The sequence below is a fragment of the Colias eurytheme genome, chromosome 6, assembly GCF_061535395.1.
Source record: "Colias eurytheme isolate Ceu_HAF_F1 chromosome 6, ilColEury1 Martin Lab GWU primary, whole genome shotgun sequence".
Classification (NCBI taxonomy): domain Eukaryota; kingdom Metazoa; phylum Arthropoda; class Insecta; order Lepidoptera; family Pieridae; genus Colias; species Colias eurytheme.
In genome coordinates this window covers 12,729,864-13,018,221 of record NC_142985.1, presented here as the reverse complement: position 1 = coordinate 13,018,221, position 288,358 = coordinate 12,729,864, and the positions used below count along the sequence as shown (strand labels likewise).

At 32.9% G+C, this 288,358-nt stretch overlaps 9 protein-coding genes across 9 annotated transcripts; 5 read left to right on the top strand and 4 right to left on the bottom strand.

The window, feature by feature from the left end:
• The first annotated feature begins 78,159 nt into the window (after positions 1 to 78,159).
• On the top strand, positions 78,160 to 257,810 carry LOC149908116 (uncharacterized). The gene is made up of 12 exons (XM_090103472.1): positions 78,160 to 78,349; positions 177,832 to 178,599; positions 199,206 to 199,389; positions 213,080 to 213,203; positions 229,637 to 229,780; positions 233,789 to 233,989; positions 235,189 to 235,367; positions 242,210 to 242,424; positions 244,268 to 244,406; positions 255,340 to 255,445; positions 256,146 to 256,289; positions 257,189 to 257,810. The coding sequence occupies exons 1-12, from the start codon at positions 78,160 to 78,162 to the stop codon at positions 257,771 to 257,773; spliced, it is 2,979 nt and encodes a 992-aa protein (XP_089959598.1). The 3' UTR covers positions 257,774 to 257,810.
• LOC149908123 (uncharacterized) lies at positions 162,579 to 164,497 on the bottom strand. Its single transcript, XM_090103471.1, has one exon. The coding sequence runs from the start codon at positions 163,711 to 163,713 to the stop codon at positions 162,880 to 162,882; it is 834 nt and encodes a 277-aa protein (XP_089959597.1). The 5' UTR covers positions 163,714 to 164,497; the 3' UTR covers positions 162,579 to 162,879.
• On the top strand, positions 181,681 to 185,769 carry LOC149908122 (uncharacterized). The gene is made up of 2 exons (XM_090103266.1): positions 181,681 to 181,800; positions 182,905 to 185,769. The coding sequence occupies exon 2, from the start codon at positions 182,985 to 182,987 to the stop codon at positions 185,472 to 185,474; it is 2,490 nt and encodes an 829-aa protein (XP_089959392.1). The 5' UTR covers positions 181,681 to 181,800; positions 182,905 to 182,984; the 3' UTR covers positions 185,475 to 185,769.
• Positions 187,829 to 188,777, bottom strand: LOC149908121 (uncharacterized). Its single transcript, XM_090103470.1, has one exon. The coding sequence runs from the start codon at positions 188,766 to 188,768 to the stop codon at positions 188,139 to 188,141; it is 630 nt and encodes a 209-aa protein (XP_089959596.1). The 5' UTR covers positions 188,769 to 188,777; the 3' UTR covers positions 187,829 to 188,138.
• On the bottom strand, positions 189,469 to 190,074 carry LOC149908120 (uncharacterized). Its single transcript, XM_090103291.1, has one exon. It carries the CDS (start codon positions 190,072 to 190,074, stop codon positions 189,469 to 189,471), a length of 606 nt encoding a protein of 201 aa, XP_089959417.1.
• Positions 191,270 to 193,381, top strand: LOC149908119 (uncharacterized). The gene has a single exon (XM_090103469.1). The coding sequence runs from the start codon at positions 191,270 to 191,272 to the stop codon at positions 193,205 to 193,207; it is 1,938 nt and encodes a 645-aa protein (XP_089959595.1). The 3' UTR covers positions 193,208 to 193,381.
• LOC149908118 (uncharacterized) lies at positions 194,694 to 195,956 on the top strand. The gene has a single exon (XM_090102428.1). It carries the CDS (start codon positions 194,694 to 194,696, stop codon positions 195,954 to 195,956), a length of 1,263 nt encoding a protein of 420 aa, XP_089958554.1.
• LOC149908117 (uncharacterized) lies at positions 205,751 to 206,673 on the bottom strand. The gene has a single exon (XM_090103468.1). It carries the CDS (start codon positions 206,564 to 206,566, stop codon positions 205,751 to 205,753), a length of 816 nt encoding a protein of 271 aa, XP_089959594.1. The 5' UTR covers positions 206,567 to 206,673.
• Positions 257,811 to 272,181: 14,371 nt separating the features above from the next.
• LOC149908115 (uncharacterized) lies at positions 272,182 to 287,781 on the top strand. Its single transcript, XM_090103290.1, has 5 exons — positions 272,182 to 272,203; positions 272,605 to 272,732; positions 274,427 to 274,525; positions 283,432 to 283,542; positions 287,674 to 287,781. The coding sequence occupies exons 1-5, from the start codon at positions 272,182 to 272,184 to the stop codon at positions 287,779 to 287,781; spliced, it is 468 nt and encodes a 155-aa protein (XP_089959416.1).
• Positions 287,782 to 288,358: the final 577 nt, after the last annotated feature.

Sequence of the window (288,358 nt, the reverse complement as noted above, 5' to 3'; positions counted from 1 at the left end):
AATGGCAAAGACAGTAGCGCTTCCAATTCCAGTGGAGCATTTGCGAGTTATAAGATGAAACGGAATGTTGGTAACACTGAACAGATGTCAAACTTGTCAAAGTCAAAACCAAAAGTCATTAGATGCTACAAATGTAAACAAACAGGACATTATCGCAATCAGTGTACATTTTCGGACAAAAATGCGTCGAATACAAATAAAAATGAACGCACAAGAAGTAACGCGTTTAGCGCCGTGTTCCTGAATGGTGAATTTTGTAAAAGTGACTGGTATATTGACTCCGGGGCGAGTGTTCATCTTACCGCGAACGAAGAATGGTTGTCAAATGTGTCGCGAGATGTTATGATCAAAGAAATTGTCGTGGCAAATAAAGATAAAATACCAGTAGTATGTACTGGAGATGTGCAGATTACGACAAAGACGCATGCCTGTGAATACGATATTACAGTGGAAGATGTATTATGCGTGCCGAAGTTGACTACAAATCTGTTGTCTGTTAGTCAACTTATATCAAAAGGAAACAAAGTTTCATTCAACAATAATGGATGTCAGATTTTCAACCAAGCAGGAGTATTAGTGGCTACAGCGAGTCTGTTGAATGGTGTGTATAAACTAAACATGCCTGAGTGTTGTTCATCGGCTGCAGTGATGGTGTCCAGTGAAGTTTGGCATCGACGTCTAGGTCATGTCAACAGCCAGTATTTGAACAAGATGCAAGATGCTGTACAGGGATTGACACTTGATAGTAAGACTGATATATCAAAGTCATCATGTGTTGCATGCTGTGAGGGGAAGCAGAGCCGCTTACCTTTTCCCAAAGAAGGTAACAGAAGTACTGAGTTGCTACATATTGTGCATACTGATCTCTGCGGACCAATGGAAAACCTATCTCTAGGTGGTTCTAGATACTTTATGCTGTTCATAGACGATTTTAGTCGTATGACATACATTTATTTTTTGAAAAGTAAAGATGAGGCATTAATATGTTTTCAACAGTATAAAGCAGAGGTTGAGAATCAACATAATTGCAGCATAAAGATCTTGAGAAGTGACAACGGGACAGAATTCTGCAAAAGTAAGTTTGACAATTTTTTGAAGTCGCATGGGATCGTACATCACAAAACGAACCCATACACTCCCGAGCAGAATGGCCTCTCGGAACGATATAATCGGACTGTCGTTGAGAAAGCCAAGTGTCTACTGTTTGATGCAGGTCTCGAGAAAAGGTTTTGGGCAGAGGCGGCACACACAGCAGTGTACTTACAGAACAGGACTGTGACCGCATCATTAAATTATAAAACTCCTTTCGAGATATGGACAGGCAGAAAGCCTGATGTAAGTCATCTTCGTGTTTTCGGTAGTACAGTCATGGTACATGTGCCGAAACAAAAGAGATTAAAGTGGGACAGAAAGTCTGATAAATGCATCCTTGTCGGCTATTCCAATGAGGTCAAAGGGTACAGAATTTACAACCCGAAGACTAATGCCATTACTACCAGTCGAGATGTTATAGTGTTGGAGAAGATGGAGACAGAGAGTGATCTGAAGGTACAGGAAAATTGTTCAGATGAAGTGAATATGGTTCCAGTGGAGGAAAAAGACTTGACACCTCAGGAAGATTCACTTGAACAATCAGAGAGCTCGAACACAGATGACAGCAGTGAACTATATGTACCTTGTGAAGAAGACACATTAGATAGCTCTGAGACTGGTACAACAGACAGTGAAGACTCCATTATATTGAACAATGTCAACATAATATCTGGTACCCGGCGTAGGCAGCAGCCAGACAGATATGGATTTGCAAGTGCTTGTATAAAAGATGACAACATGTTCATGGATGAGATATCCTTGCAGGAAGCTTTGGAAGGTCCAGAGAAAGAACATTGGTTAGCGGCAGTACAGGATGAGCTACAGTCATTCGAGAATCATAGTGCATGGGAACTTGTAGATATACCAAAAGATGGTACTATAGTGCAGTGGAAGTGGGTGTTACGAAAAAAGTACGATAGTGAAAACAATGTGCGTTATCGTGCTCATTTGGTCGCAAAGGGCTTCACCCAAAAAATATGGTGTAGATTACACAGAAACATTTTCGCCTGTAGTGAGACATACAACCCTTCGACTATTATTTGCATTGTCTGTAAAGTTAGGTATGGATGTTCACCATTTAGATGTCAAGACTGCTTTCTTGAATGGTGATTTAGAGGAAACCATTTACATGAAAATGCCAGATTGTTATAATAGTAGTAGTTCAGATCATAAAGTATTGAAACTTAAAAAGGCCATTTATGGACTTAAGCAAGCCTCTAGAGCTTGGAATAAAAAGGTTGATAATTGTTTGATCAGTAATGGTTACAAAAGGTCAAAAATAGAACCATGTATGTATACAAAGAATATTAATAATTGTAAGACCATTGTGACAGTCTATGTCGACGATTTCTTTATATTTTCCAATGATATAATTGAAACTAATAACTTGAAACAGATTTTATCTAATAATTTCAGCATTAAGGACTTAGGTGAAGCTAAATTATGTCTTGGAATGAATGTAACCTTCAATAAAGATAAAGGATATGTAACTTTGAGTCAGGAAGCTTATATTGATCAACTTTTAAGCAGATTTAATTTAAGTGATTGTAAGACTGTTGATACTCCGATGGAGGTCAAATTAAATGTAAATAAAGGTCCAGTAGGGGCAAATAGTCATGTGCCCTATCAACAACTAATTGGTAGTTTGATGTACTTGTCAGTCTTAACTAGGCCAGATATTAGTTACTCTATAAGTTTTTTAAGTCAGTTTAATAATTGTCACACAAAAGAGCATTGGGAATATGCAAAAAGAGTATTAAGGTATTTAAAACGAACTAAATGTTATGGAATAAAATATTGTAAAGAAGGTAATTCAGAAATAACAGGCTATGTAGATGCTGATTGGGCTTCTAACTCTGAAGATAGGAGATCATATACTGGAATGTGTTTTTTGTTATCTGATGGTGTAATATCATGGGAGTGTAGAAAACAGAAATGTGTAGCCCTCTCTAGCACTGAATCAGAGTATATTGGTCTATCTGAAGCATGTAGAGAAGCATTATATCTTAAGGAATTACAATATGAAATAACCAATAAGATGTACACTATTTGCATATTTAATGATAACCAAGGTGCGCAGAAGCTGTGTGCAAATCCAGCATTTCATAAACGTACAAAGCATATCGATATTAAATATCATTTTTGTTGTGATCTAGTAAGAGATAAAATTGTTAAGGTGCTGTATTTGCCAACAGCTGATATGCCAGCTGATATTCTTACTAAAAGTTTATGTTCAGCAAAACATTATAAATTTATGTTGCTTCTTGGCATAGTTTGTATAGAATAATTTTGTATATGATTGTTTAGTGAATATTGTGATAAGTAGGGGTGTTATTTTATATCGACAATATCACTCATATACGAACTATTTAGTAGCGACATGTAGCAAGATGTGTGTTAGGTTTTGATATGTTCGGTTTTTAAATATAGTCTTTTGTTCTTGTCTGTCGATCAAGCGTTTTATTTTATTAGAGGAACGAGCGACAAAGAAGCACAATCGGACGTTGTCACGTTCAACTATTGTCAGTGGTTTACTTTACAGACAACCAATTTTTTTGGATAATTAATAAACACATACGTAAGTACCTATAATAAAAATGAAGCGCAATACTCGAGAACGGCTGAACCGATTTCGTTAATTCTTTTTTTTATAATATTCCTTGAAGAACGAGGATGGTTCTAATGGAGAGAAAACGTAAACACACTGTTACTATAATTTATGTAGCATAAGCTTTAGCCAGCAAAATGGTAAGTATATGGTATAGTACGAATTTTGTATTTTCACACTAAACCTTTATTATTAGATAATTCAGTGAATCCGTACTGCCATATTAGTTTTCAGATTTCTAGTGGTATAAGTGGTATAAGCCTCTGGGTATATTGTAAGTCAATTAGTACTGCTAAATTAGTTTACGATACGCGCTTTGTGCCTAATGTTAACAAGCCCTGCATTACGAATGCACTTACCTCAATTTCATGAATTAGTGATTTAAGTAAATAGCTTAGTACTTTGGGAATACTATATTCTACTCATGGTATTAACATAATGTTATGTGAAAAAAAAACTGACTTAACATTAACGTAATTACTAGAACTCGAATTTCATACAGCACCTCATGTACTGTTTTTCTAGTGAGCAGTAAACTGAAACTCAAACATTTATTTCTTCAATAAGACTTCTTCTCGTAACACTTTTGAATCGTCGTGAACATAGTTTTACCATTTACAACGATACCATTTTAAGAATAAAATAGCTTCATGTGTTTATAAAGTATCTCTTTATGGGGATGGAAAGGCGTATTAGTTTATATGAAACTATCAACTTTTAACCTAAGGCCGTATTTCCATCTGCAAGAAAACTTCCGCAAGAAATGTCCGACATTCTGTCTGACAGCAGCTTGCAAGTCTACTTGCAGGTGGAAACCCGGCCTAACGCGTGCGAAGTCGCTTGCATAGAGCTAGTTCTGCATTAATGTACATGAATTTCACTTTCATATTCTTATGAGATTTAATATCGAAACAAATTCTAGGTGTTTATGATTTTCTGCTGTTTGTTTTAAATAAAACTATGTTTGTTTATAATAGATAAAAACAGTGTTTTCTAATTGGAGATTACACGTGATTGGTTATTTACAAATTACAACATTATCTGACTCTACATAACCTATTTCTTTGTCATCTGGGGGCACGGTAGTGCCCCCGCCAAGACGAGCCAAGCGAGGCGCACGGGCACTACCTACCTTTTCTCGAAGAGCTTCGACGTTTTTTTGAACCCTCATAACTTGGGTTTGGATTATGCTAGATCAATAAAATTTTCGGGATATATTGTCAATAGCGGACTTATTGAACATATTAAGTTTTAATTACATTAGCTTTTATACTTCAGATTTTATTTATATCTAAAAAACGCTAATTTCGTCACTGACTCACTGATGATCATCAAAATTCTTAAGGTATTTCCTAATGTCCTAGAAAGCTGAAATTTTGTATGTAAGCTAGTATTAGCTCACAAACAACAAAAAAATTATAAAACTTGTAACTTTCATCCCCCAACCCCTTAAACTAGGGGATGAGAGTTTGTATGAGACCTGTAATTTTAAATTAAATTTTGATGACGCTAGAGGTCTAATCTAATAATCTAAAACTTGGTTCCCCTAGATATATACAATGTATACTCCTTGTTAAAAAAAAATTGTTACAAACAACCTACAAAAAGAAATGAAATCCCACTAAAAACATTTTCATGTAAAATGTTGCCAAGACGAGCCCATATGACTCGCACTGTCAAAAAGTTATCAGATCTCATGTAGAGCCAAGCTTCTAACACTACACGCCCTAACTCTACAAGGCCTAACTTCACAAACTCTACACCTTAGTCAAAATATGTGGCTTGGCCGTTCGTTACTACAAGAACTATTGTATAACACAAAAGTAATGAACAGTGAATTAATTTTTCACCTTACGCCGATGTGAATGTAGCGAAATGGCCAAGCCACATATTTTGACTAAGGTGTAGAGTTTGTGAAATTAGACCTTGTAGTTAGGGCGTGTAGTGTTAGAAGCTTGGCTCTACATGAGATCTGATAACTTTTTGACAGTGCGAGTCATATGGGCTCGTCTTGGCAACATTTTACATGAAAATGTTTTTAGTGGGATTATATTTTAGACGTTTCATATTTTCGATACGACTTTTCCATTCACATACATTACGCATAGCAATTAGATACAGGTGCATGTCAAACAACCGATTTCAGTTAAGTAAATAAAATATCGATTTTCTTCGATATCGATGGATATTTAATCGATACAGACGGCTGGCGTGACCGCGGATGTCGAATAAAAACAACACGGTCTGGCGGAAATTGGTTTACGCACAGATTAATAATTAAAGTACAGATAATATCTCTGAATTATATTATACTCTATGCAGAGTCAGAATAAAGGTGAACTATTTAGCAAACGAAAGTTACTCATTTGTAAATAACAGTTTGATTTTCAGTTATTACTATGATCAGTTTTCTGTGCCTTTTTCTTACCGTGCCCCTTTCAAAGAAAGTCAAAATTTTGAATACGAGTATAACCAATTTATATAAAACATTCAGTACACTATAAAAATTACATAGATATGACCTCTTTTAAATGATATGCCCAAAATGCTAGAAGGTTTGCAATTACTCCTGTAGATATTTTTTGTATTACCCTTAACAAACTTGAAACAGGTGCATGTAATTGACTTACTTTTTAACTGACTTCAACAATGAATTACAAAATATTTCCTAATGTTTTTGTCTTACCTTATTTCTAAATAATACAATATATACACTTACGTAATAATAATAAAACACAACGATTAATTATATGAGTGGAGCATCAATAAAAATATTGCAAATTTAGAAAAAAATAGCACTTTTTGAAGCCGTCGACGTTACCTGGGTTAAGTAAGCGTTAAATTGATGAATTTTTAACTTTCATATCATAAAACAAATTTGTCTCTGTATCTATATACTCTATGCATTAAATTGAGCGTGCAACTCGACGCACTTTTTGTATTTAATATGCAGAACAAAATAAAGGACGTGGCGTTGATTAGTTTTTAGATTTCTGTATTTATTTCAATTAGGATTCTTATTAATATTTTTGTGGTCTAAAAAGATTGTTAATTTAACTACAGATTTCGTTAAATATTCAATTCAGTGAATTCAATTCCATTTGGTTGATATTCAATAATATGGGACTGAGGCTTCGAGTTATTTATACTAGCTGTGCTCCGCGGTTTCCCCCGTATTGCTTCCTCGTTAAATGGGCTATCTAACACCGAAAAAATTTTTCAAATCGGATCTGATAATAGCGCGTTTAAACAAACAAACTGTTCAGCTTTATAATATTAGTATAGATTAGATGAGATTTATCTGAATACCCGGTAAGGGTTCCGTTTTTTAAGGTTCGGATTCCTAGAAAGGACGATGCTTGCGAGCAAGATTAAAGAAATGTTGTCACTTCAAACTTTCAAGCATCAATAAAATAAATTTTAACAAATGGTACAACAATAATACCATTGCGCAGTATGTATCTATCTTTATATTAACCGATTTAAGTCATCTCAAGATTAATTTCTAATAAACAGGCCAAGTTCCGCGAACATTAGATAATCAACTTTGTACAAATGCTATCGGTTTGGCAGGAAATTATTTATCTCACTTGTCAGTCCTCGTACCATGTCTGAGCAATATTATATCCAGTGTGGAATAGCGATAGCGCTATATAGATCATATAGCGCCATCACTTTCCCACGCTGGAATAAATACTTCTATAGGTCGCCTCCCCAGGGGCTAATGTCCTTTGTCAAATGTTCAAATTGTTGACGACAACTTTTGAAAATTGCGTGTTAACTCCTAAGCGTGGGTTTGTCAGTAATGTTGGCGAGTAAATTGTGGCAGGCGTTGAAGTTTTGAGTTGATAATCAAGCACTTTGGGCGATTATGGTTGACTGTTTGGAATAAATATATTTGAAGCAGTAATGTCAAAGTATTTATTAGGCGGGTTCACACAGAGCGAGCAGCTTAGGGAAGCGCGTGTGCAGCTGCTTTCTTCCTCCGAGCCAAGTCCACGCAGGCCGAACTGCTTCGCGCAGCAATTGCTTCGCTAGGCTACTTACTCTGAATGATTATAATATATTGTAATATCTATGTATCTGTATTGAATGTAAATAAAGTATGATAATCTTGTCAATTCCATTATTATCTCAATTTTTGACGTGACAACGGCTTATAATTCGATAGAGCCGGCTGCACGCACGAAAAAACATGACTCATGCGGCGTTACCTCGCTCTGAGGCGTTCCATGTAAGGCTTGAAATGCAAGCGAGAGCGCGGAACGAGCGACAAAGAAGCAAAATCGGACGTTGTCACGTTCAACTATCTATACTAATATTATAAAGAGGAAAGGTTTGTATGTATGTATGTATGTATGGTTTTCACGCATAAACTACTGGACCGATTTTGATGAAATTTGGCACAGATAATCTTTAGACCCTGAGAAAAAACATAGGCTACTTTTTATTGCGAAATATGTACCACGGGCGAAGCCGGCGCGGACCGCTAGTCGTCAGTAAACCGACTTTACAGACAACCAAATTTTTAATTAAATATTTTCTTCATAGCTTGTAAAGTGTTTTAATGCTCTAAGTTGTAAAGCAACAAACAGTGTTATTCTCACACTTAGTATAAGAATATTGATACTAAGAAAATTGAATCACAATTTTTTATATAATTTCACTTGGTAAGGTTTCTACCTTACCAAGTCATTCTTTCTAGAATATAAACTTTTGCATAATTGTTGATTAGAAAGTTGATTACACTGAAAATATCTGATACTGAATCTATATAAATTGTTACAGCCAGCGTCTGCAAATAAATGACTACAATATAATAAGCAGAAAATACAAACAAACAAATATACTATTTCCATATTTCTACATTAATTTGTAAATAGATAAGTATAGGTATTCCAGATGGTATTTTATGATTTACGCTTATGGTAACTAATAACCACAATCAATGAAATAATTGCTGGTAATTGCTCTAAGTGTTAATAATAAGTCGACAAAGATGCTAATAGATTAAGCCGTAATTATGGCGTTAACATTTCCATAAGAATTGTGTAGTTGATTGGTAAGGATCGTTTGTCACGAGCGGTGAAACGCTCGCTATGGTCTCTGTAATTTGTATTACATACTAGCAGTCCGCCCCAGCCTCGCCCGTGGTACATGTTTATGTTTTCACTCCATAAGAACCGTCCTCGTACTTCAAGGAATATTATAAAAAATTGGTTGTCTGTAAAGTCGGTTTACTGACGATAGTTGAACGTGACAACGATTGTGCTTCTTTGTCGCTCGTTCCGCGCTCTCGCTTGCACTTCAAGCCTCACATGGAACGCCTCAGAGCGAGCGCGAGGTAACGCCGCATGAGTCATGTTTTTTCGTGCGTGCAGACGGCTGTATCGAATTGTAATAGCGGCAGTACACATGGGGCCAAGGCGTTGGGCCAACGTGTTGGGAAAAAATGAAGGATATCAAGATTCCTGTTCACACATTGGCGTACTGATCATTCTGCATTGGCGCTTCAAAGATGGACGTAGTCCGTAGAAGTTCTTGCAGCCGCGGCAATTTATTTATATACAGTGCGTTTAATTATTACGTACATGTGCATCAATAACAATGAGTGTACTCTGCCGTCTGCGATGATACCATTTTCCAATCTCTATTGTCCTTTTTTTATAACTGTATAAATAAAACATTATTATGTTTAGATTTTTTCAAATGTTTAAAATGTGTACATTTTACATTTAATTTAATTTTAACTACCTATAAAACGAAACTTTAAAGATTAGATTTTAGATATTATTTTATTAAATGATAGTTAATATTATTTATGTAATAAAGCACAATTTGATCAAAATCATGCTCATTGTATATTGTTATTTAATTTTTAAGAACAAGTAACTTTTTAATACTATTTTACTCATTTTATAAATATATTCATTTTTTTATCGCATTGTATGAAAGTTAGATAAGAAAAACATCTAGAATAATATAATAAATAGAAAATAGAACATCTAATTATTTATTGAGTCATATGGTTTTATTTTTGTGTAGTTCATGCCGTGGATTCCAAATTATTCCTTCATGTCGATACAATTCTACGAATTGTAAAACCTCGGCGCCGCCATCGCTATCGGAACATGGTTAAACGTAAATTTCATTGACGCGCAACGATACTGTCTCCGCTGACGAGTAACAACAAACTGAACAAGACACCAACGTGTGAACGCTGTTTGTGGAGCGCGCCAAGATCCTTTGATGTGTGCACAAAAAACCGACAACATTCGGTTGGCCTGCCAATATTGGCGCCAACTAGGCTAATGAAGCCAACATACCGCCAAGTAGCTCTCTACACGTTGGCCCAACCCGTTGGCCCAACACGTTGGCCCAATGTGTACTGCCACCATAAGACGTTGTCACGTCAAAAAAAAATTGGTTGTCTGTAAAGTCGGTTTACTGACGATAGTTGAACGTGACAACGTCCGATTGTGCTTCTTTGTCGTTCGTTCCGCGCTCTCGCTCGCACTTCAAGCCTTACACGGAACGCCTCAGAGCGAGGTAACGCCGCATGAGTCATATTTTTTCGTGCGTGCAGGCCCGGCTCTATCGAATTATAAGACGTTGTCACGTCAAAATTGACGAAATCGATTCAGCCGTTCTTGAGTTATGCGTTTGTGCTTACCAACACATTTTGCGATTCATTTTTATGTTATAGATTACTAAAAGAGAAGATATTGGATCTGCAGCTAATTAATGAATAAATAAGAATTAATTATAACTTAAGTAGAATCGTTGAATGAAGAAACGAATTGTCGCCTTAGGTATACTTTATCTGACACCTGTAGGTATATATTTGCTTAAAAGGTAATGGTATGAATGGTAATGGAGGCATTATTATTTATTCTTGTGCAAAGTCGCTCGTTTATATTCGGCTTTATTTATTTCTAATCAGATGACACTATTTCGTGGTCTAAATAATTAACAAGAAATTATTATTAATCTATAATATAAAAATGAATCCCAAAATGTGTTGGTAAGCGCATAACTTGAGAACGGCTGAACCGATTTCGATAATTCTTTTTTTATTATATTCCTTGAAGTACGAGGATGGTTCTTATGTAGAGTAAACGTAAATATGTACCACGGGCGAAGCCGGGGCGGACCGCTAGTATTCTATACTAATGAGAGATTGAAAATGGAACAAAATTATTATATTTATGATTGTTTGAAAAACTAATTAATGTTTCAATATAAAATGAGAACTAATAATATAATTACTTACAAGTAAGTACAAGTAGGTAGGTAGTAGGTACATAGCATAAAAATAAACAAACTAATTCAAACGTGTGATATTTTCTATTATATTTCTACATTCTCAAAATATAAACAAACCTTTTAGATACTTTAAAAACTGCTATTTTTCGATATCGAATTATATTAAACGATCTAATAGGTACTATTCTAAAATGGTAAGTAATAACTTATTTACCTATTCACAAAACTAATGTCCGCATCTCTAACATAAATCAAAATTACTGGTGCAAATTAAAATGTCAACGCATAAATCTTCAGCGAATTTTCTCGAAACAAATCTACAAGCTAAACCCGACCTTAACGTAAAGGAATTAAGTTAAAAATAACTTGAAGATAATTTTAATACGTTTAGGAATCACGATGGACGCGATTATGAATTCAATTTGTTGTTACATGTAATTATATTGTTAAGTGAAGATCAACATAATGTTTTAAAAGATATTGTTTTCTATTTTTAATCATGAAATAATTTAAAATGTGATAAAATGGAAAATTATTTTGTAAAGCGTAATTTTCTGAGTTAACTTTAATAAGGAGCATAATATTACTTTAGTTTTTAATATTTATATTTTGCGGAGGAGATTATTTTTGAAATTAATTATTTAGTAAACCCACATTAATTTTCAACTGAATTAAGTAATTCTATGTCATCATTATCCAAAATATCAAATTAAAAATTTTGGTTTAATCTACAGAAAATAACAGTGAAAAAATTATTTTAAATAAAATGTATGTGTAAATCCATACTAATATTATAAATGCGAAAGTAACTCTGTCTGTCTGTCTGTCTGTTACTCAATCACGCCTGAACTACTGAACCAATTTGCATGAAATTTGGTATAGATATATTTTGATACCCGAGAAAGGACATAGGATAGGTTTTATCCCGGAAATCCTACGGGAACGGGTTTTTCTCTGAAAACGCGGGCGAAGCCGCGGGCGGAAAGCTAGTTATCTATAAAAAGATCATTTACACATACATTAAGCAAAAATATCCCTAAATTCGCATGCTTTAAAGTTCAAATTTATGTGAAATATCGCATTCACAGGCACAAATTGAAAACGCACGCAAATAAAATCAAATTGCATAGGTTTATTCACACACATATTATTTATATTTACAATATCCTAGTCTCGTTAATTTTTATTAGTCAATCGTACAATAGCACGTACGTAAATATTGCTATAGATAAAACATTTATTTTTGTAGACAAAGAGCTGCTTATTAAAAAATGGTCAATAATTTGTTATTAATATTCAGTTGGTTTTCAATTTATGATTTTGTTTGTGTTTGAAATCTATAGAGTTTAAATATGCCTAAATAACAAAATTATTTCTATTTATTATCTGATATAATTTTGTGATTATTGACTTATTTAAAAAAGGGCCATTGGCCATTAGATACCAATCTGCATCAATACGAATTTTATTATTATTACAAGTTTAATTTAAATCTATTTTTCGTCCACTAGTAAAGTAGATTGAAAATTTTGAAATGCAAACAATTGAAATTGTCATGATTAAAAATTGCTTTGAACTCGAACCTGACAGGAAAGCTAACTAAACTATTTTCTGTCATGAAAGATAATCACGAAATGAATTAAACTCGGTTAAGTTTTAATCAAACACAAACTAGAGTGTGGTTGAAACTCTATGGTATTGATCAAATTATAAGCCTATCAACATTTGGGTATCACCCTCGTATTGTGCTCAACATAATTAATTTACATGTAACTGATTTTCGTAATATTCAAGTTTACGCATGATAACATGATTTACTAAATAAATGTTAGAGTAATTAGGGACGGTAACATAATAACGGTCCTAGGCGCGAATTTAATTGCTCTTGTATCATGTTCCATGCTCCATTGTATGATATAATTAAAATTAAAGCGTGATAATGCTGCCATGCGTTATCGCTGTGATTTACGAGTAGAATTTTTGAACAATACACTCTTGGTTGGAGTTTAATTATAATAAAATGAACGGCAGATGAGAGTAAATACGATAATCATGTAATAAGTTCGCTCAACGTGGAGTGGGCGTTCCATTATAGAATTTCTTTCACCAGAAAAATGTGGATCTTATTGTGAATGATGATAGTATCGAAATGTAATATTAAATGAAATGAATTTTGATGTATTCTTACAGAATATTATGGTAGAAATATACTTGTGATTAATGGTTTACTTATTTGAAAGGGAAGTTATTAGGAAGATATTTATATCAATAATAATCTCTCCAGTAGCCCGCCTTCAATTTTATCCGATCTTTCATCAAACCAGACTATGAAAACGTTGAAATTAAAGCTTACGTTATCATACTTTTTTAAGTAATCCTTATAAATAGTGCAAACTATTGTTTATATTTTTGATGATTAATTTAACTATTGATTAAATTAATTCGAGACTAAAGTGTCTTATAGTGATGTTATATCGATGTGGTTAAGAAAATCAGTGCTATGTGGACTTCGGTGGCACATATTAGTGTCTTCACCGTTTAGGTAACCATAAGTTTATATTATTATCAGAACTATATAGTGTATATATAATATGTTTTTAATGTTTATTAAGTTAATTATAATTCAGTACAAAAAAGAAATATTTGTTTCAATTACGACCATAATTGTTAAAATAGTATAGCGGCTCTCACACTATTTCATGCACTGGTTACCTCAGTACTGTCAGGAGTTGAGTCATGGGTGCGAAATTGCAAAATGTCGCTTCAATTAATAGCAATGTATCGCATGCAATAATATCTGTAATCTGTAATAATAATAAAAAAAAATAACATAGATACTTTTATAACAACAAATTGCATGGGTGACACATCGGTACTTATAATAATATGTATTTCTACATAGTATAAAGAAAACATACAACAAACAGCACATACAAACGGCGCGATGTATCTTTGTTCGAAGATAATTAATTATACTATGATTTGTAGTAACTATTTGTATTTAGTAATCTGTACTTATATTATAACGTCTATCTGTCAGCTACATTACTTACGGAATTTGGAATGAATATAATATGTAGTTGAAGTCCCTGTGGTAAACATTAACAACAAGCTATTTTTTACAGCCATGTATAACATTATAAAAAAATTAAATTAAATAGGTAAATGCTTAACACTTTATGTTATTGTCGAATTTGGATTTATCTCGACAGAAAGACACGTTTTAGGACAATTTGTACAATAGATTTTATCATTAATATTTCACTATTATCAGGATGTTTTTTATTCGTAAAAACAGGGATACAAACTTCATAACAGGGCTCATGGCACATGTCTTAGATTTTTTATGTTTATTATACGCCAGTTATATAATAATAATAATAATAAGGGCGTAGGGATGTGACGACCCCATCGCCCACGGTTGGAATATCTATTGTCTACGTGACAATAGATATTCCACCCGTGCAATCAGTCAACCCGCAGGACACCTTGTGGCGGGGTGTCGGGGAGTAGCGACCCCGCGGGAACCGAGTGCTCCCGGGGGAGGCCCCTGTCTTCATCTCCGGCTCGCCTTCACCGGCCGGTCGGAGTGAAGCCTGACGAGGACAGGACCCCCACCTCTGGCTTGCCTTAACCGGCCGGCCAGAGTGGAGTCGCGAGAGCTTTTAGCTCGAAGGGTGGATGCGAAGCGTAAGTGGCGAGTGGGCACGTGATGCTGGACCCTCAGGGAGCGCGTGATCGTAGTTTAAAGTCCAGGGACGCCTCTCCACCCTTAGCTGCTCACAATATGTTGCCCCCTTGTCGCACTATTGCAGCGACTTATTTCGGGGGCCCATACAGTGAGAGGGCGAGTCACCACCTGCCAACATATTTTTACTTTCTTTTAGTAGAAAGGCAGGTGCCATAGTTTCCCATAGTCCTCAGTACCAGTCCATTTAGCATCCCAATCCATAGCCCAATCATTAAATTTCCATACCCTGCAATAGTCCTACATCGGCCGCGGACTGCCCAGGGCTGTATCTCTATAGTGCAGTCATGGGCAGGCTGCGGCTGGTGTCCCACAACACATTAAAATTCTCGAAAGGGCCTCTGCGTGTTGGATCCGTGTCCCCACGTAAGCCTTCCAAAGATCCGGGTACTGTCCTTCTGGTGGTACCCGAGTATTATGGAAATGAGAAACATAATAATAATAAATAATAAACACATTTATTGTCAGAATCACATCATGATTACAAATTGATTTACAAAGGAAAAACAAATAAAAGAAAAATAATAAGAATAAGAAGAAGCTTATTCCTAAGAAACAGTAGGTAATGTGGCAGTGAGTGACCTGACAAATGGAGCCAACTCAGTTTATGATGGCAAGGTGATTAATACCTTACCACCACTGATTTTCAGTGACCCCAAGTTATCAGTTATCAGGTAAAGCCTGTGGTGTAATCATAGTGTCATAGGTTAGACAGTTTTAATTTTATGTGTGTTCATCTGTGGTACGTCCTTCTTAGCCCTTCAATTGTTTCACCAAAATATTAAGTCAATACACAAGTTACAAACAAGATCAAGAGATCACACACACAAAAATATATTTTTTTTATATTTTTGTGTGTGTGGCACTCGGGGACTGCCGCGGTAAAGCTATTGCATGCTATGCCTTCAAGCCACACCTCCACGCTCGTCGGAGTGGGGAGCGTGAGGTTTTTCGTTACAAAATTTCTGGATTCGGTCCCCGCGCTCAAGGCCCGCGATAGAAGCTATGCAATAGCTTAAAATAATAAAAGGATAATTCTTCACACAGTGATTACAGGGTGCGCCTTTAACGTAACAGTAACAGTATATTTAGTCTCAAAATCGAAGCATGTAATTCAATACATTGTCAAAGCAACTTCCATTAAGCCTATAACGGGAAAATACAATAACTCTATTCCTTCACTATTTATAGTCTCTCATAAAGTTTGGGGATATTATTTTGTTTATATGGGAAACTTCCAGTGTTGATATGAATTTGACGACCCACCTAAATTGACAGGATTTATTAGTCTGAGGCGGATATTTATAATTCAACATAGAGATGCTTAAAACCTATGTTGGTACTCTAGATACGAAACTGTGGTTGATTGTCTTTCTTTCTGGTTGCAACGGGGAGATTTTTAAGAATGAAGTAGTTTTTTTTTTCAAATTTTAACTAGTTCGATTCCGGACGAGGTAAGTGAATTATCGAAAATTTTTAAATGTTTTTTTCTCTTTCAAAATAAATGTTTCCTGTAAATAAAATGTTCTATCTTCAAGATTTATTACTTTTCCTGCGAAAATTACCATAAACAATAAATTCACCCTGTAAACATCAACGTTAATATTTTTTTAACAAATCACAATAACATTGTAGTATGCTAATCAGCAATACAGGGTGTTCTATTCCAAATTGTTGTTACACCAATTACGAACGATTCCATTAAAAAGCATGACCCAAATATCCAATACTATTTACGATTAAATCAAAACGAATGCCGCAGACCGCAAATAAAACAAGAGCTACCCAGCTCAATTGTATAGCTTCTAATTGACCTCTTACGGAAACAAAACACCTTTCAGCGTGAGATTAATTAGCGGTTTCCAGCACAATGAGCCATATTTCCCAGTGTAATGGCGATCTAATTTTCAACCCTGTATATTTTTATGAAATACTAGCGGTCCGCCCCGGCTTCGCCCGTGGTACATATTTACGTTTTCTCTACATAAAAACCATCCTCGTACTTCAAGAAATATAATAAAAAAAGAATTATCGAAATCGATTCAGCCGTTCTCGAGTTATGCGCTTACCAACACATTTTGCGATTCATTTTTATATATAAGACTAGCGGTCCGCCCCGGCTTCGCCCGTGGTACATATTTACGTTTTCTCTACATAAAAACCATCCTCGTACTTCAAGAAATATAATAAAAAAAGAATTATCGAAATCGATTCAGCCGTTCTCGAGTTATGCGCTTACCAACACATTTTGCGATTCATTTTTATATATAAGATGGAGTATTTGTTTGGTGATATGTAAAAGTAACTAAGGTATTGATTTGAGCCACTTTAGTAGTATTTCTGAGGAGAGTGTGTCGCAGAGGTTTTAAAGACATAATTAAGCTTAAAAATATCAACGAAATTTACGTGTAGAGTACCTACTTAGATATTTACTTTTATGCTAAGCGTGTTAAAATGTACAAAAATTTTAATAAGAAATATGGATATGGAGGACATTAAATTTCCATTCCTTACTTTAAATACAACTTCCCCGCACATATTCATCAAAAGATTTCTTTTCAAATGCTATTAAAGCTGCAGCTACATAATAGATGAACGGAATTTTCTCCAATAAATTCCAACCCAGTTCTTTGCATCGGAACCATATTTCCCTAAAGATCGTCGCAAACTTGAATTTCGCATCTGGAGCTTGCCTGAGGTTGAATTGACCCGTCAATATTTTAACCTTTCAAATCGAAATCTGCATAAATTTCAAGAGGTTTACGATGAAAATGCCTCTCCATTTTTGTCCACAATTATGGTAGTATAAAGGGCCAAGTGGTTTTCATATTTTAGGTGAAGTTTATGAATAGTATGGTGCCATTTGCTTACTGTTTTTACTCACAGTTAGAAAAATGGAATAAGTCACAGTAGGAGAAAGAACTAAATTATTTTGAAAATTAAGTTATATTGATTAGGTAACCTCATCATTTAATCATCAAATTGAATATTGTACTAAATCTAAATTTAATTATACATAAGTAGCCTATAGAGAGACATGACATTGTGACACTTATTTTTGATTGAATAATATTACGACTGCTCGGTTCTATCCCTGTTCGCATAATCGCATTCAAACCGGTTAATCCGTTTGGGAGCTACCATACGACAAACAAATATATTATATACGTCATGTTCTGTTTAGATTTCAGCACTTCACAGGCGTGAAAAATTTAACTGACCTTTTACAAACACCCTTAAGGCACCACGTATAAATTAATTCTGAACCCTTGTTAAGTAATATCAGAATTGTTTCTGGCGCCTGGTTCCGCAGTTTCGGGCTGTTAATCGGTTTAAGCGATTTAGGGTTGTTAATATAGTGGGATGTAATCCTGTCAGGCGTTTGGTAAAGTTCAAATTTAATTTGATTGTTGGTCTTTATCATTAGCGGGTGTTCCATGTGCAGCCTGTGCGTTTTTGATTGACGAATGAAGAAATTCATAAATAGAAGGCTCCACATCTTTACGAAGGTTGACATTATGAAATCATTTATGTCGTCAAAATACATATAACATTATTTACTGAACAATCGGGAGGTGATTGTAATAATTGAAGAGCTGAATATCAAATTGGTCCATGATTGTTGCGATTCGATTAAGTTTCAATGACACACTATTGATCTTAATAATAATTATTAAAATATTCTAAATATAATCAACTATTCTGATATGATTGAATTGTATATTTAAGTTACTAACTAGTCTTTAGACCTAATGAGCGATAATTGTGCGACTTTCTGGCGATTATTCGTTAATCTTCTCTTTCTGAATTGAGCTTCTTATTAATAAAGTTCTAGGTGACGGCACCTTTAATAATTATAAGTTACTATTCGTTATTAACTTATTTTGTACAATAATAATGAAAGTTCGAAACTAAGATATTCCTGACGACTTTCTCCAAGAAGTCAAAATCTGTCCATCTTAAAGTATAAATGGTGTGAAATGCATTAATTCAATTATATATGATTTTGAATTAATTTACAATTTCATTACAATGAAGATTTGTTTGCGGAATCTTGAACCGTCGTAATCACCTAGTACGCAAGTAGAGTCAGTATATTCAAAGAGTTAGAGTACAACATAATGTAATTAAAATGCTCTTCTTGACTACGAAAACTAGATACTGCATAATACCTATAGCTATTTCTGTGATATATTATAAACATTACATATTCGCACTTGATTTTTCATAATAAACATGCAACACGTCTCAATTTTATAAAATTACTGAGACTTCCAAATAATATACTATGTAGAATACTTGCAGTTACATTACTTCCATACCCAAAGATCTGGTTATTCTACGCGATTCCCTAGGAACAATGAACTAAGAACACTACAATTCTTACAGTACCTTCAACAGTCAGTTCTTAAGTACTTCAGAACATAAGGTTCAGCGCTTATCCCCAAATTACATTACTGTTCAATTTCGTCGACATTTCCGCAGTGGAATCGACAATAACAATAATAACAAGGACGTTGTTCCACGGAACTTTGGAATTCTATTGTATTGGGCATCGTAAAATATTATGTGCAACCGTTTTGTATTATATTAACGTGTGAATCACACGGTGTGATTATGAAATGAAATGAATGAAAATAATTTAATAATGAAAATGATTATGTGATATAGCTTAACTTAGAAAACGCCAAACAATAAAAGTCAAATTTAACTTAGTAACTTAGCTGTAAACAAAGTGCGGTGGTGATCGAAAGAAGTGTTATTAATACGCTTTTATTAGCTTTACCTGTATGTTTGTATGTAATCCACTCCCTTAGACTCGCTTTAACCCACTTTAAACGGTTAGATTGAATTCAAACTTTGTACAGTTATCAGGGATGGGTCACAATACAATAATTTCACGAGTTTATCTTTTTAAAGCGTATTTGTTTTTTTTATTCATTTTCTTATACATACTACTACTTATAAAGTTCCAGTATTATTTACGGGAAAAACAAGCAAACCCATCGTTTTATTCAAACAAAATTTCACATACAAGTAAGATATAATACGTTGTCGGGTTTCATAAAACCCTCAATTTTTATTTAATTCTCGGTTGACCGTAAAAAAGGTAACCGCGATTACGTCACGAGCCAATGGAGTGCGAATTTACAATTAAATGCATGTTTTATATGGGGATACGCCGGAAACGTGCCTAATCCGTGTAAAATATTATTGCGCGGTTAAATAAAGATTTGTGTAGTAGGTGTTTTTGTGATTTGTGGAATGGTTGGTGGAATGGTTTTTATATAGAGATTGGCTGTGTGCAAATGTGTTTGTAAGCAAAGTTAGGAAGGAAATTGTATCTGCATATGCTTAGAATAAGTAACTGGTGTAGTGTAAAAAATTGCAAAATATAATATTATATTAAAACGTTGTATTACATCTCACCTAAAAAAATACGGGAGCTAAGTGCCATACATGAATAAGGAACGTCAGTTTCTGCACATGTCTATACATCCTCACCAAATGAGTAACAATCTCTACACATGTGTTTGTTAATACACAAGAAAATGTATCAATATAATTTTTTCTTTACTCAACTGATTAAACAATTTCAATTCAAGAAAGGTATCATTTACCAGAACCTTCTGGACTGATTTTCTTAAAAAAGAAACAGTCAGCATTAAAATCAAGTTCCTGTCAAATTATCTACGCCTCTACTCTCCTACGTTTCGGACCTTGAGATGTCAAAAAAAATCGACATTTACAAATGATTCCATCAACTTTTTCCATTAAATCGCAAAGCCAATGTAACTTTTAGATATAAAGATTTTTCCATAAATAATTCGATAAAGTTTACCGAATTATCGAAGGCCTGTGATCCTCATTAATTTTGCTCAAAAAACAAATTTCTTGTTTGATGTTGGATAAGTGAGTTGGCGAGGTTTGATTTTGAATGTTATAAACTAGATTATACAGGGAATGTTATAGTTCTGAGGTCTACTTGAAGATTTTTAATGACATTTAATATATTAGATATTAAAAGTTCAGAGGTAAATCATTTTTGAGTGTAGGTTGAGTAATGATCCAACGGTTAACTTACGTTATAGTTTTATAGAAAACTAGCTTCCGTCCGCGGCTTCGCCCGCGTGGTGTTTTGATAAAAGGTAGCCTATGTTCTTTCTCAGGGTCTAAAGATTGTCTGTGCCAAATTTCATCAAAATCGGTTGAGAGGTTTAAGCGGGAAAGCGTAACAGACAGACAGAGTTACTTTCGCATTTATAATATTAGTAGGGATTGTGTAGAGAAACTGTAATTATAGATGAACACGTTATATTAGAAGCTTTCAATGTAATATTCATTAAATAGAAGTATGATCAACTCCGGTCACTACACTATACAAAGTTTCGCCTGATACGACCAGATTTAATATAATTTTGTTATCATGTGATGGAACTGGACAAACTTAATAAATTGCAGTATAATTAGATTAATAAAACATGTTTTCCTGATGCAAATTGCACTTGCGATCCGATAAATTCAAGCAATTAAACACTCAAATGCATTTCCAAGAATTGCTCTTATTATTCATACATAGTAATAATTCTATTAAAGCAAATTCATAAAAATACTACATTCATAGAAATGTTCTTTGCGATTGAAAATTCCCCTATTTGCAATCGTGTTCCGGACCAGAGACAAACTTTAAGAGCAATTTCGATATGAAGTAGAGAATTATTTCGCTCGCTAAAGATTGCTTCACAGTTATTCGAAATTTTCGATTCTTTTTTGTATTGAAAATGGTAAATTAAACGCTGCTGTTTATGTAGCTGACGCAAAGTTCTTCTGTTCTTATGATTTTGATTTTGGAGCATAGTAATTAGAGTTGTTAGAGTTACAAATTGTTGAAATAGCTTTGTAAAAGTAGCTTGTCTGGCTCAGTCGTCGATGTACTATTATAAATATCAATATGTAATTTTGTAAACATACAATAACTAATTACAATTATATGTACCGGTACAGAACAAGTAAAACACATAATGTAGTCTTCATAAAATACGTCATATAAATAAAATACTACAGCTATAATCGGATTGTTCCCTGGACCAATCGCATGACTGCTTTAAACATCATATCGAATAAAAATTTCATGAAAATCATACAAGACTCCACCGGGACAAATGAAATACATAAATTATGTAATACATTGCACTTAATTCATTCATTTCCGAATTGCATAAAACGGAATGCTCGTTCAAATATTCCATTTAATATCCTTTATTATAATAAGCGGAAATTGAACGCTTTGCTAAATTCGACATTATATATATTTATGAATGGATTTGTACTGCAAGGTTACATCAGAGAATGAAAAAGCTGACAGCTTATTATATGGACGTTGATTCACGAACGGCTATTTATTTTTACTTGGGCGTAAAAACAAATTTAAGGAAGCTGAAAATTATAGCTGAACTCTTGCATGAGCATATTATTATAAATAAATACCTTATACCTATTATAATAGTATTAATTTTTACGTTGTGCTAAAAGGTCAAATGTTAGGTAAAAGGTCTTGCGACCCCTTTACTTTATATAATATGTAATTCAAGCTGTAAGTTGTTTCTCTAATGCTTAAGAGTATTTTTTTAACTTTATATTACCAGAAAAGTTAATTAATGAGTTTCATATTAATATATTTAAAAAAGTATGAACTGACTTTGCAAAAAAATATACAATGTATTGTGTGGTAAAAATTATAATCATAAAAGCCAATGACTTTAAAATATTTTTGACTGGATCGGCAATTTAAAAACTTTAAAAGGTATTAATTTACTACGTGCAATAGACGTGCATACATAGAAATATTGTGTAAGTCAAGCATTTGAGGTTTTGTTTGCGGTGCATTTACATCAAACGAACATAGAGCTAGAGCTAGAGCAAGAGCATTGTTTCGTGATCTTTTAGTGTAAACGAAAACTAGTATTTAGTGTTGTTCAGTATCATAACATTGCATAGAATCTTTTCGAACGCACTAAAAATAACGAAAGAATGCTATACGCCTGTTTACACTGAAATTATTTGACATAGTGGGGTTAGAATGAGCATTCGTTCGTTTGATGTAAATGCACAGTGACAAAAAGCGCTACAAACATTCATCATCGTTTATAAAAAATGCTTCCAGAATGTGACAAAGTGGTCACTGGTGCACACACCTTTAGGAATCACCTGCCATTCGCCAAACTAAAAGTTCGTGGGATGCAGTTTTTGCAACCACGGCATCATCTGGATTGTTACGATAAATGGTCGTGTTCACACTTTGTTCTTATAACGAGTATGGTGGACATTTTTGTGGAGTAAAAAGATTTCTGTTATAGTTATTTACCTCTATTGTAAGTAGGTAAGTAACTATAGGTAATAGGTATAATATATAAAAAAAGTGAAGTCCCATGCCCCCAAGTGGGGTATGGGGCAGAAGCATTATACATCTGTTTCACTGATCGATTTTCTTTAGGGTCAAGTAGGTGATCACTGATCAGCCTTCTGTGTCCTACCAGACCAAGACATTTTTTTTTCTTCGTCTCCACCGGGAATCGAACCCAGGACCCCTCGGTGCTACGCTGACGCGTCAACCACTATTATACCAAGGAGGCGGTCGGTATAATATTATATACCTATACTTTATAGTCAGTTGTACTTGCTTATTGAGTTTACCTGTATCGTAAAGATAATATGGTGTATCATACACCAAAGTTGCCAAAAATAAAAAGAAAGAGTTATCTGTAGTGTAATTTTTAGAAGCGGTAGAGTATTTTGGAATGAAAATAAAAATCAAATCTTTTGTCTTTAAAATATAAAGTATCTAAGTTAGCTACGCATTATTCGGGCTACTTATAATAGGTACTTTTAGCTAATCCGTTTTTTTATACAACTAGCGGTCCGCCCCGGCTTCGCCCGTGGTACATATTTACGTTTTCTCTACATAAAAACCTTCCTCGTACTTCAAGGAATATAATAAAAAAAGAATTATCGAATTCGGTTCAGCCGTTCTCGAGTTATGCGCTTACCAACACATTTTGCGATTCATTTTTATATTATAGAAGATTGTACAAAATATTATATCAACATTTTTATCCTAGGTTACAGAATAAAAGTATTAATATTAAGAATCCAAAAGAGTTTTTGGGGCAAACGTTGTAAATCTATAAAGTTAATTTTACTGGACTTTGATATCTTAAACGTTCAGACTGCGTAATTAACTAAGTTTTTATTGCTGTTTTATTACTTCCAATTCACAGTCTTTTTAGCTAATTACAGATCTTTAGTAAGTATATTGCTAATTTTTTTTTTTTTTTTTGAAATATAAACTAATAGTTTTTCTAATATTCTAATAGATAATTTCTAAAAATAATATTTTTAAATTCTAAATCACCTATTCTTTTTAGAACTATAATATAATAACAAACCAAAAATATTACACGGAGAAGAGCACCACATGAAGAAAAAAAACTCTTTACTTATTTTATACGATTCACACAAAAATATGCATTACCAATTACCATACACCGATGGTATAGTAATTTCAACCTCAAATAATACAAATAAAATTTAAATTAAAATGGAGCAGACTTTTCACCATATTTAAAAATGGCCGCCGTACATGTGTTTTCGTAATATGAGTAAGGACTGACTCAATTTACCGGTAACTAATGAATAAGCGGTCATTGAACAATACTTCTGTGTGAAATGACACTTTCTGTATTTCCTGTTTTCGCTTAGTGTTTAATGTTTTTAAAGATGATTCATTCTTGTTTTTATTGTTTCGCGAATGAATAAGAAATACCTTTGAAATATTATGTTAAGTCATTAAAATGAATAACTAAAACGATAGCTATTAATTCGATTCTAAAGCTAGATTAAGTTTTCATATATTTCACAGATTCTTGATCTCAGGAAATAATAATTTCAACATGCAACATTGCAGATTTTTGTTTTTTAAAAGAGACGAGATACAGAAACATTTAATAAACATTTTTAAACATAGTTAATAGTTACCGTATACTATTTTAATTAAATAGGTACAGTTTTTTAGGGTTCCGTAGCCAAAATGGCAAAAACGGAACCCTTATAGTTTCGTCATGTCCGTCTGTCCGTCTGTCCGTCTGTCCGTCTGTCACAGCCGATTTACTCGGAAACTATAAGTACTACAGTGATGAAATTTGATGGGAATATGTGTTGTATGAACCGCTACAAAAATATGACACTAAATAGTAAAAAAAAGAATTGGGGGTGGGGCCCCCCATACATGTAACTGAGGGATGAAATTTTTTTTTTCGATGTACATACCCGTGTGGGGTATCAATGGAAAGGTCTTTTAAAATGATATAAAGTTTTCTAAAAAACATTTTTCTTAAAGTGAACGGTTTTTGAGATATCAGCTCTCAAAGTCGTAAAAAGTATGTCCCCCCCCCTCTATTTTTATAACTACGGGGTATAAAATTCTAAAAAAAATAGAGGTGATGCATGCTAATTAACTCTTTCAACGATTTTTGGTTTGATCAAAGTATCTCTTATAGTTTTTGAGATAGGTTGATTTAACTGTAATTTATTATATTTGCTGCTACGGAACCCTTTGTGCGCGAGCCCGACTCGCACTTGGCCGGTTTTATTTTTAAATTACAAATGCAAATTCATATGGAATTTATTTGATTGTTATGTGTCTAAAGTTTTCGATACGAAAAGAAAAATCTTTTACTTTTAAAAGTCATCTGCTTGGAATTGTTATTTGAAGTTATTTCCCACTTTTAAAAGTAAGGAAGTCTGTTATCTTGTTTCCTTAAAAGGCAAGTTGTATAAAAACTCAAATGTACTTTAAAATAAAAATTTTGATGCATAACTACACTATAATTCAATAATTATAGTGTAGTTAAAAAAGCATTTATTTAGATTAAATTTGAAATGAAATGAACAATTCGGCTACTAATATTTTGAAAAAAGCATTTTAGCCCAGGTGGGACCGCTGCACTTCTAGATTATTTTATACATATAAAAATTGTTATGAATAGAATCTTTAAACGTTAAAATTTTTCCATAAAAGCCAGCACAGCACAGTAGTCCAACACGAAACACTGATCTCCTCCTGCAAAAAAAAAATAAACATTAATACAAGAATCATAAGTCAAGATCTGTCCAGTAGTTTGGGCTGTAAGGGTGCTTTTCCACCAATAATGTGTGAGGATGTATAGCGAAGTATCTGTTTGTAATAGCCAATAGTATCGCTTCAAACGCTAAACGCCTCAAACCTCAAACTAAATGAAACGATATGACTGCTTCTTTACAAACACATTCCTCGCTACATATCCTCGCACATTATTGGTGGGAAATCGCCCTTACACTCGTGAAACATAACCATAACTCTATCTAGCAGTTGGGTCTAGTCTTAAGAGACTCTTCGTAGTAAAAATTTAAGAAAACAATAAAACTATGTACATATAACGAGTGTCCAATAAAAGCCCGCCCGGATGTCACATGAAACCCTTTTATTCACTGTAAAAGTTTCAATTTAACGAACTCTTTATTTCCGCTAGTATTGTGTGCGAGTGTCCATTGTTTTATTAAATTGCTGTTTATTATGTTGGATTATAAATTTTGATGGTTAAAATATGTTATGGTAAATTTGAAATACAGTAAGTTGCCTCTTTGAGTAATGAAAAAAAAAGTATGCGTGTGTACTAGTGTACGCACGTAAGAAGTGAAACTTCTTTATGACCTTATTTTAAAAAAAAAATTTACTGCAACTTTACAGAAATACGTCGAATCACGCGTGGTAGGGATAAGAAAAAGATGGCGCGTAACGAAAAAATGTTACAATAAATTTTTTCTAGTTTCACTTCAAAAATGAAACATTGCAAACTTTTTGTAAAAACATAAGTAATGATTTTTGTTTCTACGTAATATTATACTGCTAATAATATACAATTTAAAAGTGATAATCTTGTGAGTATAACGTTACGAGTATAAAGTTATTGTGATAAAATAAAGCTATTGAAGATATCATCTTCTTCTTCTTATATATAAAATTCTCGTGTCACAATGTTAGTCTGCATACTCCTCCGAAACGGGTGGACCGATTCTCATGAAATTTTCAGTGCATATCGGGTAAGTCTGAGAATCGGCCAACATCTATTTTTCATATGTACCACGGGCGAAGCCGGGGCGGACCGCTAGTCTTATATATAAAAATGAATCGCAAAATGTGTTGGTAAGCGCATAACTCGAGAACGGCTGAACCGATTTCGATAATTCTTTTTTTATTATATTCCTTGAAGTACGAGGATGGTTTTTATGTAGAGAAAACGTAAATATTATGTACCACGGGCGAAGCCGGGGCGAACCGCTAGTTATATATAAAAATGAATCGCAAAATGTGTTGGTAAGCGCATAACTCGAGAACGGCTGAACCGATTTCGATAATTCTTTTTTTATTATATTCCTTGAAGTACGAGGATGGTTTTTATGTAGAGAAAACGTAAATATGTAACCACGGGCGAAGCCGGGGCGGACCGCTAGTTATTTATATTTATTTACTTATATTATTTTATTCACGAAACAACTAGCTCACATTCTTAGTTCTAATACCTTGTTCAAGTAAAATTTCTCACCCTAAAATATGGTTTACATCAGCTTACTCGTCTACCTGTAATTTTTGAAGCTGCGTGAAAGTATTTCTTATACGCATTATCACTGTAATACGTATACTTTCACGTATCGAACATAACATTGGGAACGCGTCACGTCGATCGTTCGGTAGTGCCTCCACGAACGTTCAGAGAATTCCAACAATTACTATTTAACCAGTTGACATCCGTGGATGGAAGTTTTTATTGCACGAGTTTATAGAACAAGTATGAGTACACGTGTATTTCATTTTTATGTGATGTTTTTTTTTTGGAAATCTATAGGATTTTTTAATAGCGCCATCTTACATCTAGTTATAAGCCAAGTAAACTTTTTTAATGTTTCATGAAATAAAAGAATTGACAAACTTATATTTTACTAGCTGCGCCCCGCGGTTTCACCCGCGTGGCTCCGCTCCTGTTGGTCTTATAGCGCGATGATAATATCATCGCGCTTTAGGCTATGTATATGTATACTAGCGACCCGCCCCGGCTTCGCACGGGTGCAATGCTGATACTAAAAACACTACAGAAAAACTGTGAACGTAAGTTAATGGTAAAGTAACAAAAACCTATAAAATAAAATCAAACAAAGTCATGGGCGTCAACAAGTGTATGTTATATGATATCGTCTGACACTTGACTTTTATAAAGTTGTGCACTTATTAAAAATCTCTTCAGTGGAAAATTAATTACTCGACGAGTTGATTCGCTAAAAATACATTATGAATTTTATTTGCGTTTCAAGAATAAAACTTTTGCATGAATATTATGAATATTATGTAGAAAATGTTTGTACTCGTCTCGGTTAAAATGTTTAAAGATTACATTTAATTTCTGGGTTTCTAGCTTGCAGGTACATAAAATAATTGTACTTGGCTTCACTGGGGAATAAGACTACGTTAGTTAAGTAAATATTTTTGTGTCAAGTTTATTTATATAGGTACATACAATTTTAATGAACTCCGCAAAATGATGTGTGTACTGTGTAATGTTTAAAGCCCAAAAGTAGTTACTAAATAGATTACTATCTATATAATAATTATAATTAGAGAGAAAGTTTTATTGTATTACCGTATATTTATTCATATTATTTAGTTTATTATAACATTATACATATTATAGACTATAGAGTTTTCTTTCCACAATCATAGATACTTTAAAGTTATTTCCCTATAGCACTGCAGATTTGTCGAATGTGTATTTCATCCAGAAATATGCCGTTGAACGCAGGTGAGTCTCTACAGTGTGAAGATTGAATTTAGACACTTTATTTTCCTAGTATTTTTGGTGCTTTTCACTATATTGTTGTTTGTTTTTATTATTTACTAGCTTTCTGTATGCACTATGTGGCCCTCGAAATTTAACTGTAGGTATGTCATGTCATACATGTTAAAATAGTAATATGTAAATTTCTGTGTTATTCAAATGTGCATTCCAGGGGAATAAGATGTTTTGTTGCGGTAAAAAATAGCATTAGCCTCTCTCTATACATCTAACTATCCCCAGACACTAGAAGCATATCATGAAATCGCTTCGATATGAAGTAAAATAGAGACAAGCAAACACGCTTTCGGATTTATAACATTAGTACGGAAGTACAAATTGGTAATGATCCCTGATCGCATTGACCAGTAATTACCGCTAATTGAAAGTGCAAATATTTTTAGACTTTTGAATTTTCAAACACATATTACATAGTGTAAATGGTATATCATTAGTTAACCTTAACCTTAACAGGGCCAAACAAACTGTTATCTCAAACAGGCTCCAGGTGAAGGGAAAACAAGACAGGATAATAGCCACAGATTAAGTAACTGGCTGACTCAACGGCGATAACGTTAACTGTACTAATCGACCACTTATTGTTAATTGGGTGCTTGATTTTATAAAAATTAAATATAGCTCTACAGCTGTTATTTTAGGACTTTTTTTGAAGATTTTGACTGGGAGATGAGACGTGTCAAAATTAAATAGGTTTTTCAGTTTATCTGTATATTATACCTACACATCACCGCTTTAATGGATGAAGGAAAACATCGTGAGGAACAAACATCACAGAATATAATATAATAGTACTCAGCATCTCAATAATTGTGCCAATAAATAAACAATTGTGCTGTAGTCTTAAATTATCTGTATTATTTTTCGATTCGTTAAAACCTAAGAAATCTTAAAACGGAAAAAAAACGGAGTTATTTTAATACTAGGTTTCCGCCCTCGGCTTCGCCCGCGCAGTCAAAGAAAAACCCGCATAGTTCCCGTTCCCGTGGGATTTCCGGGATTGCGTCATTTTCCCGGGATAAAAAGTAGCCTATGTCCTTTCTCGGGTATCAAAATATCTCCATACCAAATTTCATGAAAATTGGTTCAGTAGTTTAGGCGTGATTGAGTAACAGACAGACAGACAGAGTTACTTTCGCATTTATAATATTAGTATGGATGCATACCTAATTGCATATTCTTCATTTTTATTTCACATTTTAAACATAACGGTTCATATGTTTAGAAATACTTCTTATCTATATGTTTATGATTTACTACAATATATATGTATATGAACAATATCTTAACGTTTCAGTATCTACTAACTATTATGCTATTGAATATTCAGTTTATAAGCAACATTCTATGATAATCTAGACATTATTATGGTTTATGACGTCACAACTTTGGATGAGCACGAATAATATTGTGTTATGCATGAGGAAGGAAAATTAAATTAATATATTCAATAACTGATGATGTTTCAATTCAAATGATGACAATTTCATTTAGTATAGTCTATATTAGATACAGGCTAGTAGTAGGTACTTATCATTTTGATTGCTTGTAGCAAATGGAAAATAATCCAAAAGTCATTAGTCAGTCTGTTTTAAATTGTTTATACGTAATGTATAGAGAGATAACACCGCTTTTTTCGGATCTTGTTGATCTTGATGTTTTATTTTACATTTATAAATAAAAAAACGGTTTTAAGTAAAGTCAAGTGTCTTAAAATTTTTCTTTTTGACGGATTAAAATATTTCTTCTCATTTAAAAGTTATAATATGTTTGATTACGAATAATAAATGATTTCACAAAGGCATCGAGAGAAGAAATTATAAGGAAATGGAAGGGAGAATGTTCAATTTATTTGATTATTGATTCGATTTGAACATTCGACGAATTTGTAACTCGATGAGTAAGTAAATAAGGATGGAGTGAAAAGTGAAAATGTTTGTCAAATTCGTACTAATTTACGAAGTTTCATGGTTTAATCAAATCATGGAAATAATTCTATGGCATGTATAAGTTCGAAGGAAAACATTCAGGAGTCATATTATGCCAATAAAAATATGAATATTTATAATTGTTACTAATATTAAATTATTAATGCGAGTGTCTTTTACACTTTGATGAATAAACCACGGTACTGATTTGGAAGAAAATTTTGAAAATGTCGACATAAAAACCTAAAATGGATTTGTGTTAGTCAATTAGAATTAATATGGATGCTTCTATTTGAATAATAATAATGTTTAGACAAAATTTTTTTTATAGTGGTTTGCATATCAATAAAACACCCTCCTGCAATTTGAACAAAGCACCTTTATATAAATTAAACGAACTAATGAAAAGGCTTATTTCAGACCTAATTAATATGTCACAAGCTCCAGAATCTTATCATGATTATATAATAATATTATATTATATAGAGGCCTTTATCTCTATGTTACAATAGATACTATTATTCGAGAATATTACAGGAGATACGTAGCAAATGTGTGTGGTACAAAACGCTTAATATTAATAGGAAGCCTATTTCACAATTTAATATCGTAAGAGGCTTTCTGAACCTGCACCATTTCCAAAATAAATATAATATAATTAAAATTTAATTGAATTTAGTTCAGATAGAAAATTATTTACCTTTTATAAAAAATTGGTTGTCTGTAAAGTCGGTTTACTGACGATAGTTGAACGTGACAACGTCCGATCGTGCTTCTTTGTCGGTCGTTTCGCGCTCTCGCTTGCACTTCAAGTGGAACGCCTCAGAGCGAGGTAACGCCGCATTAGTCATGTTTTTTCGTGCGTGCAGCCGGCTCTATCGAATTATAAGACGTTGTCACGTCAAAAGAGTTTTCATTCATTTATTCATTTCTCACTTTCACGTGTTCGATATTTTTTTAATAATAAAAAAAAATGTGAGCCGTCATGGGACGCCTGGCAGATGTGAAACATCGTTCGGTTTACAAGTGAGCCTATAGATGTGTATAGCGTGGCGACCCGTCGCCATGGCAAGCGTCGCCACGTCAACAATTCGGTTTACAAGTGAGCCTATAGAGTATAGATGTTTCACATCAAAAGAATTGCTGTCGATTGTTAAAACGATGTAATTTCTATACAAACGCTAGGTAATGATGATTCCCCATTATAATATGAATTGAAATTTAAATTGAACAATCACAAACTCTAAAGTTAATATTATATTAATTAAGCCTGCTACGTACAACGGCTAACCAATATTACCTAATACCGATATAAATTTTGTTGAACAGAGTAACCTAATAACAATAGTTCTGATACAAAAGCACTATTAACATTATTGCAGCTAATGTTAATATTAAATTTACACGTTATTCTCAATTTCAATAATAAAAGGTTATTTCTTATTTTACTGTTTTCAACTCAAACTGTAATCAACTTATAAAATTATTACCAGAGGTATAAAATGTTTGAAATTTAATAATACTCCGCCTCCACGTGGATAAATCTAATCACATCGTATTTATAACCTCTTAAATTATTGTTATTATAAGCGCCTGATTCTGAGTAATGCCTGGAATTATTACGCAGATCTGGAACATTGCCAATCATTTTTGTAAGGCGTATGTTTTTATTGCCGAAGGTAAATATAGCGTAAGCCGGTCTCACGGCTAAGGAGTGACTAACAATAAAAGGAAAAATAAATTTTATTTGGCGTAATAATAAGTTTTTCCTTTATCGGGGGAGAAATCACATGGAAAATCAGCGTACAAATGTACCTGACGTATTTTGCTTCTAACGTATTATGATTGTAACTAAGTGCTAGGCCGTAATATTCAATTTTGTTTACCTAACTACGAGCACAATAGGAGAAGTGAGAGGATTTATTATTATTTTCTTCTTTTTGAGATAAACTAAACACTTTTAACTTTTTTGTCTATGAATAAGTAACTACTGTGTGAATACCTACTCACCTACAAACAAAATCGACAAATAAAAAATACGTGAAATACCTTTTACACTACAAGGAACCTCAGAACTTTGAATTCATAAAATAATAATTTATTAATTAACTATTTTATCAATATACACCGTCTGAATAGAAACACCGCCCCCCAACTTTCGATATTCCCAGAAATTAGACGAGGAATGATTATAAGTTCCCGAGTACTGAGAATTAATCAGGCTATACTTATATGTGGAATGATTGAACTCACAGAGGTATAGGATATGTCACAAAAGGTCCGATAAGCCGGATTTTGGGTCAAATAATTCGGCACATCGGTGACGTTCCGCGTCACGTTGAGTGCATGTCTTTGATTAATTAACTTGGAAATGTACGGGATTGGAACTGCGTGAAACGGAACTTATAGGATTTGTATTAAAAAGGGGAGATAGTCTCTTGTTCTTTGTCTGTTTGATTATAACTTTCTGCTATGTGTGTTTGAAAGCGTTTAAATGCAAAATGTACTCAATAAAATATAATTTAGTTATCATGACGACACACAGAATTTTCACGTCCAGATTTTGAGATTTATCTACATAAAAATTAAATAATATTATATGAGGTAAACTAATAAATGAAAACTTATGTAGTTGTGGACTTATACGAGCGTGATGTAGATAATTTTTGGCATTATTGAAGGCTATCTTCCTTTTCATTTGATAGTTTCAAAAATTACTCGCTTAAAACATGCCCAAATAATCTTCCAAATCTTAGATTGTATTTTAACTAAGTATTCAATAACTGATGCATTGTGATTTGTGTTACTCCCTATTTCCTTTGCCAATCATTGGGCACTCGAAAACCACAATAAGATTTAATTTACGTCAATCAGTACTAAATTAGATCATGTCGGTGTAATTATATGCGGTGATTGCATGAAACCACAACCCAATTGAATGTCAGGGATATTGAATCAAAATACATTGTGGAAATAACTATTGGTAAAATGTATTTACATAGGTCGGTGTGAAACTATCGAATATATTTTGCTCATTGAAATAAAAAATGAGTCAATATTTTGTAGCCTAATTTTAGACAGCTCTATTGTAGAGATAATAGAAAGGAAAATTTATTTAAATTATTTATAATAAAATTACTGAATGTATTTACCTGTATATTATTATTTACCTGTTTGTGAGACCGTTAATTCACTCAGCTTTTTCTCTTCACATTTTACGTAATGTGTTTAAATATTATTGTATTTTAAGTCACAAACATAAGATATTGGTGATTAACTAAATTAGCCTATTAGAATGTGATTATTTATTTAGATGTGACAATTAAATAATTTTATTATTTATATTTTCAGATGCAGTCACCGTGTGTTCACCTTTCCGGTCATTTTAAATGGATATAGTTGGAGGCTCAGAACAATAAAAAAGTATTTTATTGGTTATAGGGAGTGGGCATCAGCTAGTTTAATTTTATAGGGTCCTTCGTGCATTAAAGTGCTATAGGGGCTTACACACACATGTGTTTTTAGTTACAACACGTTACAACGTAAAACGTTTTGTGTTGTAGACTTTATTTTTAATCTTTCTTATTATCATTTTACCTGCACTACTTAACTTACTACTTAAAGGTCTAATGAAGAACATATCAATATTTTTTATTCATAAAATGAAATTGCAATTTCTATCTCAGTTTTATCTTTTCCCACATAAAAAACCAGTCTAAATAATAAATGTACATTGCATAGATCTTTTTATTTATTTCTATTTGCTCTCCATGTGGAACAAGCCTTAATAATGAGATAGCTAAAGCCTCCCTCTGAACGGTTCCTTCCGGGCTTTCAGCGGAACTACGCGTCTCAAGCTTCACTTTCTGCGTCCATTGACATACTGAATAGGAAAATATATCTTTATTTGATGTGGATGTGCTCTATTTTGTTATACTGTGGTTTAAGTATGGTTGAGGTTTTGGGTTGTTAATTTGTGGAGGTATTTTTTTGTATAGTTGGATCGTTCTAGGTTGAGTTAATGCATAAAATAGAATTTTATTAGTTTTAAAGTTTTATTTTCATAGTTTATACTTTATGGAATATAATAGTAATTTTTTTCTTTATCTCTACCATCTTCAACTATAATTAAGTCACAATAATTTTTGTTGTTTTGATTTACTTTATGTTTAGTTTAAGAAGCACTTTGTACCCACTTTTTGGTGTATTTTATTTAAAATTTACAGGTTACCATACATACAGACATCAAATATATGCTTCCCTATGAAACCGTCATACAAATGTGAATGTACGAGTATTAAACATCAAAATGATGATCAAAATACATTATATATCGCTGGTCCCTGCAATTAGCTTACATCATCCGATTGCGCTTAACCGGTCGGACCATAAATTGTTTGCTGATGGCTATCCAAATTTATCTGTGAATGTATATGATTTTTTATGTAATGTTTAAATTTATAAAAGTAGCTGATCGCAGGGAGACAGGCTTGGATTGTAATGGTACAAAACTAATATAAAAAAATGTATAATAATAATACTTGTACGTGTTTTCTGTTTTTCAATATTTAAATTCGTGTACTTATTTTTCCGAAAATGGTTGAACAAAACTGAAAGATATTTAGACTCTACTTAAGCTCTACCTTAACTCAAATTAAACACTCTCTACATTAATTTATTCCAAGGGCAATGCAGTTTTTAGCAATCAATGTATTGTATTCATGTTTCACCTCATTTGTACAGATCATGTGGTTAACAATTACTTCCGAGAACAACAAATCCCATAGGATCTTTCTGAGAAACAGTAAGTGGTGGATCGAGGTGCATGTACACTAGCTTTCTTGTAAAGATAGATAGTTGAGACATGGTTACTTTTGGCATATTAATCTTCTTATATATAAAAATGAATCGCAGAATGTGTTGGTAAGCGCATAACTCGAGAACGGCTGAACCGATTTCGATAATTATTTTTTTATTATATTCCTTGAAGTACGAGGATGGTTTTTATGTAGAGAAAACGTAAATATGTGCCACGGGCGAAGCCGGGGCGGACCGCTAGTTAATTATAAACTTCACCTGCGCGGTTTCTGATGCGTAGTCAAAGGAAATTCCCATGGTTACGAGGTGCTCCACCACGTTAAAAGTATATGACAATGTTTTAGCTTTCTAATAAATCCATTTCATACAAAAAATCAAATCTGGAAATGATTGTTGCTCGCTCTGTTGCGATATTAAAGAAAGACAAACCAACACATCACATTTATTAGAGTAGTAATTTTCAAAACTGTGCAGCAATTTATAGTTATTATGGTAGATACTTGTCTTATAAAGTTTTGCTATAGAGTTATATTATAAAAACCTCGACAGGGGCATAAGATGTTATATTACCTTATAATTAAAATTAACTCAAAATTACTCCTACAAAAACACCTCGTACACGTGTACGGCAACAAAATCTAATAAATTTTACATCAAAGTTTTTCGGAGATTTTAATCAAGCATTATTTACGCGTATGTAATATCGTACAAGAGAAGCAGGTAAAGGCAAATTTGATTAAAATGCCTTATTACCTACACCTCAAAGGTTCATTATGTTTTAATAAGGGAAGTGTAAGGAAGGCGGAATCCAGCCACATATTATCTATTCATACGCTACGGGAAATGTGATTTGGTAATGCTTTAGCGTGATTATGATGCTATTAAGATAAGACTAAAATATTTTGGTACAAAACTGGTAATGGAAATTTAATTAAACAAGTCTCTTATAAGATGTGTTTTTAAATCGTCTCGATTGAAACGATGCTCTAAATTGAATATTATTAAAACACTAGCTGCTCTCCGCGGTTTCACCCACGTGGCTCCGCTTCTGTTGATCTTAGCGTGATGACATTATATAGCCTATAGCCTTCCTCGATACATGGGCTATCCAACACCGAAACAGTTTTGCAAATCGGACCAGTGGTTCCTGAGATTAGCTCATTCAAACAAACAAACTGTTCAGCTTTATAATATTAGTATAGATACTAAAAACCGTTAAGAAAAGTACGAATAATAATGCATGAATATAAAAGGTTTAAAGGTCGTACACGTAAGAAAAAGGTAGGTACATAATATTTTTCACATAAAATAAACTTTAACATTAGATGTAAAAGGAGCAACGCTTGACATTCTGTATAGTATTAGGAACCCATTACAGAAGCAAATATTTACTGCCACCTATTCCATGTTAGCTTGTTTTGGTTTATTTTTAAGATATTTCGAACATTATCCATACTAATATTATAAATGCGAAAGTAACTCTGTCTGTCTGTCTGTTACTCAATCACGCCTTAACTACTGAACCAATTTGCATGAAATTTGGTATAGAGATATTTTGATACCCGAGAAAGGACATAGAATAGGTTTTATCCCGGAAATCCCACGGGAACGGGAACTATGCGGGTTTTTCTTTGACTGCGCGGGCGATGCCGCGGGTGGAAAGCTAGTGTTTGTATAAAATGTTTGAATACATGGTGTCGGTAGCTTTTCTAATGCGTAAAATGAATTTAATATGTTCAATGTTGATACGAAATTTAATTTCAATTTTAAAATTGGTTAGTAAATAACATAAAATTGGAGCCAAAAATTCTTCTTTAATCTATACTAATAATATAAAGCTGAAGAGTTTGTTTGTTTGTTTGAACGCGCTAATCTCAGGAACCACTGGTTCGATTTGAAAAATTCTTTCAGTGTTAGATAGCCTATTTATCGAGGAAGGCTATATAGGCTATATAACATCACGCTAAGACCAACAGGAGTGGAGCACTACGGGTAAAACCGCAGGGCACAGCTAGTTAATCTATATAGCTTATTTTTGACACAATTTTAACTTTAACCTTCAGTGCTATTATTCTAACGATGGGTGACAACTTATAGTAGTGTGTCATTTGTACTTGAATTTGTAAAGAGTTGGTTTTGTGAGTAGTTAGATAAGAGAAAGGCAAAGAGTCTTTGTCTGGGTGCTAAGGTAACTTTGACGAATTGTTAGCAATTAACTATATCTAGGTATATAAGTTTATAAGTGATGCGGATGCCTGTATTTCCTAATAGTTAAAAGTATTTTTCATTACGTCCTTTAATTGGACCTAATTCAAATTGGATCTCTATAAAATGCCAACAACTTGATGTGCCTGTCGACGTTAAAATTAATATTTAATACATTAAATGTTAGGGAGCCAGGTGCAAATTTGGTTCATTATTTCCTCTCAAGAGATAATTCGTCAGAAGCATCAGAGTATAGTATTATAAAGCCTCGTGAACGTCAGCTGGCGCTCGGTTGGGGGGGTGAGCGGTTGTAGCCTCCCACGCACGTAGGAAAAAAAATACATTCATTCATTCATTTCCTCTCAGCTAAAAATTTGTCAAATTGTAGCTAACCCAATATCTCAACGAAAAAAAATAATCAGCTGGTTACAACATGGTGTATTATACGTCAGCTGGTGTCTCGAACATGAAAGTTAAATTTAAAGAAAAATTTATTTTCCGTTATTTCCTCTCAAACAAAAATTTAACTGATGATAGCTTATATGTAACTGTGGATAAATATATATGTCAGCTGGCTGTATCTTGGTGGAAAAACCGTCAGCTGATACGGGAGGCTACAACCGCTCTTCCCCCCAACCGAGCTCCAGCTGACGTTCACGAGGCTTCATTATACTATACTTTGATGCATTTTACTAATTACCGCTTGAGAGGAACTTGGTCATAAAATCTGTTCCTGGCTCCCGGACCATACAGCACGTGACAGACATCTGTCCGGACGATTGACATATTATAGAGCGTTCACACAGAGGTGATTTATACAGGGTGTCCCAAAAAGTATGGATGAACTGAAGCCAGTAGGTAGAGGACCTAGAGGGCTATCCGAATCACCCCCATGTATGTTATGCGATTTTTCGTAGTTTCGGAGTTATGACTCTTTCTTCAATTTTTCACTTATCGCCGAGTACGATGAGATTTTGACTCATGGTGACGTCAGTTATAGCGGTAGATGCTTGATTTTTTTTTGTGTGCTAAGCTGAAAGATAGGCCAATTCAGTATGGTAACATTTACTGTCGTAAGATCTTTGAATGGAATAAAAAAAAAGAATTAAATGCCAAAAAAGATAAAATCACCCAGTAAGTTCACAACTTCAAGGGCCCGTAAAAAAATAAAATCACATAAAAAAAGTTTTCCGTTTGGCATTTAAAAATTTGCTCTATCCATCAGGTAGCTACGCTAAAAATTTTATTTTATTATTCAAAAGGCTTCAATCGAAAAATTGAAATCTAAATGTGATAAGTGCAAAAATTTAATTAACATGATGATTAATAAAAACAAATTAAAACCAATAAAAAGGTGTTCAATTACCAGAAATTTTTAAAATAACCCCGCTGTTAGTCGATTCAAGTGCCACACCACCATAAAAAGTTGTCTTTTAAATGTCTGAATGCCAATTTATCATTTTAATGGTTTCTTCTGCTATTATGAATTTCCGGGTTATTTCGTCCAAATTGTGGCATTCTCTCAAGTAGCCGAGGTCTTTGTAGTATCCCCATTGAAATAAATGAATGGGGTTTAGGTCGAGGGACCGTGGAGGCCAGGCTTTAAGGCAGGCGTCACCGGCGCATGCGCAGGCTGCAACGACCAATCCATCTTTCAGGGTATCTTTGCCCTTTAACCTGGCCTACACGGTCCCCAGACAAAAATCCCATTGATTTTTTTCCGTGGGAATACTACAAAAACGAGAGAAAGCCACAATTTGGACGAAATAACCCCGAAATTCATAGTAGCAAAAGAAACCATTAAAAATGATAAAAGGGCATTCAGACATTTAAAGACAACTTTTTACGGTGATGTCGCACTTGCATTGACCAACAGCGGGGTTATTTTAAAAATTTCTGGTAATTAAGCACCTTTTTATTGGTTTTAATTTGTTTTTATTAATCATCATGTTAATTAAATTTTTGCACTTATCACATTTAGATTTCAATTTTTCGATTGAAGCCTTCTGAATAATAAAATTAAATTTTTAGGGTAGCTACCTGATGGATAGAGCAAGTTTTTAAATGCCAAACGGAAAACTTTTTTTGTGATTTTATTTTTTTACGGGCCCTTGAAGTTGTGAACTTACTGGGTGATTTTATATTTCTTGGCATTTAATTCTTTTTTTTATTCCATTCAAAGATCTTACGACGGTAAATGTAACCATACTGAATTGGCCTATCTTTCAGCTTAGCACACAAAAAAAATCAAGCATCTACCGCAATAATTGACGTCACCATGAGTCAAAATCTCATCGTACTCGGCAATAAGTGAAAAATTGAAAAAAGAGTCATAACTCCGAAACTACGAAAAATCGCATAACATATATGGGGGTGATTCGGATAGCCCTATAGATCCTCTACCTCCTGGCTTCAGTTCATCCATACTTTTTGGGACACCCTGTATAAAGTGCTTTTGGTAGTGGAGTGTTTCTTGTATCATTTCACCACGTGTAGTTGATGTTAGTTACTTTCAGCTAATTGATTTTTTGCAGGCCTAAGTATGTTTTATGGGGTAGTGAATTATGTTTATTAATCTTGATTTAAAAATAGCCTTACTACTTTACCGTCGTGTATCTACTACTTTGCGCAGTTTGATGTCAAACAGTATTTCAAATACAGTTGAGCAGTTTATAGCAAGCATACCAGAATAAATATTTTCATTCCATTCATGCATTTTTTTGTGAGGACTAAATGTTGGTAAACCGCAATTCCAACAAATCAATTTACATTATTTTCTTTTCGTTATTTTGAAGTAGCATATCATAAAATGCTAAAACTTGATTAATTAGAGTCTAAAGGTTGAAGTACGTTTACCTACTTCCAGTATTCAGTACATTATAAGCGTAGTAATTTAATTAATTATTTCCAACATCTTGTACATGGTCCGAAATTAAAATAGCATTTTCATTAAGTTAATGCAGTAATTAAAAGCAAAAGGCAAGTACTCTTTTAAAGGCATGGTCTCGACGCTACGTTTTGAGAAAAATATTTACTTTAACGTTGTGAAGGTTATTGTATGATATATTGCTTATAAGGTTAAGTGAATTAGGCCAGTTGGTTTAAATTCTTTACAGTATTTTAAGAGCTTTTCATTTGTAACTAATAAAATAACATTAGCGAATTGAGTACGTCATAATGAACGGGTTTTGAAGTACAATTTCGACTCGAACGGGTTTTGAAGTACAATTTCGACTCGAACTTAGGACTTTAAAATTCAGATAACATATTATATCTTTGAAAGATCTAGGTATTCCATAATATTTAGAAAAAAATTGTTAAACGACCATTTGTATCAAGACGCCTTTAAAAGATATAAGAGAAACTTGTGCAATGTTGAGGTTCTGATCAATAAAGTTTTGAAAACTTTTGTTTAGTATCCGTTTTAAGTGGAAATTAGCTCTGTCTACTATTTTTGAAGATGATTTTAAATTAAAATGCGCATTAAGCATTATTATTGAAAAGATGACAACCATTTCGTTACAAAGTAAATAACCATGTAAGTACATTGCATACATAACATAGGCTTTTTGGAAACAATACGTACATATACCGAAAGATAAAATATATAGTTTATTGTCGATATTCTATGTAGGTATCTAGTATATATAGATATTTGTGATCCAGCGCTTCACAATTAGCTACGCTAAGTGGAGCTACGCGATTGTGAATCGAATCGCGAATCACAAGGTGTTTTGAATTCAATTGAATTCAGGCGAACGATCAGCTCGTTTGTTAACTGATAAGATTTCGTTTTACTTATTTATTTTACTGATGCTAGGAATTTGAAATATAAAGAGTAGTACACAAACATTGGCCTTGAGTTAAAACAATACGTCATAATTAAGCCAGATAAAACGGGCCTGTTATCAGAGCCAAAAACATTCGGGTCTAACTAATGACAATAATCGGAATCAATTCAAGACCCTCGTTACAAATCGGTGCCTTCAATCCCGCTGAGTGATTTGTCAAAATAAATCCCACTGCTATTTGTCAGGCACTCTAGATAACAATGGAGACGTACCGGTATCTGAGGTATCATAAGTCCTGTCTAATGTAGGAGTTTTACTCGGTACTGTTTAATATGAGAGTAGGTGTAAAGGTACATTAATTTTATTGGTTACAAGAAGTCCAAAATGAAGTCATTTATTGTATCATAAGTTAACGAATTACTGTGAAATTTGACTACGAATTCGTGTTATAATAAGTGATGTGTAGAGCACGCTGTAGTCTATTCAGGACAGCTCCATAAAACGTGCAAATACTGGATAATCTGATGCTCAAATAATAATTGATTTAAAATAACATTAATCAAGATAATATCACCAACTTACTCTTCCATCAAATCGTTAATTGAATAAGATAGGAAGTGGATTTTTTCCTACAATACGGGGTTCTTTTCGAATGTTCTCAATACAAACAAAAAATAACATGGGCAACAAATTAAGAAACTATACTGCCGCTATCAAAAATAGATACCGAATTCTAAACGAGTCTACCAACAAATCAAACTGAAACTTAATCATTTATTCATTCAATTAGTTTATTTTAGTTTATTTATTGTTGCGTAGTTACCACAAACTTCTAACTAGTTTTAAGGAAACTAAGTCTATTTATGAGCACATAATGTGACCTAAGTTAGGGGATTATCCCAGGAACCATAATTGGTCATAAAATAACCTTAAATTGATCTCACAACAAGTTGTTCATGGCGACGTGGGATTAGATGCTTTATACGACATTAGACTTGGATTTAACTCATATCTATTCTAATATTATAAAGCTGAAGAGTTTGTATGTTTGAACGCGCTAATCTCGGGAACTACTGGCCCGATTCGAAAAATTCTTTCGGTGTTAGATAGCCCATTTATCGAGGAAGGCTATAGGCTATAAATCATCACGCTAAGACCAGTAGGAGCGGAGCACTGCGGGTAAAACCGTGGATGCGACTTTGTTCGTGTAAAATTATATTTTTAACACATTTTGTTAATGTCACCTGTATTGTATGTAATCGACTCCTTTAGACTCGAATTTGACCCACATCTAAACAGACAGATTAAATTCAAACTTACACTAATTATCAAGCATCGGTGACAATACAATAATATTATGTGTTTACTGTTTATTTTTTTAAAACGCATAGTTTATAAAATTGTATTTATTTCTTGTACTATTCTAAAAGCAGATACTTTCCTTACAATATCAGTTATCTTAGAGTGCATTAAAAGCAGTATCCAGAAACCGGAACAAATGGACAAATGGATGAAAATTCGAATAATTGTTACTTTGAAGTTTATTGGTATCGAATCTACTAATTTAGTGGACATATTTCATTGTCTTTGTATTTTTCTTTCTGTCTTATGTAGACTTAACAGTTTTAATAACTCAGTGCCTATAGATTCTCAGGTACTACTAGTAATTTTGAAAATTCTATCATCAACGAATACAAAATTATTTCATAGTATTTTAATTAGGTTTTAGTTTCAACGGACACTAATTTCATTCATTTGAATAGTTTGTCTCTAGTGATTTAATAGTAATTTAATTGGAAACGTCCTCTAAAGAGGCTTTCACATAAAATGCTTTTAGTATGGAACTATTTCTATTATTTGTATATAAAGTTTTTAAACAGAATTGAGATTATTTTTGCGAAAAATTGTTAGTGTAATTAATTGGAGGTTTATTTTTGTATTTATTGGTCTAACGGGTCGTGAACATATTATATTTGAAGAAATTGGTTGTAGTTATAATGTTTTGTTTTCTAAGTTTTCTTCATTGTTCGTTGTTTGCATTACTGGAAAGTGTATTTGTTACAACATAGTTTGGTTCTTTTTCGTACACAAAAATTGTCATCAATACATACTATGTAATGTATCAATGCAACCTAATATATATATTAATATATATTAGGTTGCATATCTTATATATAAAATTCTCGTGTCATAATGTTAGTCTGCATACTCCTCCGAAACGGGTGGACCGATTCTCATGAAATTTTCTGTGCATATCGGGTAAGTCTGAGAATCGGCCAACATCTATTTTTCATATGTACCACGGGCGAAGCCGGGGCGGACCGCTAGTTATATTATATTATAGTATATTAATACTTATACATAATATATGAATATTATTTGGCTTTAGTATATTTTGTAGAGTTCGGTTTAAACTTGGGAGGTGTCGTTGGATTTGTCTTAATTAAGAAAGACTGAGTAAATCATAATTTTATAGAAATAGAATACCGGAGTTAGGCGGAAATTAAAGATTAACTTTTTGTAGACACCTGTTGTAGAGTCATTTTACCATTTTACCTTAGTAATATTTTACGCCGGGTATTTGTTCTTAAATAATTACTTATTTTTTATTTAATAATGATTAAATTTGATCCTGATTAATTTTAGCTCGTTAAATATAGTTAGGTACGTATTTCTATGTGGTTAAGTAAAATTGTTATTTTAACATCATTATAATTTTAAAAGTTGAGTGTTAATAACAACGTTGCAATTTTTCGAATTAATTGCGAATTTTACGTTGTTAGAACATGACTATGGTGTAGAATATTATGTTAAACTAAATCTGTTATCTTATTTGTCTTTCGTGCACGAGTGAGTGAGAGTAATTAATATCGTCTTTATACAGTTTAGTAATGTGCAGTACAAGTAAATATATTAAAGTATTTAGCGTATCTAATCAGAAAAACTTTATTACTTCCTTAAATTGTGCGTAAAAATAACCTTAAAACTCATTTTTCAAACACTTACAAAGCCTATCTCTACGCCCACAACTAAACAATCTCCGTAAAATTTCAGCCAAGGATTTCATTAAAAAGCGATAGTAGGTGACAGATAACGTCGCACGTTTCTGAAAGAATGGAGGACATTAATCAAAAGTGTGACAAGTCCTTTCGTCACGTAGCGACCTAATCTCGTCATATTATAGTGAGTTTAACCAGAAATACAGAGTCATGGTATCAATGTGGGGATTTTTATAATTTGTGTCAGACGGGTTGCGTTTATATGGTTGGAAGGTGACAGTGTAAATTGGTAAAGAATTTTTTTTAAATTTTTTTTTTGACGTGACAACGTCTTATATTTCGATAGAGCCGGCTGCACGCACGAAAAAACATGACTCATGCGGCGTTACCTCGCTCTGAGGCGTTCCATAGGCTTGAAGTGCAAGCGAGAGCGCGGAACGAGCGATAAAGAAGCACAATCGAACGTTGTCACGTTCAACTATCGTCAGTAAACCGACTTTACAGACAACCAATTTTTTATATAAGAGTGGGCAAACGGGCTTATGGAGCGCCTGATCTTAAGCGAGTCCACCGCCCATATTCATCTACAGGGGCTTCTGCTGATACGTTGCCGACTTTTTAAGATGGAGGTACACTCTCTTCTTGAAGACACTCAAGTTGTAGCCATTAAAAAATGTCGCCGCGGGAAGGCTATTCCATAATTTGGTAGTGCATGGTATAAGGTTACGGGAAAAACGCACCGTGCTCGTACGCCAAAGATCCAAGTGATGAGCATGAAACTTTGCCTTGTGTCGGGCAGAACGATGGAAGTCGAGTAGAGAAATTAGTCATTTTAAATACTGCGGGGAAACTTTTGACGGAAAATGTAGAGTTAAAACACCAAAACCCGCCCTTTTGATTTTTTAAACAAAATTGTAATGTAATTGGATCGTCGCTAGTTTATATATTTTAACAAAAACATCCATTGACCTCCGCGTTAAAAATCGACTTAAAATGGTGTAAAGTGTAACTTATAAATGCCATATCAAAAACAGATCGAAACTTTAGTTTCTTAGGGGAAAATATTGACAATTTAATTAATGGTTTATATTCTTCTCTGTAGTTTCTGGGCTTTATCAATTTTAATATCGATAAATTATGAACAAATTTGTAGTTTAAGCCTGACAAAATGCTTATCAACACGAATTCATTAAAAGATTGATCACTTAGAAAGATACAGTATGAAGTCTCAGTTTTTTAGCGTGATATTTTAATTATTTAGTTTTATTTTGTTTGTAGACTTTATTCGATAGAGATTGATTATTATTAAACGATACGCTTTTTCTTCCACAAGGTTTTATCGAACAATAGTGTTATTTCCTATATTATTAACTCTATCACTACATGAAATTGTTGTGTAAATTTTTAGTGTAAGTCAATACCGCATTAGGTTAAGCCTGTAAAGGTAATTGATGTAATGATAAATAAATAAATAAATAAAATAAATGAATACTTTTAATGAAAACAGATGTCTAACAGATGTTTTTAATCCTATACTAGTAAATAATGTTTCGCAATCCATGAAAAATATATCTAATTTTATAATACGTGCATAAACAAGGAAAAGCACGTACCATAGTCTCTCTATAGAGAGTTCATGTGTATGATACATGAGTCGAAGTTGCCATATACTTCACATACTCCACACAATAGGAAGATAAAAGGGATCCAAGGCTTTGTAACTCGTTGAAGGTTGATTTATGGCTGTTACCGCGATCCAATGTGTGTTTTTATGGTCCTTCGAAGTTAGGGAAGTTGAGAACCGAACACGAGATCTACCGGTTTCAAATAGCATTAACTTGTCAAATTAGGAATTTTGAAGTGTTTTAAAGTTGAGTGGCATATTTTGTACTTAACTATCTGTCCATGCATGGTTTGCCTACTTTGTAGAAAACGACAACATAATATTATATGTATATACCTGCTTGAACCTTCGCCAAGAACAACTCTATATATTAAAGAAAACCCCATCAAAATCTGTTGCGTAATTTTAAAGATCTAAGCAAACAGACACACAGACAGCGGAAAGCGATTTTTGGTGTAAATAAAGCCTAGCAGAAAATATATTATATTATGTTTTTGCGTGATACAAACATTCACTAGATGAATGTTATAATCCGGCTGCTAATTATATTAGCAGTAGTATAAATTAATATTATATTGATGAAATAAAAACTACATAAACCATAGATTTGCAAATTGTATTCTAGTAATGCTGTAGTACATACTAAATCACAACATTACTGAATTTTTTGGGTGATATTTATTGTGTAGCGACTTTATTTTTCACTTCTTCGTATTTTATCTTCATAAAAGTTAAAGTATTCAGAACTGCGTCATAACATTACAATTTATTCATGTAAAATATACTTCAGAACTCTTGTAAACATGTAAATTTTTACATTTATAGAACATATAAAACTTCAGAGCATTTTAAACATTCTACAGTAAGCAATATCTAACGCACCATCGAATCCACAGCAACACGCGAGCACAATAGAAAAATACCCAAAGTTCCATTCCAATTGAATGTAACTGAATATCCAAATACCCGTCCGTATCTAGAGCATATTTCCAACCTATAACCAATATTTACGAGGAGCCGAACCGAAACACAAAGACCGTTAGCATCTAAACGGCAATCCGGCGAAGCGCGAATGTCGATCGTATTTCACGAATAATACTTAAAAATAAATGGCCCGAGATCATATATTCGACTTCATGACCAAGCGTCACGGTTCAATTCTTCTCAGTATTCGGGGTCCTGACTTGATTAAGCCAAAACCATTATCGGGTCAGAAATCCCCGAATCATCAACGGTTGGGTCATCTTTGGTTCAAGTGAGAGGAGATTTTTACTGAATAGATCTTTGAATAATTTGAGGAACACGATTTCTTTGTGAATTAAGGAATTGACATACATTGAGTGGGAATGGAATGCATTTTGAATAGCCATTTTCTTTGAATATAGTTGGATGCGTCATATTTTATTATCAGATTAATTTGGCTATTAATTAAAGAGGTGGTTCGATTGTGGGTACTATTATTATGTAAAAAAAATATTATGTCAATGTACAGATTTATTAAACTAACCTGCCCAAATTTACTCTACGTTTAGCTTTGTTTTCACATAAAGAAAACGGCATGTGAAAGAATCAAAGATATTCATGTGGCCAAAATGTAAATGATTGCTTCTCCTTCTTTAGTCGCCTAAGAACATAATACTAATATAATAGCTCTTATCATCCTAGATATAATAGCCATTTTGTAAGAATCACGTCCGCGTATTTCTCTATCTTATCCCCGAACTCATTACAAACACCCTTCGCCAAACGGTGAGATTTCCTTGGATTATTTGCATTTTTATTCGAATTATAACGATGTTTCATAATGGGATCGCGAGATACCGTGACTCGTGTTATTATAATTGCGTTCTTTATCTTGATGTTTTAGTTTAAACTGATTAATATTGGAGAATACATTTTTGGTCAATATTGTTAGAGCTTCGATTAGGTATATAATGCTTCTTATTGCTATATCGAGTTTAAATTTTGTTGAAATTTCTTAATATTTACATATTTTTTAAATTGTTCATATGGGTGAGACTGCACTCTAAGCATAATACAATACATAGGGCAAGTGAAATAGATATTAGATACATCTACACATTTAAATGAACAAAAGTATATTAATGGGTAAAGTTTACTTTAGTTTGTAAAAAAAATATACAAAGAAAATTAGTAGATTCTTCTTTCTTAAAAATATTAAGTACGACTTAAGTTACTAATATAGGTGAAAAATTAAAACTAATTTAAAATGTCGATGTTCCAAAAGTTTCAAAGCTTTTCATTAAACTGAGCTAAAAGCCCAGTCTCGACAAGTGACACAGATTTTTAAGATGACACCAGAAAATAGAGAACCGAGAGAGATAAAAGGGGCTTTAAATAGAAAGCATAATATACACATATGCTGTTGATCTTTGGCATTTGTTACTTTGTTGTTATATAAAGAAAGTTTATTATGCATCATAAGTTAAAAATAGACATAATCTAGGTACAGATTAAAAATAAAGATAATGAAAAAAAATATAGCAATTTGTTAAAACTAATAAGAAGCTAGTTAGCTAGTTATTCAATTAGGTTTTCGATTTTCGGTATCACACGAATAGTTACAACAGCGTATCTAATACTTATCTCTTACCAATGTAATAATATTATAAAATAATTATATTAAGATACATTAAAATCCAACGCTACCACCGCGAAAAACACTAAAAAATGGAGCAAAAGTAATCATACAACGTGTTGAATTAAGAACCTTTTGAAAGTTCCTTGAAACTTAGTGTGACGGAATAAAAGCATCTTCCCTCGAGATCAAAAGATTCCTCATAAGTGCGATCGGGAAGGCTTTTCAATAAAATTCCGAGTAATCAGTTTTGAATTAGGAACATAAATATTGGAACCAAGGAGGTCGAATAGTTTTCAATAAAAGGTACTGGCTGGTTACACAGACTACGTCAGCTGCATAAAAAAATAAATCGGATTAAGCCTTGCATTTTAGAGTAATATTATGAAAACATGCCAATGAATGAAAGCTCTTGGTACTGAACTTAAAGATGTAGAGTAGATAGAGTGGGTAACACATAACAAGCGCTTAAAAACTCGTTGAAATATTTCATTAATATCATTAAAAATGTACTTATCATCTATATGATAATACCAGATCGGTAAAAAAGGTTTTATAAAATACTAGCTAACCACCCGCGGCTTCGCCCGCTTTATCTAAAACCTAATAAAACATATACTAAAACCTTCCTCTTGAATCACTCTATCCATTAAAAAAACCGCATCAAAATCCGTTGCGTAGTTTTTAAGATTTCAGCATATAAAGGCTCATAGGGACAGAGAAAGTGACTTTGTTCTATACTTATAAAATATGTTTTTAATCAACAAATTATTTTAAAGGAGACTTTTCATATAGTGAAAAAATATTCATTTTATTTATAGATTAATGATTGATAAAGCGTAAACCTATTTTGCATCGGATCCTAAGCAAGTTATATACAGTATAAAATCTTCGAATTATCCGTAGACCCATGTTAGATCAGTCTAGCGGAAAGGTTCTATTTCTCTTTTTGCCATAGATTGATGTGATTCATATTTGTTTGGTCTTTCATCATATTTTCATACAGTGAAATGAATATAGCTTAGCATAATGGGATATTAAAGTGAAGTCCCATGTGGGGTAAGAGGCAGATGATACATCTGTTTCACTGATCGATTTTCTTTAAGGACAAGTAGGTGATCAGCCTTATGTGTCCTGCCAGACCGAGACATTTTTTTTTCTTCGTCTCCACCGGGAATCGAACCCCCCGGTGCTACGCTCAAGCGTCAACCACTGTACCAAGGAGGTCATAATGGGATATTAGTATAACTTAAAAGCTAAGTTTGAACTGTTTTGGTGAATATGAAGTTTAAATCTTTCTTCAACAACAATCTTTAAACTCTTAACTATTTGAAAAAGTAGAATTATACGCTTTAAGTATTAAATATTTTTATGAAATGTATGGACTTATAGACAAACATAAAATTGTGAATCCTGATTTTACGTTGTAAATGTACTTACCTATGTTACAGTTAAATTAATATGAGGTAGAAATTTTTTCTTTTTTTCACATCGGTTAAAAATCAATTCAAGCTATGACCCTTATTTGCGAATAACGAGGTTTCTAGATTGTGAGGGAACATTTTAATATAGAATAAATATAATGACCCGTACACATCGCATCTTTTCAATGAATCGAATTTTACCTGTATATTTTTGGGTCAGCACAATTTGGTTATAAGAATTGACGTTTGAATATTTGACGGTGGGATTTAATCTTCTCGTGTAATAGAGAGAAATATATTTGTAATGGATAATATAAAATAATATAAGAATTGTTTCTAACAGCGATAAACAATATTTGCGATGTATAATTTAAACAACTAAGCTTAAGACTTATCTCAAAAATATTTTTCTATAGTAAAACTTTACCTGCTAAAAAAAATGTAAGCTGAAAAGTAATGTTTTATATGTATTATGTGTTTTTAAAATCATTATCAGCTATAAATTAAAATCCCTGAAATGTTCGTTCATAGATATATAACTTTCATCATAATATTACTCAGGCGAAGACTGAACCAACCCCTTGTCTTCAATATCTGATTTAGCATGGACATTTATTAACCTATTGCATAGCTTTTATCTCAGACTTTGAGCGCGGCGACCGAATGTAAAAATTCCGTAACGAAAAAACCTAACACCCCCCACGCCAACCGGCACAGCGATGCGATGCTAAGCTTTACCGCGGCAGTCCTCGAGTGCCACACGTATTGCACGCCTCATAAGCGAAGCGTTGAGGTGGGTACTACTGTCACTTCGCGCAAAACATCTGATTTTTCAAACTTAAAATGTCTTTATGTATCATACATTGCACTTGTAAGATAATACATACACACACATATTAAGAAGAAACACTATTTTTAACGTTCATGATATTTTTGATGTCATTTTTGTTATTTAAACTAGTTAAAAGACAGTTTAAAAAAGTTCTGTCTTGGACGTCCGTGTGTCTGTATGTGCGGATTCTTTTTCTTGTTAACACGATAGCGACCGAAATACTTTACTAATCGAGTCTTTTTTTTTCTCTTACGCTTGAGTATGCTCAGGAATAGAACCCTTTCATTTTTCAGGGTCTGATTCGATGTGGTTTAATTGTTATTAAATAAACAAAAATAATAATTAATAAATATTTATAAAAAAAAAATTATGAGGCGTGCACTTTTGGATTTTCCAAATTATTTTTATTAATTGTAGTAAAATAATACAAATAGTATAAAAATTTATAAATCACTTTTAGCAGATTAAAACACATGTTATATCAGTAGGAAAAATCTAAAATAGTTTTAAAGATTAACAATTTAAAATATGTATATAAGTGTTTATCAATGGATTTCAAAAGCTCAGTTAGTCTAATGTAAGAGTGTAAGCTAAATAAAATACATTTAGTAATCTTTGTATTAAATGTAGCTGTAACAAGTATTCATTGAAATTAAAAATAGAGTAACAATTATTAGCGTAAAATACTTTTTTAATAGTCTTATATATAAAAATGAATCGCAAAATGTGTTGGTAAGCGCATAACTCGAGAACGGCTGAACCGATTTCGATAATTCTTTTTTTATTATATTCCTTGAAGTACGAGGATGGTTTTTACGTAGAGAAAACGTAAATATGTACCACGGGCGAAGCCGGGGCGGACCGCTAGTATATAAAAATAATAAATAAATAAATAAGTTGGTAAGCGCATAACTCGAGAACGGCTGAACCGATTTCGATAATTATTTTTTTTATTATATTCCTTGAAGTATGAGGATGGTTCTTATGTAGAGAATACGTAAACATGTACCACGGGCGAAGCCGGGGCGGACCGCTAGTTATAAATAAATATTGTATGATGTTATGTAAATACAAATTCAAATAAATATAATGTGTCACTATGCAGTTTTATTCACGTTTTTCTATGTGCAATATTACAAAAAAAATCATTTCTACTAGAAGTTTAATGAATAAGTGTTAAGTACACAATGATCGCTATTCTTAGCTATTGGTATGACTTCAGCCTTAACTCAAAACAAAGTGTCGATTTGTATCTCTATAATCGGCTTTATTTAACGCATTTGAATTTCCATCAACGTGTTTTAGTTTAAAAAGGTTTTGAGCAATAATAGTTTTTATAGAGCAAATCCTTGATAACACTGTTACAAAGCAAAGTGTTGCTAAAAGTTTATACTTTTCAGTAACATCATTTTGCTTATATTTTGTGATTTTTTAATTACTGAAAAAAATCACCTAAATCCAATATTGATACATTGAAATCAAATTATTTGTAAAAATATTAAAAATACAAAATTATCAAATTATTAAAAATAATTATATTTTGGTTATATAAGTATCTATTTTTAATGCCCAATATGATGCTGGAGAAGAACTTCAGTTCGATAAATATTAAATACGATTGAAATCTTTTCATCCATGACATTTAAAAAATATATAACTTTTTTACAATTCTGTTGAAATAAGTGTAATTATTGTTTTTAAGATTTGATAGCGGATTTCCCATTTTTAATAGGAAACGATTATTATATACTATACGATATTTTATTTTTATTCCTGCAAATGAAAAATATAAAAGCAAATAGTCTTGACAAAAAACTGGAGTAATTGCTCTCACTGATAAAAACTTAACGACGAGCTTGCGAGATCTGATATCGATTTTAAAAGTGCACGAGCTGTGATCATCAAGTGATGAAAACAACATTGAACTGATGATTTTTAATGTCCATTGCTTCTTTTGTATGCTGTAATTATTGAGCAGTAATGAATGAAGAGCAGTGGACGATGAGTAATTGAAATTTGTAATAGACGGGTGTGTAAAATGAAAATTGAAAATGTTGCAGGCAAGAAAGGTATGAAACTGAAAATAACAGCTGCTTTATAAGGTAGCTGTATTGTAACTGAATACTCTATGAGGAAAAGTTTTAAAAAGGATGTTTTTATTGCTTAAGTCTCATAGATGTATGATCCTGTACTTAAGGAAATAGTCAAAGGTACTACTGATATCTTCTATATAATAAAAACATAAAAACGAATCGCCAAATGTGTTGCTAAGGGCAAAACTCGAGAACTGTATAACATATTTTTTTGTTATTTTTTTAATATTCCTTGAAGTAGGTACGAGGGTGGTTCTTATGGAAAGAAAATGTAAACATGTACCACGGGCAAAACCGGTGCGGACGGCTAGTTATTTATATTAGTTGCTTTTCTGTGAGTCCGAACTGGAGATCGAATCTAGTACTCATTGGTTCTACGATTACGTATCAACCACTAGGATACAAAGTGTAAGCGATATTATCGCCGTAAAAAGTAAAATTAATTGCGTATTGTTTGAGTAATTGAACAAAGTCGTCCAATTTCATGAAATGAATATCTTTGTTGCTAATTGAAGTATGATTGAGTATTGTTATACATTACCTGTTAAACAATAATGTTTATACTTTAAACCATTTCATTGTTAACGTAGAAACTAAAGTTGTTATTATGTTTATAAAAGTCATTGAAAAATAGCGGTGCTAAATATTTTCTGTTTCATTTTTATTGCTTCTTTTGTTATTGTTTTCTATGGGTATAGTTTTGATTGTGTTATTTTAGTCCGGGATACATCGCCCATTTTTGCAAGTGATTACTTACTATCAAGCTAATTTTTCGTGAGTAGCTTTATTTTGATGAGATGCCCAATAATTTCATGTACGAAACTCTCAATTGTGGTAGCTACCAGAGGAAACAAGGATAAAATATTTTGATTTGATGGTTCTCAAATATTAATTACTAACTGAATGTTTTTTTTTGTTCAATCTCAAGATAATTATCTAAATTATTCGAAAAAATATTTGTCCTACAAAATCTATGGTTTGATCAAAGAGTCCCCCTTTCCAATGTGTATCGATAACGAAGTCATCATAAATGATTACTAACCAGCTGATTTTTCTATTTTCACTTATTTAATACTTATATAATTCAACAGACATATTGTCCTACAAATTGCGTAATAAATATTTGAGAACCGTCAAATCAAAAATTTTTATCCTTGTTACCTCTGTAAGCTACCACAATCGAGAGTTTCGTACATGAAATTATTGGGCATCTCATCAAAATAAAGCTACTCACGAAAAATTAGCTTGATAGTAATCACTTGCAAAAATGGGCGATGTATCCCGGACTATTTGTTTTAAAGGTTAACTTATTTAATTTAAGATTGAGAGGTGGTTCGCTAAAATTAGTGATACGTAACAACTTTAATAATTGATATATTGAACATACCTTGAGTACCTATTAAGTTTGTTGACGATTTTTCTCAGTAGAAGCGACCTTCCGAACCGGTCGTAGTTTTTCATAAATACTTACTTGGAAAAGTTTTTATAAATAGTAAACTTTTGAGTTTGAGTTTAAACGATTTATCATACATCCCTACTAATATTATAAATGCGAAAGTAACTCTGTCTATCTGTCTGTTATTCAATCACGCCTAAACTACTGAACCAATTTGCATGAAATTTGGTATGGAGAAATTTTTCGATACCCGAGAAAGGACATAGGCTACCTTTTATTGCGAAACATGTACCACGGGCGAAGCCGGGGTGGACCGCTAGTACAATATACGACTTACCTTCTCTCAAATATCTTCCGCCCATACCTTTTATAATTTAAGTAAATTTCACGTATGTAAAAATATATCGTCTTATCCTCTTGAGATGGGAAGTTTGGAAATAGAAACAAAATGAAATTACTCGGGTCCCAAGTTCGAATACTGAGTACATTGAATACGTAAGGAGGTATTAATTATGTATATCACTTGAGAAAGCAACACATATAATATATATAATGCTTATATTGAAGTAGGAGAAATAGAATATCTAAAAATAAAATTTTGTTATAAATAACGTCGAATATTTCTCTAAGACAAGTTGGTTTTGTAAATAGTTTACATTTTATTTTTATTTTATCATACTAATTATCGGGCTGTTTAAACTTGCAGGTTTGTGTATTCAGTAATGAACAATTCTTTTAAATGTATTTCCATGTTTGATAATATTCACAGTACAAAAACACGGAACACATTTAAAAAATATACATTTAAGAGTTTTGATGTTTGTCAATTACAGTAACCGTGATATTTATTTTTAATAACATGCACTTTACCTGTATATTTTCGTGCCTTATTTAAACGGTTAAATCTGATGCAAACGACTCACATAATATTTAATCTTATAATTTTAGTTCTAGCAGAAACTATAAGTACCAAAGCAATAATCAACACATTGACTTACCCACTGCAGTATCTAAGTTCGCATACATTTCCCCTGAAACAATTTGTACGCAGAATAAAATTGCACAGGCCGATAGAATATTTCACCCCGCGCATTTTATGTCGACAGTTTTATCGTACATACAATAAAACGTATCACGATATTTTGTTACAAAAATCGGTTAGTAGCAGCGACAATGACTGTATTGATCTGTGAGGAGGGAAAAAGTCAACTGAGAGGAAATACATTTTTGGACTTAGAATGTACCTATTGGAGTATGAAATTCATGATATAATAAATATGTATTAATGTAATATTATTACAATTATAATAAATATGTTTTTTTTCACACAAAGATATTCTAATGTTTACTCCTAAACTAAGCAAAGCTGTTAAGGAAATAAGACAATAGATACGTATATATTTAACACATATTGCACGCCTCATAAGCGAAGCGTTGAGGTGGGTACTACTGTCACTTCGCGCAAAACATCTGATTTTTCAAACTTAAAATGTCTTTATGTATCATACATTGCACTTGTAAGATAATACATACACACACATTTTAAGAAAAAACACTATTTTTAACGTTCATGATATTTTTGATGTCATTTTTGTTATTTAAACTAGTTAAAAAACAGTTTAAAAAAGTTCTGTCTTGGACGTCCGTGTGTCTGTATGTGCGGATCCTTTTTCTTGTTAACACGATAGCGACCGAAATACTTTACTAATCGAGTCTTTTTTTTTCTCTTACGCTTGAGTATGCTCAGGAATAGAACCCTTTCATTTTTCAGGGTCTGATTCGATGTGGTTTAATTGTTATTAAATAAACAAAAATAATAATTAATAAATATTCATTAAAAAAAAATTATGAGGCGTGCACTTTTGGATTTTCCAAACTATTTATTAAATTTTCAAAATGTACCTAGCTAGTGGTTCCGAGGGTTCCTAACTTCCTACCATTCGAACGCGGTTTAGTTCTTTGTTAAAAAATCATTATTATTTTAATTTTATAACTAATACCTATGGGCATTAATAATATTAATTAAAGTGTTTATGTATTGAATGTTCCATTATTTTCTTTTTTCCTCTTATTTTATAAATAATATGGAGGAGGACAGTGCAGAATTTACATCATTCCAATATCAGAACTATTGTATAATAATGTAAATATTTGGAATAAATTATTTAACGAAAAATTAAGCAAAGAAAACTAAACTAAATGTAAACTAAATATGAAAAAGTTACAAACCCTTATACGTTATCTACAAGCTTTATTTCTAATATTTACATTAACCTTTCTTGAAGGTTCACAGCAAGGTCTAAGATTAGCTTATACCATAATATAATTTAAAATAAAACACAAACATTATATTCTACTGCCATGTATATTATCTGTGATTGAGTATAAGTAGGGATTATTAAAGCAAATAGAAAGCAGTTTGATAAAAATTAATATTTTGAATTGTCGCTCGAAAAACCAAGGTCAGATTCGTGCTACTTTTTAAAATATGTAATCCCTCAAGCGTTGAAAAAAAGCTTAATTTGTTGAATTTTTTGGATAAGAGCAAAGAATTACACAATTTTACGTGAGAGAGAGATGGCAAAAACGTGGTATTAAAAGTTATAATAAAAGTGTTTAATCTTATTCGTATTTCAAACTCTATCTACTAACTTATCACTATATAGCTCATTATTTCATATCTACAATTATTTATCCTAATTAATACCTTCTAAGTAGGAACATAAATACCTATTTACATACAAAAAGATATGGGAAAAATCAGTCAAGGCTTTTACATTGGAGATCAGTGGTTACAAACACTGTATTAAGTATGTTATTACAAACAAAATGAATATTTAATCCCCATCTTTGCAAGATTGTCACAGCTTGTCAAAATCACGCAATATAATTAATGGATACATCAAGCTTGACTGTCATGACATCTAGTACTACTTTATAGCTGTGTTTATAGTCTGTATGCAGCAGATGTTAGGCTTCCTAACTTATTGTCTAGTATACTAGCTTGTCGACCGTGGTACGCTTGGAAAGCTTTCTCTTTATCTTGTTGTAGCTACGTGCACTAGCTGTGCCCTGCGGTTTCAACAGATGAAGGCGCGGGCAAAATCGAGTATTTCTATAGCTCTGAATATGATATTATAAAGTTTTAAATGTTCATAGTAATTAACATACTAATGTAAAGTTTCATAGAAATCCAACATATGACAGCGCTAGACGATCAATATAGAGCTGTCATATTTTCCACACTGGAAATAATACTGCTTTAAGATGTGCAAACAGCATTATTTCATGTTTCTAGTCCAGGAAAATTTTAATGTAAATACTGTAAGGTCAAAATTTAACTAGAAAATCCCAACAGAGATTAGCCAACAGCAAATTAGACAATATTTAAGTGCAAGTTTGCATACAAACACACTCATAATATTTTCGCACACCTCGAAATTTCTTTTTTTTGGCCAAATGCTACAATAATTTAGTATATTCGTACCAGAGATAATGATATGGTGAAGATGCATATAGCTCTTATTATTAAGTAAAATATTTTTCTTTGCAGTTGCATACTTCAAATGCTTTTAAATGTTTAGAATAAAATAATATAAAACTCGATAAAAGTTATGTACGTATTTGCGTGGCCTTTTTAGTCCTGTCCAATAAAATAGAGATACAATCGGTACAGAAGCCGACGTTTCCTATCGCAGGAAAGTACGGTAGAGCACATCAAGGACAGTCGCGAATAGAAAATATTAACAATTTTCCCTACTTCCTCGATTGGCTTGATTTATATTACTTGTGCAGTTAATAATATTACCTATGTATAATATGTATTACACAACTTTCAACTTTGAAGAAAAAAGTCTACGAGAAGAGAACCTTTCTTTTGGTTTTTTTTTAGGAATGTCGGTTCAACGATAAGATATGACACTTAATAAGTTAAATGTCAAATGTTAAGTTTAGGTGGCCACACACTGCACACACATAAAAATTAAAATATTATGAATATTTAAAACAAAAAAAAAAAACGATTATAATAATTCCAAATATCATCAAAACACAAAACCCTAGCGTACTATAAAAACACATATCATTGGCTATCTGCCTGGACATTAATGACGTCACGGTTAGAACTGATGGACCTCAGACAATAGAATGAGGTCACGTCAAATGGCCAAGGGTCCCTCCGCTATTAAATATAATTGTGACTGAATTAGCTCGAAGGTGCTGAAATTCGATTCTTTTGTTCGGAATGGATTAAAAATAGAACGGTTTTAGAAGGTTATAGAGTAAAATAAATTGGAAATTTTATTCACAGTAAGAATAATTTTAAAATATTATGCCTTCTATGACGGATGCAGGCCGCAGGTGATCGGCCGTTCAGGAAGTCTTGGGGCCTATGTCCAGTAGTGGACGTCCAATGGCTGAGACAACGACGGCAGGGTTTCTGAAAACATATTAAAGAAAAATTTTCAATGGAAGACTCTATCACAATTTAGTTTGGGGGAACGAGTTTGAGATTTACGAAGACCGTACACAAATAATCATAATTACTTCAAAGAAAATAGCAGTTAATAAGCAGATGCTATTCGCAATGACTTACTTACTGCCCGTAAAGCATATATGTATATTGAATAAATAAATGTTTGAGTTTTGAGTATATTGATATGTGAGGTATGTTTTCTGCCCACATAATTTATCGATTTACTTGACAAATAGGCCAATTTGTTGTAAGTAGAGTAAAAAAACTTTTGAAGGGATAACGCATTACTTAACTTCAGCTTCAAAACAAAAAACTAAGCAATCAGGTGATGGATGGCCACCTACAAAAAAGCATTGTTCTCTTCTAAACTATTGACACTACGTCATCCTGTTATTATTTATAAGTATGTAGTTGGATAGTTGGTGTGTATGGTGAAATAACATATTTTATCAACCTGAAAACATATTATATAAATTTTGAAGGATTGAAAGAATGTGGTCACGAGGCGGGATTCGAACCCGCGTCTTCAGGTGGATCGAATAATTGATGATCGAATTTTTTTTTCTAGTTTTAAAGTTTTTATTTATATAAAGCACTAGCTTTCCACCTGCGGCTTCGCCCGCGTTTTCAAAGAAAAACCCGCATAGTTCCCGTTCCCGTGGGATTTCCGGGATAAAACCTAGCCTATGTTACTCGTGGATAATGTAGCTTTCGAATGGTGAAAGAATTTTTAAAATCGGTCCAGTAGTTTATGAGCCTATTCATTACAATCAAACAAACAAACAAAGTTTTCCTCTTTATAATATTAGTGTAGATTTCAATGCTATAAAAAAACTAAATACCAACATCGTATTACATTTTTATCGGTTATGTGGTAAATTACAATGTATCCAGAATTTGTAAATCTTGAACCACAAAAAAACCTAATCAATCTTGCTATTCCATTTACATTAGCGCATCGGCTAATGAGCGTAGAACCTTCTAGAATTTAGCAAAGCACTTTAGCGTAAAGCTACCGATAATTAAAATCCGTTCTCGGTGAAAATTCGAGAAATCTCGCTCAGCAATGTTAAGCCTGTGGTTCGTGCAAACCGCAGAGCGCGAAATTCTGGTGGCACTCCGAAATCTGATTCTTAGCACGATATTTGCTTTGCGTAGCACAATTTTGAACGAACGGTCAGTTACGGAAATTAGTAGAAAAGGAAAACTTTTGTATTTGTAGATGAAATATTAAGATAACAATCAGTTACAATATGATAGTGATATTTGGCATTTAAATGCAAAAAAAATAATAATTTTCATACTTTACAAGTACTTAACGCAGTTAACATCAGATGATTAAACATGGTTAAAAGACGTGAACGCTTCTTAGTATATAATAATTTTGTTTCGAATTTAGACTAATTCCAATCCTATCCTTTCACCACGCCCTCGTCAGTAAAACCGGGGGCTACTAGTAGCTTTACATAATATTTTATCTCTGTTAAAAATATTATATATGTAAGACAACTTTGAAATTATGAGTACCGAGTACGTAATGCGCGTTCTGCCTTATATTGTTATGGAAAAATATTGCAATCCGTTTTCACTGAATTATTTTAAAAAAATACCTCATAAATAAACATCTGTTCTACAATAAACTGCAAGCTTAGTACATAAACAAATAATCAACTGGGGCATGGTCAATTCCGCTCCAGATCGGTCATTGGGACGAATCAATTAGGCCCCTTGTTGCGGACGCGTCTGCAATAATTCAGATTGTACTTGTCCACTACGAGTAGTAAAATATTATAAGTAGATTTTGATGTTATAATATTATTACGATATTATTAATAAATATGATATATAAGAATAATATAATGAATTAATTTAATATTTATTTTGGCTTAATGTATAGTGGCTTATGTTAAAGTAAAGGTTTTTCCTAGAGAACGTAGAGGTATAAAGCCAACGTAGTCTTCTAAGATTTGTACTTTATTATGCATTGTTTTATTACATGGTTATTTTTAAATTCACTTTAGTACCTAGTACAGGGAACTATTATTATTTGCATTAAGTAAACTATTGTGCAGATTAATTTCTATACATTAGTTGAAAAAATAAATATATATTTTTAGTATGAGTTTAAAAATCAAGAGAAATCAATTCACACAAATAAGGAAATTCACATAACACATAAATACTGTTCAAGGAAATAAATCCCACAAATATATTCCAATACCTGTATCAAGGCCATATATCTACCCATCTGTTAACATAATTGGATAGAACCTTCAAAACGTTAACAATACTACATCTTATCCCAGCTTTGCTCGCACTCACGCTGTCCCGGGAGCTTCATTTAAGTGGGATTATCCTTGATTATAGCAACATGTAGCGAGGTTCGTAACGTGCGTGTAAGATATTTAAATATATTTCGAGGAGCCTCCTCTTTGTAAGAAGGGAATATTTTCTTGTAAATTCAGGGAAATGTTGATAGTGCATTTACATCAAACGAACATAGAGCTAGAGCAAGAGCGTGATTTTGTAATATTTTAGTGTAAACTAAAACTCGTATTCGGCGTTGTTCAGTATTAGAACATTGCATAGAATCTTTTCGAACGCACTAAGAACAACGAAAGAATGCTCTACGCCTGTTTACACTAAAATAATTTGACATATTGGGGTGAGAATGAGCATTCGCTCGTTTAATGTAAATGCACAGTAAGATATAAAGCATGCATGTAATAATATGGGCCTAATGGCTCTCGATTCATGCTCTCATAATTTATATAGATTCCCAGGACAGAATCAAAATGGCATTAGTAATTTACCAAATTCAAAGTGGTTGTAAAATATTCGAAGTGCTGAGCTAAACGTTCATATACTTACTACCTACTATAGGAGTAACTAATGCATCACAAATTGGACATAATATTTCTCACTCACACTCTTTTAACGTAAGCAGCAATACCTTTCTACAACATCAACGCAATATCTTATAACTTATAGCTAAATGTGCAATTTAAACATACAACTTAGTATGAAAAATAACGTATTTTTATTGCACAGTGCACGTAGTAAATTAACCACTAGACTCTTACATAAACGGCGTACTTGACCATAATAAATTGGGCCTTAAACACACTCTCCTTTAATTAAAACGATTTCTCACACCCTTTTATTTATGTAAAGAGATATAACATCAATCGTGCAGAAAAAAACCTTTCAGTAAAAGTATTATATTTAAAAACATCAATGAATAGGATATGGTGGATATTAGGTATTATTTTGGTGAATTTCATGAGTCTGATTCGTGGCAAGAATATCGATATTATACCGTTTGTTTCATAACATACATTGTTCTTTCTTTATGTAATATTTTATTTATGCTGTATTTCAAATATAAATGAAAATATGTGTATCTGTGTATGCTTACTTTATGCCTGATTTGTATAGAGTGTATAGAATAATAAGAAAGAAAACATAAATAATTTTCAAAAATTTAACTTTTTAAAGATTAAATTTATAATTATTGTAAAAGCTTTCGGATGAAGATTCAATTATAACCTCAGATATTCTTAACAAGCCACGTTAAAATTAAACTATTGTTATATAAATCTAAAAAGAAATATACTTTGATACAGAGAAACAAAAAAAGGTATATAATATCAGGTATTTCCTCTTCCGTGTAATAATATTAGCTTATATAGATTATATTATATAAGTCTTACAATTCTCAAAGCTCTCTAAAGACCTCTTATTTTTCTCTGCAAGTGTAAATTAATAAGTTCTTTTATTTAGTTCTTTACAAAGGAAAGGAGTTTGTAAAAAATTAATTGCATTGTTTTATCTTCTTCTTATATATAAAATTCTCGTGTCACAATGTTAGTCTGCATACTCCTCCGAAACGGGTGGACCGATTCTCATGAAATTTTCTGTGCATATCGGGTAAGTCTGAGAATCGGCCAACATCTATTTTTCATATGTACCACGGGCGAAGCCGGGGCGGGCCGCTAGTATTTTATAAGAAGAAAATAAAGCACTTCAAAAGTAAATCAACATGAATAATGTAAAAAGCGTTTATAAAAATAATAAAAACGCAAATAAATCAAATATCATTCCATTTCGCAGCACCAATTTTTCAACAAATTTTACAAGAGAGATATCAAAAACCTTTAATAATAGCTCAAATAATGTTTACTGAAAAAATTAGAAAATTATGGTATAAGAGGTCCAGCATTTAATTGGTTAGCCTCTTATCTATATAACAGACAGCAATGTGTTATGATTTCTAACATTAATAAAATGAATGAAGTTGAAACTTATAAGTCGGAATACAAATATTCAAAATGTGGCGTTCCACAGGGCAGCATTCTAGGCCCTATCCTTTTCATTCTATATATTAATGATATTCTGAATGTGATTTCTGAAACCATAAGGTTATTTTATATGCTGACGATATATCAATGATTGTGACATCTGAAAAGAAAAATAATACGCTAAAGGATCATGTTAATGAGATTAATGTAACTGTTGACAAAATCATAGAATGGCTGACTTTTAATAATCTAAAAATTAATTTAAGTAAATCAATGTATGTACAATTTAATAAATATTCTATTGACATTCCGAAATTAGTAGCAACAGATGACCTAAAATTTCTTGGACTTAATATCAATCAACGTTTAGATTGGAAATCACACGTTGAAATAGTTTGTGAAAAAATTAATAAATTTGTTTACGCTCTTGGAAAAATTAAAATTGTCACAAATATAGAAACGGCTGTTACATTTTACCACGCCTGTGTAGAATCAGTACTTCATTATGGACTTATTTTTTGGGGTAATAGCACAGATGTACAAAGGGTGTTTATTGCACAGAAGAAATGCATAAGAGCCATATGTAGCAGAGCTCCCGATGAATCCTGTAGACCAATGTTTAAAAAACTTGGTCTATTGCCGCTTCCGTCACTCTACATTTACGATGTTTGTGTGTTTGTATCAAAAAATCTGCATCTTTTCAAAAAGGCTTCTTATATAAATGATCGTAGTCGTAGGGATCCTAATAAACTTATTTTAGATGAAAATCCTCGACTAAAGTTGTATAACAAAAATTGTATTTTTATGTGTATTAAAATTTATAATCACGTACCTAATAAATTTAAAAATAATAATGGCAAATTATGTAAAAAAGCATTAGGAGAATGGCTAACTAATCGGTCCTTCTACAGTATTAAAGAATTTTTTGATGACGAGAAATAACATTATAATTGACAAGCTAATTTATAGGTATGATATAAGTAATAATTTTGTAATTAACATTTGATAATTTAATTGGACCCATTGTTTTATATAAAATTATAAAATTTGCATGCTGTTTTTTAATGACGGCTAAACATGTTGTACCTACTATAAGTAAAAATGTAACATCTAAAAATACCATGTTTAACGTAAATAAAGAATTATGAATTATGAATTATGAATATTTTGATTTACCTTTTGAAATGGATGTGTCTTTATGCAAATATAGTTTTATACGCTCACTTTACAACTTTTTTATCAAATTTTTATTTCGCAAAGGTTTATGCATTATATTATATAATACCTATGTAAAAGTATCTATGTATATAAGTTTTTTCGATGTCAACCACAACATCGTTTAGGTTCTTTTTTTTCTGGTAAATCTACTAATCCTTTTTCCATGAGCTATCTATCAGCGTCGATCCGGAGATTACGAGACAGATGAAAAAATATTTTGAAAGCTGCCATGTATTTTTGGACTTATATCAACAGCTAAACCTATGTCTCTGCTAGACGGTGAGGTCACGAACGCTTTTACAAACCTATTCGTTAACTCTTCTGCTGTTCAAACAAAACTATGTATTTTGCTAAGCAGTAAGTCGTCGCCTCATACGTATTTTAGAGTATTCACTGTATGTATGTTGATATAATATAGTATGTATAATATATAAATAGATCATACTTATACATGAATGCTTCTCAAATTCTTTTAATATTACAACTAACGACCCGCCCCCGCTTCGCACGGGTGCAATGCTGACTACTACGCTACTTTTTGCATGTATTGTACATATAAAACCTTCCTCTTGAATCACTATATATCTATTGCAATTTATCTATCTATTAAAAAAGACGTGTGGCACTCGGGGACTGCCGCGGTAAACCTATTGCATGCTATCATGCTATGCCTTCAAGCCACACCTCCGCGCCCGTTGGAGTGGGGAGCGTGAGGTTTTTCGTTACTAAATTTCTGGATTCGGTCCCCGAGCTCAAGGCCCGCGATAGAAGCTATGCAATAGCTTAAAAAACTGCATCAAAAGGGACTTTCAATACTTTCTAGTGAAGCCTATATTCATTTCGAGACGTACATACGAACACAGATGAACGTTAGAATGCTCGATCGAACCATTTGACGATTCCACTAAAGTATGAGAAACACATTCCCATAACCAGTCTCTACTCTCTGTAAAAAATTCCAATTGCAAACGCAATGCACAAAATTACATTCCAATATCAATCATTGAATATTATTCAACAAATTTGCCAGAGGTTCGTACGTGCCTAAGCGACATTTGACTTCCAAGTTCCAAGTTATCCGTCCTATTTTCTCATTCAGGTTTCTCTATCTTTCTGTCTCTGTTGCTCATTAGAAGATGAACTCTATTGATATCTTGGAAGTTGGAGAAACCTAAAATTCGTGGTGAATATAAGAAGAAACTACAGGGAATATAAGCGATTCTTTATCATTATCATAGAGAGATAAGACACAGATTTGATTAAATTTTGTAAATAGTGGAGCTTAAATACAAAATATTAAATTATTTTAGCATCGAACTTAACCCGTGAGCACTCGCGCTATGAGCATTTTGCTCACAGTAAATTTAAAACACCCGCCATTTTGTCAAAATTATTCGTACGTACATCGTTCATTTGGTAGCTGAGTTTTGTTCCGTCCCCCACCCCTGTATGCAGTTCACTTCTCGAAAGTGTGCGCCAGTCACTTGGACGAGGTGGTTTGTTGCGCCGTGTACCATCAGGCGGCGTTTTGCTCATCGCGCGGGTATCGACGCAAGTCCTTTTTTTTTCTCATGACTTTATTTTTTTTCATCTTAGCGACTGTTTTACTGCTACTTTTATGTAATACTAGCGGTCCGCCCCGGCTTCGCCCGTGGTACATATTTACGTTTTCTCTACATAAGAACCATCCTTGTACTTCAAGGAATATAATAAAAAAAGAATTATCGAAATCGGTTCAGCCGTTCTCGAGTTATGCGCTTACCAACACATTTTGCGATTCATTTTTAGGGTTCCGTAGCCAAAATGGCAAAAACGGAACCCTTATAGTTTCGTCATGTCCGTCTGTCCGTCTGTCCGTCTGTCCGTCTGTCACAGCCGATTTACTCGGAAACTATAAGTACTACAGTGATGAAATTTGATGGGAATATGTGTTGTATGAACCGCTACAAAAATATGACACTAAATAGTAAAAAAAAGAATTGGGGGTGGGGCCCCCCATACATGTAACTGAGGGATGAAATTTTTTTTTTCGATGTACATACCCGTGTGGGGTATCAATGGAAAGGTCTTTTAAAATGATATAAAGTTTTCTAAAAAACATTTTTCTTAAAGTGAACGGTTTTTGAGATATCAGCTCTCAAAGTCGTAAAAAGTATGTCCCCCCCCCTCTATTTTTATAACTACGGGGTATAAAATTCTAAAAAAAATAGAGGTGATGCATGCTAATTAACTCTTTCAACGATTTTTGGTTTGATCAAAGTATCTCTTATAGTTTTTGAGATAGGTTGATTTAACTGTAATTTATTATATTTGCTGCTACGGAACCCTTTGTGCGCGAGCCCGACTCGCACTTGGCCGGTTTTTTTTATATATAAGATTATGATTTTACATTACTGAAATAGTAATCTATTATGAATTTCTATTATAGATAGATCGTGATCGAAGGGATGAACAAATTTTATTTTATTTTAGACCAAAACCTAGTAGTATCTTTGGTTTTCATAAGAGCAAGGTTCTGGTGTCTTACGTACCAAACAAGAAGAATAAAAAAATGTTCTTATGATAAGTACACTTCATAACGACGACCGAATCGATCCAACAACTGGAACTACCGCGAAACCAGAAATTATCACCTTTTATAATAAACCGAAAGGAGGTGTTGATGTTGTGGATCGACTAAAAGAAGAGTATTCTGTGGCAAGAGTGGCATGTAGATGGCCACTGAGATTATTTTTCACGATCCTAAACATAGCCGGAATCAACAGTCAAATCATTTACAAAGAAAATACGGGTATAATCATCACGCGCAGAGACTACTTGAAACAACTAGCTTTTCAACTAACACAGCCACATATCTAAAGAAGAAGCAACTTCCAAAATATTTCATATCCTCTTCAGCAAGTGTTGAAACGTTTTTTACCAGAATCTGAGTTACCAGAAGAAGAAAAACCAAATGGTATCTGCGCGGTTGGCCCAAGACCTAAAAATCGCAAGACCAAAAAGAGCTGCATTTACTGCCAAAAATTTTTATGTACCGAGCATAGTCGTACAGTATGTGATATGTGTAAAGCTCGCGTATACGACGAAGATTAGTTATTTATAATTAGTTAAGTTTTTTATTTGAAAAGTTTTTTTTGTCTAATTTTTTCCGTAAGACTGCCTTACAAGACTGGCAAATTAGTTTCTATGATTTTTAATTAAAATAAAAAAGATTAATATTGTTAACTCTTTGAATATATATTTTGTAGAATAAATAATGTGTATTTTATTGAATAAAATGTTTTTTTATTCATATTTTTTGGTAAAACATGTATTTATTGACATTCATAAACGTGAGCAAAATGCTCTACACGCGAGTGCTGATGTAATTTCTTGAGGCGCGAGTGCTGGCGGGTTAATGCAATCTCAAAATAATTCATTGTTCTCTATCTAGGGTCTCTTTGTTCCATCGAATATCTGACAAAAGATTTTTGTTACCAAAATATTTCTGAATTATATTTATCTTATACTTAACAGGTTTAAATGCATTTTAATTCCATAGCCTTTAATTCTAAAACGTATAAAAACATAAAATCAACATAGTTTTTAAACATAGTCAGAGGATCTTAAAACAGTAAAACAGTTAATACGTTCTATCCGGGAGTCCCAAAAGTAATCTCGAACATCCCTTACTAAGTGTTTAAGTGGCTAGGGATCGACATGCTTCTACAAAACCTGACGCTGACCTTTTTACTGCATTCAGTAATTGTTTAACTGGCCATTGAGGATAAAACCCTAAAAAGTGTAGTGAAGCAAATACGTGTGAAACTAAACTAAAAGTTTGAGTATTATCACTCTTTGATTGTTTTGTGGCAATAGTGTTATAATAACAGTAATAATTTACTCATTTGCTACCTACGCTTTTAATATTAATGCTTTCAGCTGATACAATATCAACGTACTTAACAATCATTAAGACACGCTTTACATGTACATTGCATTTCAAATTCAATTTATGAATTATATTTTATTTCTTTCATTTACATTAAACTAATTTGTGATTGGAACACTCTTAATCTTATATATATAAAATTCTCGTGTCACAATGTTAGTCTGCATACTCCTCCAAAACGGGTGGACCGATTCTCATGAAATTTTCTGTGCATATCGGGTAAGTCTGAGAATCGGTCAACATCTATTTTTCATATGTACCACGGGCGAAGCCGGGGCGGACAGCTAGTAAATAAATAAAATGCTTGTGTCAGGAGTTTCCGTTCTGTATCATCATATTATTGTATAACAATTCATCTACACTATAATATTATAAAGAGGAAAACTTTGTTTGTTTGATTGTTTGATTGTAATGAATAGGCTCATAAACTACTGGACCGATTTTAAAAATTTTTTCACCATTCGAAAGCTACATTATCCACGAGTAACATAGGCTAGGTTTTATCCCGGAAATCCCACGGGAACGGGAACTATGCGGGTTTTTCTTTGAAAACGCGGGCGAAGCCGCAGGCGGAAAGCTAGTTAAATATAAGAAAATTTGCCCGTTTCACTAAGTATATTTCATCTATATTTACTTTTTAATAATTTTACTATGTTAAAATACTACAGAATCATTTGAAGCGTAGTAAAAGTGCAATAAAATAGTATAAATAACTCCACTTTGTTATCTGAATTAACTTGAATTTAAAGTCATAAAACCTCTATTACCTACTTTATTCATTCATATTGTTAATAACATAATTGTGTATTGACCGAATAAATTTCTATCAAACAATTTAAACTGAATCAGTTTATGCAATTTTAAACTGAAATACTCGTCCTGCAATAACACGAAACATCACAATCAAATGGAAAAATAAATTGTTTTAGTTTCACCAAAATACACAGTAATAGATTAAAAACAATGGTTGGATAAATGTTTTCATAATAAATCAACGGAAAACTTGCAAAGAATACTCTTTCGAGTCAGCTTAACTTTCGAAAAGATGAACGACAAAAAGTTTGTGATGTTTTTTTACAAAATGAAGTATGTAGTACGAAAGTATATTTGTAAGTTTATGGCGTCTTTAGGATTTAAATAAATTCTGATGAAATTTATAATGATGATATTTTAAACTCCGAAAATGATAATATTTTAAACTTAGACAATTTTTTTAAAGAGAAATAAGGTTTGATTTATGCTGCAAAAATATAAGGCTATTTATTTTAAAGAAAATATAAGTTACTAGCTTCCGCCCGCGGCTTCAACCGCGTGTTTAGATAAAAGGTAGCCGGTATAAGAACATATCTTGCTCAGGGTCTAAAGATTGTCTGTGCCAAATTTCATCAAAATCGGTTGAGAGTATAGGCGGGAAAGCGTAACAGACAGACAGACAGAGTTACTTTCGCATTTATAATATTAAGTAGGGATTGGATATTAAATTTATAGTACAAAGCTATTATATTAACGGGATTGTAAATCTTAATACTATTATAAAGGCGAAAGTTTGTAAGGATGTATGGATGTATGGATGTATGGATGTTTGTTACTCTTTCACGTAAAAACTACTGAACCGATTACAATGAAATTTAGCACACATATAGAGGGTAACTTGGATTAACACATAGGATAGGTTTTATCCCGGAAATCCCACGGGAACGGGAACTATGCGGGTTTTCCTTTGAAAACGCGGGCGAAGCCGCGGGCGGAAATCTAGTATTATAAATAATTTTACCACTACTACAATGTAAAATAGAATAATCTCTATCTACTAGACTACAAGCCCGCATAGGACAAAAATATGGGTCAAATGAACCACCATGGGACATATCTAGAACGATAGCAGAGCAAAAAATAATAAGATTCATCACTATGCCGTCACTTGTAAGCTGTCCAACTGAGTGCAGATGAGAATTGAAAAGTACAGGTAGACTCGGTAAATTTTGGTCATATATTTTTGTACGGCATTCTTAACCATCGATAGATCCATTAAAAATAATAAGAAACCGCTCAGTGCCGTACAAAAATGTGGGTCCACCAAGTCGGAATTTTTATTTAATTTCCGAGAGTTACCGGGGGTAAATTTGGTCATTTGACCATGTACGGCATCTGTGTCATACTATTGCTATACTGCTTTTAATCCATTATTCCGCAACGCCGTACAAAAATCATGGGGACAAGGGGAAAAAATCGAGAGATGCAATCCCCTCTCTTTCCCCACTCCAGGGGGTCATTTGACTAAGTACGGCTTCGGTTCCAAAACATTATCTAGCACTCAAAAGTACTATTAAAAGCAATGCCGTCAAAAAATAATTGTTCTTTTAAATGTATACCAATAATCATCTTAATTTCATCGAATTCTTGATATAAAGAGCTGTAAGGTCATTTGACCCTGTACGGGAACTTTTTTTTTTAACATGATATTGTAAAATTCAATTGTTGTATAGTATTGCCGTTCAAAAGAAACCGTTCTAAAAAAAGTTATAGAGAAATGCAAAACCAGAAATTTTGTTAAAGTTTAAACATCGTAGATTAATGAAATATAATAGTTTTCTACACTTTATCCGTTGTTTTAAATAGTATTAACATAGATAAATTAGGAAAAAACGATGCCGTACATTTTTGTGCAGACCACATCTTTTAGGCTGATGAAAGCGACGAAAGCTACAATTTTAAGAGTGCTTTATGGCCATTTGATACAGTACGGCATTAACATATTTTTACCCAACTACGGCAAAGCAAAAGGAGGGTTATGGTTGTTTACAGGTCATGTATGTATGTTCATCTATTCCCTCGTAACTTCTAAACTACTTATCAGAATTCGACAAATGACATATCATTAGAGGCGTCTGAATTGTTCACTGGATAACCAACGACCAGCTAGCTAAAGGCTATATGGGGTTTCACAAAATCTAATGTGGCGCCCTCTAGCGGACAAAACATACAGAGTAAAAAAATAAAGTTAAGATAAATATGCAGTGTTTGGTATCATTTGAAAGCGCTTTACTTGTACATTTTGAATAATATGTATATATTACTAGCATTTGCTTGTGACTTTACCTGTATTCATGGACTGATTGCATATAATTCACATCTTTTCGTTCATAGCTTTTTTATTAGTTCATCAATTTAACGGAGTCCATTCCACCTGACTCCGACTTTCCAAGGTGATAATTAACCACCTCGAGCTTCTTAATATTAATGTATATTTATATTTTATTATAAAAATATAAAGCAAATATTTCGTTATATGGATTTTTTCTTTTTCAGATTTTTCCCCTTTGAACCAGCGAAAATGTACGGCACATGAAAAAATATTATCTATGCATAAAATACTTTAAAAATAAATTTATTTCGTGTTGTGTCAAATGACCCCCTGGAGTGGGGAAAGAGAGGGGATTACAACTCTCGATTTTTTCCCCTTGTCCCCATGATTTTTGTACGGCGTTGCGGAATAATGGATTAAAAGCAGTATAGCAATAGTATGACACAGATGCCGTTCATGGTCAAATGACCAAATTTACTCCCGGTAACTCTCGGAAATTAAATAAAAATTCCGACTTGGTGGACCCACATTTTTGTACGGCACTGAGCGGTTTCTTATTATTTTTAATGGATCTATCGATGGTTAAGAATGCCGTACAAAAATATATGACCAAAATTTACCGAGTCTACCTGTACTTTTCAATTCTCATCTGCACTCAGTTGGACAGCTTACAAGTGACGGCATAGTGATGAATCTTATTATTTTTTGCTCTGCTATCGTTCTAGATATGTCCCATGGTGGTTCATTTGACCCATATTTTTGTCCTATGCGGGCTTGTAGTCTATACCGTAATTGGCAGCTACTTTCAAAGTTAGGCAAAGCATCTTTATTGTGGCTTTAGCACGCAAACGATTTATTTCTACAGCATCGCTATAAAGATAACGTTAAAACGCATCAAAAACGCTATTAGAATCTTTAAAAGTGAACACACATTTTGAATTTTTTATGAGTATTAATGAATCTGAAGAGTTTGTTTGAATGCGCTAATCTCTGGAACTACTAGTTCGAATTTAAACATTACTTTTGTGTTGTTTTTTACTGTGTAAAGCTAAAACTATTAAATGCTTTTCATTAAGAATTATTGCATGAATATAGTGTTGATATGTATCCATAAGAAAAACCTGGATAGCTTTGGTAGCTTCTACTAATAATGAATTTTTACCTCTTTATTAAAGTGAAACTTTTATTACATCGTCTCAAACTTTTTGGTCTGTGTAGCGCATGTCGCGTGTATCGCGGCTGCCGAGTAGGTATACCTACTCGGCAGCCGACCGACACGCGACATGCGCTACACAAAGCAGTGTTCGGAACCGTTCGAACAGTTTCACTTTTACCGTGGTTTCATAAAACCACACAACATTTTTTTTTATAAATATTTAATACCTATCTTAATAAAGGAATTAAATATTATATTTTATATCAAGCAACATTAGTGTGGACACAGTTTATAAAATAGGCCAATATGGTACAAGTTTACTAACATTAAAATACATAATTTATATTAATATATGTACATTTGTCGACCTAATACAAGTTTTACCTAGTTTAAGATAATTAGCATAATTATTCATAGACCGGGCTCGTCATGGGAACGAAATAATTAAGAAACACTCGGTTGTTTCAAACTGGACGAATGTCCAAATAAACAAGGAATTTTCCTTGCTTATTTTACAAAGGACAATATTATACTATTGTTAAAGTACATTTGTATGTATTTTGTTTTGTTACATTAAAAAAAAATATAAGAAATAAGTCTCCCCGTGACCACTCTTGCTAATAAGTGTTCCAACGTTGGCCTCAATACTTAATATAAATAAATCGAGTTCCACTCATGCAAAAGAAAAATAGCACCAACGTATTATTAGAAAATTTCTAGAGCATTTGTTATTAACAACTTAAACAATTACAATATATTTATTGCATAATAGACCGGGAGATACTGACACAAAATTTCGAGTCATTTGTAACAGGATGGCGGTTCTACAGGGTTCTTAGTACGCAATGACAAAAAGAAAAATGATGGTGTGAACGCTGGTACCGGTGGCTTAGTCGCGTGGGCGTTAGTCGAACTCGTCGGAAAATAGCGAAAGTCAAACGATTTGTAACAGTATGGCACTTATTTTTCCTGGAAGTTTGAGGATCAAAGAATATAAATACAAAATTTCAAAGATCTAGGTGTTGGAAATCTTCACTTATATAAATTAATACTAAATTAATTTTTCAAGTATGACAGCACTTTTTCCCCCTACTAAAAGTATGGCAAATATAATAATGGTCACATTTTATCAAATACTCTCCAAAAATCCAAATGCAATACTGGTACAAAAAGTTTGGCGAAATAAATTTTTTTTGCAGATTTTCGGCGGTATGGCGACCATTTGGAATCGTCCGAAAAGTATGGCATGGCGATTTTCGTAAATGGCTGCACGACGATGGTTACCTGTGCAAAAGTTAGCCTGGTACAAATGGTTGAATAATTGTTTTATTTAAATCAACATATTCGCGTCGGTATGGCGGGCTGTAAGTCACACCGGAAAAGTATGGCATGACACTACCACCTACTTCTTTTTTATGGGCTATCGGTAAATACTAAAATTTTTGTGTTACAAATCATTTGACTTTCGCTATTTTTCCGACGAGTTCGGCTAACGCCCACGCGACTAAACCACCGATACCAGCGATCACACCATCATTTTTCTTTTTATCATTGCGTACTAAGACCCCTGTAGAACCGCCATCCTGTTACAAATGACTCGAAATTTTGTGTCAGTATCTCCCGGTCTATAATTCTTAATCAATAATTTTTCGTACTTTTAAATGACTTATGTTTATTTTCATAGAAAAGTAGACTATAATTTTCGTAATAACATCACAATGAAAATTCAGTACCCTATTCCAGGTTAAAAAGAAAGCAAAAAGCCTCAATACCTTCAATATATTTAAAGTTTTATCGCGAACATTTTCACGTATGAAGAGGCAGCAATAAATATTTCTTTAAGCCACGAAACCTTGAAGGAAGCTAAAGTTATTCTGTGCCTGAACAAAACCGCAGAATTCCTTGGAAACATGTTAGCCTAGTTCTTGATGCGTTTATGGGTTTATGTATAATAATATTACCTTTTTATTATATTTTTTGAACGAATCTCTTATTAAAATTCTACAGTTACTGTTAAGGTGGGACTTTAAACGAAATATCCAACATTCTAGTATGAGCATAAGTACAAAATTTATAAAGATTTTTCAATTTATCTGCTCATTCCCTTAACCAATACTTCAATGGACACAGTATAATATTGAGGAACCGTCATATCTAAAAAAAGTTACAATAATATAGAAAATCTACTTAATTAGATTTTGCATTTGAGCATTTCGTGCTTAAGTATGGAAGAAGCTCTCATAGGATCTGTGTCAATGTAGTGATGAAAATAGTGCGAAAAATAACAATTGCGATTCAAAATGATATAATTTATTTCTTCTTGCTTATATAATACATCAATAGAAAACCTCTTCTGTGGTTCAAATATACGTATAAGTAGGGTCCATTAGGGATGAGTGAAAATATAATAATATTATATTTTAAATAAGTAAATTAGAATTAAAGTAGATTTCCATGAACATAGTATTTTCTTACAGCTAATTTGTCGCGACTATAAATACACTTATTAATAAGGTTTAACGACAGCTGTAAAATAATAATATAATGAATTAACAATGTTATATATTATGTATAGTTAAATTTACTTTTTAACACTTTAAATATGTTTGTAGTATAATTCGAATTAGGACTGTAAAATTATAAGTAATAATATATTATTTAAAAATTATTTTAGGGTTTTGTTTATTGTTCCCAGTATACGTTTTATAAGTAAATTCAAGTATCATTTATCAAAATAAGTCGGCTCTACCTACTTTCAGTATTTGAAGGTTGAATTGATTTTCATTCCTGGAATGATTCTCGATAAAATAACACCTTGTTTTTATTATTTAATTTTTGAATTATTAATACTTTAGTGAACTTTTATAGTTTATATATTTCTGTAGAATGTGGAACAAATAATATGTTGTCAAAATTTGTAATATCCAACAGGAAAAATTATATCGTAGCACATGTTGCTACGACGTAGTAACTCGTAGATGCCGTAGCAATTTCGTCAATACAAGAGGGGGATATGAGGAAGAGATTATTACGTTTAGATTTTACAGGAGATTACTGTATATTAGTCTGTATTATCATTACATTATAATTAGGTAAAGGTTAACAAACATATTTCAAGAAGAAATAAATTTTATAAAATGAAGTAGTGAAAAATTTTATCCAATCCAAGTAAGTAGCCAGTGTATAAGTTACAAGTATATAAAATACATAACAATAAAAGGGTGAAAACCCTCACGTATAACAACACATTAATGTCCGTAAACTATTCTAACATATTCATAACAAACCAACTTTCGCACAAAAGATAACATATCATTCATTAGTTTTGCCCTTTTCCATTAAATGGATAGATAAATAATAATTGATTCTATTAAAATAACTCTGCATATGTGTTTTTTTAATCCATACTAATATTATAAAGCGGAAGAGGTTTGTATGTTTGTTTTGAACGAGCTAATATCAGGAACCACGTGTCAGATTTAAAAAAAATATTTCATTGTTACATATCCCGTTTATATAGGAAGGATAGGCTCTTTATCATCTCACTAGGGCCAATAGGAGCGGAACAATGTGGGTTAAACCGCGAGGCACAGCTAGTTATTCATCTTATTAGCCTTTCCACGGTACCTTTTGCAGTAAGTAGAGTGAAAGCTACAAGGTATAAAATCACATAAAATAACCGTAAGCATAGTATGTGCTTAACGAATACAAAAAAAGATTAATTGTGTCGTTTGCTTTCTATGACAAATGGTACTCATTCTTAGTAATTACCCTAACCTAGCTTAGACTTCTCTGTATCAAACATTATGATTTACTGTTTTAGTCATTTGTTAGGCTCTCGACATCAAGGGTACGATTAACTTTTTTCATAGAATAATTTTTATGCCGAAATATATAACGTGTTAATATACAGAATATCTTTATTTTTTACACGTAGATATGTATAACACATTTCCAATTTATATTATTGTCAAATCATCATCATCATCATCAGCCCATATACGTTCCCACTGCTAGGACTCGGTCCTATGAAGGTACAGGCCATGATCCATCACGCTGGCCAAATGTGGATTGATGGATGACACATGTCATCGAAGTTTTTATTCTTCGACATGTCGGTTTCCTCACGAAGTTTTCCTTCACCGTTTGAGCAGTGGCGATGCTACAGATAAATTGAATAATCAATTTATTTCCTGCGCGCTGGTCTCGAACCCCGGACTTATTGATTCGAAGTCCGAAGTCTCACCACTGAGCCCCCGCTGCTTATTACCAAAATATAATAAAATCAAAAATATTTACTCAGTGACAAATATGTTTACAATTTTTTCCAGTCATTGAGACATCCTTTTAAGCTTAATGATTGTTGTAGTGCATCTCTCTCCTCCGACATAACATTAACTTTTATTGTTACACGAATAACAATAATATTACTATTAGATACTGTTTAAACTATTTTGCACGAACATTGCTTTCGAATTTACTTCGACCGTACGAACAATAACTAAAAAAGATTGAACAAATTCAAAGAAAAGCAATTATGAAGAATTACAAAATTTGCCAGGTCAGCTGGCTTTTAATAAAGAGACCACAGTTACATACAAAATAATAAATTAAACGGTGTCCTAGTTAACGTTTGTAGGTTATTTTGCTTAAAAAGTCCAAACAAGCAACCCAAGTTTCAATTAACGCTAAAAGCCTACGATATATTCCTTATTTATCCCACTTTCCGTATTAGGTTTTCCTATTTGTTTCTGGCTTCATCAAAGAAATATATCACGAGGAAATAGGGATGTTATTTGAATATGTAACAAACCTCAACGTTATACTAAAATAAAATTCATTAATAATACAATATCTATACTAATATTATAAAGCTGAAGAGTTTGTTTGTTTGAACGTGCTAATCTCGGGAACTACTGGTCCGATTTGAAAAATTCTTTCGGTGTTAGATAGCCCATTTATCGAGGAAGGTTATAGTCTATATATCATCACGCTACAATCAACAGGAGTTAACCCGCGCGGAGCAGCTAGTATTATATAAGACTCTACATCTCTTGATTATTTGATCATAGAGATATCGTTAATCCTATTCATATAAAAAAAATGTCTATCATTTATTTTACCTATTTATATTTTTACATTATAACATTTACAAATAACAATAATAAACTAACATAATATTCATGAATCAACAAATTCGTACTTAATTATCACTAAATATTCATTATACTACTGAGAAAAGTAAAGATCGACACTCTCCTTACATGCCCACACATATTATCATTAAATTATATCTAAACGCTTTTATTGCTGTATCAGTAAAGAAAATTTAGACTTACAGAGCAATTTACATGGAAAATTTGTAAAACATCCCCGTATACGCGCGAAACATACACGCTGAAACTTTTTCAATTACGATCTTCATATTGCGAATTTATGAATCTCTTAACCTGATTAGAAATGGCGCGAAAGTACTCCTTTTCAGTTCAAAAATGCGTGCCTTAACTGGCGAATTTTAAAACGTTTAAAATTAGGATCAAAATTAAAAAAAAAGTTACTTCGAAACTTAAAACTTGGAACTGTAAGCTCAGTGCCCATCCTGCGCCCGAACGCAGCGGACGTGATGTCAAAATGCGGACGCTCGTCCTTATATACTTCGTGACGTTAGTGCAGTGCGAATTTAAGAGTGAGGTAAAACATTTGAGACACGCTCGGACTTTAATACGACATGGGAGGTCGAGAGTGCATTTCACGCGGCTTCATACACGGGCGCGCGATCTGGTCGCGCAAGTTATAGAGGCTGAGACGAGCAGTGAATTAGGTAAATCTTAAGTGTTCTCGTATAGCTATAGAATGAAGCTATATGTATGTTTAAGTAATTAAAAAAAATCTCAAATTTATTTATAAAAGACTGATATTATTCCTTATAATATGTAGAGTCGAGTGGCTATACAGCTCTATATATTAGGGACGTAAATTTTTCACATTTTTTCTACTCAAAAAAAGTTTTAGGTATGTTTCTATCGACTATAGTATTGGTTAATATAATATTATGTTAACCAAGTAATTTAATTTTACGTAAAATAATAATTTGAAAACACCGTTGATTTATATAAAATCGCTGGGCGGCACTGAAAGGTTTTAGATTTATGGCGTATGAACCGGAATGCTGTAATATTATTTATTCTTTCAGGCCCTACATTGATAAATTTCTAATACATGTCAATTTTGATACCGCCTATGCTGAGTTATTTTTGTTTGCCATGAGATATAATGAGAGATACCATATCAATAATTATTAAAAAGATTACATTTATATGATGAGATGTACATCAACTAAAACCTAATATATCAACATATTTTTGCATTTTAATGAAATATGAATTCAAAATAATTCACATGAAAACTTAACTTGTTTATTGACTATCATTAAAATAATAAGTATATAAGGCATCGCAAATTACAAGTAACCTTACAATTAAAATGAAAACTAAAACTATCTATAGATAAACAGACAAAATATTTGTTAGTTTCAAATTAATTCGCAATTTTCAGGGGGTTTTCGGAAAACTAAATAATTTATGATATAATTTCATGCAAATGAAGCTTATAGACTTAATACAATCTTAAATTGTAACAGAGCTTATCTTTAAAGTAAGAAAGACCAACTATTTTTAACAATTTTCTAAGTATTTTTGCAAAGTCGAAGAAAGTATTTTGTAATTTACAGATGAAAACATATGTTTGAATAATATTATGTTTGAAGGAAAATAGATACCTTACTAATATATTACATACAAGATGACCCGATTTTATAAAACCACCAGTTGTTAAATTCATGTTAACCTTACTTGTAAAAAAATTGAATTAATGCATCAAATTATTCAACGAAACACAGGATTTTATTTCCACAACAAAATTGGAAATCATAAATAATAGAATTAGGTGGAATTAATTTTTAATTTTTAATCATTTAGATTTAAAATTTATTAATCTTATCACGCTATCCAGTTTGCAAACATTTAAATAATAAGAAGAGAAAAAGAACAAATTATTTCAAACGATCTTCGTCTAAATTAATATAATTGTATTTTCACGAGCTCTAATTTTTTCTTCACCGGTTTTTAGGCGAATAAAACCAATCAAACAATATTAAAATAAGCCATTATCAAATCTTCTGAGTCTATACTACTATTTGTTTATACGGTCGTCAAATACTACTACTACTTGTGCTACTACTACTTGTGCACTACTACGTGAGCAAAACTAGCTATAGCTCGTAGTTTTGCTCACGTTGTGTTCGGTAAAACTGTCCTTTTGTATTCCAACTATATGCTTCAAGTCTCTATAAAAGTTGCAATTTAAATAAGGATAAACAAATCTATAACAACAGAACATAAAAATAAAGTCTTATTCAAAACACATATATTTTCAAAAAGCATAAACGAAAGAATAGGTAGTAAAATGTTCGACCAACTTTATTATAGTTTAATGAGAAGCTATTGGTTATAAAATTCGACTTTGTCATCGTTTTAGACGCTGATGTATGCATTTTATATTGGTCGGAAATTAGGTCAAAATTAACCGGCGAGAATTTATTACGGTCAAAAGGTTTAGGCGGTTCAATAAGCCCTAATGTGAAGACTTTTGTGGATAATATCAAAAGTTCTTTAAAAGTTTCTAGATTGATTTTTTCGTGGGAACTTGGATATAAATTATGTGATTCTATTCGATTTGGGGTTGGAAGAACTATATTGGTAAAATAATGAATTACGTACCTATTAATACGCTTTGTTTGATTTTTATCAATTTGACACTAATGAGATTTTAATAGTGATTTGGTATGGTTTGTTTTATAACTTACCGGATTTATTATAAGGGTTTACACGAAAACAGAATATTTTTTTTATTTCATTTAATCTTGTCGACATCTCAATCAAATCGATATATTTAATAAGATGTTTTTCTATAAATTGAAGATATTCTTTTCGATAAATTTTTTCACACACAGTTCGACGTGAAGACACTTAATATTATATATATTATATACATTACTAGCCTTTCGCCCGTAGCTTCAGCTGCTTTGATAGAGACAAAGTAGCTTAACAATTGACATATTAAGACCTTCCTCGAGAACTACTCTATCTCTTAATATAAATAAAACGCATTTTCCACTTTATAATTAGTAAATATATATTATTATAATATTTTCTACTGTCATCATGAGATAATTACGTAATAAAATACCCAATACATTACACTTTATGGTCAATTTTTAATTAATTGGTTCATTTCATATCTGCAAATTACCTTGTTTATTACCATTTCGATTATTTGTAAATTCAGATAAATGGGTTTTATAGCAAGCTGAAATAATATTAAAAGTTTTAAGCTGTACACATTCCATTATCTTTCTTTGTTCTCTTATAAAACTATGTATAAAATACTAATCTTCTTATATATAAAAATGAATCGCAAAATGTGTTGGTAAGCGCATAACTCGAGAACGGCTGAACCGATTTCGATAATTCTTTTTTTATTATATTCCTTGAAGTACGAGGATGGTTTTTATGTAGAGAAAACGTAAATATGTACCACGGGCGAAGCCGGGGCGGACCGCTCGTGTTAAATAAATATTCAAAGTTGTAAATTAAGTTGTTATTTTAATCGTTTAAATATCTAAATTTCAAAAGGTTTTATTCCGTTGAATCAAGACCACAAGTTCTACCTTATAAAATATAATCGTCCCATTTTTAATATCAAGTGCATCTCATATTCTAAACATTGAAATAATTCACAACCGCTCTCATTTGCTTGTATTTGTGTCTCCATGAAGTTTATTTGTGCAAAAAGGTTTTCATAGAAAAAATTCAGGTTAAAATGCCTTTTATTCAAACGCTTCAAGAAAATTTTCCGTTGTTTAGACTTACAGATAATGTTTTAAATTTTACTAAAATGTGAATTATTTATATTGAATCACAGTTTTGTATACTGTAACTGTAAAAATAAAGAGTTGTCCTAAAAATGAAATGTATATGAACAAAAATGTATTTGTTTATATACATTTGTATACTAGCACAGTAGATAGAGCGTAAAAGCATGAAAAGTGGGCCGATGGAAGACTGCTCAAAGGTGACATAAAATGCTGTATCATTTGTAGTTTTTACACATTTGGAATTGGTACCCTAACAGGTTACAATAAGGTTCAATTTGGAATATACAGTTCGTTATTATATGGCATTTTGGTTCGGGTAGGTATGTACAAATGCATTGACAATTATTACGTGCTGTATTACAGCTTATAGCTGGCTTAGTTCTGCAGATGCATTACCTGTATATAATTCGATCTATATTTTTCGGGACAATATATTTTTGTATGAATAATTACCATCTTCTTTAATATTGTGTCTAATTTTAGATTAGAATTTTAGTCGTACTTGCCAAAAACCTCCATAAATATTTGATACGGTTGATTTAATATCTGCGACCATTATTGTTTTGTTCCTCAATTGTACGTATATTAAGTATGTATTTACGTACAATCGAGGAATTGATTTGATCTTATTGTAGCAAAATATATTTATTTTTAAAATAAGTTTCTAAATTAGATAAAATTTATGATAAAAATATAATAAATTTTATGAATAAATATGTGGATCATGGCTTATAGTTTCCACAATCCATGTTTTTGTCAATGGATTTCGTTATTTGCAATGTCCAGTAGATAATGTCCACTTGTAAATATTAATAAAATGTTGCCATGAGTTTATTAGTACAGTACCTGGGTATAGTGAGGTGGGTATATTCATAAATAGGAGTCACGTGGATGAAGATAAGGTAATTTGTGACATTTTTCAAGCATTTTTCATTGATGTGTCATGTCTATTTGGTCGTAGTGTGATGTTAAAAAGGCTATAGCTTACTTCGATATAATATGGACTACTTATATAATAATATGTCTTTTTTATAAATTATATAGCCTTCTTCGATACAAAGACTAGATATGTGTCTATTTTTATTAATTAGAAATTAGTTTTGGAGACACGCGTTGGACTAAAAGTTTTCAAAATAAAATCACTAATTTCACTTACTTTTATTTAGTTTTTAAGAACCAAAGGAAAAGACGGAGCCCATATTGGACCACTTCGTTGTCCATTTGTCTGTCTGTTAAAGATACCACTAAAGTTTAATTTAAATTAGCGTATTGGACCAAAAGAAACTATTCAGCTTACAAAAATTCTTCCCAATCCTAAACAACTTGCCTCTATAAAAGCTTCCTTTTATAGTTATTTCAATTAATAACCTTCACAATAGTAGTTATTAAAGGGTAAAAAAAATATTCAAATCTTTCGATACATGAGGTGAATGAACTGTGTTTAGGGGCAAGGGACTCACGCGGAAACTGACACTCAACAACTGCCGGCTGATGTAGAAACATTCATCATAGTCAGTTAGATAGAATTTACCTAATTGTATTTATAAATTCTTAATTTTTAGATTAATAGCATTATAATTCTTATAAATAATTTTTGTAAATTAACCACGACGAAGAACGCAATTTTGAAGGTCGTGTCGTTAATTCTCTAAATTTTTACAAAAATTTATTAATTCTTTGTTACCTGCTCTGTATGGGATATTATGAAATTAAAATGAAGAAATATCAATTATTATAATAGAGTAGCTATAATAATATAACAGTGTATTTAGCACAACTATTGCTGTGAAGTAGTGTGAAATTAAAAGCCGGAGCAAACAGATAGACGAAAGTATTTCTAATTACTTTCCCAAAAACGGTGAATTATATAGTTTCATTTTTTCTCAAAGGTACATTTTTCCTTTGCTACTTTACACTTTAATATGCACTTAACATAAAGTTTTCATAAATCTAGTCTTCCAAATTCTTTAACGTTTATAAATATTCAACCATCCAAAATAAGAACTCGTTAATACTTCGCAAAGTTAAATAAGCACATTACATTTTCACCATTGCGTTCAATCGGGCTTAACATTTAAAAGTTTTCCCTTATTAACAACTTGTAAGTCCCTTACGTACTACGCGTATTCATTCGCGAATAAGAGCATGAATTCTTCAATTTTTTATTAAATTATTTCACAGTTAAAATACAGAAATTCTTTGGAGCTTTGGTGTGCATTTGCTAATACTAGCTACGGCACGCTGCTTCATTTATATTTGGTAAAACTACCCGATCTGGGATAAAAACATCATAAAACTATGCTAATCAAGGAGAATGTAGGATAATGAATTATAGAATATTTTTTAAATCAGTCCAGTCGCTTCGGATCATATTCTATTCAAACAAACAAATTAATCTTTCCTCTTTATAGTATTTGTAAAGTTGTCAAATAAATTAATTCCATCACAATCCGATCAGTAGTTTTTGCGTGAAAGAATAACATACAATCTAGGTATATATTTTTCCATATCACAGTAATTTTTTAACATGAAAGATAGAGCCGCATTTTAAATTGTACCCTCAATTTTTTATCCTCACTAATTTTCAATAGAAATTGTACTATAAAATTATGAACCTATAACTGTTTTTTAATTATGAATATGTTTACATTATGTTTCAATTATGTTAAACGCAAGATCGGATGTTGATAAAATTCAAATTATAGCTTGACCACGACTAAAAGTAAAATGTATTAATCTTTTTTAGGTTCTAACACAAAATATTGAATGTTTAAGTATGTAATATTTCTTGTACTTGTAACGTTCCAATTATGTTATTATAATGTAATTACAAAAAAATTATCGAGTTCCTGGAACGGTAAAGTAAAAATATTACATAAAATGAATGTAGGTGCTTCATATTAAATGCTTCACTTATTTCTGAACCGACGAAGTAGGCTTGTAAAGAACTATCATTCAAATGTAAAATGAAGAAATGCATCTGCCCCTTCCCGACTAGAAACACCTACATTTACTCTTTTAATTTTGCACAGAATACAACTCGCGTATTTATCGCCCTATTAAAATGTTACCTGTGTATTAACGAATACCTACTATTATCTATCTCTGTACTAAAATTCATTATTATCTGATGAGCTGTTTTTGTGTTTTATTAACTTATTCAAGCTATCCATTCACCCTTACCGTTCGCATTTATAATATTACTAGCTTTCCGCCCGCGGCTTCGCCCGCGTTTTCAAAGAAAAACCCGCATAGTTCCTGTTCCCATGGGATTTTCGGGATAAACCTATCTTATGTGTTAATCCAAGTTGCCCTCTATATGTGAGTTAAATTTCATTGTAATCGGTTCAGTAGTATTTGCGTGAAACAGTAACAAACACACACACACACATCCTCACAAACTTTCGCATTTATAATATTAGTAGGATTCAGATTTCAAGAAACACGCGATACAGAAATACATTATAACAATAAGTAAATCAAATACACAGTAGGTGAGCAAATAATCAGCTATGAGTTGTTCAAGGTAAAGTATAAATTGACTTAGAAAATGCGCTAATGCTCTTTCTTGTTCACGACTGACCTTGCTGATAAATAGCATACGCTTATATGGTTTGAAATAAAACACTATTTAATACATTTTAATTGCGATTAATTATTTTATTAAATTAAAGGTATATAAAACTATTTTAATACAAATATTATACAAAGCAAAAATATAATATGTATAAAGGAATATAATAAGAAAAAAAAATATTTACAAATAATTTATAAATTATACTATTTAACTAGCTCTGCCCCGTGGCTTTACCTGCATTGCTACGCTCCTGTTGGTCTTATCGTGACGATATTATAAATGTATAGAGCCTATAGCCTTCCTTGATAAATGGACTATCTATAAGTTAAATTATATTTCAAATCGGACCCGTGGTTCCAGAGAAAGCGCGTGCAAACAAACAAACAAACTCTTCAGCTTTATAATACTAGTCTATATTCACTGTTCTAACCAACATATTAGTTCAGGATCCATCGCCCATTTTTGCAAGTGATTAACTATCAAGCTAATTTTTCGTGAGTAGCTTTATTTTGATGAGACGCCCAATAATTTCCTGTACGAAACTCTCGATTGTGGTAGCTAACAGAGGTAACAAGGATAAAATGTTTTGATTTGATGGTTCTCAAATATTTATTACGCAATTTGTAGGACAATATGTCGGTAGCTAACAGAGGTACTGTTAGCTACCACAATCGAGAGTTTCGTACATGAAATTATTGGGCGTCTCATCAAAATAAAGCTACTCACGGAAAATTAGCTTGATAGTAATCACTTGCAAAAATGGGCAAAGGATCCTGGACTATATAGTAAATTTAATTATATTTATAATCATTTTAAGTAAGCCGAAAAAAAAACAAACAGGATATTTCTCTTTCCTTCGTAAATAAACCTAAAAATCGTAAAGTCTAAATAATCATTATTTCTTCAAAATAAGGTGTAACAAATAATGTTTACGATTTAGTACCGTCTAGTAAACATCGCTTTATTACAAAAGCAATTTGTTTCACTAATGATTTCCATTGTTTATTGGATCCTTACAATTAATGTACATAAATATAAACTGAGGTATACTAGCTATGTCATGTGGTTTCACCCGCGTAAATATTTCTCTTTAGATTTCATCGTCATCAGCAAAAAATTAATAAGTAATACCTAATCAGCATTGAAGGTTTTTTGCAGTATGTGCATATTCAAGAAACACATTATGTAAGTATTAATAATTATTTGTGTATTTCATTTATCTTCATTTTGATAACAGTATTAGATACCGGTATTTTTTAATATTTCTGGATAAGTCAAACAATTATTATGATGTATAATAATTGACGAGTTGGTTCTAAATCGCCGGAATAATGTCTTTAAGCCGATTACTCCAAAACTAAAGGAACGAATTGAAAATTTATAATAGTTTTCGAAGGTCGGATAGTCCTGATCAGAATACTAAGATGGTATTTTAGAAAAGTCGAGAGCACCTTCAAATATTGAGAGGTATCTTAACTGACATACATTTACATCAACAAGGAAACTATGTTATAGTTTTACAAGACAAATTATTTAAAAGATAAAGACAAAATGTTACACATTTAGTCGTATGTAACTTTCATATATATGTACTTCTCTTATTTAGTTTGCTAAAGAAAGTCAGACGCGCTCAAAGGCGCTCTTAAAACGTTCTGAAATAAAATATGTATTAATTTCATGTGGTTATAGGTAAAATAGGTTTTTTAGAATTATATTTTTACTGTAGAGATATAAAAGCTTATAAAGCTTTTTGAATTTAATATATTCTTCTTGGATATTATATTTAAAATTATTTTTACTCATAAGAAGGCTAAAAGGTGTAAATGTATCCGACATTAAAAATACTCGTTCTTATATAACTTATATTTTTGTAACGAAAAATATGTATAGACGATACTTTGGAAGATTGTATCAGAATAATAAAAATATTGTTACACAAGGTAGTAAAACAGCGTATGATAATATAAAATGTGTATCCTTGGTAGTAAATATCTAGGTCTGCGCCTAAACACATCAATATAAAGTATATTAATAAAAATATTTTTGTTTCCATGAATATATTTAATAAGCATGGATAATAGCTAGGTTCATATAATATAAAATCCTGTATTGTTTTATTCTAATATAACGAGCTGTGCCCTTCGCTTATATCAGAAACTGCGGGTAAAAACCCGCAGTACATACATACATCAAAGATGTCTTACAATATAATAAATAATTTTTCTTTAATAAATAAGTTCAGCTTTGTGGCTTAAGCATTTTATTAGGTCTTCTCTTTTTTCCCAGCTTGTACCTTATGGTATCATTGAAGTATAATGGTAATGGTAATTCTCGTGTAATTTATACAGTTTGATACCCTAACTACGGTAACATTCAAATAACAGTACCTCTACCATGAGTTGACATAGTTAAATTGTCTGACGTAACTACAATAGTAAACGTGAATAGTTCTTAACTTTCACGAGATTATTTACCGTGAATGACGTATCTATCGTCGAATAGTTATAAACTATGACAATTGACATATGTCAAAAATAGAACTCATGGTGCAAAAATTGTATGGTTAATACAGCGAGTGTAGTATAGTTTACTATACGTCATCTACTGTAGTATACTATTGCACCTCATGGTAGGCTTTTTAGTTCTGCTACGGCACACTAGGGGCGCTGTACGAAATTTTATACAAACCGCTTACTACAATCGCTAGCGAGTATAGTGAGCGTAAACTCATGGTAGACCTACTTTACATTAAACCAATTAAAAATACCAATCGCCAAACACAATCTATGTGCACATTATTAAAATTTTCCACACCATTCAGATTTGATATAAGATATCATCGTAAAATCTTCACCAACCCGGCTAGGCTGAAACATAAAACAAACGGCCATAATAAAATTTGTGAGACATAAACCCTAATAGTCTACTGGCGGCTCATTTGTATTTTATTTACGAAACTGAATGTTCGTCGTTCAATTTGCGGGTTAAATTGAATGGATGGACATATTTTGACCTGTTTGTACGGGATGAATATTTTTCGGGCTGGAGGACAAGTTTTAGATATTTACTGCTACTAAATTATTCTCGTAAGTTTTTGTCTATAATTTGTCGAGTCCACTAAGTATATCATTAAAAGCGGGTGTGTGCTGAGCATACGTGTCAGAAGTGAAACTTCTTTGGCAAGATTCAAAGATACCCAAATCGTTTCCTTACTCCATGACGTGACGGTATTGCCATGAAGCGAACTTGAAATTTTACTCTCAACACGCCTAAAGACGTTTTACTTCAAAAATATGATGAAATTTTTTATAATATTGTTAAGTAATAAGTTTAAAACATATAATTAACTCAGTAGGAATTAAAATTATATTCATATAACTTTTCATTCATACTCATAACAATACCTACGTTAATCAAATTATATTCCAAAGTCAGAAATACTTCGAATGCATAGTTAATGTACATACATTAGGAATGTCGGGTAAATGGAAAAAGCTCGTATCGTGAAAGCATGTGCGTATTACTACATAATTTCCTTTAGTATACGCAATTATTGTGCACGACACTCTGGTTGAAATTATTAATTCTATTGTTACTAAGAGGAAATGAATGAAAATAAATAGAATCGATTGTTTGTGTATTCGTTTCTTTTTTAATAGAAAAGATTTTAATAAAACTTGTCTCTGGCTTGGTTACTAGTTCATATGTATTGAAAAATAAGTGTGACAAATAAGTAATTTGCAACTATATAAGTAAATTTATTAAGGAAGGGATTTTAGTTTAGTAAATATTTTGTTGTTCCTATAAAATCACATTATTACACAATTTTTGAGAAGAAATTTTAAAATTAACGAATTTTAAAGCACGGACAGAAATGGCCAGAATTGTAAGTTGAAACCAATTTTGGACTCGAACCTGACGACCTAAAACAAATCTAACCACTACACTAAAAAGCCAATTAAAAAAGGCACATAGTAGCCACAAATCATAAGCCGAAATGTTTTTAATGAAACCATTTCAATCAAGCTTATTACCATGAAGAATTACGTAATTATGAAACTCATTTAATATTTCGCAATATTATTCTGCCAACTTTCCTGTTTTCAATTTTGCAAACTCCAAAAGTCTGCAATTAGGTTGTCAATCAAATATAATCTGGTTTATTATGGGGAATATTCAGGTAGCAAAATATCTAAAGAACGTGAAAATATATTTTTGGACGAAATAAAAAGGGATTTCTACACGAACTTACTTGGCTTCTAATTTGGGAAGGCCTTATTAATGTTATGATGATAGAATTATAATGCGGGTTTCCTTTGCAGAAATGTGGGGTAATTAGATTTTTTTGACGTATGTAGTTTTCAAGTAGGAGACTTGATTGCTTTTTGGCTTTCTATGAATACTTTGTCATTTATTGCACGCCTCATAAGCGAAGCGTTGAGGTGGGTACTACTGTCACTTCGCGCAAAACATCTGATTTTTCAAACTTAAAATGTCTTTATGTATCATACATTGCACTTTTTAGATAATACATACACACACATATTAAGAAAAAACACTATTTTTAACGTTCATGATATTTTTGATGTCATTTTTGTTATTTAAACTAGTTAAAAAACAGTTTAAAAAAGTTCTGTCTTGGACGTCCGTGTGTCTGTATGTGCGGATCCTTTTTCTTGTTAACACGATAGCGACCGAAATACTTTACTAATCGAGTCTTTTTTTTTCTCTTACGCTTGAGTATGCTCAGGAATAGAACCCTTTCATTTTTCAGGGTCTGATTCGATGTGGTTTAATTGTTATTAAATAAACAAAAATAATAATTAATAAATATTTATTAAAAAAAAATTATGAGGCGTGCACTTTTGGATTTTCCAAATTATTTTTGTTTTCAGTCTATTATAATCTGTTAATATTAAGATTGAGTTTAAGTTAAATTTTGGTGAATATATCAGCACTACTTTAATTCAATGTTTTGTTACTACTTGTTTCTATTATATTGTGCTATGACTACAGTAAAAACAATAACAGGATGTTCTTACATTATTCTAGTACAATATAATAATAAATAATATACTTGAATTATTAAAAACAACACATGAAACAGTGAGTTTTCCCTTAGTGTATAATATGTCCCTAAAGAACGTGTCCCGTGTGACCCCTTGTGGGGTATGGGACAGATGTTTTTAACGTCCAATTCTATTTCACTGAGCAATTTTTCTCTTCAGTCAATATCAGGTTCTATCTATCGGTTCTATCGGTTATATTTTGTTTTCTACGCCACGGACACGGTAAATATAGTTTGATTAACTACTCTATATATTATTTTCTTATATTGTATTTTATGCTAGTATTATACTGTACTAGCTGTGCCCCGCTGTTTTACCGGCATTACTCCTCTCCTGTTGGTCTTAGAGTGATGATATATAGCCTTTTTTTTTTTTTTTATAGTGGGGAAATCTTCCAAAGATACCCACGGCCCCCGGGGAAGGAGCCGTGGGTTATGTCGGATTCTTACCGACTAAAACCCCACTGTGTTCCGTCGAGCCGCTTTAATGATGGGGCCGCGGGTATTTGTTGGAATTCTTCCGCGACCCCCTCGGCGGCAGATGATATATAGCCTAGTCTTCCTCAACAAATGGGCTATCTAACACCGAAATATTTTTTTAAATCGTATCAGTAGTTCCTAAGATTAGCACGTTCGAACAAACAAACAAAAACTTCAGCTTTATAATATCAGCATACACTTAGAAATAAGTGACCGTGTCTTCTCATGGCCACGCTTGCTACAAACTGTGCAAAACGTCGGGTTAATAATAATATAATGAATAAATAGTGTTTTAAATCCATTTGAGTCTTTAATTTGTAACGTCTACATTATTTTATTACACTCTTCTACTAAAAATAAAGTTAATATGATAATAGAAGGGTTCATAAACTAAAGGTACAAAGTAACAAGACTATTTTGTGAACGAAAAGCTCCTAAACACAAGCTTAGGAAGTCAAATACGGAATGATGTAAATTACTTCCTCAACAGGAATAAAATACAGGCTAATTAGGGAAACGCGAGCTTGTTGTTTGTAGACTAAGAGCTGGCGAATGTTTTAATAGCTATGTTTAATTATTCATTTTTTTACTAGTATCGGTGATAGGTGTAAGAAGTAAATGTCGAGTAATTATAGTTCTACATTCATTGAATGTTATTTTTTACTGTCTGTTTAGTGTGATATTTTTATTATTTAATAGCTATAACAAACCATTATCCAACAATAATACTTCAAAATTATAAACTCATCGAAAGCTCTATCTGCGTATTAATTACCGATATGTATTTATCACTTCCTTTACTCTTAATTTCTTCAAGACTTACCGTAGTTTTTAGTAATATAAATTTCAAGCACATGAAATCTGAAGCTCTTACGCTATACTTAACACGGTAAGGCGTGCTAAATATTTGCAGTTAAATTGCGCTAAGCATATATATATATATACTAAGTTTACTAATTCACGAACGTGTTAACGACTTTATTTTACGATTTTCCCTTTACGAGCTGGGTTAGAAACGGTCATTTTCGTATTAAAATAGAATGAAATATTGTTCTGCTTCTCTTGGCTCAATTACTTATAGATATTAAAATCTCATCACAGTGAATTCATCTATTTTTATGATTTTTGCGTAAGTATATCTGAGAATATACGTAAACTATTTTTATATAACCAAATGATTAGCCTTGGCAGAACTTTTGCCGGGTCAGCTTGTATAATAATACAATATATTGAGTTGTCGTGATTCTAGTATAAGTTTTGTTTCATACAATATACAAAATATATAATAATATATCTCTAACCTCACAAACTTTCACGTTTATAAGTAAGATTTTTCAGACAACATTTTAATAATATTCAGAGATATACTTGTTGATATAATATATAAATTGTATTTGTATCGGCAAATATGTTACCAAGGGCAAACCTCGAGAACGGCTCAACCAAATGTATTTATAAAAGCTCACGGAAGGTTTTTATGTAGAGAGAAACTAAATAAACGTAAACGTAACGTAAAAACTATAAGGAAAACAGTACAAACATATTTTTTCCATACAAACCACTCTGTTACCAGGTGTCAAATATTTTATATCAAGCAAAGCAAATCGACGCTGCTTTAACCTTCGATTAAGTTAATATAGGTATCCTTATAGAGGAAATATTTGTATATATGTTTGTAAGGAATTGGCACAAAAAGTAGTAGATAGATTGGGATTAATATAAACCTAAGAATATATACCTAAGAATACATGAGCTATAGAAATACTTGATTTTGCGCGCAGGTGAAACCACGCGGCACATCTAGTGTCTGTTAAAATGTTCAAATAGTTTTTTAAATAAAGGCCTTGTAGCCTGCACCTAGTTATATAAATAAAAACTAATTTAAACTGCAGTGAACCGGTGACACAGTGTGGGTTTAAACTGAACTTATTAAAGTTTCCACACTACTTTTAGTTTGTGTAAAGTTTAGATACATGTTGTGTGGATCAGTTGTCGACTTAAAGTGGTGGCGGCTTCTTTGTGAGTTGGTTTCTTCTGAGCTCGAGTTAATGTTGATACGGTTTCGTCTAGTTCTTAAGCACTATTTGAGCTATAATTTTTATAGAATTCTATACACTTTGAGTGACTTAATTTCATTTTTAGAAGGATAATATTCTTATAATTGTATGCCAATTTCATCTGTCCTTAAAACTTATTAAAGGTTAAACAGAAAAGTGAACATTTTCTTTAGTAAAATATTGTTCATCTTATGATGAACTAGCTGTATAATCATTAACTAAAAACAGAAACTAAAAGAATCATAGATAGTGATTTAGCCTAATAAATTGTATTGTATTTCACCTATTCCATAAACATTTCGCACAACGTACAGACCGATCTACTGTATATATTAAGACTAGAAGTTATTTACAGCTTAGAGGAGGAACGCTATCGTAGAATAATAAATGGTGAGGCGTGGTCTTTAGTTCTGTTCATGGTTTCCGAACGTTTGGGACACAAATAGTTTAACATTTGATTCTTTCATCGATTTTCTTTACAGAGACGTAGGTAATAAGCCTTCTGTATTTGACCAGACTTTTTATTTGTAAATCTTTACTGGGAATCGAACTCTAGACATCTTGGTTTTACGCTCATGCCATAACTACTGACTAACAAAAAGGTGGTTAAAACAATTACTGCAAGAATGTTCCAACGAAGTGAGATTGTCCTCCTTTTTAAGTCAGTTTAAAACCAGACCGTTATGTTGTTAGTCCTTTCTGGAAACCAAACAATCAAATCAAACAATATGTCAAAACTTAATACTATATGATTATAAAAAGACTCCGACAAATTATGAACCTACTTGTTTATTTATTTATTTATTTATTTATTATTATAATTAAAACGGTATTGCACCAATTACATTAATTATAAAAAATTACATAAATTATATTACAAAAAATAAAATAAAATTAAATCAAATTACAAATTACATATAAAAAAGAAAAACAATAAATTAATATATAATGAATTAATACAATGAATGGTTTCTGTTCCCAACACCAGCAATAAATATGATAAATTGATTGCTAGTATTAAAAACAAAAACCATTCAAAACTTTTCAGAAAAGCTCAAGCACGCCGACAACAACGAGCCCCATCCATCCGCGAACAGATCGCATTCGGGGTTGTTATTGAGGAGAGCATTGAGCGCAGTGAGAGCGCGTGGAATTGGTGATAAGGCTCGGGCTGTAGTGTGAGCCGGCGGTATAGCAAAGAGCACATGCTTGCGCGCTCGACAGTAATTATCAGGCACAAATAATTTACACACCTCATCACTCAAATCAATAGCGTCAATTTTGCCACGCAGAATCTTGCAGACAAAGGCTAATTGATTGTATTTCCTACGTGTCTCCAATGAGTTGTACCCAAGACAGCCTAGCAAAAACATTGTCGGATATAAATAGGGATAGTACCCAAATTGATGCTTGAACAGGAACCGAAGGAAAGCCTTTTGGATTTTTTCGAGCATCAGGGTATATTTTCCCTCGTGTGTGTTCCATACACAAGAACTAGCCTCCAACTTGCTGCGGACCAGGGCTCCATATACAAGCCCTATGGCGCGTCCTGTTCGAAAATCACGCACATTCCGAAGAACAAACCCAAGCCGCCTAAAAGATTCCTTTGCCAACATTGCCACATGATCGTGAAATGTGAGCCCGCGATCAAATGTGACACCCAAGTCCTTAATTACAGTGCTTCTTTTAATGGATGTATTTTTGATCTTGTAATCAAAGTGTATCGGGTGCCTCATCCGACCGAAGGTCATCACAAAGCATTTCTCTATGTTAAATTCCAATTTGTTTCTAATGCTCCACTCATAAATAGCATCGATGTCATGTTGAAGAGCTAAGCAATCTAACTCAGACCCGATTTCCAAATACAATTTGAAATCATCAGCGTAAAGAAGACTCCTAGCATGAGATACCACTCTAGGTAGGTCGTTTACCATGATCAAAAATAAGAGAGGCCCCAGTATGGAACCTTGACTGACTCCTGAACGCGTGTGGTAGGGTTTAGATTCATACAGACCGAGTCTGACGAACTGTTGTCGGTCACGCAAATAATCCGCCAGCAGCCGAAGAAGTCCCGGGGAAAAACCTATAGCACAGAGCTTCGCCAACAATATGTCATTTACCAAGCTGAAGCTTGAAGTCGTTTACCAAGCTGCTTTGCAAATAAAAATGACCTTGAATTAATACAGCCAGTACTAACTTTTGAAGTGCATTGGATTCAGATAACACTAAAGTTTTCCACGTAACAAACAATAGGTAACAGACCCTGGAACGCTGAACTAGTCAAAAGCACCGGCCGCTAAGTTTCGAGTGCCTTGAGTGAATCCCCTATTTGAGTTTGGCTGTCTAGATTTTGGATATGTGAAGGTGAATAGATGTTCCAGAAAGTTCTAGAACGTTCTCGATTGAATTTACAATTATACTTTTACAATTATAGCGCTGTTTGAAGAAGTCGAGATATGTTTTGAGAATTTATTGTTCCTTTTTTGTTAAGAGGATGTTTAAAGAATTTCTTCTAAGGTCTCAGTCAGTATAAATAGCTATAATATTTGAATACTAGCTTCCACCCGCGACTCCGTCCGCGCGGATGTCGGTCTTCGCGTCGATGGTCTCCATTTTGATTAACTCTGACAATGACATCTTATAATTAATATCTATTGGACCCAAATACGGCTAGGCCTATAATAATACGCAACGTGTTTGCGGTTCTACAGAACAACGTCTATGGATAAAACTGAAAAATTAAGATTAATTTTTTTTCTACGTATTTTTCCAGGATAAAAAGTATCCTATTTTACGCCCAGGATAATAAGGTATAATTATACCAAGTTTCATCGAAATCGAACCGTTAGTTTTCACGTGATGTCTTCACATACAGACAGACAGACAGACAGACAGACAGACAGACAAAAAATTTTTTAATCACATATTTGGGTTTGGTATCGATCCAGTAACACCCCCTGCTATTTATTTTTTCAATATTTTCAATGTACAGAATTGACCCTTCTACAGATTTATTATATGTATAGATAAGAAGGTTGAGATGACAATCGATCTATGTAAAAAAAAAAACCGGCCAAGTGCGAGTCGGACTCGCGCACGAGGGTTCCGTACAAACCTGCAATTTTTTTTTCACGGGTTAAAGGCAATTAGATCTCAGTATTTGATATGAATTTCAACTTGATAGCTCTACGCGTTCATGAGGAAAAAAGTAATAAGTTTATATTTATTAAAAAATAAATATATATTTTGTAATGTAACTAAAAATTTAAGGTTTTCGGAATTTTTCCTTTATGTGTGCTATAAAACGTTACTTCATGCCAAATTTCAAGATTCTAGGTCGACTGGAAGTACCCTTTAGGTTTTGATTCCCTTGCGAGTACTTGCGAGTTTCAAAATATGCAGCTTAAATTGCTGTTTCTTTTGATTGCGTTGACATAGAAGTTTGATTTTGTTACAGCTTAAAGGTATTATAGACTTGAGTATTTGGTATGAATTTCAATTTAATACCTCTACGCGTTTATGAGGAAATGGGTAGTAAGTTTAAAATTATTAAAAAAGAATATTTTATGTGATGTAACTAAAAATTTATGGTTTTCGTAATTTTTCCTTTATCTATGCTATAAGACGTTACTTCGTACCAAATTTCAAGATTCTGAGTTCACGGGAAGCACCCTGTAGGTTTTGATTCCCTTGCATGTGTCGAAAATTTGCGGCATAAACGGCTGTATCTTTTGATTGCGTTGGCTTAGAAGTTTGATTTTTTCACAGCTTCAAGGGACAGTAGACCTGAGTAATTGATATAAATTTCAGCTTTATACCCCCACGCGTTCCTGAGAAAAAGGGTCTTGACAGACGGACGGACGGACGGACGGACAGACGGACAACAAAGTGATCCTATAAGGGTTCCGTTTTTTCCTTTTGAGGTTCCGTACCTAAAAATATTATGAATTATTGCACGCCTCATAAGCGAAGCGTTGAGGTGGGTACTACTGTCACTTCGCGCAAAACATCTGATTTTTCAAACTTAAAATGTCTTTATGTATCATACATTGCACTTGTAAGATAATACATACACACACATATTAAGAAAAAACACTATTTTTAACGTTCATGATATTTTTGATGTCATTTTTGTTATTTAAACTAGTTAAAAAACAGTTTAAAAAAGTTCTGTCTTGGACGTCCGTGTGTCTGTATGTGCGGATCCTTTTTCTTGTTAACACGATAGCGACCGAAATACTTTACTAATCGAGCCTTTTTTTTTCTCTTACGCTTGAGTATGCTCAGGAATAGAACCCTTTCATTTTTCAGGGTCTGATTCGATGTGGTTTAATTGTTATTAAATAAACAAAAATAATAATTAATAAATATTTATTAAAAAAAATTATGAGGCGTGCACTTTTGGATTTTCCAAATTATTTTTAAATTGAAATGTGTTGTTAATAAATGTTGGACAATTATATTATGTTCTAAACATACATTATGATTTTAAGGCAATATACAGGGTGTCCCAAAAAGTAGTGATATACTGAAGCTGGGAGGTAGAGGACTTACAGGGCTATCCGAATCACCCCCATGTGTGTTATGCGATTTTTCGTATTTTCGGAGTTATTACATCTTTTTCAATTTTTCATCTATCGCCGAGTACGATGAGATTTTTATTTATGGTGACGTGAATTATTGCGCTAGATGCTTGATTTTTTTTGTGTGCTAAGCTGAAAGATAGGCCAATTCAGTATGGTAACATTTACTATCGTTAGATCTTCGAATGGAATAAAAAAAAGAATTAAATGCCAAGAAAGATAAAATTGCCCAGTATGTTCATAACTTCAAGGGCCCATAAAAAAATAAAATCACATAAAAAGGTTTTCCATTTGGCTTTTAAAAACTTGCTCTATCGATCAGGTAGCTACCCTAAAAATTTCATTTTATTATTCTGAAGGCTTCAATCGAAAAATTGAAATCTAAATGTGGTAAGTGCAAAATTTTTATTAACATGATGATCATTAAAACCAATAAATAGGTGTTTAATTACCAGAATTTTTTTAAAATAGCCCCGCTGTTGCTCAATGCAAGTGCGACATCACCGTAAAAAGTTGTCTTTTTAATGTCTGAATGCTCTTTTATCATTTTTAATGGTTTCTTCTGCTACTCTGAATTTCCGGGTTATTTCGTCCAAATTGTGGCAGTCTCTCGTCTTTGTAGTATCCCCACGGAAAAAATTCAATAGGGTTTATGTGCGGAGACCGTGGAGGCCAGGCTTAAGGGCAAAAATACCCTGAAAGATGGATTGGTCGTTGCAACCTGCGCATGCGCCGGTGACGCCAGCTTTAAAGCCTGGCCTCCACGGTCCCTCGACCTAAACCCAATTGATTTGTTTCAATGGGGATACTAAAAAGACCTCGGCTACTTGAGAGAATGCCACAATTTGGACGAAATAACCCGGAAATTCATAGTAGCAGAAGAAACCATTAAAAATGATAAAAAAGCATTCAGACATTTAAAAGACAACTTTTTACGGTGATGTCGCACTTGCATTGAGCAACAGCGGGGCTATTTAAAAGAAATTCTGTTAATTAAACACCTATTTATTGGTTTTAATGACCATCATGTTAATAAAAATTTTGCACTTACCACATTTAGATTTCAATTTTTCAATTGAAGCCTTCAGAATAATAAAATGAAATTTTTAGGGTAGCTACCTGATCGATAGAGCAAGTTTTTAAAAGCCAAATGGAAAACCTTTTTATGTGATTTTATTTTTTTATGGGCCCTTGAAGTTATGAACATACTGGGCAATTTTATCTTTCTTGGCATTTAATTCTTTTTTTTATTCCATTCGAAGATCTAACGATAGTAAATGTTACCATACTGAATTGGCCTATCTTTCAGCTTAGCACACAAAAAAAATCAAGCATCTAGCGCAATAATTCACGTCACCATCAATAAAAATCTCATCGTACTCGGCGATAGATGAAAAATTGAAAAAAATGTAATAACTCCGAAAATACGAAAAATCGCATAACACACATGGGGGTGATTCGGATAGCCCTCTTGGTCCTCTATCTCCCAGCTTCCGTTCATCACTACTTTTTGGGACACCCTGTATTATACCTACGGTACCTATACATAAGTTTCATAAATGTTCGAATATTAAGCTATAATAATAATAGTGATTATTACTCTTTAAAGAATTGAAAACTACTGAACCGGTTTTAAATGTCATAAGGATTATTTTGGATAAGGAGCTTATATCCCGAGCACTTTGTGCGGGTAGTATTGAAAAAGGGTAACGCGAAATAGACGTCGGTATCAGTAAATAATATCTTTACCTATTATTAAATGTATTAATATTATAAACGGGAAAGATTTCTCTTTAAGGTTTTAAGTTTGCGAATAATATAGTTATCTTGTATCGAAAATTTTGTAAATCTATACTAATATGATAAAGAGGAAAAGTTTGTAATTATGTAAGTATGTATGTATGTATGTATGTGTTAGCGATCGACATAGCTTCGTTGTAAATATGTTTAGTAAAAATATTAGTGTAGATTAAAATTAGAAGGTAAAGACCGCATGATGTGTACTGCGAGTCGCTTATGAATAGGTTTAAGCATTGAGATGAGAGTATTGCACCCCATATCGTATGTATGTCTAAATGTTTTGTTTTAATTTCATATTTAAGTTATTATATTAATGTGTAATTAGATGTTTAAATTACGACATTGTGTTTAATGTAAATGAATCTATCTTTAGATGTGATAGCGACTATAATGGAAATAATCGTATTGTAATGTACTGAAAATAGAAACAAACATAAATACCTATTGTAATATTGTAAAATCTGAAATTGGAATAGTTTAAAAGTTTAAAATATAAACGGCTCAGTTGTATTTTGGTTACATGATGATTTATATCGCTCACTTATAATGTGATGACCTTTGCATAAAGCACTTACAAAATAAACGCTCACTTATGTTGTGATGATTTGTAAACGTGCATATAAATAATTAAATTCAGTTAGTTTTTAGATATTTTTGGAAAATATATATTGTATACGAACTTGATACGAACAGCAAACCTGTATGTTATGTCGTGCATAAGATGTATGTATTGTTTTAATTGTATATGATTTTGTATAAGGTTTGCTTTTGCTAAATGTTGAATATTAATAAAGTTACGAGCAATTAGAGGGTTGGTTGATAACAAAACGGGCGCACGAATTGAGCATTACGTACGGGCTCACCGTGCTAAACTAGTATACAGGGTGTCCCAAAAAGTAGTGATAAACGAAAGCTGGGAGGTAGAGGACCTAGAGGGCTATCCGAATCACCCCCATGTATGTTATGTGATTTTTCGTATTTTCGGAGTTATGACGTTTTTTTCAATTTTTCACCGATCGTCGAGTACTATGATATTTTCACTCATGGTGACGTTAATTATTGCGGGAGATGCTTGATTTTTTTTGTGTGCTAAGCTGAAAGATAGGCCAATTCAGTATAGTAATATTTACCATCGCTAGATCTTTGAATGGAATAAAAAAAAGAATGAAATGCCAAGAAAGATAAAATTACCCAGTATGTTCACCACTTCGAGGGCCCGTAAAAAAATAAAATCACATAAAAAATGTTTTCTGTTTGGATTTTAAAAACTTGCTCTATCTATCAGGAAGCTACCCTGAAAATTTCATTTTATTATTCAGAAGGCTTCAATCGAAAAATTGAAATCTAAATTTGGTAAGTGCAAAAATTGAATTAACATGATGATTAATAAAAACAAATTAAAACCAATACCAAGGTGTTTTATTACCAGAAATTTGTAAAATGACCCCACTGTTGCTCAGTGCAAGTGCGACATCACCGTAAAAAGTTGTCTTTTAAATGTCTGTATGCCCTTTTATCATTTTTAATGGTTTCTTCTGCTACTATGAATTTCCCGGCTATTTCGTCCAAATTGTGGCATTCTCTTAAGTAGCCGAGGTCTTTTTAGTATCCCCATTGAAACAAATCAATAGGGTTTAGGTCGAGGGACCGTGGAGGCCGGGCTTTAAGGCAGGCGTCACCGGCGCATGCGCAGGCTGCAACGACCAATCCATCTTTCAGGGTATCTTTGCCCTTTAGCCTGGCCTCCACGGTCCCTGGACATAAAACCTATTGATTTTTTCCGCGGGGATACTACAAAGACGAGAGACTGCCACAATTTGGACGAAATAGCCGGGAAATTCATAGTAGCAGAAGAAACCATTAAAAATGATAAAAGGGCATACAGACATTTAAAAGACAACTTTTTACGGTGATGTCGCACTTGCACTGAGCAACAGTGGGGTCATTTTAAAAATTTCTGGTAATAAAACACCTTGGTATTGGTTTTAATTTGTTTTTATTAATCATCATGTTAATTCAATTTTTGCACTTACCAAATTTAGATTTCAATTTTTCGATTGAAGCCTTCTGAATAATAAAATGAAATTTTCAGGGTAGCTTCCTGATAGATAGAGCAAGTTTTTAAAAGCCAAACAGAAAACATTTTTTTAAGTGATTTTATTTTTTTACGGGCCCTTGAAGTGGTGAACATACTGGGTAATTTTATCTTTCTTGGCATTTCATTCTTTTTTTTATTCCATTCAAAGATCTAGCGATGGTAAATATTACTATACTGTTTTGGCCTATCTCTCAGCTTAGCACACAAAAAAAATCAAGCATCTTCCGCAATAATTGACGTCACCATGAGTGAAAATATCATATTACTCGACGATCGGTGAAAAATTGAAAAAAACGTTATAACTCCGAAAATACGAAAAATCGCATAACATACATGGGGGTGATTCGGATAGCCCTCTAGGTCCTCTACCTCCCAGCTGTCGTTCATCACTACTTTTTGGGACACCCTGTATAATCCCCACGGCGAGCGTAGCAAATCAGTTCTCGGGAGTCAACGGTACGGAGCACACGTAACTTACGCGACTATCACCAGCCCTCGAAAGCTACTTGAAGAAGAATTGCTGCAGTTTTATTTCGCCACGTTTCGTAATATTCGTTATTGCGAAGCCCGCGTGCTTTGCTCGCGAAATAAATACCTCGCGTCTAAACGGGCTGTGACGGCATAGTACGTTTCCACGGACGCTAGCAGAAGCGTCGGGAGTGAGCGTGAACCAGCGTTCGAAGGCGTTCACTCAGCGGAGATAGACATACGTTGTTTATCGCTCGTGCACATTATATCGCGTGACCTGCGTACGAGCAAGATCGTACTGCGCCTACGCCGCGATATACACGGTCGCATTTCTGTTTCCGCACCACAACATTTTTGGTCCTTCGAGCCGGATTCTGCCAGAACATTTTTGGTTCATTGGAGCCTGGTCCTTCGTTTTATAAGAAGAAAACGTACGAAGAATTGAAGATGCCTATCACGAGGTCGCATAAGAAAACTCCGATTGATCGTCGTACGTCAAGACAAGATGATGAAAGCCGGCTTGAACTAACGCCGATGAGTCACGACGCTACGACGACAGATGTTAATGTTGTATCAACGTTACCGAGAACTCCGCCAGCCACAGAGACCCACGCCACTCACACGATGGCTGAAATGGGAACCCACGAGTCTAAGAGTAAGGATTTTGGATCAAAAGATACTCCTATATCGGCTACAGAAGGCCGTAAAGCGATGTCAGTTCGCTCGGCACAGGCTGGTACACGAAAGCGTATATTAGAAGCGAAACAAGAATTGTTTCAACGTGAATTGGAAGCAGCTCAAGCGGCAGCGCGATTAGCACGCGTTACGATGGAACTCGCGCAATGTGAAAATGAGCTGTTAGAGTCCGATAGTGATGAAAATGACTTCAAATCGGAACATGTAGAAAATTGGATCGCTGCATCAATCAAAGAAACAAATTACGCCGATGACAATGAACAGTGTAATAAACCGTCTATACAAAAGCCAGTTAAGGAAGAATGGAAAAACCCGACTATCGAAGTGCAAACATTGGCGGATGCATTAAAGGAAATTATATGCACAAAAAATAACACGGCGGCGCAACCGAATTACATAAACGAGTTGCCGCACTTTGACGGTATTAGTGATGAATGGATGGCATTCAAAACCGTTTATGACGATACAGCCCCATTGTTTAATGATCTACAAAACATGGCAAGATTACGAAGGGCAATAAAGGGTCGTGCACGTGAAGCAATAAAAAGCTTGCTTTATTCAGCCGCTAAGCCGAATGACGTCATCGACTCGCTAAGACGCCGCTACGGTAGAACAGATGCTTTGGTTCTTGCTGAGTTAGACAAATTACAAGCATTAAGAAAAATAACAGACGATCCTCGCGATGTGTGTATGTTCGCGAGTCAAATAAATAACAGTGTGGCGGCTATCAAAGGTTTTAAGAGACCCGAATACCTGCAAGCGCCGCATATTGTGAAAACGATTTTAGACAAGCTACCACAATCGTTTTTATATCGGTGGTATGATTTTATCGGCGACGAGGAACATGGTGTTTCGGATATTACACGTGTTTCGCAATGGCTTAACCGTGAAGCAGATCGATGTGGATCACACGTGAGTCTTGGTGAAACAAACAATTGGAGAATGAATAGAAAGAATTTATATTATAGTGTAGAAAATGATGTTGCGTCATATAGTGTCAGTGAAAGTAAGAACACGTGCTTTCACTGCAAAAAAGACCACGTGCTTAGTGAGTGCCCGCAATTTATAAAATTACCCATACAAAAACGTTGGGATGTTGTTAAAAAGCATCGCGTATGTTTTAATTGCTTAAAAGGAAAGCATCGCAAAGAGAACTGTCGCAAACCGCCATGCAAACATTGTAAACGGTGGCATCACTCGCTTTTGCATGTTGAATATGCCGTGCAAAAGCTAGACAGCGATAGTGTGCATCAAGAGCCTGTAACGATTACAGTGAACAATGTGTGTGCACCTATGACGTCACGAGCTTATCTGAAAATGCTCGAAGTTGAAATATTTGGGCCAAAGGGCTCGGAAAAAATAATTGCCCTGTTAGATGAAGGCTCTACAGTTACTTTATTGGATTCAGCTGTAGCAAATCGTGTTGGTGCTAGTGGTGCGAAAACTCAACTTGTGATACAAACTGTGGGTGGAAGAAATATTGTGAATAGTGACACGCAAGTGATAAAGTTAAAAGTGAAAGGTATGCATAACAAAAAAGTGCAAAGATTAAATCAAGTGCATACAGTAGACAATTTAAAACTAGCCCCGCAGTTCTTAGACAAACAACGAATAAAACAGTTCCGCCACCTGCGTGAGTTCGCCGAAAAACTCTACTACGAGGCCCAACCACCTATGTTACTTATCGGTCAAGACAATTGGCAATTATTAGTATCAAAGCAAATGAGAAAAGGAAGACCAGGCCAACCAGTGGCTTCACGCACAGCGCTAGGTTGGGTGCTTCATGGTATTGATGAAAACAACACGTCAAGGTCAGTTAACATTGTAAATACATGTTTTTATGCAAGTACAGGCAATATAATGCCTAATGTTATAAAACAAAGCCTAAAAAGACCACGTGACCTACAAGTGAAAGATTATGCCCTTACAACGCATAATAATACTTGCAAGATAAAATTTAATGATAAAAATGAACACGTGACGAGAAAGATATAAAAGTTACAACAATGATTCTAACATGTCTCTTACAAAGACATTTAGAGACAAAGTGCCCTTACGACATAATATCAAACAAAAGCCGAATGTTCACAATGGAGAAATGAATCGTCGAGTTAACTGGTCCTCCACACGATATGAAAATTGGAGATATAGAAAATTTGGTACTGATGGGATACACGCTAAAGAAAGCGTTTATGAAACAGGCTCGATCGCTAATCACAGAGATTAGTGCTATGCACGAGGGGGAGGATGTTAGCGATCGACATAGCTTCGTTGTAAATATGTTTAGTAAAAATATTAGTGTAGATTAAAATTAGAAGGTAAAGACCGCATGATGTGTACTGCGAGTCGCTTATGAATAGGTTTAAGCATTGAGATGAGAGTATTGCACCCCATATCGTATGTATGTCTAAATGTTTTGTTTTAATTTCATATTTAAGTTATTATATTAATGTGTAATTAGATGTTTAAATTACGACATTGTGTTTAATGTAAATGAATCTATCTTTAGATGTGATAGCGACTATAATGGAAATAATCGTATTGTAATGTACTGAAAATAGAAACAAACATAAATACCTATTGTAATATTGTAAAATCTGAAATTGGAATAGTTTAAAAGTTTAAAATATAAACGGCTCAGTTGTATTTTGGTTACATGATGATTTATATCGCTCACTTATAATGTGATGACCTTTGCATAAAGCACTTACAAAATAAACGCTCACTTATGTTGTGATGATTTGTAAACGTGCATATAAATAATTAAATTCAGTTAGTTTTTAGATATTTTTGGAAAATATATATTGTATACGAACTTGATACGAACAGCAAACCTGTATGTTATGTCGTGCATAAGATGTATGTATTGTTTTAATTGTATATGATTTTGTATAAGGTTTGCTTTTGCTAAATGTTGAATATTAATAAAGTTACGAGCAATTAGAGGGTTGGTTGATAACAAAACGGGCGCACGAATTGAGCATTACGTACGGGCTCACCGTGCTAAACTAGTATATAATCCCCACGGCGAGCGTAGCAAATCAGTTCTCGGGAGTCAACGGTACGGAGCACACGTAACTTACGCGACTATCACCAGCCCTCGAAAGCTACTTGAAGAAGAATTGCTGCAGTTTTATTTCGCCACGTTTCGTAATATTCGTTATTGCGAAGCCCGCGTGCTTTGCTCGCGAAATAAATACCTCGCGTCTAAACGGGCTGTGACGGCATAGTACGTTTCCACGGACGCTAGCAGAAGCGTCGGGAGTGAGCGTGAACCAGCGTTCGAAGGCGTTCACTCAGCGGAGATAGACATACGTTGTTTATCGCTCGTGCACATTATATCGCGTGACCTGCGTACGAGCAAGATCGTACTGCGCCTACGCCGCGATATACACGGTCGCATTTCTGTTTCCGCACCACAACAGTATGTATGTTTGGTTTTCACGCATAAACTACTGGACCAATTTCAAAAATTCTTTCCCCATTAGAAAGCTGCATCTTCACCGAGCAACATAGGCTAAATTGCATTTTCAAAAAAAATAGAGATCCTTACCAAAAATGCAATAATGTAACCCAAGGTGTAAAAAATTCCTTAATAAAAATATGTTAGTGAACTTAGCAGATCATTTTTAGCAGATCAAAAAAAAAATGTGAGTTCTTATCGCGTGCAGTTGAGTTCTACAGTTCCTGATACTTTTTAGAAATAGTTCTGGCGTTTTTACCTTAAAAAACGACATTTGAAAAAATGATCTGCCAACTTCCCGTAACAGATCATTTTTAGCAGATCAAAAAAAAAAATGTGAGTTCTTATCGCGTGCAGTTGAGTTCTACAGTTCCTGATACTTTTTAGAAATAGTTCTGGCGTTTTTACCTTAACAAACGACATTTGAAAAAACCCGACCTGGACCCGCCTTAACGTGATGCTAAGACGTAATGCTACGATGTGATGCTACGACGCGATGCTACGACGCGATGCTGCGACGTGATGCTACGGCGTGATGCTACGCTGTGATGCTACGGCATGATGCTACGGCGTGATGCTACGGCGTGATGCTACGGCGTAATGCTACGGCATGATGCTACGGCATGATGCTACGGCATGATGCTACGGTATGATGCTACGGCATAATGCTACGGCATGATGCTACGGCATGATGCTACGGCATGATGCTACGGTATGATGCTACGGCATAATGCTACGGCATGATGCTACGGCATGATGCTACGGCATGAAGCTACGGCATGATGCTACGGCATGCAGCTACGGCTTGGTGCTACGGCGTGATGAAATATGACATAAATAAATTTTCTAGTGTTTCATTTTACGCGAGTATTTCTATACTAGACTGTTTCAATACCAGCAAAATACTTTTTAAATAAAAAAAATTGGATATTCCATTCAAAAGATATAACGAATTTTTAAAAGTGCCAATCTACAGAAAATAGTAGGTAGGTATAATGAGCAGGCGTAGTGCGGGACGGGGTGAAGGTGATTTTCATGTGATTAAAAATTAAACCTATAGTCCGACCTATAGTAGACTTTTCACTGTCACGATATCGCTATCTATGCGGGTGAAACCGCAGGGCATTGCTAGTTATTAAATAAAGTCAAGCGGTATCGTGAAAATTCACACGAGAACAACACAACTTACTTACTGAATTCAATTATTTAATTATTCTCTACATTTTTAATCGTATTATGTGATAAAATATTGCACGCCTCATAAGCGAAGCGTTGAGGTGGGTACTACTGTCACTTCGCGCAAAACATCTGATTTTTCAAACTTAAAATGTCTTTATGTATCATACATTGCACTTGTAAGATAATACATACACACACATATTAAGAAAAAACACTATTTTTAACGTTCATGATATTTTTGATGTCATTTTTATTATTTAAACTAGTTAAAAAACAGTTTAAAAAAGTTCTGTCTTGGACGTCCGTGTGTCTGTATGTGCGGATCCTTTTTCTTGTTAACACGATAGCGATCGAAATACTTTACTAATCGAGTCTTTTTTTTTCTCTTACGCTTGAGTATGCTCAGGAATAGAACCCTTTCATTTTTCAGGGTCTGATTCGATGTGGTTTAATTGTTATTAAATAAACAAAAATAATAATTAATAAATATTTATTAAAAAAAATTATGAGGCGTGCACTTTTGGATTTTCCAAATTATCTTTTATTTATTCTGAACTAGCTGTACCGCGCGGTTTCTTTCGTGAGCAAGATCAAGCATTTCTATAGCTTATGTATTATTCTGTGGTATATAATATAACCTATTCCTGTAAAGTTTCATCAAAATCCGTGCAGTACTTTTTGAGTCATACGTTAAAACATACTTACATACAAATCTTTCCTCTTACATTGGTAGAGATTGAACCCAATACTGACAACCAGAAGAGACTTCACGGCTCTACCAATATTGATCAATAGAAGCAAACTATAAATTTAATAAACCTTTCAGAACTATCTAGAACTGCATTCTCAATAATATTGATGAGATTTTAACGACTTCACACTACCATTTCTTTCCTGAGCTTCCATATTTATTAATTACAAAAAATAAAAGGTCGCATACCCATTATCTGAATCAAAACTGAGGAAATTTTCAATTTCATTGTATTATTATAAGAATAATTTATTAGCGAACTGAGAAATTTATAAAGATCAGACATAAAAACATGAAATTCTCAATAAAAGTATTATTTTTCAAGCTCGCATACAATTTATTTTTCTTTATAACGGCAGTCTTCTACAAAGGGGTTTGAAACTTTTTGTATGGACGCTGGCATATCGACCTGCCGCCATTTTGATTTTTTTTCAAAATCGCGGCGCACGATTAAAGTGGTATGTATGGATAGAGGACACATAGACGAACAAAAAATGTCTCATAACATAGTACCCTAAAGCGTCACATTACCGAGATATTTGGAGGTAAATATTCACTTATGAGTACAACGACAAACACTAAAAATAGACTTATTACGTGTCTATATGCATAATATTATCTCCAAATAATCACTCCCAGGTAGATTATTATTATTACAGGAAGAAATTAGGTATTCATTACATTACTTACATTTTTATGTAATGTATGTATGTTTTTATGTAATGAATGTACCTACTTTCTTCCAATAAACTGTTAATTAATAATAATCTACCTGGGAGTGATTATTTGGAGATAATATTATGCATATAGACACGTAATAAGTCAATTTTTAGTGTTTGTCGTTGTACTCATAAGTGAATATTTACCTCCAAATATCTCGGTAATGTGACGCTTTAGGATACTATGATATTAGACATTTTTTGTTTGTCTATGTATCCTCTATCCATGCATACAACTTTAATCGTGCGCCGCGATTTTGAAAAAAAATCAAAATGGCGGCCGGGTTGATATGCCAGAAAGTTTCAATGCCCTTAGCTGATGCTTACCTTTTTGTATTATTAAGTATTCTTAGATCTAAGTTATGAATAAAGTGCTGGATTAATTCATTAAGATTTTCTTCGTGTTATGCAACTTTTGAGATAAGGATCATGCTCGATCTTTTGTTCATAGTTGACTAGATTTTCACTCCTGGGTTTCTCTTCATTCATGTATTTATATTGTGTTAAGAAAAATACATACTGAGCATACACAATTTTTTTTCTATTTCATGTTAATAACGTTAACGATATATATGAAACAAAAATATTTATTCTGTTATTTATACTGTAATTATTTGAGCCTGTATGTAATATTATGTATCCATATACCCCGTTGATGGATAGCCGTAAACATGTTGTAGGTGGCCCGCATGCTCCTTTGTTTGCTCTGAAAAAGAAATAAAAAAAGTTAAATGTATACAAATATTATAAAGCTGAACTCAGGAACTACTGGTCCGATTTGAAAAATTCGGTGTTAGATAGCCTATTTATTGTGGAAGGTTAAAAATAAAGGTAATCGCATAGTTAACAAACTTCTAACGTAAAGCTGTATAGAGCGGAAGTAGAAACGGTGTTAATTTTTAATTTTCCATCAGCCTCAGAGGCTCGTGTTCACTAACACTACTAGTTTATTCGCTTTGTGTTATATTCTACCAGAAATACTTTAAAAATATAATTTCCATAGACCACATATTAGAATATAAACTTGAAAGAATATTAAGCATTTTTATAAAAACTAAATTGGAATAATGAAACTAATGGAGTCTGCTTCTTCGTCTGCTTATCTAATATCTTCATTTAATAATATTCTTAAAAAAATATAATTAAAATCAGTACGTCGGTTCGTTCGAAGCAAAAGTCGTGATTAATTTGAAAATAGATATTTTATAAAATAACATTCAACTAAAAGGACTACAACTTGCAACCCTCGATAAGATTATTAATATAATATATATAAAAATATGCTGCATATAATATCTGTCTATATTTTAGTAGGTAACTCGCTTACCACCGGCGGCTTCACCCCCTTTGTCTAAACCCAAATAAATTATGTGCTAAAACCTTCCTCTTGAATGTTTCTATCTATTAAAAAAAAAACGCATCAAAATCCATTGCGTAGTTTTAAAGATTACATAAAGATACATAAGCATACAAAATTACATAGGGACAGAGAAAGCGACTTTGTTTTATTCTATGTAGTGAAGATCAAAAGGTGACACACAAAACTTGCGAAGTCCAATTCAGTAAATATTTATTTGGCTGTCTCCTTAATTGTTCTTGTTCAGGTTTCTATCTTCTAACTTGGGCCGTATTTAGAAGAATACTTTAGGGTCCCATTTATTGTCACTTACTATATTTAATTATAAATTACTGAAATTATCAGACTCTAATACATGACACTGTTATTTTTATTAGAAGAATTTCAAAACAAAATTTTTAAAAATTTCTATCCAATTTAATGTTAAAGCGTCATAATCAACTGCATTTTCTGCTCTATTACTAATGCTGAGCAACCCAAGGTTAACATTCCATAGTGATACGTATATTTATCCACATCAAAGACCATTTCTTGCCCTTGAAATTCTAGTAATAGAAAAAAAAACAATAACTTCATTTCACATTGCCTAAGGCGGTGTTCGAACGATCATAGTTATTGCGTCTCGAATTCCATCAGAAATAATCTTATTTCTCGTTAACTTTGGACAAACGGACTTATCTCTCCAAATAATAATATACGCTAGCTATTGGTTCAATACAACAGATCTATAGTTAATGTTAATCGACTGCCAAATTCCACCCAAAACTTCGTGCCTACAGCGTCTACGAAATAGCCCTAATCAATCATCAAACAAGAAGGTAGTATAATCACATTGATACTTTCTAAATAAATACAATTATGATGAAAACAATCATCTATGTATTCTAATTATAAATTCTATACTAATTTTGACTAATTTACAACATAATCAGCTAGCAGTGCCAGCAATTTAACTATGGTACCGACAGTGACACAAAAATTTGTTTGTGTTGTACTAGTAGTACTTATACTAAGACATTTAACACACATTATAAAATAGTTTGGAAAATCCAAAAGTGCACGCCTCATAATTTTTTTTAAATAATTATTTATTAATAATTATTTTTGTTTATTTAATAACAATTAAACCACATCGAATCAGACCCTGAAAAATGAAAGGGTTCTATTCCTGAGCATACTCAAGCGTAAGAGAAAAAAAAAGACTCGATTAGTAAAGTATTTCGGTCGCTATCGTGTTAACAAGAAAATCCTCCGCACATACAGACACACGGACGTCCCAGACAGAACTTTTTTAAACTGTTTTTTAACTAGTTTAAATAACAAAAATTACATCAAAAATATCATGAATGTTAAAAATAGTGTTTTTTCTTAATATGTGTGTGTATGTATTATCTTACAAGTGCAATGTATGATACATAAAGACATTTTAAGTTTGAAAAATCAGATGTTTTGCGCGAAGTGACAGTAGTACCCACCTCAACGCTTCGCTTATGAGGCGTGCAATAATCTAAAAAGAACATCACAGCAATCCAGTAATCCCAGTATAGATAACAACCATCAACACTCAAGCAGCGATAACTAGGCAAAATAATCCCATTATCTGAGTACGTGTGATCCGGGGAACTTTGCGGCACCGAATATAATCGTATATCCCATTCGAGGCACTTTCCATGCAGAGCTTCATGCAAATGAGACGTTGGATCTCGCATCCGTTTAACGCTGTAAAACAGATAATATTGGCAATACTAATAATGTGGCTATTAGCAGTTTCTTTGGTATCGTGATAAGTGCTTATTAGAAATAGCAGGATCCTATTTAGGATATGGCATGTGGAAACTATGTAATGCTATTATTTAAGAAGATCTCTTTGGTATTCATATGTTAGCTGTCGTAAGTAAATTGTATGCTATTTGGGTCTGTAGTAGTCGTGGACAGGTTATTAGAAATATCAGGAGCCTTTTAGTATCGAGCTAAGTAACGATATGGCATGGCCTTGTGGAAACTATATGAGGCTTTTATGTTAGAACCATAGTAGAATCTGTTTGGTATCGATATCTTACTGGTGGTAGAAAATTGTATACCATTTTGGTCTGTAGTAGTTGTCTGGCACAGAACTTTGATATTCTATAACAAGACCAGTATTACAGATGTGAAATGTATAAGTCCCTATTAAATCATATAAAAGAAGAGCAGTAAAACAGCTGTAAGTATATCCTATAACCCAAAAGAGCACGGACTCCAATATATAGTTACTTGAAGTCTGCCAACTTTATTTCCAAACTTTATTGGTGAGATAGAAGCGGTTTATTCACCAATTGATTTAGCGAAACGTGGCATTGAGTATCGAAAAATAAATAGGGCTAGTTCTTGGGAAATTACTAGTTAACTCAAATTGGAATGATGAAGTTCAACATTATTTATGTAACAGTAAGCAAAAGACATGAATTGAACGTGAATGTCTATTTTGGTGAGATGACTTGATTGACTTAGTCACGTACCTACCGACACGTCGTAGGTACTAGTTCAACGATCCTTTTTTTTTCTGCGTATTTTCTAGCTGTGGTCAGAATTATTCTACAATAGCAAGACTTCTTTAATACAAACGCATCACGCAATAATTAAATTGAGTATTTATTATAAGCTATTGTTAATATGAAATCTCCTAAGTCTAAAAAAAACTAATGATAAATAAAAGATTGGAAACTAAATAGAGCGTGGACTATTGAAACTTGAAAAAAATATAAATATTGTCGGCAAAATAATATTCTCATATACTTAAATAAAATAACATTTTGTTAGCTATGTTTTATTTTAATTATCAAAATGCAACTAAGACAAGCGTTGTTTGCGTGAAGTTTTCATCGTGGCCTCTAATAATTTAACAAAACTTTAAACTGGGTTGTGCTTCTTGTCTCTCAGAGACAGAATAAAGTACTTGATTTTAAATGAAATGAAAATATGGTATTGATGTGTGCCAGTGTGATTATTTTATTTTATCCATTAAAATTATTAAACATGTTAACCGTTTCAGTGAATGACCGTGCAAGACTTATAGTAATTGCTAAGAATGACTAAGATATTTTTTTAAACACTTAGATTTTTTTTAGTTTAGTAAAATTTAGTTATCCGATGTAAAACTAAATCTACAACGAATGGTTTCAAAGATGAGCAGATTAACATAATTATGATTTAAATCCAAAAACATGTATTCTAATAGTCAGAAATTACCTTGAAAATACTATACAATTGAAACATCAATTTCTCAGTACACGTCTGTGTCATATTACGTACGTTCCATCGCATCCCTAATTAGTGAAGGGATAAAAGTAATAATCTCAAACATTGATTAGCAATCGCAACTCGACTCAACTCGTAACACTGGATTGGATCTCATGCCTTAATTGGATTACTCGTATTTAATAAAAGTTTGGAGCTTGAGTGATAATTACCGTAGTTTTGTTTTCCCGCTCGTTCAGTTAGGCTGTGTTTACAGTGTGATACAAATATTAATTTTGTAGTTAATTAAATTGTATAAAAATAAACCATAATTTTCCTAACACATATTACGTACATGGCATATGCGTACCTAAGGAGATTTGTAGAGTAACTTTTAAATTTGTTCTTCCTTCTTCATTCTTTATAAGCTTTATAGCTTGATAAACTTTTTATAAGCTTGATAGCATGGACTGTCTTCATCCATACTAATATTATAAATGCGAAAGTAACTCTGTCTGTCTGTCTGTTACTCAATCACGCCTAAACTACTGAACCAATTTTCATGAAATTTGGTATGGAGATATTTTGATACCTGAGAAAGGACATAGGCTACTTTTTATCCCGGGAAAATGACGCAATCCCGGAAATCCCACGGGAACGGGAACTATGCGAGTTTTTCTTTGACTGCGCGGGCGATGTCGCGGGCGGAAACCTAGTAAGCACATAAAGCTAAAAGATTTCACGCAAATTTGTGTCGACAAGGTAGAGAGCGAATTCGAATTACATAAATCATAATAATTTGGAAAATCCAAAAGTGCACGCCTCATAATTTTTTTTTAATAAATATTTATTAATTATTATTTTTGTTTATTTAATAACAATTAAACCACATCGAATCAGACCCTGAAAAATGAAAGGGTTCTATTCCTGAGCATACTCAAGCGTAAGAGAAAAAATAAATAATTTGGAAAATCCAAAAGTGCACGCCTCATAATTTTTTTTTAATAAATATTTATTAATTATTATTTTTGTTTATTTAATAACAATTAAACCACATCGAATCAGACCCTGAAAAATGAAAGGGTTCTATTCCTGAGCATACTCAAGCGTAAGAGAAAAAAAAGACTCGATTAGTAAAGTATTTCGGTCGCTATCGTGTTAACAAGAAAAAGGATCCGCACATACAGACACACGGACGTCCAAGACAGAACTTTTTTAAACTGTTTTTTAACTAGTTTAAATAACAATAAAACCGGCCAAGTGCGAGTCGGGCTCGCGCACAAAGGGTTCCGTAGCAGCAAATATAATAAATTACAGTTAAATCAACCTATCTCAAAAACTATAAGAGATACTTTGATCAAACCAAAAATCGTTGAAAGAGTTAATTAGCATGCATCACCTCTATTTTTTTTAGAATTTTATACCCCGTAGTTATAAAAATAGAGGGGGGGGGACATACTTTTTACGACTTTGAGAGCTGATATCTCAAAAACCGTTCACTTTAAGAAAAATGTTTTTTAGAAAACTTTATATCATTTTAAAAGACCTTTCCATTGATACCCCACACGGGTATGTACATCGAAAAAAAAAATTTCATCCCTCAGTTACATGTATGGGGGGCCCCACCCCCAATTCTTTTTTTTACTATTTAGTGTCATATTTTTGTAGCGGTTCATACAACACATATTCCCATCAAATTTCATCACTGTAGTACTTATAGTTTCCGAGTAAATCGGCTGTGACAGACGGACAGACGGACAGACGGACAGACGGACATGACGAAACTATAAGGGTTCCGTTTTTGCCATTTTGGCTACGGAACCCTAAAAATGACATCAAAAATATCATGAACGTTAAAAATAGTGTTTTTTCTTAATATGTGTGTGTATGTATTATCTTACAAGTGCAATGTATGATACATAAAGACATTTTAAGTTTGAAATATCAGATGTTTTGCGCGAAGTGACAGTAGTACCCACCTCAACGCTTCGCTTATGAGGCGTGCAAAAGACTCGATTAGTAAAGTATTTCGGTCGCTATCGTGTTAACAAGAAAAAGGATCCGCACATACAGACACACGGACGTCCAAGACAGAACTTTTTTAAACTGTTTTTTAACTAGTTTAAATAACAAAAATGACATCAAAAATATCATGAACGTTAAAAATAGTGTTTTTTCTTAATGTGTGTGTGTATGTATTATCTTACAAGTGCAATGTATGATACATAAAGACATTTTAAGTTTGAAAAATCAGATGTTTTGCGCGAAGTGACAGTAGTACCCACCTCAACGCTTCGCTTATGAGGCGTGCAATAGATTTTTCCTAATATTTAATATTTTTCTTAACTCGATAGTCAAGTGTATTTGCGTATATTTTTATCTAGCGTTAATGGTGTGATAGGTTTGATTTTAAATGCATTATTCTTAAATGATCAATTCGATTATCTTATTGGTACATTTTATCACTGCTGAATAATACATAAGGAAATATTTATTAATATGTACTATGCTGTGGTACTATATTATAATCTCTCGTTAATAATAATGTTTTCTAGGTCATACGTCAGTCAGGGTGTCACTTCGAGACAAACAATGTTCAACTAATTCCCACACATTTCAATTCTGTATTACATTAGCCCTAACCAAGCCCTAACGCTTCGTTGACATTTTATTATTGAAAATTGGCATATGAATAAATGACAATTATACACATCAATATTCAGAAACGGTTGAGTTAACATATTGTTTGTTATAAATATTCTGTACAAATAATAAAATACATTCTAATCCTGGAAAAAATATATCAGTAGACTGATATTTGTTTTAAAGCACTCAAATCTATACTTAATATTATTATAAGCTGAAGAGTTTGTTTGTTTGTTTAAACGCGCTGATCTCAGGAACCACTGATCCGATTAGAAAAATTATTTTGCTGTTAGAAAGCCCATTTATCGATGCGAAGGCTACAGGCTCAATATCATCACGCTAAGACAACAGGAGTGAGCAATAAAACCGCAGAGCACAGTTAGTACTTTATAAATGAGAAATTTCTAAAGAATAGTGAATATTAGATTCAATTCCCGCATCGAGATCAAACTTATTCTGTTCTTTAAAAATTACATACAGCAGTTTTCCTATGTAAAAATTACTAATATGATTTGAACGAAGAAAGACTCGATAGTATATTTTGAATGTGATATAATATTTCCTATCAATAAATACAATTTTCAGCTAGAATAATTTGTTAAGAATCACTGAGTCCTAAATATCTTCAGAAGATTTGGTTACTCGTGTAAACCTAGATTGTCACACACATTACACCTCATTAGTTTCTCTTTACGGTCAATAACCACTTTCCCAGGTTTAATTTAATAGGCGCTCTTAATGTAAATAGAAACCGTGCATGCTTTAAATTATGTTTCACTTAGTACGGAAATTATATCGTAATAAGATTGGCATTATGGAAGGTCATAATATTAAGTGAACTATGCTTCCTGGGATTAAAGTGAATTAAAATTTATTTTCTCTAGGATAGATTGCAGAAATAACTCATAAAATCACATAGCAAACATAGGCATGTAAAACTGATGTTGTCAAAGTACAGATCAGTTAATATCCCATGACTTTTTCATTCATTCATTCTTTGCTTTCTTTTCTTCTTATTTCGGTCCCTTACTTACTTACCTTATTAATTACTCGAGGAAGGCAATCGGCTATATATCATTACGCTAACACCTTGGCCACGGACACCGGCGGCGCGACCGACGGCGCGACGGGCGGCGCGGCAATTCGCGCGGCGCGGTAAGCACGCCACGGGCAGTTGCGTTCGCCGCCGCGACCAGTGTAGACGAGGAGACGAGATGGATTTATCAAAGTTAGCTCGACGTTGTTTGGAGAGTAGCAGCTTTTTTGCTCAAGATTTAATGTTTGGAAGATATAGTGGAGTACACGAATTAAATAGAAATCGTGTTACAGACGGAGAATTCCACCAAAAATATGAAAAATATAGGCATGATGAAAAATTATGTTGCGGGTGGCTAGACTTCCAAATAGCTGGTCTAGCTAGAATTTCTGCAATAAAAGCTTCCGTCTCCATTTTCGCGAAAAAAAAACAAACTATTTTAAATTAAGTTCGCTCCGGGAGTAGTCGCCGCGTCTGCCGCTCGACTCCGTGGCCTGCGCCGTAATAACTCATACATTGGTTTCGATCGCTAGTCGTGCCGCGCGATTCGCTCGGGGAAATTCGCCGGTCGTCTCGCTGGTCGCCGCTGCGCGTGGCATGCCCAGTACATTTCCATACATTTGATTCATTCGCAAGACGCGCCGCCAGTCGCGCCGCGCGAATTTTCGCTATAGCGAATTGTCCGTGGCCAGCACGTAAGACAAACAGAAATGGGGCCACGCGGGTGAAACCGCGGAGCGCAGCTAGTATATGATAAGTTTAGAAACTAATAAGCATCTTTCGATACGGAAGCCATGATTTCTCAGAACATGTATTCATTATAACTTAGAGCTAATACTCGTATAATGAGTTTTCAAATTTCAAATACTCTCATTACCGATTTCCTCTTACTGCTGCTAGTTGTACGACAACTAAATCTCTCCTAGAAGCAAAACCTAGCCAACGATCTCTAGGAATTCCTGTATGACGTAGTTTAGTTTTATCGTATAAATCTTTTAAATAATTAATTATATAATTCACTGCATTTTCTATAATAATAAGTAAGTTCACAAAGGATATATCTTGCTTCAGCGTAATGCATTTTCTTCGATACCATACGTATTTGCCACGAACTTAACTCTTATTAAAAATTACTACATGTTTGGTGTTCTATTCAAAGAGCTTACTCTAAATCAGTGGCAGAATAAACATGGTAGTTAGTGAAAAATTCAAGACTGTTGCAGAAACTCTGAGCTCAGCGTAACGTAAACGTGTCCACAAAATGGGGAATGCTATTCTGAATTTAATTTGGTTTTACTATTCATGAGTTGACCATTTCCTTTGTCCAGTTAACCCGTTTGTAATATAACAGAGAGATGCAGAATTCTCAGCTGACCAATACATTATTGATATTGGACTTTGATTTTCTTTGTGCATAAGTATGGTTTGATTTTGTGTAGTGTGACTTGTTTTAAATTCGGCTTGCGTGTCATGGATATTTACAATAATAATTTATTTTAGCCCATCGTCGAAGAGTATTCTTCTTTTTTTATTCTTCTAGATAGAACTTCTAGATAAATTGATTGATTTAACTACTTTTTTATATCTGCGAGGAATTGTAAATGCAAATGATATTTCTTTTAATATATCTTTCTACATTTACAACTTCTACACTTATGACATTATTTGTTATCTTTATAAGAACTATTTGAGATGAAATATTAAACCATTTTTACGCCCATTTTTAGTGAAGAAGTGTCAATAGATTGATGTATATAACTCAATCACACGTGATCGGATCTGCGTGAAATTTATTACAGTCAAAGGTTATAGTTTAGTCTAAGTGCCGCGTAACTACGGCCTAGAATATTCTGTTTTATAAACGAATTCGGTAAACATCAAGCATATAATTATACCAAGCTGTCTAAAGAAACAATTCCAAAATTGCTAGAACAAAACTAGCTTATTTAGGACACGAAATCAGATTCAGCAACGCAAGCAATATTGCTTCGGCACGAACATCGTACGGACTGTTAACGATCTCTTATTTCGTTTTAATTTAACCCGGTTTTAGCAACGATAAGACTGAAAAGATGCATAATGCATATTCTAGAAGATAATTAGACAGCGCAATTTTCTCTATTATGGATTTTCGTCTTTAATTCCTCTACACCTCTTTAATTAGGAAAATACTACCGAGCTCTTGCACTTTAAGCAAAGTGTAAGAGTCAGTTAATTATACTCTGATAAATGGAAAAATGAAACGTTTATGCAAGGTCTATAAAAAGTTCTTTTGAAATTATTAAAAGGAACACTCGTTGCGGAAATTGTATTCAAAACAGATAATATTGTAATACTATTGTAATAGCTAATTTGTTTTGACTGCACAAAAAAGGGTACATAATAAATTCAGATTTAAATAAACGACAATACGCTGGTTATACAATGGTTTAATATAATATTTAAAGACCATTAATCCTTTGGCTTCACCCGGCTTAATAGCGACCCGGAAGAATTTTATTCAATCCTGAAATACATTAATGAGTCATATTGCGTTTCAATTTGCATGACAATAATTATGAATACAGGTTTCAGTTGTTAGTATCCATTTAATTTATCTAGAATATTACTATTAGACAGTTATCGTCATGTCACATTAATTTTTCGGGATTTGTCACGTTCCAACCCACAGTCATAGAATGTAGGACTTGACATTTCTATAAAAAAGTGGTCTCATGTCCCCAAGCAGGGTAAGATGCATTATGCAATATGCATACATCTTCACTGATCGATTTTCTTTAGGGACAAGTAAGGGATCAGCCTTCTGTATCCTTTTTTTTAAGTGGGGAAATCTTGCATAGATACCCACGGCCTCCGGGGAAAGGGCCGTGGGTTATGTCGGATTCCTACCGACCAAAACCCCACTGTGTTCCGCCAAGCCGCATCAACGACGGGGCCAGTAGAATTCTTCTGTATCCTGCCAGACCGAGAATTTTTTTTCGTCTCCTCTGGGAATCGAACCCAGGACCCCTCGGTTCTACGCTCACGCGTCAACCACTGTACCAAGGAGGCGGTGACATCAGACCTATAATTTTCAAGAATTTTAACTAAGTATACATGCATATTCCCGTACAGCAAATTGTAATGGCTTCCTAACTATTAACACCATCTATTGTCAAACTTTAATAACAGCTTACTAGTTTCTCGATAATTATTTTGGTCAATATTACCTACAATGTTCCTTCTAGAGGTTCATATTGTTTAATTTTGTTTTTGACGTGACAATAATTCGATAGAGCCGGCTGCACGCATGAAAAAACATGACTCATGCGGCGTTACCTCACTCGGCGTTCCATGTAAGGCTTGAAGTGCAAGCGAGAGCGCGGAACGAGCGACAAAGAAGCACAATCGGATGTTGTCACGTTCAACTATCGTCTGTAAACCGACTTTACAGACAACCAATTCTTTTAATTTCCAATAGATATACATGATGCTCTATGATGTTAAACATGATATTCTAATATAGTGCGATTCCTGGAAAAAACTGATGAAGAAATTTTAAAAATGAACCATATATTCTCTAATTAAAACGAGAAGACTTCAAAGAGTGTCTATAATAAAATTACTGTTACACGTTTCCGATATAAAAACATTAATTTTTCATATACGTATCGCCAATATTGATATTTAATGGGTAACATATTATAATTATTTTGTACTTAATAAATAATCTATACTTTTAAACTTGCTTAAAAACTGAAGAGATTGATTCTTTGAACATGCTGATACTGGTTTAAATTGAAAAATCCATTGTATTGTTTGGTCAATTTATTGAACACACACAGTTAGTTATTAATCTGCAAAAATCGTATTCCTTAAATTGCAGAGGCCTTTTCAGAAATTTAAAGTAAACACAAAGTTTTTACTAATCTGCTGCTCTACTTAAGCCCTTCTGATATATGCAAAAAGTCAACAATACAGAGGTCACATGAACATTCAATTGAACATGAAAAGACATTTAGTTTAATCCTGGTCCAAGGTGACGTTGGGGGGACAAATTGGCTGTGGCCGGCACAATAAATTACCTCAGTTAGCCGTTACATGGAAGATTGGAGCAAGCACTCGGACTATAAATTAAAACGTTATTAAATCGAGGCCATTAGAATAAAAACTGAACCCTAATTTCATTCTAAACTTTTAGTGGTTGACGCTAATGATAGTAATTAAGAATAATATGTGGGTGGACGTAAGTGTAACTAGAGAGAAGTTTTTAGGAGAGTCTAATGTAATTCAATTAGCAATTCGTTAAACTATGTAATGTGAAAAATTCTACTACATTTCGATATAATAACAAAAGTCATAAGTAATTTTAATAAGGATTTAGAATTACAGTTAACAATGTATTACGCTGATATCATTGATTTAAAGTAGAAATGAACACTTTTTAAGTCTCTGATTACTATTATCAAGAAAATATGGAAAATTCATTAGAAATTTGTCTGTTAAGACCATAACAACCACTTTCTTTGCGAACCCAATTAATTTCCTCTCAAGATAATCACAATACATCAGCAATTTGTATCAGATCTGTATTATTCTTGAGTGATTGATCGTTCAGAATCGTCTTACATAAACGATTAATGTACGCTTCTAAACGGACAGCATCGCTCAAACTAATTATCACGGTGCATTTACATCAAACGAACATAGAGCTCGAACAAGAGCATTCTTTCGTGATCTTTTAGAGTAAAGGAAAGATCGTATTCGGTATTCAGTATTAGAACATTGCATAGAATCTTTTCAAACGCACTAAGAACAACGAAAGAAAGCTGCCTGTTAACACTAAAACAATTTGACATAGTGTGGTTAGAATGAGCATTCGCTCATGTAAATGCACCGTTACCTAAACGATTTATGTTCGCTTCCAAAACGGACAGCGTCGCTCAAATTAATTATCAGATGCATGATAATTGCATATACTATCACAGCATTATGTGCGTTATTGCTAATAACATAAAGCTCGTCATTGCTAGCACATGTCAGAATATAGCATACGTCTATCACAATATACTGGGGATAAGATTACAGTATTGGAGAATTTTTAGGGTAAAAAATTCATCGGAATACTGGTTTCGCAATTTTGTACTATGTAGCTTGATACGATGTAGGTTGGTAACAAAAGTAGAATAGGAATGAAATAATATTTTAAACTTCGACGAAATTCTATCTGACTATGTTTTCTGACGCTTTTAAGACGCGAAACCATGTAAAAAACCAAGAAAATATTCTTTTTGAACTTTCCAAAATTTTTATACGTATATTTTTATGTAATGGAACTGTTGTATTTCTTAGGATGCATAGGGTAGGGATAAGTGACAGAAGAAGTTAAATACAAAACATGAATATAAAACATCAACAAGAAATATATTTTTAAACTAATAGACATATTATTCTGGTTATTAGTTTAAAAAAAAAATGTTGTGTGGTTTTATGAAACTACGGTAAAAGTGAAACTTAGGCACAAAATTATCGTATTTGTACGATAATTATCGTACGGTTCCGAACACTGCTTTATACCTACTTGGCAGCCGACCGTCACGCGACATGCGCTACACAGACCAAAAAGTTTGAGACGATGTAATAAAAGTTTCACTTAAATATTTAATCCACATTCACATAATATGCGTATGCACAAATTGTTTACGCGAATCCTGAGTATAGATGCAACCTCGGAAGCAATATAAATAATAATAAGACATATATGTCTAATTATATTACTCACTAATTTGATCCCGCTTAACACGAGTGTGAAGCAATTGCTGGATATTATGCACCTGACAAAGCAGTAATCCATTTATTGGGTTCCATTCAGGCGTCTTGCTTCGATACATTAATATCTAAAGTCAATGTTTGATTCAGAACCATCCAGGAATGTAATTGATTTCGGGAATTGCTTCCATTATGTATAATATCTATTGATATAGATAGTCTTGACTCTAGAGGATTTAGTTTTATCTACGAAGAACCAAAAGACCAGTTATAGAATTTGCAAATTGTAAGTAATTTTGGACGAGCTAGGTTTAGAATAGTTATTTTCGTGTTGAAAATATTTTCATATGGGATGGAGATACTAAAGAACATTCTTGCGGTGGAAAGAAGTTTGCTGGGTCAGCTACATTAAGAAAGACCATCTAGATAAATTTCTTGATAGTTTCTTTGTAGAAATTAACTTTCAAAGAGATGGTACTTTTTATTTTGTGTATTATTTTTACAAGAGTATTAAACGCTCCAAGAATAATAAATTCGTATAATAAGGTGTTAAAACTCTTGCTGTTTTAAATTTAGATAACTCTCTGTATTGAAATTCGTTTCATTAGCTCTAAGCACTTCTCCAGATCGAGACTTTTATAACGCTTACACTGTATTAACACTGTATTAAGTTTAGTCTGCAATCTGTACGAAAATTTTCAAGTTACTACCTATATCTTTAATTATTATTGAAGTCATGTTATGTAAAGATATGCAGTTGCCATTTAGATGTATATTTCAATGATAATTTGTTAATCTGGTACGTATTTTCAATCTGTTCGCAACTTTACTCGGCAAGTCATGAAAACTTCAACGATTCGATTACGTTTAAACTAAAGTAATATGACAGGACCCAATATACTACCTTAAGGTACGCCAGGAAGCGTAATAATGTAGTTGTACCATAAATAATTATGCGGTAACGTTAGCGAATGTGGCCATAAAGCACATAAAATAATGTACGCAAGCTCTTTTTTATCTCGCACGATTTATTTTATATGAGGTTTTTGTAACATACGTGTAATTCATATTATGAAATATGTCATGTGCTTAGCTTGGAACATGAATTGAGTGTGATTTTTTTATTAAAGTGTGATATTTTATAATAAATATATTTTATTAGGCGCGTCATTGCCCCACTTCTGTTGAAATTTTCAGTTAGGTTGTTTTTGTACAAAAACTCTGCTCTGACAATAACTAACCCAAAAAAATAACTATCCAAATTTATGCAGTTGTTCAAAAGTTTTGCGCGAACAAACATTTTACCTTTAGCTTTTACATTTATTAATTTTTGATAATTTACATTTTTACGTTACATGCTTTAACACTTATTATTAACTACCTTTTCTCCAAATCCTATATCAATTCTTTCTGCTTTTATTCTTTGAATGGCTATATATTTTATACTAAGAAGTGTAAACATCGTAATAAAGTGATTTTATTTCAAAACCATTACTGTTTTGCTGACCCTAAAAGTTTGTGTGCCCATTGGGAATTGAATCCCTGAGTTAGAGGTCCTAGATTTTCATGTACTAGTATAGATAATTGAATTTTAAATAATAATGTGTGTCTATTTCCCTAAAGACAGCCAATAAAACAGACTGGCCAACTTTAGCCGAACCTGGGTTTTAATTTTTAGGGTTCCGTACCTCAAAAGGAAAAAAACGGAACCCTTATAGGATCACTTTGTTGTCCGTCTGTCCGTCCGTCCGTCCGTCCGTCTGTCAAGACCCTTTTTCTCAGGAACGCGTGGAGGTATGAAGCTGAAATTTATATCAATTACTCAGGTCTACTATCCCTTAAAGCTGTGAAAAAATCAAACTTCTAAGCCAACGCAATCAATAGATACAGCCGTTTATGCCGCAAATTTTCGACACTTGCAAGGGAATCAAAACCTACAGGGTGCTTCCCGTGAACTCAGAATCTTGAAATTTGGTACGAAGCAACGTCTTATAGCATAGATAAAGGAAAAATTACGAAAACCATAAATTTTTAGTTACATCACATACGGAACTCTCGGTGCGCGAGTCCGACTCGCACTTGGCCGGTTTTTTATTTGTAAAAATAGATTCTAGCAGATTCTCTACAATGATACGTTAATAAATGATTAACATTTAAAAGTGTACAAACTTTAATATAATATAACTAGACAATGACTGTTGATCTTGAACAGTACAAATAAATTTTAACGAAAAGTTAAGCTAAAAGTAGATCTTTTTTCGATTGCTTGTAGTAAGATATTTTTATTATTTTTTGCAGTGAGGCTTATATAACCAAAATAGCTCTTTATAAAAATATAAACTTTTTATTATGGATGGTTGAATGTTTGTTAGTATTTTACTCATAAACGCTGGTCGGAGTCATTTCAATGTTTGTAGTTAATTAGTAAGCAATAAATTAAGAACCTCATAATACAAACCATGATTTAAGAACAGTTAATATCCCAAGAAGTGATAAAACAAGAATTTCGTATAATGAAAAATTACATAACCGGTACAGATTCATATTTCCTCTTATCGAGATAACTATCAAACGTTGCTATAAAGTACTTTGAACCAACAAAGTAAAATGAAAATCTTTTCCGAACTTCCTAAAAATCAGAGAGTTATAAGCTCTATTGACCTCTATTTATAAGCGTCTGGGAAGTATCTCGATACAATTTCCCGATATCGAGACAGATTCAATTTGTGCCTCATAATATTTGAAGGCTCCCAGAACATTCTAGAACTATATGGAATTATCTGCTATTGAAAGTTTGCAAATAATATTCCATTGTGTGTTTGTAAATATTTTGAGCAAATACAATTTAGATGACGGAACTTGATCTTAGATTGACTGTAAATAAATATCAAATGACGCGAGATAGAGAATTCGACTTGGTTTATCAATTTAAATTCGTTAACAAAACGGTAATGTTGGAAATTTCACTACTGTTATTGCATAATTATCTTTCTACAAACAACAATAGGATGTTATCAATCAGTATTGGTAATTAATTTAGCCCAAATATATACAAACGTGCCTGAATATTAATAAAAAAAAACCGGCCAAGTGCGAGTCGGACTCGCGCACCGAGGGTTCCGTATGTGATGTAACTAAAAATTTATGGTTTTCGTAATTTTTCCTTTATCTATGCTATAAGACGTTGCTTCGTACCAAATTTCAAGATTCTGAGTTCACGGGAAGCACCCTGTAGGTTTTGATTCCCTTGCAAGTGTCGAAAATTTGCGGCATAAACGGCTATATCTTTTGATTGCGTTGGCTTAGAAGTTTGATTTTTTCACAGCTTCAAGGGACAGTAGACCTGAGTAATTGATATAAATTTCAGCTTCACACCTCCACGCGTTCCTGAGAAAAAGGGTCTTGACAGACGGACGGACGGACGGACGGACAGACGGACAACAAAGTGATCCTATAAGGGTTCCGTTTTTTCCTTTTGAGGTACGGAACCCTAAAAATTCAAATTTTACACGCTACCAACTAAGCCGGTCACGGTTTACTTGGTAACAATACTGCCTTCGAAGCCAGAGGTCTTGGGTTCAATTTACACCCAGAGCAAATATTTGTGTAATAAACATTGAACATTGATGTTTTCTCTGTCTGGGTCTGGGTGTTAATTATTATCTATGTATAAAATTATATAAGTAGATATTATGCTTATCAGCCATTTGGTTTCCATAACATAAGCGAAAAGCTGAGTAGATATGGGATCAGATCGTGCCGTGTTTGAAAAATGTCCTGAAAAATATTTATTTAAAGCTCCAGAAACAACATTATTGCCATCATACAGGAGTCACCACTAATCTTCACGAATTTATTAATAAATCTTCATTCGTAGCGCACTCCATATATCAGAGTTTCGTAAAACCCGACTGAAACACCCTTTGTTTCCAGCTTCTAATTGCCTTACCTGATTAGGGAGGGTCGTTTCTGCCTAATTCTTCTAGTTGTTTGTTTTCATTAAAACTTTAGTCGCTATTTATAGAAGCTGTTTGATTTATGTATTTCGTGCTTTAAAATTTTACACCTCTAAGACTGAATCTCAAAAAAGCTTTCAATTTTCCTCTATTTAAACGTCCAGAAGTCTATCTCGTAAAATTAACATTAAATTTAAACTCAATCATTTATTCATTCAATTCATTCTTTATTGGAAGATATTTTTAACATTTACCACCAAATTTTACAAACAACTACAATACAAATTTGCCAGATTTAATCGAATGTCGATTCTAATTAACTAAACCTAACATTTCCGTTTCTATCGGATTCGATTAATCATTCGAATGGGTCTATCGATACCAGTCGATGTATCGATTCAACTTGCCGATTTATTTAGTGCTACAAACGCCCATCTAATTTTGTGAAAGCCACCTAATTTTGTTATTGAAATTGTACTTAATAGATATACGCACTGTGATATCGTATCGATAGTTGATATCGAAATAAATGTAATAACTTTTGATTTTAAATTTATTTATTGGTTTAACAGTACAGATGAGTTAATCAACTATAATTAGATTTACCACTATGTTTACTCTGTTTTAAAAAAATGTACCTATGTGTAGTGTGTATGGGGGTGAACAAGTTACAGTTTTTCAAATTAAATTATTGAACTAATTTCAAATAGTATGAGATTGCAATTTTATGTTCTTACTATTTAATTGTTTCATGTTTTCGTGTGTTTTCTGCCAGAAGCTTTTTATAAATACAATTTTGGCCAAATAAAAGTAAAATGTGTGATATTCACAGCTCAGAAATTCGAGCATCCCAACAAAGTGCATTAATAACAAATATCCAGCTATTCTATAGCACAAGTTGAAATGAAACTCCGAATGTTTCCGTTATCTATGCCATTAAGACTAGCACAAGAAAGGACTTCAGAAGTAAAATAGACGAAATCTTCGTTTCTATAACTTTCAGAAGTTGGGAAATAAACACAATTCTTAACAGTTTGATTATGAGGTTTAAATTAAAAGGGGAGTTAACATTGAGTTAAATGCGTATTACACAGTTTACTTAAACTAATAAAATATTTATAATAATTGTATTGTATTTCAGTTCTATACGCCAAGTATATAAAAATTGAACTTACTTACCGACGTTTTCGTACAATTAATGAATCTCCAAATGTGTTAGTGAGCGCAAAACTCGAGAACGGCTGAACCGATTTCGTTAATTCTTTTTTTGTAATATTCCTTGAAGTACGTGGATGGTTCTTATGGAGAGTAAACATGTACAACAAACAAACCACGGGTGAATCCGGAGAGGAGCCCTAGATAGAACAATAGAAACTAGTGAAGGGAATGCAAAACATCTTACGGATTCTGATAGAATATCGCCAATTATTTCGATATCGAGCTCACAGTAAGAACGCTCCCAAGCAATTGTACCACGTGATTAATTGTTTCCATTTGGCTCCAGAATTGTCGTGAATGGATCGGTATTGACGGTGTATTGAGAATTAATGATTGGAATTATTTAATGGTTATTGTAAAGACCGACGGCATTGTTTGCTTGATTTTAAATTATAGCTGTCACCGCAATTGGTTGTGCATTAATGGAATTCAATCTATTTATTATGTCTGCTGACGATACTGATGAATATTATCTGTAAATATCTGGTGGTTAGGTTATTTCAGTTTTCTGGGAAATGGTTTGGATTGTGAATTATTAATAGATAGTCGATCGATTTTATAAGAAGAAAACACTTTGATAGCATTATATGCTTTCAGTTTATGTATTTAAAATTACATAATACATACATAATATAACACATCACGATCGTTACATTATTTTCAGATGCGGATCGCAACTCAACCAAATGTGATATTATAACGTTACGATACAGTTTGACAAAAACGTAAACTAAATTTATAACGAGATAAAAAAGTAAGTATTACAATCAACTACTGCTCACTTCCTGGGTGTGTACTCACATCAGTTAGGGACGTGATAAACTATGGACAGGACTTTTTGCAACTTATGCACAATAAAAACTATTCTGTATATCTATATCTTCGTTGATTCGGTATACTGTTACCGTACCTTCTATCCTGATTATATTTACAAATTAATGTTAAAACAGTTTATTCCCTTGCAGTATAAAATGTATTCTACGTCAAGAATACATTTTCTCAAATGTAAGGTTATATAACTAAGTGAATATCTCAAGCTATCGATAAATGGTACGTGACTTGCGGTTGTATTCTGAAAATAGCACAAGTTATTCAAATAGTTGCTGGTTTCTATGATATTTATAAATTCTTTAATGGTATGTAGGTTTCGTATAGTATTCTCTGTTATAATCTTTGCTGTTTTTGTTTTTAGGATTGAGTAAAAAGCGAGGATCTGAACTAAAAGTACCTACTTTCGTGATATGAGAGTAATATGACATTATAACCAAAGCTGCAATAATTCTCGACTAATATGTTCTTCTTTTAATCCTAAATCTACTGAACCAAGGCAATTTTTCAAGATTCTCATAACATTTTAAATTCCAAAACAATTCCTAAATAACGAATGAAACAAAATAGCTGAAAAAAAAACATCGTATCTACCGGGAATTTTCTGAAGATATACCTACGCAAGAATGATATCCAAGGCCGGAATTTAAGCAAATTAAATTTCCTCATTACCTTCCTTCCTCGCTATCATAATAATTGTATAGACCGGCGTTGCGTATAATTTTATTAGCCTATCCCCTCGGCATTGATATTTTAAATGAGTTCACTGATTTTAAGCTTAAACATGAAGATATAGGTATGGAATAGATAGACAAATATTAATGTGAAAATTTGGAATAGTTAGCTTCAATACTTAAAATTCTCTATATAAATATAATAAGTTAACAAAAACTTGCTTCTAAAATGTCATGCTCTAACTAGTTTTTTTTTGTTGCGTTTAACTTAAATATCAATGGAGATACACTCAATTCGCATTTAAATTTTCTTATAGCAGTTGTTAAGTGTCATAGACTATGTCATGAAAGTTTTGAAAAACAGATCTTTACTTAATGTACGCGCAGTTTAACACGAATTTGTTCTAAATGTAAATAACGTTGTTAAGACGTGTATAAACTCGAAGTACTTCAAATGATTGAATTCTTGGAATTGATTTACTCCGTAATGTGATTGGCCAAAGCTCAGTTCTGTTTCTTTCCTTGAGTTTATTCACTGCTTCCTTGGTATAGTGACATTTATATATTTTATAGAAATAAAATATCGAAAATGTGCAAGTTATTAATGCATGAAAACATTATAATTTTAACTAGTTGGAAGAAATTACATGTGTGTAGAATAAATTATTCATGAACTGTCGTCTATCCAAAGGAATATTCAAAACTATTAAAGCAAATTACAAAATGTTCTTATTACTTACGACTTTAGTAACAAGTCCTTCTGAATTAGAAAACATGATAATTGAACTTACCTTCTCTTTTCGTTTATAATATCGGCATTCTTAAATAAATATTTCTATGATATTTAAAACAAAAAGTTTTATGTCACATCTATAACATACTTAATCTATGTCACCGTTAATACTAGTCCTTTACTTCAAATCACAATATGTAAGCAAATTTACGCAAATTCTTTGAACCTAACTCATTGAAGACCAGGTCCAAGTCAGAATTCATTAGGCTATTGTGTTTCCTTACAATAGATCCTTTGTTATGGTAAAAATAAGAAATTATCCGGTTACTTTTGGGAATCTTTGGGTTTCTACTTTAATATAACGAAGCGCCAAAAGCGTTCCTTTGCGGAACTTCCCGTTACGCCGTCCGCGTCAAATTCCGATATAAAATCCATGTTCGTCGAACTTAAAGAACAACAAGATATGAAATTCGAATCTTTAAATAATGTTTTGACTACTATTATGTCGCAAAACCAGGACATACAAAAATCAGTAGAAACTATTTCAGGTCAACATCAAGATTTATTGTTTAAAATACACGAATTAGAGCAGGAAAATAAGGAATATAAGGATCGTGTGGCATCCCTGGAGTTGAAACTGGAACAACTTGAAAAGTCGGCCCATTGTACTACTCTTGAAGTGAGGAACTTACACAAACAGCCTAATGAGAATAAAGAAACTCTTACAAATATTATCTCCAACATCGGTTCGACATTAGGCCTCGATTCGCCAATTCAAAATTCAGAAATACGTGAAATATTTCGCACAAGATCAGACGCTGTATTAGTGGAATTCACAACATCTTTCCGTAAGGAATCCTTTATGTCGAATTTCATAAATTACAATAAAAATAGGCGCCAAAATAAAGAATCCCAATTGAACACTGAGCATATTAACTTAATAGGTCCAAAGCGTCCTATTTATATTTCCGAGTTCTTATCTAGTAAAATGCGAAGAATTTTTTACGTCGCGCGTGAGAACGTCAAAAACAAAAAGTTGTTTGCGGCATGGACCTCTTACGGAAAGATATATATTAAAAAAGAATTGAGCTCGAAACCCATACGTATTGTGAATGAAATTGATCTATGTCAACATATAGCATGACTATAATTATAATGTACGCATTATGAATTTAACTTTTTTGTTACGTATTACACCTTATATTACTCTTTATTTTTATATAATTTTTTCAACTTGTTCTATATCTATATGCGGACCAATACACATAACTACGTATAAACAACCATTACACATACAATTAACTCACTACACAAAATACACAAAATTTAGTTACCCACGCACATGCTGTATTTTATACATATTTACACTAAACATAATTAACATACCTATTTCTATATATAAAACGTGCCATACAATTATTACCAAGATCAATTTTCTATTTTACTTATTAATCAAAACACAGCTAATAGCCACTTGCGTTTATGATCAGAGTTTATATTATTATTTTTATTACAATTATTATAGAATTAACGTGCCACGGTGTTGCCGTCGTCACGTAATTTTACCCCATTTAATATATTACTTAAAATGATGCCAATGGTTGAAACATTAAACTCTGATCTTGATGATATACAAGTGGCCAATTCTATAATATGCGACATAGATAACATTGATAAACATCTCATAAATTCTAATAGTAAACTCAATTTGAATCTCTTGTCACAAAATATACGCAGTATTAACCGTAACATGCCGAATCTTTTAACATTTCTCCAAAGATCTAATATTTCGTGGGACATACTTGTGTTATCGGAATGTTGGCTGTCATCAACTAGAAACATCCCAAGTCTTGATAATTATCATTACATTTCAACATCTTCTCAACACACTCAAAACGAAGGAGTAGTTATTTATTACAACAAACACCTCATTGTAACGCACGAGGAACCTTGTATTAGTGATGCTAACTGTTTATTATTATCCTTAAATTCAGAAACTTGTATTATTGCAATATATCGCCCGCCGAGCCATACGAATACATCAAAATTCATAAACTCTCTAGATGTACTCCTCACAAAACTTAGTTCTTATAAAAATATTATATTGTGTGGTGATATTAATATAGATATCTCATCAAACACAACTGATAAGCGGGCATACGATTACCTTAATTTACTAGCTGGTTATCGCATTTTACCTGGCCACATTGTGCCTACTCACGGGAGGACTTGCCTCGATCATGCTATGATCAGAACTAACCTAAAAGCTACATGCTTTATAATTGAATCATCTATCACGGATCATGAGTGTGTTGCCGTGAACTTACAAGTAACATCATCGTTCAATAACTCTAATAAATCGTATCGTGTTGATTTCTCAGGCCTTGACGCAGACTTATCTAATTTTAATTTCAATTATATTTCTGAGTTTAATGATGCTAACCTAGCTACTGATAAATTTATAAACAGCTTATCAAGCTTCATAATTAAAAACACTCGTATTTTTAAAACTCCATTACGGCAAAAAATACGTAAACCTTGGATAACTAAGTCACTATTGCGTGTGATGCGAAATCGTGATAATTTACATAAAAAATTAAAGCGAAATCCTAATAACGAAACGCTAAAAGTTACTTATCATCGCTATAGGAACTTTTGTAACGCTCAATTAAGAAAGGCAAAACGGAACTTTGAAAAGCTAGAAGTCCAGAAATATAAAGGAAATAATAAAAAAATATGGGATTCTATAAAATCTATTTGTAACTGTAAAAAACCATCAGTTGGTAATATTAGCTTAGGGTCTACAAATCCTGTCCAAAGTGCTAATGATTTTAATAATTTCTTCGCTAACGTTGGTGCTAAATTAGCGGATAAGATAATCAGCTCGAATCAAAATTCACATCCAGTAATTGACTCATATTTATATCCAAATTGTTCATCCTCTCTTGATTCTCTTGTCTTACTTCCCACTGATAAAGAAGAAGTACAAAATCTTATTAATGGTTTAAATAATGATTCTCTATCCGGCGTTGACTTTATTTCAGGAAAAATTGTTAAGAGGTATGCTAACTTACTGATTCCTCCAATATTACATATCTGCAACTTGAGCTTGGTATCAGGTATATTCCCTAACGCTTTTAAAATAGCTTTGATAAATCCAATACATAAGGGAGGTGATAGAGACTGTGTGAATAATTACAGGCCTATATCAATATTGCCAACACTATCCAAAATTTTAGAACGTCTAGTAAATAAAAGATTAATTGGTTTCTTAGAGTCCAATAGTAAGCTTTCTTTAAATCAATATGGGTTTAGACGTGGCAAATCCACTAGTGATGCTGTCCATGAGCTAGTCAACTCTATCATCAATAATTTGGATAAACACAAAAATTGTTTAACAATCTTTCTTGATTTGGCAAAAGCATTCGACACGGTCTCTATCCCTCACCTATTAGATAAACTAGAAAGTATCGGTGTACGTGATATCCCATTAAAACTAATCAGTGACTATTTGACTGATAGAAGACAACGTGTCAGGCTAAATAGTGATGCAACTAGTGATGAACTATCAGTTAAATATGGAATACCTCAAGGAAGTATTCTCGGGCCAACGCTTTTCTTGATTTATATCAATGGCTTGTGCAACCTCAATCTTCCAAATGGTAAAGTCATCACTTTTGCCGATGACACTGCCCTTTTCTTTGTTGGCAATTCATGGGAGGAGGTATTCAATTACGCTCAACAGGGATTTAATAGTGTCTGTAACTGGCTACAACGCAACATTCTAACTTTAAACGTAATGAAAACAAAATATATGGTCTTTGCACATAGAAATAAAATGCTTCCATCTACATCTTTTTCTATTGCAGCTCACTCTTGTTCTTCCATTCTTCCGAATTGCCAATGTCCTATACTCGAGAGGACCGAAACTATTAAATATCTGGGCATAACTATTGATCAGCTCCTATCTTTCAAACCACATATAAATGTCCTTGTAACAAGACTGCGTAAATTAATCTACATTTTTAAGGGCTTAAGACATATAGGAGATCAACAAGTCATTAAAATGGTTTACTTTGCCCTATGTAGCTCTTTAATTAATTATTGTATCACATCTTGGGGCGGTCGTGCAAAAAGTTACCTTATAGAAGTAGAGCGAGCCCAGCGCTCGATCCTCAAAGTTGGTGCTGGCCTCCCTTACCGTTTCCCTACCATCGAGCTATACAAAAAGTGGGACTTACTGACGGTTAGGCAATCGTTTATACTACAGACAATCATAAAACAGCATTCTCAACTAGTTTTTGACAAAAACCTACAATCTAGCCAACGTCGTAAAGATAAAATATGCCCTACATTACAATTCAAAAGTTTTCATTCACACAATTTTTTCTGCTTCTTGGGACCTCTTCTTTATCACTACATAGTATAAAACAAAGTCGCTTTCCCTGTCCCTATGTCCCTATGTCCCTTTGTACGCTTAAATCTTTGAAACTACGCAATGGATTTTGATGCGGTTTTTTTTAATAGATAGAGTGATTCAAGAGGAAGGTTTATATGTATAATAAGATCCATTAAGTAGTGGAGAAGTACTGTTATTTTTGAGGTTTCTAATGTGATGTCGTAAAAAATTACATTTATTCCGCTTACATTGCAAACGCAGGCTGAACCCTACGAGTTTTATCAAAATAATGTACTAAGTATTATACACATTGAAAAGGTCTACAGAAAAGTCCGCGATGGTATATGTCTATCTCTTATGGATAACCCACAATAACTTTTTTTTGTCATTTACTTTTTACGACAAATAATGGCTAATTTTCGAAGCGATTTTAACCAATACAGCATTAATCCTTAACCAATTAAATACCATGGATACATTGTTCATTTAATATAGATCTATATGGCCCTTTACACCGTATGATTTAAGTGAATATTTTCGAAGATATTACAGATTTAAAAATTGCGGGACGTAGCGTTTGCGGCCGCCCGGCTATGTAGGTATTTTATTTGTCTGTAGTCATGGGCGTAGCTAGCCATAGGCTCAGGGTGGGGCAAAAAAAATGTAACTACATAGCAACTTTATCCTAAGTCTAGTCCCGGTTAATTTTTAGGGCTTCGAAGTTCGAACCTTAAATTCCTTAAAAGGAAAAAAACGAATTCTTGAAGCAAATTTTCACACATTTCGACATTTGAAAGGGAATCAAAATCTAAAGGGTTCGCAATTTTTCCTTTATCTGCGCTATAAGACGTTACTTAATACAAAATTTCACGATTCGGGGTTCGCGGGAAGTTTAGGGTCACTTACTGACCATAAAAACACAAAATGCTGACAGATCCAGGTCTTCGCTCGTAATCTTAAAGAAAATTTTTTGGCCGATATCTCGGTAACTTTCCACTTTAGAGCAAAAGTTATATCGACTTTTTTATAGAAAGTAAAATTTCGCATCTTTTACATCCTGTAAACTTTTTTGTAAAACTAACTGTTCACGAATTATGGCCCATTTAATGAACCGGTTTATCGTTTTTGGCTAATATAATTATTAAAATATTGGATTAATCAACAAAATGCATCTACCCATTTTTTAAGATAACTTTATTCTCGACAACTTTTGTTTGAAACTTTTCTAGTGCCTATACTTTTTGAGTTGTAATGTTGGCGCTCGGCGGGTGACGCGGGAGCCTTAAAGTTTTTTTTAAGGATGTAATGAAGACGAAGAAGAGATATCCAATGCATTTGGATTTTGATAAAATTTAGATTTTTTTTATGTAAAATTTTACACATTTTTCTAAATAAACTCTTTTCGTTTACTTCTATTTTACTTTTGCATCAGAATATAAAATAATATACTCAATATTATTTAGTTGTACGAAATATAATAAAATGAAATATTTTAAAAGTCTTACTATGGCAGGTGAGGAAATAAACTATTAATTTGGAAGTACTACAGGACATATTTTTAATAAGTTTGTTGAATTTGTAGCATTATATGGTATGCATACCTTGAAATTCTGTATTTTAAGCCCGGTAATCCAACATTGAACATTAAATAACTCAAAAATTGTGGGCATTACAAATAAAACCGGCCAAGTGCGAGTCTGAATCGCGCACCGAGGGCCCCAACAAACCTACTTTTTATTATGTTGTAACTCTAAAATGTATGTATGTACGTTTTAGCAATTTTTCCTTTCTCTGTGCTATAAGTCATTGCTTTTTACCAAATTTCAAGACTGTGTTCATGGGAAGTACAGTGTAGGTTTTGATTCCCTTGCGAATGTCGAAATTTGCGATAATTTGCAGCATAAAACGGCTGTATCTTTTGATTGCGTTGGCTTTCACAGCTTCAAGGGACTGTAGACTTGAGTATTCGATATAAATTTCAGCTTGATACCTCCACGCTTTCTTGAGAAAAAGGGTGTTGACAGTCAGACAGACAGACGGACAACATAGTGACAACAACATAGGACAACAACAACCTATAAGGGTTCCGTTTTTTCTTTTGAGGTTCGGAACCCTAAAAAAAAATTTCAAACAAAAGTTGTAGAGAATAGAGTAAGCTTAAAAAAGGAAAGATGTATTTTATTGATTAATCCAATATCTTAAGTGTTATAAGCCAAAAACGATAAAACGGTTCATTAAATGGGCCATAAATAGTAAACGGTACATTTTACAAAAAAGTTTACAAGGAATAAAAGATGCAAAATTTTACTTTCTACAAGTGGATAGTTTCCGAGATATCGGCCAAAAACACACAAACGAAAATAAAAGGATTACGTTTGTTAACGCGCATGGGGCCAATCGTGCGCAAGTTTTTTGTTTAGCGCATTTTTTTTGTATGACGACTTTCGAGAGTGAATTTCTTACGGATACTAAGTTTTTTAGTCAGTAGGTACTTAGATAATTTAATTTAATTTTTTAGATTTGGTTAGGTACTTTCCAGGCCAGAGTCAGGGTGGGGCAAGTGCCCCACCCTGCCCCACCGTGGCTACGCCCATGTCTGTAGTGTATTTAGTATCAGCATTGCACCCGTGCGAAGCCGGGGCGGGTCGCTAGTAACCTAATAAATAAAACATTAAACATATATCCTCAAAATAAATATAATTGTAAACTAGCCGTAACTAATTATTTGAAAACCCTAGACTACCAACAAACTGAAAATCTTTTAAATATAAAAACTTAACGTTTATTCCGCACTGTATATTAACAACTTTCTGTATGACACACACACGCACAAACGCGCGCATAGACACACACACACACACACACACACACACACACACACGCACACACACGCAGACGCACACACTAACATACACATTCACACACACCCACACATACAAACATACACGCGCACACATACATGCAGACAAACACTCACTAACACACTGGTCACGCATATTATTTTAAGTTACTTTTTAAGTAGAATTAGATTTAAGTTCAGTCTATTGTTTTTGCCTTTTCTCTTCTTATTGTCGTTTGATTATTGAAACTTTGAATGTATTTTTAGTGGTGCTATCCGCGAGGGGGGCTAGTGATCTGTACTACAGGTCTTTCACAGACCTATTTCAGACACTAGTCCTTCACAACGAAAATGCTACACGTTTACATATTTAGTTCCTTTGTAATAGCTTAAGTTGTGAAGGCAAATAAAAAAAAAAAAAAAAAAAAATCATTTTGTAATAAGCTTCATTACTTCGAGAATTGAGTTCATTTCTGTTGTACTTTGGTGATTATGGGGCTTGGCTAGGCTTATTATTTTCTCAGGCTTTATATTTGAGCATTTTTCTTAATATATAAGAACGTTAAGCGTCTGGTTCTATGAATAGCGTTTTCCATATAATATTATGTACTAGCTTTCCACCCGCAACTTCACCCGCGCAGTCACAGAAAAACCCGCATAAGTAGTTCCCGTTCCCGTGGGATTTCCAGGATAAAACCTATCCTATTTCCCGGGATAAAAAGTAGCCTATGTCCTTTTTCGGGTATCAAAATATCTCTATACTTACCAAATTTCATGCAAATTGGTTCAATAGTTAAGGCGTGATTGAGTAACAGACAGACAGACAGAGTTACTTTCGCATTTATGATATTAGTATGGATGGTTGCTATTTGTATGAGTACAGTCAACAGAGAAGGTTTTAAATAGAATGTCTGTATAGCACAAATAAATAGTTTTATGACAGAGAATTTAAACGCTTCCCCGTTGTAAGGTACTATAAAGTCTAATGTTATCACCGCTGCTTAAATAATTTATTCTGATGAGCTAGCTTTGTAAGTAAGCTTTGAGAATTTTAATGTAACTATAAAATGTATCAAACAGTTAGTTCTTTTAAAACCCATTTTTAGGGTTCCGTAGCCAAAATGGCAAAAACGGAACCCTTATAGTTTCGTCATGTCCGTCTGTCCGTCTGTCCGTCTGTCCGTCTGTCACAGCCGATTTACTCGGAAACTATAAGTACTACAGTGATGAAATTTGATGGGAATATGTGTTGTATGAACCGCTACAAAAATATGACACTAAATAGTAAAAAAAAGAATTGGGGGTGGGGCCCCCCATACATGTAACTGAGGGATGAAATTTTTTTTTTCGATGTACATACCCGTGTGGGGTATCAATGGAAAGGTCTTTTAAAATGATATAAAGTTTTCTAAAAAACATTTTTCTTAAAGTGAACGGTTTTTGAGATATCAGCTCTCAAAGTCGTAAAAAGTATGTCCCCCCCCCTCTATTTTTATAACTACGGGGTATAAAATTCTAAAAAAAATAGAGGTGATGCATGCTAATTAACTCTTTCAACGATTTTTGGTTTGATCAAAGTATCTCTTATAGTTTTTGAGATAGGTTGATTTAACTGTAATTTATTATATTTGCTGCTACGGAACCCTTTGTGCGCGAGCCCGACTCGCACTTGGCCGGTTTTATTAAATTTTTCATTTTGAACAGAGAAAGAATCACATTTCGCAAGATTTATATTGATCAACTTTGGTTGCTGACTGTACCAATTATCCAGGTCATATTTCAAAGTAAATGTGAATTTTTTTTTATGTGATTTCATAAAGGAGCAGGTACATTTAAAGCTTCTTAAACATTACTTTTGATTGTCAATTACCGAAAAGGAATATTATAGAAAAATAGTCACACTGCAGATATTATTGTTTTCATAAAAACATGATCAATACAATAAACAGTCTATCCGTGCAGAGCCAGGACGACTAGTTGGAACAATTGTTTAATATTTCATTATTAAACTGCCGTTCATACAATATTTTTCCTTGTAATTTTTGTCTTTCATTTCAAATAGCATTTATTTTCGTTTAACCACAACCAATTAACTGAGAAAAACTATGTCCCTTGTAACGATTTAGAAAGTCCATTACTTCAACCCTTAAAACCTTTTCGTGGTAACAAAATCCCAGATCTTTATTTAGCCAAATTCGTATAAAACGCGGTTGTAAATGGATTCCCTATTAAATTTTATCGAGAAGTATTTTTATCCTTCCAGCGGTTAAGAATGTCATCATAACAACGGGAAAAGCGGAAGCGTTTTTATTTCATTATAAAATTAATATTTTAAAATTATATAAAAAATGTCAAGAAAACCCAGCAATTTTTTTAAGGATTGCTCTTATAGAACAAATCAGTTCAGCTTTTTACAGTATTAAAATCTATTACTTAGAAAACCCACTAAATTTATTACTCAGAAAAGTGTTACCTCTGTACCTAATAATAAAGAAAAAAAAGACGGGTTGCACTCCGGGAGTGCGTGCAGAAGTGAAAACTTGATTATTAACGTTGAGCAATGAGCATGTTTGATATCCATCCGTCTTACGCTTTTTCGATCAGGTCACGTGTCCTGACGCGAGTTTAAGATTTTATACCCATTACAGAAAAAGTGCTCAACGCCGCTAAAGAAGTTTTCACTTCAAAAATAATTTAGTTGGACCAAAAAAGTGGAAAACTAACATCATTTGACAAACTAATACAAATTCAATAAAAGCTTTTAAAAGACAATTTCTATTGAAACAGACACTTCAATTTCATTTAAATGTAAAAGCACAGATAATATATAGCGATACACTCTTTACTAGTAAAAGTAATAAAATAAAAATATACCTAGAAAGAAACGTTTATCTTGCACAAGTATCAGAATTAGTTTTCTAGAATGTATCTATATTAAACCTTGTCCCAGGTAAAACAATGCCCCACAATTATTTTCATCCAAGCTTCATTAAAATGAATATATTAGTTTAAACAAGAGGTTTATTACTTTCTTTACTGCCGTTATCATATTCCCGCTTCTAAAGCTACCGCCTTATGAAGTGTTGATCTCACGGGATTGGTTTAAATGTAAAGTATCATTCTATTGGATTTGCTTGGAAATTTAAAATGATTTCGACGGTGAAATGAGCGGGGTTATGGTGGAGCATTATGGACCTTAAGGACTTTTTTCGCAAATGGCTTTTTTCGTGTTGATTAAAGTCCTTGAAAATTGTTTATTCTGTGTTTTAATGCTGCAAATTGATTTCTATTAGCTTTATTATATCTATAGAAATGATTGGATCCTTTTAAAAAAAATTTGTAAAAAAATTTTGTAAAAAAAAATTTAAAATTTGTTAATTAAACCATACTTTTTATATTTAAAAGAAGGAGAAGGAGCCATGGGCTATGTCGACTTCGATTTCGATTTCAATTCTTATCGACTAAAACCTCACACTGTTCCGTCGAGCCACTTTAATGATGCCTCGGATATTGGCTAGAATTCTCGGTGACCTACGACCTAAAAGTTTATCATCAAAAACAGGTGATTTAAAAGTTAAATAAAAATGTGTGAGAGTGAATGTGTTAAATGAATGATCACAAATTTAGACAAAATACAGCTATTTTGAACAAAATGGACGAGCACGAATAAAGAAGTTTGCAATGCTTTAAAGGCAGAGAATTTAAAAGATCGCGTTATTTACCTTCACAAATTGGTAGTACTTTTAATCCGGGACTCGACAAAGGGCGGATATACGAAACAATGAAAAGGTTGCAAATAACTGGAATTCACTTCCGTTACAGTATTGATGTTTAAACTTTGAAGATTTATACGTATATAGCTACTTAATATGAGCAGCCAGTTTACCAACTTGTAAAGTTACTGATTGTATATTTAACACTTTGAAGTATATTATAATATGTACATTATTCAACTTTACCTGACGTAGATGCTTATCAGAACTTAGAGCTTATCAGAACAGAATCCAGAATTTGTGAGATTGTCTATATAATACTGTGTTTCAGTATATTACAAAAAGGGATGAATGGTGGAAAAAATGCGTGCTATGTGAAAAATAATAAGTTAAAATAGTCGATTGTTTTTGAATAGTTCAGTCTGTGGGGAAATGTAAAAGCCTCTGCTCTACAATAGGTGGCGTAGAAAATGTTTTGAACAATATTGTTTAAGTATGAAAAAAAAATCCAAATTCTCGATCTTGATGGACCCAGGCGCTAGCCGCCATCTTGAATTAAAATTAGGTATATTTTAAATAACTTCTTAATTGTTTACTAAATCACAAAAGTATCTATGAGGGGTTCAAAGGAGACAAAATTACCTACATTTTTCGCATACATGATTATTCTGTAAGTCTAAAAGGTAAAAAGTTACAAGCGACGGAAATAACAATATTTACAGAAATCATATAATTTTAAGTTTGTTTAAAAATCGTACAGCTATCATTTTTTAATTTTCTTTGATGGCCCGGGCTGGTTAATGGTGGTTTCTTCATTATCGTCGCTGAAATTTTCTGTTTCATTGTCTGTATTTTTAGTTTCCAACCATGAAATTTCGTCCTTTAATTCAAGATGGCTTCTAGCGCCTGGGTCCATCAAGGTCGAGAACTTGGATTTTTATTAACCTTTCATACCTAAACAATATCGTTTCAAAACATTTTCTACGCCACCTTTTGTAGAGCATAAATACCTACTGACTGAATTATAATGTGCGTTTATTTATTTTATTAGTAAAGACTAGCATTTTTATTTATTTATCACTTTAATACAGTTGCACAAAACCCTTACGTATATAAAAAGACAGAGTACAACTTATTTGGCGGTCTTATCACACGTTTTTAATAGTCGATCAAATATTGATAATTTTGTATTAATTGTAACAATCTGTTAAAGGGTAGGTACTGTTTACTACCTATCGGGAATAATCCTTATCTTCGGTTATTAAAATTATGTATTATTGTTTGTTTGTATTTCTTTCACTTACATCGCTCTTTCATCGCTTTGAAGCGATTGATTACTGTTTGGAGATAGTTAGGAGGCTACAGAGCGATAAACTTTTACTGGTTACTTTTTACAACGATGAAACATCTCATTCGAAAAGGAATTTCCTTTGACTACACAGGTGAACCCCCCGAGCGAAAAGCTCGTGTATATAATACTAGTTTTCCGCCCGCGGCTTCGCCCGCTTTCTCTAAACTTATCTATCAAATTAAATACCTTCATCAAGAACCTCCTCCTACCTCTATCTATTATATATTTATTTATTTATTTATTTAACACTTTATTAGTTGTACAATCAGGAAAACTTAAAATTACTTACAGCTAAAAAACAGAGTACAACTAACTTGGCGGCCTTATCACTACGTAGTGATCTCTTCCAGGCAACCACGGTAAAAGGTAACGAGCAAAAAGGTACGCGGGACGAGAACAGGAAAAGAAATAAAATAATAATAATAATAGCAAGAAAAACCAACAAAAAGAAGAGTTTTTTATCATACAAACATGTGTCTACATAAATTAATACATATCTAAATATATATAATATCATATACTTACATACATGTACAAAGATAATAAATATAAATCTACATAGACGCATACATAAATAAAATAAATAGGTATACATACAAATTATATATATACATAAATATTATATATCATATTCTGAAGGAAACACAACGATATTAAATAAAATACCCATATATACAAATGCCATGCATATCTATACGTAAATACCACATATACTACTACATACATGTAAAATAATAAAGAATGTTACTGATCCGGATCAACAGCGGAGAGAAAGTGTTGTCTCACAAGATTTTTAAACCCCGAAGCGGTCCTGGCTTGTCGAATGTTTAACGGCAGAGAATTCCATAACTTCACGGAAATTGCTGCGAATGACTTGCCATAGAAATTTGTGCGTCGGCATGGAACACGCAAGATAAGTCTGTCCTCAGAGCGAAGTGAATAGCTTTCATTGTGCAAGAAGGAAAAATTGGACTTGAGGTAGGAAGGAGCAGAGGGATTAAAAAGGATACGGAACAGTAGTTGCAAATAGTGTAGATCCCGGCGAAGTCGGATAGGGAGCCACTTGAGCTTTTTCCTGAAAGAAGAAACATGGTCGTATTTTCGAAGGCCGAAAATAAATCTAATACAGAAATTTTGAAGACGCTCAAGTTTATCAAGATGCTCGGCTGTTAAATCAGGAAAACATGCATCAGCGTAATCAAGTATGGGAAGGAGAAGGGATTGCGCTAGCGTAATTTTAGTAGGAATATATACTATTATTAAGACCAAAATCTGTTGCGTAGTTTTAAAGATCTGCACAAAGACGGCGGGTAGTGACTTACTGTTTAGTTTTATACTATGTAGTGATATAGCTGATAGTAATATTTACAAATATGTTTATCAACATTCTTACCAGGTTTTAAATCACAGATTTGTACTACATTTCTCATTCTTACATTTCTCACAGGACACATTTCGCGGTGTCTTAGCCACGGGTCATTAAATTCACTACTTGATGGGGACTATGTAATTACTCTGCTGAAAGCTGAGAATTAATGAGTTATGCTCCGGAATGCGAGCTATCAACACTGAATAAATGTTGGTCGGAATTTATTGGATCTGCTGCTGGATTTTTTAATGAAATATGGCTTGAGATTACAGAAATAGTTTCGGTTGTAGTTTTTAATTCTTGTTGGTTGGTTAAAAAAAAAGTTGTTTATTATGATTACTTTGTAATTTGAATTTTGGAAACATTTTGTTAATAATAAGGTTATGCTTAAAACTGAGCTTTAAGCTTTCCACTGTCCATTTCTCGGTATTATCTAGTTTAAAAACCATTAATCGATCTTTACAAACGGATTTTTAGGGTTCCGTAGCCAAAATGGCAAAAACGGAACCCTTATAGTTTCGTCATGTCCGTCTGTCCGTCTGTCCGTCTGTCCGTCTGTCACAGCCGATTTACTCGGAAACTATAAGTACTACAGTGATGAAATTTGATGGGAATATGTGTTGTATGAACCGCTACAAAAATATGACACTAAATAGTAAAAAAAAGAATTGGGGGTGGGGCCCCCCATACATGTAACTGAGGGATGAAATTTTTTTTTTCGATGTACATACCCGTGTGGGGTATCAATGGAAAGGTCTTTTAAAATGATATAAAGTTTTCTAAAAAACATTTTTCTTAAAGTGAACGGTTTTTGAGATATCAGCTCTCAAAGTCGTAAAAAGTATGTCCCCCCCCCTCTATTTTTATAACTACGGGGTATAAAATTCTAAAAAAAATAGAGGTGATGCATGCTAATTAACTCTTTCAACGATTTTTGGTTTGATCAAAGTATCTCTTATAGTTTTTGAGATAGGTTGATTTAACTGTAATTTATTATATTTGCTGCTACGGAACCCTTTGTGCGCGAGCCCGACTCGCACTTGGCCGGTTTTATTTTTATTGTAGTCAATCGTAAGAAACAGACATGTATATTAAAATTAATAATAAACAAAACATAGATAGGATTAAGCCCATAATGTGTCAAAATTAACACAACAAAATAATACAAAACTTATTTAGATTAACCATTGTAATCATAAGCGTCCCTAATTGAAAGGAATAACCAACATTAGTAACAATTAGTTGTGTAAGGATTAATCTTCAGTTTCCCGAAGGAAATAGTAACGTTATATTAATGATGTGCCACTAGCAATGTATTAAAACTAATTCTTAGGTTAAAGTTTATTATTTATAGCTTATACTGCCGTTATAACTAAGAATGCAGTAATCGCAAAATGGCGGTTTTGAGATAAACGCGGGAAAGACATTTTTACATATTTGAGGAGAATGTTTATATTTTATAGCCCTTGAAATCTATCAATAAAATTGGAAAAAATACAAGCTTTACAAAGATAATTATCTTATATTTCATAAATTAGTATATCCATTAATAATGCGTATTATTGCGTTTAGGTTTAGCATCAGGCCATGTGAAAATCATATGATACTAAGTCTAAATACAGTACTTGCGCTCATTACTGCATTATGTTCTAGCGCATGTTGATTACTGCGTTATTGTTTAGTATTTAATACAGGTTTTTAATGTCCGGGGCTAAGTAGATGTACACATAATATCTTCTCACTTTTACACAGATTTAAAAAAATGCTCTACGGACTACGGTTGAAACCTACTGCGGGGATATCAAAATTAAACAATTTGTAGAAGAAAATTAAGTCTTATTAAGACAACATTTATTTTAACGTCCGTTAAACTGACATATATACAGGGTGTAATCGTTAAGTGTGCACAGGCGATTATTCCGTAACTATTACAGATATCAAAAAACTATTAACTGATATTGAAAGTACTTAACCTAATGAGTAAAATGGCCATAATAAATTTTTAAAAATAAAACGAGAAATATCCAAATTACTATATAATAATATAGTGCCTGGGGGTCTTCACCTCGGATTAGAGTTATAGTGAATGAATTATTATGATCGATGTGGGATATTGTTTTTTAAACTATAAATTGCAATGTTTACCCAATTTTTTTTGTGCACTCCATTGTTTCATTGTTTAAACAAATTATTGTGAAAAATTCATGTTTGACCATAGAGGGTGTCCCAAGAAGTAGTGATATACTGAAGCTGGGAGGTAGAGGACATGAAGGGCTATCCGAATCACCCCCATGTATATTATGCGATTTTTCGTATTTTCGGAGTTATGATGTTTTTTTCAAATTTTCACCTATCGCCGAGTACGTAGAGATTTTGATTTATGGTGACGTGAATTATGGTGGTAAATGATTGATTTTTTTTGTGTGCTAAGCTAAAAGATAGGCTAATTCAGTATAGTAACATTTACTATGGTTAGATCTTCGAATGGAATAAAAAAAAGAATTTAATGCCAAAAAGACAAAATTACCCAGTATGTTCATAACTTCAAGGGCCCGTAAAAAATAAAATCACATAAAAAATATCCGTTTGGCTTTTTAAAAACTTACTCTATCTATGAGGTAGCTACCCTGAAAATTTCATTTTATTATTCATAAGACTTCAATCGAAAAATTGAAATCTGAAAGTGGTAAGTGCAAAATTTTAATGCAAACAAAATAAAACTAATTACTTACAAGGTGTTTAATTACAATAAATTTTCAAAATGACCCCCCCTGTTGTTCACTACAAGTGCAACATCACCGGAAAAAGTTGTCTTTTAAACGTCTGAATACCCTTTTATTATTTTAATGGTTTCTTCTGCTACTCAATTTCCAGGTTAATTCGTCCAAATTGTGGCATTCTCTCGAGTAGACGAGGTCTTTTTAGTATCTCCATACAAAAAAATGCCGGCGTAGTCAGATTTCATACATCAACACTTCAACTTTGAATGATTCCATCACGAATTTTATAGCCGTCCAGAAAACCGATTATTATCGAGATATCCAGAAAAGGATTTCTGGTATAACCGACAGAGACACTTGCAGCAAAATATCATTCGGATTATTATAATTTGCTGAAAAATTCAATTCACCCCAATAATGTTGAAAAGAAAATTAATCTTAGTAGATGCAGCAATGGAGCAAATATACAAGTACCCACATAGAAGAGAATGATGATTGCCAATTTACCATACAAAAGTTGAAAAACGTCATCACTACAGAGCATATCCCGGTAGAAAAAACTATTAAAAAACGACTAATAGAACGCTTTCACGATGATATTATTATTTCAACTCAATATTTGATGTAGGCAACAATGTTGGTAATTGTAATATATTTAAATAAACAGATTTGGTACTAATTTTTTTTTTCTTTTCATTAGTCGTAATTAATTACCTTATTTTTTTAAATGTACTCAATAGAGTACGTTTAATTTATAATTAAACCGGCCGAGAAATTCCATTGTACAAAGCAGTTGTGGCTCCGCTCTCCCCTCCACGTTTTTCTATCTGTTCGAGATCCCTACTGCTATTTTTATACACGTATCTTTGAAAAATATTCCTATATGTCTACTCGAATAAAAAAAAAACAAATACTGTTTAAAGTGAAAATATATGGTCAAACGTTAATTTTTCATATAATATTTTTTTAAACAACGAAACAATGGAGTGCACAAAAAAAATTTGGGTAAACATTGTAATTTATAGTTTAAAAAACAATATCCCACATCGATCATATTAATTCATTCATGATTCACTATATAATGACTCTAATCCGAGGTTATACGGTTTTGAATGCTCCAGGCACTCCACTAATATGACGACGACGCACTGATTTGCTTCAACAAAACGCAGCACTGTATCGTACGGTTACGATCTCGCAAACTTTTACTACACACAAATGCAGTAATGTGGAGAACTGCGTTTTGACGTAGCAATTGATCTACAGACATTGGAATAAAATGTTACAGTAATGGCTATTACTGCACTTTGTTTTAGGGTATCTTAACAAGAACTGCATTCTTTTTTAGCACATGTTTAATACGGCGCTTTTTCTTATCATTGATATAGTTTTCATGTAAGTACTGCAAAAATCGTTAGCTAAAAAACATACTTCCGGGTAATTTTTTTATGAAATTATTTTTTTTTCATGTTAATAAACCCCTTGGGATCCCATTTCTTGCAAAAAGTAAAAATCCCAAAAATGTCGATTACTGCATTCTTTGTTATCAGGGCAGTATAGAGGTGCTCTTTTATGTTAAATATTGAAAAGAAATTAACCGACTCTTGTTAATTTCAAAGTCTGTTATTTTTTGTTCAAATTGGTACAATTTTTTTCTTTAAAGACAAACCTAAGCATATACAGTGCCGTAGTATTTAAGTATGTAAGTAAAATATCTATGTGTTATGGGACACAAACACAAACATACGAAGATATAGAACATAAACATAAAATTTATATTCAAAATAAAAATAATGACTCTACTTTTCAGTTTTCACAGGCTTTTAAATTGTATAGTTGCGTTAAATTGTATAGTTTTATATATTTTATAAATGAGTTATATTTCATACTATGTAATCCATACTAATATTATAAATGCGAAAGTAACTCTGTCTGTCTGTCTGTTACTCAATCACGCCTAAACTACTGAACCAATTTGCATGAAATTTGGTATGGAGATATTTTGATACCCGAGAAAGAACATAGGTTACCTTTTATTGCGAAATATGTACCACGGGCGAAGCCGGGGCGGACCACTAGTTAAAAATAAATAAAACAATGAACAGCGTAAATGTTGTTTCCAAGTAAAGTAGAGTCATTGAATATTACTTGATAATACAATATTATCTATTATTTTCGCCTCTCATACACATTAGCATGCCGCAGCCCTAAGTTATGCTCCTACCAAAAATCACTCAACATAAGTTCGGCTTCCATTAGCAGTTTCGGAAAGCAGTTTTAGCACGCAAGAAAACTTGTGTAATCTTTTAAAGGAGATAAGAAATTAATAATAGGTTAGGTCTATTGTTAACATAATATTAACACGTATAAATCAGTAGGTATTTATTTCCTTTTCTCTATTAATATTTTACGTATTATTAATTAATTATGTTTGTGTTATATTACACTCTCGTAAATAATAGAAGATAATGTAATTTAATACAACATTTCCGAAGCGTGAATATTCTCAAGAAGTAGAGTTTTCTAAAACCAAAAAATATAAAAAGAACCTTTAACTTTCTTACAAATACCTGGAATATGGAGAGTTTCCTCGTAGGGCCTTTGTAACAAAGTACTGAAAACATTCTCTATAGTTTTTATAAAGCATCTGCTTTGATACAAAGCTAATATTGTGTGGAGTGAATATTCAGTTTTCCTAAGATTCGACATAAAATCATGTAGACTTATCAAGGAAAAAGTAAATTTTAAAAGAAAGTTTGTTACTTACAAACTTTATTTTGACGAGTAGGTTATGTCATCCCTTTTATTTATATTTTATACATCAATACATCGAGTTTTATTCTCTCTGTTTAATTGTGGTTTAGTTCTGTAAAATTTAATATATTATGTATATTGTTTCTAAGTTATTCATTTACGAAAACTTTCCTCAATTTTACATAAAGATAAATAAATAACCGCATTGTTAGGCTTAAGCCTACTATTTCGTATTACAACATGCCAAAAATATCTTCTTATTCCCATTCTTGTATTGTATTAATATCCTTTTATTCATACGTTTTGTATGTACGATTTATCTGTTCATCTTTAATATCACAAGAAATATTTATTACTCGAAAAATAAAGAATATTTTGGTATTTCTCTAATAATATTAATTGTGATAAGTCTGTTATCATAGCTTACATTGCGTGATTACATTTTTCCTTTTATTATTCTTTATATTTTGTAAATCCTCTTTGTGTCCAGCTTATTTTGAGTAATAATATGAGTTTCGAGCATTTTGTATATATTTAGAAGCTTATTTTGCTTTCTATAGAGAAAGTTTTTGTTTATTTCAACGCGCTTATCTCAGGAATTATGCTCATTCGTATAGAAAACATATTTTTGGTGTTCTGCTAAATGCACTTTTATGTAAATATTTTTAATCACACAATGATTGAAGGAGAAATTAAGCTTTGACTTTTTTACGAAAAAAAATTATGGAGAAAAATCAATTAATCAATCTGCTCTTGCAATCTGCATTACAAAAAAAAATCAGCTAGTAAACTGTAAAACTGTACTTAAGTTGCAATTATGTCCTCCAATACTTTAAATTTTACAAAAAATTTAAACCTATAAAAGAAAATAAGAACTACCACAACACTCGATATGTTGTTTTCAGAAATTGATACAATTTTCATTAAGAGAATCATAATGACGCGTGTGCTTTCGAAAAGATGCAATTTTATGAGTATTATAATAGTAGGAATGGAAGTAGGTTATACAGGTCACCTCAACTGTTCCCTATTTCTCGGATATTAACAGGCTTTTAATAAAAAGGTTTTTTATTTTTATTTTTTATTCTTTACTAGCTTCCGCCCGCGGCTTCGCCCGCGTGGTATTTTGATGAAAGATTGTCTGTGCCAAATTTCATCAAAATCGGTTGAGAGGTAAAGCGGAGAGCGGGAAAGCTTAACAGACAGACAGACAAAGTTACTTTCGCATTTATAATATTATATAGTAGGGATTTATTGTTAAATTTTTTCAAAGTTATACCAAATTAGGAATTGTAATGTTTTCAACTTAACGCTAATAGCTTCATGGTATGTGAAGAATTGCTATTCTAAAACTTACTACATTTTAAAGCAATATTTGATTTATATTATCGTTTAATTTGTATTTATGTACCACTGTAACTCTACCAAAATCTAAAAGACTTTATTATACAACTTTATAAATTAAAATAACTTTTATTTCTTTAATATACTGGAATAAATCAACATTAAATGCTAATAATATTTATAATAATAGCTTATTACTATGCGTTATCTTAACATAACATAATTATTATCTATGTAAGGAATAATAATGACAACCACTCACTTGACAATCAAATCATTACCTAGTAGATAATATATAAATATATGTACTAGCTTTTCGCCCGCGGCTTCGCCCGCGTTTTCAAAGAAAAACCCGTTCCCGTAGGATTTCCGGGATAAAACCTATCCTATGTCCTTTCTCGGGTATCAAAATATCTCTATACCAAATTTCATGCAAATTGGTTCAGTAGTTAAGGCGTGATTGAGTAACAGACAGACAGACAGAGTTACTTTCGCATTTTTAATATTAGTATGGATTAATCCGTTTTTGTATACTTGTGAATATTTTTAACTTGGTGTGGTACATCAAAGTGTTAAATAAATTAATGTATTCAATTCGAATTATCTACGTAATTACATACATGTAATAAGATATTCCTTTCTTTATATATTCCCTTATCTATATATCTAACCATAGTCCACTGGGGTAGCTTCGAAAAGCAGGAAGAGAGATCAGGTGCAGTATTTTACTTGCTCTCCAAGGCACAGAAGTGTTCCTACTCGGTCCATTTCCTGAATTTTTACTACATCTTAAAAATATTACATGGTAGAATTATAATTATAAATGTTTTCTTGTATTTGATTATATGCCGTAGCCATGCTCGCTGCAAAGTGTTCAAAACATATAATGAATAAAATATAGCGCTTAATTACGTAAAAAATATTTAATTTCTAACAGCATAATATCATATAGGGAATATGTAAAATAAAACAACATTAAGATGCTTTCAGATTTATTGTACGATATTGTTTAATAAATATGACATTATTAATCATTACTCATTACGTACCTATATCAAAATACATATATTATTTAAAAGTAAGTAAACTCCGACCTCAAGAAAGACTCAAAGGGTTTCAATGAATTTTTAGTTAAACTTCTGCTTAGATATTTGAAATGTTAAATATTTCAAAATAAACAACAAGGAGCTGGAGCCAACATATTTTAGTTACAACTAAACACAAGGAGATTAAGATAATCCTGCCAATTATAAAAGTGCCCAAATATTTTCATACATCCCCGGGCGTGTTCTAATATGGTACATTGTATATATCAGAATTCTCAGCTGACTTGCCTCAAAGGACCCTTTTCGAGTTGACTGCGTTATCTGTACTGAATATTTTACGCACAGGGAATATTGCTATGCTTGAGCGCATATTAAATATTACATGTTGTTTGTTTGAGTGACAGAGCGTAATATACGTGAAACGGTCAAGCGCGTAATGTATTGCAAGATTTGGATGAGCATTATACGGTTTTCCTTATAGTTTTCGCTATAAGATCCACAAATAAAGCCATTATATAAATTATTTAGTGTTGCTCTGCCAAAAACTTAACAGCCTCAAACGCCTACCTATTTTTGCTCTTATAATATTTGCATGACACGGGCGGTCGCCTTATAAACAAATCTATCTCTGTAAACTCAGATTTTTCTTGAAAGATTAACAATCATTATCTGACGAGTACAACCTGGGGTCTTCAAGACAAGAGTGAACAGGTTCCTTCTAGGGAAGCGCGCTCTATCTTAGGCCACATCAGCTCATTCGCTTACCAGCAGACGAGATCGTAGTCATGCACTTGCCTATTCCTCGCAAAAAAAAAACAATCTAGTTAACTTCACAAACTTCCACATTTATAATATAAGTAGATCCATACTAATATTATAAATGCGAAAGTAACTCTGTCTGTCTGTCTGTTACTCAATCACGCCTTAACTACTGAACCAATTTGCATGAAATTTGGTATAGAGAAAGGACATAGGCTAATTTTTATCCCGGGAAATAGGATAGGTTTTATCCCGGAAATCCCACGGGAACGGTAACTATGCGGGTTTTTCTTTGACTGCGCGGGCGAAGCTGCGGGTGGAAAGCTAGTATTAAGATAAATATCTTTAAGGACTTAGATTATTTAAGGAAGGTATTAATATATGAATCAAAATATTGAATATCGATAATAATTAATACTGCGAAGGAATACTCGTGTAAACTACGTTTCACAAAAACAATGAACCTTAGAAGCTTCGAGGATAATATCTTCAATTCAATTTATATCGGTGTAGATATTTATACGTAATAGTTAAAGGACAAAATTCTCCCAGAAGCAACATTTCGCTTCGAGACTAAATATTTGTCGGAATTCATTCCGATTATCCTCGCGTTTAATATGTTTACCTACTGAAATTCAATATAAATACCGTATTGCTAACGTTCGTTAATCCGTATGTATGCCCCGTGTTCATGTGAAAACGTCTCCACTGATTTTGATGCTTTTTGGTTAGTGATAGATTAGACGAAACTTATTTTAATTTAAACAAAAGGGGAGACGTTTTCATTTTCATCGGTATGTACATACAAGGAAAGCCTTCATAGCACAGAATACATAATAGTATCTAAACGCTAATCATAGCTCGGTTATGTAATAGCAAATAATCAAGAGATTATCATTGCTACGATAAATATGTAAGGTGTTACAATTATTTATCCTTGATAAAATTGATAAAATACAGGTTACTTATTTCCCTTGTATTAAAAATACATGCGACGAAAAATGTAACACAAAAAAGGGAAAAAAATATTCTTAAAGTGTTTGTATGTTTGTTCATTGTTGGATCAATAGAATCTCTGGTTAATGGAGCTATGAGTAAAAACTTATTTTTATAAAAGCTACACTAATATTATAAGTAGTAAAGAAAAGTATTTTTGTACTTTCGAATTAAAACAATATAATTATCAAAAGCTACATGTTTTCTACATAACATAAACTTTTTTAGTCGAGTCAACACGATCGAAGCTCTTGTTAGGTATATATTGTATAAGTACATATTTTATATTGTACATTATACATTGAGGTTTCCTATATCTACTATTTCAAAACATTTTTATGCAAAGTTAAATACTAAATTCTTGTGAGAAAATAGAGACTTTAAGCGACTTTTAATGACGTGGACGTTGAGAACAGCAACTGCAACTGCTGACTTACAAGAAAATATTCAGTGTTACCGGTTTTACTCATTGTATATTATACATACTAGGTACTATAAAATATATGAAAATGTTGTTAATACTTGTGTATACACTTAATCATATTTGTCATAGTCACGCCATAGTACATTCTCATCATCAAATTATGTAGATACTTCAGGAAATTGTTCGTTAAAGAATAAGTTTTAGACCTATGGAGATAGAGCGATGACCATACTCAGATTGAAATAGGTAGGTATAATTTTTTTAACATTTTAAACTTATTTCGAAAGGTCAAATTCAAACTTGACATCTTAATAAACTTTCATAAAAAAACCTTTAGGCCCAAAAAATTTCGTAACATCACGGAGCTTTGAAATTTGCAAACAAATTATATTTAGATCAAAGGCGACCGCAAGAACCGCTTCGTTCAATAGATCGGAGTCTCAAGACTTATTAACACATCATCGACTATTCTGGAATAAATATTTTATTAGCTACATTTTGGGCATTTCAGTAGAGAATAATTGAACTTTATACCTATGGGATAGGGTGCAGTTTTGAATGCTTGAGTTGAATCTTGTGATATGTATTGTGCAAAATATGTTATCTAGTTATAGGAATCTATAGTGTGTTAAAATTTTTGTCATTGTGAATGTTTGTTAAAGACCAATTTTGAATGCATTTGATCGTGAATATAAGTTATAACAGCGCATGGGAATGTCTTGTAACGGGGTATTTAAAACAAACGAGCGAATGCTCATTCTAACCCCAATATGTCAAATTGTTTCAGTGTTAAAAAGGATAGGAGCATTCTTTCGTTGATCTTACTTTATTCGAAAAGATTCTATGCAATGTTCTAAGATTGAAGAACGCTGAATACGAGTTTTCGTTTACATTAAAAGATCACGAAAGAATGCTCTAGCCCTAATTCTATGTTCGTTTGATGTAAAAGCACCATAAGATTTGATGTAAAAGCACCATAATATACACATCGTTTGTAAAGACCAACAAAGTTCGATTGATACACATAGAATACCTTCAGTTACAGACATCAAACTACTAAATAGTTAAAGACAAAGGAACTAGTTACAGTATACTTATTATTTCACAAGCTTTCCGCTTCGCGTTGTTTTAAACTTAACAAATTATACAATCTTCCTCAAATAGCTCTATGTATTGGTAGTACAAAATGAAAATCGTCGCAGTAGTTTTTTAGTTTAACGCGAACACAATATATGACAGATAAACGCAGAAAAGGACTTAGTTTTATTATATGTACAATGTTACGTACATAATATTATGTATTCCGAATATCCTGAAAATATAATTTTCTCTTGGAAATTTAAGGCTGTGAATTTTTGCTTGAAAATGCTAGTTGTTATTTTTTCTCAATCATAAAATACTTTACAGCGAGTGTGGTTAATAAATAAATAAATAACTAGCTGTGCCCCGTGGTTTTACCCGCAGTGCTTCGCTCACGTTCGTCTTTAATATGTAGCCTATAGATTTCCTCGATAAATGGACATATTAACTAACCCCGAAATAATTTTTAAAATCGGACCAGTAGTTCCTGAGATTAGCACGTTCAAACAACAAACTCTTCAGCTTTATAATATTAGTATAAGTAAAACTTTTTTATTAAAATAAATTTGAAGGAGGGGCGGATATCATAGCATATTAATAATTTAAATACGCTGAGCTTTCAATTGTATATGTATACTGTGAATACTGTCAATGCTATAAACTAAAAATGAAACTTTTATACGATTTTTCTGCGCGACACATTTTGGAATCGAACGCTAAACAGTCGTGACATTCAGTAGACGAGATTGTATTATCTGACAGAAATATGTAAATACCAAGAAAGTATTGCCAAATGTAATAATTTATTACGACTTATATTTTTGGCGACATCGTCATAAAATATGCTTAAAGCGAAATTCCTTTGGTTTTATACTATGTAATTTTACTTTATGGAATATTATGTTTAGAACTACGAATATTAAAAAAGTAAATAATATTATATTCTTACCTCAAGATAATTCGATTGCAGTATAATCGCCATAATTTGTATTTTTTATGTTTGTCTGCAAAGCTCAGAAAGGGCTTTTCGATTGCATCTTTTCTTAACAACTGTTTTTTTTTAACCATTTCATGTTTATTTTTATGAAAAAGCTCCAAAACTACTAAACCAGTTCTGGAAATTCTTTCACCCAGAGAAAACTACATTATTCCAATGTTTTCAAGGCACATTCATTTTGGTGCTTTACTAATAAAACACACCCCATTTTACTCAAAATCTGCTATCCATTCCACTATTTATTTGTCGCATATAGCATTGGAAATCTCGTCAAATCAACAGCGATATAAACACGCTTGCGTCGTTTATCAAGTTTGTTTTAGATTCACTGGATATTTTGTAGCATTTCAGGTCAAATTGAGTATTCTACAAACGGATCATACATCAATCCTGGGAAACATTAATAATGTAGCCTTTTTGTACCTTGCTGCTTGAATAATAAAATACTTGAGCTTTGTATCATGTAGGAATAATTTGTTGTGGTCTTTTTTTAATGTTCTTAACTGTTAGCACTGGTTGATCTTTATATAAATTGAATTATTCTGTCTGTAGTCATATTTTTGTGATCAGTCTTGTTAAGTACTCTATAAGTAATATACTATTTTAACAGTTTTCAAAAGCTAATTTTTATTATAGGTAATCCGTCTGGGTCAAAAAAATAGTTATCTATCTAGGGACAGAATAATTTGACACGCTTTGTAACAAACGGTTTATTGTAATTTAGCTAGACAGTTGTTATTGAATTTGGTTTCCAGGGATATTTATTAAAATGTAAGTTTTCAAAATAATAGACGAGTATGTACACCTGATACAAACTGTCCTCATCTCTTAACTCAATGTTTACACTATTATTCTTACTACTGCCAAACTAGAGAAAACTCTATCCACCAACTTCCGAAAAGGTTAAATTCGGGCCATTACATAAATCGTCCTATTCAAAGGGAATTACTGTTCACTTATACCTTAATGCGCGTTCAGATATCTCCAAAGATGTTCATAAAGATTCAAAGTTAACATTATTATGGGGTAAGCGCTCCGTAAATATGTCGGCAAAACATATATTGTAGCACATGCTTTAAATCGGTTTTATTTGGAAACTTTAAGCTCTTTTGTATGTTTCTCTTTTCATATTTGCGTTGCATTCGAAACGGATTTGAGTTTTGACTTTTACTGTTTGCTTTGATGCAAATTGTTTAAAGGAAATGTATGTGTGTGTGTGTGTGTCTTTCCAAATTTTTGTGAATTTTTCATATTATTATTTTAATTGGTAACTTTAAATTGTTCTAAGTTATAAAACAAACTTTTATTTATAGAGTTGATGAAAACACGCATCAGTCGTATATCATACAAAAAATATTTTCCCCTCTGTTTTCTACATTTTAACTTGACTTTGATAAAGCCTATTTCCACGCTAAAACTCATTAAAATCGATCCAATCGTTTACAATTACGGGAAATACACATACACCTATACATTATTATTAAAGTGATTAGACATAGTTAATGTCGTGGTACCTATTGCCTAGATTAGGTTTCAAATGCCTATACACACGTGACCACAAGTTTGCGTTGTGGTACTATTGACAGACATGACAATCAGTTACTTAGCAACGGTAATGATGATGACCAAAATACGGTGAACTTGGCTAATATTAATTTGTTAATGAATGACTGGCTGACTGACTGACTTATCGAAGAAGAAGAAGAAAGACAGATTTGAATTAAATTTTGAACTTCTGTCTTTTAAAGAGATTTGAGAAGCTTTTAAAACGGTAGTCTGATATACTATACGCTATCGTTATAATTAATCATATTTCGATAAGATTTTATTTTTCTTAATTTATAAAAGAACTCGTTGATTCAAATTAATTTCTATAGTAGGTTTACGGAAAGTTCACTATTCAATGCGAATAAATAAATGTAAAAAACAAAGATAAGTAAGTACAAAATTATAAAAAAGACGGGTTGCACTCCGGGAGTGCTATGCCGGCAGAAGTGAAAACTCGTTGAGCATGTTTGATATCCATCCGTCTTACGCTTTTACGATCACGTGTCCTGACGCGAGTTTAAGATTTTATACCCAACGCCGCTAAAGAAGTTTTCACTTCAAAAAGTAATTTTACCTAGATAATAAAACATAAAATATATTGAAACAAAGTGAACGTACCGTAATACATCCGTCAATTACAAGCTTATAAAGAGTGATGATGAAAAATAACAGCTCGAACATACTTTGTATGCAAATCCAGGAACCATAAATTCAAGTATAAGAGGAAACGATAATATTCAGGTAACACATTTTGTTAAAAGAGCACAATGGTTTTCATCGATCAATTATTTACTATTTCAGGGAATCTATCATGCATGCATGCATTACATATTTTTGCTCTTTAAATTTATTAAAATAGAGCCTTAAAAACAGCGTAATTAAAATAAGCAGAGAATAATTAAATACCGAAGGCTCTACGTCAAAAATTGAGTGGAAACAGAAGTGTTGAGAAGAATAGGGGGCGATTCACTTTTTGCATATTATAATGTCCTTGATAGCCAATAATATGTCATTTTAGTATATTTTATCATTTCATTCGGGAAGCTTTTGCACGGGCGCGATGCACGTAAAGAAAAATTAGTTCTAAGATTTGAGATTAAATCACTCTATTTTATTTGATGGTTTGAAGGTCACCTAGACTACATCCATTTCTTAGTAGGTTATGTTGTTGTAGATGTAACACATTAAACGTCAATAAAGGTGATTTTCCGGTGCAAAGATAACAGTGTCTAAATTGATTTTCGATGCTGTTGCGACGTTTCAACGCAAACAGAAATGACCACAATGGACATGACGTGACAATAGCTTGGAGATTCGACAATTTGGACGCTTCGTGCAAATATCAGGTGTTCCTTGGTATTCCTGTATTGCTTAATGGAATTTTGCTAGTCAATCAGAGAACGTTTGAACAATATGAACGATTTAGATTGCTTGGCACCGACTTTAAACCTATTTAATAAATAGCACATCTAAATAATATGTAGTAGGTAATTAATCATATCAAATCTTTTTTATTTTTTACTTTTCCGTTTTTGAAGTCGGAAAGGAATATGAACGATTTACATTGTAGCTTAATAAATCTTCATTTTTATTCGTCAATAGTATTTTACAATCTGTATGAGTGAAAGGTTTATGTAAGGAGAGCTTTTTAAGCAACTAGCTGTACTGCGCGGTTTCACCCGCATTGCTCCGCTCCTGTGGGTCTTAGCGTGATGATATGTAGCCTATAACCTTTCTCGGTAAATAGGTTATCTTACACCGAAAGAATTTTTCAAATCGGCCAGTTCTTCTTGAAATTAGCGCGTTGATACAAACATACAAACTCTTCAGCTTTATAATATTAGTACCTTAAAGTAAAGCTTTTATTATATTATGTATGTGGTATAGATACAATAATTATTATTCTTTCTTTTGATGTATCAATTGTTTTAACCAGTCCATTGACCGTATCTAGGGACCAGCGATTAATGTAAAACAAATATTTGTTGTTCCCGCAACAAATGAGTATTTAACAAAGTTTGCAACAGAGGCAGAAGTTTTGGAGCAAATGTTTGCGGAAAACCACGGAACAGTCGAGGGCCACATTACTGTTTATATTTATTGACTCGTATTGTGATGTAATTACGACGGATACAAATTGTACGGGAATGATAGTGCGTTTAAAGTTCTTGTGTTTGTGTGGGGATGGGCGGAATTGTTGAACCGGATGTGATAGTATTTTGATAGTTTTAGAACTAATTTACGCAGACTTTATTTGTTATGCATTTTAAATAGATTGGTTGTTCTTTAATAAGAGACAAAGTTTAAATTATTGAAAATATGCAAGCTCACTAAAAATACTTTTCATTTGCGATTACACGCACATTTTTTTAATCCTTTCTTCTTTCTTCAATACACGTTTAAAATTCTAAATAGGTATTCTTAATCAAAATTTAGTCATGTCCATTGATAAATTGAGGTGTTAGACGCAATAGAGCATAATAAAATACTTATACCGCTTCAAAAATGATCAAAACCAAATTCCTACATTTGTAAAAATAAATAAATAAAAAATAAAAATAAAAAATAAAAAAGCCTTATATTTCCAGAAAAAAGAAACTTAAATAACATTTGTTTTTTGTTTTTACTAAACTTAACCTATATTTGCCTTGTTTATATTAATTTAAATATATTTGTAGTTTTTAGTGTTTTGTTCAGTATTTTGGTTCGTTTTCCAGAACCCCTCCTCGGGTGAAGGCCTCCTCCAACGTTTTCCATTTTTCCCTATTCAGGGCTTTATGTATCCAGTCGTGGCCAGCCGTCCTGACAATCTCGTCCTGCCATCTCGTAAGCGGCCTTCCTCTGCAGCGCTTGCCCAGAGGGCCGGTCCATGACGTTACTCTCCTTGTCCATCTCTGGTCCTGAAGTCGCGCTACATGTCCCGCCCACTTCCATTTGAGTTTTAGAGACTGGTTTAGTGCGTCAGTAGCTTTTGTTGTTTGTCTGATTTTAGTATGTCTTATTTTTTGTATCTTTCTTATGTTGAGCATACTGCGCTCCATGCCTCGTTGACATGTAGATATTTTCTGTCTTATACTGTTTGTAAATTTCCAGGTTTGACAGGCGTACGTTAAACATGGTAGGAGGCAAGACGTCATGACCTTAGATTTAATTTGTATCGCCATATTGCTTTTGAATATTTCTTTCAGGCTCCAATATTTATTCCAGGCGAGTTGTATCCGTCTTTCTACCTCTCGGTCGTTGTTTGTTTTGTCAAAGCTGATTTGTTTACCCAAGTAAATATATGTATCTGTATAATTTAATGTTTTGTTGTCAACTGAAATTTTGGGTTTTACTCTACTGTTTGTCATTAACATCGTTTTAGTTAGATTCATCTCTAAGCCGATTTGTTTGCTGTATTTATTTAGTGTTTGTAGCATGTACTGTAGTTGGGTACTTGATTCAGAGAGAAGAACTATATCGTCCGCGAAACGGAGATGGCACAAGTACTTTCCACCAATATATAGGCCGCAGTTTCCCCAGTCAAGCTTCCTTATTATATACTCCAAGATAGCGATGAACAGTGTCGGGGACATCGGATCGCCCTGTCTTACTCCTCTTTGTATGGGAAATCTTGGGCCGATTTTTTCCAGTTTTACTCTTCCTGAACTGTTATTGTAAATGCTTTTAATTATCTGTATGTACTCAAAATTGACCCCCTGTTCTTCTAGAGCGTTCCAGATACTTGAATGTGCTACGGTATCGAAAGCTTTTTTGTAGTCTATGAAGGCAATATGTAGATTTCTTTGTTTCTCTTGGTACTTTTCAATCAGTAGGTCTATAGTATAAATGTGGTCAATGGTAGAGAAGCTTTTCCTAAAGCCTGCTTGTTCTATTGGTTGTTCGGGTTCTAAAATGACACTTATTCTTCGATTTATAATAGACGAAAAGATCTTGTATAAGCACGGCAGTAAGCTTATTGGTCTGTAGTTGGCGATGTCATATGGTGCTCCTTTTTTATAAATCAATATTATATTTGATTCAGACCATTGTGTAGGTATATTGGCTGATTTCAGTATGCGGTTAAACAATTGTGTTAGTGGTGTAGTCAATAAGGAACACGCTGTTTTTATGGCCTCATTTGTGATATGGTCTGGACCGGGGCTTTTTTCAACTTTTAGCTTGTTTATCGTATCAGCTACCTCCTTGTTATCTAATGGTTTTACTATGTTATCAGTTGTTGTCAGGCACTTTATGTTAGTGTTGCATTCTATGTTTTGATAAGCGGTCGTCTGGTTCTGGTTGCTGTAGAGGGTTTCGTAAAAGCTTGTTGCTATATGTAGAACGTCCCTACGCTTATTTGATATTTGTTCCCATTTTTTTAAACCTTCCACCCAAGTTTTGTTGGTTTTTAACTGTTTGAAAGCTCTTTTTGTGCTGCCTGTTAGTTTAAGATGTTTTTCTATAGTATTTGATCTGTAGCTTGCGTAGTCTTGTTTTATTCGTTTGCTTATAAGTTTGTATAACGCAGCAATTTCATTTTTAATAGTTCTTGTTTTATTTTTGTTTTGTTGTAGTATTCGTCTTCTTGCTATAAGTGTTCTAGTACTTTCTGATAGGATGTTATTCTTTATGTTTGTGTTTTGTCTAGCTTTTTGAAGACTCTGGGTTATGATGCTAACTATTTTGTCGTAGTGTGTTTGAATTGGAGTGTTTTCGTCAATGCATAATAAATCTGGTAGGTGGTAGGCGACGCATTCTCTATATTTCTTGATTTCTTCTTCGGTTGTCAACTTAGAGTTTGGGTAAGATGTGTAGCTGCTTCTACTCTTTGTTTGTTTTGTCCACGTAAATGTCGCTCTAATTGGTCTATGGTCTGAGGAGTAGCTGAGATTTAGAACTTCGATATTTTTTATCATGCTTGGTTTGTTAGATAAAATAAAATCGATCTCATTTTTGTGTTTAGTATTTGGCGAACGCCAAGTCCACCTGCGATTTGGTTTCTTTTTAAAAAAGGTATTTAAGATCGAGATTTTGTTTTCGAGAGCGAAGTCAATCAGTGTTTGTCCTCTTTGGTTTCTAATACCATATCCATGTTGTTTCATTATCAGATATTCTGCTGGTTTTGGTTGGCCAATTTTAGCGTTAAAATCTCCCATGATTATGTAAACTTGGTAAGACAAGTCGAGTGCTTTGTATATGTCAGCGTAAAAGTTTTCAATCTCTTCTTCTTTTGCTGATTCTGTGGGCGCGTACGCTTGTATAAGTGATAATTTGCTACCATGTAGATTTAAGTTTAATAGAGCGACTCTTTCACTGATACTTGTAAAACTTTCTATACTTTCTTTGTGGCGTTTGTTAATTAGAAAGCCCACTCCGTAGAGCCCTTGCGTAAGCCCTGTGTAGCAGAGAATGAAGTCTTCATATTCTTCGATTTTTGTCCCGGTACGTCGAATTTCAGCCAATCCAATTATATCAAATTTAACATTGTTTAGTGCTTCCTTAAGTTCAATCAGGTGACTGTAAGTCGACAGTGTTCTTACATTGTATGTTAATATGTATAGCTTTTGTAGTGTTTCAGGAATCACGGTTGTCTCTTTTTGTGTTTTGTTATTGTTACTTGCTAAGATCGTTGGAGGGTTTTGGTCGTTATCTTCCTCGGTGACCAGCCGTGTTGGAAGATGGTTTTTGTTTCTTTGTTGATTATGTTTGAGTGGTACATTTGTTTGGGAGGGGGGCGGTAATTGCTATTGGTTGTTTTTATTCACATTTTCGTTGTTTTGGTGCTGCAAAGTATTCTTGTCGTTTTTGTTAACTAAGTAGTTTAGTAAGCCTGGTCTTACGAAGCCTTCCGACACACTGTTTGATCTGCGTATTGGAGAGTTTGGATTTTTTGTTTTATTCTTTTTGGTGGTTTGTGAAATACGTGTTTGTTGCGGTTGATAGTTTTGAGGCTCAGGTGAGGTTGGTAATGCTCTTTTGTTGTTTGATTTTAAAACAACTAATTTATCGTATTTTATCGTGACTCTATTGCCTTTCTCGCGCTCTTTGTTTGCTTCCTTTTGTAGTTCCTTTCTTTTTTCTAAAATATATTTAGGATAGTCTTCTTTCAAGTAGTATTGGGTGTCTTTTAATAGATTTTTTTGCTTGAGAATGTTGATCTTTAGGCCCAGGGTAGTAAAAGTTACAAGTATGGGACGCGGTTTATCACCTATTTTTCCTAATCTTTTTACCTCCTGGATATCTCTGTATTCTAGTTTTAAAGATAGATATTCGTTGATGAATTTAATTATATTATTTTCAAGGTTTTTATACGATGACTCGCCCTCCACTATGCCAAAGAATATAATGTTTCTTGCCCTTGCTTGTTTTTCCATGAATTGAAGTCTCCTTTCTTGATTTTCTACTTTTTCTTTTAAAGTTTGGTGTTTTTCTTCCCATATGGCGAATTTTTCTTCCAATTTATTTGTTATGTTTTGTGTAACTTGTTCTGTTACCCTTTCTCCGTTTTTCTGAATTTCTATTTTTTGGTCGTTCAGTTCTTTTTGGATGTTTTGCAGTGCTTTCATAATCTCCTCCATTGTGTCTGGTTTGTTTTGGTACTCGTTACGCCCTCTCTGTGCGGTAGATTGTACTGCTACGGCAATAGCACAATTGATTTTTCTGTAGATCTTAAGTTGAAAATAGTGTGCACCTTTTTTGGTAGATGGCGTTTAATTTGATTTTAAATGTAGTTTTAATACGGAGTATATTGTTACTGTGTCGCAGTAGCGCCCTTCTTCCCGAACCTTCCTTCAAGAACTCTTACACCACTTAAAAAATCCGGTTTATGGAAACACTTAGTCTCTAGATATTTAGCAAGGACTTAGCGGCAGGTTTATTACACGTTCTCACATCGACAAGTGCACTATTCTTTGCTGGGCTCTTCTCAGTTAGGTTTATATCCAAACAATTAATTTCTCTGATCATTTCATCTTATACGGGAGGCATGTCCTTTACAGGAATCTTGTTTGTAGTTTTTTCTAACTGACTGTACAGAGCTATCAGTGCTTATTAGTTATTTTCGAATTGTTAGTGTAGTTTATACTTTACGATGTTGATTCATGACATAAGTGAGTCATCTTCTTTTGTTCTGACAGCTGTTGATACACTTGAACACTGTTAACGGTTTTTATATTGACAAAACAAAAATAATACTTTTTTGCCACTTATTATCACTGCAATGATTAATTACTTTGATTCTATGTTTATTCACAATAGTTTATGTATATTTTGCCGATAGAAACTTCACTGGTATTTTGAATAATCTTTGTATCAAGGCACGATTTAAAATTTTTATATATCACAGGAACTGTTTGACTAATTATCGAGATAACATTTACACTATAGATATATTTTGAAGCACTTTTCACTCGCATTATTTAACTAGAACTATTTTTAATTTAATTAATTAGCGGAGCTCACTGATACTTGAATGACAGCTGTCATCGTCCCCCATAATGAATCTACATTTGTAACTTGTAACATTTAATGACCGTTATATTAACAGCCCTAACAAACCGGATGGAACTGGTTTCCCGTACAACTTTTCCTTACAAACTATTCAAGGGTTGCCGAATGTGTATAGTTATTTAAGAACCAATAACTTCGGACCTTTCTTTCATTTACAGATGTATTATAGCTTTATAAATTCACTACGTGACGATGTACGAATTTTTGATACAAATACAGCGATCCCGGGTCCCGTTCAGGGATTTCGGATAGATTTATTTCTTGCTCGAATTGTTAAATAAAATGTTGAATATCATCGTTTTAATCTTCTTGTGCGATTTGAATTTATGGTGATAAAGACAAGATTATTATAAAAGTATTAATGCTTGTAAATAAAAACTTAGAAATATATTACTGTGCAATATTATAATTTTGTTTTATCTTAATGAAATAAACCACCTATACCTAAGCTACAAAATACTAAATAATTCAGTAATGGCATGTTTTAAATACGGATGAATAAATAAATTGTTTTTAAACTAAATCGACCATTAGGACATGAAATGTTAAGGAAAATTTCTGCCCCAAATCCAAAAGAAAACAGGAAGTATTATACAAATTACCTTCCTCCTGTCCCTGGTTTATTTTTCAATACATAAATGACTAAGCGTCTATTCTGACACAAAGATTCACATTTTATATATTTTCCATGTGTTTGAAGGCAAAAAAGGATTGGAAAACGCACTTTGAGGATATTAAAGGGTGTGGTGTGTCCCTTGCTAATCTTGTGGGCGATAACATGAACAGATTCTAACAATATCACATACAAATAATGCCTTCGTGAAGGAAAGCCAGAATACTTTACGTTTTAGGAAGTCTTTCTTTATCATGCTGAATCGGTTTTATAAAAATGTTTGTAAATATTATAGATTTTGTAATTTACCTAAAGGTGGATTGGTAGAGATGGCTTCGAACTACAAGGCATTTGCACGATGTGTGTATGTTTATTTCCAAAAATGAGAATTCCTACTGATCTCATGTCAAAATATGACTAGAAGACGCTGTCAAGTAAAATCCTAATCTATCTAAACTACAAAATATCAAAACTTTTTTACTAAATAAAATTCTTCTTTAAAATAACAATGTACTTGATTCAGCAAATGGAAGCAGAAGAAAAACAAATGTTATCCTTTTAGCTTCATAATATGAGTTACATAATCAAAGCCGCGGGCGAAAAGCTAGTTAAATACAAGCTAGTTATATTAACAGTAAAAGCACACTTCAAACAGCAAACGATGCCAAAAACAATATAATATAAAGTGTGAAAAATTCCACCGACCCGCACCAAGTTCCCAACTGGCTTCCAATATTCCCTTTAATACTGTTGGCTATAAACTTTTATAGTTTTCGTGAAACGTTCGCTAAGTATTAAGGTAGTTTTTGCAGCGACACAGTAGCCAAGAATCGCGAAAAGTTGTGATGTTGCAAAATGTAGCAATGCACTAATAAATAATTGGTTAGCTCAAAAAATAAGTATTTCAATTTAGAACCATATTTTAACCCCCGACGCAGAACGAGGGGTTAACACTCCTCGTTTTGTGTTAAGCTGGCTTTTCTATCTTAATGGAGATAAAAACTAGGACATCGATCCGTGACTATTGCCCAATATGAAGGTAAAATTAAAACTAAGCTATACTTAATATAAATAATATGTCATTGCTACTTATTCAGAAAGCTTCCAGCTCTAATTTATCAATTAAAAACATTATGGTCACAAAACAGTTTGACTAAACTTGGCGAATAAAAGTTCTTCAACTCAGGCAAATTGCTGCTAACTTTGGTCTTCTTCAGCAGAAAATTACATCAACTTGCAGTTAATTTGAAATACTAACTCTTTATTACCCACAATTACTTTCTAGCTTTTTGTTCCAAATGCCCAAGTTTTTTGAAAACGCTACGAAAAATACTTTTTAGTTCAACGCTTGAATTTATCTGTCCCTCTTTAGTGTTGTAGCTTCAAAATAGATGAAACAAATGAAGAGCGGTTTTCGTTTAATCGAAAGCTTTAAGCTATGGAAATAGAAGCTATGTTCAAGTATGTATTCAACTCTGATGTTCATTTTCTTGTAGCTAATAAATCAATGTAATGGGAACCAATTAATTTTTCGTTTGTATTTTGTTTAGTACTATATAAGCATTTTATGATTTGTCGTGTAATTATTATTTATCGAATATTTATATTAATATTATTATACATTTTCTATTAAAAAATATATAATATTACCTTTGTAAAAGATAAGACCCATTTACTAGATCCCCGAGTGACAGCTTATTCTTTAGGCTTATTATATCTAAAATTTATTATGAATAAAATTTCATCTTATAATATTATTTCTGACTAAAACCACAAGATAATGAAGCAAACAATAAATACGAAAACCATTTATTTGATGAGACAAAATAATAAGTGAAGAACATTTAGTGCTAAGTGTAGCGGTTTTTGTCTTTATCTTCTATACTAATATTATAAAGCTGAAGGGTTTGTTTGTTTATTTGAACGCGCTAATCTCAGGAACTACTGGTCCGATTTGAAAAATTCTTTCGGTGTATATAACACCGAGGAAGGCTATATATTATCATCACGCTAAGACCAACAGGAGCGGAGCAAAGCGGGTGAAACCGCGGGGCGCAGCTAGTTATTTATAATGTGGAGACACAATAGGTTATTAATGTTTAAAGTTTTTTTTTTATAATAGTACATGTTTTTTATGAAAAATTCTTGTGGCGTTAAAAAGTGCGAAAATAAGTTCTCAATTAATACGACGTGTTTTTTTGTGATTGTAAAAATACAATTTATCTAAGCATTTTAAATTTAAAAATAGGTTTCCCAAAATTTTACAACATCCCCGTGCTAATCTGGTGAAAAGTAATGTTTTTTGACTCGTCAATTCTGATAACATACTGTACTAAAAACTTGATAGTAACTCAAAGTAATCGACAAATACTTTTAACCACCTACTATCGACGTTCAATATGGAGATATACATTTGTTACTCCGTTCCTACAATCTAGAGCTTCAGTTGCAAGTATTGTAAAGTCTTGGAGTAGAAGATAAACGCAGTAAATGCATGCACCCGTACTGGTACATAGTGGTTCGTGCTACATTCGTTTTATCGTCGATTCAGGATTATGTACGATTTTCTTGGCTGTTTATTAAAATAAAGGGAGGTTGTGCTTTTAACGAATATTTAAAATTTAAATTTATTAACTTATGCAATACTCGGTTTCGGCTCGCGGCTTTACCCGCGAATTCAAAGATCGACACTAGAGAAACCACATAGTTCCCGTTCCCGTGGGATTTTCGATATAAAAACTATCTTAGATTTCAAACAATATCTATACCGAATCATCAGTTTATTGGTTAACACGTGAAGAAGAGACAGACATATTTATAATATAAAGTTAGGATTAGGCAGAATAATTGCAATTATTAGAAGTTGAACATATTCCCAAATGCCATATTTATCTCTTTCCAAATTCAATCCTTTTGAAAAATAACAACAATTACCCTGTAGCTATAATAACAAACTAATTTCACGTACAATAAGTCGAGGAAAGACTTACATCAGTTGCCTCTGACGTTTAATAAATCACTCCTCTTTGAACCTTCGAGAAATGAGTGCTCTGATATATTTGAATACCGTTTAGGGAATAATCCCATCTATGAGATGAGCGAAGATCTATCACCATTGAGTTCTGTAAAGATGCTGGTCATTGTAAGATTTAATAGGTGTTGCGTAGAAAATGCAACTGCATATGATATGATCAAAATTCTAAATATTTACTGTTTATATTTCGGGTATACATACCGAATTAACGTGTCGAAAAATGATTCATTACGATTAAAACAAACCTCAATGAATCATCATCATCGGAAGGCAATAAGCTGAGTTCAAAGTCTTCAAACATAAATATATAGTTACACGGTGATGTGATCACTTCCTCGGTAGGTTTGATAATTCTCAAGAATGATAATTATTTAAAAGTAGAGTTTATAGGCAAACCAATTATTCTCCACTTGCACTTTACGTGCATGAATAGCTTTATCCTCTTTATTAACGTCAGTTGAACGCCTGCTTGGTACAGTGAGCGTAGCACCGAGGGGTCCTGGGTTTGATTCCCGGTGGAGACGAAGAAAAAAAAATGTCTTGATCTGGTAGGACACAGAAGGCTAATTACCTACTTGCCCCTTAAGAAAATCGATCAGTGAAACATAATATGTATAATACATCTGCCCCTTACCTCACTTGGGGACATGGGACTTCATTTTTACTACTATACTGGTTTTTGTACTACTACTTAAACTAATTACATGAAAAAATCTTTCCAAGGGTGTATGAAAAAACTCTAGTTTATATTATTATCGTTAATCGCTTCTCTTTCAGTATATAAAAAGCTTTATATGATGTATTTCTTATTTGACGGCTGCGACGGGATGTATTGATTGGTTAAGGTTTGATGTAATACTTGCTGGTGCGATCAATCTCATGTAATATATCAGGCTTGATGTTATTTATTTTAGTCGTAGGCCATAAAGATGAACGGGATAAAGAGTGTTGATAACTTAACTCAAACTCAAACATTTATTTATTCAATTAGATTTCTTCGAGAAGCACTTTTGAAACGTCAATACTTATTTTAACATTTACCACCGATTCGGAAAGCAGTATCTATGGAGAAGAACCGGCAAGAAACTCCATGGTTGCTCTTTTAAGTCATATTGATTTTTACATTAACACTAAGTTCTGGAATCTGGCTTTTGAACGTTGAATTGTAGTATTTAAATTAATAGATTTTATTTTTGGATTGGATTTATGTGAATTGTAAAAAGTTAAATTTCCCCCTCAGAATTTACAAAGTATGTTATAACCTTATACGTGTATTAGGTTTCATTGCAATATTTGAAAGTAATATCTTGTTTTTTCTTGACTCTTGGTCCTAAGCTTTTTCTTAGCCATTTAGGCTTGTTAACCAATGATGGTCAACATCGGACTAATGAACACATAAATTCACTATCTGACGCGGCAAACGTTGTTCTGCCACCCATTCATTCTTCGGATTACTAGTGGTATGAATTATACTTCTTTACGACCTATTTCCTAACCGAATACACACAAAAAAGTATTAAAAACGATCAAGTCCTTTCCGGAGTATTTGATTGCCCGGGAATTTTATCTACACCCTCTTTATTAACTACTAGCAATGCCCTGCGGTTTCACCCGCATAGATAGCGATATCGTGACAGTGAAAAGTCTACTATTATAGGTCGGACTATAGATTTAATTTTTAATCACATGAAAATCACCTTCACCCCGTCCCGCACTACGCCTGCTCATTATACCTACTATTTTCTGTAGATTGACACTTTTAAAAATTCGTTATATCTTTTGAATGGAATATCCAATTTTTTTTATTTAAAAAGTATTTAGCTGGTATTGAAACAGTCTATAATAAAACATCATTTAATGTGATAAGGATTAATATATGTGTATGGATAACATGGTTTGATTACTGTCGGCACTTCTATTTACTTTGAAAACGTAAAAAAGTTGTTGTAGTAACATAACTACTGAAGATGGACATATGGTATCGCGGACTTTTTTGTAGATATTGATCCATTCTATAATACCGTAGAACATTTTTTTGTTCTATCTTCAATAGATTCCGCAGCGCACGCGATGACAGCATTTTTAATAAGGAATTTTTTACACCTTGGGTTACATTATTGCATTTTTGGTAAGGATCTCTAATTTTTTTGAAAATGCAATATAGCCTATGTTGCTCAGTGAAGATGCAGCTTTCTAATGGTGAAAGAATTTTTGAAATCAGTCCAGTAGTTTATGCGTGAAAACCATACATACATACATACATACATACTTACATAATTACAAACTTTTCCTCTTTATAATATTAGTATAGACTAGCTGCTCCGCGCGGTTTCACCCCCGTGGCTCCACTCCTGTTGGTCGTAGCTGGATGATATATAGCTTATAACCTTCCTCGATAAATGGGCTATCTAACACCGAAAAAATTTTTCAAACCGGACCAGTATCGCGCCCGAGATTAGCGCGTTCAAACAAACAAACAAACTCTTCAGCTTTATAATATTAGTATAGATATAAAGAGGAGAGATTGGTTAGTTTACTCAAAACTACTCAATCGACTTTAAAAATTGTTTTACTATTACAAAACTACATCATTGCCGGGTAACAGATTATTATGTTTTATCACGGGACAACCCTGGACGCTAGCCAGTATACCTATACAGATACCTATGTATACAGAGTGTACAATGTATATATAACCAAACTGTGCACACAACCATACCTTACTCGAAACATCCTGGGTTTACAGAAAGGTTAATTTGCTGTGGATGTCTGGATGTTTGATGCACATAAGTAAATACGGATATTTGCTCATGTACTATTTACTCTTGTAATGGCATAGAGTAAATCAAGGGAGCGTTATGACATGTTCACTGAAGGGTAGTCCTTGTGACCATTTCTATGCAAGCAATACTAGTTATTTATATTTATTCATTTTTACAACAACTTATTTTTATTTTAATCATCACTCCCTAAATTCTCTTTCAAACAGTCATTAATACCTATCTAAACTAAGAAATTAATTTACAAATTAAATGATTGTGCATTAATTTCATAGCATGATATTTTACTGCATTTTAATTTCAACTTTAACTATTTATATACATTTTCCTTTGCTTTCGTATCCTACTTCACTATATTCATCTAAAGAACTTGCTCCTTTTTTGAGGCCGGTTAAAAGGTGAAATAAGTTTATATCATTACATCACATTGTTACGACGTGACTCTAGTGACTCGTTTCACAACGTATAAGGGTCTGTGGTAATAAAACAGGAATGTTCCACTTGTCACTACCTAGTTGGTTTGAAATGCTCCCTTATGTTTGTTAGTTTCACTTTAAACTAGTTAAAATAAATAAATAAATGTGTTGATTGTGTCTACTGGTAATTTTTAGTACTATAGTTATTGGTGTAAAAGCTACGGTTCTGGGTTCGACTCCCGATGGAGTCAATATATTCCTGTATGGTATAGAAAGGCACCAACTTATCAGTAAACTCATAAAAAAATAACCCAATTAACACAATATAATAATGATAATTGATAACCAATAACCAGGCAACAGAACTAAAGCCTGAAAAACCCACGAACATAATTTACTGACTAACTTAAACTTGAAAAAGATAGCCCCAGTTATATATTTTTGTAGAACTTTGTCTACGAATGCAATATAGTTTCTCTCTCTTGAGAACGGAGCCCTCATAGTTATAATAAGGCGGTCTTTTAAAAGGTCGGGTCAAAAAGACAAACAATTTTGGGTAAGAGCAAACTGAAGAGATCCTACTCAGAGTAAGAACGTGACTCCAATAATATTGGAAAGGATAGTGGAAAGATTTTGTTTTAAGCTATTGCATAGCTTCTATCGCGGGCCTTGAGCGCGGGGACCGAATCCAGAAATTGCGTAACGAAAACGCCTCACGCTCCCCACTCCGACGGGCGCGGAGGTATGGCTGGAAGGCATAGCATGCAATAGCTTTACCGCGGCAGTCCCCGAGTGCCACACGTCTAGAGGTACTTACATAACAAAACATAATGTAGAATGTAGATATGTAATTTTCTTTAACATGATTTTTTTGGTGGCAAGTCAAAGAAAAAGTAAAACCACAGATTACTAAATAGTAATAGCTTCTATGTATAAAAATAAATAGTCTTAAAAAGCTTGTAGTGAAATAATAATATGGCCCTTGAAACTTCTCGCCTGAATAGTCTATTATGCTACTCTTTACAATTAATTATAGTCTGAATATAAGTACTGAATCATAAGTATTTGTCAATCTAGGTTGATTGACAAATACTTATGATTCAGTACCTGAAGTACTTTATACCAAGTTTAGACTTCAGACAAGTTTTTTCGAACGACTGATTGATGTGAGTGATTATTTATTTAAATATGGGTTAAAATTCTCGATAACTCGACATTTCACTATGATCAAACGAAATAATAATTCGTAATTTATGCATATAAATATCCTATAAGTTCGTCAATTCCACTAAAATCTATCCAGCAGCGTTGGTAAAATAATAAACAATCAAATATTATGAAAATTAACTTCAAACTCACACACAAAGAAAATGTTTATTCGACTATATGTAGACATTTAGAAGCACTTTTGAATACCTATAGTTAGTATCATATTATCATCTGCCATACTAAAATATTTACAATTTTCATCCACAGGACATTCCACACGATCTTCAAGAGATTGTAGCATCGGACATTTTTCTAAACGAATACTTATAAAATGCTTCACAAATACGTATACAGCGTTCCTTAGCTTGCACCGTGTAATGAAATTCTTTACAAATAATCATGTTCTGGGTTTGTATGGAGCCACGTGCATTGAAAGGTTATCGTCCGATAGTTGAAGACGTATCTCAGGGAAACTCTTTGGAACTTTTCAATTTCTAAGCTGCATTTGTCGGTTCATGTTAGGTTCTATTCAATGGTGATTATTGGCAAATAGGTACTTCTTTTCGATACTCAGTAATATAAAGTTGTGATAAAGTCATAACTGACCACCTGTACTATATGAATACTTAACTATTGATATTATTGTCAAAATCAATTCAGCAATTGCCAACAGGAAAACTGAATATTTGATTGATTGTTGAAGTAATAAAACTAGAGTTCATTGTATGTTTCTGTGCTGTAATACCCTTAACACTATTTCTTTTATCCTGATAGTATTAACCCATTGACCACCGAGCGGCCCAATCGGGCCGAGACACAATAGATTTTCTATTGTGTCTGTGATCCGAGGACTGACGGATTAAAACAGTACTCAAAACCAACTGGTTCAGCAGATCGCTTTAAAATCGAAGATACTTTAAGAATAGATACGTATCTTTTAACATTATTTCATGTAAAAGAAGATAATTTCCATGCTTTGAATTTTTCGATATTTCTTTGGTTCGACGAATATTACGTACACATGGCTGGCTTCTCCAATACAAGAAGTGCTTTCAATGTAAAAACCCATATGAACAGAATGACAAAGCGACTCGATTCAATATGTTACAATTTCTCGGTAATGTTACATTGTCGTTAATTTTCATCCAGTTTGACCTAATTTTAAAATGAAATAAATATTCGTAAGATGTTTCTTTTGATTTCATTCTTATTTATTTCTTCAATTATTTTTTAAATCATTTCCTCTTTGAATACCATTCTCTGTTATTGCGAGCAATTATTAAAATTGCAAAGGCTTTCTTTGGGTGTGTAAAAAAGATCAATCCAGTAATTTATTTTCGATATTAAAACTCGCAAACATTCTCAAAATTTTCGAATTCCCAAGAATCCAGAGACAGAACAAGCACCAATTTAAAACAAATTATGGGAAAGCGAAAATGAGGAAATATAAAAATTCGCGTCATTTTTTATTTCCAACTCTATAAAGGGCAAAATTTGCAAAAATTATGTAAAAATATTATAATTTCGCATTTAACATACTATAATGGGAAAATCGTAGAAAGAATTCGGCTTGAAGTTTCCGCGTCCCACTTTGAGAATTCAATAAAATCTGCATGTTTATCGAAGCATCAAACCAAACCTGTGATGACAAGAGAGGATAGACATTGTTGTGCAAAATTTTACATAGAATTTATTGGTTATGGCAGCAAAGGGAGCATACAACGTTGTCAAAAGAAAATTGGAAACTGCCATGTGAGTGTTAAACTTTATTTCGAACTAGCGACAACTAGAAGATTCGCATGTCGCATTAAATTATTTGTATTTAAATATTACAGTAATCAGAATGGAAATACAAATAGTGAAATTAATTAAATAATCGAGTTACTTGTTGCTGTGGGAAGCCACATTTGCCTTCGTTAACTGGTTGAGTGTTTGGTCTGACTTTATTAATAGGTGAAATCAATTCATTGTTATGATAGTTAAAAATGCATTTAGTAATATAATAGTCAAACATTTATTTAGTAATATATAATATTTTTCATTTATAAAATATATCTCTACATTTATTTTAATTTATAAATAACTAGTGGTCCGCCCCGGCTTCGCCCGAGGTACATATTTCGCAATAAAAGGTAGCCTATGTCCTTTCTCGGGTATCAAAATATCTCCTTACCAAATTTCATGCCAATTGGTTCAGTAGTTTAGGCGTGATTGAGTAACAGACAGACAGACAGAGTTACTTTCGCATTTATAATATTAGTATGGATTGCCAACATTGTATAATTTTATGGGAATACAAAAATATTTAAGTTATATGCTTTGCATTGTTTCTTCTTGATGGAACTGGAAGAAAGCAGTTGAAATGATTATTAAAGTAAACATAAAATTAACGTCTCCTACTTAAAAATACGAAAGTAATCATAATTTTGATAATTAAGTTTATAAAATAATAAGATATATTTACTTTCGAAATCAACGTAATCTCTTGAAATCAAATATTGTTCTTAATTTAATTTCTCAATGAACATTTCTTACTTTACTAGCTTACCGCCCGCGGTTTCGCCCTTATCTAAAATTTAACTATTAAATTATTTCATTTTTATATTAAAACAAGCGGACCGCCCCGGCTTCGCCCGTGGTACATATTTACGTTTTCTTTACTTAAAAACCATCCTCGTACTTCAAGGAATATAATAAAAAAAGAATTATCGAAATCGGTTCAGCCGTTCTCGAGTTATGCGCTTACCAACACATTTTGCGATTCATTTTTATATATAAGACTAGCGGCCCGCCCCGGCTTCGCCCGTGGTAATGGTATGAAAAATAGATGTTGGCCGATTCTCAGACTTACCCGATATGCACAGAAAATTTCATGAGAATCGGTCCACCCGTTTCGGAGGAGTATGCAGACTAACATTGTGACACGAGAATTTTATATATAAGATTTTACTTTATTATATACTAAAACTCTATCTCTATCCATTTTAAAAAATTGGATAAAAATCCGTTGAGTAGTTTGAAAGATTTAAGCATACATAGACATCAACAGACAGCGACAGCGACTATGTTTTCTATACTATGTAGTGATTTGAACAATTTAATATTACACATAATGTTTTACAAACTTTTATTCGGTTAGCTCAATTCTTTATACCGTGGTCACGAGGAAAGGAGGTACATAATTTTCTGGCCGCCAGCCAAATTTCATGATTGTATCATAACAAGGCAGAAGTGACCTCTGGCTGAGTCTGTATTGCCTATTCCTACAACTTATTAACTGACGCAAGCTTCTTCGTAACGTTTTTTGTATTAAGGGATTTTTAGCAATGGGAATAAAGTATCTTATTATGTAGACCGCTAAAAGAAACATTGTTTATTGTTTATCCATACTAATATTATAAATGCGAAAGTAACTCTGTCTGTCTGTCTGTTACTCAATCACACCTTAACTACTGAACCAATTTGCATGAAATTTGGTATAGAGATATTTTGATACCCGAGAAAGGACAAAGGATAGGTTTTATCCCGAAAATCCTACGGGAACGGGTTTTTCTTTGAAAACGCGGGCGAAGCCGCGGGCGGAAAGCTAGTAATTAGTATCTATTAGTAAGCGAGTGAATAGAATATCCTTTGCCGGATGGTATTTGTGTAGAATAAGCATAAAATACACATAAATATATAATTGTACTACAGTTTGTAATTCAACCAGACTATATAGTTTAATTTTTGCAGTCTTACCTAATATCTATACCTTATAATATTAGCAAGTAGCTAGTAAAGTAATAGCATGTCTGTCTATTTTCTACGCTTTACAGATTTAGATTATTGGAACGAAAATAGTTGAATACCCAGCGGAACATAGGAACAGACCGTAAAATATTTTATACTTTTTTGATAATCGAGCTCATAAGTGTCCTAACACGTTTGCGAGTCGACACGATATAAACCATTTTAGTATCGAAAGTAAAACGTTTTTAATCAAACAAGAATCCATCCAAAACTAATTAACAACACATAAAACCTAACAAATCGTGTAAAATAAATTTTAAACGCCGACGAGTAATATCAATAATGTTTAAGCTCGAATATCTCAGATACGAACAAAATTGCCAGCCATAAATAATGTTGGACCATCAATAGCAGAGCGTAATGAAAGTTGCGATTTGTTGTTGCCATAAACAAAATCCCCTTTTATGGCGCGAGATAGCTGGTTTACAGCGGGGAATCCCCTTAAACGAAAATAACTTTACATGCTATCAGCGCACTAAATGGTCAATCTGTAGGATCATGTAGGATAGAGGCTAGTTCATGATATGTCTTTATGAATTGTCGGATTTTAGTTCAATCAAGAATGTATGAAAAGAGTGGATGTGTTCATTATTTTTTGTTGAGGTTATTTTAAGCTATTGCATAGCTTCTATCGCGGGCCTTGAGCGTGGGGACCGAATCGAGAAATTCTGTAACGAAAAAACCTCACGCTCCTCACTCCGACGGGCTCGGAGGTGTGGCTTGAAGACATGCTTTACCACGGCAGTCCCCGAGTCCTACACGTCTTTTTATATGAGAGATAACGTTTTGAATTTGAATATTTGGATATTGTGTTTAAAGTATGTTAATTGTATAATTAATGATGTTCTAGTAAGGCACTAAACTATGGCCATACTATCCTAACTACAATGTTTTATCTGCCTTATTTTTGTGGCTTCGTTTCCAATATATTATTATAAGAATTAGTAATTACAAATTATTGTGGTACTTAAATGCAGAATTATTAAAAAGATCTTTACGCCAAATCTTTTCAGCGATGTGTTTTTATAGTTGTTACCTAATGTACGAATACAATCTATTTTAACGAAATATCCTTACACTTCTAGTGAACTATATATTTGATGAGTAATGTTATGTGCACGTAATTGGTCATAAAATTCACGTCTGAATTTATTACGCTCTAAAATAAGATTCTATCGGAGTATTATTTACATCGGAATAAAATGAAACGACAATAAAGGCAAATTTGTTGTTTGTCCAATCAGAACTGTTCAAAAAGCCGACGCTGCAACCTTTTGTATGTATAGTTGATGTGGGAAACGTCACATAAATATTCTATTTTAACGGATTTTTATCTTTTGTTACAGAGGGCATAGACAAATCTGGTGAAGACCCAGTTATAGCGGCCTTAAGACCGTACGGGGCTCCAGACGAGGACGGGTACACAACACCTGACACATTCCAAAAGTATTTCGGCAATTACTCCGGAACATTCCACCGGGATACACTAGATGACGTATCCTTATTAGATCATTTAATAAACGTTGAACATAGTTACGATAACGAAACACAAAGGATAATGGCGGACGATTCAGACGCAGTTAGAGACAGCATAGTTAATGATACGAGTCAGTCAGATAACGCGACAGTTGTTAAAGCCGTGCACGAAGACGTAGTTACTAAATTCCTAAGATTAATTGAAACGCAGCATTTGCTAGGCGAGAATTGCACAGCTGGGACGCACTTGAATTTAGGTGAAGGTGTCGTAGACAGGTACGCTCAAGAGAGATTTAGGATAGAAGCAGATGTGGCAGTAAACAGAGCTAATATGTTAACGAGATTATGGAAATACGCCGGGCCGTCAGTGATGCATAACGAATATCTGTTGCACGCAAGCGTTTTTTCAATGGTTGAATTTGATGACGACGTGTTTGCGGCGGGGAATTGTTACGATCAATATCAGTATAAGGATTACCAGTTATTTTGCCCCTTCGCGTACCGTTTACCGGAAGGGCCGATATTGGCGAAGGATCTGGCTGTCGAGTACAAATATTTAAGTAACACGTCCGAATGGTTTTACATCGCCCGTAAGAATGCTGAGCGCGTGATTCGCAATCACAATCAGTTTAGACGAGGTGAGTGATTGGTTTTATTTGAAAGTGAAGTTTACACACCACTCAGTGGATGAAATAGTACAATTGAAAAATACAGATTTGTGTATTTTGTTTGTTCTAATTTATTGATAAATGATTGCCGACTAGCCTTTGTTACTCGCTAAAGATGTGTCTTTCTAATCGTATAATGAATTTTAAAATTAGTTCAATAGATCCAGAGATTATAATATATCTAGAGTTTCTACAATTTCTTTATAATATTACTATAATTAATAAGTGCTATCAGCTCGTTATGAAACTGACCCATATACTTATTAACATAAAAATTAAATATAATTTTTCTAAAGCAATTTTTCCCAATAAGTTCATTTGTATGAAAAGGTTTTTAATTATAATTTAATATCAACAAAAATAGCTGAACTGATTAAATAATATAATTAAATCTAAGGCATTTAAAAACGTGGGCCCAAAGCGTGGGCCGGTACATATTTTGATCAAAGGATGTATTTACTATAAATAAACTTATGACATTTAATTCATATTATTTAAATTAATATTTATATTTTACGGTTGTTTACTATCTAATAATATTCCTTACTTTAAATAGTGCGTATACTGCACATTTTAAAAACACTATTACTTGTAAAAGCTTTTCTATTTCAATAATATTTCAATAACCACTTCATTCGATCCTCAAAAACGTCTTTAATGAATTCCGTATTCAAGTGGCTTAGCATAGCAAAACTGTCACCTTAAACCCTCCCAAGGGACCTATCAAAATTTTATATCCCCTTCCCACGGCTTTTTATCCTGATATTATAGAATTCGCAACGTCGAGAAATACACGAAGGAGATTATTCCAAAAATCGCTCGTCATTATACTTTAAAAATTGACACTAACGATCTCAAACCGCTTTGTCGAATCACAAATGTTCCAGAAATGTTCCCGTTCCAGGTATTGATGATACCTGGGCCATTTTAGGCACTAAAACTGTCCTTTAAAGAGATAAATGTAGATAAACTTGGGATAAAAGATTTCAGTGATATTTTCCGAACCCTCGCCATTTCATAAGTTTTCTTTATGCGAGTTCGTTTTAATTAAGTTTGTTCGTGTACCCAGTGATATAATGTAGTTATATTGATTGTATTAGTTTTTTAATAATAACTAGCTTTCCGCCTGCGGCTTCGCCCGCGTTTTCAAAGAAAAACCCGCATAGTTCCCGTTCCCGTGGGATTTCCGGGATAAAACCTAGCCTATGTTACTCGTGGATAATGTAGCTTTCGAATGGTGAAAGAATTTTTAAAATCAGTCCAGTAGTTTATGAGCCTATTCATTACAATCAAACAAACAAACAAACAAAGTTTTCCTCTTTATAATATTAGTGTAGATAAATGTCCTCGAGTGCCACACGTATTTTTTTTATATAGGTACTTGAACGCGCACTAATTAAGTGCATATCTATATTTAAAAAATCAGGAAAATCGAAATTAATTAATTTAGATTTTTATTATTGCCGTTTGGTATTCCTGTATTGATAACATAAACATCCAAACTTGTTTTAATAATAATTGCGATAGCGTTATCATTTGGGAAACCCTCACTGAATATTATTCAGAGCAACGCGAACGGTACTATCTGCTAAGCACGATTATAGGGTCAACCAAGTTGGAAAATTTTGATTAATGGTTTCTTGTTGGGGTTTGTATCTAAGTATCTATTTATGATTATGTATATAGCTTTCGCTTGTGATCAAATTGTAATTCTGAACCATTCTCGAATTCAGATAAAGATTCGAAAAACATTTCATTAAAATCAGTACAGCCGGTAAGGAAGAATTCAGAGACGAACACACAGACCAATGAAATACATAATAATATATTAAGATATAAAATATGTAGTGCTAGTAACATACGTGAATTGTAATGATTTAATTTGTTTGTTTGATTTGTGTCAGGCAGTAGCGAGGCAAGCAGCTATAATTTGAATTCTATTGAATTCTTAAGGTGGGTATCGACTTCGCGCTCCAAGAGGTCGAACATTGGCGCGCGCTCCAGCCGCGTGAAATGGATACCAGTTTGGAACGCGCGCCAAAATGTTCGTTGGAGCGGTCGAACGCGGAGCGGTCCGTTCCGTCGGGTGTCGGTTTTTTACCGCGCATCAAACGTGGCGCGCGCGCCAATGGAGACGGGTTTGTCGTATTTTTTGTGTTTGTTGCGCTCCGAGTAATAATTATTATGGATAACCAAAGTTGCCGTAAATTAATTCAGCTATATGGTACGAAAGAAGTTTTGTGGAACAGTAAAATTTCTTCGTATCATAATAAATCGCTTAGAGATCTTCTCTGAGCGATTTATTGGTTGGAGAGAAATCAGTAGTGAAATGGGAGTCCCTGTGCCGGAGTTAAAGAAAAAAATGCTGCTGCTGCTCGTACACGACTAGCTTCCATGATGAACGGTCAAACACTGGAACAGTTGCCACGCGCGCCAGGCGCGCTTAGTTGATACTTCAATTATTTGGAACGCGCTCCGCGGAACGCACTATCGGCGCGGTCATTCATGGCGCGCGCGCCAGGAGCGCGAAGTCGATACCCAGCTTTAGTCTGTCCAAAGTAAAATAAAAAAAAAACTTATATTATTTATATACAGTAGCGGATTGTTAGGTACTTATGTAAACATGAATACAATACCTACTAAAATACATTACTTTCATATCAGCGATAATTCAACAAATTTAACTGTAAATAGTGCATCCAAAAACAAAATATTGACTCAACTGTTATATTTCGGCAAATTGCATCATTACTGATAATACCAGAGTGAAGATTGCATAATATTTTATTATCAATGCATTTTCCTTAAACATGCACTTTCCGCTGCCGGTGTATAGATGGCGCTGCTATTATTATGTCGACAAGATGTAAACAAAACAGAATTTCAAGGAAAGATTAATCAGTGTTTTAAAAACAAAAACAAAGAAGTCACAGCTAATAATAGTCTGAAAGTATTTCATTCATTTACACAATATTTTAAAGGATCAGTAATTCCCTTGCACCGTTACGTCAGCCCGTCTGACGTATATCTATCGACGATGCCTTAAAAACATTCAGTTTGTAACCTACTTCAATGCAATATAGAAGTTCCTTGTGGATTTTTGATGTTCATTTCTAATTGTGGGACAAGTTTGTGATAAGATATTCATTCACAATCTATCAATCTAAATAGGTAAGTTTCTATATTGTGCATTGTAAAAGAATGTGTGTGTTTTGCACGTCTTAATGAGTCCAAGGCCTTTCGACCGGCCGGCGTCTGGGTTCTATTTTTAAACAGGATAATATTTGCACTTCCAATGACTTATGCATTTTTGTTTTTTATTTTTGTAGTTTATATAATATTGATATGAGTAGTATGAATGACGATTTATATATTTGTATGCGTTTGAGAAAGTTTGTTACCTAATAAATATTTTTGTAGAGTTTTCATTGATCGGTTGTCTCTAGTTAGTCGGTCTAACTATATTAAAATCATTTTTTTTAATGGTTTTGTTTAATTGTATTATTTATGTATAAAAATATTTAAACAATCGATTCTCACTTATTTACGGTATTATTTAGTAATGGTCTTATTAAGTTTCATTAATAAAGATAAAACATATTTTTAATTGAAGTTGTTATGCAGATGTTGTATAGTATTAATAAATTTAAAAACGAATAATGTTAAATTAAATTTGGTGTTTGTCTGTTGTAAACATAATATTGTGATAACACAGATAGCAGCATGCACAGTTTATACTTATTTTTGAATTGTTAGATAAACATTTTAAAACTAATTTTTATTTGATACTAGCATTTTGCAAGTAGGTTGATTTGATAGCGGATGTATTGCATAGTAACGGTGCAATGACCGTTGTATGCACTAGTATGTACGACTAACTACTTAACTAGGTACTACCACAGAATAGTTAATAGTACAGGGTACTACTTACAAACAGGACGAGGTCTTATAGAATGCTATACAATATTTGTTTAATTCATTTTCGTTTAAATGATGTATATAATATTATGCTAATATAATATGAATTAAATAATCTTATGATATGTCTTTTATTCACATTTATTATTATTTTATGGCTTTTTAATAGATTTTACTAATACCTAGATGGACAAAAACAAAAGTAATTCTTTTGAAACTAAATGATGAACGATGCTGTACTATCTAAATGTAACTTACAACATTTTTCAAATTTACGGTGGTCATAATTGAAAAGAGTCTAAAATGGATTAAAATACTTTAATATTATTATTTCTAATCATCATACTTTTGTTTTAGGATCCTTACGAGTATAACTGCAACAGACCTAACATTGGAAGACTTGAGTTAAAATTAAAAATAAATAAATCGGCGCAAAAATGGTTAATTACTACATTTACGCAAAAGATTTTTCTGGCTCAACTATGGGGGTTAAATTTTATCATACCAAAGGCTTGGAGACACTGGAACATTTTAAAAGTGACGTAGAGAAAATCAAAGACGAACTATTGCATGCAGGAGAGCCGCCGACAGAATCGAAAGTTATCTACTTGCACTGGAACAATGAATGTGTAGAAGTTGATGAAGACCAGACCAGAAGCACGTATAAAAATCTTCATAGCGATAGGTCGGGTACAAGACCAGAAACAATCATCCTTTTCCTAAAACAAAAATGTGCTTTAACTGAAAATGACCGGATCAAGCTGCTATATATCATCACCGATGGACAGATACATCAAACGAATACAAGGGAATGCTTCAGATATAACGAAGATATGTATTACGAATCGGTTGTCTTCCACGCCTTCAGCGAGGACTTAAATACTATAGATCTTTCTGTAGCTGCATCCTTCTTCAAAGGCCGCTCCAAGGTTTATCGAAACTGCCACCTTATTGATGTCACTGATATTTCTAAGGAATTTGACTACAACAAAATAAATATAGACAACTTTTCAGTGGAGAAAGAAGACCTGAAGTCATATATAAAGTTGAAATTCATTGGAAAAACAAAACAAGATGCAAAATCTCTGCAAGAAATTGATAAGTTGAAGAAACTACGTGATCGCCTATTCAAAGAAATAACATTAAAAACAGATAGTGACAAATCAAAAATCAACCTGGAAACGAAAGACAAGAATATGTTCCTGAGTGAATTCGTTAAAACTGATTGGTATAAAAACCTAAATTCAACAGAATATTCGGAAAAAGTAGATGTCGAGAAATCTATTTCAACTTTGATCAATTATATCGTTAGTGACTCGAAATCCTACTCTTTCGACGCCTTGAAGTTTGATAAAAAATACAACAAATCTGCTGAAACGGAGGATATAAATGATGATGTAAATTTTACAGCCGAAGAAGAAATTGAGTTCCCTGACGTGATCCTTACCGATGACAAAGGAATCCCTGTTGTGCTCCTGACAGAGTTTAATTTGATGCAGAAAATAATTTTTCATAAAATACAATCATCGAATGTAGTATCACCTGCCAGTTTTAGTAAATTCAAATCGACCATGGAATGTCCACTGTTTTTGGTTAATGATAAAGATATTAGCGAATCGATTGGCTACTTTTATACTCTCAATGTTTATAAACAATTGCTGGCAAACGATGTAAAGACTGACCCGCGAACTCGAAAACCGTTCCATGGCGGCATTGTGCTGTCAAGCACAGACCAGTTTGATAAGTACAATGACTACATTATATCCGCAACCTACTTCGATGGCAAGAAAATTAATTGCAATGTTGGATTATTTTACTATGTGCTATGGAAAAACTGTGAAAACAAAGAATGGATGGACAATAATGTCGTAGAACAATTTAAGAAATACGCTATGCGAAGAATAAGTGAGACAGTGTGTAAAATTGGGCTGTCATCTTTACCTCTAGATCCTCCAGAAATCACATCACTACTAACATCGCTGTGGTACTGTGTTGAATTGTCTTCAAATATTTTCAAAAATGATCCTCTAAATTTCCATCATGAACGTCTGCGCATGTTTCATGGAGTATCCCGCTATATGATCGAAATCCTAAAGCACTTCAACTACGATTTAGATCTTGAATCTATCAGTAAACGCAGGGAGCTCATAAGCAATGTTATGCATTTAAAGAGAATCCCACAACCAAGAGAAAAAATGTATCATTTATTAGAAAATATTTTCAAAACCGAAGAAGGTTTTCTCATCAGTGAAATTGATAAGCCGTACAATATGTACAAACTCAACTACTTAAAATTTGATCACAGAAAAATTCTTCCTGACGAAGTAGTTGACCAGGTAGTTCATCTGAATGACTATGTTCACTTTTTGCATCGTGTTGGTGATTTGGAAGCATCTAAAGCTGGAAAACTCATTCACGAAATTTGTGAGAAGACCTTCCGCCCATACTTTGTCATTGACCGAAATACATCATTTTACCAAGAATTGGTCCGGAAATCCAGGAAAGTAGTTATTAAAAACGATGGTGACAAAGATAAAATCGAAGTAGACTATGAACCAATCGACAATCTTGAGTTTGACAGAATCTTGTCTCTATTTAAACTGTTTATCGATTGTGTGAAAGATCTAAAAAAGTATCCCACTTTAGTTGAGTATATCGAGTATATTCGTAAAAGAAGAAAGTTTTATGAGGATACCGTTACTATTTTCCCTTCATATGTTTACTTTGATATCAAAAACGTGTACGAGAAATATCAGAAAACAATAAGTAATGTCCCAGTTGAAGAATTTATAAAAAGGTCCGAGTCCTGTACAAATCGATTTGATCGCGTCAAAGGAGAAGAAAGAGTGAAATTCAAAGATGATGAGGAAATTAACGAATTCATTTCTAGCGAGGAATCAAAAGTACGTTTAAAAAAGAAAACATAGTACATTCAGTGGATGAAAAAGGTGAACTTTACGAACCAATACTGACAATAGTCCAGGATCATTATAATGCGAAAAGGCCTTGTAATGAAGTATCTGACATTATGATAATTGGAAAGAAAACGGAGTCAATAGCAAATTGTCTTTTCAGAAAGCACCTACTCAATCAAAGTGTCAGCTGCTAAAAACGTGTAATGTAAGAATTAATACAATCTTTTTATAATTATTTATACGTATGTATAAGGCAAAGATATTTTTAATTAATTATGTGAAAATTTTAAATAAAATCTGAAGCCTTTGAAGGTTTTTTCATTACAGACCCATTTTCCTAAAAATATAACAATTTTTTTTTACTGTTTGATATTACATGTACCTAGTATTTCTGTTTCAATTAGCATAAAAGTTATGACAAATATTATTTTATTAAACTATAAATTCGGCACACCAAAAAACAACATCACACATTATAATTAAGTAAAATAACTTATTTTCTAAAATAAATATTATAGTTATAATTATTAATTGCCTAATTATATTTTGATTATATTATTATACACTTTGTTTTAATAATTTTGTATTCACACAAGAAAACCTTTAAAGACATTAACCTTAAACTAAACTAAATAACTATAAAAAATATTTCTTTCTATAGTACTATGACAAAAGTACATAATATTGTCATTATTGTCAAATTAAATATTATTAATCTTTACCATTACTACAGAATAATAGTATCTACTGCTAACAGTTTACTACTAGCTCTGACGATCATAAAAGTAGGTCGTGGTCGTCGTCAGTCGTACACCTCGTGAATGTCTCCCACATTCATGTTTGTGTGAATATTTTATACTAGCTGCGCTCCGTGGTTTCACCCGCGTGGCTCCGCTCGTTTTGGTCTTAACGTGATAAGCCTTTCTCGAGGAATGGGCTATCTAACACCGAAAGAATTTTTCAAATCGGACCAGTAGTTCCTGAGATTAGCGCGTTCAAACAAGCTAAGTCTTCAGCTTTATAATATTTGATTTTATATAAGAGTAAAATGATAAGGGTAACCTAAGTCAGAAATAAATTAAATTTTATTTTGCAAATTCAAACATTGAATACAATACCTTTAATTACTTTCATAATGATGTGCGTTGTAATGATATTATTTACAAACAAAAAGTAGATGCGCCACACACACATAGAATCCACGCTGTTCATTGGCTTATGTGTGGCCACTGCAATCAGACAGATCGCAATATAGCTGTCTCTTTCACTTCTATACTTTACCATATTACTTATCGGACTTAGCGTAAGTTTTTTTTTTTTTTTACATTTATGATATTATTCTTTCATGGTAATACCATAGTATTATTAATAGCACAGTATTACCATATAATATTGTAATACTGTGGTAATAGCACGACTTAATGTTTTTGAAATTAATCATCATTGTCATCATGAAAATAAACGAAATACCTAAGCAAAAATATTTAGATATCTAATTTTAAGGTTACCGTACCGAAAGGGTAAAACGGGATACTGTTACTGAGACTTCGTTGTATGTCTATCTGTCTGACTGTCAGTCCGCCTCTCACTAGGCTGTATCTCATGAACCGTGATAGTTAGACATTTCAAATTTTCAGATAATGTGTATTTCTGTTGTCGCTATAATAACAAATACAAAAAATATATGAATAAAATCTATACTAATATAATAAAGCTAAAGAGTTTGTTGGTTTGAACGCGCTAATCTCGGGAACTACTGGTCCGATTTGAAAAATTATTTCGGTGTTAGATAGCCCATTCCTAGAGGAAGGCTATATATTTAAATATAGGCTATCTATCATCGTGCTAAGACCAACAGGAGCGGTGCACTGCGGGTAAAACCGCGGAGCGCAGCCAGTTAATTATAAAATTTTCATTTACATATTCAGTGTTCATGAAATTACTGGTAAACTAGTTTATTATTTTATCCATATCTGTTGCTATCTCTAACAGTTTGCATTAATATCTGACCGCATTGAACCCTGATAATTTATGATTATTATAACTCTATTTATAATTGTTTATCTTATATGGAGAGACCCGTGTTATTATAATTTTTTGTAATTTTTTTTAGAGTTCGTAATTTTCCTTTAAAAAACCTAAACATTAAATTGACTTTGTTTAGTTGAACTTTTTTTTCTCATAAGTATTCAGACTATGAAAATATGTACTTAGGAAAAGATTAACACAAAAAGTATGATTTTTGGCATTGATAAATTAGGTTTAAGAATAACTTAATTATACTTACTATCAAAATAAGTATGACAAAACATTATAACTGAATTTCTAAAATTACCTATTACAAGGGAAAATAACACATTTGTAAATGCAGTTTATTTTTCTTTATTATTTTCTAGTAGCAGAATCGAACAGTTATTTGACGTTATAGTCGCGTTTTTCAATCTAGTTGATCATTTACATTACTTACATCGAACATACGAGGATTACAACAGATAACATTTTATCAAAATAATTTTATTTAATCTCGGAAAAACTGCGAATACTTCACGTTCATTTTTTATGTTTTATAATGAAATAAACAAGTTAATAATACATAACAATTTAGAGAATATAGTGTCTTCTTAATACTATCAATTTCAGCCGTGCCAGTACTATCAACACGAATTTATTTTCACTTTAATTATTATTTACTTTAGCTAAATTATTATTGGGTGAGAAATTTAATGTAGGCAATCCGTTAACCGCATTTCTATACAAACTGTCAATGTCAAGAGGTGGTTCAATTTGTACAACATTCTGAATTTCTTTATTTATATTGTCACCACATGGAATAGTTGTTTCAGTGCCTATTGCTACCTTATATGGAACAGAAACCACTAAATAGTCATCTTCGTGATACCATTTCGCGTTCTCCATTTTCAGTATATCAGACAGCACTTTAACGTCTTGGAATTCTTCTGTCCCCTTCGTTGCTTTAACAGATACAACTCTGTGTTTTATCTGCACTGACATACTCTTTTCATCAAAGCCTGGTAGCTTGTATTTCAAAGTGTAGTCGTCTGGTCCATACGTCTCCAAAGCTACATTGGGGTGGGTTTTGCAATATTCTTGGTACGATTCGTCACATTGAATCACATTGTTTGCGATCATGTCGAACTGGAAATCGGGACCATGTTGATGATGCCACGGATGATGATGATGATGATGGAAGTTATGAGGAGGATGGCCCCTCGAACAACCTCCTCCGTGACCCCAGTGGCCATTGACCACGGTCAGCAGAACTGCGAGGACTGTAAGACGATACATTGCGCACGACAACTACTGTGTTTATGCCAGTTTGAACTTCGGTCGCCTTTTATTAAGTTCACGATAAGAATGTTGATAGCCCCATTGTAACGTGGTTTTCCCTGTTATGTTTATTAAAATTTATTTTTTTTTATTTTTATTGATGCATGATTCTATACATATATGTAATTGATTTTTTTTCCGGTCGGTAAATACGTCTAATTGGAAAAAATTTCAAAATTTTAGCACCTTGAAGGTGTTCAAGATGAAACATAACGACGACTATTTAATCACTGCTTGCTTGCAAAATAGTAAATAATTAAATTAATGAGACAATTTGTATTTCACACAGCATTTGGTTTTAATGCAAATTTCTATCAATCCTACAATATTAACCAGGCGATAAAAATAATTATTAATCATATTATAGTCGGTTGATTCAACCTAATTGATCAGGGTTTAACGCATATCCTCTGGTACACTAGTCACAAATTTAGAAACATCTATTTATACTTTTAAAATAATTCGTTTTAAACAAGGCAAAATAACAGAGGTCGGAATAAAAAAATTGTTTTGTGAATAATAGTGTAATTACAGTACTAACCATTTTTATCATCTAAACAGTTTAAGTATTTCTTATTAATAACAATTATAATCATTATTTGATTTATTTTCTTTACTAAAAAAACATAATATTAGATAATATGCTTCAACCTTTTCTTTAGCCATATTTTGAAGGAGAGAAATCGCTAGCGGATAATCCAATATTTGTTGATCTGTACATACTGCTGATGTCTACTACAGGTGCTGCAACCTGTGCAACGTTCTGAATCTCTCTATTTATATTATTACCACATGGAACAGCCGTCTCAATTCCCATTACAATCTTATACGGAACAGACACGACTAAAAAGTCTCCATCAAGATACCATTTCGCATTTTCCACTTTCAGTATATCAGACAGCAATTTAACATCTTCAAATACTTCAGTTGACTTCACAGCTTTAACAAATACAGCTCTATGTTTTAACCGTACCGTAATCATTTTTTCATCAAAACCTGGTAGCCTGTACTTTAAAATATAACCGTCTTGTCCATACATTTCTTGAGCTATGTTAGAACTAGTTTTGCAGTAATCTTGATAAGATTCGTCACCTTCAATTGCTTCCTCTCCAATGACGTCGAAATGGAAATCGGCGTCATGATGATGTGAGCAGCCACCAGGTTTATGATCATGATGTTCCCATGAAGCTTCTTCTGATGAATCTGGACCCCAATGACCATTGACTGTGGTCAGAAGAACTGCGAGCGATATGAGACGATACATCGTACACGACAAATACTTTGAATATTATGTCTATTTGATCCTGAGTCGTCTTTTTATAATTCACGATAAGAATGTTGATAGCCAAAACGTACTTTCCCCTTCTACTTATTGAAAAGGGGATAACTGTGTTATTTTTCCCTGTTTTTATCGTATGCTAGCTGCTATCCCGGATCCACCCGGGTTGTCTATTGTATTTCACTAATGTATTCGTTAAACTAAATTTGGATTATTGGAGACTAATTTGAACCTTGAATTTGTTTATATCCGACACCTTTTCTGTGTGGATTTAAAAATAACGTTATTGTATAACATTTCTTTAATTTTTATGATTAATGAGTAAATACTATAATTAATAAATTTTTTTTTATTGAATCAACAAAATTGTGAAGAAAACAATCGTCAGCATTTTTTTCTTTTATTTTATTTTTCGTAACAAAACCAAATTATTATGCAATTAGTACAAAATTAGAGATGTTACATGTCGTGGTAGTATTTGGCTTTATTTATTACACGTTCCTCATGACGATTTTCCTCGCCAACTATAACAGGATAATAACAAAAAGTTATTTTAAGATCGTTTATCAAATGTGGAGAGACCAAGTGTGTGAAGCCTAAGTAGGTATATCAGTTTTGTATCAGAAAAAGAAACGGCCGTGACTTATAGCCTATGACGATATGGACGGTATTTACTCTATCTAGAGTATAGTTAGTCTGTTTGTCTATCATCATATTTTTAAACAATTTACATATTACAAATTTCCGTAGCTTTGTATCATAATATTAAATAAAAACAATAGTTGCTTGGTACACTTTTGTTATGGTGCATTTTGACATGATTTAAAAAAAAAATCGATGAAAACTGCAGTCGAGATTTTTAAAAGAGACCTAATAATTCAACCAATTTACACAATAATAATTATTGTACTCCCAAATCCACAATATTTAATTTATTTTTGATAATAATTTTCGAATTAAATTGTGTTTGATATTTTTGTTTTCATATTTATTGGAAACAGATAGACAAGGGGCGGGCGTGGCGAAATATTATGCTTAATAAATTGATTAAATATCCAGACGAAGACAAGACAATAAATAAGCAAGTGCTATCAATAACTGATAATGAAAAGTTTGAATACTCTCTTGAGAGGAATTAATTATTTATTTGCAGTCATAAAACAACAATTGAAGTATCAACATGCTTCGTGTTATTTTATTAATATCCATAATTCTTAATTTTTCGAATTGTATTCCGTGCCTTACGGGTGATTGCGGTTTAAATGCTAATATTGGCAATCAAATTAGTAACGGGAATATCGATTATTCAGATTATCCAAACCCGAGTGTAAATGACGTCCTAGACAACCGCATAGAAGACCAGGATGAATACCAACACTCTGGCGATGGAATTGATCCGGACGATCACTTTCAAACCACCAACATTGAACATATTAACTTGGGTATCCAGATTACACAACCTCAACCTGAATATAACGTGTACCTTCCAATACAACCTCCCAAAGTAAAGCCTCCTAACCATGTGAAACCTAAGCCAAGTCCCCCAATACGACCTAAAAAACCAAACCATGGAAAAGGTCCCAACCATGGACATGTGAAACCTACTAAAAAACCTCCAAAACAACCCAGAAAACCTGACCCTGGTCAAAAACCTTCCGTTCCATGTACAAATGCAAATAATTGTATCGCTGGAACTAATGCAAAACCAACCGAGAATTCTAAAGGAAATACCCAGAGCAATGGTCATATGAAACCTACTAAAAAGCCTCCAAAAATTACTAGAAAACCAAATATCAAGATTACTACTAAAAAACCACATGTTAAATGTACAAATAATGGAAATTGTGATTCTGGGAATAACGAACAACCAAACCAGGCTACAACTGCAACTGCCGAAAACACTGGTACTATTATAAGCCCTCCTGTTAAATGTACAAGTAATTGTGCGACTGGAACAAATGTAGAACCAACCGATAATTCTAAAGGAAATAACCAGAGCAAAGGACATGTGAAACCTACCAAAAGACCTCCGAAAATTACTAAAAAACCAAACATCAAAAGTACTACTAAAAAACCACATGTTAAATGTACAAATAATGGAAATTGTGATTCTGGGAATAACGAACAACCAAACCAGGCTACAACTGCAACTCCCGAAAACACTGGTACTATTATAAGCCCTCCTGTTAAATGTACAAGTAATTGTGCGACTGGAACAAATGTAGAACCAACCGATAATTCTAAAGGAAATACCCAGAGCAAAGGACATGTGAAACCTACCAAAAGACCTCCGAAAATTACAAAAAAACCAAACATCAAAAGTACTACTAAAAAACCACATGTAAAATGTACAAATAATGGGAAATGTGATTCTGGGAATAACGAACAACCAAACCAAGCTACAACTGCACCTCCCGAAAACACTGGTGCTATTATAAACCCACCCATTAAATGTACAAATAATGGAAAATGTGATTCTGGAAATAATGTGCAACCAAATCAAGCTACAACTCCCAAAAATTCTGGTACTATAAAAAACAATAATAAATGTTTAAGTAAAAAAGTCTGCACTATTACACAAGATGATGAAGGTAAACAAATTGAAAACTGTACGTACTATAAAGATTGTAATGAAACGCAAAATCCTAAAGGAAATAATAAGGCGAAGCCCAAAAAATCTGTGAATTTCGATAAAGTGTTTGATAACCTAGCCAAAAAGGTAATTGCCTTCGATAAATCAATTTTGTTGCATTGCACTAAATATCCAAACGACGTCAATGAGTTTTACGGAAAAGACAAGTATACATTAGAATACAAACTACCAATGGGATATAAGACTGAGGATTTTGATGTGAAGGCAAAGCATAGGGTTATTTATGTTAAAGCCAATAATCAGCAACTGGGTAATTTTAATGACATAAGATTAGTATCTGATTTATTAAATATAGAACAAACAGATTGGGAGTTACAAGGTGATAAACTAAAAATAAACATTCCATACAAGACGCAGTTGGAACAACAAAGCAAAATTATTTGTTCTAATGCAATAAATAATAATACCATTCCAATTTTGCCGTTAGATGACCAGGTGTTTGTTTACAGAATGCGTAAGCCATAAGAATCCGTTTAGTATTATAATTTGTACATATTGAACTATTTCGTTGTATTGTGTGTAAATTAACTTATTATAAAACAGAATTTAAAGTGTTGACAAGTGATATAAAATTTCAAGTTGTCTAACGGTTAGTCAAAACCTAAATTAAAATTGACATGTAAGTTTTTAACTGATTACTCCGACCTAAAAGTATCTACTTTGTTATTAGTTTTGTTTTTATTTTAAATAAAGTTTTTTTAAACAACCTTTTTATTATTATGCTTTCCCATTCATATTGGTAGTGATTCGTTACGTATTTTTTCACCACTTGCTGATAAAGCTACTGATAGTCTATTTAACATTATTGGCTAATATTTAAAGTAACGTTTGACATTTTAACTAATAGATTATCTTATCCATAATTATTGGTCCGCCAGAATGTGGTTTCATTAATTCATTTTTATATAAAGTCTAGGACAATTTAATTAAGAGAAGAGATTCGATATTATTTTGTTTTTTTCCATTTAACTAAAAAAATTGGTTGTCTGTAAAGTCGGTTTACTGACGATAGTTGAAGGTGACAACGTCCGATTGTGCTTCTTTGTCGCTCGTTCCGCGCTCTCGCTTACACTTCAAGCCTTACATGGAACGCCTCAGAGCGAGGTAACGCCGCACGAGTCATGTTTTTTCGTGCGTGCAGCCGGCTCTATCGAATTATAAGACGCTGTCACGTCAAAAAATAAAAGAGTGATTCAGAAAATTCTCAAACAGTAAGGGAGATTTAATTCCTAGCACAGAGCCAGTGTATTCAAAATAATTTTTCATTTAATTATTTTTAGAAATACGCTTCCAAAGATAGGTTAAATTTCAGATGTCCGTTCTCGTCTGTCTGTCGACTTGTCACAAGGCTTTATCCATAGGCTGTATCTTTTGTAGATTGACAGGCAGACAGTGAAGTTTTCACAAGGGTTGTAAAGTCATAACAGTATGACTAAAGCTAAAAAAACGTTTTCATAACAATGTACACAAGAACTTTAATAATTATATTTTGTAAACTCTCTTATCATTTATCAGTTTTGTGTTAGAAAAAAAACGGCCCTGACTTATAGCCTATGACAATATGGACGATATTTACTCTATCTAGGGTATGTTAGTCTAAACAGTAGGTAATATTTTAATAAAGTAAATCTACTTTAATAATTGTCCGTAGCATTTCATTCGTACACACAAAAAAAAAGATATCTCTACAAAATATCGCTGCAAAATTTCTGGTTGCTTTTGCAGATATGGAGTCCATTTTGGCATGATTTTATGTTTTTGTTTTTGTTTGTGATTTGATGTAAAACTGCAACTGCGTTGCTAATAATTAATATAATTAAATAAATATTCAGACGAAGACAAGACACTATGCAAGTGCTATCAGTTACTAATAAAATAAAGTTTGAATACTCTCTCAAAAGCAATTAATTTTATTTATCAGCAGTAATAAAACAACTATTGGAGCATCAACATGTTCTGTGTAATTTTATTAATATCCATATTTTTTAATATTGCGAAGTGTACTCCGTGTTTTTCGGGTGACTGCGGCTTCAATGCCAATATCGACACAGAAAATAGGAACGGGTATATCGATTATTCAGATTATCAAAACCCTAGTGTGAGTTACGTCCAAGAAAACCGCATACAAGACCACGATGAATACCAATACTCCGGTGATGGAGTCGATCCCGACGATCACTTTCAAGCCACCAACATTGGACATATTAACTTGGGTATTCAGATAACACAACCTCATCCTGGATATAACGTCTACATACCAGTACAACCTCCCCAAGTAAAACCTCCAAATCATGTGAAACCAAAGCCAAGCAATGGAAAAGGTCCCAACCATGGACATGTAAAGCCTACTAGGAAACCTCCAAAAAAACCTAGAAAACCTATTCCTGGTCGAAAACCTTCCAATAAATGTACAAATACTAATAATTGTGTCACTATAACTAATGTAAAGCCAACCGAAAATTCCAAAGGAAAGATCCCGGGTAATGGTCATGTGAAACCTACTAAAAGGCCCCCAAAAATTACTAAAAAACCAAACACCAAGAGTACTACTAAAAAACCACACGTTAAATGTACAAGTAATGGAAAATGTGATTCTGAGAATAACGTTCAACCAAACCAAGGTATTGCTACAACTCCCAAAACCACTAGTACTATAATAAACAATAATAAATGCATGAGTAAAAAATTTTGCACTATTACACAAGATGAAGAAGGTAATCGAATTGAAACCTGTACGTATTATAAAGGTTGTAATGAAGCACAAAACCCTAAAGGAAACAACAAGGCCAAGCCCAAAAAATCTGTGAATTTCAACAAAGTGTTTGATAACCTCGTCAAAAAAGTAATTACCTTCGATGAAGCCATTTTGATGCATTGCTCAAAATATCTAAACGAAGTCTATGAGTTTTACGGAAGAGATATGTATACATTAGAATACAAACTACCAATGGGATATAAGACTGAGGATTTTGATGTGAAGGCAAAACATAGGGTTATTTATGTTAAAGCCAATAATCAGCAACTGGGTAATTTTAATGACATAAGATTGGTATCCGATATACTAAATGTTGAACAGACAAATTGGGAGTTACATGGCGATAAACTAAAAATAAATATTCCATACAAGCCGCAACTGGCACAACAAAACAAAATTATTTGTTCCAATTCAATAAATAACAATAGTTTGGAAAATCCAAAAGTGCACGCCTCATAATTTTTTTTTAATAATTATTTATTAATTATTATTTTTGTTTATTTAATAACAATTAAACCACATCGAATCAGACCCTGAAAAATGAAAGGGTTCTATTCCTGAGCATACTCAAGCGTAAGAGAAAAAAGATGTAAAATTTTCGTCGGCGCCATATTGAATTTTAGTTTTGACCTCATATTGGTTAATAGATACCCCAATAACCATGAAAATGACACCCATGACGAAAATATGTAAAATTTTCGTCGGCGCCATCTTGGATTTTAGTTTTGACCTCATATTGGTTAATAGCTACCCCAATAACCATGAAAATGACACCCATGACGAAAATGTGTAAAATTTTCGTCGGCGCCATCTTGAATTTTAATTTTGACCTCATATTGTTTAATAGCTACCCCAAAAACCATGAAAATGACACCCATGACGAAAAGATGTAAATTTTTTGTCGGCGCCATCTTGGATTTTAGTTTTGACCTCATATTCGTTAATAGCTACCCCAAAAACCATGAAAATGACACCCATCACGAAAAAAAGTCAAATTTTCATCAGCGCCATCTTGGATTATAGTTTTGACCTCATATTCGTTAATAGCTACCCCAAAAACCATGAAAATGACACCCATGACGAAAAGATTTCAAATTTTCGTCGGCGCCATCTTGGATTTTAGTTTTGACCTCATATTGGTTAATAGCTACCCCAAAAACCACCCACATTTGCAAATGTGTTTGCTACTTAGGAAAAGTTCAGATTTAAAGATATAAGTAGGTAATGTGACGAATTTAATTTATTTCATTCCGACTGTTTCTCGGAATAACATACATTTACTAAGAATTGCATACAATGCCGGTTTTAATATATTGCCGGTAACATAATATTATGTATGATAATAATTCTTAAAAAAGTATTTTATACATTTCTTAAAAAGCTTCGATATTGTATACAATAATACAATTCATATTCAAATTGTTGTAAAATAGTCACACTTTTTTAAGTTGGTTGAATACACTAAAATACTTATAAGGATCGTACCTACTAATAAAAGTAACAAAATGAATTTTTAAAGTTCCCAGTAATCTTCTGGAATCAATTTCAATAAAAATATAAAAATTCACTTCAAAAAAAAAAAAAAAAAAAACAGCCGAGTTTTTTTTTGTTTATTTAATAACAATTAAACCACATCGAATCAGACCCTGAAAAATGAAAGGGTTCTATTCCTGAGCATACTCAAGCGTAAGAGAAAAAAAAAGATTCGATTAGTAAAGTATTTCGGTCGCTATCGTGTTAACAAGAAAAAGGATCCGCACATACAGACACACGGACGTCCAAGACAGAACTTTTTTAAACTGTTTTTTAACTAGTTTAAATAACAAAAATGACATCAAAAATATCATGAACGTTAAAAATAGTGTTTTTTCTTAATATGTGTGTGTATGTATTATCTTACAAGTGCAATGTATGATACATAAAGACATTTTAAGTTTGAAAAATCAGATGTTTTGCGCGAAGCGACAGTAGTACCCACCTCAACGCTTCGCTTATGAGGCGTGCAATACTATACCAATTTTGCCGTTTGATGATGATGTATTCATTTATAAGCATTAAGTGTGCATTATTATAATACTAGAAGCATTCAAAATTCTTAAAATACATATTAAAATTTGTACGTATTTGACTGTTTCGTTATATTATACACATTGTGTTATTAAACTAAATTAAGAGTATTATTGACTATCGATAATATGAATTTCACGATTATATTTCTTATTCTAAACCTTAATTAACAATTAAGTTCTATGTCTTAACTGATATCTAGTAACTGCTTGGTTTTTTTATTAGATTTATTTTATGTTATTTTTAATAAAGTTTATCAAATCATTTCTTGTTGTTTTTTAGTTTTTCCCTGTCAGTTAGATTAACAGTAATCCGTTTTGTTATTTAGCCAGTTTCAAAACTTACTGATAAAATCATTGATAGCCTATTTGACACGTTTTCCTTATATCTTCATACTATTATTATTTATTTATTTTTGAAATACAATTGCGAAATAAGGTTAAAGTTTAGTTGTCCGTTCTCGTCTGTCTGTCGACCTGTCACGGCTGTATCATTTTAGATTAACAGACAGACAGCGAAGTTTTCACAAAGGCTTGTGAATATGTAGGTACAGTTCTTAAATGCAGCTAAATAATAACTAAAGAAATTTCCAAGAATTTTTTATACCTATTTAATACTGATTTCCATAGAATGAAATTTTTACCACCACCGCTGCTAAGCTCAGCTCAGCTGCATATGCAGTTAGAAGAATAAGGCATCTCACCGATGAAGAAACGGCTAGATTGGTTTACTTTAGCTACTTTCATAGCATAATGTCCTATGGAATTCTGCTATGGGGCAGGGCTGCAGATATAGAAACTATATTTATATTACAGAAAAGAGCCATACGCTCTATATATAATTTGCGTGCTCGAGACTCACTAAGAGATCTCTTTAAGAATACTGGTATCCTTACTGTACCGTCGCAGTATATATTTAATAATATTTTATATGTACACAATAACGCTTACTTACACACAAAAGTAGGAGATAGACATTGTTATGACACAAGAAACAGAAATAAAATTGAAATGCCATTTTTCCGGCTAGCTAAAGTTAAAAATTCATTTATGGGCCAAGGTATACGCTTTTACAACAGAATTCCTCATAATATTAAAGAGTTTAGTAGTTCTAAATTTAAAACTTATATAAAAAATGTACTTGTCCAGAGAGCCTATTACAGTATTAAGGAATTTATGGACGATAAAAACCCATGGAGGGTTGTCGCGTAAAAACCACAGGACAGTTCTTTGGCATATTATGATAATATATTATGATATTACATATGTAATTTGTAAAATTGTAAATCTGACATGATTAAAAAGAGCAACTATGGAGTTTCTTGCCGATTCTTCTCCGTAGATACTGCTTTCCGAATCGGTGGTAAATGTTAAAAATATGTACTTAATGACGTTTCAAAAGTGCTTCTAGAAGAAGTCTAATTGAATAAATAAATGTTTGAGTTTTGAGTTTGAGTTTAATATTATAAAACTATCACTTACTGTATCTTAGGAACTAATACATTACCATGTTTATCTTGGCTGAACTCTGGTGAAGCAAGACATGCAAATCTACTTGTCCCGGCTAGATAGTTATGAAATATCTTTAATATATATTATTATATACACCTTTTTGTTATAATTGGCTAATTGTTATCCCCAGGTTACAACACATACACCTACAACGATACAGCGCACACAGAGAGGGAACAAGATGAGATCTTAGCTGTGACGTATGACGATGGCAAATGGTCTAAGCCCTACTACGACTGCGGTGGTGGCAACATATGGATGTTGACATACACTGTGCCTTTCTTTGGATACAGCAATGGAACGTACTTTTTCAAGTGAGTGAAATATTTTCTTGATTAATTTTTTAGTGTTGGAATGAAGTTCCTTGTTGCGCGTTGTGAAAGGGGACTAGGTCTAGACGGCAAAAATTAAGACGAAAAGTTGTATTGACACCTTATGATATAGTTGTGAGCCGTGCGGCGTGCGTGTGTTTCTCTGTTTGTCTCTCTCTAACTTAAAACTTCGTTCCATCCGGGTGTCCCTTGACACCCCTCAAGTTTTATTTTATTTTATTTTAAAAACTTAATTTTTTTTTTTTTTTTTTTTTTTTTTTATTAACAATAGGCAGAGGTTTGGCCACAATCCCACCTGATGGGAAGCGGTGATGTGGCCTACTTGGTTGCACGTCTGCCTAGAAGGAGCCTATTCACCCTGGCTTTGAAGAGGTCCAAGTTGTATTGTTTAGGAAAAATGAAAAAAAATTCGACGATTGTTCGTTTTGGAAACGTCCGCGTCGGGATAAAGAATACAATATTAAATACATTTCATTAAGAACTCTATTTTCTAAGAGTCATTGGATTATAGTCGAGTTTTCGGTATATTATTTTGTTGTAATGTTTTAACGTTGTTATATTGTCTTAAAAGGAACCTATGCCACATTTTGATGGTTTGACTTCGATAGATTATAATAATACTCAAAATTGTAAATATAACGGCCAATTTTGCAAAGTTTAGATTTTAGCAAGAAACTATTATGTTATCGAAGTCCAGTTTGACTAGTGCAACCTTTTACCTTAGTGAATTAGTTGCATTTCTAAAGTTTCCTTTAGCACTTTAATTGCAAATTAATATAGAAGCATGTTTAACCTGTTAATTATAATTAATTAATATAAGTTAGCTAACTGATTTTATATGGATTTTATACTTATGTAACAGTATAACCACAGTATTACAATAGGAAATAATATTGTAATACTGTGGTATAACTCTCAAGATAAATTATATATTTAGGTACTTCATATTATTGATATTCAAGGATATGAACCCACGTTAGAAGATTTTTCTTCTTGTTTATCTAGTAATGAAAACATTACTCTTTTATCGAGTGATATAAAATACACCTCCATTCGATTTGTGCTAATATTTTTAATTCCTTCAGGATTAATTTACTAAATCCGTATCTTTAATAACTTAATTATGGAACCACCAGACAGTTTTTACGACAGAGCATTATGCAAATCTCAAGAAAAATATTTTAATACACTTCGCACCGTTAATTTACATTTTTAAAGGCTTGGCATAAATTACGACAAATCTTGAATTCCCTTGTGAAAATTTTTAAGTGGGTAGACATGATAAACACTCTTAAATATAGAGCAGCTGTCAGCGAGTTTCTAACGGGCTAAAATATAATGTCACGAACAAAATGGTGTTTTAAATCCGTCGAAAATCTTTAATTTCACCCACGGTAACAAATAAGAGAAAGCCTTTTCGAAAGTTCTTTTCGATTGAAATCCGGTCAGTGGTTTTCCCGTGAAAGATAAGCAAACATACATACATCCATCCTAATAAACTTTCGCATTTATAATACTAGTAGGTAGGATATTAATGCAACAAATTTTTAGGATATTTATTTTCGTTTTTTTCGTATTTATAAAATTATTATGGATGCTTATATAAAACTTACATACAACTTTTTAAATTCACTAAAATGCAAATATACAACATTATCTACATTACGTTAGCTATTAGTAGAGAGGAAGGCATAATAATTATATTAAATTCATGGACGGTAATAAAAATGAACAGTGACGTCATAAAGAAAATAAATTGCTGTATGAATAAAACATTTTAAGCTGATACATGTGCTTTTATATGCTTGATGTAATTCTATTAAAACGATGATGTGGTATCGCAGCATCATTCGCTACCTGTTCATACAACCTTTATCCTGTGGCTTCACTCTCGTGGTACTCAAAGTTTGCAGGTAAAATAGACTGTGCCAAATTTCATTTAGATCTAATGAGCCATTTTAGCGTAAAAACACAAGGAACTTGTTGAACCAATCACAAAGAGATTTAATTTTAATTTCTTATTAAAAATAAATATTAAGTTTACATGACACTTTTTTGGTGGGATAGCTTTTATTCTCAGTCGATAATTTTGATTTATCTAAATATTTGTAACAATATTAAATGTTCTCTATTACATTTTAAGCTATTGCATAGTTTCTATCGCGGGCCTTGAGCGGGGACTGAATCGAGAAATTCCGTAACGAAAATACCTCACGCTCCCCACTCCGACGGACACGGAGGTGTGGCTTGAAGGCATGCTATGCAATAGCTTTACCGCGGTAGTCCCCGAGTGCCACACGTCTTTTTTTATATCTATGTTTCTCTATATTTTTTTCATAAAGGCAATCTTAAATCCGATGCAAAATATACAAGGGTCACTTTACTATTTAGTAAACAACCCTAAGACGGATCAACATAGCACGGAACATCGAAGTTTCTGGAAGCATCCAATAACATTAACGTAATTAATTCAAGGGACGTTATCGGAAACTACAACTATTTCCTTTAGTACCCTTCAGATAAAATCATCCCATCGGTACAGTGGTTAGTGACCAAGTGTGTTGTTAGAGTATTAATGGAGGGTGTATAAAAGTTATTTATTTATTGATATGAATAATTTATTGTTACTCAATAACTTTGAGAAGCTATCGTGGGATTAAATCCCATCATAATCGTTAATATCGTTTAGGTGTTTGGGTGTACTAAATGAAATACTCGCTTACGAAGCATACATATTTATTGTGCGCGGCGTAAACGTCCGGCAACGGCAATTAGGAGTTATACACTGTATATAATACATTACATTTATTATTACATTATGTGTTTTGTAAGTCAGCAAAACCCCTACAATATTCCCCCCCTTTTACAAAAAAAAAAAAAAAATAATATAGAGAAATTTAAACAATTAATAGAAAACAGGCAGATACAAGTTACATGATTATCACACAAATTGGTCGTATTAAGCAAGCGTGTCACATTACAGTACGATACATATAATAAGTTACAATTGCGAAACAAAAACAAAATAAAAACAAAATAAAATACAATATTATGATGATTACATGACGTTATCGAATTTCAGTGATTTGATACAATTTTGTGGGATTGCGAAACTTACGGCTATGTTACACTAAACATAAATCGAATGCGATACTATGTTTTATAGAGCTAAATAGGGTATAAAATCATATAGTAACAGCTATTAACGTATTTAGTGGATAACATACTTAAAATTATATATTAAAACGTACTGTGGGTTTAATGACACGACCGTAACGGGTTCTTCGAACTGAGGTCGTGGGTTCAATTCCTGGTGAAACGGGAGGTTCAGGTGTATCTTTCGATTCAGTTATCTTTGATTCATTTTCGGCTAATACGTACGCTGGTTTGAGTCGGTCTATCGAGATTGCAGTTTGCCGATTTGGTAACTGCACGATGTAAACCTTGGACCTCCTTTCCACTACGCGGTAAGGACCGTCATAGGGTGGTTTCAAAGGTTTACGCACTGAGTCATCCCGTACAAAAACGAAATTTACTTTGGAAAGATCGGGATGAACGAAAAATGAACGAGTATTACTATGAGATTCGGGAACTGGTTGTAATGACTTAACTTGACTCTGTATTTGTTTTATATATTCGGAAGGTTCTAATGATGTAGTATTTTTCGTGCTGTCATAAAAATCTCCGGGTAACCGTAGGGTACGCCCGAAGGTTAGTTGAGCAGCTGAAACTCCAGAATCGCTTCTATACGCGGCTCGTAAACCTAAAAGAACTGTGGGCAACTCCTGAACCCATGACTTACTTGATAAACGTGCCATAAGCGCTGCTTTGAGTGTCCTATGCCAGCGTTCTACAGCGCCGTTTGCCTGAGGGTGATAACTAGTCGTACGAATCCTATTTATACCTAGTAAATTCATAAGTTCTCTAAACAATGAACTCTCAAATTGCCGACCTTGATCACTCGTGAGTTTGATTGGACAACCATAGCGACATATCCAATTTTCGTATAAAAATTTTGCTACTGTCTCGGCGGTAATATCACGAATAGGTAAAGCCTCGGGCCAGCGTGTGTATCGATCAATGACAGTTAAACAGTATCTATATCCATGTTCTGTTATGGGTAATGGACCTATTATGTCGACATGGATATGTTCGAACCGATCAGCATTTGGAAATTTACCTAAGTCAGCAACTGAATGTCTATCTATCTTAGAACGTTGACATTCCAGACACGTTTTTGACCATAAATTAATGTCGGAATTCATTTTTGGCCAATAAAACTTTTCCGTAACTAATTTTCGGGTAGCTCGAACCCCTGGATGGCTGATATTGTGTATACTGTTAAAAGCTAAACGTCTAAATTTGTCTGTTAAATAAGGTCGAGCAGTACCTGTCGAAAAATCACAAAAAATCGCTTTATTACAAGTAGGTATAAACATTTTCTTTAATAAATTCGTGTTATTATTCGTCAAATAGTCGTCCATTGATTGCGATTCTGCTAATTCATTATAATCTAAAACGGTAGGAAAATATATTGTTTCTATTCGTGACAAAGAATCGGCTACTATATTATTTTTGCCAGTAATATGTTGTATATCCGTTGTAAATTCGCTGATATAAATTAAGTGTCGTATTCTCCTCGGTGTTTCATTAGATTCTTTACCTAATTTTAAAAATGCGTATGTTAGAGGTTTATGATCCGTAAAAACAGTAATGCGTCGTCCTTCAAATAATTTTCGAAAATGCTTAATTGCTAAATAAATCGCAAGTAACTCTCGATCATACGTAGAGTATTTTTGCTGTGCATTAGTTAACTTTCTTGAAAAGTATCCTAAGGGTTGCCAACAGCCATTAACCTGTTGCTGCAAGACGGCTCCTACGCATGTATCTGATGCATCAGTCATTAAAGCTAAATTCGAATCTACTCGTGGATGAGCCAATGTAGCGGCCTGTTTAAGACCTGTCTTACATTGTTCAAACGCTTCGATTGCTTCCTGTGACCAATCAATTTTGGTTTGGTCGTTCTTTTTAGTACTACCTAAATACCTATTAAAAATTGCCTGATATGACGCGGCGTGCGGTAAATAAGCACGATAAAAATTAATCATACCGGTAAAACGACGTAATCCTGATACGGTTTCAGGTCTAGGATAATCTATTATCGCTTTAACTTTATCTTCAGAAGGTCGAATTCCATCCTTTGAAACATAAAAACCTAAATATTCAAGCTGAGACTGTCCGAAAGAACATTTATTTAAATTAATTGTAATATTATTTTGCGATAAACGTTGAAAAACAATACGCAAGTGCTCAAGGTGTTGGGTTTCATTTTCGCTAGCGATCAAGGCGTCATCAATATAATTAAAAATAAAATCTAGGCCATTGAATACGGTGTCCATGAATCTCTGAAATGTTTGGGCTGCATTACATAAACCAAAAGTCATCCTTGGAAATTCAAATAGTCCGAAAGGTGTAATAATTGCTGTTTTCTCTACGTCTTGAGGTGCAGTTTCTATAAAATGGTATGCTCTATTTATGTCAATTTTTGAAAAACAAGTCTTACCTGCTAAGATGTACGTAAAGTCCTGGAGACGGGGAATAGGGTAACGATCCGGCTTGGTGATTGCGTTAAGCCTGCGATAATCACCACAAGGCCTAATATCTCCATTTTTCTTAGTAACCACATGGAGAGGACTCGCCCAAGCGCTTTTAGATTGACGACATATACCTAGCTCTTGCATCTTTTCAAATTCTTTCTTTACAAGTTTATACTTATCTGGAGGTAACGGTCTCGCCCTAGCATATACCGGAGGTCCGGTAGTTTCTATACAATGTTGTATAGAACTAGGTGGCAAATTTAAAAATGATGTAGGTTTAGTTAAATTGGGAAAGTCCCGTAACAAATTATAATATGGATGCCCTACACTAAAAGATAGTACGGATGGCTCAGTGACGCAAACAATCGAACCTATTACTTTTAAATCTGTAATTTGATCAATGAGTTTTCGTGAGCTGACATCAACTAGTAACTTATAATAACTTAAAAAATCTGCTCCTAAAATTGGTTGTTTCACGTCAGCAATTACGAAATCCCACCGATAAGGTCGCCTTAACTTTAAATTTAGAACTAGAGACTTAGTACCGTAGGTTTTTATTTCAGTACCATTTGCTGCGAATAATTTATAATCACTGCACTTACTTGTTTGACATCGTTTACCTATTGGCAAAACAGAGATATTCGCACCAGTGTCAATTAAAAACTTTAAACCACTATTTATGTCGGTGATGCGTAGGCGATTACAGGGTTGGATGGTGCAGACTTCCGCCGCAGGCTGCACCTTGTTTAGTTTTCCTTCACCTTCCACGCGCAGGGCTCCTTACAGTTCCGTGCGTTGTCCCGGAAACGATGATGGTAAAAGCAAAGCCAGCCTGGACTGTTTGGACTTCGTCGAGGTGCTGAGTGTGCACGGTTACGACTCTGAGAACGTGGACGTCCACGGTAGTTCCATCGCCGTGCTGGTCTGGATCTCTCCAAGTTGGCCACTTTGAGGGTTAGCTTGGCGATTTCCGCCATTATGAGCTCCGTATCCTTGTTAGTTGCACTCGTAGAAGGCAGGTGCTGCTTTTGTGTCACTTCATTGACGCTACTGACGCTTTGTGTAGACTCCAAAACGTTGTCTGCGATGGCAGCTAAGCTGTCGAGGGATTTGGTATCCGAAACCGCGAGAACAGCTCGTACAGCGTTGGGCAGATGTCCTTGCCACAGAATCCGTAATGTGTCATCAGGGATTTTGTCCTTGGCGAGCTCCTTCATCCTTCGCAGCAGTTGCGAGGGCTTTTGTTCACCTAGCTCCATCTCACCAATTAATTTTTGAAGCTGGCGGTTTTTGGATTCCTCATAAACAGCCAGTAACCGCTGTTTCAGTGCTTCGAATTTGTGAGTCGCAGGTGGGTCGATGAGGACGTCGGTCACTTGTTGAATTGCTTCTTTACTTAATTTTGAAACAACGATGTCGTACTTAGCCTCATCCGACAATTTTTGAGGGGCTAGCATACATTCGACCCGTATAAACCATATCCTGGGCTGGTCCATCCAAAAATCCGGTATCTTCGATGTGAGTGTTATCGCCGCCATATCAATAGTTGGTGGATGTGCCATTTTAAATTTAATTTAATAATTTTCGCGGCGCGAACTTGTATGCGCGAAGAACGCGGGGTCACCACTTTAGGTGTTTGGGTGTACTAAATGAAATACTCGCTTACGAAGCATACATATTTATTGTGCGCGGCGTAAACGTCCGGCAACGGCAATTAGGAGTTATACACTGTATATAATACATTACATTTATTATTACATTATGTGTTTTGTAAGTCAGCAAAACCCCTACAATCGTATTGACAAATAAGTAGGTGCCAACATTTATCTGATAGTTAGGTACATGTTATTTATTTGGAATATATTTAAATTTTTCCTTTTCGTAGTTATTTTCCTGAACGTAAAATTTTTACTCCAGATATTATTTTGCGCGGGGCTTTCCAGTTGAGATTATAAGCTGTTCATTTATATTAAAGTGTTTATATTCAGATAACACTATAAAACATTAAACATATTGATAATAAAAGTAATTTGATTATTGTGCATATATTATTAATTAATTATAATTCATTTTTTGTGGCATTTTTACATTCTCTATAATGTCTTTCATCATGGCAATTTTAGCGGTAGCGTACAAAACATATTGAATTTATGAAGAAACATACATGTTCATACATTATTTTTAAGCTATTGCATAGCTTATAGCTCAGACTTTGAGCGCGGTGACCGAATGTAAAAATTCCGTAACGAAAAAACCTAACACCCCCCACAGCGACGCGATGCTATGCAATAGCTTTACCGCGGCAGTCCTCGAGTGCCACACGTATTTTGTACCAACTTTTTTGTTCTTACCAGTTACAATGAAGCATACCTAATAAATAAATAATTTATTTATAAAAATCTTTTTTTAGATTCTCATATAATTATTGTATTTACTTTCACAACCATCTAAATATTACTCTCTTTTAGACTCAAGCCATACTTTCTGATAAAGTCATAGCCATAGAGTATATAATATTACATAGGTAGTATAAATACTCTAAAGTCATAGCCTATTTACCACTTTGACCTATATTCATTCATAAATTATATTTTGTCACTTTATCCGACAGATAATTTAAACACAACATAACCAAAAGTTATTATACTGGCTGCAAACCCACAATTAAAATAACTAAAATGTAATATAATGTAAGTGGGTGCCATTAATATGAATTAATGATAATCTCCCACGCAGTCTGCACCATACATCCTTAAATAATGGGCTTACTGCAAGAAGTAAGCTTTTGAAATATGTAGCATATTTTAGTAATTTAAACTTCTTAATATGTATTTAACTATTATGTATTTTTTATTAAACATTGCATCCTAAGATTGCACCGCAAAGCTGATTGTCATCCCATGGCCTCACAAAAATTCTATTTTTTTAGTACACAACTTCAAAACGCAACAAAATATAAATTTATGACGTCGATTCTCATTTATTAATAGTAAAAAAAGTAATATTGTTTTCATAGCCTCTCTTTTTCTTCTTACCGGGATTCAAACGAAGAAATTATAGTGAAATAATTCCTGGATTCGATTCTGTATTTTTTATGTGAAAATATTACAAACATACATACAATAATACAAATATCTTCTCTTGATAAAATAAGTTTTCACTATAGATTACAAATTACTAAAATGTGACTGGTCAATATTCATTATAGAAACATCTAGAACTGTAACCGCGGTTCAAAATTCGGAAACAAAACCCTCATCTAAATTTTAACCGCCCAAAGCTTGTGAACTAAACTCGAAAGTTACACAACAGTAGTATAATGGATGCAACTCGAAACCACGACCTTAACAGCTACGGTTAAATTAAACCCGACTAGGTTAAATTTGAGTGGCGTCACTGCATGGAGAAGTGTCCCTTAACCCGTTGGTTTAGAGTTCAGTTTCAATTATATTAGCAGAAAGATGATCCCACCAAAAACATTTTCATGTAAAATGTTGCCAAGACGAGTCCATATGACTCGCACTGTCAAAAAGTTATCAGATCTCATGTAGAGCCAAGCTTCTAACACTACACGCCCTAACTCTTCAAGGCCTAACTTCACAAACTCTACACCTTAGTCAAAATATGTGGCTTGGCCATTTCGCTACATTCACATCGGCGTAAGGTGAAAAATTAATTCACTGTTCATTACTTTTGTGTTATACAATAGTTCTTGTAGTAACGAACGGCCAAGCCACATATTTTGACTAAGGTGTAGAGTTTGTGAAGTTAGGCCTTGTAGAGTTAGGGCGTGTAGTGTTAGAAGCTTGGCTCTACATGAGATCTGATAACTTTTTGACAGTGCGAGTCATATGGACTCGTCTTGGCAACATTTTACATGAAAATGTTTTTGGTGGGATTTCATTTCTTTTTGTAAGTTGTTTGTAACAATTTTTTTTTTATTTTTAGCTACTGTGTGGACGTAAGAGGCAGGAGACGTTCGCAACAGTTCTATTCATTCATATTTATATGATCTGATCTGAAGTATATGTCTCAATATATGTCGATTAATTTTTTTTTTTTTTTTTTAACAAGGAGTACCTATACATATATATATATCTAGGGGAACCAAGTTTTAGATTATTAGATTAGACCTCTAGCGTCATCAAAATTTAATTTAAAATTACAGGTCTCATACAAACTCCCATCCCCTAGTTTAAGGGGTTGGGGGATGAGAGTTACAAGTTTTATAATTTTTTTGTTGTTTGTGTGCTAATACTAGCTTACATACAAAATTTCAGCTTTCTAGGACATTAGGAAATACCTTAAGAATTTTGATGATCATCAGTGAGTCAGTGACGAAATTAGCGTTTTTTAGATATAAATAAAATCTGAAGTATAAAAGCTAATGCAATTAAAACTTAATATGTTCAATAAGTCCGCTATTGACAATATATCCCGAAAATTTTGTTGATCTAGCATAATCCAAACCCAAGTTATAAGGGTTCAAAAAAACGTCGAAGCGCTTCGAGAAAAGGTAGGTAGTGCCCGTGCGCGTAGTCGCTTGGCTCGTCTTGGCGGGGGCACTACCGTGCCCCCAGATTTCGTTACGGGACAATGAATTGATTTTTTTTTTAAAAAGTTACGCATTAAGTTTCGAATATTTTTGCAATTAAGTAAAATTTCGATGCTTTCTTGAAAATTGAAATATAGATAAATAAATAAGTATATTATTATAGTTAAACCTGTGGCCTGATATTATAAATGTGTTGGTCTGTCTACGTGAAATTAGGAACGAAAATATTTGAAATCCTGGGCCCAAACTTTTTTAATCATTTGCTAAAGGGGATGAAATTTTTATTCGTAGTTTTTACTTTTGTTGTTCGTACGTGAGATAAACTACGTAAGTACTAAAAATATAAACTTGAAAGAAAATAGGATTTATAAAGCTGTGTCCCGCAATTAATAAACGATTTTCAGGCAATATTGCATTTTTCTGTGCAAAAATTCGCCCATCTGTTAATCTAGGTCAAAATCCGTTCACTATTTCAAGCAGAAAGAATAACGTAACAATGAGGACTATACTTTTACTGTAACAATACTTATATTATTTTGTGAACAACCTTATAATAATATATGAAAACTAATAATAAATACTATATGATAAACACCACGATTCTGATGTTCAATTTCTTCTTTAAGCCTAGTAATGAAATAAAGCAGACATTTAAACTTAATTAATTACTGTCGCTATTTAATCCACTCTGACAGAATCAGCAGTTACGTCAATCTTAACTTATGGAATAATCATTGGAATTCAACACTATAGGGTGTCTACATACGAGGAGTTTCTATTATTCCCCTTTTTGTAACTCACACATAAAGGCATCTTGGATCTGTGTAGACTTATATTTTAATACAATATTTATCTGATAAGCCAGCGGTAACGTTTAGTGTAGAAAAATCACATCTCTACTATACATCTATACCTAGAATAAATCTGTAGAAGGGTCAATTCTGTACATTGAAAATATTGAAAAAATAAATAGCAGGGGGTGTTACTGGATCGATACCAAACCCAAATATGTGATTAAAAAAATTTTTGTCTGTCTGTCTGTCTGTATGTGAAGACATCACGTGAAAACTAACGGTTCGATTTCGATGATACTTGGTATAATTATACCTTATTAACCTGGGCGTAAAATAGGATACTTTTTATCCTGAAAAAATACGAAGAAAAAAAATAATCTTAATTTTTCAGTTTTATCCATAGACGTTGTTCTGTAGAACAGCAAACACACGTTGGGTATTATTATAGGCCTAGCCGTATTGGAGTCCAATAGATATTTATAAGATGTTATTGTCAGAGTTACTCAAAATAGAGAAATAAACCATCCACGCGAAGACCGACATCCGCGCGGACGGAGTCGCGGGCGGAAGCTAGTAGTTTAATAATTTTGACTACAACATAAGAGAAATCTTTTAATGTTTTTACTGAACTATATATACCGAATTTTGTATTATATTTTAGCCGCTCTACCTTGTCACGGCTCCGAAAACGTTAATTTGAAGATTAATTCCACGAAATAATTGAATAATTGAATAATTACAGAAATTTTAAATCGGCTCCATAAATCGAGAGTTTACTTCCTAATACCAAAACAACAATCTCTGAAATTTTGTAACTTTATATTGCGAATGTATAAAACTAGTCAATAAATTAAGTAACTTTTGTTGAAACGGCTTACACGCTCGTGTATCACGAACCTAATAGTAGAAAATGCTAAATAATTGAATAAGTTTCAAATTCTAAATTGAAATACGAAACTCGGTGCCGTAAATAGAAATTTGGTTTCAGTCACCATGAGTTTGTGTTACGTCGTAATTTATTATCAAATTAAACTAAGTATTGCATCACAGTATTGCATTGAATCAGCAACTAGGATATACATTATTGGACTACATTTTTATTGGCCTTCGATGAAAATAATACGTAACCTTTATTAGTCAGGAGAAATGTACCAATTGGTGAAATAAATGATTCGTATTTTTTTAGCTGTATTGCACTTTCTTACTGCCTTGTATTATTACACTCAAACTCAAACTCAAACTCAAACATTTATTCATTCAATTAGTTAGACTTCTTATAGAAGCACTTTTGAAACGTCATTACATATTTTAAAATTTACCACCGATTCGGAAAGCAGTATCTACGGAGAAGAACCGGCAAGAAACTCCATAGTATAACTCCACATTTATAATATTAAAGAAAATAAACTTGTAACACATATTTTCAAAGAATAGATATCTATGTAATTTCTTATTGATTCACCTCGGTAAAAGCGACATTAAAATTAATAGAATCAAAGGGAATATAAAAGCAAAACTCTGTCAACAATTTCCATGAAAGCGTTTCTAAAATGTAACTTATTTTTAAACAGTCGCAAATGTAAGCGACTTCGGAATGCGGGCGATAGAAGTTTCCAGAATTCCAGCAAACATAACGATGAGCTTAGTGAAATGTAATAGCATTACATGAGTTGCCGAAACGGTTACGTACCGCTTGATTCAACTAGCCAGGGGCGTAGCGCGGGCCTCCGCCGACCCGGGCCGCCTGGAGCCAACTGGAAATAAGGCGCCCCTGCTTTTTTAAAAATTGCAAATAAACACTTCATATTATAATGATATTATATACCTGCGGTGTTACCTGAACAGCTGCGGCCATTTGGGGCCCTCAAGAAAAGAGCGTATTTGTCTTTAAAAGGCCGGCAAAGCAAACAAACATCATAAATGCCCAAAATTCTTTTAAAATTAAAATTAAACTTTTCAATACATTTTTTTAAGACGTCTTGTGTATTATTTTTTACATTTTCCGATAAAAATGAGCGCTTTCTACCTCCCCCTTTCTTATTCCGCCCGGATCCGGGGCCCCAACCCTCTTGCTACGCCTCTGGATTCCACTAGCTATGTTTTAATATATTCGCTGACCAATGACGTATAATGTAGTTTATAGTTGTCTAGTTTGAATTTGGTGCGGTTACAATTTGTTGAAATGGTTGAAAATTTAGACGTTTACATTTCATGCTAGTAGTTGAGCTAAAATGCTTGAAATAGCCACTTGGCTATTTAATATCTATGTAACATTAGGTAATTATATATTGTATCTTCATCCAAATGCGAAAGTTTAAGAGGATAGAAGATATTATGTATGTATGTTTGTAATTTTTTCACGAAAAAAGTACGTGACGCATTTGAATGGACCATTACAGTTATAAGTACACCAGAATAATTGATGATAGCTCATTAATACATACAGACATATTTGTTTTTGCTCGCGGCTTCGTCCGCAGCTGAAACCACGCGGCTCACTCAATAGCTTGAGTGATCACGCTTGAATTAGTTCCGGAAATGAATGCCTTAACTGTTCAACTTTATAACATTAGAAAAAAAAATTAGCAACTTCAAATATAGCATTACAATATTGCTCTGCCTTCTGAACTAGGTTATTACCTGTATCTCAGAAGGCAGTGCCTTCCCTTAAAAATTCCAAATACATTTTTTGTTAAATAGCAATATAGATAATCTGTATTCCTCAGAGGCACCAGCGGCATCGACATCGATCTCCGTCGAGTGGACATCGACCAGTGCCCTCTGAAGCCGGGATCCACGCAGCTGAATATATTTGCTGGTACTGATAAATGCAAGAAGAGTACTACTGAGGTTAGTGACCTTGATTTCTTAAATAATAAGCTTTTATATGTAACACAGAATGGTTAGCTGTTTGTTTGCTTTCTCTGCCGTAAAAAGCATTTGGTAGAGCGGCATTTTTCAGCGCATAACCACTGGGAGTTGGATTTGATTCTCAATTAAGAAAAATGATAATTAATCATTAATTATTATTTTTTGGATTTCATTTATTGCTTAAGGTTAGCCAAAGTTTCACATACATTTAAAAATTTTCGAAAAATTAAAAAACATATTGGTTAAGGTACAGGAGAATCGTAATTTACAGATTACTTTTATGCGTATATTTATAATATGTCTGTGGCAGAAATTATTTTGCTATCGCGGATTATTCTTTAGGATCGAAAACAACGAAACAAAAAAAAATACCATTAAACATTACCCAAATCGAAAATTTACCATCCATAATGTTTTACAACAAAATTTAAACTATAAAAAGCGAATCCTCATCAAGCTATAATCGTAAAATTCATATCTCAAAGCGCGTTATCTCGAAGCTTCCCTTAGGGCCTTAAGGATTGCGAATTGACGCCTATTGCGGGACACATTTAGCCAGATTGCCTCGAAGGGATCTTCGCATCAGCATATTCTAGCTTTGCGGTGTACTGCTTATGTACCAGATGTATAAGCTGGTGAAAGCTGTTTTGTTGGAGTTGCTTTTTAGGGTTCCGTAGCCAAAATGGCAAAAACGGAACCCTTATAGTTTCGTCATGTCCGTCTGTCCGTCTGTCCGTCTGTCCGTCTGTCACAGCCGATTTACTCGGAAACTATAAGTACTACAGTGATGAAATTTGATGGGAATATGTGTTGTATGAACCGCTACAAAAATATGACACTAAATAGTAAAAAAAAGAATTGGGGGTGGGGCCCCCCATACATGTAACTGAGGGATGAAATTTTTTTTTTCGATGTACATACCCGTGTGGGGTATCAATGGAAAGGTCTTTTAAAATGATATAAAGTTTTCTAAAAAACATTTTTCTTAAAGTGAACGGTTTTTGAGATATCAGCTCTCAAAGTCGTAAAAAGTATGTCCCCCCCCCTCTATTTTTATAACTACGGGGTATAAAATTCTAAAAAAAATAGAGGTGATGCATGCTAATTAACTCTTTCAACGATTTTTGGTTTGATCAAAGTATCTCTTATAGTTTTTGAGATAGGTTGATTTAACTGTAATTTATTATATTTGCTGCTACGGAACCCTTTGTGCGCGAGCCCGACTCGCACTTGGCCGGTTTTATTTATCTTATTTTGAAGTAAAATGCAGAGTCAAAGTATTTTTTATCATCTGTATATACTATACGTTTCACACAAAGCAAAAAAAAAAGAAAACCGGTAGTAGCAGGTACTCGGATAAACAGATATGTGCTGATCCAGAGTCCAGACACTTTACCTAATTTAATATAAATCCGATCAGCTTTTCTTGTGTAACAAACATCCTTACATTATACAATTTGGGTAGGATTTCAATAGGAATGTCTAAAGCTATCCAAAAATGTAACCATAAATACGAAATTTCTTAACTTTAAGTAACAATATGGCTATTCAAACTTACAACTATTAAACTACTTTAGAAACAAACTTTCGCAGTCCCTTCGTGCCGGGAGCGGACGCGAAATATTTCAGGAAATTTGTATGTTCTTTTTATTAGTTACACTGTTACTGTGAATGTAATAAGTTTGTATGTTATGTTTTAATATCTAAAATGCTCAAATACTTTTGATGAAAATAATTAAGCTGAGATTTTACACAGAGAATACCTTTTGTTTGTTTATATTTGAATAAGGTTGAAAAATGGATTGAATTTGTTCGTATATTTATTATGTGGGTTAAAATTTTGTTTATATGGATATTTAACATCACACCACCCGAAAAACCAATAAGTTCAATAAACCATAGAAAAAAAACTCAAACTGTCTAAAATTATATCATGGCAATAAATATAAACGAATAATAATGTAGGTATTATTTAAATTTTCAACCACATAATTTTCACTTATTTTACCATCACACAAAACACTAAAACTACGTTCGCATCACATAGTTTCATATCATTCAGATAAATATGAGCATTGTAATATGGTAGGTGCATTAATGTCGATTCGTTTCATAAATAAGACCCAGTAACGATGTTTAGTTGCCAAGCGTTTGGTAGGTGTGCCATTTCGTATAACGCATCTGTTTCCATAATAAAGAGGATTTGATTGTAAGTCCGTTTGTTGTCCTTATAATAGACTAGCGGCTTCACCCGTACATATTTCGCAATAAAAGGTAGCCTATGTTCTTTCTCAGGGTCTTAAGATTATCTGTGCCAAATTTCATCAAAATAGGTCCAGTAAGTAGTTTATTCGTGAAAACCATACATACATACAAACCTTTCCTCTTTATAATATTAGTACCCGTATAGTTCCCGTTCCCGTGGGATTTCCGAGATAAAACCTATCCTATGAGTTAATCCAAGTTACCCTCTATAAGTGTACTAAATTTCATTGTAATCGGTTCAGTAGTATTTGCGTGAAAGAGTAACAAACACACACACACACACACACATCCTCACAAACTTTCGCATTTATAATATTAGGACAATAAATTTTATTAATGTCGTCCTTAAAGTAAAATATTCATTCATTCGATTATAATTTAAACACCTTTAATTTGGAAATTATCTAAAACATAGCGTTCGTAATTATTTTGATACCTACTTAACATTTGCAAACATGTGTTTCGGGTACAAATAATAGACCGGGAGATATTGACACAAAATTTCGAGTCATTTGTAACAGGATAGCGGTTCTACAGGGGTCTTAGTACGCAATGACAAAAAGAAAAATGATGGTGTGAACGCTGGTACCGGCGGCTTAGTCGCGTGGGCGTTAGTCGAACTCGTCGGAAAATAGCGAAAGTCAAACGATTTGTAACAGTATGGCACTTATTTTTCCCGTAAGTTTGAGGATCAACAAATATAAATACAAAATTTCAAAGATCTAGGTGTTGGAAATCTTCACTTATATAAATTAATAATAAATTAATGTTTTCAAGTATGACAGCACTTTTTCTCCCTACTAGAAGTATGGCAAATATAATAATGGTCACATTTTATCAAATACTCTCCAAAAATCCAAATGCAATACTGGTACAAAAAGTTTGGCGAAATAAAAAAAAATTGCAGATTTTCAGCGGTATGGCGACCATTTGGAATCGTCCGAAAAGTATGGCATGGCGATTTTCGTAAATGGCTGCACGACGATGGTTACCTGTGCAAAAGTTAGCCTGGTACAAATGGTTGAACAATTGTTTTATTTAAATCAACACATTCGCGTCGGTATGGCGGGCTGTAAGTCACACCGAAAAAGTATGGCATGACACTACCGCCTACTTCTTTTTTATGGGCTATCGGTAAATTCTAAAATTTTTGTGTTACAAATCGTTTGACTTTCGCTATTTTTCCGACTAGTTCGACTAACGCCCACGCGACTAAGCCGCCGGTTCCAGCGTTCACACCATCATTTTTCTTTTTGTCATTGCGTACTAAGACTCCTGTAGAACCGCCATCCTGTTACAAATGACTCGAAATTTTGTGTCAGTATCTCCCGGTCTATAATTACTGATTTAATTTAATAAAGAGATTTGTGGTGTGAATGAATGTTTTATGTGTGTTAATTATTATGATTACATCTTAAATTTATAATGTAATAATATGTAATAGCACTCAGTAATTAAATTTAGATTTGATTCAAATATGTACGCAATTTTTTTCTTTAATTTTGTTTGTATGATATATTTTTAATTAAATAATTTTATCAATAAAGTAATCTTGTGAATTTATAAGCGTTCCAAAGCATAAAAACTTAAAAAATTTGTTATTTAAGTAACTATTGTTTCAAATTCATCAATAAACTCAAAAACATGTTGAAAATAAAACAGTGTCAGCAAATATATTTTATTTAAAAACCCGTAGACACGCAAATGTTCAATATAGTCTCGGAGATTACGATCTTTATCTTCGGTGAAGGCTAGAAAAACTATTCCGTTGTCTATATCTTCTATAAATAAAATCGTGACAATAACAAATAAGGCGGGTATCGCGAAATCCCTAGATAAGGGACGGTACACACACCGCGTTATTTTACTGCCAATTTTTTAAGTGAAAGTTATTTGGCGCGTAAAGAGTAAAATTAAAAAGTCGCGTCATGCCTAACCGTCATATCTTTGAATCCTGCCAAAGAAGTTTCACTTCACACCCTCGTGTCAGAAGTGAAGCTCGGCATACACGCTCTTTTGCACGCCTCATAAGCGAAGCGTTGAGGTGGGTACTACTGTCACTTCGCGCAAAACATCTAATTTTTCAAACTTAAAATGTCTTTATGTATCATACATTGCACTTGTAAGATAATACATACACACACATATTAAGAAAAAACACTATTTTTAACGTTCATGATATTTTTGATGTCATTTTTGTTATTTAAACTAGTTAAAAAACAGTTTAAAAAAGTTCTGTCTTGGACGTCCGTGTGTCTGTATGTGCGGATCCTTTTTCTTGTTAACACGATAGCGACCGAAATACTTTACTAATCGAGTCTTCTTTTTTCTCTTACGCTTGAGTATGCTCAGGAATAGAACCCTTTCATTTTTCAGGGTCTGATTCGATGTGGTTTAATTGTTATTAAATAAACAAAAATAATAATTAATAAATATTTATTAAAAAAAAATTATGAGGCGTGCACTTTTGGATTTTCCAAATTATTTTACTATTCATTAGATAAATTTAAAAATATGTTTTAACACTTTGTAGAGCGGCCTCTGTAATCAGTTCAAATTATAGGATACTATTTAATTATTTATACTGAAGATTAACTAATACTGTCTTGTTATTTTCAGAACTAGATTTCGAATATAAAAACTATTAAACGGACGAATAACTATCGTATTTATGAATTTAACTGCTTGTAAATATTATTAGTAAAAAGTGGTGTAAGGTGGTGCCTCGGGAGAGGATTGAAACACTAGGACTGCTAAATGAATACTGTATATTTGATATAAAAGATGCCTTATTAAATAGATACAAAACTAGGTTACACGTGTTATATAGTTAATATTATTATAATTAGTACATAAAGCTACATTTAAGCACTAGGTACATCTCATCTCCACCGCAATAAAGAAAATAAAATAAACACTAACAATTTATTTTATTTTAGCTTACTTATGTTCATACAGTACAATGTCCTATTATCATAATTATTTCCATTACAAACTAAATAGTACATAATATTATAAACGTTTTGACAAAATTATTAGGTAATCGGTTCAAAATACATTTTTAAAACCGTAACTTTTAACAAAATTATTAGGTAATCGGTTCAAAATACATTTTGGTTCTGTTTTTATGAATAACATAGTTTTTATTATCTTTAAGTATTTCTACATTGGGTGAACATTCCCTTACTACTTTATATGGACCTAAATATATGTTTTGAAACTTATTGCCTGTTTCATTTTTTATTAAAATTAAATCATTCGGTTTATAAGTAACCGGATTAATATTACGATCATACTTTTCTTTTCTTTTCAATTTACTACATATAAGATTTTCTCTCGCCTCTTTTTGTGAGGTCTGTATTCTAAATTTGAGTTCTAAAGGATAATTATCAAAATTGTACAAAGGCTCAACTTGTGCAGATTGCAAATTTGATGGTAAATTACATTTCTTACCGAACACCAACTCATAGGGAGTAAACTTGGTCTCTGTATGTACCGCAGTGTTATAGGAAAAACACCAAAATGGAAGCCACGTGCTCCAAGCTTCTGGGTGATTTCCTGTCTGTATTCGCAAGTAGTTACCCAATTGTTTGTGCGAATTCTCCAAGGCACCGATACTTTGATGGTGATATGCGGTTGACTGCAGCTTGTTAATATGCAAAAGTTTACAAACCTCTTTCATTGTGTCCGATAAAAACTCCGTACCTCTGTCAGTAGCAATTTCCTTCGGGATACCATACCTGAGAATCCAATTGTTAACAAAGTTCCTAGCTACTTCACTCGACCTTTTTGACGTTAATGGATAAGCCTCGATGTACTTACTCAACTCACATTGTATAGTTAAAATGTATACGTAATTATCGTAATCTCTATCTAACGGTCCTACAATATCTAAATATATTTTCTCCAACGCCGAACTTGCCGTTGAGCTTATCGTCATAGGCTCCTTAGTATAGTGTGAGGAATGTTTTTGTTTTTGACATTTATCACACCTTTTTATAAATTCTACAACATCAGCTTCTAATCTTGGCCAAAAATAATATTTCTTTATGTTATTTACCATTCGTCTTATGCCAGCATGTCCACTTGTAGGTAATATGTGAAAATCATTTAAAATTACACGCTGATCGTCTTTATTACTTATTCTCTTTGTTCCCCTTAAAATACATATACGTGGTCCGGACCAATTACTTATGTTATCTATCTCATTTATTAACTTTTCCACAAATATATTATTTTTCTCCGATTTGATGAAGTATACTTCTTTAATATTTATTTTCCTACAAAATATATCTAGCTCTCTCACAAATTCGCCTGGCGATAATTGCGATCGAGAAGCTAAATTAATAAAAATAGTATTCATTGAGGGTACATAACTCAAACATCCCTTCTCATACGTTATCTCTTTCATTTTACGATATCGATTTAATTCATAAGCGCTTATGAAACGTAACTCCGTGAAATATTTCGGTTTACTATGTATTTCTACAACTTTTGGTTGATCAGGCCAATCGTTCTTAGAAATAATAGCATCCCGTTGTTGTCTAGCCAACTGACCACGCGTCATTACATTCATCACCGTTTCATTCATCTCTTTCAATTCCTCGGAAGTTAAATGCAAACGTGAAAGTGCATCCGCGGCCGAATTATTCTTCCCTTTCAAATATTCAATTACAAAGTCGTACTCCTCTAACGTTAATCTAAATTTAATTAAACGGACTATATAGTATGACGCACACATACAAAACATACATGATACGTTACACACTACATCTCCCCTCATAGAAAATAATAAAAAAAATAGTAATTAATATTTTTTTTAGCTGAATATAATGCAAAATATTTTTTCTACGTTTTTGGTTACATATCTTAATACTTATCATATAAACGAGTAAATAAAATCAAAATTAACATTAAAACAATAGCATGAATTTCAACCTATTACTAAGTACTTATTTTTGAAACTCCAAAAAAGAACATTCTACACGATTACACATTGGCTTACACACTACATAGTAACTAATACTAATAGATTAAAACAAATAATTTTAATTAAATTGTCATGTACGAAAATAATGGAAAAATTATACAATATTAGAAAATATTTTATCGTCATATCCGTATTTAAAAATGTCACAGTCCGTAATTAATTAATAGTCATATCCGAGTAAAATAATAATTATCTTTCAATAAATCTTACAATATATCCTCATAGAATACGTTTATTTATGTGCTTACAGTTTACACATCATACTTAGAAACGACATAATATTCATTATCTGTATTCAATTTTCTTCATACATTTTATTCTTTATGTACTTTCTCATACGTACAATATCAAGATACACAATTTCATTTAGGGTAATCTTCCCTCTTAATATTTATCATAATTATAATTAATAACACCGACGTGTTTTATATTATTCATCTTATTATATTCAATAATTCAAGATACAAGAAATATATTTATTTATTTATAATATAACATTAATTCAGGCAGTTCTTTTAACACATCATTATATTATCATATATTTTATACCTTTATTCATAGGTAGGTACTATATTGTGTCCAAGTTATCTTCACGAGTGGTAGCTCGACCTAATCATGATCAGAATTAACAAGGATTCCGTGCCTGTCTTGTATCCTGGTGTACCTTGTTTCTAACAATAAATCATATCATTTCACTTTTCAACTGTAGCTCTCAGGCTTACATATTAATTTATTTTTATTTTTCATACAATATTAATTCTTATTTCTTCAAGTAATTAAATGTCACATTATTATAGGAATATAAAAGAAAAACTTAGGTGATCAAGCTAAGATTCCATCTATATCCTAATAAAAAAAAACAATCTGAGTAAATTTTTTTGTATTCATACAACGACAAATATTTACTTTTTCTCTTCGTCTATTCTTCACAAATATCATAAGATATTTATCATGGTAATTCATTTAATCAAATAAGAATATACTTTTACTTTAGTCTCTTTAAATCATGTTTTAAATATTGAAATCTTATAAGTTTCATTACAATCATTATTTATGAAATTAGTGTGACCCTCCGAATCCAAAATGTTAATTAAAAAAAATTAAAGTTTCACACTCAATTGAATTGACAAGATCGTATTTCATTACGAACATTTTATAAAATGCACAGAACGATGCATTGTGACTACCTAGTTACCTACATGGTAGCACGAAATATGAGACGAAATTACAGACGCTGCATACCATTTCCCTATTTGGTAGCGCTTTATAAAACAAACAATGAACTAATAGAATTATCTGTTACTAAGTACTTTGATTATACATAGCTATATATATTTATGTATAATAAATATAACACAATAATGGTTTTTGACAAAAAAAAAATCTTTTAACTAAAATAATATCGTTACCTTACATTTGTGTAAAATACACTGCTTGAACTTTAAATTTCACTTTTAGCTTTTTTTTCACGAAATTAAACTTGTATTCCGTCGTCACTCTTGAATTTCGGGACATTCGGGATTCTGGTCAATTTGGGAAAATGTCTGCTATTCACACTGGCTGCTCTCCCGGCTCCAGCTGCATCCTTCCAAATCTCCAATTTTATTTCACAATTTTCCATAAATAGATGATATTCCAAATTTCCATAGTTTTTTTTTTTGTTTTAAAAAAAACTTTCTTCGTCAAATAAATTCTGTTCTTAATTTCCATATTCACGTTCGTCGATTTTTTTATTATATTGATAAATTTTCTATCCGGTACATTGCGATTTGCGAATACGCATAAAAATTATTTGTTTAAATTTTAACTTTTAAAATATTATTTTTCAAAAATGATCCATAGCTCAGTACTGCCGCGAGGCAGCACTGGCAGGGTCGCCATGCAATGGTTTGTGGTAATGAAACACTTTACTAGACTGTAGGGTGTATAATAATGTATTCACAACTGTGATTCAACTGCTATTACAAGTGCTCTTAAACGGACTATATAGTATGACGCACACATACAAAACATACATGATACGTTACACACTACATTTGAAAGTTACATTTTTCCGACACAAACTATTTAACGCATACGCTTTTGTTGCAAAATTAGGAATAAATTTCCTGTAATAGTTCACAAAGGCAACGAATCTTTTGACTTCATCGACTTTAGTAGGAACCGGGTAGTTTTTAACAATCTCTATTTTATCCGAATCTGGTACCTATAACACCCTCTGCTGATACAATATGACCCAAGTAAAGCAGTTCCTTCTGTAAGAAAATACACTTTTGCGGATTTAACTTTAGATTGACTTTTCGTAATCTTTCAAAAATAGACTGTAAATTTTTGATATGACTAGATAAGTCCCTACTAAAACAGACTAGATCGTCCTGGTACACTAAGCATTTTTCATATGTTAACCCTGTCATCGCCATAGTCATCATGCGCGAAAATGAACTAGGGCTGGTCTTTAAGCCCATAGGCATTCTAGTCATCTGAAACTGTCCCGAACAAAAAGCAGTATACTTGCGACTGTCTGGGTCCAAGCTCACATTATAATAGCCTTGATGTAAATCTAAATGAGAAAAATACATGCAACCGGATAAAGAATCTAAAATTTCCGTTATATTTGGAAGAGGAAATTTATCATCATGTATACTGTTATTTAGTTTTCTGTAATCTATAACCAAACGCCACTTTTTATTTCCACTTTGGTCACATTTCTTTGGCACTAACAAAATTGGACTGGACCATTCACTTTGACATGGTTCAATAATATTTTCTTTTAACATTTGATCAATTTGGTTATTAATTTCATTTTTCAATGCATGAGGCAATCGATAAGGTTTTGAAAAAATTGGCTGAATATCTGGTTTTACTTTAATTGAGTGTTGATAAATATCAGTGGTTGATAATTTGTCTCCTTCCAAATAAAATATATCGGGATACTTAGCACATAAACTTTCTATATTAATTTTTTCTTCTTTATTTAAGTTACTTAAATTCAACTTTGAAAATAATGTTTTAACTCGCGATGCATTTTTCTCAATTTTATCAAAGCTACAAATATTATATTCCTTCAAATTTTGTATATCAAGTTTAATTTCAGACAAAGTTATATCTTTCGAGGTCGAATTCAAAATTCGGACTGGTATTTTACCATCAATTGGATGTACTATCATACTCGCAATAAATACGCCCTCACACAACTCTTTCGTACATACCAAACATTCCTCTGTTAAACTAGTATTAATAAAATGAATCGACTCTGACCTAGCAGGTAACGATAATAAATTACTACACGAGTCTAATAATCGCAAAGATATTTGTTTAGATTCACTAATCCATAGTGACAGATTATTATGTTTCATATCAATGACCGCTCCATACTTTCCTAAAAAGTCCTGCCCTAGAATACCGTGCGACTTACAAGGCAAGGTGTCAAATACATAAAACTTATGACTAATACACTGCCCGTGTATCGTCAACTGTAAACATACATATCCGATAGCCTGTACCTTTCCACCTATCCCATTTATTGTAATATTTTCTTTGTTAATTGGGATGTCAAAATCTAAAACATGTTTATATTTAATAGCCGAAATTGAGGCTCCCGTATCTATAAGCCAATTAAATACGTGACTGTTTTTATAAAATAACTCTATGTAATAACTACTATCGCTAGCTAAAATACTATATGTTATAGGCACGAAAAAACTCATTTTCAGTTTCTAAATTCTGAGTGGATGAACTCGATTGAGGCTGTGACTCGTCAGTCACTGCTGTACGAATCTGTCCTCTGAATGGTCTACGACCCCTAAAATAATTATTATTAAAAGTTCTACCTCGATATGACGCTCTGCCCCGGGGCGCTCCCCGTGGCTGCGATTGAGGCTGCTGGAACCATTGTCTGGTGCTGGTAGGCGGCTGTCGCCAGTTGTTGCCTTGCCAACGATTATTATTGTTGTACGCACCTCTTGGAGTGTTCTGATGAGAAGGCGGCCTGGAAGTGTTTTTAAAGAAACGATTATTATTATGTCTTAGTGTTAACACTTCAGCGGTTGAACTTGAGCCTGAAACGTCCTCGTCGATTGCGGCTTGAATCGCATCTTTCAAATATTCAAATCTCTGCGCCGTAATAATGGTGCCAATCCTACGGTTTCTCAATCCGTCACTAAATTGCCGAATTGCCTGTTTTTCATTTATTGATTTTAAAATATTAAACTTTTCCTCATTGCCTTCGGATTGAGAAATTGTAAGTTCAACGAATAATTCGGATAAAGTTTTTCCGAACGCATCAATAGACGCGTCATTTTGCTTACAATTTAAAAATTGTTTTTGCAAAGCACTCGTAGACTTTTTAGGTAAAAGAAGCATTTTCATATCATTTAAAAGATTTTGAACAGTATCGTACTTTGTTTGTAATTTTAGCCTAGCAGATTGCGACAAACGGCTTTTCAAAACAAAAGATATCAAATGCGACTGTGACTCATCATTTAGAACCGAACTATAGTATTCAATTCCATCGATAAGTTGTCGTAAATTAGACAATTCATCATTCATTACTGGCAATAAGCTCAAAGCTACTTTTAGGTCAAATTTATCCATTGTTGAAAAACTCTTAAAATTCTCTGAAATTTGACACAATTCAGTAATTTCCGCAAATAATTTCTTCAAATCCTCACAATATTTTTTAAAAACAATAAGCTCATCCTCTCCTAAGCTTTGCTTATCCAAACTACCTATGTAGTTGTTATATTTTGTAATGACACATTTAGCTTCGCCTAGTTTTGTTTGTAATATTTTACCCTGTCGTCTAGAAGGTCCTATTTTAATTAAATATGTTCTAATAGCTAGCAAATCATCACATAATTTCTTTAAAAATATTGCCATAGAGTTTAACAGTACATAATATAATTAATGATAGTAAAAATATATTAACATACCTGAATAGAATTGAGGACCTCGTTTCTCAGCATATTTTAACAATAACTGTAAAATTTATTATAAAATACAAGTAAGTATACACATTACACTATGTTAGAATAATATTTTTAACTACATTTGATTATAATTTTTGTCATCTTTTATATTTAGGTTACATGACATACATGACTTTTAATACCTATCTATTCGATAACATACACATCTTTTTTTTTTTATATAGTAAATAACACTATACGCTTAGAGTCCACTAAATATAATGTTTATCAACTTTGCCGAATTTTCACGAAAACACTTACACGCTCACATTACACTTATTATTAAATATTTGTTTGCTTTTTTTTTCACTTTTACATCACTACACTTCGTTCTCGTTCTCGCCGATTTTCAAGTCGGGGTACGCCTGGCGCCGTCGAAACGAAAAACGACGCTCCCTGCTGCTATTCGCAACCTCCTGTCGTATCCACCTTAAGTGGCATTTTCTGTATATTTTGAATACTCCATAAATAATACCCAAAGTCAAGCAGATTACTATTATATATAGCAATATATTTGATGTCTTCAAATAGTTTTCAAAATGGTCAACTGGCGCACTATTCGTGCCCCCTGCCGAATTTTGCGCTATAACTATGTAGTCTTCCTTGGACTGCTGCTTCCCCATTTTTTGAAGCTCACACTTGCGTTGCCTCCAAAAGATTTTAATATACTCATTTTTAATACTTTAATTTGCTCGGGCCGAGAACACACAGTACCATATATGTAAATCGGCGACGCGGCGGCCGGTGTCAAAATACACGCGCGCGTGCACCAACTTTAGGCAGGGTCGCCATGTAAGGTGGTGCCTCGGGAGAGGATTGAAACACTAGGACTGCTAAATGAATACTGTATATTTGATATAAAAGATGCCTTATTAAATAGATACAAAACTAGGTTACACGTGTTATATAGTTAATATTATTATAATTAGTACATAAAGCTACATTTAAGCACTAGGTACATCTCAGTGGCTTCGGTCAAGTTAAAATTGTAAATGAAAAAAATGTACTGTAATTTAGATTATAAAAATCTACAGTAGTACATTATTCGTGTGTACCAACCATTACTATGGGGTTCATTTCATTTGCTCCTTGCAAAGGTCGAAATATATCGACAATATTTCCCCTGGAATCGGATCCGTATTTTTATTAACTTCTGACTGTACTTGATTTGTATTATATCCTATCCTGCTAATATTATAAATGCGAAAGTTTGCGAGGATGGATGTATGTAGGTGTGTATGTTTGTTACTCCTTCATGCAAATACTACTGAACCGATTACAATGAAATTTAGCACACATATAGAGGGAAACTTAGATTAACACATAGGATAGGTTTTATCCCGGAAATCCCACGGAAATCTGAACTATGCAGGTTTTTCTTTGAAAACGCGGGCGAAGCCGCGGTTAAATTAATAACACATACCTATTATATTATTCGTGGACATCGCAGACATTGTTCTGTAATTTATCTGTAGAGAATTTAAACTATACGTTGGCGATGGTTGCAATGCAGTTACAACTCGAAATAATACAAACTCATAATCTTATATATAAAAATGAATCGCAAAATGTGTTGGTAAGCGCATAACTCGAGAACGGCTGAACCGATTTCGATCATTCTTTTTTTATTATATTCCTTGAAGTACGAGGATGGTTTTTATGTAGAGAAAACGTAAATATTATGTACCACGGGCGAAGCCGGGGCGGACCGCTAGTATTATACTGAAGTTTTAATTAATATGAAATTGTTAACAATTTGTTGCAGAAGGACCACCAACATTAAATAATTCCATGAAATTATTACATAATATTATTATTGTTTATGGACCCTTTTCACAATGGGCAGCGTTGGGCGAGGAGAGGCAATCTCGATAGTGTAGAGCCTAAATGTCTATGATCGGCCGTCGTAGATATTTATTCATAATCGCCGTGATGGCGGCAAACATACGGAGCATTAGTTGGGCCATCGTTGCCCATTGTGAAGAGGGCCCATTATTTAGAATTGTACCCTATGCTTAAATTAAAACCCTGTTTAATCCTGCTCCATTCTAATAACTCTAATAGCCTTCAATCCTAACAATATCCATCCTTGGATTTTCATTACTATAATCCGCTTTACAGAGGACTAAAAGCCATAGTATCGTCGTTTATACGAAAATTTTTATAACGTAATAAATTCAAATTTTCGCCGCAACAGTAGCGTTTCGTATAGACAGTCCGAATTTATAAATGGATGGTGATAAGCAGAAGCGTGCCAGAGTCATTTTTTATCGCTATTGGCTTCCATAGGTGTTTTCACTCCATTTCTTTATTTATTGTTGCGTTCAGCTGCAATGCATACAATATTGTGTATATTAACCAGTTAATATATATAGATAACCAGTTTGTTTGTTTTGATTGATTTTACTTGGCAAGCACATGGTGAGCATACATATGTTTATAGTAGGTATATTCGATAGAATTTATTTAAATGTAGCAAGTATAAAATAAACATAGACAACAAACTACTAGTACCTACTTCTTTTTTTTCGTATATTAGCACTACATTGCTGGAGGTTTGTCGTTACCTATTCCTGTCTTTAGATTACTGAAAAACATGATTTAAAATATTAAATATGTATTTCGTTAGAATAGTTCTAAGTGACACGAAGCTTACGAAAATTACTAGATTTCTTGAGGAATGATACCTTTCTCGCTAGAATAACACCTCCAATCATCAATAGATTACAAAAAAAAGACGGGTTGCACTCCGGGAGTGCCGGCAGAAGTGAAAACTTGATTATTAACGTTGAGCATGTTTGATATCCATCCGTCTTACGCTTTTTCGATCAGGTCACGAGTCCTGACGCGAGTTTAAGATTTTATACCCATTACAGAAAAAATGTTGTGTGGTTTTATGAAACCACGGTAAAAGTGAAACTGTTCGAACGGTTCCGAACACTGCTTTGTGTAGCGCATGTCGCGTGTCGGTCGGCTGCCGAGTAGGTATACCTACTCGGCAGCCGCGATACACGCGACATGCGCTACATAGACCAAAAAGTTTGAGACGATGTAATAAAAGTTTCACTTTAAAAAGTGCTCAACGCCGCTAAAGAAGTTTTCACTTTAAAAAATTAAAAATTTCTTATAAAATTTCCGATGCATTTTTCTCCTGTATATTGTATAGTTTATGCGTTACTCTATTGCATAATGCCGTCCCGATAGCCCGCCATCTGCGTATATTTTACAACGGAACCGGGTTCTTGTCCGTCCGTCATAAAGCGGGGACCATCAATCGCACGCTTATATTCGATACGAAAAATGATGATTTTATGACCATGTGTTTGGAGTGAGGGTTGTGCAAACGATTTTCAAAATGTTCTCCAATGATTTATCGCGTTGATTGACTATTTAGGGTAATTTATTGGATTTATAAGGTACATGGGGTAATTTATTTGAAAATGAGAATGAAAATGAAAAATTTTATGTGTCAGAATTATGGTTACAAGTTTCATTTTCATTTTTTTATCAACAAGATTCAAAGTCTTATCAAGAAAAAATAAAGAGTTGGTATTCGTACCTAACCTAAACCATAGATTGAATAAAATTTAATTTCAATCATCATTCAGTTTTGTCAAGTTCTACTCGTGATTTCATTCTTTCCATTATTTGAAAAATAACAGATCATTTTCATTATGTTACAATTATTTTATCAACAAGCCATATAAAGCCAAATAACAAACACAAATAATGAATATTTAGACAATAGAAAACTTAACAAAAGCCAAGCACTTAAAGTAATAAAATGAATTTTGAAATGTATTTGTAAAGGATATTCGCAAATTGAGTTGGAACAAAGCGCACTTAACATTTAATGGCAAAAAATATTAAACTCAATATAAGAGACATCGGATATTCGTCGCCATCTTGGAAATTCTTGTTTTGTAATATCTACTAGAGTTATGGTTCCTCGTCTTACAAATAAATATCGAAACTTTTTGGTCATATTTATTTAAAAGTATTACTTATTTCTAATTAACACTCATATTAAAATGTATATTAGCTCTGTGTGGTGTGTGATCTAGAAAGAAACGTCTAGAAATACTAAAAATTCGATCACGGTTTGTTTTTATAAAGCATATGAATGCTTTAAAAACTAAAATATCAAATCCTATATAGTTTTCGATCTCTAATTGAAAACATGTTTTCAGTGCGTTCCCGTCCCTGGTCTGGGTTTCCGCCGTGGCTCCTACCGCTGCGTGTGTCGACGAGGCTTCTACTTTCCCAACACCACTGCTGAGAACAGGTTTTATAATGGCAGTGTCATTGAGGAGGAGTATGAGAAACATTTACAGGTAAATACTTAAGAAAGTGATTATTTCGAATTTTATAGAGAACTTGTTTGACGAGCTGTTAGTTTCATTCAATACCAGCATATTTTTATAATTCTGGTTAAAAAGTACCTACCTACTAAGAAAAATTAGTACTCACAAGAAAATTAAAAATATATATATATATATATATATATATATATATATATATATATATATATATATATATATATTTGACTAAAGCTTACGTACGTACTTATTAAGCACTTATAGACTGTAGGTTTTCTTTTCTAGATATTCTCGTACATCTAGCGATTTACTATGGTTATAATTTTTATTTTTTAATGTAGATACATTCATATGAAATTCAGGAAAATAATTCTTCTTAAGACACAGATTTGCTATGTTCTAAATTCATCAGACCGATGGATTTTTAATATTAAAAAAACTCAAGCTTGACGCAATTTTTATAGTTTTAAAAATATGTGTTCATTATACTATTGATTTTTCTATGCATACTCATACATTGCGAACGGCTGAATGCTTTTTCGAGAGCTTCATAAATTAGCGGTTAGTTGAGTTATAAGGCTAAAGTCAAGAGGAATGATGTCATTAGTCTAGATTTACTTAATTTATGTTAGACCTAAACAATTGAAGCAACATGCGATAAATAAACTGGACCATATGATGGGCCCTCTTCACAATGGACAGAGTTGGCCCAACAAATGATCGACGATGTTTGCTTCCATTATGGCGATTATAAATAAACATCTACAATGACGGTCTATCATAGACGTTAAGGCCCTCTACACTACCGTGATTGCCTCTACTTGCCCAACGAAGCCCATTGTGAAGAGAGCCCGTAAGACTAATAATAATCAACTTTTCAACAAAATGCCTGGCTGATGTGCGTTTGTTTGTTTTACATGGATCCTTAATTATTTTTATCTGTAATATACACATTAATTCCTGAACATTACATTCGTACAATCAACACCACGCAATTATCATTAATAATTATGGCAACATACTAATAATTCATTTAAATACCGAAACTAGCTCATATCACTCGTTAATCTAATTATAATGCTCGTAACTAACACATAATAACTGAATAATCGGTGTAATTATAACGTTATCAATACCGATATCGGTAACTAAAACCCATACCGATCGAGGTTTGGGCATAAATTAACTTGAATAGATAATGCGTGGAATAGTTAACTAATTATCTGCGTATCGAATAAATCTAATTAGAATTGGCGAACTATAAAATATAATGATTAAAATTTTACGGGGTTCTATATAAAGTTACCATGATTAATTAATTATCTAGGTATAGTATGGCGTTATACGGTATTATATACCTATAGGTAGGCTATGTATTTTAACTTAAGACTGAATGAATTATAATGATTTTTGGTTTAATTTATTCCCGAAAAGGTTAGTTTGAAATATACATTCTAATCTTGAAATACATTTCTTGAAAGCATAATATACTCTTTATTTTCTACATATTAACGTGTATAATGAAATAAGGCCCAGGGGAACCGTTGTGGACGGCGGTAAATTCTATAAATTTGGTTTGTAAGCGTAGGTATTATTAAATACTAGCTTTTCACCCGCGGCTTCGCCCGCGCAGTAAAAGAAAAACCCGCATAGTTCCCGTTCCCGTGGGATTTCCGGGATAAAACCTATCCTATGTCCCGGGGTCAAAAGTAGGCAGTAGCCTATGTCCTTTCTCGGGTATCAAAATATCTCTATACCAAATTTAATGCAAATTGGTTCAGTAGTTAAGGCGTGATTGAGTAACAGACAGACAGACAGAGTTACTTTCGAATTTATAATATTAGTATGGATATATGAGTAATAGTTTTAAAGTCTAAAGTACAGTTTTTTTTAATTATATTAATCGTAATTGGCATCTACGATAAGGAAAAACAAGTTAATTTTTATGTAGACCGCACTGGGTAAAATTGAAGAGCAAACGAACAGGCGACTTTTTTATATTTTTCAAGATTTTGCCATATTATTTATTTTTGTTATATAGATACTCGCAGACACTTCTCAAAATCAAATGACTCAACCAAGTATTTTATAAAGATATCATAGTTCAAAGAACTCCTATTATATGCATTGGATAGCGCTAAAACAAATATAGACTGACTGAAGTCTAGACTGAGACACCATGTCGTTGGAATGAAGTCACGTCTTGGTATAAATGAGTCAAATGTTAAATATTGGAGATTTCTTTCAGTAAAACTTGTTAGCAGACGAAGGAATTAATATATTCATATATTACTACTACTTATTTGACTTTGCTGTGAATTGTTAGTGATATGGTAAGAATTTCTTTCACTTCTGGACGTAAGTGCATCGTCCAGAAGTGAAAGAAATTCTCAAAGAATAAAGATTTTTAGATAACCGTTTTATGTTTGACCAGTGTGATTTAAATAGTAAATGGCATTTTATATCACGATAAAAAAGGGCATGGGTGTGTACTTGGTGTGTACTGTGTAGTGTTAAACTCGTATGCATGTTTACCAATGGTTTATTTTATTATTTCGTTACTCTAGTTTTAATATTTAGTTTTAATTATTTTGAACGTAATTAAGTCTAAAACTTTTCACTTCAGTCAAATGTCGAATCAAAATAGAAAGATGCATAATATTGGATATTTATTTTATTACATTATAATTTTAATGTAATGACGTCATGTTTAACAATAGATTTTCTATTGTGTCTGTGATTCCGGGGGCTGAGGCATTAAATAAGCATGCCAATAAAAGCAAAAAAAATATGAGTACTTACAGCTTGCCAATTCACTGAAGAGGATAAGGAAAATTTTTAGAAAAATATTCTACTGTACTCAGTAGTCACATTCATAAAACTTTTATGAAGTTGGTGAACATTATTTCATTGAAAACTTTATACCGATAGAACATTTTGATAAAAGCTTACAGATAGCATTCAATCAATATACAAGAAACAAGAATGAGACAATACAAAATATAATCCAAAATTTGTATTACGGTATTTCGCTTGGCATTCTAACGACAATATCCGTAGCAAATCGGACGTAGCACGTGCTACGAGTTACGAAACCGTAGTAGGTAGCTACGTCGATAACTCAGTTGAATTGAAAGTGTTTGGCGTAGCGCCAAGCGGTTACAAGCTTGGGTATATAATGGCCTTATTTTTAAATGATACTTATATTAACTGGCCACTCATTTGTTAGCTAAATTTTTAATTTTCAGTTTATTTTCACGTAGCAGCGAATTTTCGTGGAAATTCTATTAAAATTTGGTTTTACTCGGTCGACGTTAAGCGTAAATGTTGTTTTCTTTTCACGTTTAAACATGAAGCACATTTTATATTCCCAAAGTCAAAGGTTAAATTCTCTTGTGATTGGTATGTTAGCTTTGGTAGGGTTGAGAAACAAACTTCCGAAAATATATGTGAAAGAAAATCTAATCTCGTATCTTTTAAAACCTAGTTAGCGCGTTTTTTGCCATTTTTACTGAGATAATATTACATGTAGTTCTACAGATAGAAATAGGTATGATAATTGAAAAAAAAACATAAATGACCCTTTCCATTATTTTTTTATATAATAAAAATTGCTTTTATCAGTAACTGTGGATTTAACCGACTTTGTGATTTTTTTTTTATCTTAGTAAAAATATTAATATTTTTTTAAATCAAGTTTACATTTATTTTGGGTTTTTGGCAGCTCTGCCAATGATGGAGCTGTCAATATGATTACAAATCGGTTAAGTATTTTTTAGGTAAATAGTAACAAACATTTCCTCTGTATAGGTGAACTTTGAACATTACTCTGTTCTAGTGTTAATTAAACTTACAGATCTATAAGAGATCAGCTGTCGTATATCTGCCGTGATCTACGGCTACCCCAGAGATTTTTAGTTTAATTTGTAATAATCTTATCAAGCAGAAATCAAATTTAATAATCATAATATCATTACTTATATTAGTTGTACATACAGCTTCTAACCTCACCTTACCTTACAGCATCACCACAGTCTATACTCCAAGAGATCAGCCTTCCAATGTCTCCCTTGCGCGGAGGGTTGCGAGGCCTGCATCGACGGCTCCCCCTGTGTAGCGGCCCTTAACTGGGTGGTCCGGACCACGATATTCGCGCTTGCCTGCCTCGTGATATCCTGCCTGCCTTTTATTGTGTACTTCACCATTAAATATGGACATGTTAGGGTGAGTGTTTTCTTTATTTAATTGGATTATAAGTTGAAGTTAATTCATAGCCAGCTGGAGTGGTACATTGCATGATATTATCTAGGATACTTTCGATATTTCCCTGTAGTGGGAGTAACCGCTGATAATAAAAGAGTGTAACATAACAAAAATATATGTCGAAATTTGTGAAATACTAAACTATGAAAAATATTAAAGGTAACAACTTAATTCATTAAAAAAAACCTGGAAACATGCCTGATCTGGTTTGTGGTAAAACACGGAAACGCAGCAAGCATATTATATTGAGAAAATCCCTTAATACTCCAAAGTCAAGTCCCATTTGTCAAACAGGAAAATGCCTCAATTTTTTTTTATTTCTTTACACAATTTTAAGATACCCACCCTAATTTTTAAGCAATAATAAGTTTATTGTTGTATTTAGTCTATTGTATAATAATATTTTAAGGAAATTTAACCAACATCAGCATTCAAACAACTGCAAAACATAAAATTGAAAGCAATTTGGTCAAATCTTTCTCAGAGAGTTAAATCGAATTTTAAAGTCTAACTAACTTTGATTTCTTTATCCTAAAACATCGTGAAGTAAACATTCCAATTTCCGCAGCAAAATTCAAATTTTCATTTAAAATTTTGAATTGGAAAATACAATTTTACGCCTTCCTCATTTTTGCATCGTGATAATTTTCTCGTGCCGAGTTCGTTATATCTACGTGTAAATTTCATATTAAAAATACTTCTTTGCATTTTGTCGTCCGCCTATTAACACTATTGTGTAACTCATTTTCACAATCAGCGAAGTAGTTTTACTACGTATGCATTTCTCGCTATATTACTATGAAAGCTATATAACAGTTGTTAACTGAAACTATTCAGTTGTTAACTATTCAGGTGTTATTTTGAATATTTTAATGTAACAGTTTTTAAGTACTTTTTTAATGTATTCAATCCTTTTCTTATCCTATGCCTTTTACTGTCGGCATTTGGAGAGGCAAATGCAAATGTTCAGAAAATGTTCATAGGTAGTGGTAGCTTACCACCAGGCGACCAACCAGCTCCTTTGCTCATTTTGACATAAAAAAATTACAACTCATACACCAGTATCTTTGCCTACGATGACATTAAAAAAGAAGAAGAAACCCTAAGCAATTCTCTTTACATTAAGGCGAAAACAGTAGCTAACCATACCACTTATACAGGTAGTCCGCGCAGCCAGCCCCGCTCTCTTGCGCGTGATCGTGCTGGGCGCGCTGCTAATCTACTGCACCACCCTGGTGATGTACGGCAGACCAACGGTGTTCACCTGCACCGCGAGGGTCTGGCTGCGGGAGGTGGGGTTCTGCTTGACGTACGGCGCGCTGATGTTGAAGACATGGAGGTAATTGCACACCTTAGTTTCCGTGCCCACGCTCGCTGTAAAGTGTAACGTCGGGTTAAAATATTGTTAATTTATAAAAAAATAATAAATTATAACATAATTATTTTATCTTAAATATCAATAAATTGCGTCGTAAAATCTGTTAGTCTTTAATTTCTAAAGGTAATTAATATTGTATTTATTTTTGTGTGAATATTGTATTTATGTTTGCATGACAAACTCGCATGTTAGCTTTTCGACTGTTACTTTTTGAGTTTGTGTCAATATTTCAATTGAGATATTAATATATTATACGAACGATTTGAATTTCTACTGTTTAAAGTAAAAGCGATGGAAATTATTTCAGTAAACATAAAAATGTACGTTATTCAACATATTTCAGAAGCTGGTATTTATTTGAAATTTTGCACACGTAGGATACAGGTCCGATAACATACAGTAATTTAAAATGAAACAGCCGTAACAGGATCAGAGAGATATACATTTTTATTTACTTTAAAACATTTTTTATTCAGCTTGTTCGCTTCGTAATTACTATTATAAAAACAAAAGCCTGTCATTATTTGTTAATTTTTAATAATTGTTAATTTAATATTATCATCAAAACATCTCATTTAACTGTTTAACTACAACATAAATCATTCTAACAACAATATATAATTCAAGCAATATCTTAAAATCACGTCTCTAAATGTAATATGAACGTATCAAACAATCTTAGCATCTTAGTCAGTCTAAAAGCGCAATCAAATGCACTAACCAAAGCCGTAAATTCCACGATATTATTCCACTAACAGTCTAGTACCGAGTATTATATACCTAGTATTCTAGAATTTCTAAATCAAAACGGAATAGTGTCTAATTCAAAGTGATAACGCTGAATTACGATTGGCTATCTAGACCGAAGCAATATCAGAATATAACCTAGATATAAGCTCTATATAAATTGGTCGTAACTTCAATTCTTACTAAATTGGAGATTAAGTTCCGTGTCATGTTCGCAAGAACATGAGTATTTTTTCATTGTTACGCTTCCTAATAATGAAGAAGGGATGTGGTTTATACCTTTTCATAACTCTCTAAAGGCTCGACATAATAGTGTATATGTACTCAAATTTTGGCGGACCGGAGGACTTTTTATAAAAAGGCAAAAAAATTAAAAACGTCTTTAATACGTGCTTTCCACATCCAGAATGAATCTTAAATTATATACTAATCACTAAAAAAAAATGCAACACTGCAACTGTGTTCAAGGAATTATAAAACGTGATTAAGGCAATGCTACGAGGCCGTTATGCCGCGTTGACAAATACGGCGTCGCATGCTTGTACTGCCGGTGGTCCAGATATAACTATGTATTCCATTGTAGTTTGTAAACATTTGGTAGGATTAGTGTATTAATTAAATTATAAGATAGGTTTATCATAAATATGAATTTCAGTTCTCAATATACGATAGAAATGGATTCAGTAATACTGAAACGTATCAAACACATTTATAGTAGCAATAATTTTATGTCAATGCCCGACTTCATCGTTCCATGCTTTCTCTGCCGGCCATAAATGCCTTTGTTCCAAATTTAACTGTTTAAGTTTGTCCAAAGCTATAGTTTTGTAACTGTTATAAATTACACAGAACTAGTGGTCCGCCCCGGCTTCGCCCGTGGTACATATTTCACAATAAAAGGTAGCCTATGTCCTTTCTCGGGTATCAAAATATCTCCATACTAAATTTCATGCAAATTGGTTCAGTAGTTTAGGCGTGATTGAGTAACAGACAGACAGACAGAGTTACTTTCGCATTTATAATATTAGTATGGATTAATTAATGAAATATCACTCTCTTAATAGATGACTGGTTCTATCTTGAAAATTAATCAAACTTTACCAATATGTAGAAGGAAATAAATTAAAGGAGGGTATTGCGTCTAAAATAAATCAAAAAGTATAACGCGTATCCTGCAACGTTTTATAATACTGTTTAAAGATAATAATTAATTAATTTTATTTTTATTAATCTTCGAAATCGTTCCACCGATTTTCCCGTTTTTTCTTATATAAATAAAGCTGATATGTAGATCTAATTTAGGCTAATTTAAAAAAAAATAGAGTGTAATAAGATTTCAATAATGAAAATAAACTCAAAGTTTTACAATCGTTCTTTTGCTAGCACAAAGTATGCGAAAGTTTGTGAAGATGGATGTATGTTTGTTACTCTTTCACGCAAATACTACTAAACCGAATACAACGAAATTTAGCACACATATAGCGGGTAACTTGGATTAACACATTGCATAGGTTTTATCCCGGAAATCTCACGGGAACGGGAACTATGCGCGTTTTTCTTAGAAAAAGCGGGCGGAGCCGCGGGCGGAAAGCTAGTTAGTAATATAATGCAAATAAACTTAAAGCTATATATCACAATGAATACTCATTACGAGTCAGAACAGACTGGCAAGCACAAAGGAACAGTATTGGCTATCTCAGTCTTAATTGTCGTGTCTCGAGCAGAATATTAAGCGAATTTAGTTGCAATTTACATTTACTTTGAATATAATATGTTCTATATGTTATTTGATATATAAAAACTATTAGGTGTTCACTCGTTAATACGACGTTAATATGACTAGGAGGTGGGGCAGAGTCCTGTAAAAAATGCGTGAACATTTTCAGTAAAACAGGCCTATATTTGATGGCAGATGTTTGTTTTATAAATTACTAGCTTACCGCCCGCGGCTTCGCCCGCTTTGTCTAAAACCTAATAAATAATATACTAAAACCTTTCTCTTGAATCACTCTATCTATTACAAAAAACCGCATTAAAAACCGTTGCGTAGTTTTAAAGATTTAAGCATACAAAGGGACATAGGGAAATAGGGACTGAGAAAGCGACTTTGTTTTATACTATGTAGTGATTGTTTATACTTTATGTTATTTGGATCAAAATAAAAGTATTTCTGTAGTAACATTCCATAACATGTACAAACATTACAAAATATAGGTTATGTTTCAGCATATTCGATACGATATGTTCGATTTTGCAAGAACTTTTTTGGCAGCCAGTTGTTACTACATAGTAATCTCATAGTTTATGTAACTTGCACCCATATGAAGCTGGGTGGCCAGTATTATAACAATTTATTTATAAATTGTACTTTAATACCTCGTTAGAAAGATAATGTTTTAATCGTTTCTCGTAAATTATACCTCACGGAATTTAATTCACTGTGGAGTTTGTGTTTGTTAATTTCTTTCGCTATTCTCAAGTAATAGATGTTTTTCTTTCCTTTTTCGTTTGTTATGGGACAGGTGCATTTCAAATTACTAGTACGAATTTAATTAAAGGAATTTACTTAAAGTGAGATTTTAATTTGTATAGGTATGCGAAAGAAGGAAAGTATATAGTTATGATTAAATTCAAGAGGACATCAATGCCTATTATTTAAAAGTAAAAAGTTATAGTATCCATATCTTCAACATAGAACCAAATTCATTGTAAAAAATTGAAACCATATACGCCTTTAATGCTAACTCTCACACATACACACACACACACATACACATCACAAGTTTTTCTAACCATGTAGAACCTTTAAGAAGTATCATTTCTATTCTGATCACGTTACCCATATTTTTACCCAATCCTTTAGGTTGAATCCGGGTGGTTATCATGATGTCTTATAGCAGTATTATTTCCAGTGTAGGAGAGTGATATACCTTTATAGTGCTGTCATTTTTCCATACTGGAAATAATACTGCTTTAAGCTCACCGGGCTAGGTAATCTAAGTGGAAATTCCTATCAACTTGTGTTCAATCATATTTCATTAGACATTGTTAAAAAAACACAATATACGAATTATTATAAACATAGTTGATCGACACACAAAATAATGTCTAGTTATATAAATTAGTCCGTTCGTGGCATTTTTGTTACTTTGTTGTCATTAACATTAATTTAGGAAATGAAAAAGTTTATATAAGTTATTTCTGTATCAAAGGTTTAAGTCCGTTTGTAAGGTTTTACATAAATCTAACCGCCTGGGCAACGCCCATTATCAAAAAAATCTCAGGAATATCATAGCTTTCGACAAAATGAATTTTCTAAAGCCTTACAAAGTCAAGTTTCTCTTTATAAACTAAACGTGTGAAAGTACAGTATTCACGGGAAATATTATACAATCTCTTTGCAAATAAATAACCGGGATGCATTCAATCTAGGAACCACTTTGTTAATGTCAGTGGCTTGATAACATCTCCTAACTTACTAGTACTGTGGCACAAGATATTATATTATAATATAATGGGTATTGTCTTAGGAAATAGGTATTTTTATTGTGTTATATTATCCTTTTAATATACAAAGGCTTGTTATACAAAATTTTGTGGTTATTATGCTTGTTATTGTACCTGTTTAGTTATAGCTATATTATATTATGCAGGCAATGTTATGAATACATTGCTTTAATCTCGTTTTAATTTTACAGATATAATATATTCAAAGAAGTATATACACGCACATATTCGTAAACTGTAAAGAAAATTCGTTATAACAAATTTCAATCTTTTTATAGAAGAAATAACTTAAAATTCCATTCATAAGAAACAATGTTTAAAGAAAATATATTCGCAAACAGCACGAATAAAAAAGCCATCATTCCACGTACTCTGGGGACGATTATTTCAAAAAGTGTACAAATAATTAATTAGAATTTAACGCTTGAAAAGAGCGAACACTTTATTTACACGGCCCTAGAGTTTTATTGTTTCACTGAAATGCTTAGTTGTGTCACTCAGCTCCAAATTATTTGTAAAGGACTATCAGCAAGTCTGTTTTGTTTCGCAAAGTTTGGAGCAATTTTTAGTGAATTACCTGAGTGATATAATTTGACGGTTTTTTATGTATTTGTGTGGTAGTGGTTGATGGTATGTATGGTTAGTTTAATTTTAGTCCGCTTAGTTTTCTGTGATTCACAAATAACATTGACCAAAATTCTGTTATGATGATAAAAATAACAAACACAATAACATGATTCAATGTAATTTTAGAACAATAAAATTTATTCGTGCAAATAATTCTTCCTTGTTGTCTCTATTTTATCAATGCACTAGCTTTCCGCGCGCGGCTTCGCCCGCTTTTTACAAAACTTAATAAAAATTATACTAAAACCTTCCTCAAGAACCACTCTATCTATTAAAAAACCGCATCAAAATCCGTTGCGTAGTTTTAAAGATTTAAGCATACAAAGGACATAGGGACAGAAAAAGCGACTTTGTTTTATACTATGTAGCGATCTTATATTTAGGTATAAGAGTGATAAGTGTTTTAATCATGTTTCAAATTTGATTGTATCCAGACTGTGCTCTTTTTATATTACATCACTAATAGAGTGTTCTAAGAGAGAAATGTAGCGAACTAAATAAATAAAGAAAAATGGCTTGATTGAAAAATGCCAATTTTAAGCTGAATTCCCTTGAAAGGAGCTTATCTTAGATATATCACGATGTTACCTTATCCTTATATTGTGAAGTGAAATAAAAACAATGCACGATTTTATAAGGATCTTCACCTTAAAGATTTTAAATTATACCTCAAAGATTTTATAGTTTATATACGCCCTTGATGGTCTAATCCTATTAATATTATAAATTAAAAACTGCTTAACCGATTTTCATGAAATTTGGCACACTTATAGAGGGTAACTTGGATTAACACATTGGACAGTTTTTCCTTTCCCGAAAATTCAGCGGAACGGGAACAATGCTGTTTTCCTTTGACTACGCGGGTGAAGCTGCAGCGAAAAGCTAGTTAAAATATATGTATTAAAAGCAATTACCAGAAAGAGAATATAAAATAATTTAGTTTTAATAAACATGTCTAAAACACTTATTCGTACCTGTCCGTACAATTCACAAGTTTTTACTTAATTAACAGAAAAAGAAAAATTTTCAACGCAAAAGAGCAATTTAAAACAATTAATGTATAATTGAGAAATTGTCGGGAGCCAAAATTAATTAGAAGCTTCGAGACAGGTTTTTATGAGTCATGTTGGGAGTGTAACGTCAAATTAGGATTCTCGTAGGCCTCGTAGGCTTGCATTGTTTTATTTTTTAATGAAAAAGGTTACTATTTGTATTATACTTGATGGTAACATGAATTTGGTTACTAATTAAACTATGAGTAGGATTTAACATGTGAGGAAACTGTTATCTGTGTAATTTTTTTTTTTAAAGAATACTTGGGACTTGATCTATCATCTACAAACGACATCTAAGCCAACAAAATACTTTTTAGAATTTTTGTCTGTATGTATGCCCGGACTCAACTCAAATATAATATTATCTAGCCATAGGAGACGATATAAGACCAAATATAGGAGCAGAGCAATGCGGGTAAATCTGAGGGGCACAGCTTGTAAAAAATAATCCTAATTTTTAATAATAAACACACTTTTAAAAGCTTCCACACAATTTTGTAGGTACTTAAAGATACTCAATTCAAATACCTTTACAGTAACAAAATAGGCATGCCAAACTTATTCCAATATATAAAAGTTCTTCAAATAAAAGAATATTGTTTCTAAACTGAATATCGAGCCTGTACATATGAAATTTGAAATGTTGTTTGAAATACTTAGACATTGTTTTATGAACTATTGTATAACTTTGTTCAGTAGTTTTATTTATTTTAGTTTAGTCTGCATTTTGAACAGTTTTGTTTATAATAGAGATCTTCTAGCTAAACATTTTGGTTCGAATTTTGTTTATTGCAACTGTGCATAGTAAAAGAAAGCCTTCCTCCACTCCACTCATTTCACATACCTAACGTTAACACTTGTCCACAGAATATCCGTAATCTTCCAAGTACGGTCAGCGAAAGCGGTCAAGATATCAGACATGTACCTACTCCGTCGCATTGGTGTGATCGTCGGCGTGGCGTGCGTTCTGCTGTCCATACGAACGCTGGTCGCGCCTCCTGCGGTTATAGTTGGCAGGACTAAAGAGGATCTCAAGGCGTACCTCTGTAATACAGATTGGTGGGACCACTCTTTTACTACACGTAAGTAATTGGATATAAAAAAATTATTAAAAACTTAAACTTAACTTAATAATACATTAGTGAATTTTAAAGTAATAAGTAAACCAACCACTTGTAACAAAACTGAATAAGTTTTAAGGATTAGAAAAATTATCCTGATTTGTTTCTTTATAACACGCTTAAAAGCTTCACCAATATAAGGAACTTGTACGGGCTAGCCGTACATTCTGAGTCAGCGATTTACACGATCCAATTACATAACCGCAAAAACAACATCTTTACGAATCAGTCTGCGCTCGCGGCTCGTGTAAAGCGCTCGGGATGTGTGCGCTATATCAACTATCAATTAATATCATTTACTATCAAATATCATTCCATCTTAACTCGATTTGACCGACACGGGCAGATTTAATTCAAACAGGTACAAAGTACATACATGTATCAAGGATTGTAATAATGTTAAGTTCCAATATAAGCTTGAAAATTAATAAAAAACATTAATTATTCTGAAAATTGAAATAGGTATTTTGACCTTCGCATACCTAATATAAAGAATCATACGTTACCAGATGTAATAAAATATCAATCATTTGATTGATACACTTGCATGTTGTAAGCGAATTTGCATGATCCATACCAGGGCTCTAGGAAAGCCTTTCGCAGAAGCAATAAGTCTAACACTGGAGATCCCACTTGCTTTGATATTGATCAAATATAGTGTTAATTGCTCTCCAGGTATCAATGATATACGCCTTCAAACAGATTGGTTTGGGATGAAGAGGAATGTTACTTTATGATGACATAATCTGATATTGGCACAGAAGAACAATACAGTTAAAATAATTAAACACAAGAAGAACGTTACAGAAATTAGATCGAAATTCATCAGCACGTTGGTGAATACAATTCTGAAGTTTAAAAGATATAATTGAAACGCTTAGGAGTATGTTTGATAATAATTACGCAAGTAATTATGTATACTTAAACAGAAAACAGCTTAGATTCATTTTTTAACTGCATCAAAGAATATGGTAATTTTAATCTTGATTTAAAGCGAGCAAAGCTCGGACGAGTAGCTAGTGAAATATATTAGCAAAATGTGTAATGTAGTTGTTAACGAAAATAATAAATGTTTTTCTGTCATCATTCTTATCAACTACGTGAGAGGAATACGAAAAGTTAAAATTGGATATAATCTTTAATAAAACGACATCGCGGTCAGAACGAACATATTTTGTGAATTTGTGTTTTTGACAACACTGCGATAAGAGTCGCGCCAAGTTTGCTCAAAATTTGTTAAAATTTCACCGTATTTTGTACTGAACGTTGTATTTTATGTACTTGACGGTTTATCGCTCTTGTAAATTTAACCTGTTTAAACTTAAATTGTGACGAGTATTTTCATTTAATATCGTAAAAGAAAAACAAGATAACAGAGAATGAATGAAAGTTAAACACGTAGGAATTATTTAATTATTTGTGTTTTATCCCCTTTTGAGTTTGTTTTAATATTTTTATATCATAGATACTTATAGGGAACACAAAATATGTAATACGCTACATAAGATAGGTAAGCTCAATATACTGGCACCTACATACATAATATACATAATTTTAAACAGAGAGCTCCTGGGTTCGATGCTCGGTAAAAGAAATTAACAATATAAGCAACCTTTTTAAAGCAGCCACTTTTCAATAAATTACAATAGATTTAAAAAAAATTAAATATGTTTCAGATGTGTAAATGATTACCTATAATTTGCGCCATGAGATGCCACCCTCACTTACACTCTCATCATCATATCTCATCTAAATACTTAGAATAACTAATAATAAATAATAACTATAACTGTATGTTCTGCAGTGGAGGTGATATTCCTAATGTGGGGGATCCGCCTGTGCATCATGGTGAGGAAAGCGCCCTCGGAGTTCAACGAGAGCCGCTTCATATCCATGGCCATTTACAACGAGTTCCTGCTATCTGTATTTCTTAATATATCTATGTGAGTATATTAGTATTTTTATTCATTACTAGCTGTGCCCCGCGGTTCTACCTGCATTGCTCCGAAACTTTGGTCTTACTTTGATGATATAATATAGCCTGTATGACCCGTAATAGTAATATTCATGAAATTTTTAAGTAAAACCATGTAGTTTTTGGGTTTAACCAGGACATACAGACATACAAACAAAAATTCTCAAAACTGTATGTGTGGCTTCGATATCGATTGTAGATTACGCCCCAAGTATTCTTTTAGAAAAATATTCAATGTACAGTTTTGACTTTCTTTTCGATTTTATTACAATATGTAGGTATGTCATTTTTTATTAAATATCAATTATTCCTATGTAAATTACTTTATAAAAATATGTGATGGAAGAAGCATTTTTTTATTATTTAATTAATGTATTATTTTACCTTGTAACAACAGTTCATTTTAATTATCAGTCGTATTAAATATATAATCTCATCCAATTTCAAAGAGATTACTGGATAGACTTGTTTTAAAATTCATGAACCTTTAATACGCTGTCACCTTATAATTATTATGAACTAGCGGTCCGCCCCGACTTCGCCCGTGGTACATATTTACGTTTTCTCTACATAAAAACCATCCTCGTACTTCAAGGAATATAATAAAAAAAGAATTATCGAGATCGGTTCTGCTGTTCTCAAGTTATGCGCTTACCAACACATTTTGCGATTCATTTTTATATATAAGAAGAAGAAGAAGAAGATATCATACAAAATTATTTGTTTCTATACTTTTTTGTTTATTATTTTCCAACAATCTTTGTGAGTAGGACCGGAATTCTCAAAACAAACGGAATTTTAAGACAGATGTTTTAAAACTATTGGCACAACAGCTATTCTTCATAAATGCTCTCTCTATAACAGCGTAAATAGATTCTCTATAATATCATATTAGTTTAATTAAATATTTTCTATCCGTCAAAATCCTACATAACATGAACATTTAGTTCGCGAGTCGCTTTCAAGTCCTTTTAAAATGAACAAATATAATTAAATAGAAACAGCATTATTTAATAAAACATGAAAATATTTTCATACAAACACCCACAAAGCACGTTAATTACAGTAGCTTTTTCCAAAAAAAACAACCTAAAAAGTAATTTACAGGATTTAATTTAAAATTGCATTAACAACGACTAAATTAAGAATACCTATACCAAACGAAACAAAATATTCGAGTTAACGAATAGCTTAAAATTAATGATTTCAAAATTCCAATTATAAAACTTTTAACAAAAAAGGTCACTGAATTTTTACGCTGAAATTTTTTGATGTAATCTATCAGGGTTTTGGAGAGGTCTTTTAAATTATTATAGATAAATCAACATAATATGAGATATATACATGTGGCCTATTTGTATAAGAGGAAAAAACGGAAATTAAATCTTAATATATATAAATCTCGTGTCACAATGTTTGTCCTCAATGGACTCCTAAACCACTTAACCGATTATAATAAAATTCGCACACCATGTGCAGTTCGATACAACTTGAGAGATAGGATAGTTTAAACATGTAGGTACCACGGGCGAAGCCGGGGCGGACCGCTAGTATAATATAGAATAGTATCTATCTAAAGTGAAGTCCCATGTCCCCTAGTGGGGTAAGGGGCAGATGCATTATACATCTGTTTCACTGATCGATTCTCTTTAGGGACAAGTAGGTGATCAGCCTTCTGTGTCCTACTAGACCGAGACATTTTTTTTCTTCGTCTCCACCGGGAATCGAACCCAGGACCCCTCGGTTCTACGCTCACGCGTCAACCACTGAACCAAGGAGGCGGTCGTATCTATCTAACATAAGGTCTAAACATAATTAGCAATAAGAAGTATAAAGAGTATTATTATTGTTCGTCAATTTGTAAAATTATCGCAAAGAAGAAAATTATTTCACAAACAAGCTTTTTATTCCTAAGTGATAAAAGCCAATGGGCTTTTCATATTTTTAATTCCCATAGCATTTCTTCTTTAATATCTACGAGTACAATAAGAGTATTCATTATTTTAGAAGCTCGCATCCCTAACATCACTTGAAAAAGCCAGTTGTCAAGCAACTGTCGTATTACTGGATCAAAATTATTTATAGTACTGGTATAAATCAGCCGCCGCCGACAGTTCGCTAATTACACACCAAAATATTTAGTTTAATTGCTTCGCTATGAGCTCAGTACTAAATCAATTATAATCAAAATGTCTAGAGTGAACATGAACGCGTTTCATTTATCTTTACTTTATTCACATCTCGATTGCTTTAGGGTGCCTTTCCACCAGAGATGTGCTATGCTACATTGCTGTGGATGCGTTTGCTATCCACGAATCATATTCATTAATGCACATAGCGTAGCATTGGTGGAAACGGCCACATAGTTTAGCTACTAGCTGCGCCCCGCGGTTTCACCCGCGTGGCTCCGCTCCTGATGGTCTAAGGGTGGTGATATATTATAGCATACAGCCTTTCGAAGCAGCCATAAGAATTTATCAAATCGGACCAGTAGTTCCTGGGATTAGCGCGTTCAAACAAACAAACACTTCAGCTTTATAATTTTAGTATAGGTTAAATTTTCGTAGCAACTAGCACAGCTATATAGCACATCTTGGTGGGTAGGCACCCTTAATCAACGAAGGAACACATAGCGAGGAGTTTCAAAGAACCAATAAGTTTGACATGTGACATCTGTCAAACCGCACTTAGCCAGCTTGGTAGATTATAGCCTAAATCTTCTACGGTCTAATGGTCATAATGAATTGCTTTTCTATAAGCCTAGCTTTTAAATAATACGTCGAGACAATTGCAAATGGGCCTCAGATTTAATTTCAATTTTATTTCACTCGAAAATATCCGAGTTAATTTTGAGAATGGCTGAGAATTTCACAGGATTAGACCCGGGCTTTGGAATGAAGATTTACGAAAATTAGACTCGTATTGTTATTAAATGGGTGTTATGGAGATTATAAAAGTATTAAGTGATTTAGAGGTTGGGTCTTTGGGTTTGGACGCGGTTTTTGACAATGTTACAATTTGATATGCTTTAAATATATATACAGTGTTATTATATTATTTTAAAATTAATTAAATGTAACAAATAGACTGACAAAAATGCTGTTTTCTTGTTTCATATAATATTAAGTTTTGAAAGCCCGCGACTTCACCCGCGTTTTCAAAGAAAAACCCGCATAGTTCCCGTTCCCGTTGGGTTTCCATGATAATACCTATCCTATATTGTGTTAATCCAAGTTACCCTCTATTTGTGCTAAACATGTAATCGGTTCTATAGTACTTGCGTGAAAGAGTAACAAACATACACATACACATACATCCATCCTCACAAACTTTCGCATTTATTATATTAGTAGGATAGGATAATAGTTTTCACTTTGATTTATATGCACAATAATGCAATAACACAAACTAATGCACATGTATCAACTATTTGCTTATTGCAATACAGATCAAAGCATTTATCTTAAAGTTTGTGTCGATTCATCATAAACTAAAGTTCTGACGTAACATACTGCATTGTAGAGATATCCATACTAATATTATAAATGCGAAAGTAACTCTGTCTGTCTGTCTGTTACTCAATCACGCCTAAACTACTGAACCAATTTGCATGAAATTTTCAATTTGCAAAATATGGAGATATTTTGATACCCGAGAAAGGACATAGGCTACCTTTTCTTGCGAAATATGTACCACGGGCGAAGCCGGGGCGGACCTCTAGTTATCTATATGTACAAACATAAATTACATATTATAGTTTTGTTAATTCTGTTTTATAGAGAATAATTTATAATATTGGACAAACCTACTAAATTATTAAACTAGTTTAATTAATCCTGTTTTGTAGAGTAAGAATAATTTATAATATTGGACAAACCTCCTAAATTATTAAACTAGTTTAATTAATCCTGTTTTGTAGAGTAAGAATAATTTATAATATTGGACAAACCTCCTAAATTATTAAACTAGTTTAATTATTCCTGTTTTGTAGAGTAAGAATAATTTATAATATTGGACAAACCTCCTAAATTATTAAACTAGTTTAATTAATCCTGTTTTGTAGAGTAAGAATAATTTATAATATTGGACAAACCTACTAAATTATTAAACTAGTTTAATTAATCCTGTTTTGTAGAGTAAGAATAATTGATAATATTGGACAAACCTACTAAATTATTAAACTAGTTTAATTAATCCTGTTTTGTAGAGTAAGAATAATTGATAATATTGGACAAACCTACTAAATTATTAAACTAGTTTAATTAATAATGTTTTGTAGAGTGAGAATAATTTATAACATTGTACAAACCATTCAAATTATGGAACAATTGCCATTTAGAATTTAGAAATAGATTTCAACTGAAATGTGAAAAAAGGAAATAATTTATGGCCACGCAAATGTAAATTGTTGGAAACGTCGGATTAAATTAATATAATGCATAAATCCAATATAAAAGCAACTAATTTATAATGCATTAATCCTATATTTTACTGCTTAAATAAAACATGGCAAATTAAATTGCATCTATACTCTAAATACTGATATTATAAAGAGTCTGCGAGTTTGAGGGTAATCTCTGGATCTACTGAACAATTAAATTTACCAATAGAAACCCACGATGTCTGTAAGTGTATTTTTATTTTCTTGGGAAAACCCGGACGAAGCCGGGAGGAGAGATTTGATCTAGATTATGATAAAGGAATATTAAAAATTATATTATACGTCTTAAAACTATCTAGCATAATATCTAAGCGACCTAAAATATCTGGAGCACGATATCAAAATTCCAAGAAAGTCTACCGTTAACCAAAACTAATATTGGAGACAGGCGAAGTTTACAAGGCTCAGAAGGCAGATGCATGCTATAACGCTACGATAAGTCAAGAGTTTTGTAAGTTACAACATTCCGATTTATTCCTATTTTTGTTATTTAATAGTTAAAATCTGTATGGTTAAAAATAACATGAATGCTACGAGTGAAAATTAAATTGGATTGTATTGATTGAGAAGTTTTTAATCTCGTTGATATTGATGTGACGAAACGACTTTACCTGGCAAATTATAGAATAATTACTATATACAACGTGTAATTTATCATATTATCAATGATTCAACTTAAACTCAAACATTTATTTTTTAATTAGGTAGACATCTTCTAGAAGCACTTTTGAATCATCATTACATATTTTTACATTTACCACCGATCAGAAAGTAGTATCTATGGAGGTGAACAAAATATGTCACTAGTTAATGTTACTCGGTAAAATCTTCTTATATATAAAATTCTCGTGTCACAATGTTAGTCTGCATACTCCTCCGAAACGGGTGGACCGATTCTCATGAAATTTTCTGTGCATATCGGGTAAGTCTGAGAATCGGCCAACATCTATTGCACGCCTCATAAGCGAAGCGTTGAGGTGGGTACTACTGTCACTTCGCGCAAAACATCTGATTTTTCAAACTTAAAATGTCTTTATGTATCATACATTGCACTTGTAAGATAATACATACACACACATATTAAGAAAAAACACTATTTTTTACGTTCATGATATTTTTGATGTCATTTTTGTTATTTAAACTAGTAAAAAAACAGTTTAAAAAAGTTCTGTCTTGGACGTCCGTGTGTCTGTATGTGCGGATCCTTTTTCTTGTTAACACGATAGCGACCGAAATACTTTACTAATCGAGTCTTTTTTTTTCTCTTACGCTTGAGTATGCTCAGGAATAGAACCCTTTCATTTTTCAGGGTCTGATTCGATGTGGTTTAATTGTTATTAAATAAACAAAAATAATAATTAATAAATATTTATTAAAAAAAAATTATGAGGCGTGCACTTTTGGATTTTCCAAATTATTTTTCATATGTACCACGGGCGAAGCCGGGGCGGGCCGCTAGTCTTATCTTATATATAAAATTCTCGTGTCACAATGTTAGTCTGCATACTCCTCCGAAACGGGTGGACCGATTCTCATGAAATTTTCTGTGCGTATCGGGTAAGTCTGAGAATCGGCCAACATCTATTTTTCATATGTACCACGGGCGAAGCCGGGGCGGACCGCTAGTAGTTTATAAAAATCTAATCTTTCCCCTTTTAATACTTGAGATATAAACTCTCATAAATAAAACCTTGCAAATAAAAAATGCCGCATAAAACTGCATATTGTTAAAGTCGATGCAAAAATACAATAATTTGGAAAATCCAAAAGTGCACGCCTCATATTTTTTTTTAATAAATATTTATTAATTATTATTTTTGTTTATTTAATAACAATTAAACCACATCGAATCAGACCCTGAAAAATGAAAGGGTTCTATTCCTGAGCATACTCAAGCGTAAGAGAAAAAAAAAGACTCGATTAGTAAAGTATTTCGGTCGCTATCGTGTTAACAAGAAAAAGGATCCGCACATACAGACACACGGACGTCCAAGACAGAACTTTTTTAAACTGTTTTTTAACTAGTTTAAATAACAAAAATGACATCAAAAATATCATGAACGTTAAAAATAGTGTTTTTTCTTAATATGTGTGTGTATGTATTATCTTACAAGTGCAATGTATGATACATAAAGACATTTTAAGTTTGAAAAATCAGATGTTTTGCGCGAAGTGACAGTAGTACCCACCTCAACGCTTCGCTTATGAGGCGTGCAAAAGGGAAAAATACAAAATACAAATTCTTCTTATGTATTGTGTTTTTTCCCGTCAGTAACAGATGTTACAATGTCTTTGATTTTCTTGCGATATTTGTGGATTTGCAGGTTATATTTGCATCTTGGATTTATATTTATAGTTTCATTTCAGTATCACTTGAATTATATTTTCTTTTATTAAGGAGGGATCTTTCGAGTGTATGAATAATTTAGCTATTGATATAGTGCTACAGTACTACATATTATGAATTTACTTTACTTCGCTGTCATTTTATTAATATTTTTCACTAAAATAAATAATTAAGTTGATTGTAGCTAATATTTTTCGGCAGTTCAATTAATTTTAGTGGAGGGCTTTATACCAACGAAGTAAATAAACTCAGGGATAAACATACAGTTACCGATTATTTGCCGTTAGTATTTTATTTGTATTATTTATATGTGGAATTTTGATTGTTAAAAATTTAGTAAACCCGAAAAAATTAGCTTTATAAGACTACTATTTATCTTTCTTATATATAAAAATGAATCGCAAAATGTGTTGGTAAGCGCATAACTCGAGAACGGCTGAACCGATTTCGATAATTCTTTTTTTATTATATTCCTTGAAGTACGAGGATGGTTATTATGTAGAGAAAACGTAAATATGTACAGTCAGAAGCATAAATATATTACCATTTGCAGATTAGCAAAAATATCTGTCATAAGAACGGGTTCAATAATATCTGTCTGCCCGTATACAGCAAAAATATCTGACATTAGTAGGCAGCATAATAAAGTGGCATCAAAATTATATGACGAAAATGTAGAGCAAATAATTGTGACAACCTCTCGAAGCATAAATATGTGACGTCACCTAGGAGGCAATAATATCTGACACAATTTTATATTTCTGTATTGTAAAATATAATTGATTCCTCACAAAAAGCTGAAATATGTGACACTAGCTTTCCGCCCGCGGCTTCGCCTGCGTTTTCACAGAAATACCGCATAGTTCCCGTTCCCGTGGGAATTTTGGGATAAAACCTATCCTATGTGTTAACCCAAGTTACCCTTTATATGTCTGCTAAATTTCATTGTAATCGGTTCAGTAGTATTTGCGAGAAAGAGTAACAAACACACACATACACATCTTCACAAACTTTCGCATTTATAATACTAGATTAGTAGGATAGGAAGTAGGATTATAGTAGGACTAGTAGGATAAGATAGGATAGGATTTTAAAAAGGCCAAACGTTTTTTTATTGAATTAGTGTTTTGTATTTTGCTGGGGTAAGAATATGAACAAAAGACACATATTTTGTAAATATTTTTTATTTAAATGAAATTACGATAATATGATAACTTGCCATCATTTTCGATACTCAATAAAATAATAGCAATATTATAGGTAAATGAAAATGAATAACGGAGCAATCGTGTCAAACGCCGCTAACGTCAAATATAACAAAACAATTTCTAAATAATACACGAAGGTTACACTGAACCTTCAAATAAAATATGATAGATATGATATCCTTCTAATATTATAAATGCGAAAGTTCATATCATGTAAGGATGTTTGTTACTCTTTCACACAAATAAAAGACAAAACAATGGAATTTGGCACACACATAGAAGGTAACTTGGATTAACGCTTATGAGAGCTTTTATCCTGGAAATCCCACAGGAACGGAAACTCTGCGTGTTTTTCTTTGAAAACGCGGGCGAAGCCGCGGGTGTTAATCTAGTACGATATAATATCTAGACATACAATATGTAGTATACAACGACGGCACATATTAATTAATATGGTAATCATGTTTTAAAACAACGTAGTTAAAATAAAATTTATTTATTTTATATTAATTCAATATTAAATTGAAAATAAAATTGTGTCAGATATTATTGCTTCCTAGTTGATGTCACATATTTTTGCTTTTTGTGTGGAATCAACGCAAAATACAGAAATATAAAATTGTGTCAGATATTATTGCCACCTAGTTGATGTCACATATTTATGCTTTGTGTGAGGAATCGAAGCAAAATACAGAAATATGAAATTGTGTCAGATATTATTGCTTCCTAGTTGATGTCACATATTTATGCTTTTTGTGAGGAATCGATGCAAAATACAGAAATATGAAATTGTGTCAGATATTATTGCCACCTAGTTGGTGACACATATTTATGCTTTGTGTGAGGAATCGATGCAAAATAAAGAAATATGAAATTGTGTCAGATATTATTGCCACCTAGTTGGTGTCACATATTTATGCTTTGTGTGAGGAATCGATACAAAATACAGAAATATGAAATTATGTCAGATATTATTGCTTCCTAGTTGATATCACATATTTATGCTTTTTGTGAGGAATCGATGCAAAATACAGAAATATGAAATTGTATTGCCACCTAGTTGATGTCACATATTTATGCCGTGAACGGGAACTATGCGGTATTTCTGTGAAAACGCAGGCGAAGCCGCGGGCGGAAAGCTAGTGTCACATATTTATGCTTTTTGTGAGGAACAATTATATTTTACAATACAGAAATATAAAATTGTGTCAGATATTATTGCCTCCTAGGTGACGTCACATATTTATGCTTCGAGAGGTTGTCACAATTATTTGCTCTACATTTTCGTCATATAATTTTGATGCCACTTTATTATGCTGCCTACTAATGTCAGATATTTTTGCTGTATACGGGCAGACAGATATTATTGAATTTGTTCTAGTGACAGATATTTTTGCACATCGCCCCCTAGGCATATATTATTGCTCGTGACTGTACCACGGGCGAAGCCGGGGCGGACCGCTAGTACATATAATAAATCTGTAGAAGGGTCAATTCTGTACATTGAAAATATTGAAAAAATAAATAGCAGGGGGTGTTACTGCATCGATACCAAACCCAAATATGTGATTAAAAAAATTTTGTCTGTCTGTCTGTCTGTCTGTCTGTCTGTATGTGAAGGCATCACGTGAAAACTAACGGTTCAATTTCGATGAAACTTGGTATAATTATACCTTATTATCCTGGGCATAAAATAGGATACTTTTTATCCCGGAAAAATACGTAGAAAAAAAAATCTTAATTTTTCTTAATTTTTCCGCGCGGACGGAGTCGCGGGCGGAAGCTAGTAATAAAATAATATCCTTGAAATAAAACATTACAGTACATCAATTAATAATTATAATAAAAATATCAGCTATCATAATAAGCATAGGTACTAAGTTCAAGACTTTCCATATAACATTAATATACATATTGCACAAATATCTTTCCTAGACTATATCCGGACTATGTTGCGTATGGTCACGTTATTAATAACGCTAATCCTTGTTGACATGTTTCGATAATTGCATTGTCTGTGTTATTCTATACTAGGTTTCTGCCCGCGGCTTCGCCCGCACAGTCAAAGAAAAATCCGCATAGTTCCCGTTCCCGTGGGATTTCCGGGATTGCGTCATTTTCCCGGGATAAAAAGTAGCCTATGTCCTTTCTCGGGTATCAAAATATCTCCATATCAAATTTCATGAAAATTGGTTCAGTAGTTTAGGCGTGATTGAGTAACAGACAGACAGAGTTACTTTCGCATTTATAATATTAGTATGGATTAGCCTCACAATTAATAACATACATGATGCATACATGTAATTGGTAGTTGGGGCTCGGACAAAACCACGGGAGAAAGCTAGTATTTCAACAGCTTAACAGTTACTCCCGTACACAAGGTACTGTAAATATGTGTGTAAAGTTTCATCAAAATATGTTCAGTAGGTTTGACGTGAGTCTGAAACTTTCACATTTACAATAAAAGATAAATGAGAAAGTTATTTTTATTTTCAGGGCATGTTTCTTTAGATTGATGGTCGTCTACCCCGACGTTCCGAGTTCAAACCAACCATTAATCTATGTTTTCCTAGTGTCAAGGATTTAAGTATTTTTTTGTGATACAGAGATTTTTATGACTAATAGAACCAACTATAAATGTTCATTTATTATAACCGTAATCCTTTCTTTTTAATTGATAATTCTGATATTTTATAGAAGTATCGAGGTAGTTTTATTTTAATCGTGTTTTTGTCATATTTATCCTCCTTATTGGTTTACATTTTTGATGCATTAAAAAACACATCATTATTTTTTGTTGTATTTAACAGCTATGACAAACTTAGAGATCCTGAAATACTTGACTTATTCACAAATTTATTAAAAAATTCAGATATTTATAAAAGTCAATATATATTTGTTGCAGGTTATTCCTTCAGTCACCAGCGAATCCCGACCTCTTGTATATAATTTTCTTCTGTCACACACAACTAACTGTGACTCTGCTGCTTTGCTTTATTTTTGGGAGCAAGGTTAGTGACCAAGTGTGCTTATGTCTGTCATGTGGATTACTACACACTACTGACTGAGAACTTTACTAATAATAAATTCGTGTAAGCCTAGTCCAATCAGCCAAGTTACAATTTCTGAAATAGACAAATTATTATTGATATGATAGTAAATAAACAACGGTAGTGATAGTGAAAAAAAGAACGTTATTCTTTAATGTTTATTGCAATATCTAAATCTATTTAAACAATATACAATTCAACACATTATTTTTCGTTTAGATCTTTCCGCAAAAAAAATATCAAATTGTGAATGAAACTAGAGTTCACACCTGTCCGATTGATTGCTCGTTAAATTGAGAACGAATGGTCGGACAACTCCTCTATTTGTTTTCTAACGCTATGAAATATTGCTGATGCTGACCAATCAGAGACAACCTTTTTCATTTTTGAAATAAACCTTCTTTATGCGCCTTGAGAGTAAAATTTCAAGGTCATGTCATGGCAAAACCGTCACGTCAGGGAGTAAGGCGACGATTTTGCGGTATCTTTGAATTTTTTGCCAAAGAACTTTTCTGACTTCTGACACGTGTGGTCGGCACACGCGCTCTTTTATTCTCCATATCTCTATAGATACTAATCTGTAAAGCCCATGATTTATAATTTGGTGATTTCTTGGTCACGTAAATGGCATTCTTAATAAATTTGAGTTATCTTGTAACAGGCATATATGGTCTACAAAGGCCAAGGAAAGGACGATCGAGAGAAGACAGGCAAGTTCAGGTCGAAGCCAGCAGAGTCCACTTACACCATGACGACCAATAGGAGTACTCGCTTCTGTGATAATATGACTGAGAGGGAGTTAGAGGTATGAAAAGGAGGATGATTAACTATGTTTCTTTATGTAACTGTAATTGGATAAAAATTCAGTAGGAAATATCAGATAGAATTGATTAAATTACTAGTTAGTAAAAATATGTCCATAATCTCTTCTACTGCTATCGCTATTAATTAAAATGGTTCATGTTATCATGTATCAATTTGCTGAAAATGGAGTCAATGTTGTCAGATGTAGTCACCCTATACTTGTTAATTTTGAAATTTGATACTCCCGAAATGACGATAGCAATACGCTATCGGATATTGTGTTTCATTTTGTATTTAATTTATGATAATACGATCCTATTATCCATACTAATATTATAAATGCGAAAGTAACTCTGTCTGTCTGTTACTCAATCACGCCTAAACTACTGAACCAATTTGCACGAAATTTGGTATGGAGATATTTTGATACCCGAGAAAGGACATAGGCTACCTTTTATTGCCAAATATGTACCACGGGCGAAGCCGGGGCGGACCTCTAGTAATATTATAAATGTGAAAGTTTGTATGGATGTATGGATGTTTGTTACTCTTTCACGCAAAAACTACTGAACCGATTACAATGAATTTTAGCACACATATAGAAGGTAACTTGGATTAACACATAGGGTAGGTTTTATCCCGAAAATCCCACGGGAACGGGAACTATGCGGGTTTATCTTTGAAAATGCGGGCGAAGCCGCGGGCGGAAAGCTAGTTATTCAATAATCCGATGACAAAGCATATAATTTCAATGGTTCCCGCATTACATTGGCCGATAATATTTAAAACAATTCATATTTTATGGACACATTTCCGCTTATCAACTCGTAATTCATCCACCGTTCATATATCATTATTAATTTACTATGACCGTTAATTATTATAATTCCATTTATCCAGGAGGAGTTCAAAAAAATATGCAATCAGCTGGAGAAACTAAGGGAACGTTGCATACCAGTTAATAATATACCAAGGAAGATAACAGCAATGTTGGATGCGGCTGCTCTGCATGAGCGGAAACCTGGTGCTTCTGATTCAGCACCACTCAAGCTCAACACAGTATTCAGTGCTGTGGCTGACAGACTAATGTGTACTGTAACACCCGCAGAAGAATCAAGCAGTAGTGGCAGAGACTTGCCCTTCGACGCTCCACCATCATACAAACAAAAATTCACACCCACCAAGAGTGTAGAAAACAGCAACGCAGAACAGAGCCAAACAGATGTTACCACAGATTCTCCAAAGAGAAAAACAGAAGAAGAAAAAGAAAATGGTGTGTTCAAAATTTCGGGAGAAGCCAACTGTGGTGATATACGTCCGCCAGAAGTGAACAGAAATGGTTATAAGAATGATAAAAGAGAAGAAGTCAGGTGTAGTCCGAGCAGTTCAGAAGTTAGGAGCGTGCGTTCGGGCCACGCTAGGACTCATGCAATAGTTATAAATTTGGATGATAAAAGTCGTTTTACTGAAGAAGTCACTGTTTAAAGACTGTACTTAGATTTCAGTTGCGTTACGACGGATGGTTTTTGTGATGTTTTATTAAGAGTATATTATATATATATATTAAGAATATGGTAGTTTCGAAATATTAAATTTAAAGATGTTTGCAATGTGAATTTTGTTATTCAATTTGAGTTCCAAAATTAATGTCGTATTCGAATACAAATGCTTTCTAAAATCTTTAATACTGGAAAAATGGTTATCTTCGATCTGTAATAATCATCACAAAAACCATTTGACCTGTTCAAAAGTAGATAATTATATGCTAGTCTTAACTGTGATTTATAAACGTAAAAATGTTAAATTTAAACTACCATTATAGCTATTAATTAGCCATTTATGCATATCAAATAGAAACTTTCTGTTATTCAGGTGAATTTTTAAAATTGAATTTGAAATGATGTGGTATATCGGAGAACTCTGAAACGTGTTTCAACATAAGTACACTTTTACGATTTATTTTTAGCCTGCTGTTTTAAATACCCAGAAATCGTTCAATATTGAATATTAATGAATTAAAATTAAAGGATATGATTTTAATGAAATTTGGCCAATTCATAATATCATTTGTATTAGTTTCATATTTTCGAGATGAATTTTAAATATTAAAAAGGCATACAAATTTTTCAGTTTGTGTATAATATTTGAACACTGTTCGGAAATACAATTTTAAAAATTCGCCTGTAAATTAGTTGTTAAACTTGTAAATATTTACTAAATAAAGCTTCAGTATTAGAATCAACAGTATTACAATATTATATTAAGTTCTAGAATACATACGATGTACCTATTGTTAAGTATTTGAAGTTTATGTATAATATATAAAATAATAATATTTCATTGATTGGTGCTTTTCAAATCTAGAATTCCTAATTTATAATCTGTTTTTAAATCTTTCCTAAAATATTCATATTAAAAACGTTTCTGTTTAAATACTTAAAGGCAAAATTTTATTTCAATCTCTTTCTTGTTTTAAGTAAAATATTAGTTTCAGAATATACATATTAGAGAGAATTTATAATTTAACACCATAGGGCGTATTCAGAAAGAAAGCTTGAAACTTATAAGCGCTTATCGGCGCTTGTCATGTTCATATATTTTCCTGCGCGGGTTACCAGCACTGACAGGAAAATATATGAACATGACAAGCGCCGATAAGCGCTTATAAGTTTCAAGCTTTCTTTCTGAATACGCCCTTAGATTGGAAGTTAGAGTATTTAACAATGCAACAGCAGACATGCAGGAGTTGGGACGAATTCATAATGCAGATACTAAAGACCTGTTCGCCTATTTTCATATTTTCAATTCTCTATCAATAATACTATAATTATTTATAAAGCTCTTCATACATGCCATTTAAATTAGTCTGAATATTGCTTGAAAATAAATATAAAAACACTTATTAAATACACAGAAAGTTATTAAGCATTAAACCAATATAGAAAATTGATCAGAATTAAATTGAAAAACGTGATGATAAATTTTTATTGACGAAACTGTTTTCTGAATTGTGCATAAACGTTATAAAATTATTAATTTTTTGATTACGTTATTACCCTGTTTGTTTAATGTATTTTATTTTTTGTCATGAAATTATTCTGTATTTATGTCTATAAATTTTATTAATAGGCCATAAACAAAATGGCGTTTACAGATTACAAAACTCATGTTATGAATCCGATCTAACTGCCAATAATTTCAGGATAAATGGCACAATTCCGTCGCTTACAAATAAATTACTATAATATTCACCGTTGTAAATATTAACATAGGGATAAAACCTGTAAATGCAATGAAAGACATTTAGTGATGACATGTAACTGTTTTATGTATTACGTAGTAAAGATACGTAAACATAAATCTTTGAGACACGCTCTCTAAATACATATAGATATTATATTTTTATTTGATTATAATTAATGAGTATGTCTCAATAAATATTATGTTTCCATTTATATAATTTTCTTATAGAACAATGCTATTATCTACACTAATATTATAAAGAGGAAAACTTTGTTTGTTTGTTTGTTTGTTTGATTGTAATGAATAGGCTCATAAACTACTGGACCGATTTTAAAAATTCCTTCACCATTCGAAAGCTACATTATCCACGAGTAACATAGGCTAGGTTTTATCCCGGAAATCCCACGGGAACGGGAACTATGCGGGTTTTTCTTTGAAAACGCGGGCGAAGCCGCAGGCGGAAAGCTAGTAAAATATAAAAAGGTGTAGATAGTCAAAAAGCGCTATCTGGCTAATGTGGCTTATTAGTCTTTGTCTCTTTTTCACTCACGATAATTGAAACATGCCATTTCACTTTGACGTCTAATCGTAAGTGCGTTAGTGTGTCGTTTTTGAAGATCGTATTGTGATCGAATGTTGAGTTCGTAACCTATCTACACATGTAACTTATATTAACATTGGTATTGAATTGGAATTCCATTGCAATCTTAGACTTTGACCAACCAGTCTCAAAGAATATTGTATCGGGTGCGATCTCAAGTATTATTCTTGCTAAGAATTTCAATTTGTTTGTGTAGAATATTCTAATCGAGTTTTAGTCGTATTGTATTTGTCATTTTAACACTTATTATAGTCCATTGAATGAGTCCCTCCAAGGGGGGTCTAGAGTGCGTGAGTTAGTAACGTAAGATGTTTCTTCGGAAACATGTCAAGAGTCCCTAGGTAATAAACATACTAAAACCCCGGGCCACTAGGAGGAGCCCCGGAGTGGGGGGAGGGGGGAAATGGGTCCATTTTTTCATTTTTCGCTTAAATCTCAAAAACGGTACATGTTAGAGAAAAATTTTCAAGGAAAAGTTGAAAGGCCATAAAATTATCTACAAGTTGTACCTAAATCATTTTTTCCTATAGCCTACCGTTTCTGAGTTATACGCAGTAAAACATGATTTTGGCTCAAACAATTTCCACATCAATCGATCAAAAAATATTTCTTTCTTCCAAAAAACTCAAATGTGCAACTTGTGACCAGTATTGATAGATTGCTCTTAATTAGTTCTATAATTGGTAAAATAAACACATTCCTCCATGGAAGCCTTTAGGAGGAATCGATTGTCAAAATATTATATTAGGGCAGTTTGAGTTACTGAACTTGATCTTTTTATTTTTTTCTTCCAAAAAACTCAAAAGTGCAACTTGTGACCGGTACAGATAGATTGCTCATAATTAGGTCTATCATTGCTAAAAATACCAGATTCCACCACGGAGGCGTTTACGGGGAATTGAATTTTATCAGGGTAGTTACGATACATGAACTTTTTATTTTTTTTCTTCCAAAAAGCTCAAAAGTGCAACTTGTGACCGGTACAAATAGATTGCTCATAATTAGGTCTATCATTGATAAAAATACCAGATTCCACCATGGAGGCGTTTACGGGGAATTGAATTTTATTAGGGTAGTTAGTTAAAAAGTTCATGTATCGTAACTACCCTAATAAAATTCAATTCCCCGTAAACGCCTCCATGGTGGAATCTGGTATTTTTATCAATGACTAGCAGTCCGCCCCGGCTTCGCCCGTGGTACATATTTACGTTTTCTCTACGTAAGAACCATCCTCGTACTTCAAGGAATATAATAAAAAAAGAATTAACGAAATCGGTTCAGCCGTTCTCAAGTTATGCGCTTACCAACACATTTTGGGATTCATTTTTATATTATAGATAGATAGACCTAATTATGAGCAATCTATCGGTACCGGTCACAAGTTGCACTTTTGAGTTTTTTTGGAAGAAAAAAAATAAAAAGTTCAAGTATCGTATCTACCCTAATAAAATTAAATTCCCCGTAAACGCCTCCGTGGTGGAATCTAGTATTTTTATCAATGATAGACCTTATTATGAGCAATCTATCTGTACCGGTCACAAGTTGCACTTTTGAGTTTTTTGGAAGAAAAAAATAAAAAGATCAAGTTCAGTAACTCAAACTACCCTAATATAATATTTTGACAATCGATTCCTCCTAAAGGCTTCCATGGAAGAATGTGTTTATTTTACCAATTATAGACCTAATTAAGAGCAATCTATCAGTACCGGTCACAAGTTGCACATTTGAGTTTTTTGGAAGAAAAAAATAAAAAGATAAAGTTCAGTAACTCAAACTACCCTAATATAGTATTTTGACAATCGGTTACTCCTAAAGGCTTCCATGGAGGAATGTGTTTATTTTACCAATTATAGACCTAATTAAGAGCAATCTATCAGTATCAGTCACAAGTTGCACTTTTGAGTTTTTTTGGAGAAAAAAAATAAAAAGTTCAAGTATCGTAACTACCCTAATAAAATTCAATTCCCCGTAAACGCCTCCGTGGTGGAATCTGGTATTTTTATCAATGATAGACCCAATTATGAGCAATCTATCTGTACCGGTCACAAGTTGCACTTTTGAGTTTTTTGGAAGAAAAAAATAAAAAGATCAAGTTCAGTAACTCAAACTACCATAATATAATATTTTGACAATCGATTCCTCCTAAAGGCTTCCATGGAGGAATGTGTTTATTTTACCAATTATAGACCTAATTAAGAGCAATCTATCAATACCGGTCACAAGTTGCACATTTTAGTTTTTTGGAAGAAAGAAATATTTTTTGATCGATTGATGTGGAAATTGTTTGAGCCAAAATCATGTTTTACTGCGTATAACTCAGAAACGGTAGGCTATAGGAAAAAATGATTTAGGTACAACTTGTAGATAATTTTATGGCCTTTCAACTTTTCCTTGAAAGTTTTTCTCTAACATGTACCGTTTTTGAGATTTAAGCGAAAAATGAAAAAATGGACCCATTTCCCTCCTCCCCCCACTCCGGGGCTCCTCCTAGTGGCCCGGGGTTTTAGTATGTTTATTAACTAGGGACTCTTGACATGTTTCCGAAGAAACATCTTACGTTACTAACTCACGCACTCTAGAACTTTTTATTCAATGGACTATTATATTAGTTTCGCCTATAATATTTTGTTCTTTTGTAATCTTTAGATTCGATTTTTAGCCACATTAAACGGACAGATTTAATTCAAATTTTGTATACTTATCAAGAATCGGTGACATTATAATAATTTCATATCATTAAAGAATATTATGTTTTCTCTTTTTTCTAGCTGTTATTATAATTTAATTCCAATTTTTAATTTAGATGTAACGTTTAACAAATTCTCAGGTTTAAGATGAATTTTGTGAATGTGTCTTAAAGATTTAAACCTTGATGTTATAGCTATAATACTGACTTTTATTCTAAAAATTGCTTCCTTATAGAATCTAAAATAGGTATAAATGTCTATATGTATATATACATTGTAGGCTTTATATTCTACAGTAGATAACATTCAAATAGGCTTCAATAATTATGATATCCATTTGATACTATTTGTCCACTTCTAAAGACATCTAAAACATGTTGAACCTTATTTATATATGTCGTAAGTCACAAATTACATGAATCGATATTAGTATTTATGTAACTGCAATGGTAAATGCTTACAACTCGGTGCAATGCTTTTAATGACAAATGACTTTCCAAGATCTATATAAAAACAAAAACATAACATTTTGAAGTGTCCGCCTTTTCAGTCACAAACTCTTCTGATGTTATTTATTTTCTGTGACTCTCTTATAAAAAAAATTATGATACATACAATATTATACCTATAGGCCACAGAAACAAAATGCATATTAATTTTTTCTTCTTCATTTCTTTCTTTTGGTCCCTCCTTGGTTGTGACAGTTGACAAACGATCGACAACATTTCAATTTAAATTTTTACAAAAAATATGCTTTTTTGAATAATTACGTTTGTGTATAAAATATCTTCCTACTTATGGGATTATTAATTTTTTGTACACAGTAAATGGAATAAAAGACATTAGATTTTGTTTTCAGTTAACTCCGTTTGTAAAAATAACAATAATATGAAATGTGTTTAAATGCAATATTATCTTATGTTACCATTATGTATAGTTAAGATATTAATAAAATTGTGTTTTTTCATGTATATTGATAGTTTATCTGTTGTTAAGTTTACATTAATATTTATTTATAGACCTCGATTATAATGCCAATTATCTAAAGAGCCAAAAAATTTTAATGCTTCCTTAAAAAAGTAACTGTTGACATTAATTTACTTTTAAAAGATTTATATTTTAAGATTGTTATACATATTTTATTTCTTTGTCTCGGAGTTGATTTAATAATATGATGTTTTTATAAATTATTCAAATTATTAATTTAGAATTAAAGTACAAATGAGCCATTCCTAATTAATGTTATATGCGTCTCTCTATTTATGTAATATTACGTATTATTTGTAAGTATTTATTGATATTAACCATATATTTAATTTTAAGATAGTTACCATGTGTTTCATTTTCTTGGTTATTAGTTATTACTCATTCTTCTTCAAATATTGTTCAAATTATTACGATTTTATTTATATTATCTATACTTATAATAAATCTGTAGAGAGGCCAATTCTGTACATGGAATATATTAAAAAAAAACTATGAAGGGGTGATAAGGGATCGCTACTGATGCCAAAAATGCAATCAGTAAAATTTTTGTCTGTCTGTCTGTCTGTATATTCGTTATAGAAACAAAAACAACCCGACGGATTTTAACTAAATTTGGCACAATTATTCTTCATACTCCTGGGCAGGTTATAGTAAAAGAATCATGTAAATCGGTGTAGAAAGTAGAAACACCAAAGTTATACATGAAAACGTCATCGCGCGTGAATACAGAATCATGCCATAAGGATTATTTTTGTGTACCTATCAGTTGCCGCGTTCGACGCGCTGCGCGGCGGGAGCTATAAAAATTAAAAAGGCGGCGGGTCTGCACCCGTTTCGCGTTGTCACGGCATCACGTGTGAACGGCTGAACCGATTTCGATAATTCTTTTCTATTATATTCATTGAAGTACGAGGATGGTTCTTATGTAGAGAAAACGTAAATATGTACCACGGGCGAAGCCGGGGCGGACCGCTAGTTAGTAAATAAAACTCAAACTCAAACTTAAACATTCATTTTTTTTACACTACTATTTAGTAGCACTTTCGAATCGTCATTACATAAGTATTTTTAACATTTACCACCGATTCGGAAAGCAGTATCTATGGAGAAGAATCGACAAGAAACTCCATAGTTGTTCTTTAATATTCATCAAATGAAGATTTTACGACATTCATAAATTTCTTAACCGTTGTTATTACATTTTTCTCATGCATTTCTTCAAATATTAAAATTGTACCAAAATTTGTGCAAAAATACGATTAATTGGGTAAGCAACAATTTATTTACTTTTCATAAATATAATTACACTCTATAGCAATTTTTCACAATAGATATTATACATAACAATAAGTATAGCAACAGTGGGACACCCTGTATAATAGTGAAATTTGTGAAATTAATAACATTTATAAGTAACTAAATGAGAAATAAAGTTTCTTTACACTAACATCTGGTTTAATATTTTAAATTTTATATAGTATTTGTAAATTAACCTTGTATATAGCTTCAAATGTCTGCAATAATATTATAGTTGGTAATTTTACTCACTTAAAATATCAGTCAAAATTTATAAAGTGGTTTAAAGTTTGCAGTTTCATTTCATTAATAACAATTATTTCTTCTATTTCTCAAAAAAACGTATTTGCCTTACTTTTGTATACGATATCTATTTCGCCATTTTTATTGACTAGTTTATCGCGAGAAAAATTATAGAAATTCCCTTTTTGTACAGACTCTATCTGCTCGTTAAATCGCTCTAGCAAACAATAAATGGCGTAAATACATTTAAAATATTCAATATCTAATTTTTACAATTCCTTATGAAAAATTTACACTTTATATACCCAAATACGAGTTACAACAGTTATCTTTTGTATTCACCTAGTTTTCTATATAAATGCAACATGATGACATACGTACTACACCCAGATTGCCGCCCTTTGATACGTAACGGATCTCATTGTAACGCTTTCAAGTTGTGTTTGGCACAAAGGTAATGAAACTGGAAATTATTAGACCACTTCAACTCTGAAATGAACATTTACGGTCTGAATTTTTGCAAAGGCGGCGCGATTTGCGATAAATCACTCCTTTACAAGCCAAAAAGAGTGATGAGTGTATTTTTAACAATTTATCAATATCGATAAGCATAATGAGAAATATTATTACGAAATAATATGTTGTTAAATACGTTATGAACGTAATGTACGTTCCTATATTGAGAAAAAAAATCTAAGAAATACTGAAAGATCAACCTATATTCAACGTTGTCTATGCTATTCGTTAATTTCACAGAACAGTAAAAACATAATTTATTTTTGAAGTGAAAACTTCTTTAGCGGTGGTACAATATCTTAGCTATATATAATATTATAATCTCACCAATCGCATAAAAATCGCTAATCGCGCCGCTGATGTATGTGTTTAAGCCGAAGAGACACGTGTATTATCAAAGGAAGATGCGAATTGGTTGTTTGAACATTTGTGTATAACAGTGTTGAATAAATGACTTTATAAAACTTGATTTGTTTTATTTGCATTCAATAGATGTGTAATTGATTGGAATAGAACGCAATTTACTTCTCTATTTATGGAATAAACAAAATACTAGATGTATTTGCAATTTGAAAATAGTAGATCTGGGGGCACGGTAGTGCCCCCGCCAAGACGAGCCAAGCGAGGCGCACGGGCACTACCTACCTTTTCTCGAAGCGCTTCGACGTTTTTTTGAACCCTCATAACTTGGGTTTGGATTATGCTAGATCAACAAAATTTTCGGGATATATTGTCAATAGCGGACTTATTGAACATATTAAGTTTTAATTACATTAGCTTTTATACTTCAGATTTTATTTATATCTAAAAAACGCTAATTTCGTCACTGACTCACTGATGATCATCAAAATTCTTAAGGTATTTCCTAATGTCCTAGAAAGCTGAAATTTTGTATGTAAGCTAGTATTAGCACACAAACAACAAACAAAATTATAAAACTTGTAACTTCCATCCCCCAACCCCTTAAACTAGGGGATGGGAGTTTTTATGAGACCTGTAATTTTAAATTAAATTTTGATGACGCTAGAGGTCTAATCTAATACCTAATCTAAAACTTGGTTCCCCTAGATATATATATGTATAGGTACTCCTTGTTAAAAAAAAATTGTTACAAACAACCTACAAAAAGAAATGAAATCCCACCAAAAACATTTTCATGTAAAATGTTGCCAAGACGAGCCCATATGACTCGCACTGTCAAAAAGTTATCAGATCTCATGTAGAGCCAAGCTTCTAACATTACACGCCCTAACTTTACAAGGCCTAACTTCACAAACTCTACACCTTAGTCAAAATATGTGGCTTGGCCATTCGTTACTACAAGAACTATTGTATAACACAAAAGTAATGAACAGTGAATTAATTTTTCACCTTACGCCGATGTGAATGTAGCGAAATGGCCAAGCCACATAATATTTTGACTAAGGTGTAGAGTTTGTGAAGTTAAGCCTTGTAGAGTTAGGGCGTGTAATGTTAGAAGCTTGGCTCTACATGAGATCTGATAACTTTTTGACAGTGCGAGTCATATGGGCTCGTCTTGGCAACATTTTACATGAAAATGTTTTTGGTGGGATAGCTATTTACCAAATTGATGTGTATTGCGGCAACTGTAATAAAACGGCTATTTTTAAATACTTTGTAGCATGTTTATTCTGATTAATTTATGAAACGGCTGTACCGATTCTTTTTGAATAATAGCTTATTTAGGATTAGTGACTTACTGGTTTCTTCTATTTCATACACAAGATTTTTGATAAAAACATTTGAAAAACTTAAAAATAGAAAGCCTAGGTACATTTTAAATAAATAGTCAGTGTGGATGCAAAAGGCCCGTTTCGTATTACAACCAAGATTTGTCCAAATAATGCTTCCTTGCAAAATCAAAACACTGAAATAGCGGAGAGGTTCCTTAAAAAGACATCGCTTTAGGGTTATACTTACCTTCACCCTACCTATATCCACAAATCCCGAAAACAATAAATTCCAAGACCTGCATCCAGGGACTTGGCTCCAATCCAGGTGACTGTAACAGTCCAAGGCTTCCATCAACCGGTGGTTGTAAGCCAAGCTGTAACCGTATATCAGTATTTGGGATTTCTTTATTCATTGTTTTAGCTGCGTTTAGAAACTTAAAGAGGATTTTTGGGATATAGTATCAAACCTGATAAAATGTAGAGCTTTTTACTAATATTATGAAGCCGAAGAATTTGTTTGTTTGAACGTGCTAATCTCGGGAACTACTGGTCCGATTTGAAAAATTCTTTCGGTGTTAAATTTATTGAGGAAGGCTATAGGCATATATATCATTACGCTAAGACTAACAGGAGCGGAGCAATGCGGGTAAAACGGCGAGGCACAGCTAGTACAGTATATCCCACCGTCAGTCAGTATACTATTACTTATACTTAAGGCGTTACGTACGTACGTACGTACGTTTAATACGCTGATAACCTAATCAATAATTAATTAAACATGCGTATGAAAATATACTGTCGTACTGGAAATCCTTGAGGGAGGCCTTTGTCCAGCAGTGGACGTCCCGCGGCTGAAACAACAACATTAAATCATAACCTTTACGTACGTGCGCTAAGTGACATGAAAAGATACAAGATATTATTAACACTATTACTGACTCTAAAATTTGACTTCGAGAAAAAATTCATATTTTTCATAATAATAATATATGAATCCTATTCCCATATTCTTTGCAGTGAGCAAAGTTTAGTTAAATTTATTTAACTTTCATATCATTAGTTTTCTCACTAATGACATGTCTCATCAGAAATTTTATATCAAGAGATTGTAATGGCGGCCCGCTTGTAGTTCTCATTTGAGTTTATTTTAAAGCTAAAATATAGTTCTTTCTTAAACATTTTATTCAACATGCATCATTTAGTTTTAAATGGAGAAGAAATGAAGAATGTATTTCTTGGATATACTTTTTAATGAGCTTAAACGACCATGTTACATAGGAACATTTTACCATGAGTGTGGCTACAAAATGTATGGATTGATAATAATGTAACGTAAGTTTTTTATGGTTAAAGTTTGCTTATTTCATTAAAAGTTCTGTTAACAATATAAAGGTTTTTATCCAAGAAGTTTTTCCATTCTCTGCTACATGTAGAGAACCTGTTTGAACTAAGGATAAAAAGTTAAATATAGCCTATTACTTAATAAACATATTGTAGTCTAAATATAGTCCATTTTTAAATCAGTCGAGTAATTTTTTGAAGTGATAACTTCTTTAGCGGCGTTGAGCACTTTTTCTGTAATGGGTATAAAATCTTAAACTCGCGTCAGGACACGTGACCTGATCGAAAAAGCGTTAAGACGGATACCATTCCAAAATATCAAACATGCTCAACGTTAATAATCAAGTTTTCACTTCTGCCGGCACTCCCGGAGTGCAACCCGTCTTTTTTTATTGTTATTTATCTATCAAGAGCGCAAAAAATCGAACCTATATATTAAAATTTAAGGTAATAAATATATCCTACTCTACATCAAAAAACCCTGAATAGCTCCATAGAATTCACCAGCCTCTTTATTTCGCAAAACGAAGGCGAGATGCTCGTCATAAATAACAAAAGCTTGTACCAAGCTGTCCCAGAGATAGTTATTAGCAAAACAATTTACTGAACATAATACTTGCTTGATCTGTATTACGGTCACGTAGCCAGTTATGTAAGATCTTTCGTTCTGAAGCTTTGCGAAATCTTGGAATTGTTTTATGTACATTGCTCGCTTTGGACTGGAAATATTAGAGTAGTTGTAGTGAAGACAGCAATGTATAGCAAAGTTAGGAGGTAACGTGAGTAAAGTGTGTTGGATTTTTACTCCAGCTTTTTAAATTAAGTTTGGTGAATTTCCTTTTTCTTAGTCTCATGTGCTTAAGTATTTGAATTTTCAAATGCAGCGGTGCAATCTTAATGAATGGACTATAAAATGTTACTTAGTGTTCTAGACTCTCGTTCTTATTATGTTATTTTATTTTTGTTTAATTCTTTTCTCCTTGAAATAAGTCTGACTTTTTTCCTTTACAGTGATATTATAACTTACTAGCTATGTCCCGCGGTTTCACCCGCATTGCTCCGCTCCTGTTGGTCTTAGCGTGATGATAATATATCTATAGCCAGCTTCCTCGATAAATGGGTAAACTTAAATCATACGGTGTAAAGGGTCATATAGATCTATATTAAATGAACAATGTATTCAAGGTATTTAATTGGTTAAGGATTAATGCTGTATTGGTTAAAATCGCTTCGAAAATTAGCCATTATTTGTCGTAAAAAGTAAATGACAAAAAAAAGTTATTGTGGGTTATCCATAAGAGATAGACATATACCATCGCGGACTTTTCTGTAGACCTTTTCAATGTGTATAATACTTAGTACATTATTTTGATGAAACTCGTAGGGTTCAGCCTGCGTTTGCAATGTAAGCGGAAAAAAATGTAATTATTACGACATCACATTAGAAACCTCAAAAATAACAGCACTTCTCCACTATTTAATGGATGTTATTATACATACAAACCTTCCTCTTGAATCACTCTATCTATTAAAAAAAACCGCATCAAAATCCGTTGCGTAGTTTCAAAGATTTAAGCGTACAAAGGGACTATGTTTTATACTACATATGTAGTGATGTAGTGATTAAGTATAGATAGATGTAAAGTGTTCCAAATTAAATCATATACGTTATTTTTAATATACAGATATTAAAATGAACGAATATTTTTAATTAATTTCTTTGTTAAGCACGATTTTGCTAAGAGTTTATTGAAAAGTAATTAAATTACACTTCAATATAACGAATAGTAATAAAATTCAGTGCCATATGTTAGCGTTAGCAAATATCAAATAAACCATTAAGCATTATTATGCCATATTCCCACTTTATTTACTTTAAACTGGGGACACACTGGGGTCACTGGGAAATTTTTAAATCATGGTCCAAACTATCCACCATCTTACCGCCAGGCATTGGAAAGAAAGAAAGAAAATAAATTGATTGCCAAAAACCACAGCGAAAAACATTACAAATTTTAAAATTAGGCAAACGGATACAGCCTCAGCAAAATGCTGCACAAAAGCAGCGCTGATTTTCAGGCTGTACCGGCGTTTGCGGTGGAAGTTGTAGTGCATACACACAAACACACATATAATATATTATGTTTGTTTGTATATTATACGAACTTAAACTCACACGTCATGTTTATTAACTGCAGCCCATTGGAATTGGATGTGAGAGATTGGCGATTAATCAGATGACAGTCAGGAGACATGTGTTTTACTTTGTGATAATATAAAAGTGTAAATTATCTGAATACAATAATTACTTCTTGTCTATTTTGATAATTTATTGAGATGTTAAAAAATAAAAACAAAAACACTTAACTCAGTTTCTGAACAAATTTGTCATTAGACAATTTCAGCCTTGCTTTTCCTCTTGAACGAACCAATTTTATTCGCCTAGTATATTTAGCTTTTAGCTCAGTATGTTCCCGGCCTTATATTGCAAAGTTTATTTACATTTATTTTGAAAGCGATCCCTCTCAGCTTTGAAGTTAAATTACAGCGATAATTAAAAACCATTACAGTTTTAATATCTTCGTAAAGTGGAAAGCCCCGTTTAAACACTTATTTAGCCTTAGATTAGGAAATTTAAAACATTACAGGAAAATATGAAATTAATTTCGAGCGGAGGAAAGTAATTATTTATTATTTTTATTGGAATATTGTTTGTGTTTACTGATTAGATTTTTATAAAAATGATTAATTTAGGCTAGCATCGCCAGCGGCTTTCGGTTAGTTTTTCTAGTTTCTATTATATAAATATTGAATCGCAAAATATTATGTTGGTAAGAGTATAACTCAAGAACGGCTGAACCGATTTCGTTAATTCTTTTTCTTGAAGTACGAGGATGGTTCTTATGTAGAGAAAACGTAAACATGTACCTAGGGCGAAGCCGGGGTGGACCGCTTGTTGTAATATAAAATCTTCACGTCCGAATCAATTATTTTTTTAAATAATATTTTTTGATACACTTTTCAACATCTCATACTATTAACATAATAAAAACCGACACAAATTGAAACAGCAAACAATTCATTTTGCACAGCAAAAAAAATCACATATTGAAACATACTTTTTTTAGTCATGCCAAAATTTTATTGCGTCCATCTGTCCAGTAACAATTCGTCGTGTGAAAAATAAAAACGTTTTGACAGTTAGACAAATACCCATATCGCCACACGTATCGCAATGTGAAATGGAATAACTAAATTGTTCTGCAAGAAAATGGATGAAATACTATGTTGCCTGCTGTGCAGAGAGGTGAGGCGTGAGACGCACGAGTTGTTCTCAATTTGTAGATGGTTTTTGTAGAATAATATACTGATTACTACTGCTTGTTGAAATAGTGACTACACTACAGCTGTATGCATTATAATAAATGTAGATACGTTGGCTTCTGAGCTATGATTCTATATTTTTTACGATGAGATGTAGTATATAATATTAATATGTATGTTTGTACCAAGAGTTCTATTCAACGTGTAAAAAATAAACAATAGCTAAGATGTCAACATTAAAGTTGTACGCTAAGAAGATGAATTTTTAATATTTATGAAACGTTTATTTTTTTTTAAACCTAAAACGTCTATCGACTAACTATCGAACCAAGTACAAATAATTCTTATCAATATTTATAATTTTATTAATGTATTTCTCCCCAGACAAACGCGTGGTAAGGCATAGACTGTTCACATCTTTAATATCATCAACGGATTTGATCGACTCCATAGCTATGAATACCTACAGATCTGAAGACTACCACATGCTAAACGCTCTATTTGCACCGCCTGTAAGTAACAATTTATCTTCTTATTAAAATCACATTAGAGCAATGACTTCTACACCTATTCTAATTCTACACCAATGTTATAAAAGAAATAACTCCGATGTTTTTTATAAAACTTCCCAAAAACATAAATGAACATCCATTAATATTTCTTACATATTATCATGTAGAGCCAAATCACTTTTGTCTTAGTTATTTTAATTTATTTATTTATGTCTACAATATAGCAAAGCACAAACAAACAATATAGACCACCAGTCACCACAAACAATATCAATGTTTATTTATCAATGTTCACCAAATTAAAAGCAAAAAATCCGTTTAAACGTAAAACAAACGTTATTCTTTCATTTTGTACGTGAAACAAGTCTAAAATAGATAAATAAAGCCTTAAATAAACCAACTGAACATGACAGATGTTGTTTACGATCAAAACATCTTTGAAGATCACAAGATTTTGCCTACGCGAAATGTTTTTCTTCAATAAGGTTGAGTTTGTAGGTCTTAGTGACGAGCGGAGCGGGGCTGATAGCGTAGCGAGTACATTCCAGCGTATTTATACAGTAGCTGAAACTAAGTAACAAGATTATTGAAGCTATAACTGACTTGAAAATATGAAAACATGCATTGTTAAGTTGTTATAATGAATTGAAAAATTTTCTATAGTAATATTTATTTTATCAATCGAAAATGGTAAGTTTCTATACCTACACGTGTAAGCGCTAAATTAGATTCCATTTGCATATTTTAAAATTAAAGGTCAAGTAATTCGCTTTTACAAAATGCTCATCTATGGGAGGTGTACACATCTAGATGCATGCACAATCGCCCTACGAAACGCTGTATAAGCCGCACCGCTGTTCCAGTCTTGAAATCTCAACCTTACAGCGAGCTTGTCAACAGTCTTAAGGCTTACCGTTCATTATTTGCCTCTCTTCCGCACCAATAACGCAAAATTGACGAATATGAAGCATTTTTTTTTCTGGTTAACGATTTGTTTGTCCCAGAACAACTTTGCGTTGAAGCTATTTGGTAACGTTTATTAAGTTAGCGGGTTTTTGGCCTGTTTTTTATCACGATCTTTATTCTATTGTCGTGGACTCAATAAAGTCCTGGTTGATAGTGGAACTTGCGCAGTGTGTGTGTTAGTGGAACTTACGCATGTGTGAGTCTGGATTGTTTTGAAAATAAAAAAACTATATTTTCCCCTATCATGTAGTACTTTTTGCGATTTTCGGCACATCTCATTAAGAACTACACAACTGCACAAATGACGCCACCGACGTGAACTGACGCGATAGCTGGTGGCGGGAGATGGTTAAAAAAGACGTTGCCAGATCGCTAAAGGTTTTAAGTTCCGAGAAATCGGGACTGTTTCAACTCACCTCTGTTTCAAAACCCCTCGGTCTCCAAGCCACGGGCAGGTAGCGAAACCCCTCGGTCTCCCCTACCTGCCCGTGGCTTCACCTGCGCGATCAAAGTTTCCACTTGAAATTAGGTTTCGCCGCGGTAAATAGTGGCTTATGTCTGCTTCCTCTATTTCCATCTACAAAAATTATGCCTCTAAACTGCTGCAATGCGAAGTGTGAAAGCAAACATGCACACTTTCGCATTTATATACTAAGAATTAAATTATCAGAATGATAATATTTTTTCCATAGGTTCATATCATATTTTAAGATTGTGTATGTTAACAGGTCACAATGTCAAGCGCTTCAGCAAACAGTATGATGCACGGAACAAAATCCATGGTCACCTCTTTCAGGACCTGGGTTCAGACGCATGAAGAGGCACAGGTAAAACGTTGTAAAGGTTTTTATTCTTGTTGTACTAGAGTATTTTTTTTTGTATCCGTACTTAACTTCGTGGTTTTTTTTCTTTCTTTCTTGAGGAATGTTTCTAGTCTTAAAACAATAATTAATAAAAAGCATTTGAATGGTATAAAACTAAATATTAAAGTCTTTATTGCATTCTTAATAAATTCTTGGTCAAATAATTAAGTCAAGAAATTAAGAAGCATCAAAGCACTAAAACCGGACGGTTATAGTGCTTTGATGCTTCCGACTGGTACCGACGTTATTCATTACATTATGTTCTGGTCGGACGTCTAAAATACATTACAATGCGCGGTCACAGGCAAAGCACTCTCACTGGCTGTAAAGTATTTTTTTATGTTTATGGTATGAATATTTTATTATGATTAACAATTTCCCATTTCATTGTTTCCATTTGATGTTTAACTTCTTTATTTTCTCACAGAACCACCAATTTTTTAGGACACAGCCTTAAAACGCCTTTTAATATTCTTTTTAACTTCAATCTGCACAATAACATTGAAAACCAATTAATTAAAAACTTACTTATTTAATAAACTTCAAAATATTTGACGACAATTTTAACTTAATTTGTCTTTTTATGTAAAACATAAAATTTTGTACGGATTTGGATATCGTAGATGCAGATTACTGGATGCAATTTCTAGAGTACGCGATCATCCACGAATAGCAACTATTTGTACGTGATCTGAGCTTCAAACCGTAATATTATATTATTCTTTTAAAATTGAATCCACAGCTGAAAATACATATAGGATATTAAACTTTTGTTCTGCTTTCTATAATTTTTTAATTAATAGGGCTGCGTATAAAAAACAGCATTACTTTTTTTCGGTCTTGTTATTATTTCCTTGTTTTTTTTTTTTTATTATTAATATCGGCTATTACCTGAATTCGTCGACTATCATAAATTATCATCTTTGAAATCAGAAAGTCTGCTTTTCCTGAACTTTAATAAAAATGGAAAATTGTCAAATTATTCTTCGATTGACCGCTTTAAAGCGAAACAATAAACGATATCATTTTTACTTACAAAAACTTACTCAGGCCAATCATTATCGAGTATCGCGATTACCAATTCCATTATTTATGTTATAATGTCGTCCCTAGATGGTCATGCAGCATGACATGTTACGTGCTGTCATGCATGAATTATCGTTTATATCGATGATTGAAATAAATGCACATGCAAATTTCGAGATAGTAATTATGATGAACATTTATATTTTGAATCCCGCAAGGTATGACTGGCCTGCTCTCATGATCGTTTCATTCAGGCCAGCGGAGAGCTGTATAAATTTGCATAATTTGATTATTTTGGTACTCATGCAGCATGACAATTCACTTAAACGCATGTTATGCTATATTATCGTCTAGGGAACACACAAGATGTTTCATACAAAAAAAATGTGATAGCTACGAATTGCCTGTCACTGAATAATAATTGAGTGATCCCAAAGATCGGTATTATTGAAAAGAATATTTGATAGACAAGATTCTTGTAAGAGCCTCTCAATGCTCGGAATTGTTAACAGGCAATTATCTTCCTTCATATTCCGTCCAATTCCACTTAAGTCCTTTTTAATAGATCTCCGTAATTAATAATGTTTTATTGGAGATGTCTTCCACCTTTTTTGGTGACACTTATCTTGTACTTCGCGTAGCTTGGCATCTTATAATGTTCTACTTTTGTTTTATATTTGTCCTGTATATGCAGTAAAAAATCCATACTAATATTATAAATGCGAAAGTAACTCTGTCTGTCTGTCTGTTACTCAATCACGCCTTAACTACTGAACCAATTTGCATGAAATTTGGTATAGAGATATTTTGATACCCGAGAAAGGACATAGGATAGGTTTTATCCCGGAAATCCCACGGGAACGGGAACTATGCGGGTTTCCTTTGTAAACGCGGGCGAAGCCGCGGGCGGAAAGCTAGTGTAATATAACTTAAATAAATATAATTATTTATTAACAATAAACTAAACCGCCTTCAAATGGTCAAAACTGGAAAAAAAATGGGACACTTCTGAGGTAACAATCTCAAGTAAACAAACACTCGAAGTAAGTGAACCTCTTCCTTTTTTTGAAGTCGATTTAAAATAAAAACCACCAGCTTAGCAAAGATTAAGTAGAAGACTAGGTTTAGAAAGTTTGCTGTGAACCTATTACTTTGAGCTTAAACTTGTGGTAACTGTTTGGTCCGATAGCAATGAAACTCTGCTGTTAGAAATCCACATTAGCCTTGTTTAAAATCTATATTATGTCATACTCTTCATAAATATAAAACAAACAAATACTTAATTATTAATAACACAGAATAATTGACATAAAACAAAATTCTGTCATCCTATTCTATTCTAACCATAGTAGAGTTAAATCCAAAAGTCTGAACTTATCGTAAATTGAAATCTATCAATATTCATCAAAAAGAACACTTAGCCAGAACTTCTAATCGAAACAAGTTGAAGCCTAAATTAATTCATGAATGGAAATTTTACGACAAATCAAATAATGTTCTGAATAGTCATGGCGCTAATTTCGAGCCTAATTTTATTGACATCTCATTTCAATCTGTGTTCCAAGTGTTAAGCGCATCACACACGGTGAAGATATTACTATAATATTTTATGTTAAGATAACATAACAATGTAACAATGACCCGAAATTTCCACACAAAATTTCGGGTTATTTGTAACAGGATGGCGGTTCTACAGGGGTCTTAGTACGCAATGACAAAAAGAAAAATGATGGCCAGAACGCTGATACCGGATACCTTAAGATACTGTAATCACTACATAGTATAAAACAAAGTCGCTTTCTCTGTCCCTATGTCCCTATGTCCCTTTGTACGCTTAAATCTTTGAAACTACGCAACGGATTTTGATGCTTAACATAAAATATTATAGTATCACCGTGTGTGCAATTATATAGAGATAAAATATCATCGAAAAGATCTATTTTAAATATGTTATTCCATCAAAAATTGTGTATTTCAGATCTTATTGTACTTATGTACTATACTTATTAAGGTATCTTCGGTTAGAATTTAATGCCTCAGCTCCCGGAATCACAGACACAATAGAAAATCTATTGTGTTCGGTATTGTCATGACGCGACCTTGAAATTTTACTCTCAATGCGCTTAAAGAAGTTTCACAACAAAGTGAATTCATTATTTATTTAGAATAAACAGTGAAGCTCTTTTACAAATGAAAATATCTTATTATTTTATTGCAAGCATAAAATTTACGCCTACAGTATTTACATAAAAAATATTCTTGATAAAGCTTTTCACCCGTCGATTTATATTTAAATCAGTGTACAATTTAAATCTTATATATAAAAATGAATCGCAAAATGTGTTGGTAAGCGCATAACTCGAGAACGGCTGAACCGATTTCGATAATTCTTTTTTTATTATATTCCTTGAAGTACGAGGATGGTTCTTATGTAGAGAAAACGTAAACATGTACCACGGGCGAAGCCGGGGCGGACCGCTAGTCTTATATATAAAAATGAATCGCAAAATGTGTTGGTAAGCGCATAACTCGAGAACGGCTGAACCGATTTCGATAATTCTTTTTTTATTATGTTCCTTTAAGTACGAGGATGGTTTTTATGTAGAGAAAACGTAAATATGTACCACGGGCGAAGCCGGGGCGGACCGCTAGTTTTAAATAGATGGGAAATTTGCAATTATCCAATTTACAATTATTGAGAAAACAAAATTTTAAAGTAAAGCTGTCAGAAATTTAAACTACTGCATACGTTTCTCTTGCTAATATTATAGATAGGGATATACTTACGAATAATATTTGAAACTATCGACAAAGAAGATATAATTAAAAAATAGAGCTTTCTGTAGTTGTGTATTTAAATTGAAAATCTTCTGTGGGTGTAAAATCAAATTTATTTCTCAATTTGACTTTTGAATTGAACTTTCGACTTGGTCAACCGATTGTGATTGTTGGCGACATAGATTGGATATTTATAATCTGTGCAACTTACAGAGCCACCTGGCAACACTGTTATTCGGGAAGACATCTTTGATTTACATTTTACACGGCATTCTATACAATCCCTTTCTGTTAATTACTATTTTACAATTGTTACATTAATAAAGTACATACGAGAGAATTATTACTTTCTATTATCATACAACCCGACATACATAACAGATTGGCGACGAGTAAGTGGAAATTCAACATAAATTATCAAGTGAAGAACATCGTGCGTACATTGACCCATGTGCTCCTAATACCTTTTCCTTTGTTCCAAGGGTTCCACATTCCGTGATGATAACCCGCTTCACAACCTCCTTTTTCCTTCATAATAATATACAATACATTACAAGTACGCAAAATGGAACAGCAATTGGGGCAAGTATTATCTCAAATGTTAGAAACTATTCGAGGAATTCAAGTACAACAAGCGCAATTACAACAACAATTACAAAATACGGATAAATCGGTGAGTGGAATTACATTACAACCATACGACGAGAACAATGAAAGTTTCGCATCGTATTTACAGAGGTTAGAAAATTACATTAACCTAAAAGGCGTTACAAATGATAAAACAAAATCACAGATTTTTCTGAACTGCATTGGTCCTAAATACTATCAAGTTTTACAAAATATTACAGCACCTGATTCGCCGAAAACCAAATCATATTATGAACTGATACAATTATTGAAAAACCATATTGCACCTGAACCTGGTGAAGTAGCCCAACAGCACAAATTTTGTTTACGACAACAATACGAATGTGAAAGTATTGCAAATTATGTTGCTGGTTTAAAAGAACTAGGGGGAAAATGTAACTTTAAATGCGCAAGCTGCGAACACAGCACATTTGAAACTCATCTGCGAGTACAATTCATACGAGGTCTCCGGAATTCAGAAATAAAAGAAAGATTATTACAAGAAAGCTCATCTACAAAGGTTGATGATTTAATTAAAATTGCAATGGCGATTGAGACATCTAAAGCTGAAACAAAAGAAATGTGTTCTGGTCAAGTAAACATTAACAAAATTTCAACTAAATCAAATCATTTCAAAATTAATACAAACATACATAAACCTAAAAATATAAATACATACAAAGATAAAAATATCAATAAATCATACAGTTCATATAACGAGAAGAAGAGAGAAATAAAATGTTTTCGATGTGGCAAAGAAAACCATACAGCAAGGCAATGTCGTTTGAAACATAAACTATTTTGCAAGAAATGTAAGACAAAGGGACACATACAATCGGTATGTTTCAGAGAACAAAAACAAATTGAGTTAGTTCAGGATCAATTCACCGAGGAAGATGAAATATATGAAATACATAAGATATTTAACAATAACATACAGAGTGATAAATTTAACATAACCTTACAATTAAATGGAAAAATACATACCTTAGAACTGGATACAGGCGCTGCAGTTACTACATGCTCAACAAATTTTTATGAAAAATATTTTAATAATCTGAAACTTGAAGATACATCAGTAAAGCTAAGAACATACACAGGAGAAATAATACACCCATTAGGAACTTGTAATTTAAATATTCAGTATAAGAACACAGTTATTGAAGGAAGAATCTTTGTAATTGACCGCAAAGTAGACACCGTAGTTGGAAGAGAATGGCTTAGAAAATTGAACTTAAATTTTGAAGTAAATTCAATATACAAGGAAGAGCAAGACATAACAGAAAAAGAATTCAAAAATAAATTACAAACATTATTAGAAGAATATAAAGAATTATTTACAGAAGAAATAGGTGAAATTAAAGATTATCAAGTCGCATTTAAATTGAAAGAAGATGCAGTTCCAGTTTATTTAAAGCCACGTCCAGTACCATTTGCATTGAAAAATCAAGTAGAGGCAGAAATTGACAGATTAGAAAAAGAAGGCATATTAGAAAAGGTTACATACTCACAGTGGGGTACACCAATTGTTCCTGTGATGAAACATAATGGAAAGGTACGCCTATGTGCCGACTACAGAGCTACATTAAATAAAAACCTAGAAAATGACAACTATCCAATCCCTCGAGTTGAAGAGATATTTTCAAAGCTCAGCGGTGGTAAATATTTTTGTACATTGGACATTAACCAAGCGTATTTACATATGAAGACAAATGATGATACAGCAGAGATGCAAGCCATAAGTACATGTAAGGGTACATACAAAGTAAGAAGACTGATGTTCGGTGTGAAAATAGCACCAAATGTTTGGCAAAGATACATGGATCAGACATTACAAGGATTAGAAGGTACAGCTTGTTTTTTTGATGATATCGCTTTACAAGGACATACATACATACAATTACTACAAAGAATCCGAAAGGTATTTAATAAACTTAAAGAATGTGGATTACATCTAAACAAGAAGAAGTGTCAATTTTTTCAAAAATCAGTTACATATCTTGGACATAAAATAAATGAAAAAGGATTACACCCTACAGAAGAAAAGATAAATGATATAAAGAATAGCCCACGTCCCACAGATGTTACATCTCTACGTACTTTCTTAGGAATGATAAATTATTATCAACAATTCATATCTAATTTGGCATCTAAACTAAATCCTTTATACAAGCTATTACAGAAAGATACAAAATTTATATGGAATAAAGAATGTGAAAAAGCATTTCAAGAGTTGAAAATTGAGCTATGTGGAGAAAAAGTACTTATACCGTTTCATGAGAACTTACCTGTCACATTAGCTACAGACGCATCTCCTACAGGATATGGAGCTGTTTTATCACACATTATGCCGGATAAAACTGAACGACCTATAGCATTTGCATCAAGATCCTTAACTAAAGCAGAGAGAGGTTACAGTCAGTTAGATAAGGAAGCAGCAGCCCTAGTATGGGGATTAAAGAAATTTTTCCAATACTGTTACGGCAGGAAGATAATACTCATTGTAGATAATCAACCATTAGCTAGAATTTTACACCCAGAGAAAGTTACACCAGCTACCACAGCCATACGATTAGTACACTATGCAAACTTTTTAGCAGGATTTGACTATGAGATACGATTAAGGAAGACTACAGAACATGCGAATGCCGACTATTTTTCAAGAATACAATATACAGATACAACTGAAAGGAATGAGACAATGACAGACGATGAAGCGTTCTACCTAAATCAAATTGCAGAAATGCCAGTTTCATTAAAGGAAATAAGAGAAGCTACAGCCACTGACCCTGAGTTACAGAAATTATACATAGATATACAGTCAGGAAGAGAAGATACAGGAAGACTATACGAATATTCACTACAAAACAATTGCATATTTTATGGCATAAGAATTGTAATACCTAAAAAGTTACAACCTCAAATATTAAAAGAACTACATACAGCTCACACCGGTATTGTGAAAATGAAGGCATTAGCCAGAAGCTATGTCTGGTGGAAGAATATAGACATAGATATAGAGAACATGGTAAAGCAGTGTAAAACATGCTGTTTAATGAAAAACAACCCTACTAAAGTACCTATACACATCTGGGAATATCCGAAAGAACCATGGAGTAGAATTCATATTGATTACGCAGGACCATTCATGAATCAATATTTTCTTATTGTAGTAGATGCCTACACAAAATGGTTAGAGGTAATACCTACTACTTCTATCACAGCTACAGCTACTATTAATATTTTAAAGAAAATCTACACTACGTTTGGCTTACCAGTTACCCAAGTATCTGATAATGGAAGGCAATTTAGATCAGAGGAAATGTTAAGATTTTTAAAGGAAAACGGAATACAAGCAAAGTTTACAGCACCCTTTCACCCATCTACAAATGGTCAAGCAGAAAGATATGTACAAACGGTTAAAAATAAACTTAAAGCAATGATGAACGAAGAAGGATGTGTACAAGATAAGTTACAAAGATTTTTAATGATGTATAGAAAAACACCTAATAGTTCTACAGGGCAGAGTCCAGGAGAAATGATGTTTAAAAGAATATATAGAACAAGAATAGATTTAGTGAAAAGAAAACAAGAAGTTAGAGAAAGCAACAATGAAGAATTAAAGGTATACAAAGAGTTTAAACCAGGAGATAGAGTACAAATAAGGATGTATGATAGTAACAAATGGAAATTTGGAAGAATATTAGAGAGGAAAGGAAAATTACATTACAAGGTGGAAGTAGATGGAAAGATACATCACAGACATACTGATCAGATAATAAAGACATCATGCTTGAGTGAGAATATTAATACACCAGATACTTACCGACCAACTTACCTGCAAGAGAGTTCACCCACACCAGCTTCACCTGAAAAAGAATGCATACAACCTAGCCCTACAGTAATAACACATACACCAAGAAGATCATCTACACAGCCAGTAGCAAGTCCAGGAAATTACCAACCAGAAACCCTTGTACCAGAAACAATTCCAGATACACATGAACCTACACCATCCAGAATTGAAATCCGTCGTAGTACTAGGATGAGAAAACCTCCCAATAGATTGAACCTTTAAATTTATAACGAGGGAGAGTGTTGGCGACATAGATTGGATATTTATAATCTGTGCAACTTACAGAGCCACCTGGCAACACTGTTATTCGGGAAGACATCTTTGATTTACATTTTACACGGCATTCTATACAATCCCTTTCTGTTAATTACTATTTTACAATTGTTACATTAATAAAGTACATACGAGAGAATTATTACTTTCTATTATCATACAACCCGACATACATAACAGTGATGATTCTTTTTTATTTGATAGCTAGTGCCTTCTGGTTGTTCCCTAATTTTTCCCTAGTACTGACAGTTTGTAGGTTGTTTAGTTTTTTGTTAAATTATAATTATATTCTTTTGTTTTATGTTTACAGGTGATGATGGCCAGCATTCTAGTGGTAGTGGGGTTGTGGTGGCTCGTCAGAACAATGCTCGCGCTTATCATCAACCTCATATGCCCCATTTTCGTAGTAATATTGGCAGTGGTGAGATTTTTTTATAATAATAAATCATTTATTTTTAAATTATTATAAATTACGTGAACATATTGACCGAGGCTCCTCATACAGTTATGAATAGTTATTCAGGAGCCTGTGTTCACACTAGGTTCTATTATAGTATTAAAATTGCGTGAACGAATTTATTCAGCTACCTAATTATTACATTATACTTACTATTATTTATTTATTTTATTTATTTACACGTGTAATCGTCTCCAGTCCACAATCTGTATCTGTTCAAAATATCGTCAAGATACAAATAGCTGTTTTAATTGAAAGATTAACAAACACCCACTTATCCATCTTCACAAACTTGCACGATTAGTAGAAGGATTAAAACGTCTTGATATTATTATATAAGTTTATATCAAGCATTGAATGCACAAGTACTGTTCGAAGATACTTGATCAAGGATCTCTAATGCGTTGGACTAAGAGCTCATCGAGCTATTTCGATGTACAATATGCACACACGAGCATGATACGGTAATACTTAGGTTTAGCTATCAAATTCTAGGTTCAATATAGCCTGGTAGTTGAAATTCAAACTAGACTCTCACTTGATGTATTACTGTGTACTGTACTATGAAATGGGACAATGATATACTATTCATCATCATGATCATAGAGGGGTATAATTAAAATGTCTACTAATGTTTAATTGCGAAAGTAACTTTGTCTGTCTGTCGGTCTGTCTGAAAATATTTGGATAAAATTTGGTACCTACAGAGATAATTTGAGACGTAAGAAATGACAAAGTATAGGGTTTATCGTGGAAATCGGGAACTATATGCGTTTCTTTGACTACTCGGACGAAACTGCAGGCACTTGGATTTATATTAGGTACCACCTCTTATGTTATTTAACCTGTAGAGTTTGGATGCTAGTCTACTAATCAATATACATTAAGGGTTTGTTTGGTCTAGTAGTGCAAACAAATGCATCCTGTCATCCTATATGTAAATAATACAAATGTACTAAGGGAAAGTTACTCCACTTAATTTTTAAAAATTAAATCATTCGTATGCATAATTTAATATTCGTAATAAGTACCAAAAATGACAACTTGAAACAATTTTCGTGAAAATTACACCGGGTGATTTTTTTTTATCAGTACACAAAATTTGCGAATACTTTCTATTGATATCTTCAACTTCATGTTTATATAACTGATCAACTTTTACAAAGAAATTTGGACGAAATATAAAAAAAAATAAGCTTTCCATACAAAATGCATAACTCTATACATTTTTTTCGACCTAAGTTTCTTAGTGAAAGTTGTTCAGTTTAACTAATAAAACGGATAAACAAATTTTGTATATAATAAAAAAATGTAATGTTTGTGTTAAAAAATTATAAAATAGAAAAATACGCAAATGAAAACAAAAGATATTTATTTCTGACTAGCTTCCGCCTGCGACTCCGTCCGCGCGGATGTCGGTCTTCGCGTCTTCTACAGATTTATTATATTATGTATAATATATAGATTTATATTGATAAACCTAATAAATCTTTTGCTAGCATTCTGATGCTTTATCGGTTGCACTGGATTTATCTCTTTTTTTTTCAATCGCTTGAATGATATAGGATGGGTCCTTGATGGGCATCGAATGCTGAAGTCTCGAATCAATCAATTCTGACAGTAGGCGATTTATGTAAAATCTTGATAATGGTCCATCATTTTATTTTGCCTAAACGTTACATAATTTTTTATATATTCTATTATTAACGAATGATTCACTCCAGTCCAAACAGCAAAGACTTCTGCTTCTTCTTATTTTTTGCATTGTATTTCAAATATTATTTTTTTTATTTTTAACCGCATCTTCCGCATTCATGTCTTTTGCCGGAATGAGACATTTAACTTCTACTAGTCCCATTTTCCCTTTTTGATATGGGAGTGTATAAAGTAAATTTTTTAGATATTTCTCGTTATACTTTTAAAAAGTTATTATTGTCATTTTGCTCATTAGGTAAAGTTATTTCGATATCAGTTTTAAGTTTTTTGATACCTGCAATAATAACGTCATAATCGCCTGCACATACTTAACGATTACACCCTGTATACAATCCACCATCCACATTCATAATGTTTTCCTGTCCTCCTCTCCTTTACGCTGTTCACCGATACATTTTAAATGAGTAAATCTGCTACCACTGAAGGATGTTTCATTGTGATCAGCAAATTTTCACCACTGTTGTCGATTCTATAAATCTGTTTTAAATATATAATATATTATTCGTAAGTAATTATTAATAATAACAATGCAAAAAATTATTTTCAGAACTGTAAAGTATGTTTTTTGATTGGTATTTGTATTTTAATGTAGACTTAGGAGCCTCGGAAATAAAAACTTACGGGCAGACTGAAAATCAGCGCTGTTCAGGTGTTAAAGCCCGACAGCATGGCTGAGTCTGACCCGATTGCCATGTAAATTCTCTATTCTTTTTGTAATGTAAGTAATTGTTAAGTGTGTGTAACTTGTGGCAATAAATATTTTTTCTTTCTTTCTTTCTTTCAATTATCGTTTTCGTCCTCTTTTTTTATTCTTCGCGTCTTTGTTACTTGTGTTTGTTTAGTTCTCAACACCCACTGAATTTTCTATGTTATTGTGATCTTCCATTACATCTGAGTTTTGATGATGTGATGATAATCCATTCGTTTTAATATTGGTACTTAGAGTTGGTGGACTAAACTAGAAATGGCGGACTAAATTTGTCAGCGCGTCTGTAAGATCAGAATATAAAACCAACATCCTGTATTTAAGTTACAAAATTAATAATCAAACAACATGCCGCTACGTTGAAAATGACTAGAAGAAAAAATTAAAACACCTCGGCATATAATTTTGGAGTAAACAAATCATTTTCCCCGTATGGGGATTTCCCCGGATGAACTTGAGAAGTTCAAGTTCTCAATACAAGTTTATATTATATTTCGTATTTCTCAAACGAAACGAAAATGAATAAACATTTTTGGAACTTCAAAAAAATATATATTATAAAAAAATTTATGAGCTTACTTTAGTTTTAAAGAAATATACATCCCTTTACTGACACCCCGTAAAATAAAGAAATTGTTGCCAATCACCTTTGCAATCTATTTGGTTTCATTAACTTTATGTTCGAAGATAATTTTTTTTCTAGTAGTTACACGCGTATTTTTTTCGTTTATTTTCCATATCGAAATCAAATGTTTTAAAATACGAATATTTGCACAAAACTAAGATAAAAATAATCAATTAAATTTAATGAATCAAAAATATTAAATTTAATGAAGTAGAGCAACTTTCACTTCGGTATGAAGGAAAATCGAGCGTAGAGCACACGTCAGAACGCTCCGGCCCAAGGAGCGCGACTAAAGAAATTCGCTAGGATTTTTCCTAATTATTTTAAATATTTTTTTAATATTTAAAGAATTATCAAAATTAAAAAAAAAATTTTTTTAAAGGATTAATACTCATTGGTCTTCAACCAACTCGAATAAATTAATGGAAAAAATAACTTTTAGCAGTATTTATCAATAGATTTTGTAAGGCAAAAAATGGGAAATTTAATGAATTTATAACGTTCTAATTAGGAAAATCATAAGTTTTTCGGAAATTGTATTCAGCAGTTTTTAATAACGACTATATAAGGATAATAATGCGCTGATCAGATTGTATAAATTGTAATCGGTTGCAACGTAGTGAGTGCACAAACTTAGCTCGAAATGTCTTTGGGGGAAAGAGACTTATCTTGAAGGCCTGATTAAAGTAACATAAAGTAACTTTATAAATGTGAAAAAATTCACGCGCATTGCGTATATAACACTAATTGATAAACAAGAAAAAAAAATTCAGTTTATCATTTCATTAGCCGGGAAAAAATTGTCAAATAACTTGTTGAAAACGCAATTTTGCTAGACTGCAGCCTTAATAATTAAGAGTGCCGTTTTTTTATAATTACTTTTATGTTTTATAAACGAGCGTTTTCCACACACCTTCAATGTAAACAAATTTTCATTGCGACAGGGAAATTTAACATGACTCTTGACAGATTTTAAAACATATTCAGGGTGAACTAATTATCTTATCTTAAGGTTGTTTATTTTAACATGATTTCTTATTTATTTCAGATGTGCATACCACAACTACGAGCGCCACTTCTCGGTCAAAACTATCCACTGTTGGCCAACTTGTTGCGCGACATTCTGCTGAAGATGGCGGAGAATATAAAGACTTGATTGGCAGTGTTATAAAAATTGTAAAATGTTTTGTTATTACGCAAATAAAAGTTGAAACAGCTGTTGTTGTTGTTTGTTTGATGTCCCATTTGACTATATAAATAGAAAATAATGAACAAGTAAAGAAAGCATTACAATTGTGTAAGATAATTTTGATAGTTTATAAAGGAGGCACATAGCTTCTATCGCGGTCCTTGAACGCGGGGACCGAATCCAGAAATTGCGTAACAAAAAACCTCACGCTCCCCACTCCGACGGGCGCGGAGGTGTGGCTTGAAGGTATAGCATGCAATAGCTTTACCGCGGCAGTCCCCGAGTGCCACACGTCTTCTTTTGCTGAATTTTCAAATAACGAATCAATTCGACTGAATAAATTGATAGTGCATACTTACTAATAATCGATTACCGAATTCATACAGTTGAATACACACAGTTTTCATATTCCAGACTTTTACGGTACCAATAAGAACTAAGCTAGCTCAAAGCTCAAAAAGCTTCAAGTTAAAAAAGTACATTTGGGTAACAGTTGTAAAAAATCGTGTTTTAGTAAAGTGAAACTAAAGAGTACCATATAAAT

Coding starts and splice junctions, on each gene's coding strand:
- LOC149908120 (XM_090103291.1), bottom strand. CDS start 190,074: ATGTATCGTCTCATATCGCTCGCAGTTCTTCTGACCACAGTCAATGGT.
- LOC149908119 (XM_090103469.1), top strand. CDS start 191,270: ATGCTTCGTGTTATTTTATTAATATCCATAATTCTTAATTTTTCGAAT.
- LOC149908116 (XM_090103472.1), top strand. CDS start 78,160: ATGCGGACGCTCGTCCTTATATACTTCGTGACGTTAGTGCAGTGCGAA. Junction 229,781..233,788: donor AGTATGAGAAACATTTACAG/GTAAATACTTAA, acceptor CTTACCTTACAG/CATCACCACAGTCTATACTC. Junction 255,446..256,145: donor GCTTTATTTTTGGGAGCAAG/GTTAGTGACCAA, acceptor ATCTTGTAACAG/GCATATATGGTCTACAAAGG.
- LOC149908121 (XM_090103470.1), bottom strand. CDS start 188,768: ATGTATCGTCTTACAGTCCTCGCAGTTCTGCTGACCGTGGTCAATGGC.
- LOC149908123 (XM_090103471.1), bottom strand. CDS start 163,713: ATGGAGGAGATTATGAAAGCACTGCAAAACATCCAAAAAGAACTGAAC.
- LOC149908118 (XM_090102428.1), top strand. CDS start 194,694: ATGTTCTGTGTAATTTTATTAATATCCATATTTTTTAATATTGCGAAG.
- LOC149908122 (XM_090103266.1), top strand. CDS start 182,985: ATGGTTAATTACTACATTTACGCAAAAGATTTTTCTGGCTCAACTATG.
- LOC149908117 (XM_090103468.1), bottom strand. CDS start 206,566: ATGGCACATCCACCAACTATTGATATGGCGGCGATAACACTCACATCG.
- LOC149908115 (XM_090103290.1), top strand. CDS start 272,182: ATGTTGCCTGCTGTGCAGAGAG. Junction 272,733..274,426: donor ACGCTCTATTTGCACCGCCT/GTAAGTAACAAT, acceptor GTATGTTAACAG/GTCACAATGTCAAGCGCTTC. Junction 283,543..287,673: donor TCGTAGTAATATTGGCAGTG/GTGAGATTTTTT, acceptor TATTTATTTCAG/ATGTGCATACCACAACTACG.